The sequence below is a fragment of the Aquila chrysaetos genome, chromosome 2, assembly GCF_900496995.4.
Source record: "Aquila chrysaetos chrysaetos chromosome 2, bAquChr1.4, whole genome shotgun sequence".
NCBI classification, from domain to species: domain Eukaryota; kingdom Metazoa; phylum Chordata; class Aves; order Accipitriformes; family Accipitridae; genus Aquila; species Aquila chrysaetos.
Genome location: NC_044005.1, coordinates 33,830,574 through 34,118,931, shown reverse-complemented (window position 1 = coordinate 34,118,931; position 288,358 = coordinate 33,830,574). Strand labels below are relative to the sequence as shown.

The 288,358-nt window shown below is 37.9% G+C and overlaps 1 protein-coding gene and 1 long non-coding RNA gene across 7 annotated transcripts; one reads left to right on the top strand and one right to left on the bottom strand.

Annotated features, from left to right (window-relative positions):
* The first annotated feature begins 14,353 nt into the window (after positions 1 to 14,353).
* On the top strand, positions 14,354 to 29,115 carry LOC115337508. The gene is made up of 2 exons (XR_003922168.2): positions 14,354 to 14,491; positions 27,584 to 29,115. It is a non-coding gene; the product is annotated as an uncharacterized LOC115337508 (long non-coding RNA).
* A 79,248-nt stretch (positions 29,116 to 108,363) lies between these two features.
* Positions 108,364 to 225,623, bottom strand: STXBP6 (syntaxin binding protein 6). Of its 6 annotated transcripts, XM_041120701.1 has the most exons (7): positions 225,516 to 225,555; positions 210,725 to 210,856; positions 189,230 to 189,415; positions 140,381 to 140,511; positions 138,408 to 138,573; positions 114,042 to 114,199; positions 108,364 to 111,539 (listed from the first exon to the last, which is right to left on the bottom strand). In XM_041120701.1, the coding sequence occupies exons 3-7, from the start codon at positions 189,381 to 189,383 to the stop codon at positions 111,516 to 111,518; spliced, it is 633 nt and encodes a 210-aa protein (XP_040976635.1). In that variant the 5' UTR covers positions 189,384 to 189,415; positions 210,725 to 210,856; positions 225,516 to 225,555; the 3' UTR covers positions 108,364 to 111,515. The 6 variants fall into 6 exon arrangements, with proteins under 6 accessions (XP_040976635.1, XP_029858906.1, XP_029858915.1 ...); XM_030003046.1 differs by lacking the exon at positions 210,725 to 210,856 and having other exon boundaries at positions 225,516 to 225,613; XM_030003055.1 differs by lacking the exon at positions 210,725 to 210,856 and having other exon boundaries at positions 225,512 to 225,555.
* Between the last annotated feature and the right edge of the window lie 62,735 nt (positions 225,624 to 288,358).

Genomic DNA, 288,358 nt, shown 5'->3' with positions numbered 1-288,358 from the left:
CTCAAGACTGTGAATCATTCAGTGTTTTGTTGCCTGACCTTGCTTTTCTGCCTGTTTGCATGTCTGAAACTCTGCGTTGATCTTAGGGGGCTATTTCAGCTGAAGTGAGCTTGCTAGGCTCCCCGTTGAGCAAGGCTGTTAGGCAAGACAGCTGCATGACATTTGGTTTAATTTGTTGACACTAAAAATCCCTGAGTTCAGCTCTGACGGAAGACAGATCGTGTAATGCCCCAGTGAAGGACTTGGAGCATTCTTAGTGTAGAGGCTTCAGACCAGAGAACAGTGCACTAATACTAAATTGGCAAGAGGTCAGAGAGCTTTGGTAGTCCTTGTGTTAATGGAAATCTGAATTTTACCTGTGGCTTAACACTTTTTTACATGCCCTGTAAGCATCTGAATGCTTAAATGTTAAGGTTTTATTTCATTATTCAAAACCGAGATTTCAGTAAGTTGCACATCCAAAAAAAGTGTTTATCATGCCTGTCTGCCCAAAAGGGATTGAACAATCCTCGGATTTATTTTTGCATTGCTAGCAGTTATAGAAGCAATAAAGAAATTAGAGCAGTACTTACTAGACATGAATATAATATTTCTGTCAGCATTTTCTTATTTAGAAAAGAGTAAATAAAGCTTATGATTTCTGGAATTTTTTCATTATTAGGGATTCCTAACAATCACCCTCTTCTTTCAATTCAGGGATGAATTCTTCAGTCTCTGTTAAAAGAAATGTATAGTTTCCAACAAAAGTTTTCTGCTTTCTGAGTGTCCTGTAGCAGAATGGAATTTGAGGAGGAGCTAAGAGGAATTAAAAACCCCACACTTTTGCAGAGTGGATTAGAAACATGCATGCTAACCTGCAGACACTTGTGAAGAATGGGAACATCAGTGCATTATTTCATGACTTCTACTGTTAGAGTGTTATCTTAAATATACTGTTTCAAGGGTTTATTTATTTTTTTCAGTTGCATAATTTTTCATCAGCTTCTTGTTGGTCCATACTAAAAAAAATAATAAAAATATTGTGTGTCCCAGATTCACCAATCCTCAGGGTGACTGTGCTCTTGCAGCCATGTTTGTGTAGAGAAGAGATCCTTAAAAACCTCCCACCTTCTGTCTGTGCTCTGGCAGCTGCCCTAATGCAATCAGCCAAGAAAGAGCTCACATGCACAGGAGAGAGCTGCAGGCTCTGCCCCGGTGTGGTGTCAGCTGAGGCTGGCTGCTCAGACACCAACGTGGCCCCTCACCTCAGGTGGCCGAGTAAGGGTAAAAGAGACCAAATTGAAAATACAAAGAAATAGGGGTGAAAAAACTAAACAATCCTTCCTCTTACTCCCCCCAAAAAAGGAAAGCAATGATGAAAAGTAATTAAAATAATAAAGAAAAAGGAAAGACCTGAAGGGAGGAAACTGCCTGGGAAAAATAGGATTTAGTCTAGTTCTGAATGGCTTAGATGTCAAGAGCCTGGAGAAAACATGGCGCAGGAGCGGAAGCCCAATTCCACGGTCAGAATTCATGTCAAACTGCTAGTGTTCCTAAATGTTTTCCTGAGGAATCACGGGGTCTGAATTATATCTGCACTGGGCTTCTACGTGTGGAGTATTGGATGATTGCCCTCGAAAGCCCTGCCTGGCTTGTTAGCTGACTGGGAAATGCTCAGACATTATACATAGACCATCACTGCAACTTTCTAACATAGGATCTGAAGGTAATGAGAAGAATGACACAGTGTTCAATGTCCCATATTTCTTGTGTTAATTTGCCTGTGTGCCTTTTTAATCCAGGTAAATAAATCCAGGAGGCAACTAAGAGTTATTCATAGCTACTCATTTTATGAAGAAGTGCTGTCTGTCTTTGTTGTGAATCTGTCACCTGCTTGTTTCATTTACTTTTCCTTAATACTTTTAGGGTGATATGCTCATTAAAATGAAATCCACTGAACATATGGAAGTACTTAATGACAAGTTTAAATAATACAGATTTTGTGAACCTTAGCTGCCTTTGCAGTATACAAAGTATAGAGGAACAGAACATGCTTTGTCATAGGGCAGCAGTTGAAGGAGAAACAGAAATAGGATTGAATGATTTGAGTCACAACCAAAAGAGTTCCCACTAGCACCATTGTGTTGATTTGACAGCTATGGTCTGAAAACAAACAACAAATGATAACTTGGGTGATGCTCAAAATTGATAACCTTTTCCATAAAATGCTATTGTTGTCTTTGATCCTAAAAATCACATAGGCTAGATGATCTGCTAACACCCTCTGCAGAATATGTGATCTGTAGTAATTTCTCACACAGACACTTAAATTGTAAATATTTTAAGACTGAGAAATGTATTTTGTTAACGAGCAAAAACGAGCTTGCCTGTCACTGCACAGGTAGTTGTGTGACATGGTGCAATGGTGACAAAAAGTGGATTATATCTGTGATCCGAAAGGAGCACAGAGTTTTGGAGTTGTGCTTTTATTAGGTGTGTGGTAGGAAAGGTACGTTAGAAAATGTACTTTACCCGCTGCCTTGTCACAGCTTTCCCCTGATCTCCAGGTTTCAAATCACCTCCTGGAGTGAAGTTTGTAATTCACTGGGCTTAAGTCACACACTTTGACATGAATTACGCTGTTCACTGAACTGGAGTAACTTCATAAATAATCCTCATTCCCTAGGGAGTCCAGTCTATTCATGACTCCCGCCGATGTTCTCTCCCATGCAGATCAGCACACATGGAGTAAAAAAGGAGCTGCCACCCATAAACGATGCTAGCTCTTTGTAAAAGGCGATAACAGTGCCATTTCTTATAATATGGACTGGAGAAGTCAAGCTGAATTATACATTACAGACATCTTACCCATTCTGCAGTGTCTGTGTTGAAGGCCATTATCTTCAGTCCTTTGGGAACTGCAAGGAACTAGAGACATGGAAGCTCAGAAGAAAGAAGAAGAAAAAAGAATTAAAACTTTTTTTGGCTAGAAGCAAATTTTAGTTTATTATTCAGCTCAGCTCCACTGTGTTCCACTTTCAAAGTTTCACTAGCTGTTCCACTTAAAAAGCAAATGAGAGCATGAAAAAGAAAGATTCCTTTAAAGTAATATTTCTTAAGGGAGACAGGTAAGGTCTCTGGACTTTTGGCTAACATTAGAGAAGCAGAATTTGCCAAAATAGGTTAGACAACTTCCGCTTATCTTTTCTTCTGTTTTTATCTATGAAACAAACTTAGTTCACCAAAGCATATAGCCATTCATGTTGACAAACACTAGTTATGCCTAAACCAGGAGGCTACTTATTTTGTACTCATATTTCAACATGAACTAAGTCCAGAGCGCTCTCTGTAAGAGCCTACGTGTACTTTTTTTCCATAGAGAGAGAGTTTAGGGACATTAACTTCCTTCCCTAGACACTTAAGGCAGGTGTCTGAGCTTTTTTCCCTCTTTCCAAGGGGCATTTATGATGTGTCATCAACAAGCAGCACTAACTCCCCATAATGCAGGCTCTAATATGACTTGACCCAGACTTTTAGCAGTCTGCACCATCAGCTCATGTACAGTGAACATCTACTTGCTGAAATGCCATCTGTGTGCAGGACTCCACTGTGACTGTACACACTTAACAGGATAAGCGCTAGGAAAACACATAAGCTTTGTTGTGTTAGATACAAGTAATGTTTAAAGGCAAAATAACAGCTGAATATTAAACATGAGAATTCCAGACAGCTAAGAGAAGCAGAAATTATGTTTTTCCTTTTGTAATTAGGAATTTTTTAAAAAGTGTCATAGAGAATTTTTCTGTCCATTCATAACACCATTTTTTCAGTCTCAGAACAGGAAATTTCAGAAGACAGCTTTTTCAGATGAAAAACATGTATTTTTTTCTGTTGGTGAGTAAAGTCACATATTATTGTGTGTGTGAATATAATTGTGGCTGGCTTTTCTTGACTGCACTGTAATTGAAAAGGAAACATTTTGCAAGTAAACTAGAACACTGGGTTTTCTGGTATGGACTAGAAAAGGAGTTTGTGGTTTGTGTGGCTTGCTTCTGATCCTTTCACATCTCTATATTTCTTTACGTTCAAAGAGCAACATTTCAAATGAAGAAATTGCCTCCTGTTCAGAACTTCTTTTTGCCTAGTAAATAATAGAAACACTTCTGGTCTTCTTTAAAAAAAAAAAAAAAAATCTGTTTTGCACTAAACATCCAATAAATCAAATCTTTCCTGAAAATGCAGTCCCTTCTTTAGTAGGTAGTTTGCATGGAGGCACTTTTGGAAGAATATCTCAGAATTTCAAATCTGGATCATTCCATCAAGCCAAGCTTCTTCCATCAAGACAAGGTTTTTCATAACTTTGTAGGGAACAAATTGTAAAAATTCTGTCATGTAAATGTTAGATACTCTAACTTTTAATTATGCACAAAATAAAACAACAACAATAAAAGCCTTAGCATAACTAACATTTACAACTGAACAGCCTGTATGAAGATAACTTTTGCCACTTCACACTCCAGTGAAATAATACCTTGATAAAATGCTTCACTGGGAACAGATGCTAGCTGTTGGGATAAAATGCCTGTAGCAAGTTCAAGCAACTTCAAATCTATCTCATCTAAGCCTATGCCTGACAGCAAAAGTAGAAAGGCACTTATAGTCTTTCTGTTGCTTATGACAGCACAGGTAACATACGTTTTCTGATTAACTTTTGGTGTGGTAGAAGATGCTGCAAGCTGAGAACCTGCTACGTATTGCAGGCAAGGGAAGGGGCATTTGAGGAAAAAAATCTAGTGAAATATGGCAAATTTATTGTCTGTGACAGGACCTACTATAGGGTCTGTCTGAACAACGCATTGAAGAAAAACACATATTGGCATTTCCATTTCTTAAGACTTGTGTTCAGATCTTTTATTTCTGTCACAACTTAGAAGGATTAAGTAGCATCAGAAAAAAAGTGAACCTGGCAACAGCCAGTGCCTTACATAGGAACATACAAGATGTTACCTTGGGGAATATAAGAAAACTTCTGCTTGACTAAAAACTATCCCCTAGTTTCCCCCCTCTTCCTTTTTTATGGAAAATAAACATTTAAGAAAAACAATACTAACAAATGCATTCTAAAAGCAGAACAGAGAACCACCTCAGTATTGGAAATGAAAACCTGTCTTCCTCTCATCTGTACCCTAAAAGTTTATGAAAGTTAGCAGAAATTAATCAAAAACAATCAGGAACAAATCAGAAACAAGCTCAGTCTTGCATCAAGTAAAAATGTCATGTTTATTGTCAGTTATTCAGTTTCCTCAATTCACTTGGATTCACCTCCATTTCGCTGCAGCAGCTGTGAATAAAACGCGTCCAGCTCAATTGTAGGCTGACTCTTTGAATCTTAGTTTGAATCTTTGTTGGTGTCTTCAAAACACCAGCTGTTATATTTCTTTAAAGGATTAATACATTTTGAACATGCCAAGAAAGAGACTATATAACATCTTGCCAGAGACCGTGACCGTAACTCTAGTCAAGGCAGTCATCCCTAAGAGCAGCCCACTCCTCAGGAAGCCAAACCTTTCACTCACATACCTCTTACAGGAAACTCACTGAGAATCGTACCTCAATTCAATGTAAATGCGGAAAAAGGTTAAGGTATTTTGAACTGATCTAAACCACACCAAGAATTTGCCCTCTGTATGAGTCCAGCAAAACTACATCTAAAATTGTGTGTTCAGCCCTGGGCCTTATCAGGAGTATTCCACAATATCCTACAATACACAAGGGCAAGATTCCTTTGATGCAAACTTTGTCACCTATTAAATACACCCTCAGTGTACATATCTAGGCAAACTCCTGACCTCTTGAAATTAAATTATCCTCTTCCAGTGCATCAGATTTAAAATGATTTTACAAATTGGGATAAGCTCAATTTATCCTAGTTTTCCAGATTAAATATTATTAAAATCCTCCCTTTTTTGAGTCACCTTTCTGAAGCTTTCCTGTCTCGATGTCCTTGAGAGTATTATCAACATTTGTTTAGCTTTGGGACATTAGGAAGCATCGAAGAATCACTATTTAAAAAAAAAACCAAACAAAACCGAACCCTGTCATACTATGATATTTCCTGATTTATTTCTTTATTTTTTTAGTGTCATATATTGCATGGGTACATCTATGAATGGATTATTATGGAATAAAGTCCTCATCCAAAGATAATTTTTAACTGTATTCTGCTTTCAATGAAATCAATTGTTTTGGATTTTAATTCACAAATTTATGAAAATGATACTGTCTATTCTAACTCAAAATACCATTTCATTTTCAACTATTGTTTACTTTGTCATTGTTTTGACAACACTGAAATGAGTGCTATTTTTTCACTCACATAAAAAAAGAACGCTAGGATTGCTTTCCACACCCCTTTTGCAAACCATTTTTCAGTGCAAGTATCTTGTTTCAGGACTGGCAAAGAATACTTGAAGCAGTTTGTAAAATTTCTGGACAAAACTGAAACAACTAACCAGAAGACAGTTTAGGGAATGATATATTACATGCATGTGTAGATGCAGCCATCTTTTCTCACTACTCTCAAGTTCAGAATTTTATTATAAAATGTGAAATCCTAAGAGAGTTGCCTAAGAGAAATGAACATCACTTCAAAATGGTAATCTAAATCATCCAGACTATCTAAAAGCAAATAAAATGGTTCTTTACAGTGAGAGTTGATCTCCCTACCTAAGAGAGAATAGAAAAGTTTTGGGATAGAATACAGAAAAAGTACAGGTTTATTTTTTCATCTTTCTTTTGTTGTGTCTTAACCCGGCAGGCAGCAAAACACCGCACAGCCGTTCGCTCACTCCTCCCCCAGTGGGTTGGGGCAGAGAATCAGAAAAAAGGTAAAACTGATGGGTTGTGATAAAGGCAGTTTAATAGGACAGAAAAGGAAGGGAAAGTAATAATAATGATAAAAGAAGATACAAAACAAGTGATGTGCAATACAATTGCTCACCACCAGCTGACTGATGCCCAGCCAGTGCCCGAGCAGTGGGCCACCATTCCCTGTCCCTGCCCTCTGGAACTCCCCTCATTTTTTTTGTTCAGCATGACGTCACATGGCACGGAATACCCCGTTGGCCAGTTTGGGTCAGCTGCCCTGGCTGTGTCCCCTCCCAACTTCTTGTGCCCCTCCAGCCTGCTTGCTGGCTGGGCATGAGAAGCTGAAAAATCCTTGACTTAGTGTAAGCACTGCTCAGGAACAACTAAAACATCAGTGTTATCAATATTCTTCTCATGCTAAATCCAAAACACAACACTGTACTAGCTAGCTACTAGGAAGAAAACTAACTCCATCCCAGCCAAAACCAGGACATCTTTTTGCCTGGTTTTATCTGTTTATATAAAATGCCACACTGATCTTACTAAACCAACAGGAAACAATTTTTTTTTTTTAAAAAGGGTTTTGAACTGATATTTCTTAAAACTTGATGTACTTTTAATTACTCCAGAGATCAGAAGCTATTAAAGAAACCCTTCCGTTTGGATGATATTTTGTGAAAGAAGAGTTGAAATGAAGTAAGTAGCATGGAAGAACCCTTATCAGTTACAACTCATATACAGAAGTCTTCATTTCCTGCTGCTCTGAGATGTATTTTACCTCTGAGGTCAGGTGAAAGACACGTAACAAAGATGGTACATGTATCCTGTGTGGATTTATGGAAGGGCTCTTCTCCTCTCCCTGATATTTGGTTTCTGTTTTCTGTATTTGCTGATGATCGAGCATATTTTTTCTTGAATGTTCATCAATATACATTAGATAACCTCCTGAACCATAAAAGTATTTCACACCACATTCCAAAATTTTATATGATCCAAAAGCTTAAGTAATGACCCTAAAGTCAAGTCCTTGAAATTGATTTTTATTTGCTATTCTTTAAGATTTTATATGAAAATAATAATTCCTTAAGGTATGGGGTTTTTTAACAAAAGGCGTTTTATTATAAAGGTAAAATTCACTGTCAAATAATGTAATCAGATAATTTTTAATTTAAATTATAAACTATAAAAACTTTCAAATATGTTAGCAATCACATGTTAAATTCAAGCCCTATGAAAATCTAAATTGTTTTAATGTAACCACAGGCTAACCATTTCTTTCTGAAGTGATTATTCTTTCTTAGCTGTTTTTAAACTGTTTTTCAAGCCAGGGCCATCATAGCTACATTTAACTACACTGTATGATCTAGAAAAGCCTTTGGAAAGCCTTTGGGGTACAGCATAGATGACACACATCTGTACTCTTTCAGTAAACGTAAGGTTAAATATTTCTATAAATTAATTATTATATTCAAGCTAACAACAAGTAATTTGTCTTCAGTTTTTGCATAATTCAAAGCTTTTGCATGTTGGCGAACTCAGAGGGTCAAACAGAGAGACATGTTATTTAAAAAGCTTACTTCAACTGGAAAAAAATCTAGTAAATGTTAGAGAGGGACATGCAGGGACATGTTTAATCACTGCATGACTTCCTCTGTGTGTGTGTGTGTGTGTATGTATGTGCATATCCATATGCACAGGCACCCAGACACACACACCATGTTAACATGGACTTTAATAAGTCTTATTTGTCAGCTTCTTCAGTTAACTTCCCAAACACTTTGGCCACACAAATTTGTTTTTTTCTGCACCTCAGAAGATCCTCACTGTTTAGCTGAGATGATTGAAAGATTTTACATTTTTACAAAGTAATGTCAGAATAAGTAAGTGATAATTTCAGAAAGAATAATTCCAGAGAGATGACCAAATGAACATACCAACTCTCCTTTATGCTGGAGTCATTATGGGCTCACAGATATGTTCTGAATGACTCCTAGTAAAATCATCTTAGGATGCTGCATTGTACAATGGACACCTGAAACAAGTAAGTTCTTTTTAATAGACAGACCTATCTCCAGTTGGAAAGCAAATCCTTGCTGTTTAGAATATGTTTTCTAATCTTTTTTGGGAGAGTGTTTCAGGCTGATGTACTGAAAGATATCTTTGGATTTATTCAGAAATTCAATTTTCCTTATAGTTCTGGCTTAGGCTCTTTCCTATTGGACAGGTTGGGTTTGACTCCTTCTGTCAAAGGAGATTTGATCAAAATCTCCACCAGTTGGTAGGACCAGGGTTTCTTCCCCTTCCAACTCAAAATCAGTCAATTTTTGTCTCATTATACTGAAAAGCTAAACAAGTGAAAGAATGTATAGCTATTTTGTTTAGAAGTATGTTCTGCAAATTTGTGGGTTGGTCCCATTGTGTTAATGCAGACAGACGCTATACTTTAACAGAATGAAATGCAGAAAGATTACATTTGCTTAGTCTCACATTAAGCATTGCCTTTTAAAGGAGGACAAATATGTGTTCTTTGGTGAACAAATAGGGTAAAGAGAAATCAAGAGATGTGTAATTGATTTTGTCCATTTACTTACATAATTTTTTTTACCCTTTTCCCCCATATTTAGTTCTGATAATTTTTCAATTTAATCTAGTAAATGGTTTGTAATAGGATTGAAATCTTTGTACTAGAGCTTTCTGTTCTATCTTTGCTCAGAGGTGGGGTAGTATCTTCTGTGTCTAAAACTGATCAAATGTCCATAAGAATAATATTACCTACATAAATGGATGTCAGCGGAACATAGGTTGGAAGTTTCAGAAGCAAAATTATTTTTGTCTTCTCCTGCCACACCAATGAAAATGACATCACCAATGTTGTTAACTAGTTTTCTGCATAAAGATTAAGATGTCTCAAACATCTGTTTAGTCATTGACTTCAGCCAAGCCAATTGCTTATGCCTGTGAAGTCTTCACAGTTGGACTGCTGGGATTCTTCCTGTGCCTCATGCTTCCCTTGGCACAGTGTTTCACCATGTTATTTCTCCCTCTGTCCTTTTGTCCTGGTTTCAGCTGGGATAGAGCTATTTGTCTTCCTAGTAGCTGGTACAGTCCTATGTTTTGAGTTCAGTATGCGAAGAATGTTGATAACACACTGATGTTTTCAGTTGTTGCTAAGTAGTGTTTAGACTAAGTCAAGGATTTTTCAGCTTCTCATGCCCAGCCAGCAAGCAGGCTGGAGGGGCACAAGAAGTTGGGAGGGGACACAGCCGGGGCAGCTGACCCCAACTGGCGAAAGGGGTATTCCATACCATGTGATGTCATGCCCAGTATATAAACTGGGGGGAGTTGGCCTGCGGGGGGAGTGCTGCTTGGGAACTAACTGGGCATTGGTCAGCAAGTGGTGAGCAACTGCATTGTGCATCACTTGTTTTGTATATTCCAATCCTTTTATTATTATTGTCATTTTATTATTGTTAGTACCATCATTATTAGTTTCTTCCTTTCTGTTCTATTAAACTGTTCGTATCTCAACCCACGAGTTTTACCTTTTTCCTTCTGATTCTCTTCCCCATCCCACTAGGTGTGGGGGGGAAGTGAGTGAGCGGCTGCGTGGTGCTTAGTTGCTGGCTGGGGTTAAACCATGACACCTTTAGATTCCCATTCTTGACTCCTTTGATATCCCTTTCTGCTACATCTGAGCCCCGGTTTTCAAGTTTTCACTTTTAACCAAATCTATTTTCTTCATGTCAGTTTTTACCTTCTTATATAACCTTCCTTGCAGTGAAAAAATGATACAAGAATTGCCTTTTAAACATGAATGAAGCAGTATCAACCACTGTGCTGTCCAAAGCAGAGAAATGAATTGATTTGGTGAAATTAAATATTGATACTATGCTCTCAGGGCCAGCACAAAACTAGGCAATTTTGCAAATTTTGCAGGGCCCTCTGAGAACTGGTGTGAAAAGATATTAAAGTACAAGTAGGACAAGTGGCTAAAAGAGAGGAGTCTGTAGCTGCCACACCAGGATTGTAAGCTATGGGTTCTTGTGAACTTTCTTGCACAGCTACACAGAATGTAAAATGGTAAAGAGCAGAGGGTCTTTTGTACTATCTTTACTCAGCCAGAAATACAGACAACTTGATTCCATTTGAGTGTGTGTAACTGTACCTGCATGAAGCAAATGTGGAACTGCATGGGAATTTCATTTGAAGGTGGTCCTCAACTTGAGTCAAACCAAAGGAGGTTCCCTTCATAAGCTGCATAAATAGCTAAAGGATACAAAATTCTGGGTCAATCATCAGTCAGAGAAAGTACTTCTATAAACAGTTTTGTTTTCTATAAGGCTATAAGGCTGAATGTTAATTTTCATACTAGCAATATTTCTGTACTTTGAGTTCTGAAATAATAAAAAGCTAGAAAATACAAAAGGTTATTTTAAAGGTACTCTTCAATTTATTGGTTATGATTTAAGTTAGGCACTAGTTTTTATCTCAAAAAATGAAGAGCCTCTTACCTTAGTGACTATTTTTTTAGACGAAAGAAATGTGGCCACATTCCCTATTATACATTTGAAGAACACTTAGGTCAGTTAAACATACATCTCTACAGGACAGTAAAAATTCATCTACTCTGTGTGTGTGCGTGTGTGTGCACACACGCATGCACAGAAAAGGACAGGTCGTCAAGCTCTTACAGTCTAGACACTCTTATTTGTATTAGGAAGGGACACGTTGAAAAGTAGGCCATAAGCTGATCATTCAAGGTCATAGATTTGGAACAGCCTTGGCAGTGGTGCGTCATGCTCAGCAAGACTGCTTTTCCTAACCTTTATTTTGTGTCAAATTCAGAAGCATGCTTTCTACTCAAACCATTGAAAATACCTTGTATTTCCAAAACAGGACTGATATAAAAAACAGCATTGCAATTCAAATCTACCAAAGAAGGGTTCCTTTGCTTTCTTAAGAGAGTATACTGAACCCACTTAATCAGCTCACTAATATAACATCAATGTTCACTTAGCACAATTTGAGAACAGAAAAGTTCTCTCCTATTCTTCTTCTTCTGTATTCTTACTTCCTTATACTTCTCTCTGTGAGCAAAACTCATTTGCATACTGGTATGAAAGAGACAATAAGTTACAACAATAGAAGAGAATGTAAGTTCATGTAACTGTTAATTTGGTTCTGTAATCTTAAAGAAATGCACTCTGAAGCAAAAGCATCATCTTTTATAAATGTTTTTGATTTTGAATAAACTGTATTTTTCAGAAGCTTAAATTGCTGCATTAAAAATTGCCCCAAATCAAGATAATCCTAAAAAGAAAAAAACCCAAACAAACAAGAAGCTAAAGCTGTGAATATGTTTTAGATCTCATTTTCCTCCACTTAAATCTTCTGTGAATTATCACACTTCTGAACTTCACTTAAACCTCATTTAACTCTTCTTCAATAGTTTTTTTATATTATCAATTCTGTATTATCATTCTGTGTTAACTTTCTTCTCTTCAAGCTGATCTCTGGCTTTTTATTACTAGCTGTATTTATTCTTTTAAATATAAAACCGACTTCAACAAATGCATCATTTATGAAACTGGCTGTATGTATTGTTCATAATTCTAGTCAGCTACTACTTCTTGAGCCTTTTATTGTTATTTATTTTAAAATGGGTATTCTGATGACTTACGAGCATGTACTGAAGCATCATCTGTAGCTCAAATTGCAATACAGCTTTTTGTTCTCTGTACTTTATAGTTCTTAAATCTTTCTCCTTCCCAGACTCTCAATATTTTTTTCATTTTTAAAAGCCTTCTGTTTATTGCTTCCACTAATCTTTAGATCTCTGCTTAACCTCATTGCCCACTATTGCCCTTTTCTACATTTAGATTTAACCAGCATGTCAGTTGCAGTCTCTCCAGAAGGTTTCTTCTGAGAAAAAAAAAAAAAAAAAAAAAGAAAAAAAGAAAAAAATCCACATTTTTATGGTACTCGTGTTATCACAGCTTTCCTCAATTCTGTGTCCTGAAAAATCTATACTCGTCCTGGTTTTATAGGAAATGTCAATAGAAGTGGAGAAAAGATAGGAAATAAAGATTTTTTTGTTTTGAAAAAAGTCCCCCCCCTTTAAAATAAACTCATGAAAATCTTTGAGCATACCCCCTACATCCCTATCACTTCTGATACAGTCTGCAGAGAAAGGCAAGTCACAAATGGCAAATGGGTCTAAGCCTGACACACAAAGACTGAAGTTCCTGAAAGAAGTCTCAGAGGAGTTAATAATGGTGTCACAGATCCATCTGAGAGAATAGAAGAAAATATAAATGAATCTTCAAGTTTTAGACGAGGACTGATTATGCCCATCTTCTGAGTGTTGCTTATTGCTAGAGTTACATTTTTTGGTAGTTCTAAAGTGTCATACTCTATGCAGTCTTCAACGCTTTCAGTAAACTCATATTCTTTGCTTTTATTACCTACACTTAGGTACAGGTTTTCATTTTTGGCATTGACTGAAAGCAAGCAGAAAGCCATTGTGGGGGTTTTGTTGACTTTTGAAACTTGAGTCTACAGCAAATATTGAAATTAGCGTTCTAGAGCTTCTCTTTGAATATCGTCCATACTAACATTAACTTGTGTGGCACATTTTTCAGATATACCCAAGCCTTTTTGAATTTGTCTCGACATTTTTCTAAGATATTACTGCTCTATCACCTACTGGTGGCTCAAGCTTATCCACCTTCACTTCTGCAAAAGTGAACTTTATAGCCTTGAGTTGTAAACTCCTACTGCCCTGGTTTGATCATTTCTGTCAATTGGATCACAATGTATATTCTCAAAATTGTGACTTCCTTTCTTTAGCCATCTCCTTTACCTGACAAACCCACATCCTTAATTAACCATCAGTAATTTACTCACTTTTCATAGCCTGAATGTTTTCGAATTGCTACAAAGGAACAACATTTTGTATTAATGATGCTGGAAGAGGTGCTAGAATTTATTAGTCAAGATTCTCAGCTCTCTGGCTGTGGAAACTTCTCAAACAGCCAAATCAGTGTAGCTCAACTGAAGAAAAGAAGTGGAAATTTACATTTGGAACAGAGGACATGGGCCGGTTCGTTAGGAGCCAGAGCTAGTCCTCTTCCAAAATGCAGAAAGAGTATTACGAGCAGATGGTGCTATAGCTGCATTTGGGTAATAAAACATAGAGTTGCATAACCCATCTTTATTCTTACGCTTTTAACAACCATTTCCACTATGCTTGTGAACCATCCCACTTGAAAGTCTCCTGAGCCCCTGTATTTCATCAGTGATTTTCTGGCCTGCTTCCCTCAGCCTGCTTCATTTTTAAATTTGCTCAGTACACTTACTGGAGTTCTTTCGTTAGACAATCAAAGAAAAAATCCTTCAGAGGGATTAGTAATAAGTCTTAAGGTTGTGTCAAGCAAGCTTATGGTAAAAGGATTTCTTAAACATACGATGTATTAGTGAAAGTGATTGGCTAAAAAGGTGTGCACTTTCTACCTGTTGCCTGCTTCTCCACTTCCTGCAAGTCCTCAAGCTGGTAAGCAGAGTTGTTTATCTGGCATCTACAGAGCAGGCAGATGAAGTTTTCAGATGCACAAATTCTTAGTGATAGGTTCTAATGCATTGCAAGGTACAAGGATATTAGAAATAGGAGAAAGAATCCCCCCCCCCGTCATCCTTCCCTACCACAGTGTATACTGTTAAAAACGTGAGAGTTGCAGCTAAGGAAGACTAGTGCTATTTTGGTACACCTACTTTTGAGCGGCTTTATCTCACTGAAGTACTGTGGTCCTGCAGGTGCCATGGCAGTCTTTGTTCACATCGCCTGCACATTTCTGAAAGGGAAGAATATGTGTTTACAACTGCCAGTCTCTCTGACTCAAGGAAGGGACAGACTGAAAGCAGCAGGGTTGCGATTGCTAGCAGCTTGAATAAACAAACTGATGTTTCTCTCTCTTCTTCTCTCTCTTTTTACACTGCTGAGGAGAAACCATGAACATTTTCCAGCTGTGACAATTTGCTATTTTAAGACACAATGTCTGTTTTGCCTTCTTTATTCATCCAAGATGACTTTATGGACAATGGGGAGTTTAGAAGATTTAGAACACCTCACCTACTAAGTCAGATAAATACAAGCAACTAACAGGGGAGAAAAAACAAGTTTTATTTCTTATATAAAAATGTTATATTTTGCTTTATTTGAATAACTGCCATTCAATTATTCAGCAAGGATTTTACCATTAGAAAGAAATTATGCTTTTAAAATATAGGGTAATAATGAAACTAAAGGCACATCCCCAACACATCTATAGATGTTCCTTCCCAGTGCTGCCATATATGATGATCAGGTAAGACTGGGCCCCAATTCTGCTTATCCATGTGTAACCAGGACCTTGGGCTTCCGAGTCCCCCTTAAAACCTTTAAACTACTTAAAGCAGAACTTCGAAGGAGACACATAGCAACAGTCTGCAAAGAACTGTGTGAAACTTGTAAGAAACAAAAGTAATTTCTACACATACCTGAAAAATGATCAAGTTGTGAATAAAGCTGGCCACATAGATGGGAAGAGGATGGAAGAGGGAGAAGAACGAGGCTGAGACAACCTTTTTGTCATACAATTCATGACTTGGTGTAGATATAAATCTAGATGAAGAGGAGATGTGTAAGCAAAAACCACAGTCCTGGAAAGGGCCTTTACTCAGCTCTGTAAAAGGACCACAACAGTCCTTGTAGTATTATTTCTGCAGTTGCTAAAAGAATTACTCTGGGTGGCTGGAGATGAACTGTAGCAGCAACTGCAGCAGAAATTTCAGCAGCTTCCTGTGGTTATTCACAGGTCTGAACCGCATTTAACCAAAGTTTAATTTCATTGTCTGTGAAGGATTTCTTGCTTTCAGAAGAGGAGTTGTGTTGCAATGAGGCAGAATTCTGAAAAAGAGGATTGACATTAGTTACATTCACTGTCATGGTACTATGGTTGATTCTGGTAAGGATCCCAGTCCAAAGTAAATATGAGTTTGGATCTAGAGCCAGTTTAAAGTCACAGCCTCAGCTATGCCTGGTGATAACAGCTGAACAATAGGAGATACCGATTAGGGTAAACATTTTTCTCTCTTGTGAGACTATAAATAAAAATTTGAATGTGGCCTTATGGTCAAATGATTTATTCATCACTAATATATTATTTAGATCATTGAGAAATGTGTTACTTCAATTATTGAGAAATTGAAGGATTTTGTGAGGGGGTGGGGAGCATTTTTTAAAAGTCCTTAATGTACAGGCTGATGGGGATTGCTTCCTAGGTAGAAATAGTAGCTTTCATTCACAAAAGTAAATGCTGCCACTGCAGTATCTCAGGTGAAAATCTTTCTAGAATGTTTCACTTCTGGTGAAAAGCCAGGAGTTTCTTGGCTTTTTGCTTTGAGTGCGGAAATGCTTCCACAGTTCTGTTACCCTGCAAGAGGCTTCGCTCAGACAAAATAACAGAAAATGTTAACTTACAAAACAGACTGTCACAGCTGCAGTTGTTTTTTAAAAACACGTCAGTGATGAACAACTTGATCTAATTCAGAAAGAGTCAAAGACTGCAGAAACATTTGGCTGCTACTAGTTTAAAATAGCACCACCATAAAACACCATGTACATGTTAGTCTTCTAAGCGTATATTTCTTGTTGTTGACTTCATTGCACTGAAAATCAGCTTGAATTCTTTCTGTCGGTATCAAAATAGATGACACATCTCCCTATACTATGGGGGGTTTTTTTTGACTATACACTTGTAAATCTTAAATAGATATATTAGATCCAGGTAATGGCTATTTCAACTCATTTGCTATTTTTAGTATGCTTCATAGAGTATTCCTAACTATGCAGAAGCTAGCCGCATTGACTCTTGTGATACAGAACAGGCAAAAAGCAGCAGGCGGTACCTAAGGATCTATCCCTATAAATCTAATTGCTTACTTATCTGATTAGTTTTCCATGACTATCTCTCTTAAGCATAGTAAAATGTTGAAGACTGTTTATTTGCACCTATATGATACTAATTGCTACTCCTGCCTGAAAATTTCCATAATAAACTCATGGTCCCCACACTTAGTGCTGCTGTTCTGAGCCTCATGAAAGTAAGAACTGAGATTAGAAAGAAAGATGCAGCTGAAGGCAGAAATGCTCAGAAATATGGTGCTTTGCAAGTGATTTGATGGCAAACTGCACACAGCTTTGCTTTGAGAACTAGGTTATTCTGAACACCCCAAGAAAAAATAATAGAACCATGAAAAGCTGCAAAATGAGGTAAAGCAAAGTGTAAAAAATTTACACATATCCTACTTTACCTCCAACCCACCTGATAACCCCCATCATGCTGAGAAAAACAGGAACAAATACATCCATAACAAATAAACAATCCCAGGTGTCAGCACTGATGATCTTCTCTAGATACTTAAGGCATCCCAGTTATTCACAGTAACAGAGGCAATGGGAGAGGTCCAAAGCTTCTCTGAGTACTGCCATGTCACAACTCTCCCAAGAATTTCGATTCCTTCATTAAGGCAATGTCATTACCATGACCTGCTCACAAGCTTGACTGAAATTTCTCTAACAATGCACAGCACTGCAGACAGTATCATCTTATCCAGGCCCACCTCAGCTTTTTCCAGGGCATTAGCTGAGAAAGGTAGATTTGAGGGCAAACAGAAATCTAAGAGAATGCCCAAAGAAAATGAAAGCTTATGAACTCTACAGTAGTTATTGTTATACAACATTATGAGCTAATGAAAAAAAGAGCAGCAACGGAGGCTGCTAAAGGTGCAGCGCATCTCATCAGTCACTGCATTTGTACTTAAGGATCAGAACCAGCGCTGCAGTTTGTATGCTGGGCTTTCACATGCCCAGCATACAAATCTTACGTTCCAGATAGCCTCTGGAGCTAATATGAGGCCATCCGTGTTTTTTTACTGATTAGTAAAGGGCATGAATTCTTCTCTAGGGCAAAGCTAGTACGTTTACTCAGACTCCTACGTAAATTGTCCCAGGATCCTAATTTGATGTACTCCGGTGGAAAGTTATTAGGGTCAGAGGACTTAAGCTGTATTCTAACACATATTAGATTTAAATAATCCTGTCTCATCTCTTCTGGCTCATATCCAGTTTATTTTAACATGTTTTGCTGAGTGAGTTGGTTCGTAAGGTTTAACCAAGTTTTAACAGCATCTAGTGACATTTTACTAGCAAGTAGACAAACCTCACCAATCCAGGCTCCAAAGTGCATCAGTGTTCAATTTTTGTAAGATTTCACAGGAGACTGAATTTCCCAGAGGAAACTAAGGAAACATGATTTGCCAGACTAAGTATCTCAGGCTTTCAAACTACACATATGTCTGGGCTGTTATAGCTCCCTGTGGAAGCTAGAGATATATCTTGCATTTACTGTGCACCAGCTATCAATGGCAGCTAGTGCCAAGTAAGAAATTTGCAGAAAGCTTATTAAAAAAAACCCCACCATGAGTACTGCAGTCCATGTTTTTCTTTGCATTTTTAGCAGCAATCTGACAGGATGTGTCAGGGCTCCTTGCCTTGTCCTTGCAGCCTCCCCAGAAAATACGAGGGGAATGTTTTGTGTTTCTTTCTCTCCCCCTCCTTTCTCTGTCCATACACTGTCCAGCTATTTGAAAACACTGCATAAATCTAATGTGAGGGAAATGCCTCTATAAGTTAATTAGATTAGAAGAAAATAAACTAGAAGAATGTATGAACAGACAGACCACATGGACATAATCTGTTTGAAATTATCAGCTTAATGAAATAAACTTCAGCCAGGTGTGAAAATACTGTCACCATACATTTAAATTGGAACTCTGGAAACACTTGATTCTATTTTTTCCCTTTATTTTTCTCAACTCTTCATTCTTGTGACAGTAGTCAGTTATAAGGCAAATTTTTTTTTCCTTGAAACTCATCCTAGGCCATTTCACTCGAATGAGCCTGCAAACCACTGAAAACCCTTGCTCAGAACTTAAGACAATGAAACAGGAACCTGAGCAGTGTTTCATAGGATTAGTCCTTGACATAGAAGATGGCCTCTGGGTAGGACATTGTTTATTCTTATCACCTCCAGGCACTACAAATAGTCTTACTATTCCAGAGTCCATGGGGAACACCTGCACCCATTTGTTTCTTAATATGGTACTATATAGAAATAATAACCTTGGAAGAAGGTGAAATGTTTCTTTATTCCAATGGAAAATGGAATGCAAATGTACACAGTGCAACAGAATTTGTGTATCAGCAGAGAAGCTCCGGACCAAATAAGAGCTTGAAGAAATGACTGGGCACAGATTGGTGAAAGGCAAACCAGACTGGAGTAATGCATTTTCAAGGAGCTGAGCTGGCTGCTAGGTCTGTTGGCATAACTCAGTATCATAAAAACAGGCCAGAGGAAGGCATATTTTGTGTTGAATTAAATACTTAAATATCTCTTCTACTAGTTGTGGCATTAGGTGGGAAACTAGCAAAATGCAAGCTGTTATCGTAAGCATTGAAAACTTAAACAATGGAGTTCCAGACTCAGCCATTGTGAATAACTCTTTATTTGTTCCACATAGCATGCAGTAAATCAAGTTTAAAGATATTCAGATCCATGTACATGTTAACCCAAGTGACTAGAATTCAACACCCTTCTTAAACTAGTAATTTGTCAGAAATATCTAACTTTACCACTGTTTTCAGTACATAAGCTGTTATCTTGACAGATCAAGATAAGAAATGCAAGACTGTTTTCTTGTAATACTTACATGGTCATTTATGTACAGGAAAAAGGGAGATAAATTATATTACGAAGAGAAACCACAGAGCACAGACTTCTCAAGCAATGAGTCGATCCTTTAGACTGGGATATAATATCAAACTGCACTGGGACAACAGGGAATTCATGAGGTTATGCTTCGTTGCATCTGTAAATAAATAGATATTTAAAAAAATATGTTTAATGCTTTTAAAATACGATTCAGCAAAGAAAAAGAGCAGTGCGGTGAGATAAAAAGATGATTTATCCCATGGCCAGTGTGCTTCAAATTGACCAGAGAAAGTAATCTAATCAGACTTTATTAAACTGATTCTGCGGTACATCCTCGATGCCTGGAAGCATTGTCTGAGCTGGTCTGCAGTCTAATCCTACTTTAGGAGGCTTGCCAACTATTTAGCCTTTTCGAGGTAGAAATACAGACGCATACAATTTAGTTATTGCAAACTGTTTTAATAAGAAAAAATGTGAACTTTTGATGATGCCTGACTTCTGAGAAAGGCTCCGTTCGTGACAGCAGTATTTAAATAACTCTGAACAAGCGCATGCATTTTATTCAGAGCAAGCTATATCAGATACTGTAGGCTCACAAACCAGCCTAAAGAGCTGCTGCCAGGTTATATAATCTTTGAGCACTCATCCAAGGCAGCCCTGAAGGCAAGCACAGAGGGGAGAATAGCTAAGGGGTTGGTTTTGCTTCAGCCATTTCCCCTATTGCGTGACAATTGCTGCCCCGTAAGCTGGCAATATTGACAGTGGCAGTTTCAGACCCATATCAAAAAGGAAGCTCCATTTGTGTGACAGAGAGCTCCCCACAGATTGCCAAAAAAGCACACTCAAAAAATAAGGGCAGGCTGTTGTCAGTCCTTGCTTGCACATACAGATGTTTAAGTTTGCTCTCCTCATCCTTTGTTTGCCTGGTTAAAACTCAACAAGTTCCCATGTCATAGAATCGTGGAATCACAGAATGGTTTGGGTTGGAAGGGACCATAACCATTGTCTAGTTCCAACCCTCCCCTGCCATCGGCAGGAACACCTTCCACTTGACCAGGTTGCTCAAAGCGCCATCCAACCTGGCCTGGACCACTTCCAGGGATGGGGCATCCACAGCCTCTCTGGGCAACCGGTTCCAGTGCCTCACCACCCTCACAGTAAAGAACTACTTCCTTACATCTAATCTAAATCTACCCTCTTTCAGTTTAAAACCATTACCCCTCATCCTATCACTACATGCCCTTGTAAAAAGTCCTTCTCCAGCTTTCTTGTAGGTCCCTTTAGGTACTGGAAGGCTGCTATAAGGTCTCCCCGGAGCCTTCTCTTCTCCAGGCTGAACAACCCCAACTCTCTCAGCCTGTCCTCACAGGGGAGGTGCTTCAGCTCCTTGACTATTTTCATGGCCTCCTCTGGGCTTGCTCCAACAGATCCATGCCCTTCTTATACTGGGGGGCCACAGAGCTGAATGCAGTACTCCAAGTGGGGTCTCATGAGAGCAGAGTAGAGGGAGAGAATCACCTCCCTTGACCTCCTGGTCATGCTTCTTCTGATGCAGCCCAGGATACAGTTGGCCTTCTGGGCTGCAAGTGCACATTGCCAGGTCATGCTGAGTTTCTCATCAACCAACACTCCCAAGTCCTTCTTCTAAGGGCTGCTCTCTATCCATTCTCTGCCCAGCCTGTATTTGTGCTTGGGATTGCCCCAACCTATGTGCAGGACGTTGCACTTGGTCTTGTTGAACTTCAAGAGGTTTGCACAGGCCCACCTCTCAAGCCTGTCAAGGTCCCTCTGGATGGCATCCCTTCCCTCCAGCGTGTCGACTGCACCACACAGTTTGGTGTCATCGGCAAACTTTCTGAGGGTGCACTCAATGCCACTGTCCATGTTGCAGACAAAGATGTTAAACAGTGCTGGTCCCAATACTGACCCCTGAGGAACACCACTCATCACTGGTCTCCACTTGGACATCAAGCTGTTGACCCCAACTCTTTGACTGTGACCATCCAGCCAATTCCTTATCCACCGAGTGGTCCATCCATCAGATCCATATCTCTCCAATTTAGAGACAAGGATGTCATGCGGGACAGTGTCAAATACTTTGCACAAGTCCAGGTAGATGATGTCCATTGCTCTTCCCTTATCCACCCATGCTGTAATCCTGTCGTAGAAGGCCACCAAATTTGCCAGGCATGTTTTGCCCTTAGTGAAGCTATGTTGGCTGTCACCAGTCACCTGCTTATTTTTTATGTGCCTGGGCATAGTTTCCAGGAGGATCTGCTCCATGATCTTGCCGGGCACAGAGGTGAGACTGACTGGCAGTCTCTGGCAGACTGTCTTGTGGTAAAAAGATAACATGGAGAGACTCCTTTTTTTTCACAGACCTGAGGCAGTGCAAGGAAAAGAGCTTATTGTGTTCAACAAAGACATGAAGTCATTACATTTCATGCACATTAATTCATTCCAGGAAGTACTGAATTTTCTCTGTGTACTGATTTTGGCTGAGATAGAGTTAATTTTCTTTATAGACCCTGGTACGGTGCTAGGTTTTGGATTTGTGACCAAAACAGTGTTGAGAGCACAACAGTGGTTTAGCTATTGCTGAACAGTGCTTACACAGCTTCAAAGCTTTCTCTGTTTCTCATGCTCACCCTGCCAGCAATTAGGGTGGGGATGACAAGAAGTTGGAAAGGGACACAGCCAGGACAGCTGACCCCAACTGACCAAAGGAGTATCCGGTGCTGTATGACATTATGCTCAGTAATAAAAAGTTGGGGAAAGAAGGAGGAAGGGAGGCACATTCAGAGCTATGGCATTTGTCTTTCCAAGTGACTGTTATGCATGATGAAGTCCTGCTTTCTTGGAAATGGCTAAACACCTGACTGCTGGTGGGAAGTAGTGAAATAATTCCTTCCTTTGCTTTGCTTGTGTGCACAGCTTTTGCTTTCTCTATTAAACCGTCTTTATCTCAACGCACAAGTTTTCGCACTTTTACCCTTATGATTCTCCCCCCCATCCCACTGGGTTGAGTGAGTGAGCAGCTGTGTGGGGCTGAGCTGCCTACTGGGGTTAACCCATGACACTTGGGCACAGTATTTTTCACTATTTTACTGAGGATGGTGCAACTGTGCTGTGTGCTGTCTTCCCTGACAAAAGAATAATATAGCACTTTTTAAGTTAAAAATCTGAGGAAAAGCCAACTTGCTGATCACACCCTTCAAGAAATTGCTCTCTCCTTTGTATTTTGCCTGCAGTAATGCCAATGTGCAATATTACAAGACCTACTTAATTAGTCAGTTCCATACTCTTTAATCTACCAACACACATTATTCCTCCTATTGTCTCCCTCAGTTTTGCGTTCTCTCACCCGCACTCTGCAAGACCATCCGCACTTTTCTTTTGTGTTTCCAGCTTGATAAGTGCTTCTGGAGAAAGTCTTGAATCTATCTATGTTCTTTTCTCTCCTGGTGAAGCAATACTACTTGTGTAATTCCTCTGATGTGTGTCCATGTCTTAAATTGCTGACTCAGTCTTTAATCCTTCTTCTACATTCATCTTCTGTTTGTTCATGACCTTCTGCACTTCAAGAAACAAGTTGGTCATTCTCGTAGAACTGCCAAAGTCTATCAGGACTCAAATATTTCATTCTGATTGCCTTCCTTTCTTGCCTCAATCAGGCAGGCCCTGTTAGATATGTGTATGTGGAAACACACAAGTCTTGAGTTTTCAGGGTACACATGATGTAGAATTCTATGGAAGGAAGGAGAATAACAAGTCTCTTTCATCAGATGGGTAATACCTCACACAAGAGATGCTACCAGATCTTCTGCATGTTGTTTAAGAGTTTACCATGAGGTTTCTGGTAAGGCTGTACACCAGTGCACAAAGGCAGTGCATAAATAAAAAAATTGACAATATTCCCTATAACTGGAAGGATTAGGATCAGCAGCAAAATGCGTGTTCATTGTTTCCCAGTGCCAGATTGAAGTATTGAGTTACAGAAAGGTCCTACATGATGACAGATGAAAAGCAAAGTAAGATGCAAAGTAGGATTAACTCTATAGCATTAGCATCTGCAACTCAGGTACCTTGAATGGTAATAAAGGCTTTCTAGAAATATTTAGCTTTCCTGGCTTTTCTTCCCAATTACACTCTCATTCTTTCTCTGTGATTTCACTTCATACCTGTCAGAAAGAGTTTCCAGAATTTTCCCTTTCCTTTTGTGATGGTGTCTTAAATGCTGGCATTCCCCTTATTCTGGCCTTCCTAAGACACACATCATATTCTCTCCACTTCTTGTTATATATATCCAAATAATCCACTTTTCTAGTACTATTACCATTCCACTTCCCATTCTAGCTTACTCCACTAGCTTATTGTTGTCCACTGCTCACCTGTCTTTTCATGTTGGAGGTTCCTTCTACATTCCCATTAGCTTTACAAAGATTCTCTTTTATCTAACTGGTTCTTTCTATTGCTCCAGGACCATCCCCCACACCCCCATCTTAGTGTTGCCTTATATTAGTGAAATAAGTATAGCCTAGGGATAAATGGGGTTGGGATACCGTCCCTCACATGAACCATGTGAAAAGAGCATGTGCCTGTGTTCAGAGATGCGATGAGAATGGAAAGCCTACATTGAATCAGCTGGCCTTAATGATTCCCATCTATCCTAGTCCTAGTGCTGGCAATACCTGTGGTGTTCCCAGAACAGTGCAGCACTACGGTTCCTCTCAGTCCTCTTGCTTAGGCACAAAATGGGTTGGAAACATTTTTTGCTGGGGTTCCAGCAGTTGCAGTGCTCTAGAAGAAGAGTCATGGGCAGAAGTTAACAGAGGACAGGAGCACCAATGCATCCTTCCTAGTAAATCTGTGCGTGAAGAAATACCAGTTTTCACCTCTAAAATTCTTACTTGAATCTAATTCTGTTAAAAATAATCTGGCCAATGTCAATGGGCTTCCACCATGGTCAATGATGTCTATAATTTAATTTGTATTTATTTTGTTTTGGAGAACTTTGTGGAACTGTTTCACTCCATGTGCCTGCAAAATGTATGGATTAGAATAGCTTGATCCTGAATGAAGTGTAACTAGAGAAAAAAGGAAAATAAACAAAGAATTTCAAGTTCCCCAAATTTATAGTAATTATAAAGGCTATTTTATAAGCCTTTAAAAAGTAAAGCATTAAAAGATAGGTTTAGAACATTCTCAGTGATCGCTGGAGATTAGCTGTCAGGTTTTATTTGTTCTCTCACCTGTCAAACTGCAGGCCATGCAAGCCTCATATTTCTAACCTGTTCCTTTAAAATTCTTAGGTTTCGTATGCTCAATGCTAACCCGATTATTTTATTTATTTATTTTACTTGTATGATGGCCTTGCATTTGGAAGGCTGCCTGAGGAAAGATGCCTAAAGGAAAAGAGGGAACCCAGACAGCTATAAAAATATCTTGCATTCTTTTCACAGCATAATATTTATGGGCATGATGGCAACCCTCCTGCCTTTTAATGCTGGAGCTCTATATAGTAGAGGAGACCACATCACTATTGCCCTGGTGTGATCTTCGGTGAGATGCAGATAGTGCCATGCTGTGATATTTACAGCATTGTGTCCTGTGTTTAGTGGCAGATCTGCTAACAACGGCAAATCTATTCCTGGCCTTAGAAAGTGGAATTCTGCCTACTCACTCTTTCCTCTCTCTGCGTTGCCTTCCTCTTGTCATGCACGTTACATTTAGACCTTTGATGTTAAGTAGAGTCCAGCCAAAAAAGAACTTTGAGTGCTTTCAGATTTCTGAGTATGGGGTGGATTTGAATTCCCAGATTAGAAGTAACCCTTCTGATTTTAGTATTGGTTTGTGTCCAGAACCATATGGCACCTAATTTCTAGCTGTATTCACGTGCAGCCAAGAACTCACAGCCAATCTGAACAAACCTGGGACAAGCTGACAGAAATAGTATTACAGGCAGAATAATAACAAAAGATTTACACCAAAGAGGATAGAAACCTCACAAACTTTGATCACTTTGATCTTACAAGTTTTTATAAGATTGCAGGAAAAACTGAACATTAATTCTACTTTTATCTATAGTAACCAATTTCATCTGCTAAAAATTAAGTGTACTTTCTAAACTAGCCGTTCATAATCCCTCTGATGAAGAGAAACAGAAGGACAATTAAATCAGCATGTCTTAAACAACTAACTTTTTAAAGTGGAATGAATGGCTCACTGGGGGCTCCTTTCTCTCTCCATGAACTGCAGACAATTACTTTAGCCCAGACATATGATGTTTATATGTCTCAATGTTTTTATACAACCTAATGTTCTCAGCCTCTGTGTAACTTTTATATGCAAAAACCAGAGCAGGGTACAGTTATGAACCCCACTTTCTAACTATCCCAAGGGCCATGTTTTTTGCATGTTTTTTCTCTGTCTGGAGAGGTTAAGGCAAAGATCAAGTTTAGATTGTTTTTTCACTCTTCCCTTAAAAAGTAGAGCAAAAAAAAGGTTGCAAAATCTGTGAACAAACAGGGATTGGCTGAACAGTACTAATTCATAATGAAAATAACTTGTTAAACTATTTTCATAGCACTGTTTATACAAAGACCAAAATAACCTCTTTTAAAAAAATCAGTGCTTTAAGTCTTGGGATGTATGTAAACTAATTTACTGCTTTCTTTGTACAAATAGAAGAGAGAAATCTAAAGTAACATGAAGAGATAAAAATAGAACCCATTCTTCTCACTCCTATAGCTGGGCTTTTACCATATTATCATTCTTCTCCCTCTCCAAATCAATAAATTAACTGACACTAATCATCCTCAAAGCAGCAGTGCCTTTACTGCATGTGTAGCACTCACTAAAGGTGCATTTGGGCCTCCCCAGTCAAGAGGAAAGATTAATCCAACACAGTACTTCAAATGTTGGGAAGAGTTGGACACCTTCTTTCCCAGCAGCTTCCCCAAAACACCAGCACAAAAAGCATCTCTAAAATGCCTGTAGTAGCAATCAGTATCCCCAGTAGAACTTCAGCACGTCTGAAGAAACCAAAGTGCATAACCAGTAGTTTGCATGGCAGTCAGCTTTTAGCTGTGAGGAGCTTCAGTTACCACATTCCCACCTTCCACAAGGCATGAGGATACAATGCATTTGTGGCAGAGTAACGTGAGTGCTCTCTCCCTCTGCATTGCATGAATGGCTGAGCCCATCATCACTCACACAGGAGCACATGCAGCTGGGAAAGCTGAGCCTGGACATTTCAGTCCTTGGAGGCATCATGGAATGAGAAATTCTTAACGTATACAGTTCTTTTGAGGACTGGGAAACTTTTTTACTTGGGACATTTAAATCCTAGGATGTGCAGTCTATGATCTGTTGTCAGAAGGTTTGCTAGTCAGTGTTTGCGTCCAGTTTCTGATACAGAAATGGGAAAGCAAACATATGTATTTGTCAAAAATCCTAAAAATATCAATAGCATCCATGTAATATTAAACATCTGTATAGGTGTTTATGCAATAGGGTCCAGGGTAAGATGCAGTTTGTCTTTGAGTATCTATTGAATGCATCAAGACCCCAAATCCTCTGGACTAACATGACAGCTTAGAAATCATTGCTTCCTTCTTTGCTTTCACTGGCCACAGCCTGAACTTTAACGTTTTATAGTGTTGAACTTTACATTTTTATAGTGTTCTGCTTTGTGCTTCAGTTTATAGTGTCTTCATCTCCCTGTCACACTACTAGGCTTCATTGTCTAGCTATACTCAGCACAGTCAGCCTCACTATGCCAGCCTTCAGAGAGCTGTTATCCTTCATCTAACAAATGTGTCCCCAAAATTAGACATGTCTCCTCCTTGACACACCTTTCTTTCAGGATGACATGATTTTTGAATGGTTTGGTCTCCCAAATGTTCATACCATACATCTTTTTACAGCATCTAACCTTGAAGTTCAGCAGGCTTGGTATGATACCTTTCTAGAAACTACACAAGAACAGAGCATTTCATGAAACACTTTGACTAACCTGCAAGTGACATTATCCAGGAGCTAATAACTGCACCTACATGCAGTTCTGATGGTTTTGAAGATGCTGGATACAGAAGTCACGCTGTATGCTTTCAAATGAAGACTGAATCTTGGCTAATTGGAGAACCTTGACAAATCAGAGAAAGGACAGTGATAATTGTGTGTTATGTTTCAAGTGTCCGTCAGCTTTTATAATTATTAAGGAATGTTTGTCAGTCATGAACTTCAAACAGTGAAGTAGATTATACTCTACTTAGTGTGTTTACCACTTCATACTCGTGTTTCAAAACAGCTGAAATAGATTCCACCTAGACAGAACTTTCTGTCCTGCATATTTTGTATATGTGCATGTAGTTGATACTGTCCTGCTTCCTGGTATCTGCAGCTGCTATCATAATTTTTTAATGAGCTGTCAGAATAAATAATTTTTTAAAAGCACCAATAATTTAAATAGCAGTATCTGAAGGTGTTAATTCTTCTGTTCTCATGCCTGCTGCATATGTGAGTGTCAAATTAATTTCTATTCAGTTATTTCAAAATTTCTATTAAAAATAATGCTGGTATGCATCTAGCAAGCTGAAACAAGCAAGGCACAAAACTTAGGAGCCTAAGTAGTAGCCTTTTGACCTAAAAAGTGCTTATGATGGGTGTATGTATACAATCTGAGTACAGAATTGCCTATCTTGTCAACATCATGATATGCCAGAAGGTGTTTATAATTCAAATCAATAACATACCCTTTCCTTAGAAAAATCATGTCACATAAGATTACACACTATTATGTACAGAACAATTCAGTGCATTGAGATTCTCATGCATCTGTTTGGCTGCACTTACATGGCAGGGAGACTGGCTACTTCTGCAGCTCCGGTCCTTGGCCATCCAGACTGTGGAAAACATTGGCCTACACTGCTGCTCTTTCCCTCTCTGAACATTCAAATTTCATTTTAAAGGAAAGAAGGATGTGTGAAGGCATGGTGTGCATACAGGTACCATTCTGTTATGGAGTCGTTTGTCATATAGCTGAGATGCAGACAGTGATCTGGCGGCTGTGAACACACTGAAGAAGACTTAAAAATGAACTCAGACTTTTCTAAACACTTTTGAGCAACTATCAGGCATCTCAACAGTGTATGACGGCCTTGTCTTCCTGTGCAGACTTGACTGAGTAATGAACGACCCCTTAGTAATAAGAATTTACCTACAGGGTCCATAGGATTCCTATATTTAGCCATAAACAACAGCAGTAAAGGAACATACTGTATTTTCCTTCTGCTCCAGTTAGTGCTAAGTGTTGTAAAAATTAACAGATACAGACCGTTATATTCCTTGCACCAAAATCTTTGTGGAATGTGACATCACCATGTGCCTTGTAACTGGTGAGACATTTTTTTCCCTATGTACTTCGTTTCTAAATAAAGCAACAACAATTTTGCCCTCCTCCCTTTTGTCTCTGGTTTCTAATGCTGTGATATTAATAAGGAGTGACATGTTTAAAGCCTTTATTTATACCGGTGAAGAATATTTTTGCAAGATATATAGTGTAGTATATAAATGTAGGACATTTTATGGTAAGGCAAGAGATTTTCCTCACAAAAAATCATTAGTCAAACCAGTAGATCATTACAGTAAATTAAGAAAGAGAAATACTTTTTGTGGACATTCAAGCAATGTAATGCACACAACTGCCCTCTACGAAAAGTGCTGTGATAAAATCTGCCTGATCTATGCACTATTCACTCTGGCCAGCCCATGGGATTATGCTCAGCCTCAAAGTGGGAATAAGAGGAACGGAAATGGTTTCAGTCTGATAGCAACAGCTGTTATAGCGTAATAAAGAGTTGCAATGCTGCTGACTTCTTCATCTTGCCCTTCCTCAGGATTCTCTTCAATCTGAAGGTCACTAAATTCCTTAAGTATTCAGTAAAGATTTCTCAAGTCCTCCCACACACATTAGGGCCTGCTGCTTGTTACTCAGGGTGGCACAAGACCATCATGAGTTTTAGACTCTTCCTCCACAGTGCTGTGGCAGATTCCTCCCCTTTTCTTTTGTCTGGAAGACAGGTTACTTTTGAGCACCTTCCTCACTTGCTTTGACGCCAAGTGATTTCTAGCAGCAGTTTCCCAGTCTTTCTTTCCCCCGATCTCATCAAGTGAGAAGATGCACAACCAGTTTGGTGCAAGAAGAGGAACAGTCAAGTCAAGTTACTGCACAGCAAATCCAGTAACTATCCACACAGGTGATGAGTCTGGTTAGATTTGGGGTCCTCTATGCTGGAAGAAACAAAACAAATATCTTTTGGAGTGAACAGAGGAGGAGATAAAGCTATACGACTTTCTAAAACCTGCTTTAATCTAATCTAATCTGAAGACTTGGGCTATATATTTAGTAATAAACAAACGTTGTTGCCCATACAACGGTGAAAGAAAACCAGGCCCTGCACCTAAGGGATCTTCTACTTTGCACTTCCCAGAGTCATTCCTCAAGGACACAACTGCACCCTCAGTAACCACACTTTTGATTTAAAAATTAAGGCACACTAAAGGCCATAATCTCCATCTCATTAGTAATCATAAACTTTTAGATCATGTTGAAAAGAACATCATGATTCTCCACTGCAGAATGGAGACCAGTGTTACAAATACTGACATAAGTGGCTTTCTTTTCCATATTTAGTTTTCTTGTATTCTTTTCAGCTTTCCAAAATTGTTTTTGTAAAAGTGAATTTGTGCTCATTTTTCCAAATAAGATGGTTAAGGACATATGTCACTAATGGCACAATAGCTTCATGCATTTAGTCCTAGGATCTATGCTTATTAATAATCAGAAAGTTCTTTACTAGATCTGCTTAGGAAAATACCTCAGTGTCCTAGTATATTATGTCCTTCAGAGGTTTACGTACTTACTTGAAAGATTAGGCATATCTAAACATTACAAATGGCTTGTTGCTGACCAGAAACTCTTGTGAGTTGCTGACTTAATATGCTGGAGTGTTATTTTTCTTTAAAAAAACCTGACATTGTCAGCGCTGTTTAAAAACATATGGTCTTACAAAGAGGCTAAAGGCTGCGGAGCAATGGAGACTTTCCCCACAACTGCGGAACAACTGGGTGGGAAAGTACCTAATGTGCTATTCTGCTTTTCACCTAAGTGGTAGATGTTTCCTAGTCTAGTTCTGTAGGACAAGTGAGAGTGTCCTACTGCACGATCTCATTCCAGAATCCATTCCTAATTCTTTAATACCTCACATTTTCTTTTTTGAAATTAAATTTTCTTCTGTGAGTTGAAAGTGTAGCCTCTGTGTGAAATAGCCTGTGCCTTTCCTACAATTTTTTTCATCCCTAGCTGGCATATTGAATTTGCACAGAAAAATTTGATATCGGAGCACATGTAATTATTGAGGTTTTGTTGTTATTATTGTTTTTCTCCAAAAGCACTTTTCCTGCCTACTAAATATCTGAATTATAATGTTTAGGAGTACACAGAGCATTTTCTTTTCACATTTCACAGAAGGATCATTTGGCATGTGCTGCCTGTTAGATTGCCTTGGAAGAAGTGAGTGACAAGTGATTTCATGTTTGCTTGCACTGAAGTTGCCACATTTTCCAAAATACTCTGTGCAAATATTCTATGGAACGCATAGCACAATGCAATACGGTTCCTGAAACTATTGTTCAGATTTTCATAGAATCACAGAAAATTTGATTTTTCTTTTTTTTTAGAGTGGAAATCAGACATACAATTATGACAAAGCAGTCCTGAGCTGATTTTTCCATCCATTCACTTACTTCAGCTGTTCAGTATTTTCCTACGGTATCATATTGACACAGAAGGAAAGGAAACACATTTTCAAACCTCTTCGCTCAAAATAAGTGAAAGAATCATGCTTCTTTCCACAAGCTGAATTCATAAAGCTGGCTGTATGGAGTCTTTTCCAAGATATGAAACCCCTCAATGCATTTTCAAATAATTTTGTGGCACAAAAAGAGTAATATCTGATGAAGGAACTTGGCAAACATTCCTGACGGGATAAGTTCTGTAGGGCAAAGGCAATATAAACAGAAGACAGCACTCATCTGCTTTATCATTGCCTAACGGCTCACTCCTTGTATTAAATGATAAGCTAAGACTTCCCAAAGATGTTGAGTATGCTACTTCAGACAGATTTAGATATTGATTTTTAAGATATGCCTCTACCCACTGTCTGACACATGAAGAGGTTTCATTTGGGCAACTGAATCATCAGTCATTTCTGAAAAACCTGGCCCTCCCCATGGTTAGACAGCTGCACAAGATGCCAGGATGCCATTTCCAGCAAAGTTAGTTGGCCTCTTCTGATGCTGCAGTGAGATTTATCTGGGATTTTAAGGCATCAGGAATGAATCCAGATCTAGGTTTACCATCATGTAGGATAAAACAAGAAACAAAGGTGAAGAAAATAAACATAAATGTTTACTGTGTTTCCTGTTCATAAAAAAAAGTTTTCTGAAGACAAAAATCCAGGAGTGGTGGGAGGTTCTTTTTTGTGTATCATTAGGTTATACAAAGAAGCTTGAATATTTTCTTTTTCAAAGGATTTTGTCATTAGGAATTTTAGGAATGTGGAGTCTTTTACTCCCCCTTCTTATAGAGAGTTGAATGATACAACATTGTGTACAGGGAAAAATCTGAACATTAAGTGAAGTGGTCAGTTATTAACAAATATCTAACAGGCATTTTAGAATAGCTCTTAGCAACTACAAAACAACATTTGAAGCACCCTTAATAAACACAATTTTCTCAGCATTGTCTCTCTCTTACTGTTTTGTTACTGGCATTGGGAGGACCTGAATTTGTAACATATATTTCTGTAGCACCAAAAGCATGCATTATTTTAAAATTTGAAAATACAAGAGTGTAATGACAGTTTTCTCTCCTTACGGTAAGTAATATTAAAAGCCTTTTTAAGCCCATTATTCTTTATGGAAAAGTTTAAAGAATATTAGTGACAGGAAATAAAATGAAGCTTGAGTACAGCAAGAGGAACCCAAACATACTTTTGTTTTCTCAAAATAGCACTTAGCATCTTTGCAAATGTGGTCATCTAAAACTTAGGCAGATTAGTCTTTGCTAGGAAACAATTAGTTGGATGCATTTTCTGGTAGTTTGTATCTAATTCCTATTTTGTACTGCAAACCAACTCTTTAATCTATCTGATTAATTTTCTGCATCCATCAGTTTACATGACAAAAGAAAAACCACCCGTTACAGATCTTAGTGTTTAAATTAATTGATACCGTTAAATTGACAGCTAAAACTTTGACATAGGGTTTTAATGTGATTTTTACCTTAGCTAATCCTACATCCTCCTAAACAAGAGAGTCTGAAATTTTACCAAAGGAAAAGAAATCTGGAATCCTTTTCTTTTTACTGATTTCCCAGTTACTATCAAGCTTCTTTAAGCCCTTCTCTGGGTCTGTGCAGTTTTGAACTAGCTTGTGCAGTAATTGCTCTCCAGTCACTTAACTGCATCTGAACAGTGGCCACAGGAGGTGCTAAGGAGAGTCACCATCAGAGAGGCTGTCTCTTGCCATGTCCTTATGCAGTTTTCTAAACCATTGGAAAACTCTATTGTAATTTAGTGGTATCTTATACCCAGTTAATGTCACTGAAGGCTCAGGGCAATGGGGACTCTGGCTGATGGTGTTCTTTCATCCAAAGCACCAGGAGGAACTTGAATTACCAGAAATATTTCAGATACTTACAGAACACATTCCTGGTCTGTTTAGCAAACAAAATCTCAATACAAATGAGTTTTTTAATGAAAATCAGACAATCTACATGAATACCCCAAAATCTCAAGGCCTCTAAATAATTACCATACAATATCTACTCTGTAGCTTTTCATCTTCTGTGGTTGTTCATCAGAAAAGAATGAAAAGAAAATGAAGTGGTATTCTTCGGGTTATTTCCCAAAGTATCTGATAATACTTGGTGAACATCAACATTTTTTTCCAACTTTCCCTGTAAGGGGGAAGGTTATAGAACCACTTATCAATATTCTAGACAGAAGTCTATTTCTTGTAATGTTTTGTAAGCTCTGGTCTTTTAATTGAAGCTATGGTATTACAATTCTATTTTAGATACACCCTATAAAATGTAGAGACAGTTTAAAGACTGTTTCAGCTATATGTAGAAATAATTCGATGAATAACCATAACAAATACATTTGTTTTTATAAATAAAATTCCAGCTGTTTGAAAATATAATTCCTATAATATCTGCTCAAGCGGTCTACATGTTGTTTGCAATCAAATTTTTAATAAGTGCTTATGTAAGGAAATGTGATTTTTTCCAAAAATATTGCTCTTCTTTCCCCTTTCCTTTCCTTTCCTTTCCTTTCCTTTCCTTGACATAAATGAATCAGTGGTAAATATCAGACATATTTAGGTTAGAGGAACATGAACAGCAAGAAGTGACAGTGGAAGAAGACAGTATTTATGCTTTATGTGTAATGCTGCCAAATCATCTCCTAGTTGCCCTTTTAATAACCTCTTTTTATTTCACTTCTCCTAAAAATATCTCAAAAGCCCTTGGTGAAGCTATAATTTAACAAAATTCAATATCCTGTAAGAAACAACGGGTTTAGGAGTCCTCAACCATGCCCTAGAAAAACCAAAAGAACATGAACAATCTACAGTATTTCTGGGAAAAGACCGTGTCATAATCCTTTGCCGGTCAGAATCAGCAGAGATTTTAAATCTTCTGCAAATGTTAACCCCACAACTGACAAATCTCAGGGGACAATCTTTGATGCTTTTCACTGACTTTAAGAACAACTCAAATATTATTTTTCTTCGCAAGCAACTAGTACATCAAAAATAAAGAGGCACGTTGGAGATTAATTTTATTTTAACTTACACAGTTTTATGTGTAATGTTCAGATATCTGAAAGCTGATGCAAGATTTCTTTAACGGCAGATTGAAGCAGAATAATGAGTAGAATGTGGTAAGGCAGAGGGCAAAGGGTCAAGTCAGGACTCTATCTTCGTTCAAACCTCTTGACCTTACTGCAGAGCTGGAAAACAGTCCAGAATACAGACCTTGAATTTCAATTACTGGTGCTATGTCAGGGCAGCAAAAGAATGCAGTTATATTTGTTTGGGATTTAGATCAAAATGATACTATTCAGCCCTTATGCATTTGATAGCATTTCTGTATAATCAACTTCAGCATTTTCCCACAAGTACATATGGAGGGTTTTTCACAGCACAACGAGAAAGTAAAAACATTTAAAAAATTTGCTATGGACTCCAATAGATGATTTTTTTTGACCAATACTAACTCAAGATTATAGTGTTTCTATATACAATTATCCTTTCCCATAATTCAAAGACATCATTTATCACATGAGATGTAAAACTTACTATGACCTTGGGTTTTGACAGTAATGTCTAAGTGATCTTCAAGATAGCTTTGCCTGGGCAAATATTAAAAGAATAGAACTATCAGAAGTAGGATACTTCCTTCATTCATTTAATCTCTCAGAACAAATGCTCAAAACAAAAAAAAATTAATCTGTAACTTGATTTATGTATTGACATTTTAACAACACAGTCAACTCTTTGATATACACAGATATATGCATTACCTTAATCAACTAGACTGTTCAGTTAGCCCACAGTTCACATTGCAGGTTGACAGACTCCAACATAGATCAGCGCAGCCTGCTGTGATCTGGCAAGCTTGCTGACAAGAAACACAGTGCAAATGCAGTGATTTTGTTTCAATATCTGTAGAACTAGCCACCTTCTCACCATGCAGTTCTTGAGCTACTAGGTGTGACCAACACAAGCTGACTTTATGTAGAGGCAGCTGAGATGGATGTGCACTGTGGCACTTCAGGTTCCGGTGGAATATACTAGGTGAGATGCAGCACAGTAAGGAGATGGCCATATTGCTGCTAGACTCTTGCCTTCATGATCTCCTATCCTCCTGCCTCCAAGACAACAAACTGTCTTGGAACAGGGTATAACGCAGCGTTGAACATAGACACTGAGCTGACACTGTGTACACCAGGCCGCAGTAGCTGGGATCCTTCCTTTTAACCCATGTGTTTCATTTTCCTCTTGCTCTATTCCTGCCAAACAGGGAACTGACTGCAGGGCTGTCCTGTTGTGATGGGGATGCCGGAGACTTACTACATGAGTCTGGCTGGCAATACATGGAAGATCCATTCCTTTTCCTTCCCTTCTCCCCTGGTGCCACCAGCAAGCTGAGCACTCTGCACTTTCCTGGGGCACAGGCAAGCAGCACAGGGGCTGGTTCGTTAACTCCAAGGGAGACAAATCAGCATGGTGGAAACATGCAGTTGCCCTTCCAGAGCTGCTCCCACCTTCTACCACACTTGCTTTGACACTGGTCAACCATTTAGCAGCTTAGTCTGCTAAGCCCTACCCTTGCTAAACCCAGTTTCATCCCATTTTCCATGCCTGCAGTTTTTCCTTCAAAAATCTGCCTACAATAGAAGCCTTGCACATGATGGAGGCTGACCCTGTAGCTGCCTAAATTGCTTTATGCTTGGCAATATTTGTCAGTCATTCCCCTCATCTCCTCCCAACCTTTATATTTTATATTATTCTGTGGTAATAGTCAGAATGTCAGTACAGACACTTTGTATTTTCAAGCTTCCACATCATACCTGACCCTGTGGCTGGTATTCACTAATCTGCAAATGCTCTAGCTCCAAAACGCATGCCGGATCTTAGGCTCTGGGCTACTAAAGCCTAAACCTGTCATGAACATGACGTATATAGCTACCAGAGGCAGCAGGTTCTGAATATTCAGTAACGCTAGAGCAGTATGTTGCATGGGCTATGTGCTGCAAACATTATTTATAGTTCACTTGCGAGTCAATTGTTTGCAGCATTTGCTGGAGGTAGGTAGGGTTTTCAACCTTTAAAAATAGATGTTAACAATAGGCATGAATATTATCTTACATGCATATATGTGTGAGTGCCTACTACAGAGCTACAGCTAGCCATCTGAACAGAAGCAAACAGCTGCATCAGCATGGTACTGATGAGCTGATTAGGCTTGTTTCAAACATACAGTTGTACATGAAGTTGCACTGCTTTTCAAAGTTATGCCATTTCATCATGTAGCACTGAATGCAAATCTGTCAGGCTATGGGGGACTGGCTCGTGGTTACTTACCATTGTCCACCACTTTCCAGCCATCCAGCCGTATACTGACGACGGCACCGAAGTCAGGTATATCACAGTCGTTAAAATGTGGTGGGAGGGGAAAGCTCGTTTTGGTCTGCACAGCCTCCTGCACCCGCGTTTGAGAAGCCATGCCAGAGGGTGGGAGCAAGGAGATGTTTTGCCTCCTTGTCTCCTCTGGGCTTCTGAAATGTTTGCAGTAAGTACTCTTCTTCATTTAAAAAGTAACAATTTCTGTAAGCCACACAGGTGTTTTTTGCTGCAAAGATAAAAATGACAATCTGACAATTTTACCAAAGGTAGGAGAAAAAAACCAAAGTTGACAAAGTGACAGAGAAAGGGATTCATATTGGATTCATAAAGAATAATGCACATATATATATATGTATAAGTAATGCTTGAAAACAGAATTGTTTTTAATATTCTATTAAGTAGCTTAAAATGAATTTCTTGAAGTATTTCCATGCTTTGTAGAAATATGTAACTTCAAGGCCTCAGAGCGGTTACCAGGATTTTATTCACAGTAAGGCCTGCCAACCCTGAAACAAGTGGGGCATTTTGTCACTTTGTTCTTGTTTTTCAGCTCTGGCCAGGTAATGAACAAAAGTCCTTTCAGAGTCTGATTTAACATAAGGCTTAAAAAATATATTTTAATGATGTATGAGGCTTACATTACAAAAAGGAAACCTAAGGGGTTCTAAATTAGGCCTGACCTCTAGAAAGACTTGCTAGCCACCTAACTCATCCCAACATGCTTATCTGTTTCTGTGGCACATTTCACATTAGTAAGATATTTTTAAGCCTTATTTCTACATGAGGACACATTTTTGGATGAAGATAGAAGTTTCTAAACTGGTTCTTTTTGTCACACTAAGTTATCATCACAAAAGCACTTTAGGGAGAATAGATTCTAAATAACACAGTCTAGGTTTGGGCTAAAAGCAGCATGCTCCTAATCAAAATATCCAAATTGAGACTAATTAGACATGAATGGGATCATCCTTGGTTTTTGCAGAATGAAAATCTGACCCAGATTATGAAAAAAAAAAATACCAGTTGTAGTTTTACCCAACTGGACATTAGATGGTTTAAAGGACTGAAAATATTCTCAGATTTCTGGATGGGGGTGTCTGTGGGGCTGGGAGGTATCTTAATTTTTGCATTCTAATTGTTGCAACAGAAACTGAAATTATTTGTTTCAGCAACCATTCTCTCCCTAAATCCTCTTACTTCAGGAGAACACTGGAATGCTGTAAGTGTCAGTACGGATAACACCTTCACATGTATGCTGCTCGCTGACCTCAAACTACATGAATAAAAGGCCAAGAGAAACCATGGTGGAATAAGATGCAGTGTTTTAGTAAGGAATACATGTTTTATATTTTTTGGCATTGTGCCGCTCTGTTCAGAATTAAGGGATGGATTATTGTGGATTTGTTTTCTTTCAGGAATTAGGGCTGGCCCTGGCTTAGCTTCAGTACTGCAGAGGTATTAACTGCAATGCATTTCTGTCTTACAGCTTCATCCCATTTAGCCATTGTGACTTTGGAGTGACTTCCAAAGCAATCCAATCAGAATGAGTTGGCAGATTAATGTTAACTTTCATGTCAGGACTGAAGGCAATGCAAAATGAAAATGCTAAAAGAAGAGGCATTGCACCAGCCATACTGTAGCTAAAAATAAAACTGAACTGTCTCATGTGAGCTAATGAGCCTTTGTTTAATCTACAAATGGGTAAAGCATTAGTAAACTGCCTTTCTGTATATTAATCACTTTCAAAATTTAAATAAAAGTGATGCTATAGCCTCTGGCAAGTATACTAGTTCATATCCAAGGGCTGCCCTTCATTCATCTAAAATTTTGGATTGCCACAAAAGTTTCCATCTTCTTTAGCCTTGGCAGCAACGGAGTTTGTGATAAATTTTACACTGCAGTTCCTCAGGCACAGTACTGGCAAGTTTAGGAGATTCACTGTTTCACCTTTTGTTTGGGCAATGATTCAGATTGTGCTTTCTTCCTTGCAACAAATCAATATGGAGTGCACTGATACATTGTAGGGATCAGAGGCCAAGGGGGGAGTTTGGAACAGTATAAATTAACCCGCCCATACAATTTGAATGTTTAGTTGAATCCAGACATCAATGATCAGTGCAGCTCTTTGGCAGGACTGTATTACAACTAAGAAGAGCCTTTATAGTCACGTGTGACTCAAGCTTCTACTCTAACACATTCCCCTCAACCTGATGACTTGATTTCCATCTCAGTCTAAAAATACTTGTTTCTTCTCACCTGCATGGTACTAGTTAGGGAGATGGATACTTTTTGGTCTCACGACATTTGAATACTGTATGTGATTAAGCCTACTTCTGGATTTCCAGTTTAGTAATTTTTGTTCTCCAGGAATGCAAATAATGCAACAACATGTGGTACTCTTGGATTTCTGGTTGAACACCTTCTACTGACTGTCATTTATCACTGGCTTAAATGACATATGGCAAACAGCAAGCCTGAAACATGTGTTTTTCAGCCAGAGCCTGTGGCTTTGGAGAGCCATTTCTTCAGTAGAACTTGTAAATCTTAGACAAAACTAAATAGCTAAATCTCACTGATATAGTGGTACCCACAAAATACTTTCCACCTACATAGCTTAGCCAGGATGTTCTTAACATCAGCACGATTTACCAACTTTACAGTACTGATCAGCACTATCCCAATTTTTAGCTTCTCAGATCTGTAAGCAAAGCTGGAGAGTTCCTGGTCATAATCAAATAAAAGAAGTTTACTGTTCTTCTTTCAGCACTAAAGATCTTTTCTTTTCACCAGGACATTTTTTCTGTTTTATTGTTACCCATTTTCCTAAATGTTAGAACACAATTAAAAAAAGTCAGTCTTCCTGTCTTTCTCTGTGCAGTTTTAATAACCCCTTGCTTTAATATGTAAATACACTTCTCTCAGTACTGTATTTGTTCCAAGATTCAAATATCTTCTGTTATTCACAATAGAATGGAAGTCCTGATATGTAATTTTGTATGCCCACTCATTTTACTTCTTATAAGTTGGGAAGTGCATGACAGAAAAAAACCTAACAATAAAAATAGCAGGCAATGGGACTTTGGACAGATTATTGCTCTGATAATTTCTCATACTCACATAAGATGACACAGATGCTTTCTTAAAAGTATACTGGTACATTAAACAGTTAGCAAATAAATTATTATTAACATTTCTCTAGGATCTAACAGCTGACCTATAATAACAGCAACCCTATAATAGGGACATTAGAAAACAGAGAGAGAGACGTCCCCATACTTACCGTATGCAATTATTCCAATGAAAACATTCTAGGCTAATAACATTGTCAACAAAATGTCATCTGCAAAGTTACTGATATTTTCTAGAAGGTCAAAACCTGAGAAAAATTAAATATAGAAGTGATGGAACTAAGACCAGCTAAATTGTAAGGAAAAAAGTCACTACATGTAGTTTGTTAAATATAAACTATCAAATGCATTTGCCCCACTTCCACTCTTGGCTGCTTCGATTCTTTCTTTTTTGCAGAGTGGATGTGTTTACTGTGGAGGCGGTTGCTGTTAGCTGTGGATTCACATGGGATGTCAAGGTGGTGGATAGCTCCTCCTGCAGCATTTTGGCTGATGCCAGCAGAACTCGGACAGGCACAGTGATGCAGTTCTTATATAACATCCCAGGGTTAAAAGCTGGGTTCCCTCCCATTTTCGGCAGCATGCAGCTTGCATTTCTTGTTCTGCAGTGCCATAGAGTACTAGATATCAATCTTGACACTGCTGAAGGACTGAATAATAGTCACATATTGAGGAGCCTCAAGCCTACTTAATCTTTAGGTAATATAAAGTGGACAAAGCAATTCCATCTTTGGAACATTTCTCTGGCTTTTTTTTTAATTGCTTTTTCTTTTTCTCTAAATTTCACAAGCTATGTATGATGCTGGTATTATAGTGCAAAATTATTTTCTTCAAATGCCATGCTTCACAGTATGTATTCACAACTCAGAGATCGGAATTATTGCCATCACATGCCACTGAAGTTTTACTTGTATAATGGAAATCACTTATTGGAAGACTTTTCTTTCCTCAACATAAAATGCAGAATAATGTATAGGACATTCCCCACAAGCCTCATATAATTTTATAATGAGGAGTAGCAAATTCCCTGCAGAAATCATTTGCTTGCCTTCAAGGTTTTTAACAGAGCATCGCTGCTTATACTAGTCTCTTTTGCATCCTTTTGAATTTAATAGCATCTTGTTATTAAACTGAACTAGGACAGGAATAAACCCTGGATGAAATAGTAAACATATTAATAACTCACAGTATATTATTTCTGTGAACATTACGTTTTGTCCAGATCAAATAAAATCATGTTCTGCTAAAATGATCCTATTGTTTGGCAGATCAGTCTATGTTGTAAGCAAAGGACTCGTAGCATGTTGCTGAAATGATATAAGGAAAATACAGAAAATAAAAGCATCCATTTAGCTGGCAGTAATAATGTATGATACAGATTTTTTCTTATAGCTATAAGTTCTCCAGTAAAATTAAAGAGCGTGGCTAGATTAACTCCCACACGCTCACAAAACCTGTTGTGTTCTGACTAAGGCAAAACAGAGTAATGTGTGGTTTCATTCTGAAGACCTCTGAGATAGCTCCAGGCTTGCTGTTATGGTCCTTCAGAACAATGCACGGCTATAGCTACTACAGAACTATCAGCTAATATTTGAAAACAATACAGCTGTCGTACTATAGTTCTGCATTCAACCTAATAGGTTGGACCTGTAAACCAGCCTGATTATCTCAGTTACAGCATGGTACTAAAGTCAGCTACATTACTTGCCAATCTGGAGTTGAGTTGCAAATCTCTCCCATGACACAGTATGGAAATATTTAAGTCATTTTGTCTTCTTCAGGATGAAATCAACACGAAAATGATCTGTCAAATCGTAGATGAAAACAAAACTGCCAAAATCTGCAGCAAGAGCATTAAAACATTTCTCATAAAATCTTTCTATTCATTATTTCATCTCTAAATACGTTTTGTCTATTCTCACTGGGAACTGCAAAGCAATTTGATAGCACTAGTTCAGTTTATGTAAATCAAGAGGTTGGTAGACCTATTTAAAAAAAAATCAAAACCCAGTCTAATTTCTGGCCTGAAACTAAGTATATAAATTCCGAAAAATAATATATTTAACAAATTATAGATTGATTAAAACATTAAGGGTATAATGAAACAAGTTTACCTGTTCTCTTTATTATGAGAATGTGTTAGAGTTTAAATAAAGTAAGATTCCAGCATGCTTTAAATATTGCAAACTGCTAAATCCAAAAGTTATTCTAAAATAATGTTTTCCCCCAAAATATTGTTCAACCAAATTGGCTTGTAATAATTACACTTGAAAATACATTCATCATTTGCTGTTATGGACCAATGTTATGCAAAGACCTTATTTGGCTTTCAGTTGTTCATGATCCACTTCATGTTCACCCACTTTAAATGCACAACTTGAGAATCTGCAACAGGAATGATTATTTTTCTTAACTGTGGGTTTGCCCTTGCAGCTACAGAAATAAAACATGTACATTTTCCTGAAAGTCATTTTAAAACAGAAAATCTGCAGATTCCCATAACACCTCTAAGGTTAATGAATAGAGTTGTCTTAATTTCTTTCTCTTCTCTTTTCAGGTGCTATTGCATACAAAATTCTTCTGTGAAGTAACCTTTTTAGATCCCTAGGGAAATCTCAGATAAGGCTAATCCTTCATTTGATATTTTTACAGAGGTTGTATAGTGGACTCCACTTTAACTGGATGCCAATTGTCCAGACAATCCTGACAAAAGCTGATTTTCCAGGCTAAATCCATTTTCTGTATGGCATGTTAAGCCCAGTGGAATATTTTTTTAATTCACTGTTTATGGTCACTCCTAACAAACTCCTTTCATCCTCTAATAGATTTCTCCATCCTCTTATGACTATAATTTTTTAAGTGCTGCAGGTGTGCATGGGATGTTGAAAGCAAATGAAAGATAGTACTTGTCTGAAGGAGCTTACAGCTGAGGCTGTGAGGTTGCAAACAGTTCTGCACCTGCCCACTTTCTCTTCGTGACAAGTCCCAATGAACTGTGATCCTGAACCACATCTGATTCTGTATCATTTAAAGCAGGAAGAATTTGTTCTTGAATTCAAATTGGAATTCAAATTGGAGAGACACAAACCTTGTATCTGTTGAAGGGACTGGATTTATTGCAGTGAGACAGCAATATAAAACTGAGAGTGAGCAGTACTGAACTGAGTTCAGACACATGGGACATGAAGCAGCAAGAACTTAAATTTCCACATGGGATTAGCTTTAGTAATGCTGATTGGTAGGTACTTGTTCTCTAGTGAACGTGTCAGTCCAGATTTAGGAATTTCTTGCACATGGAAAGTATTGGGGTCCTAAGAATAGGACCCATAGCAGGCACTAGGAAAGTAAAAAGTCACCCAAGCCAGTCTGTAAGAAAGACCAATGAAGAAAAAGAAAAGGCTGCTGAACAGCATTGTTGCTAAGGTAGTCAGAAGGAAATTACTTTCTGCAGTATGGGGGAATTAGGATTTAGATTATTGATCTTAGCTTCTAATGGCCTTTCTCTGAGAAAACAGGAAGAAATGTTTCTCTTTTATACCACATACAGTGAAAAGATTCAGGTTCTTACCTACCTTGTGTGCCTGATTTGGAAAAGGAATTTGAAAGCAGATCTCCCACCTCCCCTAAAAATGAAGTAGAAGTGAATTATTCAGAGATAACCTACCATCCCTTCCTCTGGCAATAGGACATCTGAAATCTGATTTGATTGTTGGCATATAAGGATGTCAGCCAAGCCAAGCAGCAGAATGCCTAATTTGAGAATCTGCCATGCTCACATTCGCAGCTGCTCGGCATCTTCAGGATATGCACAGGATATCGTTATCCAGCATCAGAAATCTGGGCACCTAGAAGAATTCATTGGTGGAGTATTTCGGTGCCGAGATAATTTCAGTGCTTTTCAGGTTAAGTAGCAGCTAAGCAGGGCTTTCTGAGGGTCTCACAGCTGGATTTAGAGAACTGAAGTGGCCATCTAAATTTAGAGAGCTAAAGCGCTATCTAAATTCCTTTGCGAAGCTATGTGGGAGAGGTAGAGAGCTAATCTTCTATTGGGGGAGGATAGCTAATTCCAAAGGCTTGGACCTAAGGAAAGCATGTGCCAATGCAAGTACTGAGACACTGAGATTTCAGTTCTTGCTTATGTTCCTTGCTGGCTTGGGACTGTGCTGAGCTAACCATGTGACACAATTAAGTTTCTTACAGAAATACAGGGAATTTCTTGTGCAGAAATACAGGGAAGTATTCACCACCAGTCCAAGGTCTCTGCTTAACTGCTCTGAATCTCCTCCATTCTTAACGGGGTGCTCGGAACTAAGGTATTTGAACTTAGATACCTTAAGTAGGTGTTGTCTATGTAGCCTGAAATAGACCACAAATGGGAGATCTGGTTACAGTCAGTTTAGTTTCTGAGTTTCTATACACCAATTTCTGCTTCCCAATGTCTCCTTCCTGTGCTTTAAAGGCACGTAGTAAACTCATATGTAATCCGTTACCTATATAAAATAAAGTACTTTTCTTTTTGTGCCTTCTCTTACGTACTGCCTCCACACAAAACTTGACTTTAACTCCATACTTCTTTGCTAAATTCTGCTTCAGAATTATTCTGCAAAGAAAACAAGAATGACAATATTATCCAAAAGTATCCCATTTTTTTCTGTCACTAAAATGTTTTCCTTTTGAGAACTTGTGTATTAAATTTTAATCCTGAAGGAACATTCATCAATAAATTACAGTTAGATAGTAATTATACAAATTAATTCTAATGGAAATATTCCCAGAAGTTTAGCTACATTGTAATCTCTAAAAAAAGTCTAATATTACTAGATAGATAGTATTATATTACTAATAAATAGCAATGTATTTGTGATGAAGATATAAGACACAATAGCTACTATTTTTGGCAATATATACGGATTTGTAGAAACTCATACTATTTATATGGTTGCAGCTTGCTAGGAACTTCATAATTAATAGTACTATGTCGCTGAATTTTCTACTAGTCTTTCTTCTGATGTGGTGATGCAGGTTTTGTCAATTCTTTGAACACTTTGTTTTGGAAGAGGAGGGACTTTTCTTCTTGTAATAGGCAATTATAATCCTTTACACAGCAGACATGAATAGCTAGTAGATGACTCTGTTAGTATACGTATGGCATGTAAAACTCACCTCAAAGGCCTGTTCAGACAAGGAGAGACATCTGTGAATTGTTTGCATACAGACAGAATTGCTCAGAAGAGGTGGAGGCTGCCACACAGCTTGCTGGTTTCTATTTTTTGTTCCCAGATATTGTATAAATGTGATTGCCTTGTAACAACTTCTTATATGTGCACATGCTTATGATACATAACCTAAAAGCAGCCTTGCAGGAAAGGACCTGGGGGTCCTGGTGGACACCAAGTTGAACACGAGTCAGCAATGTGCCCTTGCAGCAAAGGTGGCAAATGGTATCCTGGGCTGCGTTAGGAAGAGTGTTGCCAGCGAGTCGAGGGAGGTGATCCTTCCCCTCTACTCAGCACTGGTGAGGCCACACCTGGAGTGCTGGGTCCAGTGCTGGGCTCCCCGGTACAAGAGCAAGATGGACACACTGGAGAGAGTCCAATGAATGCCCACTAAGATGACTAAGGGACTGGAGCACCTCTCCTATGAGGAGCAGCTGAGTGAGCTGGGACTGTTTGACTTGGAGAGGAGAAGGGGCAGGGGGATCTTATCAATGTATATATATACCTGAAAGGAGGGTGTAAAGAAGAGGGAGCCAGACTCTTTTCAGTGGTGCCCAGTGACAGGCCAAGAGGCAATGGGCACAAACTGAAACACAGGAGGGTCCATCTGAACATCAGGAAACACCAAGCACTGGCATGGGTTGCCCCGAGAAGTTGTTGAGTCTCCAACCTTGGAGACATTCAAAAGCTGTCTGGACATGGTCCTGGCCAACCAGCTCTAGGTGGCCCTGCTTGAGTCATTCTGTAATTTTGTAATTCTGTGATTCTGTGAACTCACAGTACACCTGGAAACTTAATTTTCATGAAGTATAATGTAAGTTGCGCTGGGCTTACTCTCCACAGGTAGTTCTTGTATGTACTAGGGTTTAATACAGTCGATTTCTTTAGCACAGGATTCTGTATGAACATCTGAAATACAGTACACAAGGACATTTTTATTCAGACTAAAAAGAAATAAGCTTTTAGTGCTTTATCATGAGTTAAAAAATTCTTGAAAAATTGACTGAATGTTTAGTTTCTATTTTTGTTGCAGTTACACTGTAATTTAGCCTTCTAAAGACTGTTTTGACCTTCATATACTTGATATAAACATAACCTAACTCTTTTTCTTTTGAGATACATACCAGGGGTATTGCTAAATCTGACAACAAAGAGTAGCCATCAGTGAGAAATGTGGTAATCTTTGTGCTGGGAACACCCATTCTTTAGGTCTGGTCCAAATCTATTTACAAAATCACAGGTAGATTAGAATGAGGTGGTTTTTTTTAAATTCTTCTGTATAAATGGCATACAAATACATTACACTGTACTTCATCATGTAAATACTAGCAAAGTATTGTTATTCTATATGATGCTGGATCAAATGATCGGTATCTTAAGATGAAAAGTTAAGAATGGATTTGGACCATTGTCTTCAAAATCCATGTCATGAAGAATAATTCTTAATGGTGGGATAACTTTTTTGCTCTAAACGGTAACTATTTTCTCCTTCTTTTTTTTTTTTTCTTTTTTTTTTTTTTTTTTTTTTTTTTTTTTTTTCTATTCTTCTCAGCAATATGTGTGCTACAACTCCCTTGGAGGAAAAAGTACAGACATATCAGAAACAGTACTTCTCCTCTTCATGCATGCTTGCGGTATCTAATGGTACTGTAGTAGTAATTTCCTCGATAGTGGTTCATTACCAGCAGTTAACAACCCCTTCTGGCAATTAACTAATTACCTTGCCTTTGACTATGGTGAAAGGAAATGGCTGTCAAGGGCATTGTTTGCTTAATTAACCAAAAGCAATAGACACATGCTTAGTAATAATTGTAGAAGGAAATCCCTCCAAAATGCACTCATCTTACTCAATTTTTCACTAAAGAAATTCAGAAGAATTAACATGCTTTTTTTTTTTTTTTTTTTTTTTTTCCCCAAAAAAAGTATCAGGACAAGAACACTCTTCTGTAAAACGCAAGTTCCTGGGCTCAGCCAAGGTTCATGGTATTCTCAGAGCTCAAGCTAATGCAGCCATGAGCAGCTCTGGCCAGGATGGTCTCTAGTATCCTGTGAGCTGGATGTAGCCCAGGGGATGATTCTGCTTGGCCAGCTGCCTTTTGCTCAGAAGAGCTGCCACGGCTTCCTCCACGTGGGTGGAGAGATGGATGGATGGGGATGTATGCCTCCTACGGGGAGCCCAGCAACACCTCCATATGGCCCATGCAGAAAAGACAAGACAAAGCTGGGATCTCTCCTCAGTAAAAAGAGTGGGCTGTCTCTCAGTCACAGTGCCTTTAGGCTTCAGCTACTCCAATCTGTGCAAGATTTGTAACAAAAAAACATCAACCCACAAATTTATGAGCCGTTGCTGGCTAAAAGTTCTTCAGTGAAAGATGGCATATTATGAAATAATTTGCGAAATAGAAGAGATGACTTTTATTCAAAAAACAGCTGACATCATTTATCATTCTTCATTTTCTTCAGAAGAAAAAATTGTACTTCTTACATCTTATAATGCTAAATCAGTTATCTAATAGGAACCATGAGTGATACAAACTTAATGGCAGTCCTTACCTTTTCCCCCATGTTCTCAATGCTTCTCTGTTCTTTCTGTTGTACCACTGAGACCCGAGCTGACTCCACATTTCGTCATGTGACTGAAATGCCACTGCAAGGTGGGGTGCTTTTTTTTCCCATTTAATTTCCCTACAGATAATAATAATTGATTCACTTGTACATGACTCATAACTCTCCAAAACCATCTGAACACTATCGCTGGCTTTTCTTTCCTCCCTGTTAGTGGGAATCGAAAAAAGCAGCAAACCCTCTTCCCTGACCCCTCCCACCCCCAACCATGAACTACTGCTATTTTCTGGCTAGGAAGAAAAGCAGATTTTAGAAACCTGGAGATATGATCACTGCCAATATTTCTTTTCACTTGAGAAATAATAAATACATAAATGTTAGAAATTCAGAATTCTGGGACCTTGTATTTTAATAACAATTACAAAGCACCTGAGGAAAAGAAGCCAGATTTATTTTCTTCCTCAGAAAGTAATATTTGTGGCTGTTCCAAGTAAAATGCTTTCTCCTCAGTGATCTCTCTCTAAACTCAGTTACACCACTTACCTTCCTTACCATTCATGTAAACACACTGACCCAACAGCCCCCTACGTGCAGTTTCTAAATTCTTCATATTTCCCATTGTTTTATCTCTCTTAGCCCTGCACAAACAGGATTTACTTTACCTTTTGCAGTGGGTAAGGCTCTTTGGAGATCTCCTTGTTGGAGGAAATACAAGGCATAAAATACATGAAGGTGGAGATATCTTATGTTGAATTCATTTTATTATAGCCTCTTAACTAAAGAGTAAGATCTTTGTCCATGTCTGATGATCCAATGTCACTTTGATTTCATAGAAAGCCTTCAGTTAATTTTAATGAGTGATCAAGTCTTAAAGGTTTGTAGAAAATTTATCTCCTACACAGAACTGCATATTCTAATGTGCTTAAACCTGTAGTCAATGCTTATGTTGTTGAGTGACTCAATTTTCTTAAATAAATATCATATTTATTAAGTATGTGCAGCTGAGATTAATTTATAAAAACATATTGTGTGAACCTGAATAACATGTCTACTACCTACGTAAGGACAGGCAAATACTGCACACTACTAAGATAACCATAAAGACTGTTCAAGATCCCTGTTCTCACATTCCTTTCTTTGGATGTTCTGATTTAACATGGCACTATAGGCAATACCCTTAATGTAGCAACTGATAACATTAGAGGCTATTTGTCTACTAGCAGCAAAACTATAAACCTGTCACTGTAATAATTAATATTATGTTGCTTCCAACCTAACAGGAATTTTAGCATTTTTTTGTAACCAATCTTCATGAATTGCCAACCCGTTAAACAGGTTAATGCTGACCCAAAGAGGAACTATAAATAACGCAGTAAAAAATCAACTGACAGTAAAAATTAATCTGTATGCTATTTCAGAACCAATAAATCCTGTGCCTGAAAGACCACTCCTGCTCTTTATTTTAACTCTAAATGATTAAAAGCAGATGGAAATGATTGCCCATTTGTCTTAACATCCTCTGGGCTCACCATCCTGTGGGGTTTTTTTTCTTTATTCTTTGACAACATCTATCACTTCTTGAAACCTTGGAGAACTAAAGCAAGTTTAAGTGACCAGAAAGTGTCTAGATTCCATGCTTTTGTCAGTCAGAAACCATGACTAATGAATGACAATTTGGAAAATATAGTCTTCTATCCTATTGCTAGAGTGCCCAACACTTCTGCAGGCAAAGTAAAATGTTAACGTGTTATCCCAAGGAGGGGACCATTGCCCAGATGATTAGCAATGACAATAATGAAAATCTGAAGAATTAGATTACATTTGTGGAAAAAACAGAAAACACTTTTTTGTAGTAGAATTTACCATCTAGATGCTGTCCCCTGTGGTTCTTAAAGCCCTTTTTAAAAATTCCTTTCAAAAGAATGGATGATGAAATCACGATAAAACAAAGAAGTGTACGGTGCTGTACAGTGTCTATGGTATAACATGAAGACTTCACAGGACAAATTCATACATACTCTTGCAAACTCTCAAACTACAGATACAGTTATTAAACTTAGAAATTTCTACTGCAAATTTGTATACATGCAAACACCAAAGTTCACAATAATGAAATAACTGTCACATGATAATGAAAACATTTTATAGTAAACTATTTAGCTAAATGAGTATAGTTATAGATTTAGCTGAGAGTAAAGATGTATACAATTTGCGTAAGTCCTACTCAGAGAATCCAAACAGCTGCTTATTGACTGACTTGAACTCTTGTATAATTGGCAACAACAACAAAAAAAATTCTCTGTCTATGCCCTTCTCTGTAATGCTGTGTTGTCAGGAAAGACATTTTATCTGTGCTTTCCCCATACTCTGAATGGAGGATCATGTTCCAACTTAGCGTAAAGACAGATGCAGTAACACATCATGCCTAAAGTAATATGCCACTTACACAGCAGATGGAGCCCAGCAACTCAGACTAGTTTGGGAAAATGACCACAAAAGTATTTTAGCATGAAAGGAGAACAACACAGCACAAAAGCAGGCATCTTTATTCTTCCCAGTATATTCTCAGCAAGCTTTACTCCTTATTGAAAAAAAAAAACCCATTGAGATAATTGTTTCTCTCTGGCCCGCTGCAGTAGAGCAGACACATGCCACTTACTTGAAGATGTTCAGTAATATCACTGCAACAACCCTTAGAAAGGGAACATTGGTTATTAAAGTTTTAGGAATAGCTTTTTCCATTCTAAGGGAAATAATTCATCTGTTCATTCATCTGCAGTGTGCTGTTCTTTTTACCTTCCTTGAAGGTTTCCCTGAAACATGTGATGGACATTTTCAAAAGCATTTTGTTGGTGGCCTACCTTCCTTTCTGCTGTAGTCAAGGGTAAAAGTCCCCTTGATTTTCAGTAGGAGCAAAGAACCGCAAATTCTAGTTATAGTTTCTTCCTACCACAGGCTTCTGTCTTTCTGGCATCATCATAAAATTTTTGTTTCTAAAGAACTACTTTTTTACCAGTCATTCAACACATACATCTGCATATCAGTTTCATTATTGCTATTTCCAAGTACAGAAGTTATAACCTCAAACATAACAGAACAAATTATTAATTATAATTAGTTTTAAAAAAAGTCAGCAGCCTGAACTAGCATAACCCCTTCTTTTTGAGTTTCTATGAAACGGCATTTGTAAGGCTGTTTGTTAGAATGAACAGAGAAAACGTCTATGCCATTTTGTAGGACACTTTGGAATGGTAACATCCAGGCTGCACAGAAAATGGCTGATTTCCACTATAAACAAAAAAGGCATTAGCATTGCATAATAGCTCCAGGGCTGGTTTCAGCTGCATTATGTCACATAGGGATGAATGTGAGAATTGCAAGGTGATCTGGGGTGAAAAGCACAGTATGTTTCCTAAACTAGAAACAGACAAAGCCTATCGATGCATCCTGATAACACCTACTTTCAAAAGCATTTGGAAAATCAACATATCTCCTTAAAAGCCTTCATAAATCTTTAACACCTTGGCACAAGAATACCTGTGTCCTTAGTACAGAAGATTTTGTCTGGATTACAAATTACTACTCAAGATACATATTTTTCAGTTTAATTCTGCAGCATCCTTGGTGCTCGCCTCTGTGCGTGGACGAAAGGCGTCCTTTGACACTCAGCGCTCGCAATGTTTGTCAGTTGGTGGCTCTGGCTTGAGGCTTTCAGATAGTCATGAGACAATCTGAGGGAGTAGCCAGAGGTTTGAAGTTAACAAAAAGTGACTGCGTTTATATCTAGGACTATGTTAAATAAGGTTAGGTCAGCTGGTTTAAGTAAGCACACTATTTATAGATTATGCTGGTTTTAAAGTAAGTATTTTTTCGTCTGAAAAACTTAGGTTAATGCCTCATTGTCTTGTGCAATTTGTCCCTTAACTCAAAGAGAAGTGTTTGTGAGAGGTCATTCAGAGTTACCATTTGACATCATTTTTTTACCTATTTATCTTGTCTTAGAAGAGTTATTTTGTAGATGGAGGAGGAAACTAAATGTGTACACTAACACTGAAAACTATACAATGTTATTTAACCACTGAGAGAAAAAATATAGAATGGCAAATTATTTGAACAATTACTTTTGAGAAACCATAGTCTGTGTACAGAGGCTTCCAGACAGGGAGCTAAAATTAGTTAAATAATTTTCTTAGCAAATTGTACTGGTGAACATTAGATTGGGAAAAAGGCAGGGCCTCCACTGCAGGAATATTATATTAGTTTTCAGTGGCCTAGCAATAGAATTTGCGAGAAAATGTCATATTCTTTTACTGTCAAGCTACTAGCAAGGATCTGTCTTCTTAGAGGCAGATATCAACTGTGTGACAGACTGGGAGATTATCTGTGAAAGAGAACTTTGAATGATAGCTGCTCGATACTGAATGGAAGGGTGGAAAAGAAAGAACAAGGGGTGTTGTCTCAAGATCAGTGTAGCTGGATTCCAGGTACAAGTACCAAAGTACCAATTCTGTGTGTTTTGTGCTTGGGCTTCTTTTGATGAATATCTAGAAAGTATTTAGTGTGAATGTTTTTCTATGCAGTATTGCAGTGTGAATGTTTTTCTATGCAGTATAGCATACCATGCTCCTCCTCAGTAACTATCAGCTGTAAGTAAACGTCTCTGGAGCAGCTAATTCTCACGAGAATCACCAAATCTTCAGCTCCTGCAACAAAGACAATCATACAGACAGGAAAAAACCTAGTGCAAGCTCTCAGACAAGTGTAATAGGCTGCTATACCATGTGGTCAGTCATGCACTGAATGGGAGACTCATAACAACCCTTTTCACTGTACCAGTTATTGTTTTATGAATGCACAGGATGGATGTTCATCTTGTGCTAGTTTATCAGTGGGACCTCTTAATTTTACAACACAGTTAACACAGCAAAGATGCCTACATAGGATCCTTTTGATATTTTTTTATTTCATCTTTTTTTTTTTTTTTTTTTCCTTTATGCTTGAAATCTTTTCTACCTTGGTCATTTGCACATTCATTACAGGAATAAATCAGTGTAGGAGGAGGAATTTTTCTACATTTTCTAAATTTTTCTTAAAATAATCTATTTTTAACATTTCTATACTGAAATATTTATGTATTTTTTCTGTACTGAAGTACATTCCAGCACCTAATGTTTCCTCTGCTTCATGTTCTTCTACTTCTTAGGTTTTTTTTTTCTCAAATGGTGCAGTGTAAATATATGCAGTTAATTTCTGACACAATCAGAACTCTAAATGAGCATCATCTACTTAAAATTTTGTTATGGCAAAATATAAGAATAAATGCGTTAGTGTCTGATACTAAAAAAACATGGCCTACATATAGCTGTAAATTAATGGGAAGAAAAAAATGAGGGGAGAAAAAAAAATTCAATCTTCCAGTTTGGTGCAAAAAGTATTTCTTGGTTCTTTAGGTAGACTGGTGTAAGAAAATTAATTCTTTATGAGACATTACTGAGCTAAAAGAATGCTTAATACTAAAGTATTAGAAAAATAAAACTGACGTTGGATGAAACTGTCCTTGAGATGCCTTCCCATGAACTTCCCATTAAAGTGCTAAACATCGTATGCTACAATTTATTCTCTTGTATATGATTGCAGTTGGTTAATTGACAATGTGTAGACTAATCAAAAAGCTAAGATCTTCTGGTCTCACCATTACATTCACCTTCTAGTTCCCTGTAACGGTACTGGGAACTCATTTTTTCCCAGCATGGCACCACTGCTTCATGCTGACTCCCTGACGTCCAACATGGGGGGCAGAGAACAAGATACACAGACCAAGAGAAGGTGAGTTTACACATATGGTCTAACTTGCCTCAGTGTTTTCTCTAACAAAAAGACTGCAGCTACCTGTGTTGAAATATGTGTAAAGGAGGGTAAAGTACTGAATTAGCTGTAAAATTTGCCATAGTTTAGACTAGAGATTAGGAATAAAAGTCTAATTCTACAACAGTGTCTAAGTGTATCTTAGATGAAGTATTTAGTGGGAAGTATGTATAACAAAGATTTTTTTGTTCCTGAATAAACTGAGTTTGTTCTTCATTTTCAATAATGTGATGAAGGCCATATGTGAATCCATTACTACTTACAGATTACTTGTAAACTACTGCTTTAAATGAGGGCTATTCATAACTTACTCTTTATGCCACCTACTTACTACCTGTCTTACCTCCAGATGGGTCCCCAAATTCATCAATGCTTCCCAGCATAGCTGTGTAAAGACTTACAGTGAAGATATTTTCAGGGAAGCATGTTTGTGTAAGCATATGCAACTCTCTCTAATTCTGCCAACACTCTTGTGACCAGGAATGCATTTTTGTATATTTGTCTGCTCAACACAGACATGACTGGTAAAAAATGCTTGCCAAGCCTTGAATGTGGTACGTACGATTCACTAACCTTATCTTTTATTTTTATGCATTAGTTATTCAACAATAGCAGCTGGTGGCACTAAAAAGAATTAACATTCCATAATACTAGGAATTGTGACTGTTACCAGCTGTCCAAATATCTTATCTTCAAAATAGGTGATGGATTAGTGCAACACATTTAACACAAGCTATATTCAGGACAATACTCTGAGGTTGTATGCACATGGACAATTTCTAGCACAAAATGAGAGAAGCTTGAATGAAAAGCCTTGTAGAAATCCTAAATGTTTCTGCTGAAAAAAAAATCATGCACTGACAAGTGAAACAGCACACAGGTCTTAGAGTAGATGTTACTTTACCTACCAATCTTCACCAATGAACTGTAAATGATTGTCAAATTTAATGACATAACTGCTAAAGTAAAAAGGGTGGGTAATGGTAAAAGACACAGCATCTCATTCATGAAGGAAAATCATGTACAAGGAGTAGTAGTCTAGTACGGAGACTAATTGCTTGTTTATTGCTTTTGAAATGTTACTTGTTCTACATACATTGATTAAACAGTATAAAGAGCAACCCCAACAAAATCCATCAACCCATTTATACTGAAGGTAAACTATTTTATGGTAATCGATTTTCAATTAAATATTCTGCATTGAGCCTGCAACAAGGGCTGTGTAATGAAGCTCTCATTTGTAATGAGAAATCAATATTTGATCAAGCGGTTCTAGAAAATGTTATGCAAAATGCTACTAAAAAATTTGTAATAGTGCAACCAGACTGTGGAGCATGTTACAGGGAATCCAATGCAATGATCAAACAGAACAACAAAACAAACTGACAGGGATTGTCAAAATTGGGGGAAAAAAAAAATCGAGGTTTTTTACTACTTTCCTAAACAAATAGATACAACAATGCCAACCTGACTTTAAAAATGCGTTTATGGTATTTAAGCCATACAGTTATGAGCAGTTAACCATCTGACGGTTTGAAGCCCTATTAAAAAATATATAGTATCTCAGAAATTGTACAGTACAGTTACCTAAGAGGAAGGGTTCAGAAGAAGTAAAAAATAACAGCTAGAACCATGGAATGGTGAAACATCACCCTTTTCAATGACACACTCTATTATCAGAAAACAAGACTAGAAGGAATATTTTTCAGAAGAGCTGATATCCAGATTAAACTGACAGGGTAGAGAAAGGAACGCATGCATGGGAAAGCCAGGGTTGAGATACTAAACAACAGGCAGAAGAGAAATGAAACAAAGCAGATACTAAGCAGCAACACTCCTTACCATGGAACTACTTCTGCATCATCTGTGAAATTGTTACCAGATGCCCTGTGGAAATAAGCACTTTTTCTTGGCCAAAGGATCATGGTGCCTGTGAGACTGTCAGGACACTGGGGCTTGCAACATCAAGTATGGAATACATTACTCCTAGCCATAGCTTTCTGAAAGTAGTTAGTTTAAACCAACCAGCAGGACACCCATTGTATCGTAAATATCTAAGGTAGGTAAAAGGTAGTGGCCACCTTCCACTGATGATAAAGCAAGCTAGACGATAGCCTACTGTATCCTGTGGAAGGTGGATGAAGTTAATTTCTCCCCAGACAACTTATCGTCCACATGGGAATGACAACATTTATGGGACTCAGTCATGAAAATTATTAAATCCTCATCCATGACTACCTCATGGCCAGTCTGAACATACTAGTGGCGCTGAGACAGCAACAAGAACACTCAATGGCAAATCAGAATTGGATGGAATTGCTCATCAGATGGATAAAAGTATCCCAGAAGAGAAACCAATACCAGCTGTGACTAGGTACAACAAATGAGGTCCATCAATACCTTCTGTGCACTTTTAGAGCTTATCCAGCCAGGACTCAATATGGAGAATCCTGCTAAAGTGTATGCTGTGCCTATGGCTGGGACAAAACAGTAAGCCAACCTTCATTAAAAAAAAAAATATCCAATTTGCCAATCTGAAGGGTGAATTACTTCTTTAATGAAATGATAGGAAGTAAAGCATGGAGAAATGTCCCAGATAATGGAAATGACCCAGCGAAGCAGAGCAGGTTTAAAATTTAAATCACATTCTTATAAGTATCCTTCCTTGGTGAGAAGAGAAGGCTTTGCTTTCTGTAACGATTTCCTACTGATGCATAACAAATGGCATAAAGTCAGAGTTCTGCATAGGGCGGGTTCCACCTAGAACCTGGTGAGTGTTCTCTGCAGGCTGAGGGATATGCTTAGGGGAGGATGCTGGGAAGCTAGAGATATGTTTTGAGCCCACATATGTTGTTAGTTTATCCAAATGCAGCAAAGGAATCAAACCTGTGTCCCTTAATTTCAAGAGTTAGATGATGTATTAACGCTTCATGGAAACATGGAAAAAAGTGCTGGGAAGAACCCAGATTGGCCAGTCTCTGTCTCTACCATGGGCCAAGTTAACCATGATTAATTTACCTTTCTGACTGCCAGACCCTTTTAAAAGGCAATCTTCTCAATATACCAAGAGAAAAAGCCATAAGTCTCCCAAGTCACCTGGAAATGCTAGTTTATATCTGCTGTAGTTGCCAGGCAACCATCACAATCTTCCAGTTACTAAAAATTGTCTGACTGGAGTTGACCTTACTTTTATGCTATGGTTACCCCTACAGCTTTCCCCAAAATAACAAAATTCTGTCAATCTGCCAGAAACAAAATTCTGTCATTACACTGAAATTTTGCAGCCCATTAGTCCATAATACGAACTACTGCCTTTAGGAGTCCCAAAGGGATGAGCTGCTAAAACAACTGATTTATTTCAGTTAGAAGCGAGTTTTTTGTTTTTCAGTGCATGTGTGTTTCTTTCTTTCATTTTTTTAAAACGAATATTCATATTGATTCTAAGCATGTAGACCTGAGGACCTATTCTGCACTGCAGTCTTAGCCAAAATCTCAATTAGACTGGATAGGAATGCAGCCTATTTTTAAGAATGCAGTATGTGGCCTTTGTGGCCTTATGGCCACAAAGCACTTGTCAGTAATTATTGTGTGTCAGTGTCAATATACAGATCAATATCAGTGCAGAATTGATAGTCAAGATATTCCATGTCAATTAAATCGCATTAGTTTTTAATTTATTTAGCATTTATTGCTTATATTGCAAAAGAGGCATGACAAAGAAACTGTTTTACAAAAGTAGGCAGATATCATTCCTACTCTGCAAGCAGGAGAGATAAAAAAGGGAGATGTTAAAGGTTCCTAAAGACAAAGTAATTTGCCTAAATTCCAGCACTACTTCATGTTCCTAATTCAATGACATCTGAATCTCTTAGAGGAACCATCCAGAAAGAAACTGAATATTAACCAGGGAGCTACTAGGGTAATCTTTAACTCACCTAACTTTACCTGGCTTAAATGGATGTGTCTGGTTCAAGCTACATTCTCTCTACTGACAATGGAGAGATTTCCCAAGGAAGGATCACCCCATTTGAATGGTGTCTTTACGTCTGTATTGACAAGAGTTAGATGCAATCCAGATAAGTAACTTAAAACAGATACCTAACTTTTAGACAGCTGAGGTTCAGTGAGATGAATTACTCAGTTATAGGTAATCAATGGAAAGCACTATGCAGATGGACTTTAATGTCACATTGCAATTCTATGCAACAAAGGTAGAACTACTCTGGTCTCAGATTACCTTGGTCTGTGATTTATCCACTGAACACTACCCTTTCTTTAGATACTTTTAATGTGTTGGAGATATTTTTTTCTAGCAGTTTAAAAAAGATATTTATTAGGTTAAGTGACTCACTGTTTCTTTCCAGCTAGATTTCCAGCTAGATAAGATGTTCTGCAAGCTCAACATCTTAGCCTGGAAAGCAATACAATTGTGTTATAACAATATGACTCATACTTAACCTACTTAAAAAAAAACCCCAAAACCCAGAAGGGTTGCCAGGTAAAATTGTAACATAACAGTGCTAAGTATAAGAAAGTTATAAGGACCTCCAACAAAGAACACAGTGATTCAGGATCCTTCTTGGCACAATACCGATTTACCTTCTATATCACCCCAAAAGAAACAAGCCTTAAAGGACATATAAGCATAATTTTCTTCTACATTACAGCCTATTTGGGTTTTATAAACGTAATATTTTATATTTAAAGTAATGTACCTTTGCATTTCTTTTTCCAAGATGTTGCTGTTCACACTGCTGCCAGTGAAGTCGATAACAAAATTAATTCAGTGATGTATAATCCTAACTTTATTTGCTCACCCAGTGTTAAAAAATTAATGTGAAATAGTATCTTGAAAGTGGTTTGTATATGCTTCATGAAAAATTCCTGCTGCATATGTCGTTTTTCTATGTCAAATGGAAGGACTTCCTGTTGAAGTTTTTAGGGAATTAAGATTATTATAATAGTCTTACAGCACATACAAAATACTGATTGATGTGGTACCTTGATAAGAAAATATCTAATAATTCAGCTGTATTATTCCTAAACCTTAAGCTGAGGCCACACTGACACTGGGCAATGATGTCTAAAGGTAGTGCAAAAGAAGGAGTTTCACAAATGCTTTGAGCCTGAGCAGTTGCCCAAAAGGGATGCTGACTGTTCTTCATACTTGTTTTCATCCCTGTGCTGTTTTATTCCTTAATACCAGAATAATTGTTTGTGGAGCTGCATAGTGAATGTATAGAGCAACTACAGACTGCAATATCCATCCAATTATCTATGCCTTGTGCTGAATTGGTTTTAACCCAGGTCAGTTCCCCCACCCCAATTTTAGAGTCATAGTCTTATAAATGTGGCATAGGGTGTAAGGGGTGGGGAAGGGAGATAAGATGGGATGGAGAGGCACAGAAACAGGAATGAACAGCTGGGTCCACTCCTCTATTTGACTATGCTGATTTATGCGGATTTAATATTTGTGAAAAGATCATCTCAGGTACCTGAACAGTAGAACTGTAAAATGGTTAATATGGGCATATTTAGTGCTGTTGGTTAATTTTCCTTTAAGCTAACTAATTTTTAAATAGTTTTACAATAATCTGGTAAAAGCAATATGAACAGTCAGTGAGTAAACAGTATTATGCATATGTTTAAGATCAGCAGGCTTAGAAGAGACCTGCACGATTTTAACATATCAAATCACAAGGATATTTTCTTTAAATGGCACCTGCTGTTTTTAATATCTGAGTGCTTTCAATGAAGATATCAGCAGAGCAACCAATGATGCATCTAGTGAGACTGTGCGCTGAAAGATGAATGGTATCTGGAAGTAGGACAACAGCAGAATGTAAGCAGATATGCTAGAGGATATAATGTCAGTGGCTGGAAGCTATTTGGATAGCAAATGCTGCAAGTTTTATGAATGGCTGTCAGGAGCCAATCGTATAAAATAAACCTTACATAAGCCACATAGAAGCTTGGGAATAGACTTGTAAAATATTTTGTGCTCGCTCCTTTAGGATCATATGGCAGATCTAGGTCTAGATCTGAATCTAGATGAGATAGATTGATCTTGGTAGAGCAGTACAGAATCTCCCTGAATTAATTTCTAACCTTAGAAGAGCATATCTTTCAGAGATAAAAATAAATACATTCATGAATATATTGATGGAGAAACCATCTTGACATGTCATTCCACTAGCTAGTTATTCACATTTCTAAAAATGCAAACAAACCTACTGTGAAATTACCTGTCTTCAACTTCCAGCCTCTGGATCCTTTCACACTTTTTTAGGCTAGTCTGAGAACTCATTCTGTACCATCTAGCTGTTTAGACACTATGACCAAATCATCCCCTAAATTTTTTGAAGCTAGTGTGAACAGATATTTCCCAGAACTTTTTCCTACTAGGAATGTTTTTCTACTCTTTTTATCATAGTTATGGTGAAGACCAGCTTTAGCCATGAGGAAAGTAGGTATGGCAGACATCTGATGTCAGCAAAATGCCTCCAGGAGGGACACTTGTGGCTATGGCTGCTTACTTTGTCTCTGCCGGAAGAAACAGGAGACAAATTATTTGAATAGCAAAACTTTCCAAAGACTCCAAATCTCCATTTTCCATCCAAAACCTCTCTCCTAAACACAACAGAAATCAGCCTAACAGCAAAAATTTCAATGACCGTAGATGCCAAAATATTTTCCTAAAAATATTAACACTAATAAAAGGCATTTAATCCAAGAATTATAAATCATTTTACTAGCAATTGCACCCAACTTACAGCCGTACAGGAACTAAGTAGTCACTTGCCTAAAGTCAAAGTACTACTCAGAAACGGATCTGGAAATAGAAACAAACCTTCTCTTTGAATATTCATCAGAGAATGTATCGAGTGTGTTCTATGGTTTAATATAGCTATTTAAAGCACAAGTGAAGTTTTTAAAAGTTGATCTGTCATTTAGATATTAAAATCATGGTTAGGTATGAGTTCACACAAAAGATGGCATCTAAAACCTAAGATGCCCCAGAGAAAAATGCACAAGAGTTTAAAACAAACAGTTTAACCATCATTTAAATGGCAAGGGCTTTTTCCCTCTGCCATGTTCTTTTTAATAAGTTTAAAACATACAACAACTTTGAACTACTTGATTACTTGAATCTTATTTTATTTCTATTTTCTTTATGGCTAAGGTTATTTGGTCAGGTGTGATTGCATCACCAGGACCTTAGCACCAATAGACCAAATAGGTCTGACACAAGTGAATGAATAAATACATACTTGCGGACATCCACTGTCCTAATATCATGCCGCTGAAATTGTGGGTTTGCTCAACAGCTGTTCATATGCACCATTAGTGCCCTCTGCAGTATTATGATGTAGTTGTGACATGCAGTATGATAATAGAAGCAGAGAAGAAAAGAGCAGCAGAGCTCTGAACGTTAAGGAGCCAAAGTGTGAGAAGAATATGCAATATAGCAATACAGTAACCAGAAGTGTTTGTTTGATTTCCATTAATTTAAAATCAATAGTGTGGGTGTAATATGATTGTAGTTTGATTTTGAATGAAGATCTTCACTCGTGCAAGCTGCTGCACTGACATCAGCTATCAAAATAACTGCAAATTAGAAGGTTGACACTGCATTATGATGGCTGTATGACATTGCTAGGAATGTGTGCACATGACTAAAATGATTCAGCACCCAGTAATGGCCTTCCAAGGTCCATTCAAACTATAAATGTGCTTGAGTTTGTGACAGTGGTACTCTTACTCTCTGTTTCGTGCAGTCTGTCATCATCTCAGCTATTGATTTAATTTACTCCACTGGCTTTATCCTGCTTAACCACAGTAATCCCAAACTTGCTTACTCCCACATACCTTTCTCCTATTCCTAATAGTTTTGCTGAATGCGTGTGCTGAATATTTGTGCCACTCTTGGTTTTTCATCAAAATCCTGAAACTCCTACTCACACCTTTATAATACCAGCAGTAGGGAAGCACTCAGTGAAGACCCCATAAATTCTAGACTTATTCTCAAGATACCAATGATAAAAGGCAGCATATCTGCTCTTGCACCAGGTCACACTGCTTGGCTGCTGAGCTACTCATTGCTAGTGTCAGATTTTGCTTCCTGGATCTTCCTGTGTCATCTCCTCTCCAGAAACTTGTCCCAGCCAAGGCTGGGAATGGGGGGATGCATGGAACTGTGATGTCTATCCCATGTAACTAGATTAGAGTTTGTAGGCTTTTATGTTTTAAAGTTTTCTTCAAGCATCTATGGCAAATGTTTTGCATATGCTTCTTATTGGTAATAACTGAACCAGAACTGACACAGAACTGTTTTGTTTGGGTAATAAAGTTACAAGAGAAATGAAATTTTCAGAGTAGAGAAGGCTATGTTGTATATAAGGGAACATACATAAGCGATGTTGGAAAGAAATGACTAGGAAGGTGTTCTGCATTGGAAAAATAAAGGGTGTTCAAAAGGAGGTAGCTTGCTTATTAAGACCATTTGCTTACTGTTACATAATTAGTGTTATCATGAGGTCTTGGACATCAAAACAATCTGTTTGCTATTATTGCAATTTTAGCTAAACCATAATATCAAAATGCAGAAATACTTTTGCACCATTCCATCTGTTTAAGTGCAGAGTTAACGGGTAGTAATCTCGGAAGTAATAATTTTAAAGTAGTTTCAATTCCTGAGATCATTTAGAGATGAACAGAGATGATTTTTGGTCTAGCTGATTGTGTGATAAAGATCAGGAATAAAATGCACATTCAGGCAGATATTTGACAAATTATCCAGAATAATCTAGGAGTTGAATAGCTTTATGTGATAGTAAAAAAATACATTTTTTTTGTTGTTGGCTGATGGAAAACACCTAAGACTGGATGTAGAACAGACAACTCAGAGAGAGGAGCTAACAAGTGTGAAGATGGCAGCCTGAGATGTACTTTCCTGACTCTTTAAGTTTTCTAATGAAGTTCAGTAAGATGCCATAAAGCAAGGGCTTTGAAGGAGCCAAAGGCTGCTCAGGTATTTTTAACACTTGAGAAAAACAAGACTACATTACGCCTCAGGAGAAAGCAGCATTTCTAGAATGATATCAGGTTAATCAAAATAACATATTTGTCCTAAAAAGAGCTGGCACATTATTGCCAGCAGGATGAAAAATTGTGAAACTTGCTTGGATTCTCTGAAAAAAAAAAGAGAAAAAAAATCACAGACATGAGTGGCAGTAAATGTAGAAGAGCGAGTTGGATGTTTTGTTTGGGTAAGAGGTTTTGTTTGTGCAGACCTTTTTCAGTATGTCACACATGGCTGAATCTTGATGGCCCTATCCAGGCTTAAAATTTTAACCCTCACTCAGAGGTCATCTCCCATGGGACAGTATCCTGCAGCTACCAGCCATTTAGTAATGAGAACAGCTTGTAGCAAATCCAAGTATTTGGAACATTTCAGTAGGCTGGAAGTTTAAAGTGGACCTTCACTTTCTGGATTCATAGCTTTTGAATTTAATAGCTATTGTTATCATCATCATAACCTCTGGTCAAGTGAAAATCTGGTCAGCTTAATTTTCTGTCTCTCTTTAGGGTTGACTTTCTAAAAAGGCAGTGATTTGAAAAAAAAACCCCACTTTGTGAGACCACAAATAGAAGGCCCTGAGAAAATGGGAAACTTTATGGTTTCTAGCCAAGAGAGCTGCCTCAGGCCTTGGCCATAGGATGCTCCTCTTGGACTTTGGCCTAATACGAACATACCAGTGTATATATTAAGGTACAGTATATTCTAAGGCTAGAGAGAAAATCAACTTTCTGTCCCTACATGCAAAAAACCCCAGGAAATCTCCAGACCACCCTAAAATCACTTTTAAAAAGTCTGACTCCTAAAAATATTTTTGGGTTGCCAAAATTAAAATATGCCTGCTCCAGGGGCTCTCTCCTGCACACTACTCATCAGTCTTGATTTACAGCTCCTGTTTTGTGCATGGAGTCTAAATAGTCACTGGCATGCAAACAGGTAGCCAACACCCGTTCTGAGGCACAGCTGCATCAGAAGCTGCAGCAAGGAAAGATCTGGCCAAAATACAAGCATTTCCCTGGAAACTTTTCTGCTTATCTGAAGTTATACGTCTGATCAAATGGAGGGGAACTCAGTGGATGCTTTTGCTGATTTTTGTGGAACGCGAGCCAGCAGTGCGCTCTTGTGGCGACGGGGCTGGCTGTGTACCACGGACAGAGATGGACCACAGCCAAGAGGCCCAGGGAAGTGGCTGCTCCCCACCGCTTGCTTGATACCTGGGGGGGCCACTTCTGGTGTACCCAGTCCAGGCTGAGACCTCAGAACAAAGAGATCCGGGCAAAGGGGAGAAAGACTTCTGGAGGGCCACTGAGATGATAGGAGAGGCTGCAACGCGTGCTTTTTGACAAGGAGCTGAAGGAACTGGAGTTCTTGAGCTTCAAGGAAAAGGTTGAGGGGAGCAGCTGCAGTCTTCCCAAGTCTGTCTAAAGAGGGACTGTAGACATTCCGCTACCGAAACCAAACGTGGTTTTGGGGTTGTTAGTAAAAGAACTGGTACTTCTGTGACGGCCTGACAAATTATAGTCAATGTCTCAAACATTCGTTAAAGAACTTTGGTGGAGAAAACGGCCTCTGTAAAAACGCTGGAGTTGTGTGAACAGGACAATTTGGCCGGAGGAGAGGGCCCCATGGAGGGTGGGATCGCACTTCTCCAAAGCTGCAATTCCTTATCTTAAGTGACCAGGAGAAGGAGCACAGCATATGTGCCTCGAGGAGGAGGGCCCATGGAGGATGGGACTGTGCTTCTATCTTAAGCGGTCATGCCAGCAGGAAAAAAGAGGCAGCTCTGCAATGAGCCCCCGCCAAAGCTCACAGACCGATTCCAGAGAACCCCGGGAATGGGACTGCACATGTTGAGACCATCGACTAACACACTATAAAAGAAGGGAGAACGAGTTCTCAGTGCGCGCCCTCTGGAACTGGATCTCTATGCTGGCTGCACCAACGCTGGGCCCAGGACTGGTGAAACCCTTTTCTTCTCTCTTTCTTTGTTTCTTTCTTTCTTTCTTTCTCTCTCTCTCTCCCTCTTTTCCTTCTCTCTTTTCCACAGTCCTTACACCTCATCCTTTTAAACATAAACCGTTGACCAAGTCTGAGACTAGGAGTGGATCTAGCCGCCCCTGGGCTCCTCTTTGAGAAGGAGTCCAGAAAGCAAGGGGGTCTGCTCTGAACCTCGTGACTCAATGGGAGGGCTCTCCTTCTGGTACATTTCATGTTCCTTTTTCCATTTCTTTTTATACACCTCCCTTCTCTTTTCAAACAGCGGCTTAATGACATGTTGCAAGGTTGATATTGATAAGTTCACATGTACTTGGGCAAGGTTAGCTAGGTTGAATAAATGTTGATTGTTGTTTGAACTCCCCTGGTGCCGTTTCACCTTAATTCTGACAAAGGAAATCCACGAACCTGAGTTGCTCCAAATTTGGGACATGACAACTTCCTTTCAGTGTTTCCCCAAATTTTGGAAGTATAAACAAATACAAACATTTTGTGTATATATAATAGAAGATTGCCTTCTTCGTACTCTTACGACTAAGCAACGCTGCTAATGAATGAACAGCTGTCAGGCACCACAGGGTGAAGTTTCTTTGTAATTGACTGACACTTGCCCATTTAGCTCACATTCCTGATCAGATATGATGTAATGGGACAGATGATTAAACTGAAAGACTGTTTTGGAAAGTAGAATTTTCAAAATGTTTGGACAAATGCATTTGCGCCAGTAGTATTTAGTAGTAGTATATTTGGGGAGTATATTTGGCGAATGTGACAAATGCTGCACGGCCATTAGTGATAGAAGAGGAGTTAAGGAAGAGGAATAACTCTGTCTGATGACTTACTTAAATATGTATAAATTAATGTATCTAACATGCGTAAAGGGAACCACATATAGAAATTTTATGTCTGCTCATATAGCTTTAATGCTCTGGTTCTCTAGTTTCTGTATGTAGGACCATTTCAGTTTTGCCTTCTGTTACTAACAGTTAGAGAAATGCAGAGCTACAGCTGGACAAAACTGGTTTCTGGTGTAACCAAGAGAATAGCATCTCTGTTTTCTGCATTTCAGATACAATTCTTCACAACTTTTAGCTGACAACTTTTTCTCTGCTTCAGCAAATACATCTTCTTTGTTTATACTTTTAAGCTCCACCTTATTGTCACCTATTTTTAATGAAAATGCCCAACCACATATTTATAAAGCAGAGAATGGAAACTCTGGGCTCCTGGTGTGACTTATCTGTCTACAGCACTATAATTCACTGGCAAAGGTGCAGCTTCCTTGTATTTCATCTAGATGAGGGCTATGAGTACATTTATCTCCTGCAAATATCTTCTCACTTAATTTTTTACTATCCTGTCTCATCCCTAAGGCACAATATCTAAATTTGCACCGAGCTATATCTGCTAGGAAAATATCATCTGATGGTGTGGCCCATTTTCCACAGTAAAACTCTACTGTTCCTGATGGAAGGAGAGTTGACTGTCTTATCTTAAATTAGGCAGTAAGGTCTTCCAACCAAGGACTGCCTTGTGCTATGTATTTGTACATCACTAAGTGAAATACAATTCTATTCCATGACTTAAATTTGCCTAACTGAATTCATATACCAATTATATGTAACTGCTTAAGCTGGGGATTGCTGAGATACTGGGAGCAAATGTATCTGGCTTTAATCCTCAGTCAAAATAATCCAACAAAAAGCACGTTTTACGGCAACATCATGTAAGCATGTGTTGGGATGTGGCTGGAAAGAATGGTAGTAGATGAATCACTTCCTTCATCACTTTCCTATAGCACAGAGAAGGTCTTCCATTAAATGTCAGCCTTGACTGAGTCTGATAGAGAGCAGCAAGTGAACAGCACGATTTCATGAAGTCTTTTAGAACACAGTAAATTTATACTACTTTATTATATTCTCTACCGTATTTGTCATGAAAAAATAATCAAGTTCTAGTTGATTTTTGTCTCCAATAAATCTTGATCAAAAGCTGAACCTGCACGACTTTTTAATGCCTCACATACTCTATGAATTATAGTGCTACACCTTATTACTTTGGCCTTTTCAATATTCAGCAGTTTACCTGACTGATCACTTTTGCTTTCCTCTGTTTATAGCTTCACTGACTTCCCTCATCATTATCCAAAGTAAGCATATAAAAATAGAATTTACATAGGAAAAAAGAAACAAAACTTTCAAAATTAAAAGTAGAAAAGAAAGCATACAACTTCTTCTGAAGTAGTCTCAAGGCAATGCTGGATGTCATGTGTCAGAAGGTCTCACAGACACTAGCATAAACAAGAAATGTCAACTTCAGAAGTGAACTAAACAACTAGAAATTTATCTTCACTGCAGAATTAACTCTAAATATACCTTGAGTATTGCCACCATTGCAAATCTCCATCTTAGATGGTGACAATGAGCTGTGGGATGTCTTAAGTGCCATGCACAAGTGTAACCCCTTTCTTTATATGTAATCATGATCTGAGTTCAAACTGATAGATCCAAAAGGAACATATATCACAGCTTAATACAACTCACTACCTTGTAGTATGGTAGCTGTATAATATGAGCGCATATTGTGTCATTCAAATGCCATAGCTCTTCTGTACCTTCCCACAATAGACTATGAGGCCAGGAAAACACCCACCAGGCTTATTTTCTTAAAAGCGCTGACTACACAACTCATAGAATAGTTCAGCTTACTTCGGTGCAAAACGCAAGAAGATATGACCCCCAGGAGACTTGCTGCCTTACACAGTTTAGTGCTGTGCGGGAGCGAATGCTGGCTGACTTGATCAGGAAAACTTGATTGTAGATAATCCATACTAACTATGCAGTAACAATATACATTAAGCAAATTTACAAATTTGTTCCTTTCTCAAAATATCTGAAGATATTAGACAAATTAGCTCTGAGAAATTTATAATGAGAAATAGAAGCCCATTGATCTCACACTAAACTGAATTGGTATTGTTGTGATGATCCCTTTGAAGCGTATAGACTTACCCAATGCACAGAAGAAAGAACAGTACAATCTGAGGTAGTAGACAGAAATGGAAGGATGGAGAAGATGGAAAATAATATCTAAAAACATCCTTGCTATTTCATAAAGCGGTGTTATATCTTGTTTGTTTTGTTTGTTTTTTTCCCCCCGAACTTTGTTTTCTGAGGCATGTGGCACCATCTAGTGGCCTCATAAAAATTTACTCAAATTTTGAGACCATCTTTAACTACATATAATCACATTGGGTTTAGGGATGTCTAATGGGTTACCTAGGTATAGAATTTCTGATTAGTGAAGCCTTGATTTTTTAGTTAAAACTGGCACGAAGGTATCATCACTGATGAAAAGTCAGAACAGTGTGTTAGAAGCTTCTAAATAAGACTATAATATAAAAACCTATCACAATTTCAAATTCTAATACTCTAATCTCAGATATCTGAATAAAACTGTATGCGACCAAGATGCAGCATTCTTCTTTGAAGTGAAATCCCAAGTCCAATTACATGGCAAAGCCAAAGGAGAAGTCTACTCCTCAGATTCTCATTTGATGCTGAATTTTTGATTTCTGCTGCAGTGTACGTTGACTGATTGTCTAACACAGTAGATTAGAGATGATGTCTTATGTGCTATTAGTTTCTTGGTCATAGCTCTTCCCTTACTTCTTCTCAGATCTCCCACCTTTGGAAACTAGAGTAATGATTTAAGGTGGGAAGGTACTGGCTTTCTTAAAAAAATGAAGTGGTCTTTTCAGATCTTTCCAAAACTGAGCTAATTTGCAGATCTGTAAATCTGTCCTCAGTCACTGAGGTGTTTGTGTACTTCTAAAAATCACTCAGTTATATTGCTGCATTTCCTATGTCAGCCTTTCCTCAGTCTCACCTCTTTTCTCAGGTAGGAAGTGCAGATCTATTTGATGATTCTGTGTTTTACCATCTTCATATATATATACATATAACACAAGTTAAATGATTACTGTTTTTCCTACAAAACACTGCCCTTGTTTAGGACTGATAGGATTACCTTTCTGTATTATGCAGAACAAGATGCACAAAAGCAAGAATGTATTTATACAGTAGGTGAGGTTACCAGAAAATCTTCAAGCTATACAATGAAGATCTGCAATAGATCATTGTCACTGCAAAATCCCCCCTTTTAACTGTCTTCATGAATGAAATTTGCTTTCTATTGTAGGTTGCATTAAGTCTATCAGCCTTTTCAAAATCTTTAGAAAGCAAAATGTTCTATTCCTCACTATTTTATCACTTTTCTGGTCCATTTGTGGGATTTAAGAGAAGGTGCTTAAAATAATGAGGTTATCTCTAATGCTAAACAATTAGCAAGTCCCCAAAAGCCTTCAGATGAATACAAAGTCTAAAAGCAGAATTTTTAAAAAACTGTAGAGTGATTATATAACTCCTAGAAACTCTACTAGAATGGTAAAAAGCAACCTGTATAAAAAGGAACTTTATAAATTCCTGTGCTGGGAAGGGCAGTTCATGCTGACTGACACAGTGATAGATTAAGATTAAAATTCCCTTCAGTAACAAAAAGATGGATTATTTATACCTGTGAGGAGTTAAGCAAAGTTGCCTCAATGTTTCTGCGGCATGTGTACATGGCCTTGTGCAGATGGTCCCAGTCTCATTCCGCCTGTACTTTGGAGGAAGTTACCATCAGGTTAGAAATGGTTAATCTCTCAGAAAAGCTGATCAGTTCAGGTGATGTGCCACATTCACACTGCTGTACTGCTTCTGTCTAGCTTGGAGGTTGCTAATTTGGAGATATCTTTACTTTGTCCCATGCTATGGAGCTGATACATCCCAAATCTCCTTATCTGAGTAAAGTACAGTTTGTGGTTTCAGCAGCCACACTTGAAACTGCAGGTTTCTACAATCTTTGTTTTTTGACAAAAAAAAGTAATTTCTCTCCGCCTTTTCTCAAGTTTACAGTCTGTCCTAATTTGCAATTGCCTCCAGATGTAATTACTGTACGATTATTTTTCTCTAGAATTCCTATGTTATGATGAGATTATGAAACAGCACTTTGGCCAGACAGATCCTTTCTTACTGATTTATAAATCTTTCTAAATTTGATCTCTTATTAAGATAATTTTCTCATCGCTAAATAGCAATACATTGTTTCCACAGCACAACAACCAATAGAAAGAAAAATAATCGTGTGCAAAATCTTTCTAAAAAAATTAGCCACCTAGTAGTGAGTCAATCCCAGATGTATATATCCTCCACTTATTTAAAGCATCTTGTACCTAAACCAGCTGCTGCTGCTTTTGTTGCTACATCAGATTCAACTTAGGAAAGGACATGGTAATAAGAGCTGACAAACGGCAATCCTCTGATTCAGAAACATCTAGAAATTCCCTGGATAGGAGAAGCTAAATTCCAGTGATCTGCGAACACCACAGATGGCCATGTAGCTGGGTTGGAAACTGAGACATCTTTCTGCCAGCAATAAATATTCAAAGAGCCAATTGCAAAGAAGCTTGAAACAAATCCAGAGGTGGCAAAATATATAAAGTACAGGTCTCAGAAGTTTTTATGGAAACTTAATTTTAGAAGGATATGAATATAGAATCTGCCCATGTGAAACAATGGAGGTGAAAATCAGACCACAGCATAGTGACAGTTAGGCATGTGAATTTTCCAAATGAAATACTACTATAATTCTTGCATATATCCAGACCTATTAAAATTCTCCTTACTCCTCTGGAGGAAATTTCAAGGAATCCACTACTAGAAATTGTTTGCTAAGCTACTTGAGAAGATACTTTCAAATCCTGATAACAATTCATGATGGTTCCATATATCACCTCTGCTCAAGCTTTTAGAAATCAGCTGTGATAGCCTCATGTAAAGTTGGTGGTCAATGAATTTACAGAAACACATAATTTTCTCAGTTGTTAGATTGTGAGTCTTGGGGGCTGGATGTACAAGGCTCATATGAGTATTGGGATGCTGACCACTGCAGTGCTTGGTGTCTTTTTGTCTGTCCTGCTGCCTAGTGCAATTCACAACGATCTTAGAATGATTGAGAGAAAGAGAGGCAGAGACACTAATAGGGACTAGCCAGTGTGAAATGCCAAAAAAGAGAAAAGTAGACCATGTTTTCCAAAGAGTTAATTATTTCTCCAATTCAACATTCACAACCATGAACCCCCTTTCTGGATGTCATTGCCAAAGCGACTTATCCTTTTATCCTCACCAAAAATGGATGAAAAGGAAATAAAAGAAAGAAATAATTCTTCTGCCTTTTTTCCTGAAGAGTCAGTAGTTAGAATAGTTAGAATATAGTTCATTAGCATGAAAGTATTGCTCAAAGCAGCCAGTGCAATCTGGGCATTCAGACCAGACAACTACTAGCAACTCCTTTCAACTACCAATTACGCTGACTCTACAGGCAGGGCAAGTAGGAGAGAGCCAACTTAGACAGCAGCTCAGTAGGTCCTTCGCGAATGCAAACTGCGGTTGAATATTGGACCTTGACAACTAAGGGGCATGCAGATGTCTAACGCCACCACTTCTTAATGCTAAACAGCAGAGACTTCTCCCACCAAGTAGAAACAGTGGAATTTACCAGCATAAGTTGGATCAAATCCAAGGAGAATGACTTTTTGAGCAAAAACTTCAGTAAGACTAGAAAAAGTTACTTTGTCACTGTAACTGTCATCCTGTAGTTGCTCTCCTTTACAAATGCAATATTCATTGAATTCTCTGTGATAGCAAGATTTTCTATGGCAGGTAGATTTTTGCTTTTCCTATCACTTTTCCTTTACAAAGCAACATCTTAGATTGTGCCCTCTGTGAAAAAAAGTATGCTGTCACCAATAAAAAATTTACATCTATTAACTCATAAAATATTACATTTTCCCATGTACTGAAAACAGGAAATAACTCTACTGTTAACAGAAGTGTTAGCTGTCTTTACACAGGTATAAACAAATGTACAAATGAAAGCTCCTACATTTACCGCGCTATCTTGCACGTGTGACTCTTCCTAGGCTAACACCGATATTCTAACTTCGGACATGTATCCTGGTGGGAGCATTGATTCCAGTCCTAGCTCATGTTCCAGTCATTCAGTTGGGGTCCTATAGTCAGATATTTCCCCCTACCTAGAATTTGGGTTGCTTCTGTTTATCCCTGGACTCAAAACAAAAGATGGCTACTCTATGGTAAGTAGGAGCTTGGGCATCTGGGGGGTGAGAACTTGTTCTAAGAGCCAGCATGCTCGTAGCTTCCCTATGCATGAGCAGTACCAGCTTTATGAACCATCAACAGATGCAGTAGTGAGCTCTAGAACACAGCAGCAGAAAGTTAGCCAGGTATAGGTTGCATACGGCTCATATAAACTGGGAAAGTGGAGAAACTGACTTCTCACAGCTGACACCATCTTCAGTGAGGAGGTAACACCAGACAGCTCAGCCTCCTTGGAGAAGCTGCACCCTGCTTATGTATGTATTTGTTCTTCACTCTGCTTTACCACGGGGTGGAAGCTTACTTTCTACAAGAGAAGCCAAACAGAGAAAAGGTGCCTGCAGAGGCAGATGCACATCCCCACGGAGAGAGAGCTCTTTTTCCTTTGTTCTCATGTATGCCAAGCAGATGGCTCAAGCTGACCTCCTTGACTTTGAAATGGAAGGGAACATGAGAATTTCATGCTTGTGTGGTTAGCATCAGTCTCACTCAGGAAGGTGTAATTATCTAATGAGACACAAGGCTTTCTCCTAGCTGTAAGTTGTGCTGCCTGTGCCCAGATGTGAGTTTTTCCAGGCCAGATTCTGAAAGGAAGACCCAAATAATGTACTGTAGACAGTGTAGTTTTTTAGCAAAGAAGAACAAGAAATGACGTTGATATTATGTTTATATGGTATGTCTAACAAAGCTTTGAGAATGCCCAAGGTATATGAATTATTCAGAGGCAGTTCTAACAGTTTCTAGATTAAAAAAAAGAGAGGAAAGAAAAAATTAAAAACAGTTAGTTCCTGTTTTTATCAGCAAGGGACAGTATTTATAACCTAGTTACATGAAACATGTTTTCAGAAATCATCTTCTGTTTAATAAATATTCAGAACTAGTTTCAATCATTTTAATTTTCATATGTAAGCTACATAGGCAGCTGGATTATGCTTACAAAAAGGTAACTTCCCTCCTGAAAACTTGGACATAAAGGTTTGAAATCATTCACCACAAAACTAGTACTTTGAAAGTCATACGTTCCTTTCATACAAATACCACTTTTATAGGTGGTATTATTATTATCATTATTATTATTATCATTATTATTATTATTACTACTACTTACCTTTAGGTACAACATACTTTTTTCTTTTGTGACGTGGTATACCAAACTCTTCATTACTTCAATACTTACCAGAAATACCAGGACAGCAGGTATAATGAAAATCCAACCAGTAAGAAGTAGCTAAACATGACTATCATAAAAAGAGGAGGAAACAGAAATTAGTTCTCAGCTCACATTAAATGTTTTAATTAACAAATGGCAAAATATAATATGAATAAGCTAACTGATGCCTTGAGATAATAATTCTGAGAAAGAATAGTCTTACAAAACATTTCTAATTTTCTCCAAATGTATTTTCATCTAAAGCAGAAATGTAAGAGCCTTTTACTAACTAATAAGGAAAAAAAAATAGTTTCTTTGCAGTAGACATATACTAATGTATCTTCACCTCCATTATCTCATAACTGGTCATTTAAATTGTAAGGGCTGTGGCAGAAGCTAAGATACAAATGGCACTACAAAAACTGTTGCAAAGCTGCAACAGAAAATCTTTCTAATTGCATTAATGGTGAGAAATAAACATTTTCTCACGACAAGGTTTTATTTCATTAGAGTTTTTCTTTTTCTTGCTGAAGTGAAGTATATAAGTCCCTACTTACATTTAAAAAAAATGTTATTTGTCATTAGCAAGTTCTCTCTGAGTCTACCATTCCCATACATGTTTATAGTGCAGGCTGAGTATTGACCTTTAAGTTTGCAACTGCCCTTTTGCCCATCCTGAAAAGGAAGTTGAAGTTGCTACCAGTAAGTGCCAGTTCAGTCCAGTTTTAACCAGTATGGACAATGTGGTCTTGCTTTCTCGGATTGTCCCTAAGTCAACAAAGTTTAGTTGTTGTTATTCTTATCCAAAATAGGTCTCACTTTCTTCTCGTCTCTCCATCTGCATTGTACAGGTCGCATTTGAGTCAACAAAAGGTTAACCAATTATTCTTTTACATTCCTGTCTATTCCAACACTCCATTTTCTCCTGTCTTAGCAATTAGATCTTAAATTCCTTCAAAGAGACTCAGTTTTAACCTAGCTTTCAAAAAACAGCCAGGTACTCTCTGTCATTTCCTTACAATTATAATGCCTTACCCAGTTTCAACTGAATTTGAAGTATCATAAATTGCAGAATGGTTTGGGTTGGAAGGGACCTTTAAGGATCATCTAGTCCAATCCCCCTGCCATGGGCAGGAACATCTTTCACTCGATTAGGTTCCTCAGAGCAACCACAAGTGGCACACAAGTGGTTTAAAATTCTAGTGATTGCTGGGTTTTTTAGTAAAGATTTTAATGGATTGAAAAGCTTTGCAATCTTCATATCATTTCAGGAAAGTCGTCTAAATTTTTTGAGAACATTAACAGTCCTATGAAAATAGACTATTTACTACCTTTCATCTCCTTCATGTGCATCCAGGTGAAAGTTCTCTTTCACCTTCTTCATCTCCTTCATGTACACTTTGCACCTTAAAAAGAGCTTTCACTTTCTCTGGGAAAAAAACCAAACCTCTTGCAGCAGAACATAATAGCACATCATCTACTATGTCCTGATAGAGTGTATCTACTATGTCCATTCAGCATTGAGAAGAAAGCATCAATCAGGTAGCTAGGTCTCATCAAACACTAATGAAATATAAACATTAAATAAACAGATTATTAATTGATGGATTGTATCAGGAAACCCTGTCGATGGTGTTGAGAACATCTATTAACAACTAGGAACTCGGTTCAATTTTTTTGGTGTAGCACATGTGCTGCAATTTAGGCACAATACTAGTTTCAGTGCTTAAGCAGTCAGCTGAACTTTCACACATATGTAATGCTATCTCTGGGTTTATCAACTTTACAATAAAACTGAAAAACAGCTATCTTAGAGGTGGAATTAGTGTGAGTGAAGATCTCTTTGCACATGCATGTAGAGCTGATACCTGAGACATGTTGGAATAAAGCCTGCCAGGCTGCTTTGAAGCCTTGTTTATATCAGTAAAAATGGGAAGCCACGAGGATCACTAACAATGACCAAATGAATGACCAGAATAACCGAACCCGCTGCTTTTTGGCAGTTATGGTCCTAAATGCTGCGTGTGTGTTTGTTGTGGGTTAATCCTAGTAGGCAGCTCAGACCCACACAGCCACTCACTCACTCTTTCCCAGCGGGATGGGGGAGAGAATCGGAAGGGTAGAAGTGAGAAAATTTGTGCATTGAGATAAAGACAGTTTAATGAGGAAAGCAAAAGCTGGGCGTACAAGCAAAGTAAAATAAGAATTCATTTACTACTTCCCATGGGCAGGCAGGTGTTCATCCATCTCCAGGAAAGCAGGGCTCCATCACGCGTAACGGTTACTTGGGAAGACAAACACCATCACTCTGAACATCCCCCCTTTCCTTCTTTCCCTCAGGTTTTATTGTTGAACATGGTGTTGTATAACATGGAATATCCCTTTGGTCAGTTGGGGTCAGCTGTCCCAAACTGGAACTTCAGGGGAACAAAACTATGGAAGAAACAGACCTATCTGAGCAGAGCCTACAGCATTTTTCATGTTTATAATCAGTCATAATGTCAGTATGCATAATACTGCACTTAAATTTTCTCATATTTGAAAGTACTTACAATTCTATTGCCAAAATATTCTTTTTTAAATCTGTCCAGAATCAACCAAATATATCCTTTGTCCAAGGACTGCTTCCCCTCAATCCACCACAGTTTTAAAACTATTTTGAGAATAAGCAGGACAATATAAACACAAATCAATGCCTAGACAGGAAGCACAAATGAAGTAAGGGGCAGTGGTGGCAGTTAGGTAATAATTCATGCTAGTATCATATGGGAAATTACAGGACCTTTGATTTTCTGCACCCCACAGCTAATGATAAGGAATGCAAGGATCAAAACTAACTTACTAAGTCATCTTTGTTTTAATCTAATACTTTTGGAGCATATCCATTTTGGTTAGAAAAGAGGCACCTTTTATACTACTCTAAACTGATATGATCCCTCAATTGCTACCAGATTTTGTTATAAGGCTGTGAATTTTGCTGAGTTTATTTCAAGGGAGAGACTGAGTGGTAAAGTGGCAATGAAAACCTATGCATTTTGTCTGTATTTGGTTACCAGAGCACCAAAGAAAGAAGGTTGAAGCTAACAATTATGATGGAGAGTCCAGAAATGCATAGGGAAACAAAAGTACTAAAAGTGACCAAAGGTCACCGATACCAGGTACTGAGTGGCATCAGAACTGACTTGCATTCTTGATTTTGATGGTGTGAAGACCAGAAAAGACAGTTTATTATTTTCTCTCTTTTTTTTTCTTCTTTTCTTCCCTTTTTTTTTTTTTTTTTTTTTTTGTTACTCTATATTATTACTACGGAATCTCCTGACTATGTGCTTTGATTTTCCTAGAAAAGATGTGCATTATTAACATGTGAATGTGTTCAAGTGATAAGATGTATATTATACTTCCATCTAGCAGACAATACCGTGAATCAGCTTATGTTTTCTTCAGCTCTAGAAGTGTGTTCACCCAGAAGTATTCTACCATACAAAAGCAATTGGGAATTATATGCCATTCCATATCAAAACAGGGGATGTAAACAGAATATGGACTCCTTGTAAGTCACTGAATAAACAGTAATTCAGATGGCCTTGCTGTCCAAATGAAAAAAAGATAAAGAAGCTTACTTTGTTAGTGCTTAGATGTTAAAAATCAGACAAATATAGTGTAATTTCCTGTTTTGAGCTTCCCTGATGAGTCAGTTTGCCTTCTTTCTTCATTCTATATTACTGATGGATTTAATTTGATTGCAATTGTAACTTTGATTTGATAAGGGCCTTGTTCAATTTTGTTCAGCATAATTTAAGTAACAGAGGCTAAATTAGGATATTCATAGGTTTTAAATCTGATTATTTATTAACTTGTAATCAAAGTCATAGAAGCATATAGGTCTGATTTTTCTATTAAACTTTTGGTGAGAGTATCCAACTTCACAAGGATAAAATGTTATCCCAGATGATAAATCTGTAAGCTAATAAACTGGCTTCTAAACCTTTGTGTATTTTCTTCAAAGAATATATTATCATCATCATTCTTTGTCATAAGAAGGTAAATTGCACTTAAAAACTTTGCAGGGGAGATTTAGGTTGTATTCACATTCGCAAAGTTCTCTCTGCTATACATCCCTTTATCTTACAAATAAGAAACACTCTGTTTAAACTGTGTTTGCATTACATTTGCTTATGCTGCTGCATGAAATTTAACACAAAGGTCTCTCTCATGTTTCACCAAGTTTCATGGTATAAGTTGAGATATTTTAATCCATAACACTAAATATAAATACTGTCATAGTGGGTTGTAGACCTCTTAATCCCCAGGAATTCTTCATGTATATTAGCTCTTCAAGCTTGACTGCCGCTTCTTTTTGTACCTCTGGACCAAGGCAACAGGTCATTAAGTTAGTTTCACGATCTGTAAATACCCACTGTAATTTGGCAGCTAGAGTAGGTTTTAATAAAAACTACTTTTTTGGAACGTAGCATAACTGAAATGTGCACCTACCACGAGATTATTAATAGTCAGAATAAGTAGCTTAGAAAGCAGGCAGTAAACAAGCTCTGTAATTGGAAACGCCATGTGTTCTTCGGGAAGAAAATGTGATTTTAACAATTACTTCAGTCTTATTGAATAGATTTCACTCCACAGGCTACATAATACCTTTGCAGGACAAGTGCTGTAGTAGATCAGTGACAGTAGAAGATGCTGCCAAATTGTACCTAGAAAAGTTTCAGGACAGAGCCAAATTCTGCTGTGTGCAATGGCTCTGATTCTCAAGAATAGTCAGTATGATTATACACCCAAGATAAGGTTAAACACTGACACAGTTTTTTGCAGAACTTGGCCAAATATGATGCATAAAATAAAGACAGTATTTGCATAATCACATAATTTACGAAAAATAGCTACAATAGAGCTTTGTTCTCACTATTTTATAGTAGTATAACTGAGCTGCTGTTTCATTCAAGCAAAAAGACAAGTTTTGAGGGTTTTTGGTGGGTTTTTTCGTTTGTTTTTTTGGGTTTTTTTAAATGAAGATACTAGAGCATCTTTTATTATTTGGTTTTGTTCAATATTTCATCCCCAGTGCTTTCCAGCCCTACTGGAGATATATCAACTTACATGTCAGAATTTGACACTAACTTCAGAGATTTATTTTATTACTCCTGGGCTTACAATCTTTATTTTGTTTCACATTGGCTCTCCCCCAAGCACAGCTTGAAATGGATTAAAATTGAATAGCATTACTTGTGACAAATCCCCTGCTAAACATGCAAAAGAGCAATACACTGGAGATGTCTGAGTTTATTTCTAATAATAAAATTATGGCTAAAGTGGCTTCTGAAAATAACATTCACTGATTTAAAACTTTTGGACAGAATTATATTAATGGGCTTAATTTACCACCAGTCCCTCTTGAAGAATGCTAATGATATTACATTGGAATAAACCAGGGGCTGGGGGATGTTGCATGAACTTTCAGAGTTCATTTTGCTAAGATACTGGTAAACTTCCACTTGTAATATTTTAGGCACCTAACAAAGATCTTTAAATTAGAAAGTTGTTGTCTCTACGATTCTTTTAAAGACAGTAGAAAGCAAGACTTCTACTCTGAATTCTCTTTCGGAGGACTCAGAGCCTTTGCTCCAGCTGCACTGTGGGACGGGCAAAGTCCGGTCCCTTTGCTATCAAAACCAGGGAGACGGCTGGAGTGCAAGATTTCCAGCTGTTATGTTCCCTCTCCACGGATTCCAGACATGGCCCAGTCACACACTTTAACCTGAGCTAGACAATCCTCACGCTGGTTTCACATAACCTCTGTTTCCTGTTCAGGATGGTAACCTCACAAACACCCTGACTTAACCACCACTTTTCCACCTTTTATTATACACTTTTTTTGCACTTGGCAAAAATGGATTCATGAAATGGATGCAGGCCTTTGCAGTCAAAAAGTTGAAACTGTTCTAGAGTGCGATGGCATTGGCTAGCAAAGACTGCGAGTGTTTGGAAGCCCACTGTTGTCAGTGGTTGTCCCATATCACCACAGTATGCACTGTTGCCTTAATGACCTTTTTTCCAAAAGATCCAAAGGAAGTAATGATTTGTATGTTAATTTTGCAGGACTTCTGCTGCTATAGATGTAAGTTATTAGATTAATAATGAATTCATCCAGAACTATTAAATCACTTATAAGTCTGTAAAAACAGAGTCCCTAGTAAATTGTCATTGCTAAGTTTCTGAAAGCCATTTATGATATATACTACATAGTATATAATGTGTAGGAGAAAGTTTTCTTCTATATATTTTGAACAATTATTGTTTACATAGAAAATCTTTCCTTTCCTCTCCAAATCACCATTTATTCTGTTGGTAAGGTATGTTTTCTTTAGACTAGAATTATAATTATATAAGAAATCAACAAATACTGTTGTGTTTCTGAAAACTCCAATAAATGACCTAGCACTTTCATAGAGATGTGGTACTTGACTGATGGTAGAATAGCTGTAGTATCATTTTTTCCTTTCTCATAAAGGTAAAAGGACTAAACATTGCCATAAGTAAGGGAAGTATGATTTATTTTTAAATTACCTCATAGTTTTCTAATTTAAATCCAAAGAAAGTGTAACATTTTTCAAAAGCACTAAAGCCCCAGTATCATTTCCAGAAGTTACTATTACAGTGGGGGCTGTATCAACAAAAAGAAGTAAGTATCTAATGTGGCTGCTTAAATGCTTGCTGCCAAACTTGACATACTAAATTGAGATGCAGAAATTTTCATGTTCTCTTATTTCTGCCACAGGGCTTGCCTCAGTTAAACTAATCCTTGCCAAACATAAGTAACTGCAGCTATAACTCTCATCTAACCTATTATGGCATTCACTGGTGAGATGTATAGTCCATTTCATCTGTGGAACTTGAAGTAGTCAGCATTCCTGAGAATCATCTGTCCAGTAAGTGTGAAAGAGAAGGACACCCTTTTACCCAGAGCTTAATGGTCAACAGATGTACTGGGATGTGGAAATTCCAGCTTCATATTTATTTTTCTCTTGCTTGAGGAGGGTTGCTTCCACATCAACCTACAAGCAGAATAGTGACTTTTCTGCCAGGCTAGAAAAATCTAAAAGAACACAATGTCTCTTGGTTAAAGACTTTCCATTTTGTACAAAACAAGTATCACCGACACAGGAACCGAAACCCAGGTATGAAAGTGCTACCAATCTACTGGAGCTCTAAGGTGACAAGAACCTCCTTGTAGTGCTTTCTCCACAGATAACCAAAAGGGATTTTAAATGTAAAATTTTCATGCTATCATAGAATATAAATTAGAGTTTTTAACATTTTAAACGGAGAAAAATGCAACATGACTAGGCCAAAAGGGAAAGCAATTGAAAGAAGATCTGGGCTTGATTCCAGAAAACTCACGGGCTTCCCAGGTTGCAGCAAACTCTGTACAGTCCTTGCTGGTCTCAGAGGGAGTTTCTCCTCCCTCAGCTCTGCCCAGTCTTCTCCCTGCTCCTCCCAGTAGCAGTAGGATCTCCTCTTGGCCTTCACTTCTCCAGGTTGGACAAGCCCAGTTCCCGTGACCTCTCCATGATGTGCTCCAGCCCCCACCACCTTGGTACCATCTGCTGCACTCGCTCCAGCATGTGAGTATCAGTACTTGTCCTGAGGAGCCCCGAACTGGACACGGCACTTCTGGTGCAATCTCCTAAGCGTGAAACAGAGGCGGAGGAACATTTCCCCAGACCTGCTGGCTATACTCATGCCTGATAGGCAGGGGTTTTTTGCTACATTAGTACATCATTGACTAGTGTTCATCTTTGTCATCCGTCAAGACCCCTAGGCTCTTTTCCGCAAAGCTGCGTACTAGCTGGTCTGGCTTCAGCCTACACTGTTGCATGGACTTATTCTCTCCCCCCAGGATTTTGCACTTGCCTCTGCTGAACTTCATGAGGTTTCTGCCGGCTCATTTCTCCATTCTCTTGACAGCCCTGTGAATGGCCCTACCCGTCAGTATATCACAGGTGTCCATTGGTTTGGTATGATCTGCAAAGAAGACAAGTTTTATTTATTTACTTGCCTAAGAAGTTGTATTCATTCTGGATAAAAACAGAAAATGTCAAAGGAGCTCAAGAGACAGTCCAAGAACTTCTCTTTATTACATATTCCTTCTGTCCCTCACACTCTGGGGAATGTTTTGCAACTTGTTATATTCATATCAATATCGGACCTGTATTTTGGGAGACTGTAAATGGGCTTCCGCTCTGAGAATATAACAAAGCTACTGATGCACAAGAGGGCAGTGTGTCACTGGAAAATCTCGCACTGGAGTTACAAACTACACTGCTGCTGTTTCTGGCATAAAAATGATTTGGGGCTGATATATCAGCTCAGTTATTTTAAATCCAGTCATTGAGCCAATTTAATGAGCCCAGGGAATGGAGAAAATTAAACATGTTTTCCTACATTTTTCCAGCCTTTACATCTTTATTGACTATACAGGCTTTGTATATACTATTTTATACTAATGCATGTAGGGAATTCTGCCAAGATTGACAATATTACAACATTGCTGCAAGCTGCAGCCAAAGCATGATAATGGCAACAGTTGACTCGGCAGTGAGTGCTGGCTGTGATACCTCAAGGTCACCTTTCAGTAGCAGCAGTCGAACTTCCAAAAGCTGGTGTTTTCGCCACCCTAAGGAACTTGGAATCGAGTTTTTCCTCCTGTGTAATTTCAGGAGACGTAAGAAAGATTTGTGATGAACATTCAGATAGAGTATTTTAACTTACCTGACCGTGAAATAAATTTGCATTGTGCCTGGGATTCAATATGACAAATTAATTTAGGCCTTACTGTGTTTTTAAGCCTCCTAAGATACCAAACCATGCAATTATCACCATGTAGTCTACGCAGTGTTCTGTTTTACATACTGTGAACATCTCTGTGGTATGGTAATGACATTCTTAATACGTCTACTTTTATGGTGTACAAGAGCTAGGACTTACATTGAATGCGTTTGTGCTGCAGGTCTGCAGAGCAGTATTTGAATGCTGTCACAGTTCATTATTTTAAAGCCCCTTGTAAACTCTTTTGCCACAGCATAAACCAGCAAAGTACACCAATGTTCCTCGTGACGTGTGGAAGTCTCTTCTGCTGAGGCCAGTGACTGCGATACTACAGGTCAATATACAGGTGCAACAAAACAGCAGTGAGAGAAAACCTATATAGTATCTTCCCAAAATGTCTGGCTCACACCAATATTGTTATTCAATGTACACTAAACTTATACCTGGCTTAAAAATAAAGGAATACATGTGCGAAGTGAACAAGCAGCCAGTGCTATGTATTAGAAAAACTTTAAAGGAACCGATATTACAGAAGTGTAGAGCATTGAGATGCTGGGGAAAAAAAGACAAAAAATATCCTATGAAATGTCATTAATTTACTTTTAAAGTACCTTCTTCCCCAGGCTTCTCCCTTCATTGCATTTGGAATCCTGAGAAAGATAATGCTCTTACGTGTTGTGCAAGCCATTCATTATTTTGTAATCTTCAGTTCAAATTTTCCCTTAGCAAGAGAATATTGTCCCCAGACTTCCAGCAGAGAAAAGCAAGGAGGAGGGGGAAGGAAAAGCAAAGTCCACATGCGTTCTGCTGTTCTATAATCCCTCTTTCAAAAACAGAATGGAGGCAGTACAGCCACATGACACCCTCAGCAACCTCGGCAAGGGTATCTTGTGGAACGCTAATTTGAAAATATGTTTGAAAACATATTGGTTCTTCAGCAACAACAATCATTGGCATTACAATCTTCCTTTCCACGCAATCTTTTCCAGAGGATAAATCCTCCACATTGGTAAAGTAATTTTGCCAGATGCAGTCACTCAAATGAATATTGTCCATTTCATATCATAGCATCTGCAAAACATAAAGAATAAACCATCCAGCAAATAGATATGCTTAAAATGAGAATTAGCTTGCATTCTTAGGTGCAATAAAGCTGAAAAGCTACTCTCTTAAATTTCCTACTTCAGTAGTGCCAGTGGAATCTTCTTCTTTTTGCATGTATACATTATAAAGCACCTATTGTTAGACAACTAAAACATCTCACTTTTAGTGAACTTTTAAAATCTTTTCAAAACCACTTTGAAACATCTATTATTTTAATTGGGTAAGTAATATTGGAAAGCACATTTTTTCAATGTCATTTTTTATTGCAGGACTGAAAAATCTTCTGACATTAAATATTTCAGAAACACTGACATACTCTTACTGCCCAGCTCCTAGGTTCCACTTACAGTCCTCCTCTTCACAATGATCTGTGTTGCTAGCCCCAAGGCATTAGGCCAACGGTGGTCTCAAAATCTTGAAAAGTGTGGGGGTGGTAGGATCTCTGAAGAGTCTCAGAGCCCAGGCATTTGCTAAGCTCATCCCAGCAGCACACCTGTGAGAAGTTTGAGTTGGTGTCAGATGAAGCCAACACAGCTCTGTAGACTGGTTCTGTTTTGTGGAGGTTCCTGATGGAGTGTTACCAAAACTTTCAGTTACCATTAGCTACCTGTGCCTTTTGGATAAGGAAACACTTTCCAGGCCAGCTGTAGCTCAGACAGTGCACTCATACCAGTTGTAACAGATTGTCTCCCTGGGTAGCCAAAGCAGCTCTTGAGTCTCGGATCTGATTTTAGTCATGATTCTCCATTGCCTGACCTGGTTCTTGGCAGAAAACTGTGAGATACTCAGACTCGGCCCTCATTTCTTTGGAGTTTGTCAGTCATGTCACTATGGCTGCTATGGTCTGAGTTGTCTGAATCATCCTTTGATTTTGTGTTGGGCTCAGTCCAAAGATTTGATTAAGCATCTTGAAAGTATTTTAATGCATATCCGTTGCATAGATGTACACACAAAAATCTTGTCATTTCCTTTTCCAGAATCTTATCTTTTTACATATAATGATCTTTTCCTGCTTAAGAGTACTACTTCGAGGCAATTTTCTTTAGTTTATGACTTTACTCAATTTATCCCATGTTCCCGACATTTTCAACTTAACCAATTCCCCCTCCCCCCACAAGTTTTTTTCAAAAGTAGTCAATATTCTATTCACTGCAAGAAGTTAACCAGGAAAACAGTAAAATGATTCCAAATTTGTATTTACAATTTGTGTTCTACAAAAGGCAGAATGGCACTGGTTAATACTGATGTGTCCAAAATTGGTATTTCAGTGCATCTGCACGGATTGCCTTGCCCTGTGAACAATGGAAAAAAAAAACCAGCTAAAGAGATGCAGAATATTCCCTGTTTCATTCTCCAAACTGAGTGGTTCCTGGTGAACTTCTCTAGAGTTAGGGCTGGGGCAGGACTAGTAGGAAAGCTTTGTAAAGTTCACTTACATTCAATCTTCGTCTGTTTGCAAAGCAATACAATGTTGTTGGCTGTTTGCATTACTTTGTTGCTGGTGTCTGTGTATTCAGAATTGACAAGCAGAAAACACCTCAATCACATGGCACAGGCAGTTCACTAATGTAGAGTTTAACAAAAAGCTTGCTTAGCTTGCACAACCACCTTGACAAGGGTTTCCTCGATCACCAGCAGGCCATGAAAACTGCGAGGTCCATGAATTTTTCAGTAAGGTTTCCACAGAGCAATGGAAGTCTCTCTGCTCTGGACATCATTCTTCAAAGCTGCTTGGATATGGGATACTGTAAGAGACTATTTTTTTTCTTTCTCAAAAAGAGGGGTTTAACATAGGCCAACACATAGTGAAGTGTGGAAGTCAACTGGGTGAAAGATTAACTTCTGCTACCCATACAAGTCAAGGCCATGGTCACTTCTGATTCTCCTTCTTATCTCCTTCTTATCTTAACATTGGAAGATTCTGGACTTTACTTTTTGATTCAGTCAGTACCTCATCTACAGGATTGGGCCTTGACTGTAGTACTACCATATACCTTGAAACAGAAAATAAAATATGTTAATGGAAGTGCTAGTAAAAAAAAAGAAAACCTCAATCACTTTTTTTCCGGTGGAAAAGACTGAAAAGCACAAAAAAAATTGTTTGAAAATAAATTTACACCAATTGTTTGGTTTTTATATCAATTTTTTATCCAACAGAAAAAAAAAAACCATGTATTTTTCAACCTTTTCCAGCCTTATTCTTTTAAATAGGATAGTTGTTATAAAATCAAAAAAATATCACTAAGATTTATAAAAAAAACCAATTCAGTTAATATTCAGATACCAGGTGTTTCAGATTTTGCAACTTCTGATACAGTATTGTCTCATTGGTGTAAAATTTGCACTTTTAGAAGAGCAACTCCCTCTTTGGAACTGGCAGAGTTGGTAGGGATATCTCTTTAGATGTTCTTTTTTTAGGGATTTCTATCTTTAAAGTGCTTCTGTAATTTTCTCATGTTTCCCTGTCAATGATATTTCAAACCCCTGCCCCATTGGTCATTTTCTTTTTCTTTGATGTTTTGTGGCTATGCTTATTTAATGCTGGGTTGCACAGAACTGGGCAATTCCTGTCTTTTCTCCCACAATTTTGACATCTCTGTATTTATTCAGTTCACATCTCATTTTAAGTGAAACTGAAAAATCTAGTGTGAGACTAAAGTCAGTCAACTGTGGCAATGAAAAAAGAAATCAGGACATGTTGTACTGAAGCTTATCATCTTACTTTTTATTCTAACAACTCTTTAAACCATTCTGGCTTTTGTTCTTTAGGTACCCTGCTACAGATGCCTTTTGTAGCCATTATATAAAAGATTAGTGCAGTTTATTAGCATTAGTACTAATTTCCACAAATATGCGTTATTGTCCTTTACAAAGATCATCAAGTTACCAAGAAGGATTTTGCAATGAGTCAAAAATGAAGAATTCGTATCTCAATATACAATGAATTCCATCCAATGCCTAGAGTATATTCTGTTATCTACATTGCCCTGCATAGGTGAAAGGAATAATTTATTTTCTGACTTTGACTCCTAACAATGTGAGTAACATAGGATATGCATAGGATAAAAAGCATTTTGGTAGTGTCCACAAAATGTTAATGTAAAACCCCTATAGTTAGAAGGGTCCAATAAATTATCTTGGAGATTATTGCTGTCCTTACATCCTTCTGCCGAGTCCAGGAAAACTCCCCAGTGTGAAAACCAGATGGGATTTATCAGAAGAGATGCTCAGACACTGGGATGGGACTGAACAAAAAGGCACATCTTTATTCATCATCATATATTCATAATCAGGTACAATTCCTGTGTCTAGTATATGAGCACAGACAAATACTTTGTCACTGGAACATATCATGGAGCAGGATAATTTGCTATAAGAAAAACCAACAAAAAATCAGCTAACTGAAAGCTGATGAAATGAATGGAATTTGCATATGCCCCATGATTTCAGCTGCAAATGCATTGAACAAAGAAAGAATTGTGGCTAAGGAAGAAGACCATAATTCACATGTGCTTGTTTTACCTTGTATTTATATAAATATTTTATTTTTATTGTTGGCTTTACATTTTAAAAGATGTGGTAATGTGCTTTCAGAAGAAGAAAAAGACAGTTAAATCTTCTGAATATTCTATTGTAGAAAACAAAATGAAAAACTGGGCAGAGGATGGCTCATGAATTTCAAAAAGAGCTCATGAATTTGCAAATGTGCCTGCTTAGTGCAGATAGTAGCAACACCTCCTCAGACATCATGCTCTATAATGCACTTCGACATGGTTACTTGAGAGGTAGTAAATGAACTGCAGTCCTTGTCCGGAATGTTTGATCAAAAGGGAACAGTCACAATTGTGCCAGGCTTAATTCACAAAAAAAGGCATGGAGGAAATTAATGCAAGCATATCCACTCTCTAAAAGGATTCCATGAACCCTTCTAAGACAGCAGCCTTTGCATAGCAAATAATCCAGAGGCTGGAAACCAATTTAAGAAAATAGGAAGCATCTATCTTTTGCACCAGCTGGGCTGTAGTGTGCTGGCACAAGAAAATTTTCAATTTGAACAGCTATTAGCAGGATGTCAAAGTAGACTTTATTTCAGAATCTTCAGGACTTATGACTGTATTTTATAATAAAAAGTACAGTTAGCAGTTGACTCTTTCTTCATACAGAAAAATATTAATAGCCCTATTCAGCTAGCCTTTTGCTTTACTCATTATATTGGGATTAAGTATTAAAATATAGAGCAGTATCTCAAGAGTTTCTGAACTATAGCTCCAAAGCACAACAGAAAAATCTCAGATGTGTCTCCCACCAGCTTCAGTGAGAGGCAAACTGCCTTTCCTATTATAATATTGGACTTTTAAGGTCACCACTTTTTCTTTTTTATTTCTGAGCTCTGATTTCTTTTAAAAAACACATTTCTTTCTTTTTAAAACAGGTTATCCAGACTGCAGACCAAACAATTCAATGTTTTCAGAATTTTGAGACCACAGCAATGTACTTGCATGTAAATGTAAATAAAAAAAATAAATTAGAATTATTCTGATTTTTTTTTTTTAACTTTGGCCACTGTGAGAACTTCTGGAATTACTTATAAAAGCAAAATGAACACAATACATAACATTTTTAATACTTACTGTCACAGAGCTATCTTAGTTGGTCTGCTAGCTAATAACACAATAAGGATACAGATGTTAGCCTGTATGCACGAATGCTCTGTAGGTCCCGCAAGCTGATCCACATGAAAGTCACAAGAGTTGCACATGTATACAGGTGTTTTTCAGAATCCAGCTGTGCTGTCCAGGTTTGACAACACCAGTTTCCCATAAAACATGTAATAGAAGTCTATTATTTTGGGGGGGAAAAAAAAGTGTCATTAATTCTTGTAATAATGTTACTGGTTTCACGATACTTGATGTATCTCTTAAAATCCCAATTGCTGGAGACCTGTGATTATGAAAGGCTTTCAGATTTCCTTGAGGAACATGCTTTTCTTAACAGCCATGGTTGAAGAAAAGCTTGTATATATGACCTGATTGTATGCTGACAGTTCAAAACCTGTCTGAAAAAAATAAGTCAAATATATCATTTTTAGCATCTTGACAATTTTAAGCTAAACTCTCAAACTATTTTCCTTAATTTAATTTCAAACACTTGGCATCATTAAGCAGTGTGACAACCAGAAAGCCCTAATCTTAACTTATTAATAGTGCAGTAAAAAAATAGAGAGAGTATTTAAACTCCTTTTTTCCACAATACTCTGTTACTCTGTTAAATGGAGTGGTAGTTAAGTTACCTGCTTTATGGACTGGTACTGGGTTCATACTACTGGTCTTCAGCAGCTCAGTCATCTATTCTGTCTGCAACATGGGATATTCAATATCTTCTGGAAACCTGGACAAGAAAATGAAAGAAAAAATAAGGCGGGGGGGGGAGAAGAAAAGGAGAATACATCTTCTGAGAAGAACTAACTTCTTATCACTCATTGGGATGAAGATTAAAAGGATTATAAATGAATAAAAAACAGATTGATTTAATTTCATCAATGGAAACTGAAAGAAAAAAAAATCAGCCAAGCTACTTTTTGCTATGAAACTTTGCCAGAAACCACATGTTACTGCAAGAAGCATTTCCTTGCAGCTCTTTGGTATTCTATACTTTTAATAATGCGCATTTACTATTTGGCATTTAGCTGCGTGTAAGGAAGCAATAAAGCAGCAATTTTACTTTTGTTTTCAACTCAGTGTTTAGGCTGTCAGTCCATACCTTGTATGTGATCCATCATCCAAACACTATTCTGAACAGTGAGTGATGAGTTTGGCTACAAGTTCTCTGTGGTGTTTATCCTGGTATAAAGTCCAAGTCCTTCACAAATAGTTAGTATTGATTTTCACAATACTTACTATGGTGTGAAACATTATTTCCCACTTTAAAGGTAGACTAAAAAACAATGTTATTAGTTTTATGTTCATGAATTGGAACATTTATTGGAGCTGAATTTCTGAGCAGCCAAACATTTTCTAACACCTACTGTTGATGAAGCACAGTTATATCTGTATATACTTGGAAAAGCGCAACTCGGGGCATCAGAAAGGAACATATCAGATGAAACAGGGACAGAATCCCACTCCCCAAGGAAACATTTACCTGCCTGAGCCCTACAGCCATCTTCTCTCATTCTCCAGCCACTATATCTAAAAGGACAATAAGATGAAAGCAAGTTCCACAGAGTTGTTACCTCTGCAATACTATCATGCCTGGAATTAAGCCAGAGATCTGTGGAAAAAAAAAAATGTTGGCAACATGACTGTAAAATACTGAATCATAAACCTAAGAGGCTCAGTTTCAAGTTGATAGTACATAAACAGACTGGCCCTTCCTAACTCTTAAATGCCTGACCTTGCAAATTTAGTGTATACCTGCGTATGTATGTAGATACAGACATGTACGCATTATCTACATATTTATATCAAACTTGCACAACCATAAAAGCATCTCAAACTTAAAAATACAGACCCAAAGGTTTTAACATAATTACAATTTTTTTACTGGTATAAGCATCTTTTATAGAATTTAAGATAGGTGATGAAGAATACCGCATCCAATTAAAATTGCAAAGATAATTTTATCAGAGAGAATATGACTGTGGATTATGATCCAGCCTGTTGAAGATGACAGTCTTGCTTTTACAAAATGCACACTGGGATCCCAAATAAAAAGTGGTCAGAATCTAGCTTGAACCTCCTGCCTAAGTGCTATATATCTCACCATTAATATCGAGGACTATAGTGAAGGTATTTAAGTAAATGAATGGGAAAATCCTAAAAGAGACCGAGAGAGCAAGCAAGATAAATTGTCATATTGTTTATGCTTAACATTTGAACTATGTCTTAAGGGGGTGTATTCTTTCATTTCTGTCAGAATTTACTTCTTGGTCTATAACATATAAATTGCAATTTTATATAGTATACAACTGCGGAGCTTTCTTCTGCTTCTGCACACTCAGAGAGCCAGGAGGATGAAGTTCAGTTAATCAAGACTTCTTAAGCCAAATTCTCCCCTCACGTACATTAGTGCAAACACAGTCACTCCATCACTGAAAATGATATGGAAGTGGTTTTAATGATGAACATAGTTAATTAAAAAGTGTGGGCTTAGTCCTATAAATACGGAGGTGATTTACACCTTCAGATTTGAATTACTACCTCCTCCTAAAAAGCAGGATCTGCTTTCTGAAAACAGCAGGTTATCACTGACAAGTGAAAATCCAGAATCCATGAACTCAATAAGCATTATTTGACAAAAATCACCCACCATCATCTACAGAGGTGTATCAGGTAGAAATGTAACCCCTTAAGCATATTTCCAAAAATAGCTTTAAAGTGTTATCCTGTTAAATTTGAACCCCATTGGTAGAAAGGCCTTTTTTTTTTACTCCTGTTTCTCTTTGATACATTCTAACAGAAAGAGGAAAAATAGATTTCAGCAAATGTACCCACTGTTCCAATCACTTGCAAAACAGTAGGAGTTATTTTAATGGACATGATTTAAAGCAGACCTTTACCAAAAGTGACCTTCTATTTAAAACTGCAAAATATAATGAAGTAATTCTTATGTTAAAATATAGCTAAGTAAAATGCAGGAAATAAAAGCACAGAGTTCAAATATTTAAACTTAAGAATAATTGTTTAATGCAATATTTTTTCAGGCAATTAACCATGTTGCACTTAGAAAGTGAAAAAAAAAATCACAATCACTAAATCAGTCATTTCTGAACACTTGTTTTTGTAAAATAAAGCTAACAGTAATTGGATAAATGTTTTGAATTTAATCTTTCGACGTTCACTAACAACTCCCCTTCCATTCATGGGAGTTAAAGATATGGTGTATTTGATCACTGTTTAGAACCACGTGTTTCATTGCAGGGTTAATCTGTTTTAAACAGAAATATAACTGGATCTAAATCTATAACTAGATCTAAAGTTTGATAGACAACACTGTAGGAAATAAACGTACAAGATGTAGATCGATGGCTTCAGGACTGAATTAAAATAATCAACAAATAATTACACAGTAAAAATTATATATGTGATTCAAGCAGTCTGAACCATAGTAAAAAAAAAGAAAGAAAGAATCCTAGTATTGATTAGAATGTAAACAAGTAATTTAAAATTACTATTTCACACACCTCACAGAAACTATGGTATAAAAGCCTCAAATGCCTGTAAAACTTGCAGTTTCTTTTGTAAATTTACTTTAAAAAGTGCCTAGGGCTGATCATAGGGTATCAGATGTTTAGAAGGAAGTTAGTTTCTTTGGCTAAGGAGCAGATACATGATAAGCAATAGCAAGGGAAGATTTTCTAATCTGTCCTGTACCTCAGCTTCCGATGGCCTGTCAGTATTAACAAGATCTTCACCTTACCCAAGTTAGTTGAGATAATGTGGTCTCATACTGACAGGACAAAATATGGCTGGGAGTGGGACAACCCCTGCATCAGGTGCCGAGACACTCCTTACCATTACAGGCTTCTGAAAAAATTGGCATCAGAAAAACTCGTGGACCAAAATGGCTCGTTCACTACTTTCAGCCCTCTAGGCAACGTCAGACACTGATCTGCACAAATTACATGTGAAACATCTAGTTCAAACCAGAGTCCTGGAGCCATGGAATGTATTCCACTGCACATAGTTAAAGGTATTTAATATAAATGTATAAACTTCACTCTTATCTCTGTCTTCTGCTCTAGATGTTTTGAGATATAACCCAAAATATTAATTTATCAAAACCTTCTACAGGTAGCGTAGAAAAAAGCAGTCTAACAATTCCTTTCTGGGAATTTTTACATTTGTTTTTACATTCATACTTACTATTAAGGGTGAACAAAATAAGAAAGGAAACCAGAGAAAAATAACATACTAACGCTGCTAGGCACGAAGTCATATCCGTGGAGTTTTTGGTTTCTGTGTAGATACACAATGCTATTGGTCTTGTACTTTTGCAACATAGCTGTTCAGTTACACTCACAAAGATCTTATCAAGTCAGTTTTTATTAAAGGCAACTGTGAACTTCGGACCCTACTTACAATGTTCATTGACATAGTCCAAGATTATTCAGAAGTGTGACAAGCCAGTCAATTTTACTTTTTTTTTTTCCCCTCGTCTTTGATCTTTATACTTTTCATTCCTCCTAATTTCCAAGGATCCTTAGAATTTCTCTGCAGAGGGATACATTTCAGAGTAACCTCAATAGATTTTTCTACTGTGCCATGTACTGAACTGACACTTTAAAGCAGTCCTCAAGGAAAGGTCACTTAGAATCTAATTTAATTCATGATGTAATGAGTACATTTGGGGAGCCGGTACAAGGATAATGATGATGTGAAATCCAGTTTGATTGAGTCTATTTAAGTGAACAGCTAATAGAAGAGAGATCAGAAGTCACAGAACCACTAATGATATGGATGAAAAGGATATTGAGGTTACCTGCCCCAAGAGAAGATAAATCATAGTCTTCTAGTCTTCAGAACTCTCAGTGATGCCCATTCAAGCATATTTACACCATTAAGAAACATTTTCTATTGTCTAGCTTATATCTGCTTTCCTGCAATTGTAATACCATTGCTTCTTAAGCTATCTATTATGAAACACTTTAATCCTCTTTAATCCTTTGTTTTTCATATTATCTTTTTATATATTTGAAAGTCATCATCATGTGTTCTCCGTTTTTCTTTGCTACGCTAAATGACTTGAACGTGTTCAGACTTTCCTCATGGCTTACACTTTGCAGATCATTCTTGTTGCCCTTCAGTTCCAGGCTACTCTCCACTCAAGTCAGGCCTCTCTCTGTGGAAGAGTCAACAAGAATGCAAGCAATATTGAAATGCATTACTTGTCCATAACAGAAGTAATAAAAAGGGTTTGGGACTTTGTGAACAATATTTTTTTGTCTGGAAAGGCAAAGAATAGGAAAAAAAATAATCATAGGAACTTTACAGTTTGTTTTGCAGTGCAAGAGAAATGAGGAAGAGGAGAGTGCTGGGGAAAGAAGGATGTCAAAACTGTATTGAGAAAAAGAAGGGAACAAGGATAGGGTAGCAACACACTCTGGCATTGATGGTTTGAATGTTGCGTACATCTGGGTGTGAGAATCTGTCCCAGAAAAACTGAATTATTGCCAGAGAGAGGAAGTTGATCAACTAAGATATCAGAAAAAGGAACAAGCAAAGCAGGTAAAAAATTAGCCATCAGAACTAATTTGAGAGAAAATGGTATTTATCTGAAGAAATTTGGTGCCTTGTGCAGAAAAAGTCTATTTTTGTTTGAATGTAAGAAATACCCCAAATGGTTCTTATTTCAGATTTGTTTTCATGCTGAGGCTTTAGCTACAGTGCTTCCTAGCCATGTTTTCTTCTGCTGGTCAAATACTTGAAGCAGTTTTTTAAAACACAAAGCTCAGTTTTGCTTCATTAAAAACAAACTTTTATGGCAAGCTCAAGAAAAAACATTTGACAAAGACAAGATGGCTGTTTGGATGAGTGTTAGAAAGGTGTTAGTTGAGGGGTTGACATGTTTCCAACATCTTGAGCTGCACTTTGTATTTGCTGACATAGGAGAATAACCTTTCCCAATGTACAACACCAGATGGTAATTGGCTTCTAATAATAGAACAAACCACAGAGGCTTCCTGCTGCTTAGCCTTGCTTTAATAGGCGACAGCAGAAAGTTAGCCACCTGATAGATGCTGTAAAAAGGGTAAGAGTTAAAAAAAATAACGCAGGCCATAAGGGTATGATTGTCTATACTCTAACATAGTGTTGGGGTTTCTTCAATGACAGTGATGATGATGATGCCAAGGCAAAACCATCCCTGCAACTAGCCCATGGAGCATTTTTCAGTTTGCACCTTGGTTACTTTAATCAGATGTATTTTCTGCAGCATACAAGAACTTAGATTCATTTCTAAAAAGCCAGTGAAACAACATCAAGATTTACATGTAAACAACTTCAGTTCCAGTACACACGTTTCTTGGAATCGGAGCCGAAATTCAAAGACCTCTAAACATCAGGCATGTATCAGCTAATGCAGCATATACTTCCAGACATCAAAGTAGTAAGGAAACATTTTTATTTTTTTTTTAATCAACAAGAAAGTGGTCACCACTCATAATTTCCCACATCATTGCTTGTACTTTTCCAGTTGTCTCTTCCCACCTGTAGCAGTATACTGAGCCTCACTTTTGAGCCTGTCTGATGTAGATACCCATTTGAGGATATCTACATCTCTCATGTAGATACCAATGCCAAAGCTATCCAGTATATACTAGTCACATGCAGTAAATATGGCCATGAGCGGTTCTTTCCTGGCATCACCAAGAATTCTCTAATGAATTCTTCCAGCTTTAAAATGATGCCAGGTGTCCTTGAAGAGGAGAAGAACCAGAATAGAGGAAAGGTAACTTCCTCATCTGCAGGAGATCTTCCTTTCTCTTGTGACTAGTGTAGTCATCTAGTGTAGAAAAATTTTCTTTTCTACAGAAAAATTTTCTGAATTTTCTTACAAATCTATATGGACAGCACAGGACAGGAAAAAAACAGACAACCTCTTTCTTCCCTTAAAGCAAGTTGGGGAGCTACAGCTGAGAATGACACCTGAGCTGGAGTCGGTTTCAGCCCAGAGGCACAATGTTCTGCTGAATGTTAGACACTGCTCCCTTGCAAAGGACAGGGGGAAAAATTACAGTAGGTGTTACTGTTCTCATCATAACACCATTTATTCTGTAGTCCACAACACCGAAAGCAACAATAGTCAGCACTGATGTAAAAACAACGGCATCTAATATTGCCACTTAAATAGATTCAAGTGATCAGCATGCTTAGGTTTATATATAACAAGAAGAGCCAGCATAACCTCAGGACACGGTAAGCCAATATCCAGGTCTTGCTTGCCAATATCCTGTCTCTTGCTCACAACTAGGTCTCAGCAATCACAGAAATGGTGTCTGAACCTTTTTTTTTCCTATTGTTTGCTATGCTAGCACTTGCTAGAAGTTAAATACTATTACCATGCTTCTCTCTTCACCAAAATGATAAAAAAAATCTCTGAACCTCTCTGAACTTCCAATGTCAAAATAGAAATTCTGAGCACACCAGCCCTAACATTTTGAAATCTTTAGAGGTCTAGGATACAAGCACATCATATTGTAAGCAGGAAAACAGCTCAAGGACTTATGGTTAAATTGTTTGTCCTTCTCTATCGATCTTGCATTATTTCAATAATAGCAAGTCTAGCAAAACATACAAGGGCAGAGCTTTTTATCTTTTCTTTTTCTTCTTCCTTTTTACTTTTCCTTTCTCATCTCTTTGTTACTGATTTGTCATTAATTTGTTATTAGTTAGAATTAATCATATTTAGTTTTAATATTTTAGCAAAATCATATGTATGTTGTATTTTATATATTTAACCACCAACCAGTGTCTGCTGTGAAATCCCCTGTATAGCCCTGTATCAAGGCCGGAGAAATTGGCTAAAATCATCTAGTAAGAACATTTAGAACTTAAATAACAAGATAAAGAAATACCTGACAACGGGGTGGTGTAAGAGTTGTCAGTACGTTACCCGACAACGGCCTGTTTGGAACGCAGTGGCTGATCCCCAAGGATAGAATGCACAGTACAAGGCTCCTGGAAGGTCCCTGGCTAGAGCCGTTAGAGATAACCGCATAGCTACTGTCAAAAAGGATGGATTGCACCTGTTGCCATAACATCGATGAAGAAATCATAAACTCTAGACGAACTTTGCTTCATTATAATACCAAAACACACCTCCTGGTCAAAAGCTACCCGCCTCCAAGACTTACCACGCCTCGGAGAGACCTTCACTACGCCTGCGTAAAAGATATTCACATATGCTAATGATTTCCCAAAAATCTAATGAATATGTATAACTTTTCTTGGAAATCTAATGAATATGTATCAATAAGTCTTAATATAAGGTGTATTGTTTTGGTGACAGGTGTGTGTGGTTCGTGAGAGGACTCGCCCGCGCACCCGGCCGTCAATAAAGAAGTGTCTGCTTATCTACACTAAATTGGTGTTGATAAGTTCTTCATTCCGAGCTTTTCGGTAACATCTTCACTCTTGGTGGGGTGCTGTAAGCACCCGTTATCCTCCAATTTACAGACCCAGATGAGAACATATCACCATATCCAAGAGGGTCCTCCTCTTTTTTTTCCATACAGGAGCCTCAGGTGTCCAACCATTATCACTCTCTGCTATTTCATGATGCATATAACACAACATTGATACCACGATGCTTTCTAAATGACAGTACAAACAACCTTCTTCAAGGTTTTCTTCCTCAGTCCGACATACAGATCAAAGACACTTCCAAGATATTTTCAGGACACACGTAACTAACCTACTTCCAATCACTTATTATTGTTCTTTCTCAATGACAGCATTTTCATGGCACATAAGGGTTGGCTGACAACTGTCAAGTTAAATATTTCTATCTACATTCTCTTTTTTTTTGGTGAGATATTCAGATATCATTGAGCTCAATAAATACTACACTTGTCTTGAGTGTTTTTTCTGCTAGATTATTCAAGTTCTGCCCTTTATTTATGTTACTTGGAATGTGTCATTAACGTCTTTTTTTTGGTTGAGATTTTTTAACCTGTTTCACTCCCAAATAAAATCTTAATATCTGTGGTTTTGAACCCAAGGTTATTCTGAGATTTGTTACACCGAACATTCTTCCAAGAGGTAATATCAACTGTATTCTCCTCTTTACTACTTTGTGTAAGTCAGGTGCCTTGTTTGCCAGAGGTACAATACTGTCAAATCAAGACCATTATAACCTTGCTGATCCTTTGCATTGTATTCCTATATTATTTCTAGCAACTGCATTTTTCAAAAGAAGTTAAAATTCAAAGTTTCAAAATTCAGGTTTGTGGTTTTGAGGGGTTTGTTTGTTTGGGGTTTTTTTGTTGTTGGGTTTTTTTGGTGTTTTTTTTTTTGTTGTTTTTTTTTTTTTTATGGCCAGGCATAATTAACACTCCTTTGTGTAACTTTGCTCAGCATATATCTATGGAAACTTACACAAATGCCTTATATATTTATTTCTAAAGCTAGAGAAAATATCAATGCAATGACTTGGGTAATTAAAGAACACACTTCACACAGAAGCTTGGATTGGCTTCTCAGTTGAAGGTCAGAGCTATCATCTCCTTAAACTGCATTCTGCATGTCCTGATCAATCTGTCAGAACTCCTGTATGCACCCATCAGTGCTGAACAGAAGCAGAATTTAACAGAAAGCAGGTAATCAATAGTAGTTATGTACTGCAGCAAGGTGAGAAGGCAAACTATTTGTGGAAGATGTTTAGGGAAAAATAGTTAATTATCTCCTATATAGCCTGACCAGCTACCTCAGTTTAAAGAACAATTAGTACAACATTGTAGTTCAGAAATATATCTGAAAGAGGAAATCAAATTCTGGTGGAGAAACTGTTCTATTTTTTCTACCTCTTTTTTTGTTATTAGTAATGCATTAACTGTATTTCAGTATTTCATATATTGTACTTAAAAAGTAAGACAATTTATTCAAAAGTATTTAAGGATTTTAGAGCTTTTTTTCAATTACACTTTATATCACTATAATAGGCAAACAAAGATTATTTAGTAGATGAGGACATGAATAGCACAGCCCACTGTTTGACAGTCCCAGAAAGTCCCAGATTCCTTATGTTTCTTGACAAAAGAGCACCTCTTCATGTTTTACAAGAAACCATTGTAACAGAGAAAAAATAAAAAAACAGTCCTAGTATAATTTGCAGAATGTTATCAGAAGAACTGCGGAAAACAAGCCCTGTTATATGAAGAAGATGGCAGAACATAAGCTAAAACAGAAATGATAATATAAAGAATTGTATCTGAAGCAGAACAACCATGAAATAAGAGGTGATAGCTACAACAGTAAAGTTAGCTGGTGGGATCATTAAAATTAGAACCTGTTTAAATTTTCCTTTTTTTGCTACTAGTGACTTTCCTAATAGTTTGCACATTAAATATGGGACTCAAGAGAGAAACTGCTTTTTCAGAAATGTATAATGGATAGTATAACAGTTTAACATAGTTTTGGTGATTTTTAAAAGGCCAAGATAATTATCACAGATAGCACAGTGTAGCTGTTTTTCAGTTTTAATTGCTTCAAGTGACAACTGTAATGCTCTAAGAACTATACATATAAATTCACATATACACTGATTTAGGAAAAATAAAAAAGGATGCTACAGCAATATTACTTTTGCTTTTTCACTTGGATGATTGATGAGGACACTTCTCTCCTTCAGAGCGAATAGTCATGCTTGAATTCATGACAGAAAAGCACTGTGAAGAAAAATGCCATGAATTGTTTTTTTCTTTTCTGTAAATTCAGTATAATTATGATATTACTGACAACATACTTCAAAGACTAGAGTATCATGATCACTCCTCTGCAGCTCCAGATATAATTGGTACTGTGCAGGAACAAGAATTAGTTGACACTCTTCTTCGAGTCACCATTTCTCAGACTAATTCTCAACTACTTAATTACTGATATTTACAACTAGAAGTGACTTCTAGAAATCTCTTTCCCCTGATGATTTAAAAAAAATAAAAAGGAAAAGCTAGACTGATATGGTTGGAAAACTATAGAAGGGAAAAAATGTACCCATTCAATCTGACCTCATCACTCAGTTCTAAGCAGGGGAAAAATACATTTTCTAACACCACTTGTGGTAGCACGTTCTTTACGTCTTGCTTCAGGAAATAGTGGAATCTGAACTAATGGTTCAGCTCATGATAGTTAAGGATATATTATCAAGTAGACAAATACCCTCTCGTTTCAGAAATAATTTTCTAAGAAAATCTTTTATTTTTTGACAGTTGTCTAGTTCAGGTGACCTCATCTTTCATCTTACTGAGATACAAATAAACTGGATATAGGATACAAAACTCCTCAGAAAATGGAGGATGTTTATGTGAAAAATGAGTCACATATATTACAAATTAGAAATATGATGCATTGGGGGTATGTTTTGAGTGTTGCATGTGTACATCTAATAGAATTTCTACATGTTCATTTTGTGCATCTGTGAATTGTTTTCCTTTCCATACAAAGCCATGAAGAAGTACAAGCTGGGTGTGAATGAGACTTGCACAAGTTCACAGTCAATTCCAAACCCCAGGGACAGTGCTTGAGAGAGAAATGTTTACATAAAAACCAGTTGTTATTTTCATAGAAAACTGTGAATACACAACCAGGGAGATGGGGATAAAAACCTGTTTAAAGCAAAACAAAGCAAAACAAAGCAAAACAAAACACAGGCTCCCCCATGCCAGTGTCATTGCAGCATTATTTTGTTTGCAAATCAATAAAGACGTAATTTATTGTAAATTGAAACTGACTCCAGTGACTGGAGGGATTAATGATCATGACAAATTGACCCAGTGCACGCATTGCCTTGTCTAACTCCATTGTGACCCAAAGTTATGTTGACCAACAAATTTGAATTTTTAATTCCCCAGATTTTAAGTTGACATTGGAATTCTGGCTTTAACAACCATTACAATTAAGAAATTACATTTCTTCATGTCTCTTCCTCAGATGTGCAAGAAAACCTGGGGAGTCCCTTTTTTCTCTTACAACAATTACACTGTGGGAAGCCCTCATCTTTCAAATCTTAATCCTAGACCAGAAAGACCTATTCTTTTATTCCTTCTTGCATCCCTTGCCTACAGTTGGTAAGCCATTCTATGGTGCTTACAGGAGTAATCTATTTTGCAGGTCCTACTTGCTGTAATTCACACTTTGAGACATAAAGAATATTAACTTTTCAACCTTTTCAAAGGAGCTCTAAATGACTCGATTTATCATGTTGGGCAGGGGAGTCTTAATCTCTTTGGTCTGTCAAGACTGAAGGAAAATGTGCTGTGCCACAAATCCCACCTTCTCTTTTCCCCAGTTATCTCAAAAGGGATTAAAAGTGTGTGGCTCACTTCCATCCTACATGGCCAGGTTTCATTCTTTCAGAGGGAAACAGAGGGAAAGCAAAAGAGGAGAAGGGAAGCTTGTTATCTAACACAAAGAATATATCAAAGCTAACGTTCCTCTACAGAAACTGAAATCTCAGATCCAGAAGTGGCCAAGGGCATCCATCTATAAGTCAATTCTAAGTATCAGGCTAAGAACACCTACAACAATAATAAATTTCACCAGGGAATCTGTACTGTAATTTACAACACTTAAGAGGCCAAATTAATAAATGGAAAGTTAAGTTTCTCCATCATTGAATGTAACTTGCAACATTACATAAAGGACCATCACAAAATTCCATGTGCTTTAGCAAAATAGTTCTTCAAGGCAGACCTAGTGTGAAATTCACCACTTATTTATGTCTTAATAATTAAGACATACACAGAAGATTGACAAAATATGCCTAATACACAGAGAACAGTAGCAGCAAAAATACAATTGACCACATACTGTAATAAATGAAAGCATTTCAGAGAATTTCTCTTAAAACAAGCATGACTGCTGAACACAAGTGCCCACAGCAGCAGCAGCAGCAATGAGATTAGGATACTCCTTTTCAAAGAGAGCTTGAAAATATTTGATAATGTGTGTTTGTTGAAGAGGAATACAACCTGTACTAATTCTGACACACGTATGCTTGATGGTATATATTGTTACATGACAAATATTGGGATGATAAATTAGTACCATGAAAAAGAGTGAGACTATTATCTCAATGCAAGTAAAAATGGTAGTAGGAATGTACACAATCTCTTAATACTGTGAAGTTCTTCCCTTTCCCTAATACTTCATAAAGGAAATAATCATTTCTTTAGCAATTCCTCTCACATGAAAGAATTGTATTCTAGCATGCAGCTGGCTCAAATAACTTTTAACCTCTGATAAATCATAAACTTCTAAAACATCCCTCCCGCATTCTCGGAAGTTATAGTTGCACATCCTTTCAATACCAGTACCTGAAGGATTACTTTTTTCTGTACACAACAGTTAATGTAGGACATTAAAAGTCACTGTGGCAGTATGCTCTACATTTTCAAGTCAAGAGATTTAAATTCTTTTCCGACTCTCCTCTAGGATCCCATTGCCTACACAATAGGCAAGAAACAAGGCACATAATCATTATTGCTCTTATTAATCAGCATGACAGAATTAATAAGAATTGTAAGAAATAGTATTTTCCTTTTAGCTTTTGTAAATAGCCTAATTAACTCAGTAAGTGCCTTTTGACAGTAGAAATGGTTTCTCCTCACATTATTCTTTTTTTTCCTCAGTTCAGCAAACTTCCTGTACAGAACGTTGTTCATGTCATTTTTCAAAACCTTTCTGAGAGTGTCCTGAAAAATCCACACAAATACCAGGCTTACATGGCCAAATACAGTTTACTGCAGCAAAACCAGCTAACTAAGTGTATATTTTGATTACATTTGTGGTACTAATGTCTAGAAAGAATATACATAACTCTAGAAATCTGTTATCTGCACATACAGAGAACAGAAACACTGTATTGAGGGGAAATTCAGAAAAGGGAGAAAAAGGATGATAACGCAAACTATAATTGCAGTAACTAAAATGACAAGCATTAAGTTATGGCTATCTGACTTCTGCCATACTGTGTCGAGCAAGCTTAACTCCCTAAGCTAAAAAAGCTAAAAAAATTGGCAATGTAGATTCTCTTAGACTTCCTATTTGCAAAACAAACCATGCTTGCTTAAAACACAAAGGTTGAGTATCCCAAAAAATTGGGTTGAAGCAAATTTGCTTTATTGGCTAAGTCTGAACCCAGTTAGTCGTCAGAACATAACTGGGGAACTCATTAAACCCTTGTATCTGAATTGCTTCTGATGATGCGCGTATAATATTTTTCTAGGGATCAGCTACAGCTGATAGGATGAAAGCTATTGGACTTGCATCTTCCTACGGGAAGATGTTCTTCTGTTTCATTTGAACATACGATTACATTTTTATGATGAGTAGTTATTCCCTGGGTATGTCTGGCAAATAAGTATTTTCATATACTAATGTGATTTTGCTAACTTGCTCCATTAAATACGCTTTTAATACTTGACTCTACATATGTTCTAGTAGTCATGAAAAGACATGGTGTACTTGCACGTTTTCTTTGTTTTAGAGGTATCATATGAAACCTTTGAAGGTTTTCCTGACAGTATGCTGGGTTTCTGTACCTCCCATTCAGAAGTACCTTAATGCACTGTGCTGAAACCCACAAAAATCTCAGAGCTGAAGCTGAGGCACAGAAGTTGTCTAGAGAGTCTATGATTATACAAACAAGCCTACATCTTGGCTTATACAAAACAACCCTTTACCATCATCACCTCCTAGAAAGCCTCTGCTCTGTGCTCTCTAGGGATTCCAGCCAGCCTCTCTCTTCATTCCCTTCAATTTTAAAAAAATCAAATACCTTATTATTACCATCCCCAAAGCCTTTCCATCATTGTTTTACATTGACTTTCTTAGCAAGAAAAATCCTGAAGCTATTTTATTTGGAGAGATTTCTAGATTCCCCTGACACCAGTAGCTGCACTTGCAGTCTGACTTGGGGAATCACTGCTTCTGTGGCAAAATGCTACTCTATTGCTTTACAATCCTTGCAGTGTCAAAAGTATGACAGATTTTAATACAATTTCTAGTAAGACAGGAATTAGTATTTACCAATATAAAGAATTTGATTGGAACTTTGTAACGCTACACTGGTTTGGCAAGTCATTGCAGCTCACAGCATGAGCTGTCAGCCACTAATCCCACTATGATGAGTTTCAGATAAAAACCATACTGTAAAATAACAAAATTGAGATAAAGGCTTTGTATCATTTTAGTAGTAACATTTTTACAAATCTGAGAACTGAAAAATTCCAGATTTGAAGACAGCAGATACTGGAAGTTTTCACTTAACCCCACTACAGGACAATAAATCTTAGCAGAGCTGGTGAAATATTAAACTACCAACACTGCAAAGATCTTTTTGTATGGAAGGGATGGCCAAAAAACCCATTTCTTGTATTTTCTGACCAGTTAGAATGAAAATTAAGACACCTGTTTACCTTTCATTTGGGTTAAACTAAGCCCTCTGATAATATATTAGCATTTGATTAGGAATGAGGAAGTTGCTTACAGCTTAGGGCATGAAACTTGAAAATGGTTGAATTAAAGTCATCACGAGCATACCTGAAAATGAAACCCTATGCTGTTCATTAGAGAGTGCTAAACTATTTGATGTTAAAAAACAAAGTCTGCCTAGTTTTGTATTTGTAAATTCTCTGCATGTTTTTATGAAATTTAACTCTATGTGACTGCCTTGCTTAGCTTATTTCTTGCATGACAACCACGATCACATCCTTTCCACAGACAATCACTTCTCCCCTGAAATGCCGAATTCTGTTGTCCTTTGAGGGTCACAGTGCCCCAATATCTCCTCATTTCTTTACTGAGACTTTCTGGTCTTTCTGTGCCTCCTGCGTTCACTGCATGACTCCCCTACTGGGTGTCATCCATGGGTAGTGGTAAGTCTTCTTTCTAAAAGTACTCATCTTATTCCACATTGTTCTTTTGTAACACAGTCTCTTTCACTTCAACTGACAATCCCAATTCTCAATTTCTAAATTCCAAAAGCAGGGACAGAAAAGACTTCGAAGAGCTTTTTTTAATTTCATTCAGCCAAGTTAAGAAAACAGCTCAAGTTAGGCTGCCTAAAAAACCGTTTCCAGTATGAATTCCTACAGCAAATACCATTGCAGAATACAAGTATTTCTGATGCTTTATTAGGATTTATCTTTTCTCCTTGAATTACTTCTTCCATGCTTTTAGAAGGGAGGGTTTGTGTGTTTCAAAAGGGCAGTTTAATGAAAGCCAACACTGACAAGGCGCTCTGTGTGGCTCTGACACAGAGATGCTTTTGTTCCTTACGCTAAACCAGAGAATGTCAGAAAACTGTTTGAGCACAAGGCAACAGACATTTTTTCCTCACAGTTGCTGAAGCCTGTGACAAAAGACATACATACACAGTATTCCCCCAAATACCTTGAACCGGGTTCTTTCATTGCATTTACACAAATGCATTCAGGCTGAAAGCTGACAGCTTCTTGCAGTGCTTGTAAAATCCAAGTAGAGAAGCAATGAGATTTTATTGCTGCCTTTGCCCAGCTTTCCTCTGGCGTGTCTTTCTCCAGAAACGTTTTGCAATGACAGATTGTGCTCTGCAGGCAGTGTATACTGCACACCATGAAAGATATTATATTGCTACAGCAGGAAGGGGATGGGGGGGGGAAGTATGTTAGAAGCCTACATTTGTTTCTGGTGCTTTTAACAAAACAAGAAATTAAAAATGTTTCCATTATACTCCTGACGTTTTCTACTAGGAATAAAGAGATCTGGGGTTTATATTCTCAGATCTCCGTTCTATTCCTGCCCATTCATTTTTTGTAAATTACTTCCATGCCTTAGTTTATACCTGTATAAAAGAAATGTGGTATTTTTCCTTGAATTCTTGTTACAGAAGGGTGACAAATACTACATTCAAGATAAGTACCTTGTATTGTTACAGCTTCAGCATGGACTTTGGAGAAAAACCTTTAGCAAGGTTAAGGAAGAAACACCTAGGTTGGTGATCTAGCACTATGAATTTCTGACGATTAAATCATATCCTAAATCCTTTCAGTCATGCTGAAACACCTTCACTGCAACTTTTCCGATGTGACTTATCCTCATTTTATGTGCAGTGCACGTCTACATCTTCATCTACAAACAGTAACAAACTGCAGCCAATAAATAATGCAACAGGAGCTGTTCAAACCCCAAAGGGCAAGGGCTAAAGATGTACTTCGTGTTGGCCTTAAAAATCCCGAGAGTTTAGCTGTGGAGCCACCTCTTAGGATGAGGGACTTGTGAGTATAAGAGAAAAAACATGATATTGAATATGGAAAGACTGTACAAAAGTGGGAACTAGGAAAGACAGTGAGGGTAGTAACAGAAGCCATAATTAACCTTGCTCGTTTACTGTGCCAGGCAGAGACAGAGGAACAGATTCTACGAAGCATACCCAGTCAATGAATGTGAACACATAACTTCTTCCTTCCTACCTACTTTTCCTCTTTCAGTGCCATTGCAGAGATTGCCATATAGAATAGAGACTTCAGAAAAAAAGGATTTTCATCTAACATCTACTATGTTGAGGCAATTAGCAATAGCTAACAGTTAATGATGCTCTCCTCGTGAATGGATGCTAAGAGTTATGAAACCTTGCCTGGCAGATAAATGGTACCTTTCTCAGCCATCTGTCTTACAGATGATCCTATATGTACAGCTATTATTTCAGTCAGACACTGGCAGCTCTGCAATTGTTCATGGCCTCAGTGAAGAATAGTACCTGTCATGCAGTTTGAGGGCTCTGACTTTTAACAGACCTGTTTTCAGCTTGTCTGAAATGCTGAACAACTGCACATGGGGAAGCAACAGAAAAGAACAGGCAAGATAAAACCCAAGGGTACTCACATTTCTCTATACGTAGGTTTAAAAGCCCTCAGGACCGTCCTGAAGAAATTTTGCTAGAACTTGCTGCTAGAATTGCAGACGGTTCTCTCCCCACTTGCGAGAAAACACTAACGGCAAGCCCTTCCACCACTGCTGTCCTCTTCCCTGGGAGCTGCATCCCCATAGGGCTCTCTTGGCAGTTACTTCATCACCTCTTCTGTCTTGCCCACATGGTGACCCAGAAGTCTCCGACCCTTCCCTCACCTTGCCCACCCTCACCTCCGAATTTAGCTGCTGTTGATTTGGAGCATGAACAGTGCTTACACTTCCTTATCCCTAAAGACCAATGTTGGGATGCTTCCAATTGAGCTAAGCTCTCACAAGCCTCAAATGAACGTAGCGATCTGTTATTAAAGCTAAATGCCTTTTATTAGAGTGCCAACCACACCTACAACGCTAGGGATCTCACAGCTGCCATCAAATGTTTCCAGATGCTGTATTTAATAAAACTGGTAAAGGTTTTGGAAAGAAGGATTCTCATTAAAATCTTACTACTTCCCACAAGTAAAAGCACTTTTTGTAGAAATCGTTATTTTCTGACCATGCTAATCCAAAGAAAGCTTCACTGTATCTCTTCTTTCTGAAATACGAAGAAAACCTGACTCACTGATTTGCCTGCAAACCAGCTTGTTGATTAATGTTAGTTGCATATGTTGAAGACTTCCTTTTTGATATAGTATGAAACACTATCAAATTTTTCTGGTTTATTTTTATCACATTTCCTTTCTGTTCTATCCAGAAGAGAACACTTAAGACATAAGAAAACTCTGTCCTCCCATCTTTAGCAGAAACAGAATTTCAACACCATACAGGCTCAAACTTTAGTTCCTCTGCAAAAGCTATCACCATTTTAGCTACCAGAGACCTGTGAAATTGTTTAAAATATCAATTAGAATTTTGGTAGATGCCTATTCTCTACACTTCTAAAGCCACCTGACTTCCCTAGCTAGCAAGCTTACTTTTATACCCTTTTATATCCTGAATACTTGGCCTTAACACTGAAGATCTGCCATACTACTATGCCTCCATGTAACAGTATGTTTACACTCAGTTTAGAGTTGCTCAGTCATCGTGAAAATATATAGTAAATTACCTTTTTTGCCTGTAATCGTAGTTAACCCTTGCCAAAGCTAGCCACCATCGCGTTAATTATCTATTAAAATGTTACCACAATTCGGATTGCATGAGGTGACAACAGACAAAAAGATAGTAACAACTCAAATAAAAAAAAGTATAATTGAAACATATATATAATACCATATATGCTTCCAGATGATGCACAAAACAAGCTGAAATGATGTGCTATGACGTGGATGCTGAGGTTTCAGAATCATTGGACAAATTAGTTTTTATATAAGTTCATGTCATTACCCCACTGGTAGCTGACCACCTCCATGAGAGACTAATTTTGAAAGAAATTAAAGCAATTTTTAATCTGAGACATTGCAATCCTTAGTGAGTACTGGATAGGTCTACTAGTCTGCTCACTACTTGAAGTAGTGCATATGTTCATTGCTATTGTGACTTGCAGCTGAAGGTGACAGGCATCTTAGTTTGATTTTCTGTCAAATATCGTGCCTTCAGCAGTATGGTAGCAACAATATTCTCCAACACACTAGCGTATCTTTTACTTGGAAATCCTAATATATTGAATCAGTAAACATTCATGTTTGAGTCTTTCATGACTCAAACAAAACAAACAAAACCCCATCATCTTTAGCATAAATTATATACAGCAGTAGATTAGGCTGATGATTTATGAAAATTGTAAGATCAAGAAAAACAATGCCAACATGGTGAAATTGATCTAAAAAATGCTCAGAAAATGAACCAAACGTTTTCTTTTTCTACTCTTACAGGATAAATGTACAATAACAATGGAAAAGAACTGCCATTGTTATGCGTAAGCCACAACAAAATGCTGTTCTGAGCAAGTTTGCTTCTGATGCACCAGAGATCTATTTCTTTTACTAAAAGTTTCATACAGTTTGGGCATTGGGCATGTATGGCATTCAACATCAGATGGATGACATTCATTCTAGCAAAATTTACCTAGTAACTAAAGTAATGTAATCAGTTGACAATATTTGCCAACAGGACGTTTCTGAGATTAGGATCTTAGGGACCACGTTTAAGCCTGAAAAAAGGAGATGGCAGCAAAGTCAGTTCATATTCCATACAAGTCTTCTGCGAGTTGCCCTCATTCAAATATATGGGATTGCTTCTGTGTAGAATTCTACCTTTATAGTTTTATTCCCATAGAACAATTAAAATTGCTTTTGTTTTGATAAAAATTTGTCAATAAAATCAGATGGCCAAAAGAAGACAGTAACAATTTGAGAATAAGCATTTTATAGCAAATTGAAAGCAAATTAACACAGAAGTTCTTTTTAACCTGTACAGCCTTTAGGTACGATGCTAATTTAAACCTGTGTTAACCACTGTTTGGAATCTGCTTGGTCATGAAATCCATTAACGTAGTTCCCATTACTTCTTTTTCAATGACAGTATTCTTTCTAGAGAAAGTTTTCATCATTACAGCAGAAACTGATTTTTATTCAGTTTTGCTAGAGTGAAATAAAATTCTCCTAGAGTGAAATATAAAAATGTCATTTACAAATCATATTTTGAATAGGTAACTCAAATAATCCAAGGACAATTTTCTTTTGATCACAGTTACAGTATTTAATGACAAAATCAGGGCTTCCAGTAATGACTCAAGAGAGCAGGTCCCACTTTTTTTCCCCCCAGAATGGCACAAAATAATTTCTACATCTTTGAGAACTTTCAAGGAATTGGTTACAATAGACACCAGCAAGTATTACAATTCTGGCATATCATAGCAAAACCTACCTACCTTTAAGATCACTTTTTAGAGAGCACGTTTTTGTTAATATTTCACATAATGCACAACTTTTGCTAGACACAAAAGTAGCCTTTTAAGACAGAGTTTGCAGTACAGTACTCGTCTAACAATACATTATTTTTATTCTTTGCAGAACTTTAAAAAGATAAAGAAACTATTGATATTGTTACAATTTACAAATACATTCTTTCATGTGAAACACTAACCTGCATTATAGTATATGTTATGTACATGACTATCTAATAATACTAGGTTGTATACACTACAAGCTAAGTTCCAGAAGGAAATTGCAATGCTGTAAGATTTACCTTTGGATAGACATTTATACACCTCTGATATTTTTTTCCCTAAAAACTACCAATCTTGTAGTTAATGAACAGGAAGAACAAAGTGAACACACAGACAAACCGCTTTTCCTTCATTCAATAACACTAGGTTACTCAGAATTCCCATAGTAAATGGCTTTTGATGGTTGGATAGAAGTCCTGAGTTATGATACATAACACAATACATTTAACTGGAGGATATTAAAAAAAAATATGCTGAAAAACTGTTAGTGGGACTAAAGTAATGTTTTAGAACAGTTCAACTCACAAAATGTCTGGAACTTAGCAGTGCAACTGTGACCTTGTCCTGTCCAGCCAATATTCATGTAAACACCTGAAAACCATGTCTCATGTGAATTTAAACAACTAATTCTTTTCAGGTTTATCTCATCTGGGGTTTAGACATTTCTTCTAAATTATTGACAAGCTTAGAAGCCCAGCTAGATGGCAGTAGTTCAAAACCTATTCCTTCTTTCTCTCAAGAGAAAGACTTGTGAGGTTAGCAGCAGAATATAGTTAAAAAAGTTAGAGTGGAAAAGATGACAACAGAAGATAGCTATGTGGTCAAAAATGTACTCCCTGACTAATTTCTAATGCAGCTATTTTTAAAAAACAGCCTAACATTTGGTCTCTAGCAGGAGTTTAATTTCTAATGAGAGACCGTTTTCCTGGTTAATTTGCAGAAAATACCCATAGTCATTACAGCAGTGCTCAGAAAGCTACTGGCATTTCCGGGGCAAGCATTAATTGTACGTAGCTCAATGGAGTGTTCAGAACTCATGTTGTTAATGAGCCTGTTCTGACTTACAACAGATGTGGCCAAATTCCTTTTCAGCTGATGGTGTTGGATGTAGTAACTGTTAGAGCTGACGCTAAATAGATCTAAATGATCGTATGGTACTACACAGATGACAAATTTACCCCTTCTCTCAATTCCCAGTGTGAAAATAAATAAAAAGCTTCATACAAACCAGTTTAAATTACAGTAAAAAAAAAAAAAAAAAACAGATGTAAAGTTTGAATGCAATCAGTTAACTAGACAGTGTCCTTAGTTCAAATGACCATGTTTTCCTGAAACCAAGCATCTTTTTACAAAATGGGTATTTCCAAGAGATTTTCAGTTACTTCAGCTTGCAGTAACTAAAATATTCTCAATTACTACAGAAGCTTTTATGTCTCTTACAAGCACTGCTCTGAGGATTTTAGACTGTTTAAAGTGTCATCAATAATGCAAAAATCTTATTCTACATTGAAAATGAAAACTACAGTACATTCATATAATGCCAGCTTTCTGGCTCTCCAGTAAGATGAGGACAGAAATGAAGAGCAGGCATCTTCAGAAGATGAAGGCTGAAACTTCTGCTAGGATTTCTGTTTCTAGTTTACCATTTGTTTGGTTTTTTTTTTTTTTAAAAAAAAAAGCAGCATCTTTTTTTTTCTTTTTTTTCTTCATTCTAGAAGCATATTAGAACATCTTAAAAATGTTAAGAAAACAGCTGTGAAGGAAAAGAGTAACCTACTTATTTTTGTAAGAGAATACAGTGCATATATTGCATATAGTGAATACAGAGTGAAGTAGGGAGTCACCCTTCCAGTGATAATATATATTGAAAACTGAGACCCAAACTAGGAGTTATGATTCTATGTACCAAGACATGCTTTTTGAAAGCCTCTATTTTAAAAATCAGACGACTAGCTAACACAGAAGTCATTCTAATCAGACAAATTTCTGAAGTGTTCCAAAAAATTCCTACTATAGAATTTATGAAAAAGAGGTGACTTGGAAAATGATGCATTCTCATTTTCCCAGGCCTTTGCACTGTCATTTACACAGACCTTTAGCCACAGAATCACAGGTAAAAAGAAAATGAAATGTTATTTTATATCAGATTGCTAAATTCTAGACTGTGTTTGAGGCACAGCTATGTGTGTATAGATGTAAAAATTACTTTTTTTCCTCTATTTTGAAACCTCAAGCATACATTCTGCAGGTTTCATTATACTATTCAAATAATCAATCCTGAAGGGAAAATAGAAATACTCAAAATGCAGCACTGGTAACAGATTCCCCTATGAAATTCAGATATGCACTTCTGAATGCTGGTGATGGCACATGCAAAACTTCCTACATTGGGTAGAAGAAACACGTTTTTCTGTTTCCCAGGACAAAGCAGCCTGTTCTCCACAATAATTACAACCCCAGGTGTTTAATTCCAACATTCACATCCTGCTGATGCTACATAAAATGAAGAAAAGTATACCCCTTCTTTGGATTTTACTTCCACACATACGTCCATAACCAGTTAAATAACTTTCTGTACAAATGGGAAAGAATATTACTATTTTAATCCCGATCAACTTGTCATTTGGTCCAGTTCCCCTGTTTGCTTTCACTCCTGTAACAACTGAAATACAGGTAGAAAGTACTGCAGGACTGTGTAGCAATATTACAAAAGAGGAACAAAAGTCAAAAAAGGTAGAAATGCAACACTTTTTCCTGCACAGAAACTGAAAGAATGCATCTCCACTGAACTGGAAGAAAAAAGCACACAGAAGTCTGGATCTCCTGTAAGAACTGCTGAACGTAGCCTTTCCAGTTTCTCAGGAAGGTTTCAACTTTGGGCAGTATCTCAGCATTTGTGCTTCATGGCAAGCTGAAAAATAAAGAAAAAATGAATTAAAGAGAGATCACATGTTACCATAGGTATATCAAGCTAATGTGGCTAGTCTGGATGAGAAAAGCTTGTAAATCAAATTCTCCAAAAGATGCCTGAAATCCATAACTTCTTTGCACACAGATATGCAGAGTTGTTCCCTTTGCTGTGACTATAAAGCAACCAAAATGGGAACTCTGCTTTGCTGCACAAAGTGTTCACAAACACTAGTAAGTTGAAATTGGTGCCTTTCTCTTCACTGTCACTGTTTTGCCAGAAAGTTAAAGTTTTGCCATTTGAGCAATACTCAGCTGGACCTTGCTTTTCTGGTTTCACTGGAGTAGTATGTTTTCTTTTCTGTACAAACAACATCTAAGGTCCAAGTAGCAGCTGCCCCTCAAAGACTTAACCAGAGGAATATTAACAATAAGCAACACTGTACTTATTCCTAAATGCTCCACCAAAACCCCAACAAAACTCTCTTGCAAACTAAAGCACACCACCATAAAAAAATGTGTCTCTAACCTAATACATTCTTGGGTGGCTGCCCTCTGCATTTCTGTGAGATAAGAGTAAAGGAATTGCAGGACTACAGCACCTCTAAGATACAATTCAAGACCTGGGGCACCAATACAGAAAAAATTGCAAGAAAAAGCGTTGTAAACCCCATTTTACTAAGTTATCCTTATGATCATTGAGATGATAAGCATTTATGGTCCTCTAAGAACTAAACTATATTTTGTTTTCTTCAAACACAAAGATGCTATTTTCTTGTTAGAAAGACAAAACCCAAGCATTTATTACAAATCCTTAAGTATCATCCACTGAAAGACTGTCACACTCCTGTTTCAGGCAGCTGGTAATTGAGATAGCTTCAACAGCACACAGCCCTTCACACTCACGTAAGGAAGACTGGTAATCTGTAGAACTGGACTGGCAGAAAGGTTTCATAAATCTCAGTCCAGCACACAGTCCGAATTAGAGATTACCCTTTTCTATTCTGCATCACTTAGGCATTTCCTGCAGAAACTGTTCTGGCTTTCTGTCACAGAGACATGTAAACTCAAATGACTATGTACAAAATCCTGATTGAGAATTTCCCTGTATTTTTTATTTGATTAAAAAAAAAAAAAAAAAAAGTATTGTGGATGTTTTTAGCTTCTCCACTGTTCCTGCTGCTTCCCCCCCCAATTTTTGTTTTGAATTATTATTTTGTAAACATTTCTAAATATGGTACAGCATAGGCTGTCAAGGATGGTATTTTTATTACACTACCGCATACTTTAATCTGGAGAGTTTCTTAAAATAAGATTTTCCTAACACAACCTGTTTGAAAAGATTTGTTTCTGTTCACAGCATGGCTTCATCTGTGGAACTGCTGTTCTGCACACGTGGAAGATGAAAGGGCAACACACACTAATGAAACCTATTCAAATCTTAATCAACATTCATAGCGGCCCAACTATCAGAGGCATTTTTCATTTTTGAACTCCCTACCAAGCAGCACTCTATGCTTTACTCTAAAGCGCCAAACCTGTTGCCCCCTACCCTAGAAGGGGTGGTAGCTGCTGTATAAGGTTGGTTTTCTGAGTTGGCGTAGTTATCATCACTGGGGGAGGGGGGAAGAAGATGGCCTTAGAGGAAGAGTCCAAGAGCAGACTCGTACCATACTCATGCCACTAAGCTGAACCATGCTAATCCAAATGGACCACAAAGTAGAGGATTATCCCGGTAAAAATGAAAATAAGTTGGTTTGTGAATTTTAAAGACTATATAAGACAGAGGCTTGTATAGAACTGCAAGATAACAACCCAGGATTTCTAGTGCTAATGCAGTAGCCAGGCACTGTTTGGCATAAGCGTGACAAAGCCTAATGCATGTCCTAAGCAGCAAATCTATCACACTTACATGCTAAAATGGTTGCTCATGTGCAGAAAACTTTCTACCACCAAACTGAATGCTGTGAATGCCTAGAATTTCTGTCACAGAGATGGAAGCTCAGCACCATTATGCACATGCAGAAGCAACAGGCATAGTACTATCAATACCTTCCACCAAGAATAGAGAATGTCCATACATTCCTGAGACTGAACAATTCCTCAAAATCCTCATAACTAACATTTCCAGACATAAAAAGATACCTCTTCAGAAACAGACAGTCACAGACCTATGACTGCTTATCAGAGGAAATTAACAGCAATTTCACTATACTGCTGCACAAAGTATGGGGAATAGTTCCAAGCAGTAGTGGGAAGACGGATTTGAAATATGCTTCAGGAAGGTGAAGATAGGTAGTTTCAATTCAAGTGGCAATGCAGAAAACCTCAGACCTACGGACTGAAGTTATAAACCAGAAAACTGCCAAGTGAGGAAGAGCATCAAGGAAAACAGCAAGCTGTTTGTAAACAGTGACTGACTGCAATTCTTTCTAGAGCTTCCTCCCCTCACAGTAAAGGAACATGTGACCGACCTACTCAGAGCCTCGTACCACCAAAATCTTACCTTGTGTGCAGTTTCTGCAAACTGCTGAGCACTGTTTTTCAGCTCCTCTGTCTTCTCTTCTGCTCGACCTAGCCTTTCACCACGCTCATTCAAAGCCTGACTTGCCTTCTGTACTGCACTTGTCACACTGTCTGCTGCTGAATGGAGTATACTGTTTCCTGCAATATCAAAAGAAACTATTAGAACACCCAAATATATATATGCTTTGTATTAAATACAATTATTTTAATTTATAATGTTCTAGAGCTGATGTGTTATCTGCTAGTTTATCATCTAGTTGCATTTTGGATAATGGGATAAGTTACTGTTTTCTCACACAAACCATATTATGAGCAAATTATAAACAAGTACCGTGTTGCAACATAATACTCGGGGAATATAAGGAAGCCGTGGACGTAACTTAGCTATGTAGTATTTTTTAAGCCTTATGCTCATACATCATTTCAGGAAGCTATTCTACTAAATCAATTAAACTGTTCACAAGTGCACACAGCTTCTTCACAACACTATCATGTTAATATAGATAAACCTTCTTTGGAAGTTACACTGTTTCCCTAGAGAATAAATAATTGACTCCGCAGGAGATGTCTGTATGAATTCACCATTTTTTTCTATATTATAATTATTATAATAATATTTCATTTACAAATGCACCCAAAACACTATTACTACAGTTATTTTATGCTGCTCTGATCTATCTAACTTTGACCCTTCTCCACATGGAGCACCAGCCATGTTTCATGCGACAACATACTTTATTTAAACCTTAGTATTTAAAGTCCCAGCAAGGCTCAGTATCTCCTAAAACTTGAGCTTTACCATCCAAATCAACTTAGCAGTTTCTCTGTTTCTTCTCTGGCACACAATGTAGTAGTTTCTTCAAGTTTTCAACAGAACTGCATCCCTTTCAAATGATCAATCTTTTCAGTACTCCTTTCTACACTGCTTCTCAACAGAAGGGATTATCTTCTTTCTGGAATATGCTGCTGATCAATGTTTATAATATGAACCACAGTACAAACTGAAAACTCTGAAGAGGAAGCTGCATGTTACCCGTATGAACTGGTACATATTAAAATACATGTAAGACAAAAAAAAAAAAAATTTGTCCTATCCCTTTAACCTTTTCAGCCAAAGGACTAGTAAAAATTCATCTTTTCACAATACAGTAGTCCCTTGGTGTTTTCCACAAGCTTTAAAAACTTAATCTACCTTACAGGGTTTTTGTTATCTAGCAGTTTGTTGTCTAGACATATACAAAGGCACTGTGAAAGCCAGAAAGCCAATACAGACAGAGTATTAACTACTAGGCTCACTGTTGCTGCCAGTTTTCTAAATTGCCCCAAATATTGTAATCAAACGGAGCCTTTTTTTCACAGCATTAAAACCAAATATGTAAGTAACACTTTTAAATGAATTATGCTGGTAAAGGTACGAAACCAGTTCAAGACACGAAGCTGAACTGAGCACTACAGCAAATTTGCTGTTACAACAAAGTCTGTTGTTCTTACGTACAAAGACAAGTGGAAATAAACACAAACCTACTGCCTTTATTGTTAGTCTGAAAAGTGTGTCTACTTAAAAGGTATTGTCAGGTTAAAAATAAAACCCTAACATTAATTTGAGGGTTATTTTGCTATTAGTTTCATAAGGAAAAAGAACAAAAGACCCATTCAGACTCATTTTTGAGATAACACTCCTTTCCTTAGAAACAGCAAACAAACAATGAAGAGCGAAACTGAAGGTTGCCCCACATAGCCTGTGAATCAACAGTACAAAGCTGCACATGCAGGAACTCTTCAGATAAAAAATTGCCTTAAAATTTTATTAAACTAAAACACAACTAGTATCAAACTGTGGAGGCAGGGGAAGGACCCAAGAACCTACATACAGTGACTCACACGTGATGAGAAATATCAAGCAAAGAGCACCCTGGCCTCCTGTATACCAATATTGTTACATTTTTCACATCAGTAATAAAAAAAATAACGGATGTATAGGATGTGGAACAGCTACAGGTTTGGTTTTGTCTATTGTTGCATGGAACAAAAAGGCTGCATTTACAGAAGGAAAAAAACGATTGGCATTAATGTTAAAGAGATGAATAACTGAGAATACCGTGAGTTGGAATTTGCAGAGACAGAAATGAAACTTTATCTTTTCAAGTGGTCTCTCTTCAGACACTGAGGAGTCTGATAATAAAACCGAACAACTTTAAATATTGTACACTTTCTCACTTCAAGATTTTTCAGTTAATTGTTATTTTGTTTATAATTTGCTAGTTTAAAGCCAGTTCTTAGGAGATTATTTTGGTGTCAGTTCAGGTAACTTTTCCAATGAACACATGTACTGGGCAACACCACACTGGAAATAAGTTTCCCTTTTTTGGTGGTGTGACCTACAGGATTTAACCTCTTGTATAAATCAGTGCTACTTTTCTAAGATAAGAGTTTTAAAAGCTCTCAACACTGGATTAACTCTGTTGTTGCTTTACAAGATCACAAACCTTCTGCCGAATTCAAGGGAAGCAGGGTACATGGAGAGGTTTATAAAACTAAGCATCTTCTGAAGTCTTAACGTGTTCAGGAGTAGAAGTTAACACAGATTGCTGACCTTCTGTCAATGTCAATAGGAAACTGCAGAATGAAAACATTCTGTATTTTCTATATTCCTGAAAATACCAGGATTTGTGGCCAAAGATTGGTATCTATTTCTCCACATTGTTTTCAGCAGAGAAGAACGAACTTGGAAGTTTGGCACAATAATAATAATTGTTTTTCTTTCTAGATAGTACAGTATCATGTTCTCTCCAGGTAAGATCTGTATTTTTCTATGGGCAGTGACTTGCAGAAGCTGCTATTCTGAGGTTTTGGATAATCTTTTCCAATGGAACATCAGTAAAATAATACAACCCACCCCAATCTATGAGCAACACAGAAACCCATATGTCAGTAGTCTATTCACTGGTGTATATCTAGAGCATGTGTAGGTGGTTTCTGGTATGACTGACTATGCCTTGTCCTTATATTAGTATGACTGCAAGAATAGCAACACTTGTACTGGATGTATTGGAGAATCATTCCTATGAACAAATCCCCTACAACCTGCAAACTTTTTAAGCTGTTCTTCAGGACATAACTACTACGATTCAAGATCTCCAGAGAAATTTGTTCCATGACTGAACAACAAAACTGCCTGAACTGTACCCACTTAGGTGTAAACATGCCAACCACCTGCACTGAGCCACTTAAGAAAAACTCAAAGAAATGTGACAGTTAACATCTCTTTCCTAGAGTCTGGAAATCTTGTTTTCCATCTTTGCTTAGTTTTTACCAAAGACGTGACAACTGCTCTTAACCACCTTGTTTCGGTGGTGGGTGGGTGGTTTTTTTGGTGTTTGTCCCCCCCCCCCCCCCCTTCTTTCTCTATATAAAGTTAGAGAAATTTCAGGACTTCTCATCTACTAGGTGAGAAACACAAGCTCCTCAATGGAAGACTTTCAACAGCTTTTCACATACTTCTTCTCAGGAAAGAGATTTTATAACACTTGCAAGATGAGATAAACACCACCAAAATATGGGTATGGGTCAGCTGATGTTCTGAATTGTTTTTAGGAGAAAAGCACTTGCATTATTCCCAAGATGTTGAACTCCAAGGGTCTGTGATCTCAAATTTTGCATGGCTACAGTCTTCACTGAACAGAAAGAGTCACATGCTTTTGTTGCTGCTTTTTCTAAGGTATACAGGGATCCGCCCATTTTTGGGGTGCCTATATCTTTCTATAGCTCTGTAGAACACATCCCAGCAGTTGAGACTACAGACTTTTCTCTTTCAAATACACATTAAAGGAAAATAGAAAAGTTTACATATTTTGTCATTTTACTAAACAGCTTTTTTTGAAGTCTCCATTAAGGGCAAGCACACAGCTTTTCACTATCTAACAGTACTTGCAGACTCACTAAGTGGAGCAAATACTGCCAGATCACATGGGGAAAATATGTATTTATACTGAGTTTAATATAAAGTATTAGGTTAATATTAATTTCTAGTATCAGCAGAACATGTATATTTAGGCCAACTTCAGTTTGAAACTAAACAAATCAATCTTAATTCAGTGAGTTTCTTCAGTTTAATTTTGCTATATATAAAAGCAAGAAACATACTGCTGATTTATTTTCAGTTACTCAAACAAGTGGCTTAATAAGGTTGCTTCTAATACAGCTTTTTCTAATATAATACTTTTTGTCATCTTATCTGAAGTTGTCTACCCAGAGGAAGGGAACATGCATTTCCAAATCAATCCATAGCTACACAGCTTGGTGATACAATTTGCTAAGCAAAATATACATCTGATTTTGAATTTGCTGTAGCAAAATATAAAACTATTGGAATTAAACTCCCCTCTCCCCTTAGAAAATTCAATTAGTGACTTGTATAATTATACATAACGTTACTGGGACCCAAAGGTGCAGAAATAGCAGAAGGGCAGCAGCCCTCGTGTGAGTGTTTTAGACCAGTGAACCTATAAGTATTACTTGCTTATGGACACAAACACTGAAGAAATAACACTTTGCAGGAAGCACCGCAGCTCCTCTCAGACCAATTTTAAAATTTTTGGTTCTAATGTTCACAGACCATATCAGAGGGTCTTGCAGCCCATGAAATCAGGTGACATTGCTTTAGGCCTTTTATCATGCAGAAGAGAAAAGTACATCCTTAACCCCAACAGTACATGAAAGATATGGAGATACTATCATCAATCAGCATGGAAACCGGTCTGTTTGTTGAAGAAACTAATTGGTCTATAGAGATACCATCATTTAGTCTTCACGTTTTGTTTTAACACACATTCATAAGGGGTTCATAGTATTCTCTATTAGCCATATCAAATGTATTTCAGTTCAGTGCAGGGATTTATCCGTATGTTAGTGATAAGACTTTACAGTGACTGATTTGTAAATGCAAGCATTTACTTTTTATTTGTATATGCATTAACACAGCATTTAGCAACTACCTCCTTCTGAGAAGGAAATAAATGCAATTAGCAACAATAATTAAGAAGTTCTATCACATGAACAACCTTTTTATTTAAAGAAAACAGGTATTAATGGTACCCATTCAACTGCATAAAACCAGACCTGTGTCACTGAATAAAGGTTAAAAGCATAATGACAATCAGTTCATCAACAAGACCACCTCTATCACAACATAATTATCCTATATGCCTACACATACTATTATGCCTACACATACTATTTACACTCAGATATGCTGGTGCAACTAGAATTTCAACAGAATTTTGGAAACACTGATTGTAAATACAAAGAACGGCTTTTTTCTCCTTCACTATTTTGTGTTTTGTTTAACTGCCTGTGCACTCATCACTTAAGAACTAAAAGCACTGAACAATTAAAATATCAAAAAAAAAAACCTAAAGGACTCTAAGGTGAAAAGAAAGGTGCTGAACAATTAAGAATGAACATATCCTTGTGAAAGAAGGGAGCATCACAGATGCTTTTTGTAAGTGGGAAAGTGATCTGAAGAAGGGAAGCGGCTATATAATAAGCATTATTTCTATTCCCAAGTTACTTCAAAAGTGCTACTGAAAAAACAGTTTAAACTGACCAAAGTCGAATATAAAAAACACTAAGAGGGGAAGGATTAATATAAATTCTGGGTTTTCTGAAAGAATAGTGAAAGAAGCCTTAAGACTGTATTTCTAATTATAGCTAGGAATTAAGATTACTTTCCAGTTTATCTCATCACTCCTTAATAATGGAGGTGACAAAGACAGACTGTAGCTTCAAAAGAGAATTTTGAAAATAGATCACCTTTTTAATGTCCATCTAAAATTAAAGATGATCCTTTTGACTTATATAACAGACCAGCTTTAAATTCTTTGCTTAGTTATACCAGTTTTCTAACCCTTCAAACCAATGATTAATATTAGACTCCATATACATACATAAAATTTGATTAAATTATAAAGAAGATTACAAAGAAAAAAACCCCCAATTTGCTAATATTTTGACCTTGTGATCGCATGTTCCAAATCTCTTACTGGCAAGTTACCTAAGCATGGGAAAAATGCTCAAGATAAACAGTACTTTCAGGTCAAGTATTTCTGTAATTTTTAAAGCTAATACATCTATTTCTAAATGAACTTCAGAAATATAATAAAGTTAAATTTTTCCCTTAAAGAACCACAATTAATTTCTTAGGTCTCTCTTAGCATGTCATCCAGGCTCTTAATGTTAAATAGCATGGGCCTTGGTGCTGACTTAAAAGGAATGCCAATAGTAACTGGCTCCCGTTTGGACTTTGAACTGCTGACCATTACCCTTGATATCCACCCACCTTGTTGCCCACCTATCCAGTCTGTATTTCCCCAGCTTTGCTATGACAATGCTAGAGGAGACAGTGTTGAATGCCTTGCTGAAGTAAAGGGAAAAAAAAAAAAAAAGACATCTGCTGCTCTCCCTTCATCCACTGAGCCAGTCACTTCATCACAGAAGACAAGCTGGTTGGGAACAATTTGCTTTTAACAAATCTCTGGTGCCAGCACTCCTTGCCCTCTGTATGTCTACAAAAGTCTTTCAGAAGGATTTGGTCAATAGCCTTACAAAGATAAAAAAATGTATTTCAAGTTAACTAGCAATTGAAGTTTTCAGCACAGAACTACAACCTGGTTCAAATAATTGTTAAATACCAAACCTTCTCTACGCATGCAAATAGAATTCAAACTCATGAAAACCTCATTTAATCTTCAATCCTACCCATAATATGGCTATTCATGTTGGATGTTGTCTTAGTTGTCAGTGTCAAGCACTAATTGTCAAATTCCAGGCTTGATAAAAATTACTAGTCATTTGCGTGTCTCAAAGTAGAAGTGGTTTGGGTTTGGGGGGTGGGGGGGATTTTTTTTTCTTTTTGAATTGTCAAATCTTTTTTATCCACCCCATCTTGGCTTTCATAAGAAGTTCTGAAAAACACCTACCCATAATTAATGCACAGCAAAGATACACAGTACTTCCTTGATACTAAACTCATTTGCTACTTCTTTAAAAAATTTTAATAGACTGGAGAAAACCTTATCAAATCTATCAGCATGACAGCTCATTCCAGTCACAAGGAGACTTTTTTGTTTTTTTTTACCTAATGTCCTTTTGTGTCTTTCTGTCAGTGAAAGGCTGCTATTTTAGCATTCTGTTTCTGGCAGGTTATCTCTCTGGCAGAGATAATGTTTGTTATGCTAAACCTGAAGGTAGTGTGGCTCAAGCAGCAGGAAACTGAGGGGGAAGAAATCCTCCAGCGTGGGCTGCTGTGTGGGAATTTGTACTTGTTCCAGCTAAATGTCTCCACTGGGAGTGCTGATCAACAGCTTACAAGTAACCACACTCTGCAGCCCATGAACACCCCCTGACACAGGCTTCCCTAAACCTCCCCTAAATCTACTAGGGTACAAGCAGCTTCACTGCAAAACTCCTCTCCATGTTCAAGGATGAGAGCTGGGATTTGCCCCACAGAAAAACTAACTGTTTCTGAATATAGCAGAAATTGGATGATTCCTATAACATTGCTCTGGACTCACAACAGCTAGAACAAGTCACAGAAAGTCTCAATCCTGAGTTACAGTTAGTAGTGTTTGTCAATAGTAGCACGTATTATGCTCGTATTATTATCTAATTTTACATTCATTTTAATCAATCTAGCTACAGGTAGGAACTGTACTAAAGCCAGCTGTTTGATCTCCTTCAGACAAACACGCTTTATCCTATTTAAATGCTTTAAACCTTCACTTTAGGATGTGTATTCTCCCATCTCCCCAAAAGCATTGCAAATTGGTAATTTTGTTTGGTAAATATCAAATTAAGGAGATCACTGCTATCAAAGACAAAATACTAGGCTAAACAGATTTTAGTCTGATCTGGTCTGAATGTTCATTATGTTCCAAGAAAACTCCTGAAGATGTTGTTTAACAAAAACTGATGGACATATAAGAAAATTACAAGAATCAGCAGATGCTTTCAAAAAAGTTTTAGAGCAAGGTAAACATACAGTGATACTTATCTAGTATATTTTCCAAGTCTCCAACTACGTGTTGCTTTGGGGATTTCATGAGACAAAGAGTATCTTTGCACACATCATCTTGATTGAATTCTTTTCACAAACTTCTCTAAGAAAAGAACCAATCCCACTTTTAGCTGGCCAAATAATATTATCTCCGAACATACCAAATAAGTGCATCTGGATGATCTCTGCTGTTTAACTCACCTATTTCAACATATTATAACCAGAACCACACAAATTAAAGAAAATCAGGTAGCATGAAACACAGCAGACCATTAGCTGACCAAAACCTGAAAGCAGCACGTGAACAGAATGACTTCTTCAGAGCACAAGGAATAAAATTTAAAGAAGTGGAAAAGATGAGGTCTTTAAAAAAAAAAAAAAAAAATCACCTTAAGGGTTCAACAGTTCAGTATTTTTACTTCTAACAAGCAAGGTGTATCCAAATTTCTCAATGTGGCTTGCAAAATCTTAGATTTAGAAAAGAGATGTATTGCAAAAAACCACCCCTTTTTATGATTCTGCAGGGGACTACAAAAATCCCTTGCACAGACAGTTGAGTAGGATAAGCTTTGTTACCACAGTCAGAAGAAAATGGAAAAATTCTCTGATGCTAGCACCCTTTTATTTTAAATAGTGACATTAAACAACATAGGGGCCATTAGAGTTAAAAAAAAAAAAAGCTTGCAAGCTTTGCTGCTTTTGAGCAGCTGAGTGGAAAAAACACTGGTTATGGGATAACTTCCATGTGGATTTTTTACTGACATTGATGTCATCCTGTAAAGAAAAAGTATGCGTTCTTTGGTTGAAACCTTTCAGCAGTTTCTATCAGTAGGTGAAATCCGGTATTTCCTGCATTTCTTCATGATCACAAGGTGAAATATCCAATCAAATTCCATTCAAAATCAGAATATTTTTCTGTAAGGAATACTCAGAAGGAGGAAACAGATTTCATATAGGATAAAAGATGGTAACTACTATAAAGACTTATATTTACTATGAAAAAAACCTATTTTGAATGAAAGCCTGTGATGGGTTGACTCTGGTTAGCAGGTAAGCTCCCACCCAGTTGCTTGCTTACTCCCACCCAGTGGGATGAGGGAAGAGAATCAGGAGGGCAAAAGTGAGAAGACTCAAAGATTGAGATAAAAACAGTTTAGTAAGTGAAGGGGAAAAAAAGAAAACACAACAAAAAACAAGCAATGCAAAAACAATTGCTCACCACCAGCAGCCCAATGCCCAGTCAGTCCCAGAGTAGTGGCTACCTTGGGAAAACAGCTTCCCCCCCCCCCCACAAGTTCTTATTGCTCAGCATGCTGTTACATGGCATGGAGTATCATCCTGGTCAATTTGGGTTAGCTTTCCTGGTTGTGCCCCCCTCCCAGCCTATTTGCTGGGGGCAGGCAGAATGAGAAACCAAGGTCGTGACACAGTGTAAGCACTGCTCACCTAAAACAGTGGTACGTTATCAACACAGTTTTGGTCACAAATCTAAAATACAGCACTATACTGGCTGCTGTGAAGAAAATGAGCTCCATCCCAGCCAAAACCAATACTAAGTCTAATTGACCTTTTCCCTGTCAAGGCAATCCAAAGGGTTTACACATCTCCAGATGCAATTTTTTTGTTTTGTTTTGTTTCAAATTCAGTTCACCAAAGTATTGACCTTTCTTTTAGGGTGTGTAGAAGAATCAGGTAGCAACATACCCTGAAGATGAAACACAGGATTCTTCTAAACAAAGGTACTGCTTATAGTCTCTGTGTCAGTATTACTGATTGATCTTCTGATTAAGTAATGTTAATTATTATTGAGAAACATAATGCACTAACGTGCTACAATGGAGGCATGGAACAACATATTTGTCAACAGATTCATACCACTAAATCAGGTAGGTGACTTTGAAAATTCCGTATCTGCTACAAACTCAATCTGTGTTTTTACAAAAAGACTATTTAAGTAGCATATTCAAAATCACCATCTCCTGTTACCACACAGGCTGAAATAAAGTTGTAGTTCATGAGTAAGAATGAAAAAGACTGAGTGAGAACTGGTCAAGGTCAGGATGGAGTCAGTCAAGAGCAATGGCCTGAACAAAGCAAACCAAAAAAATGCAGTGTCTGGTCTGAGACTGACTGGCTGTGCAAGAGCAGCTGCCCTCAGGGAGAACGTGGTCTGGTAACCTAGGAGCTATACGTTTAAGGGCAATCTTTTAGCAACATCCCAGTCACCCAGGACTGGTGTGACTACGTTTATGTCTGAATGTTTTCTCTCCTAATTGTGCACATTTCTCCTATCTGTTTTGACCAGCTACTGTCAGTAATAAAAATCAACTTGAGTGTAGCTTGTATCTGATTAGTCACTCCTTTTGGAGAGCACTTCACAAAAGCTGCCACCTCCTCCACCCTCCAAACTGTACTTAACCACTGAAAACAACACTTCAGAAAGAAGAAAATGACCACAGGAAGCTCAAGTTCTTTACCTGGCATTTATTCAGGCAGGAATTCAACTGCCTATAAAGATTTTTTTTTTCCCCCAAGGAAAAGGCAAGAGAGGAAGTTACAAATTTCTCTAGTCTGAAAGCTTCCCGTAGGCTGTCAGGGCTCAGGTGACTCCCACATATTAGCCAGATTCAGCAGTCAAAACAATAAATTTTGTTAGGAGAAAGAATTATGCCATTAAAAAAAAAATTAATTAATTAAAAAAAATTGTTCATTACTGCAACACAGCACTGAAGACATGAAGGCAAATCTCTTCCTCCACCAAAATTGTCACAGAAACTGTTCACAACAAGGAACAGATGTGTCTGGAATGACCCACCAGAAACACCACAATAGTAATGAAGGACTAAGTGAACTCTAGCCTTCTAACTCAGGAAGCTTAGGTATTTCAAAATCAAAATATTTAGACTGATAAAGTTCCAACTGATGGTGGCACTTCACACTTCCATATGCTGCCTCTCCTTACTGAGCATATTTGTTTTGTTAAAATCACCACTACCAGAGAGTTACAGTTCCTATACTACCATTAGCCCAAGGCTTTCCATCACTACTGTAACCTAACAGCTGATCATAAAGGTCGACAGGATGAATGCGTTCTTCCCCTCCTTTTTCATCCCTCTCACCTCCCTGCCAACTGACTGTTGCACATCCTTTCACATGTATTGGTGCTGTGCTGACAGCCTCGTTTAGGAGCTCTTTTGAATAAAAGAGGAAACTGCTGCTAAAAAGAACCAAACAGATAAAAGTTTTCTGACCTCTCAAATAGCCACACAAAAGCCTTATTAAACAGCTCAAGTTATTAAGTAGATTACAGAAACAGTATTTCTGTGATTGTAATCCTATAAGATAATTCCCTCTTACAACTTAATGAATGCCCATATCACATGAATGGAATGTTCTCTAGATAATTTCAATATTTAAATTATCAGCCAGAAAGGATGACTAAGTGATCTGAAAGACTGAACATTCATAGAAAGTATTATCTTTACCGGGTTTATTAATTTAATTGTACTTTGAACTTTGAAATACTTGAAACCTGAACTTAAATCTGAACATCAATTGCTCAATTTATCTTTCAAGGATAATGTGCTTCCCAACTTAAATTTGAGCCTTAAAAATCTAGAAGTCTCCTAGCTCAGTCTGGACAGGAGGATTTCCATGGACTTCACCTTCTCTGAAAGTAAATAAAACACTTCTGTAGGTCTTTGCACCTGAATCTGGAAAGTTTATGACCTTCAAAAGAAGCATGAGTTACCAAAGCCTGGTAACTGTTGTGATATAAGTGGTATATATTCTGCACTTAATTTAGCTTTTACCAATCACACAGCATTAAGAGTCACTCTACTCTCAAGTCATGGATCAATGTTCACCTTCGTAAAAATCTGATTCTGCCCAGGAAAGTAACACAGGTTTCAGAGTAAGAAGTGATCTCAAATTAAGACTAGTGATTACACTAGTTTCGCCTGTTTTGATGTGGGGTAGGCAATTTCTTCTGACACAAATGAATCTTTTAATAGCCATTAACACCAATAGTGGCCAAGAACAGCTGCTAATAGAAAAATTCAGGCAAATACTGCATATTACTTAGAAACAGAGAGACTTTTAGATTAAGAATACATCTAATTTTGAATTTTGTCCAAAGGACAAAACAGAAAGAAAAAAGAAAAAAAGAAACAGTGGATTATAAGCACTCTATAAACCTCTTAAAATATGACCCCATACTTTTGAGTCTTCCTGACTTGCAGTGAAGCCTATAATATTAATTCTAGTAATTTCAAATATTTTATACTATAACAACTTGTTCTAATTTAACACTAGTTTGTCACTTCATTGCTTTTGAATCTTATTTACATCTGCATACAATTTCTTTTTATGTATCTGTAATCTTGTACTTTTAAGGCCAAAAAAAGCCAAGTTTCATATATCTCAGTTCTCACATGAGGAAACAGCGTATTATATTCCTGCTGCTAGTTAAGTAATATCTATACCCTGGGAGTTAAACAGACACTTCCAAGTTATTTCTAACAATAACAAAAAATACCTTGTGAATCATAACATTATACTTTTAAAAAGGTCATACTGATTGTAAAGAATGTAGGAGGAAAAATGATAATCCTAACTGTTCAGCTGCAAAACCTTCATCAGCAAACAACAAAACAAGACAAGCTTTATTGACAATTGAGATCAGTTTCCTCCTCTGCTCTCATTAGCCATGTCAGCTCTTTATATTTGCTAGGAACATTTTAAGAAGAAAAAAAAAATAAATAAAAATCAGTCTAGTGGGTAACATCCCACTTATTTTAGCCTCGGGTTTAACCTATTTACTGGAAAGAAAACTAAAAAAGAAAGCTACGTGCTCTTTCTGGATTGACTGAATGAAGAACGTGTCTATATTTCAGATTCCTGCAATGACTGTAGCCTACACAGCCATTCCAGATCTGGACTGCTAGCGATCCAGGGTCTTGCAAGTAATATTGTCACAGCTGCAGAAAGCTCAGAAGAGACCGCAAGGTCCACCTGAGGACTTGAGTAAATGCTCTGATTTCAAGATTGCTATAACTAGACTACTGATAGTACCCTACTTAGTAGTAGAGTTATGCTCTAATCATCTGCATGAGCTTTTTTTATCATAGCTTTGTGGAAATGTTCTAAATGAGACACCGATGGAATAAAGTTTCTTCACTTTTGCACCACTATTAAGCATGAACCATGTAGAACAATCACAGTGTCCAGGTGCTCAACGGCTAAGTAACTTAGAGCTGAAGTTCACAGTGAATGAAGAGAAGCCTGCTACGGTTCCTAAAGAGGGTTAAGAGAAGCCTGAAAGATACTAACAACCTTAATTTGGCAGGAGTGGAAGGATATGCTACTAAAAACCTGTCCAGGTCAGAATAGCAATGACTTTACTAACTGCAAGCTTAAGTCAACACTTGAGAGAACTTTACCTTCCATACTTTCCTGTCCAAATCCATAACTGGCTTTAAAGCATCGTTTCAGCGCTAGCCCTTTAGAGATGGGAAGGAGGGGGAAAGGAAAGAGAAGAAAGAATATTGTTTATGTAAGTGTGCAAACTGAGGGTATGCACTGGCAAGCAGAAAGAGCAATCAACCAAGGTACTCATTTTATACTTTTGTCAAATGTAAATAAAAGCAAAGAGGGAAAGAAATCATTTGATGTTTTATCTTGTTAGTGATCTGGCAGTGGAGAGAGAACAGAAAATACTACATAGATCCATCAACTATATATTATTTTAATGAAGAAAAATTTCTAACAGAATGACGAGATGAGACAAATGTCTTTACAGAATTTGTTTGTAGCCTGATAGCAGCACAGGATCTATTATGGTCAACCAGTGTAACTGGTCTTTCACTAGCCTGGATCAGCTTCTAACCTTCAATAATGGGAAAGTTAAGTGACTTTAGGGATTGTCATTTCAGATTTGATTCCACCCCTGGGAATCAAAACAGTGGCGTCCATACCAAGCCTCTTGTCCTCTCAAGATGTTCTACAGCTGCACAGATGTAATGCAATGCTTTAATGTCTACAGTGAGTGAAGGTGATGTAGATCCAATCTGTTTTGCATTTTATGAGTGCATTTAATACTGTGAAGAGAAAGAAAGACAGAAAATCAATAAATTATATACTTAGAAAATTACTGTCATGCCATAGCAGGCATTCTGAAACAATCCTTTTTGTAAGTAATTCTGAACAGCAAAAACCCCAACACTTTGGTCTAAGACATCATCAAGACTATATACAGTGTTCTATTTCTTAATGTTTTATATTAAACAATAATGCTAATCCATGAAAAGGAATCATGAAAATATCAAGTCATTGCAACTAAATTTTATGGGTTATTTTTCAAATGACTTGAGTAGCCTGGAAGACATTTTCCTATTTATCTGCTACCTAGACTGATGGTCTAAAACTCTGTATTTTAAATTTACCTGTTCCAGGTTAGAAATCTAAACAGTTTAGAAACCTGGGTTAGGAGAAAGTTTTCGTATGTATGTTCATTTGGAGACCAGATGAAATATGCTATGACACCCAGAAACTAGCTTTTTCTTCTAAGCCAAAGAACAGGGACTGACATTCTATTCAAACGTGGACACTGGATATATATAATTAAGCTAGGATGGAATAGCTGTTAAAATCAGTGGGTGGATAACAGAATTACACAGAATCACAATAGGCTATTTTATCAAACAGCATTGCCAGCAGATATTTTTTTTTTTTTTTTTAAGTTATGTACACAGAATTGTAATAGAGGAGAGAGATGAAAACATGGAGGGAACATTGTTCAGCAATAAAATACCTAATAGTATTTCTTTGTTCTAGATTTAGTTTTGCTGAATACAAAATTAACTATGCATTAACACATACAGAAGCCATTTTAGTTGTTCTATTCCTTTATTCCTCTAACCTGCTTCCTGACTCTGGAAGTTCTACTCCAGGTGACCAGGAAAGGATTATGTTTTATTATCACGTAGAACAAAAGGGATCACCTCCCAACATCTCAGCTGCTGAATAACTCTCTTTATCCTCCTTCCCCTCAATTCCCAGAAAGTCTGGAGATAGAGAATGTAGTTTAACTGGTGTCATTTGCCTCATCTTCACATAGATTTAGCATGGACTTTTCCAACATTTAAATACTATATTTCAATTTGTTTTTTGGAAGCCCTGAACCTGGGAAGGTCAGCCATATTCAAAGGCAGTTTGAACTGCGAGAACATAAGTCAGAGGGAAAACAATTCTGATTTTTTTCTGCTGTAGTGGCATATTCTGAGTTCTGTGTTTTCAAATACCAGGTTTACAAGAAGGCAAAACCACAATCAAAACCACAATACAACCCCATCCCCCGAAAACACAAACAAATGAAAAACAACGAAAAAATGCATCCCATATACTATAGTTATTACGAATTAAAATGCAGCTATCAAATTAACATTGCATCTGAACAATGAGAAAGAAAAATGAAATGTTAGTAAATAAGACTATCCAAACAAGGTCTTCTACTAATTCTTATGTCAATATGGGAACTGTGAAAAGTTAAGGAGATGCTAAAATCCTTCAGAAGTGAAATGACCTATGCTATCAAAGTAGAAAGAGAGCTATTGCTGAGAAACCACACGGTGGGGATATGTATACTGAACTGTTCCTATCCGTGTTAACAGAAGAAGTATAGAAGACTGAAAATGTCAACACTAGTGAATTTCTGCTAGTTATGAAGGACTACACTGTCCTAAATTTAGAAAGATTTTTGGAATGGAAGCAATGCTGGACAATAAGTACAAGATGATTTACACTTCCTATTTACTTCTTTCAAATGCATAGTAATGTCATTGCCTCATGACTTTGAAAGGGACCGATTATGAAAAATATGGCATATAGGCTTTTTACCCAGAAGACCAAGAAGTGATTCTTGAGACAGATCAAGTCCTATCCTTTCCGACTTGAAACCGGAAAGAATCAAAATTTTGGAAAGAATCAAAATTTAAAAAGATAACAGAAACGTACTCTGAAAAAAATATGTATCAATTCTTTAAGCACCAGATGGTTCTAAGCAATGCATTCCAAATGAGGTAGTGGTTTACAAACAAGATGAGGTCAAATGGTTGGAGAACTGTCATCTTAAGAAAAACTGTTATTTAATGCTTCATTTGAGGTTTCTTGTCTCAAGCAACCTAAGAATTTATGCCAAATTCATTCTTAAGGACTTAAGAAACTCACAGATATTAAGAAATGGATTTGGATTCACACAAAAGTGTGTCCCATAGAGGTATTTTCAGTAGTTTACTTCCAGTTATTACTATCGATGCACCACTTACATTCACCTTCCTGACTGAGAAAAATGGCTGCATTAAATGAAGTAACAGTGGGTTAAAGAACAAACATAAATACTGGGTTGCAGGAACAGAAAAGGAGGAATTTAGTTTCTAAAACAGCTGGGCATTCAGGTGGTGCAGTTTTCCCTTTTAAAGATTTGATTTGGCCATCACCAAAGGCTGCTTTTTTTTCTTTTTTTTAAAAGAAGAGAAGCAATTCCATTTTCTATTTCTAATAGTTCTGAAGTCATTATGAACATGGACAACCACCTGTCCATGTCAGAGTATGGCTAGATCAAAAGAAGTTTCATTAAGGATGAAGAAACTCTGGCTGGTCTCACATCGCTACACACAAGGTGACCAGTATACAGCTTTCACTGATCAATTAATGCACAGCAGCATCAAAACAGAACTAGCATCCAGCTCATTTTAAGCAAGTACTGATGAATTCCAAAATACTATAAAAGACATATACGAAACCAAACATACGTTTTATCTATACACAACTACATCTATATACATATAAATATACCGTGTAAATCAGACTTGTACCTTCAAAATCTATTAAAAACACTAAACTACTGAAGCCATGTAAGGTGAAACAGTAAAAGACATCTCAGTAAAACAAATCAGGGTCAAACTGGCAGTGAATAGCTTTGCCACTATTATCATAAATTACATTCATGATAAATTCCACCTCTGGGGTAAGAAGCAGCTCAAGTAATCCTTGAGGTGGGTTTACAGGACTGACAAACTGAATATGTAATAACTCAGCTGTGCTAAGACCAATCAACCAGTAAAGAAAACCATTAACTTTTCTTCAGCTTACTTATCAGCAATTTTCTTTATGGAAGCACAGCAAATATCAGCTACCCGCAGCCAACATTTCAAAGATGTTGCAAACTTCTCAGCAATGCCATCATTAGTTTATGAGTCCATGCAGTTGCATTTCATCTGAAATACAGCAACTTTCTTTATAGCTGGAGGATGTGATCTCTAGTGTTCACTTTAATGCAACATGGGACCCACACAAGCTTTTTCTTGTCATAGGTAGCACTGTGACACTGTGCCTTCTCCTGGAATCAGATTCATGGCATGACTGAGGTGCAGAAACTTACTACTTTATCAAGTTTATTTTACAGGCTGTTCACTTTCTTCCACAAGAGCACTTTTTCAAGCAGAACTCTAATGCACCAAAACCAGCGGTGCAGTAACTTGCAAGCCACAATAAACAATACATGCAGTTTAAATGCAATCTCCTAGGAAAATATTTACCAAGGCGCAGACACACAGTGAAACTACACACAAACATATGGCTCAAAGGTGCTGGAATGCACTACAAATATGACAGCAGTTCAGTAGAACTGCATTATAAACAAATTGTATTTTATTTATAGAGGAGAGAAGTAAATAGGACTGCCACAGTGGATCAGACTAGTGGTCTGTCTAGCTGTCTGCATTACCACCTTCTCAAAGGGATGTTAACACTGCAGTAGGCAAACTGGAGTAACTACACAACAGTCATCTCCTAAGCCTCAATAATTACTAGTTTGCTTGGTGATCAGAAGAACATGAGAATAATAGTTTAATTCCAAATCTTTAGATAGCTAATCTTTTAAGTGTTTTTACATAGGCAGCACATTAAAGCAAGGATTTTCATAAGTGAAGTGTTTTTTTAATTTTCTTTCTACCTTTGATCTTTTTGTCTTGAACTGGTTTAGTGCTAATAAATGTTCCATTAAAAAAAGGGTAAGATATCTATAATTTTTCAAGTCAATTACATTCACACACTTTGGTTTCTTCTAGGGTTCAACATCACCATATAGTTTTGATGTCCCTGCTTTTCTGCCTCCAAAATACAGTACTGAAGTTTAAAGTTTAGTGAAAATTACAGAAATTAGAAATTAATAATTAAAGTCTAGAGAATATATAGCACAATGATTAAGAGCCAAATTGACAGGTCACAATTGTCCTGCAGAAAAACTTATCTTCTCTATTTCAAATGTACTTCTCCTATTGACGTTTTTAAATACTAGCATCGATGCCAGGACAGGACGTTATTGTATATTGCCGATTGGCTATAAATTAAGGAAATATCTAATTAGGATCAATTTTGTATTACCACAACCTTTACCCTCTTCCAAACTGAGAAATTTATTTAAACTTGAAAACTTTAACTTAATACATTTATAAAAATCAAAACTAACCTTAAGCTAGTTATATTTTCAATACTAACTAATATTTATACTTAATGACAGTCTAAACAACCAGGAACTCTGAGAATCAGTAATTAGTACCGAAGCACAGAACTCCATTCTGGCTGTGTAAACACCAAAATCTGATAATTTGACACAAAAAAATTTTCCCATTTCTATGAAAAACAGTAATATTCTGCATCTTGAAGATAACACCTCACTTAGACCTTCATTATTCAGAAAAGGGAAGAAAATATATTGCTTAATGGTTTCTTTATATCTCCTTTCAGATTGTACAGATCAAAAAGGAACCAACCTTTACACTGATAAATGTCCCTTCTCATTTTATGTACCCCTACAGATTTTACAGGAACGTAATGTACTTTTTTGCCCAAGATACCCGTTTTAGAAAGTTAATTTAGAGCTCTAATTATATGCAATATTTCTATGGAACAATCACTCAACTATTCTTATCCATTCTGATCTCAACACATGGCTTTTATGCTTAAGACAACTGAAATACATCCAGTTAAGTAAAAAAAATGGTAAAGCAGAATTAATCTGGACATGAACATGCAGGGCATAAAAGCAAGGACCTGAAACAGTGTTTGGTAGCAGAAAATTTATTTCTAATATTTCAATCTCTAGACTGACAGTGGCCTTTATTTTCCCCAAAGAAAGCACCTGAGTATTTGGTATACATTGGCAAGAAATATCTTAATCAAATGCAACAAATGTTGTTGTTTCTGTACAGAAACATTGCTAAGATTCATCCAATTGGTAATTTCAAAACTGCAAAACACAGCCAAAATCACATGATAGATACTTTGTCCTTTTTTTTTGTTTGTTCAAATTCATTTGCATCAGAATTAATGTACAAGTGAAAGTCTGTAAGAATAATATGTTCAATTACACACTTTCTTCAATGGCAAATCAGGTAAGAATTGAAACCAACATCTACCAGTTATCTGGCAGGAGGGAGGGCAACAATTGTCCTTCTTCCCATCCTAATCCCTAATAGCAAGTTTTCATTCCTCCCCTTTAGTCAGTCATTAATCTTGCACAGTATGGTAAACACCACTTTATGCTTCCCAGGGCTTAAATGTGGTAAACTAAGTCGAGTCAATAGCGTATGCAAAAAGAAGTACTCGTTACCATTCTCACACTGGCAATATATTCTTGGAGAAGGAAAAGAATGATCCATTAATAACTCCTGCCAGCTGTCCTAGAGAAAAGGTTACAGAGGCAAAGATGTCATTACTTTGGGCTTCTAAGAACATTTTAATTAATTCAGCAGAATGACTGTTAAAACCAAAGCTTATAGGTAGGACAAAGCTTGAAACAAAAAAAAAAAAACCAAAACAAAAACACAAGATCATCATCTTGCTTCAACCTGAGGTCTTGCTCCTTTCCAAGGATTATGCATTTCTAATACATATCTAAAGGTGGCAGCAACTGTTTACTCTTAGAGGCCCAGAAATCGTTTGAAGAGCATCAAATGCTGTATCACAGGGTTCTATCCAGAACTAAATCAAACTCATCCTCAGTGTCAGCCTAATGTTATGTCAAGAATTAAGCTGTTCTAACAAACACAACCTGTAGATGCCAAAATTTCTGCACACCACTCATCTCCAACTTTGTTTTTTACATTACTGAGATAAAAGCAATACAATCTGCTCAACTTGGCCACCGAATAACAATTAACAAAAAGATACTCCAAATTAGACGTATTCCAGTATCAGAACCTGTATGTTAGAAAGATACAAAAGTGGAAAATATTTCCTACCTCAATCAAAAAACCCTCTACCCAAAAATGCCTGCTTTTCCTTTCCTCTCCAAAATAACATCCAGAACACACGTAAGCTATGGAGAGGGCGCTTCTAAATTCTAAACAAAAGACAAACTTGAAATATTTAGTACAAGATACTAGTGGGAGGAATCTTGCTACAGTCTTCCTAAATTTGAATTTGTTCTTTGTTCTCAGAATTAGCACCCCCACTATTAATCAGTTCTCATTATATCTGTAATTACTAATGTCATTAGAAAACAGTCTAGCCTATTTAACTCTACAGACTATATCCTTACATGATACTCAAATGAAAATAAAGCAAAAAACAGTTCTGGAGAAGAAGAATCGGGGCCAGGACTCTGGTCCGTAGGAAGAAGTGTGTGTGTGTGGGAGGAGGTAGAAGGAGGAAGGCAATGAAGAGGGTCTGCAGTTCCACAGGGACACCCATATTTACTTACAGCTAAGCTCCTAAGCACTTCCTGCAGAAACAGGAGCAGCATGAATTTCACTTTCTTCACTCCTATCCTTTAGGAAGAAATAAGGCTCAATAAGATAAGTAAGCCTGTAAACAAGCCCTTCAAGTTCTTTCATCGTCGGTTCCACTTGGAAGGAAGTGTTCTTTGGTGGCAATTTTTTTGTTTTGTTTTCAAAATATGCATTAGCTACAAGATACACATTACATATATGATGTGCATATCTGTATCATGACACACATAAGCACGTGGGTGCATGCATATATATATTCTAATAATTTATTTAAAAAATACTTGTAGGGTATGAGAAGTTAAACTGACTAACCATCCAAAAAGAGTATTACTTTTCATAGCCCCCCGAAAGTTCAAAAGAATATCACTTAAAATATAAATGGTACCTTGGTAGAGGGGATGAAGTGACATGCTTTATCTGAAATCTGACTGAATGACTTGAGTATACTGCTTTGGCTAATTAGCAAAATACCCCAAGAAAACAATAACAACAAAACAACCAAGGTGCAAATTCTGAACTGAATTTAATTAATTTCAAGCTATATCCTCAAGTATATGTTCTTTGGTTTGCTTGCCTACAGTTGGACCTTACTTTTTCTAGTCAGGATGAATTTAAGATCGACAACACATTTCACTGCATCTTCCATAAAAAAACTCCGATACTGCAGGTTTCAGACTAAATGGGTTTTGATACACAGCTGGCCCATCCCTGGGCTTCAAACAAGGACTAGCAGAACTGCAGGTATCTCCCTAGTATCTGCAGCTGCCAACTACCAACTCGCTTCTGAAGTCAATGAATAGTGCTGCTTCCAGTCACTTAATTACTCCATTTGTCTCAAAGTAACAGACCAACTAACATAACCCAGTGACTGAACTAACTTCACAGTATTACATATTACCAAGGAGACCTGCCTTTAATTGGGAGATATTTCAAAGCTGCTATGACAGTTGTTTATTCTTAATCAGTGGAGGAAGCATGGCTCTACTAGATAAATACAATTAAATATAAAGTAACGCAATAGCTTTTGAAGATGATGGAAAGATTTGTGAAATATATTCCCATGTATACTAGAACATTAGGAAAAATGCTAAACATAGCAGAAAAAATAATTTTTCTACAACTGAAACAATTTAGTTTGAAAAGCTAATTTCATCTATTTTTTCATAATTAACTACCGATATTTTCAGGAAATACCAGCATGGGTGCTAGGACAATGCTTTGGAACTGAGTACGAATTTATCTGTATGCATGAACACACCAATAAAGCATGTAATTATAGTAAAGATACAGTATTTCTGTAGAAAACTTAGCATTGCATTAAGAATACCAAACTGAATATTGAAAGGAACAGCAGACGTTTAAACACACTATTGCACCTTACATATTACAACACAATTTCCAATATGATTGCACTGCCTTTTATAATTATTGATACCGGTTATTTGCTAATGAGGACTCTTTTTTTTTTTTTTTTTTTAAATTTTTTGCTCAGTGAGGCTGACACACAGAAAGTCACTGGAATTTAGGGTCAACTAGTACTTGGTTTACAGTTATTACAGTTTCTGTTGAATTATTCAAACTTATCCACAGGGAGTCTGTAACCCAGTGTGAGGAAAACGTTGACAGTGTGAAGAACAACAGAAGCACTGTATCCATAACGAGATTTATTACTCCCTGGCCCTCTACCACATCCATAGTCTGTACTCTGTACCATGTGTGTACACACACAGACTGCGTCTGTGCAGTCAGAGTGACAGGCAAGGAATATGGAAACAGTCACCATCTGGTATCGGAGGATGGGTGAATAAGCCCATTTTAGTTATGAAGTTGCAATAGAGAGAATGCGGGTGTGCTTCATGGGACATGGTAAGGTCTAATGTGTGTTAAAAAAAGTAGAAGTCGAGCAGAAGTTAATGAACCTCAGTGGCAATTTTTTTTTTTTCCCCACTGTGATGACACTTGATTAGGATAAAGATTAATATTTGGGTCAGTTGAATCAGGAACTCAATTTTGGACAGGTCAAGCTTATGAGAATAAAATAATTTCAAAGGCTGAAATATGTGGTGTAGTATTAATACTGACTTATTAGCAGGAAGGATGGATGTGAGCATCATTAGCAAACAGATGACAAACAAAGGCTTGATAGGAGATTTCTTCCATATGAAATGGAAAAATTGTAGAGGATATCTTCTCCCATCAGTGCAGAAACTGCTCCCCCCTTCCCCCCACCACACCAAAAAGAAAACAAAGGAAATCCTATTAATGTGGAAGCGGAAAAAATGAGAGAGGAAGTTTACAAGAAATTTTGTGCCTTTTTTCTTAGTTTGAGAAGACACTAAAAGTATGATTGACAGAACAGTTCTGACTTATGACCACAAAGTTAGGTGTACCCTCAGTGTCAGTAGCCAAAATGCAAGCACCAAACTGGAGATGATTTCCCCCTTCCTCAAGTTTACCTTTAGTGTTTTAGAGGAAAGGGACACAAGACAAAATAACAGCCAGAAAAAAGAACATATAAAGGTGGCTGCACAAAATATAGTTCTGATAATATTGTACAGGAACTTGTTGTAGATTTATGAGAGAGGAGAATTACCAGAAATAACCAAATAAGGCTCTCCATATTTATAACTGATGTCTACTGGTGGGAAGAAACAACAACTAAACAAAACCCCAAGTCAGCTTGCACTTCTCTTCTACAGTTTGGAGACTCACTGAGAAAAACAGGTTTTTTATTCCAGCTGTGAAGAACATGGAAAGTGTAAGAGTTTTTAAAAGTGTTCTGTTTTAGAGCAGACAAAAAGGCGACTATTTTCAGAAATTTCAGTCTAAGGGAACAACTAAAAGAGTTTATTTTCCTGAAGAATACTTTCTGAAATACATGAAAATCCTCCCCCGCCAAATAGTCTTTGTTGCTCGGGAAGTGCATGGAAAATACCAATTTCACATACTGACCAGACTTTTTCTACCTAACCAGACTTTTTTTAGTCTAATTCTGGAAATTCACCTTAAGATATGTGACTCATGAAACAACAAAACTCTAAACTAACCAAATTTTGTGAAGATAAAAGTAAATTCCAAAAAACCCATGGGAAGTTTAGTAATAACCACTTTTTCACAGACTTGTGAGGAAATGGCAATGCAGAACAGGCTTTTAGTATAAGTATTTCAGGCCACTCAGAAATGTTTCTGAATGAACAAAAGTAGAGAGACAAATTGAAATCAAGGTTGCTAAAAAGAGGGATGAGAATGACTGCTCAAAAGGTGGGTAGGGGATGTTGCCTCTAGAACTGAAGACTAGGGAAATAAAGATAGTGGAAGAGTGTGAAGTGGTGCTTGATGGAGAAATGCTGAAGCCTAGAAGTTTACTACTGTGAAGTTAACATATTCAGGCCCATGATTTCAAGATGTAATTAGGCTGCAAGCTCATTTGAACACAGAATAACTCATGTGCAAATCATTTCATGTCCAACTGCACAAAGTACTCCAGCTTCAATAAACTTACCTCCCATAATTTTAGACTGGCAGTTGATAAATTCTGGCTTCTTGTCTGTAAGGTATCGCTGACAAGTGTGATGTAGAACCTGAAAGAATGTGCATTTTTCTGAAGCTGTGCTTGCTACCCATTGGTCAAAAGCATTTTCAAATAGTAAATCAAATTCTGGGGAATCCTAGAAGAAACAAAAAAACACACTACTATTACTCCAGTTTTATAAATGATTTGGAGAAAGATATAGAGCTATTATTTTTGAAAAGGAATTATGTTGGAAAAAGCAGAATGGTCATGCAACTCAAGACTATCCTCGGATTATTTTTCCTTTGCATATTTTTGGATGCAAAAAACCAAAACAGGCAGGAAGTTTTTTTTTCTTGCAGGTATTTTTAATCCGGAATATTCAGCTATGACAAAAATACCTGAAAGCAAAAATACTTTAGACCAAAAAAATGAAAAGTTAGAACCTCATAAGAAACCCTTATTATCTACAGATATATAGTTAGATGTGTCTTCTATATTATGCAAGGATTTGTGCCTCTCAGCACAAAATCTACTTTTACACTATATTATGGAAGATGTGGTTCTGCTCTCAATGCTCAGCCAAAGAAGGAAAACAAACAGCAAGTCCTAGTTCTTGTATTATCATAAAGTGTTGCATAGGTCTCAGGATAACATGAACAAGAGTACTCCTAGAACAAAGGAAAGCCCAGCTCTATACCATGCATCAACTGCCAAAATAAATTGATTTTATGCAAGTAGTATTGCTATATATTTAGCAATTTTTGCTAAATATCGTTTTTTAGTCTAATCTAGTAAATGCTTTCTTTGAATCAATGACACTAGGAAGTCACAGGAAGACAAGTTTGAAAGGAACACGTCTAAGCTTAAGAATTTGATAGGACTTTCAGTCTAAGAGTATCCCAAGCATCTGTTGTTTACATAGCCGCATAGTAGATGCTGGAAAAGGGCCTAAAATTCCTATCCCTTACCTATTTGTCATTGCTCTCATTTTCATTGTCCGTTTACCCAGAGAAAATGTAATTCCACTCCCTGCATTCCATAGGGCAGGGGCCACAGGGCTTCTTTTTTGTACAAAAGACTGTACTGGGTAGTAACAGAATTTGGTGCACCATTGTTAAGATGCTTAGGTGCCTGATCAGAGCTCAGCTTTGAACAAACCAAGGGGGTCAGTCACAAACATATTTTCCTGTACAACAAACACAGTAAGTCACTTTGTGATCACATAGTATGAGCCACATTCCTAACTTCTAATTCTACTGTTTTACTGCTGAAGATTTGTATTCATAAGCTTATTACATATTAGTACGACTTTGTCTTGAGACAGCTCAAGGCAGGCTGTATATTCCACATTAAAGGAATAATTCCAAAACTATTTAGTGTGGGGGGGTGGTTTGTTTGTTTTATTTTTGTTGGCATTTTTTTTGTTTGTTTAAATCAACGTTCTTGTGCCATTGGCAACTAAACCACACCACCACACTTTGTAGAAAAAGATAAGAAATGCAGAAGGATCCGAGGAATGTCCTAGAAAAAAAACCCGCAAAGTTCACAATATTTCACAAACTTGAACCTCAGTAACCTCTCCTTGTCCTTGCTTCTACTTACTGCTCTATCTTACAACACAGCTGCATGCCAAAACGGACCCCAAGAGGCTTATAGCTGAAGACAAGGCAAACAAGGCTCTAATTTTTCTCTTTACAAAGAAGAGAGAGAGTAGGAAAAGTAGGGAAAGACAGTAAGAAAAAACCCCATATGAGCTGTGGCCTCCTCCCATCTTTCCCATTAAAATTTATTTCACATATTCCATTGAGTTATTTCTTTTGAAATTGAGAGCTTTTGAGAATTTGCACTTAAAACTTCTATCTTATCTTTCCAGATGCCTTTTGAATAGTGAAAGAATGTCTGATTCACAGATCAGTTATAAAAGAGCTCAATTTTAATTTTCTAGAACTGTTCAGACTCACCCGATTAGGGTCTATACCATTGACCTGGCGAAGCTGCTCGAGCATCCACTGCGTTCTCCTGACAAAAGATGTAGAGCCTTCAAATTGCTTCACCTTCGTAATAGAAGCTTGAGCTGGTTTCTTGTTCGTCACTGAACATATAAAATAAAAAAACATATAACTGAAATGGGCTTAATGTTTCAGGAATGTGCTGTTTAGTTCACTGTATCAGTGGCTGGTTTGCTGGTGTATTTTCTATAATGTCCCACAAAGTTAACACACGTCACTGATTCTGACAGTAGAACACACTCCCCTCCCTGGATATCATGCTGAAAAGCACATTTCTTATTGTCAGTATGATGGTGCGATGCCAAACAAGCATTATACTGCTCAAAATTGGATATATTTTAACCATTATCAGCTTAAAATGCCAACACCCTGTGAAAAACAGAACTAAAACGAAGGTCTTTCCATCTGCATTCTTACAATCACCTCAATGTTCTCTTTTCCCCCATGCTAATTAGCTGATGTTTCTCATACCCAACCTCTTATTCATTTCTTTCTCTTCTTGTCAGTTTAGATAAGAGAACACAAAGGGGGGGAGGTGGTGGTGGTGGTGTAGGGAGACATCTCCATATAAGTATAAGTCCATTTATGTACTTTTAAAAAAAATCCTATTACATTAGACTGACTTTCATGTTGGTGATTGATTGAAAAAAAAATAGGTTTCTCCAGTCTTTTCACAACATGTCACATGGTGGTGGTGTTATACAAGCATGACCTACATCTATGACATTTAATTCCCAATTTCCAGTTTCCAGTCAACAGTCGTAAGTATACGCAGTTACTGCATTGAGAAAGTAAACCCACCAAATGAGACAATAGTCTGTGAAAAATATAGTTATAAGAATTAAGGAACTTAAGATTGCTCAACTCCCCCAAAAACTATTAGGTACCACAAATAAAGACCATAAATAAGAATGATCTTACTTGTTATAAACAAAATATATGTTAAAAACCACAAAGTCAGTCATGCAAGACTGCCCTGCCTTTGAAAAAGAAAGCAATATAAACCACTCCAATTAGTGTATCCTTAACTCAGCATCAGGTTTTCAAACATTACTTAAACATTAAAGCTAACTTTTCAACAGCAGGAAAATTAGCTTCCTGTATTAGACTTCTTCTCTAAACAAACAAATCTTCTTTTCATCAGTGTATCTTGTAACCTCCTTGAAAGTTCTATAAGCAGTTTGAGGCACTTTCTATAATCATACTCTGTATTTTATTTACATGTTATTTATCTGTTCCTGTATGTTAAATCACTTCCAAACACGTTTCAACTTTCAGTGAAGAAATAATTATTGTACTGCACAAACTGCTAAAGCTGGTGTGTCATTTACCTTTGTCCTTAAACTCTTTATTTCCAAAAATCCTTTTATCCATATGGTCCTCCCAAAAGAGTATTATTGGAAAAGTCACTTTTCTCTGCTTTTAGATGCTGGCAGTTAAAGAACGCTTTTAAAATACTCAAGACTTGAACAGTAAGATTGCTTATTTTTGTGCACCCCCTTTACCCAAATAATCAGGAAAACTAACAGGCTTCCCACTTTGAAGATGCATGCTGCGTGCACTTCTGCACTCAGGGGCACAGTTTACAGTAAGTAAACATTGATGTAATACCTCATCATTCTGTAAAGCTAAAAAGTTAATACTGTTTCTTAGGATGAAAACTTACCAACGTACAGATCACTGTCTTGATGTTAAATGAAGTTTGGAATAGACTAGCAAATACAGATTAATATGAAAAATTCTTTTCAATACCTCAGATTTACACATTTTCAGTTCAGTGTATGTCTGTACATGTGAAAGTCCAAGCACCCTTATGAGAGCTTAATCTGATAAACAGAAAATTCATTTCCAAGGAAATTTTAGTAGGTAAAAAAAAAATAATATCAGATACTAACATTCCACATGGCAGACAATTGTTTTTAAGAAGTTACTTTGGAATAGAAAGCATAGTTGGACTTAATGTATTGACCAGACTATTGATAAGAATGTAAAAAACAGATTGCCAGGAGCCTCTTCATAGCAGTTGAAGCACTGAGAACCAAATTGGTGCAGTATGCAATTCAGAATTGCACATCAAATAGTACAGAACAGAGAAAACCAATGTAGTATCAGAAAGCTAGCAGCAAAATTAGATGAGAACAACTACTGAAATGCAAAGACTAGATACTACTGAGATTGGTATTAAAGATTCATTGATTGCTCACTGGCCTATGCACCCAAGCCCAATAATATTAATAAAGCAGAGGTGACAGGCATCCTATCTATACTTACATAGTATGTACAGGTTCTGTTTTTACTGCAAGTTCACACACTGAGTGGGAAAAATTCAAAAGTTATGGCAAACTCCATAGCATTCCACTATACCAAGTTTCACATATTTTCTACAAAGCAGTACTAATAGAAGGCTATCTAACAGTGGCTCAAGTTTTATGGTCTGTGGATTATTCCCTTTCCGTGCAAAACAGTCAATAATCTACTGCTGAATGAATATTAAAAAGAAAAAATTGTGCACGCTATACATAAGCCACATACAGAATTAACACTAGTAGCATTGCAAAACAAAGTGTTCAAAATTAGGAAGCACTAGACAAAACAATTATGTGACCAAATGCTATTTCTTCCCCCTCAGAATCTCATGAATGAATAGTCAACTACAAGATGTATTGCCCTAAACTTTAGCACAGGAGGCTTCTCACTGCTGTGAAGGCTTCTACATGTCATACATTCCAGTGCTCTTGAAAACAGGGGTCATTACATATTTCAAGATGAAAATACAAAATTTTACAGATACAATAGTTAAACACTAAATGTCTAACATCAACATCTCCATAAATTGCTTGGCTGATCTGTCATATCCAAAATCTAATTCTCCAAATTCTCTGTATAGCAGTTTTAATAATAAATGAGCAGCAGCTTTGTCTTCAGCTGGAGCTGTTAGTGCTCTGTACTTTGGCAAAAGAAGATTACATTAAGTGCCTATACTTCAGCAACTCTTAAAAATGCCTATTAGCGATCAACCATAAAAACACCTTGATTAGATGACTTTCTATATCATCCACCGCACAGTAACGCTGGGAGAGGCCAAGAGGGCTCTTCTACGGAAGAGCTTATAAGGGTCTTGGGTATCTCAGTCATCTTAGGTAGAAATTCAGTCTCACATTAGCTGATGTGATCTTCTTGGAAAAATGGCAGTTCTCCCGTTAGGTCTCACACTCGCGACTGTTGTGCAAAGCCAAACAGATCTACTTGCACTTCACCTTTTGTGTCTTGGTATTTTAGGAAAAAACTAGCATTTCTAGAACATTCAAAAAAACAGCTACCCATGAACCCACGAAACATGCTTTAAAACCTTCATTTAGTCCATGAGAGCTTGACAGTAGTATGGCAATCACTGCAACTCTGTGAAACCCTTTGGCAGCTGGGAAAACCATCCTCACTAGCTGCTCATTATGTTGCCTTGCAAACTAGAGCACTTCTACACAAGCCACTGAGTGGGTGGTACCTTGCAAACATGTAAAATTCTTTTCTTAAACCTGAAAAAATTTGAAAGCAATTACATGCTCCTAGCCACATTCCCTCTCTGACAAGTTATTCAGATGTGATCATTAACATCTTCCACAATCATTATCTACCTTAATAAAAGACAATATTTAAGTTATGATTCAATTTAGGTGGCGGTTTTTGTTTGCTTTGCTTTTTTCGGGGGGGGGGGGGGGGGGGGGGGGGGGGGAGCGGAACAGAGCTTAACATTATGCCTTCAAAATATGAAGCTGTACTAGTGTGGACAAAGTACATTTGTTTGGAACCCATCAATAGATGGTTGGTCCATACAGTATTTCTGTGTGTCATCAGATGCAAATAAATAAGCTTTTTAAATTTTTATTTATTTTTTAAAGAAACCTACAGTTATTCGTAAAGTAAGAAAGAACATGTGATAAGACAACTACAGCAATTTATGACGGAAGACATTGTGAGGTTTGGTTTTGGGGTTTTTTGTTGGTTTTTTTTAAACACTTGATTAACATACAACCAAAAGTCGCTGAGTCAGAAACAGCACTATTTCCTCTGGGATTGAAGACATTATTAACCATTTTGCATCGTAAATAAAAATAAGTTCGGTATTAAGTTTCAAAGAGGTTGTTAAAGCTTGAGAGGCACGCATTTAAGCAAAATAGTCTGTTTCAAAAGCAGATCAGAGAATATGAGGCAGAAATAGTCAGATCAGAATTCGCTTTAGAGAATGCTGTGACAGTCAGAAAAGTCACTGTTCTCATAATTTGGAACACATGGAAACAAATGCATTTGAATTCCAGATCTCAGCTAGAATCCAGGACCACATGCATGTCTAGCATCTTAAGCAGCAAATCAATACAGCTCTTCACACAGAAAGCTAAGGGAGACTAAAGTCACAGTCCAAATTAATCTCATCTGCAGTCCGGAATATATTTTCTTTATTTCTTGAGTCTTGAATGGAAAAGATAAAATAATGAAAAATGGTTAATTCCTTAAATACTCACCCCAAAATACCCGCCCTTGAGAAACAGCCTGAAAGCTCTAAACCACCGCACCATGAACTTTTATTTATTTTATCAGATTTGAAATACATATGTAAAAAGCAATGTCTGTCTTTGAAGTCTTGACTCTGAATATCTGTGTATGTTTTGGATGTTCTTTAAATTTGGATCTGTGTATTTAATACCTCAAACTCTAGGTAGTTAGTAATCTTATGACAAATGGCTTGATTGCCCCACAAAATTTCTAGTCATGTTGCAGTGTATTTCTAAAGTGCTGAATGACTGAAATAACTACTGAAGGGAGAAATTAAAAAGTGCAAAGTCCTGAAGCAGGCAGTGACTGGTGCAACTGTTCACATTATAATAAGAATTTTTTTTATCTGGGCACTGCACAGATTAATAAATTAAGCAGCCTTAACTTTTACTGCTGTTGTGTCACTAGCTCTTGAGGGAAAAAAAAAAAAGTAAAAAATGAAGTAAGATCACTCAAAAAATTACTTTCATCTATGAAATTATTTCATTTGTGCAAGTGACAGACTAAGACTCCCTCCTGAGTGGGCCTGCAGAAGTCTACTGAAGACATTGGCTGTGTAGTACAATCCAAAACTATTCATCAATTTAATGTCAGATCAGCATAATCAATCTGTCAAATCCTGTACAGCGGATACTCATCCTTCAACTCATAAATAACCAATGATGCAAAGTTTGTCAAATTGGCTACTATTAATTAATGATGGAAAAAATCTTTAGAATGCACTCCAGAAAGTCTAAAGCCTTTTAAAAAAAGATCTTTTTGAGATTAAGAGAAAGTTGAACTCAATACCATGACAGTTTGATGTGATTTCATGGTCACTGTATCTAGAATTTAATCATTCCTACCTTCTTGTAGAAATGTTGCCCTAAAGCAAACTCTTCTTTTCACAGTGAGACCAAGTCTAAAAACAGCCAGGAGTTTCCTAAACAGCTTTTGATTGTCAGAATAAAAAGAGCAAATTTAAAAGCAGCAGCACATTTTAATTAAAAATATATTTAATATCCCATACAGATTTTATTAGGAAATAGGTAAAATTATGTATTAGTATTTGTGGTAGAAACGCATTTTTTTTTCCACGACAGTTCTTAAGGAAAAATAAGTAGGTTATGAACAGACTGTGACAGAGATAATTACTGCTCTATACTTTCCAGTTCTCCAGATTTACATATTGAAAAGCTGTCTTCTCCCTCCAGACTTCTGTTTTTGCAATTACATCTAATTCTCATTCTGCAAGTCCCTTCACTCCCAGCCACCAAGGAAACAACTATTTCTTAAACTTGCAAAAAGCTTATTGACTAAAATTCTCACAGTCATGTACACAATTCTAGTAAGCTATGGCTACCAGTTAGGCTGATGATTGCAGTTTCTGACCATCAAAAAAAACAGTGACTTTTTTGTTTCTTTGTCCAATTACTACTCAATTCTGCAACATGTTTTGAGTTTTTGTATTGAGAGGACAAAGCACAAGTAACTTGTGGAAATGCCTCAGAAATTTGAGGAAACCCAAGACATTTCTTTCTTGCAAATGTCATAAAGTACAGAGGCTGAAAGAAAAGACAATACCAACAAGATATCTACAAGGTCTGACCCTCATTTTCTATTCTCACCTACGTAATTCCAAAGCAAAAGTCAAGAAAAAAGATGATTTACCTCTATTCCTCTAACATGAGAAGCTCTTCCTTCTGTCACAAGAACAACCTTACAATTGTTTTCCCCTACATTTCAAAATCTTACTTTCTCTGTTCTCTTTCCAGAGTGAGGAAATGGGGACTAGGCAGGGGAAAGGACACTAAATAACACATTCCTCAACCCTTTTGATAGTAGAAGCTTGTATTATTGCTGTTCTGCAATGCTCCAAGGTAGTTTGAGCTAATACTGTTCAGGCCACATGGTCCTATAAGCGAAGTATGGTCCTGGCAAGCAATTTCCAGAATTTCCCAAAGCAACTTTCCAAAAATCAGATAAATGAAGCTGAGGATTAAGAAAGGTGGAACAAATGGATACATTCTGACTTATTTAGGTATTAAAGAATATGGACCAGATACATGAAACTGTCTTAGTATACCGTGGGGATTTCAGGAAAACTGTTTCCAGTCAGCTTCACATGATGGCTATGAGCTTTGCTGTCTATCAACTCCAGCTTTGAGTTTGAACACCAGAACTTGCAGTATTTCATATTTTCTCAGAGCAGTTTCAACTAAATGCTGATTTAATGTGGCATCTAAATTAATTCTAGAACTTCAAGCCTTCCCACTATAGTTGCCCAATTGCTACCTCCTGCAACCTTCATATCTGCCATGGTTCTTAAACCTCAGCTAACCTCAGGGATGCTCTGAGAAGACAGTGCTAAGAAGAACCCAGACTCTGCCACCTCCAGGATTAATTTTAGGTACAGGAAAAAAAGGGTATCTTTGCAGTAGAAGACAGCTAGCTTCACTGAAAATAAACAAAAGCAGCTAAAACTGGGGCAAGTTTAAATTCCCACTTGCATGTCAAGGCTTGCCAGGTGTCAAAATGTCTGATAAATTGAGGCTTGGCTTCTCAGAATTGCATTTCCTACCTTTGCCCATATTTCCTCTGTCCTTCCTTTGACAATGCTGCCTTCTCACCATCTGGGATTTAAGGAGTAGAAAGCAGGGAGAAACTGCACAGTTTCTACCTTCTCTACTTACTAAATAGGACAAGGGGATGTCAGTGGCCCTAAAGGCACAGCAGTTTAACCAAAAATTAATTCCTTCTGTTTCTTTAGGCACAGCATGTTTTGACATCAAATTGGAAAACAGAAAGAAAAGAGAAGCTTTCAGATACAACAGAGGCAAACTATTCATAAGTCTAAACACACACTGTTTATCCCAGAACCCTTCCCAATAGTTCAAATAACAAACAATTTGCATCATCTATCTGCTTAAATCAGCATCTACTGCATCACTGTTCATAACAAGTTGTCAACCTCACTCTCATTGCTTTCAAGATGTATGAGATGTGTATCTCTTAATTAAGGTTTGTTCACACATTGTTCAAAATATAGTGTTAAGTAGTATTTGTTCTTTCTACATATAAGTTATTTTTATCTACTGAATAGTAAACCAAAACTCAAATAATAAAAAAATCAGTTACCCTGGAAATTCAGTTTAAGGTATGCGATATCTTCCCGAGATGAAAGACTAGACAAAACAGTTTTTTGGTGCCTTCAAATGAAAAAAAAAAAAAAAATTGCTTTGGCTTGCAATGAAAACTTTTTTTTTCCACATGTTAACACACCATAAAGTGCTATAAGCCTGAAGTGAGGGCCTGTATGTTTTCTAAACATACCGAGTGCATTAGTAACAAACTGCTGCTTATAGGCAGAATGCCTTGCCTTTCAGTTTTGCACCTAGTTTTCCATTATATTTACTTTTCACAGAACCATGTAAACACATGTCCTTAAAAATAGTTTTTATGCCTGTTTAAACACTTTAAGCCCCCATCATACCATATACATTACAGTCCTTACAGTTTCTTGACAGACTCTTTTTTCATTCCTAGCAAATTTTTAAAGCAAAGAAGATAGACGTATTGCAGTTATAAATTAATAGCTTGCTTAAATTATTCTATATTGCTGTAGTATATGAAGTTTAAGGTATTGATACCAAAGCAACTGCTTTTCATATTGGCACAGTTATACAGACAGATGCAGTTAACACTGGAAAGAATGGCAGACTTCATTTTATAGCCAGAGAAAAAGCTTCTGCTTAACTGCAAATATTTGGAAAGGAATCTTATTAAACACATATTCACTTCCAGAATGATGACTGAACTTCCAGGTTTTGTTGGAATTGCCTTTTACTATTCCATATTGCAAAGCAGCCAACTTTCAAACTTTTCCCACCTCCTTTTTCCTGCATACAGTCAGCTGCATTTGAAGACTCTTGAGATATTTCTAGTCAAATATACCAAATTTGATTTGCGTATACATTTTTAGTTAAAACCTAGTTGAGAGGACAGGATGGTGCTTCAACATATCTACCAAGGTGTCCTGGTTTCAGCTGGGATAGAGTTAATTTTCTTTCTAGTAGTTGGTATAGTGCTATGTTTTGAGTTCAGTATGAGAAGAATGTTGATAACACTGATGTTTTCAGTTGTTGCTAAGTAGTGTTTAGACTAAAAGTCAAGGATTTTTCAGCTTCTCATGCCCAGCCAGCAAGAAGGCTGGAGGGGCACAAGAAGTTGGGAGGGGACACAGCCAGGGCAGCTGACCCAAACTGGCCAACGGGGTATTCCGTACCATGTGACATCATGTCCAGTATATAAACTGGGGAGAGTTGGCCTGGGGGGCATCGCTGCTCGGGAACTAACTGGGCATCAGTCGGCGAGTGGTGAGCAATTGCATTGTGCATCACTCGTTTTGTATATTCCAATCCTTTTATTATTATTGTCATTTTATTATTGTTAGTACTATATCATTACTAGTTCTTCCTTTCTGTTCTGTTAAACTGTTCTTATCTCAACCCACGAGTTCTACCTTTTTGCTTCCGATTTTCTCCCCCATCCCACTGGGGGGCAGGGGGGGGGGGAGTGAGTGAGCGGCTGCGTGGTGCTTAGTTGCTGGCTGGGGTCAAACCACTACACAAGGCACTGTTACTGCAGAGGAAGATAATAGGTATTCCAGCCAGGTCCCAGGGAAGAGGGATGAATTCTTCACAACCCAGGAACCAAAGTCTTCATTGGGGACCTCTCAGCCAGTGTAGAGCTCCTGCTGATCCTGGCCTAGAGAATTTTGCATTAGTAGTTCACCTTGTCCTGGGACAGTAGGTATTTTGTGACTGAGAATTTGAGCCCACCATAGTTTGTGCCCTTCTGTATTAGTCTGGATCATCTACAGCTTCAATCTTCTTTTCTCCCTTTTCCTTAAGAGGAAGGCAGCATCCTACACAGACTTTGCTGAACAGGATACTTTAAATAGCCTTGTAAGCTTTTACGCACACTTCAGAAAACCCCACTTTAATCTAGTTTAGAAATCATGGCTTAAGATACAAACCACAGTGAATATCTGTGTGGGTGGCTTGAGATATTCCTTTTATCACATTCTGGTCACTTCAGCACCGGCAACTATGGAGAACCAGTTGAAGTCAATACCACAAAAGTACTTCTAAACTTAATAACTGGAATTTGGCATAATTCCAATACAAGTTAACAGATGTGCATCCGCATGCAGAGAGTACACTAGGAATTACCTCACCAGCCTGAAAACAATGTTTGAACTTCACAGCAAGTGTCCTGAGGGGCAGGAAAAGGCTCTGGAAAACTAAAGTTTGAATTCATTACTCACTAACTTACACAAAAAGTACAGTATCAAGAAATAGTTCTCCATTTCTAAGTTTGCTTAGGTAACTTGACAGGCTTCAGGTTCTGGAACAAATCAGCCAATGACTTTTAAGATCCTACAGTCTCAGAGGACCCTGTTGTAAAAGGGTAGAGTGTTTACTGGAGCTTTTAAAGTGACTTAGAAAACTGTGCTGTTTTCTTGATTTTGTACTGAATCAATGACCTAAAATATAGTAGATGAGACTACTACTAAAGTAAATACTTTGCACACAGCAGATGCAAGAAAGGACTCTATTACATCTGTTCAATACAAAATCCCTAGCTTTTGCTACACAACGGCCTAAGTCAGAACAGCAGTGGGCAAATTATTACATATTCTTATGACTCAAACTTTCAGATGGACAGAATTCTACAAAAACATTCACATTCACATGTGGCGTGATAACATCCAAGTCTCCACATAAGCAACTAAAAAAGGCTGGTAGACTTTGACCACTTCAGATTATGAAGAAATTAAAAACCAAACACACATGCAAACCAAACCAAAACAACAAAAAACCCAGAAACACATCTGTGGGGAAGTACAAGGGGTGATTAAAGGAAAGGCCAAGCAGGAAGAAAAACAAGTTAAGTGGGCCAATGGCTGCAATGCCAAGTTAACATCATACATTATTTTAACTGAAGCCCGTTATTTAAATCCTGTCCATTCAACAAGAAAACCCAGTATGTCAACCTATGAAGCACCCTACCTGTAGTAACCCACAACACATTTACTCAGCAGAAGCCACATATCCAGCTTTTCTTGCATCTTATCCCTGGAAGTGTAGTAATTACTATGAAGGGACATTTTTACATGCTGATGTTTTTTTGCTGAATTATTTTCTGCAGACAACTAAACTGACATACAGCAAGCAACACGTACATTTCAGGTAGCCTGAGATGTAAAAGTAGGGGAAAAAAAAAATCACCTCTAAAGTATGCACCTTCTGAATATTCTGAACTTGATTTAAGTTCATAAGAATAAGACTACCAGTACTACTATTATTAGATCTGGAAGAATGCTCATGTTGTGTGTGTCTTACACTAATACAAAGGATATTTTATATAGCAGCAGGTCCCATCTCTATCCTATGTATCCCCATAATAGTCCAGAAAGTAATTTTTTTTATTATTTCATATATATACATATATACACATATGAATGAACAGGCTTCTGAAATGCAGTCTTACCCCCCCAATTTTTTAGTTGCTCTAAAAAGTGAATGCAGCAAATTAACTTTAGACACCAATTTTCACAAATTTACATATTAAACACTATCAAGGGAGTTTAGAGGTAAGACCAAAAACCTCCGTGGGACAGAATCCTGTGCAGTATTTTATGGACAGTTCAGCAGACGGCATCCTCGTCACACTTCCAGCGCCCATCGTGCTTCTGGGGAATCAGTTCTCTGCCCATCTGCAACCAAGGGTTTTCAATGCCTGCTCTTGCACACTGAGTTCAGTGGTTGAGTTCTCTTTTTCAATGGCATCAACCAACAAGTATTCTTGACAGAACCCACAGAATAAACAGACTTTCTTAAACCTTCACAAATATTCCCTACAGCTTCAATTATCTGAAGAGAGACAGTATAGTCTCTTGCCAAGTTTTTCACTGTTTCCATGTGCTGTTCAACAACAGCATTTCAGGGTCGGAGGTCACCTCCACTTACTTGTATGCCAATTTGGTTTGCAAAGCACTTTGAGACCATGAGATGGAAGGTAATATGTGAGTAATATTTAAAATTTTGAAATCTTTAAGCATGTGAATAGTGATTTGAAAATCAAGTGAAATTGAGACCCTAACAAGGCCAACTTAAGAAGTGCTAAAAACATCCATTTTACAAAAATAAATGTCTTGCTGAAATGGAACCCAACACTTAGGTTGTGTATTTACCCTCCATTCTTTTCCACTATGCTTTATTTTAAATTTGTACAATGATGGCATTTCTCAAACTGGCTTTTTTTTCTTTCAACTATTGATTTATTGCAGCTACCCACTGAGCTTGTTTCACTTCGTGAACAAGATGCAAGTAATTAAAGTGTCTAGAAACTGAAGTATATGTGTACTTTGCTACTTTTACTATATCAACACTTACTTACAGACTGACACATCGAAAGGCCATACCACAATAAAGCTCCTTGTGTTACAGGATTAATTACTGCTATTTCATAGGCATAATTCTTACAGGAATATACTCCAGGTAGTCCTCAGAGGCCCCAAATTTTCTGCCCAGTAATGTGGAAGACTATGTTCTTCTCTTATGAATAACTCAATTAAATGAAATTTGGCTTCAGATTTAATCTCTCAGCTCTGAAGCTATGAAAACCTAACCTGAATGTGCCCCTGGCTATTACTTAACACATGAAATTTGGAAACAGGTTTAAGACAGTTGATGACTCATGCTTAATGAGAAAAATAGATACCCTACAGACAGAGAAATGTCTCAAAAAAAAAAAAATCTAGAAATAACTCTTAGAGTTACACTACAGAAAATAGTATCTTAAAAACCTTTTAATGATTTACTGTGCTAACGTAGCATTAATTTTTAATTTGTAGTAACATTTTACTGCTTATAGTAGCTTTTCCTTTGTAAAAAATTTTCCTGTGAAAATTACTCCAAAAAATAATCTATACTGCCACTGTTACAAAAGGAGTTTTCTTCATCAATTTATTTTAGAGCACAAAAAAATGAGCCCTTATTTCTTTGCACATTACAGATCCTGATAGCGAGAGGCCTTTGCAACTGACCTTATTTTTCGACTGTACTGTACACATTGTACTGCACTATTGAGGGACAACATCCTTTTCATTACATTTCATAAAACCAAACAAAACCAACTGTTAATATGCCACCCCCCCCAAAAGAAACTCATTACCACCTTAGATACATGTTGCTAGTTATAAATGAAAAAAACCTGTTTCCAGTAATTGCAATGATCACTAGCACTGTCTTTACTAAACATTAAGATCATAATTTCCTTTACATTTTTATCAAACAGGATTGTTAAAACCCACATAATGTGAATATGTTTCACTGTCATATTTTCACATTCTACATCTGACAGATTCACTGTTTGTTCCTCAGCAGATTAAGTTTGCCAGTAGTTCAGTTGGGATGTGTCTATGTTTGACCTGCCTGAGGAGACAACTGTTTCCAAAGGAAAACAGAACACAGGAAATAGCCCCCTGGCAAAAGTACTAAGACCATCTAAACAGATAAAAAAAGTCTCTTACAATTTTGTTATTTTACATACTATTGTCACTATGTTGCTTCCCTTTCTACTTTGTGCAAAAAAACCCCAACCAACCAACCAAAAAAAAAACCAAACCCCAAACCCCTAACCAAACAACAATCCATAATTATTTTGTTGTCTTTGGCTTGGCTTGCGATGAAAGTACTTTTCAGGTTAAGAGACACTCACTAAAGCCTTCTAAGCACTGCAGTCCTACCCAAATGGATACAGAAGAGAGAAGGAAAACTAACAGACCCAAAGGCCATGAAATATTTTTTGACACATTGAGTGATACATTAAGAGGCCAGACCTAAAGTCATAGCTGAAATGTTAAGTGAAGCCAAAAGAGAAAATATATTTCAGTTTGGAAATGTTTCAAAGTTTCATTTTGGGTCCCAGGTCAATACTGAAGTGTTACTTAACAAGTCTGTATAGATTGCACTAATTTTGTCCGTCATCTATAGATGCCAATAGAAGCTAGTACAGACATACATTCCAATTTTCCTCTACCAAGTACCGATTATCATCAAGTCACAAAGCCCCCAACAAACAAACAAAAAGACAGAAAAAAAAACCCAACATTAAAATATACTGACCCCCAAAAGCAAAAATCTCACTGATACTGTAAATCAGTTAAATAGAAAGCAAAACTGATTAAAAAATGAAGTCAGAACTTTCAAAAAGTTATTTTTATACTATACATTAGTGGTCACCATTCAATTTAAGATAAATAGGAGGCATTCAGTAGTATAGCACCCAAGTGCTATAGCATGCACTTACTTCAACTGCCAAAGACAATTCTGATACTGTCTAGCAGATTTTACTGATACGTCATTTTTTCTGAAAGACTAAAAACAGTGACTCTCTTCCTCCTCCAATAAGATGGAACCACAAAAGTCCTTCTCCTCCTTCACAGGGCAAGAAATTAGCCACTATTTTCAACACTTCCAATATATAGACTAAAATACAAGACCTTGGTTTTTTTTTAGAGGTTGAATGATGGAATCAGGAGATAATTAGTGAAGTGTACACCTCAGGAGCTGCAAAAGAATGCATCAACTTCCATGTTTTTTGAACTGAGTTGGCCTTTTGAAGGGTTATTAATCATCTCTACAGAGGGCCAACTGAGCTAATGACTCTGGTCCTCTCAGTTATGCTCTATGGACAGGGAATGCACACTAATGCCTGGTTTGAAACAGATCAGCAGATTAGCATTTGAATACCATCTCATCTAAGCTTGGTCTGCTGTGGCACACTTCATGGAAAAATAGAAAACACAAAATCTCTTCCTCAGAAAGTATAAAACGCACCAAAACTGTTACACATCTAGCCCATGCATCTGCTTTGCAAAACAAAACAACAGAAAACCCCAACCCAAACCAAAACACAAACCACCACCAAACCAGAAATAAAACCATGTCTGTTAAAAGCACTATTGCTTGTTTTGTGAGTTTGTTTTTTTTTTTTATACCATCTGAACAATAGGATTTTATCTGTCCAAGTAGATAACTATGAATTATTTGGCTTGAAGTGTGTGTTTTGCATGAGTGAATTGGATCAATTTCCTACCAGAAAACAGCCAGTGAAAGTATAAATGAATTGACAGTACACAAAGGATAAGGTAAAGGAAACTGACACACAGGGGAAAGAATACTTTCTTTAAAGCATTATCCATAGAGTTCCCGGACACAGTACTACTAATATCAGTCTTTGAGAGGGGAATACCAATTATTTTCTTTTGCTAATTGTGTATATGGAGTAATGCATTTGTATTTATAGTCAAATTAAAACTGGGTGAAAGGAAAAAAAAAAATTCAGATCCTGATTTCTTCTACCTTCAAAGGTTAAAACCAAAGATATTTTGAAGCAGATAAATGCAACAGTTTGAAAGACCTTGAAAGGATATTAAAAAAAAAACCAAACCCAACCAAAACCAAAGATAAAGAACAGGTGTGAAACATGAAGAAAGTATAGATCACAGAAATCAAGAATCTTAAATATTTTAAATAGTTTCACTATCTAGCAAAAGTTGTACAACTAGGACACTCAATGGTTCGAACTTGTGTCAGCAGGTGTGCCCCCTTAGCCTACAGTCATGCTGTGATTGCTGGTACAAGAGCTATAATGGAGTGGACTACCTGCTGTCTTGGTGGGCAGCTGTACAGAGGACATTAAGACTACTGCAATCAAATTAAAAAAGAGTTATTCCCACAAACAGTCACATATCAGGAGAGGAAAAATACAATGCTACAATAGTGCAAAAAAGCCCTAATCCACAGCAGTATCTGGAGGACAAATAATTCCCCAAACCAGGAGAAATACAGTAGGATCACTTTAAACTGGGGAGGGAGGGAAGCTAAGGAAAATCTCGGCATGAAGAAATGCTGCAAAAACCCCCCAACTCTCTGCATTTCACCAAATGTCTCCTTACACAAAAACAGTGTCTGAACATAAACAGAACTGATACTACAAGCACCACTGTAACACCTTGCAGATTTGTTCCTATTGTTGTCACTATGTATTCATTGTACAATGCAATGTGAGGGATTTATTTTAAAATGGATGAACTGCTCATTATGTCTCCCTGTACTTAATTCTTCTGACTGATTTTTAGCTTTTCCATGGGAAGAAATGAGGTGCAGACCAGCATACGATCAGGCAAATTTGGTACCTGGCAAGACCGTTAAGATGTGAAAAACCGCAACAAATTCTAGTGGGTTTTCTAAAAGCATATATTTGAAGTTATGATCTCTAAACACAACCACCTCTAAAGAGATGCACAGCCTGCAAACTGAAATCTGACAGTGCAGCTTTCTCATCTCATGATTTTTATTGTCTCATGACTGTTTTTTTCAGTCCTTTGCAGTGCATTGGAGGTAACAGTGTGGATAACATATACCACACCACATGTTTTAAAAGAAACTCTCTGGAAACATGCTTGATATGGAAAATGCATCTGGTTTCTTCCAGCCAGACACCACAAAAATCAAACAAGACCAGATGAAAATAATTATTCTGACTTCTTTAAAACTGGACTCGCTAAATTCCCTACTTCTTGTGTCTACAGTAATCTAACAAGAAGGCTCAGCACACTTGCTGCAGAAGTCGTGAGAAAATGGGTAATTTGTGTTCACTTTCATACATCTATTGCAACACAACCTAAAGCAAAAAAAAAAAAAAACATTAGGTCCACCCATTCTACACTAACATACAAAACACACCAAATAAAACCAAGTCCAACCAATAGTTACAGAACGAATACATAAAAGCCATCAAGGAGAAGTAAAGTAAGATTCAAATATCAACTTTAATAAATACTGTGGAATTTCCTTGTGAGGGAGATTAATCTGGGAAGTTAAAATCAAGTGCGATTTCCTTCACAGCATGATATTGTTACAATCTTGTCACACTTCTCTGCTAGATTTTGGAAAAGATAACCAACAAACTTAAGACCCAGCACAGGTACTTTGGCAATACTTACCAGGAACGAGGATAAAATCAGTTTAGTTTTATCTGGATAAAAGCTCCCGTCTCTCACTAAGTGTCTCGCATTTACCAGCATCCTATTTCTTATGTAATGTACTTGTAATTAAAAGCAAAGTTAATTCAGGACTAACAGACATCTCCAGACTCAATCTTCAGGGAAAAAAAAACGTCCACTGGTATCAGTGACAGCCTTAGGAAGCACCCAGCATGTTCATAAAGAGGTTTAACCTAAATTTGATACTTTCCTCTTCCTCCAGAAGAGTTTTTTGCTTTTTCCAATTCCTTTATGAGCTTTAAAGAAGCTCCTGTTGTACACAGCACTCAGATTCCCAAAACGTTTGTGATTTCATGACAGACAGGAATTACTTTGTCCAAACATGCTAGAGTTCCTCCACCACCTCCTGCTCATTTATACAATTCAGAACCACAGAATTGAAACTGACCTCTCAAGGTCATCTAGTCAAACCCCTGCTCAAAGCAGGGCAAACAGTAACATTCAGTGATAGTGCTTAATGGCAAAACATAGTAAAACTAAGTGCATAACACTTCACTTCCTCATAGTGATTTTATTTTTTTTTCTTTTCCCTTTTAACCAATTGGTATTTCCCCGATTTTAACTTGTCACCTTTGCCTCCTAGTTTTCTACTGTACACATCTAAGAATCTAGTTCTACCTTCTATGAAACATTTAGGGAGTGGAAGGCTGCAATTAGATCCCCCTTGGCCTTGTCTCCTCTTTTGATCTTTTCTAAACAAAACCAGTTTCTTCAGTCTCTTCTCCTGTCATACGCTACAGCTTCCTAAATACCTTAGTTGACTTGTGCTAGACTCTGAAGTTTAACAGTATGGTCCTTACACTAGGAGGCTGAAAACAGGTTTCCAGATGCAGTCCCATACACCCAGCAGAATAATCACTCCTGCTGATCTGCAGGTTACATTCCTGCTAACAGAGCTCAACATGCAGCTCATCTTCACTGCTGCAAGGGTGGTCCACGGACCCCTGTCCAGCCTGTCTTTCCCACAAGGCTGCTCCCGACTCAACCGGCCAGCCCCCAGACCAAGCAGAGGATTATTCCAGCCCAGGTGCATTTGTTTTGGTTGAACGTCATTAAGTTCCTGTCATCCCATTCCCCCATCTAGAGTCTGCTTATTAAAAGTCCTATCTCCCTCCCTGTGTATCGATTACTCCCCTCCAATTTGGTATCACTTGCAAACCTGAGGGAAGCACAGCACATCCCATTGTCCTGGTCATAGACACGGAGATGAACTAGGCTCGGCACCAGGATCAGCCCCTGCACCATGCCACCAGCAGTTGGCCAGTTAGAATCTGAACCACTGAGGAGACACAGAATCACACCTTTGAGCCCTGTGGTCCTCCCAGCTCTTTCCCTCACCTACCAGTCCACCTCTCCAATCCAAATTACCCTATCTGCCTGCAAGGATGGAAAGGGAGAGCACTGAAAGCTGTGCTACACTTCTACGTGACCATGTTCCCATATGATAACTGAGTGATATTAGATTTACTTGAGGATTTATAAATTCCATTACAAGCATCAATACATCGATTTACCACTGTAATGCAAAACAGTGAGCTATAGATCTTCCATCTTTTGATGTCAGTTTTATATAATACATAGTTTTTACCTTCACCGATACCCTACTTTAGCGTTACTTAATTATTGAAGGCTCAGGGCCTAACACTTAAAATCAGACCAATTATATAATGCCAAACATAGTGTCTAAGGGCCTAGCACTGAGCAGATTTGCAAATGAAAGTTGATTTGCAAATTTCAATTTAAGTAATGTTTACATAAGCTTATAGTGAAAGCGTGAATGGACTCTAAAAATACATAGAAATTACATACCTATTACTCAGAAATAATTCTCTTATTCAACTTAACTGCCCTCTTTCTTGGTGTCAGCATTTTCTTCTGATCAAATTCTATATCCTTAACATTTATGTCACAGTCATTTTTAGTGTGCTGACTACACTGTAAAAACCGCAAGCACTTTAAAATGAAGGGATTGAGTAAAAGAAAAAACCCACAATATTTCTACCAAATTACCCATTCCTCCACTTCTCCCTATTCAAATTTAAATTCCTATCAAGAAACAGAAGAATCTCCAAACTCCAGGACTAACAACTGGAATTTCAACATATAACTAACCAACTCCTATTTTTCTTGTATGAAATTTATTACTATGCAAGTTACATGCATTTTTGTATTTGTATTTGCCTTTTTAAACATTTTTCTGTCTTGGCTATGACTTTTTGGAGTTTCTTTCTTATTCTCAGCTTTACATACCCCTAAACCAGACAATTCCCACCCTGAAAGGAAAGCTCCTATGTCTAATCCGATACTGTATGTATAGTAGAGCATTTGTTTGATTTTCCTGTTCTCTAATACACAGTATTAATATATTCTATTACTCTAAGCCTCATTGCTTGTAAATTTGCTGCTAATAGCTTCTTCCCACTGCATAGTTTAGAACCAAAAATCACTATGAGTGTTGGCTTGTCTGCTGCCTAGTCTATGAAGGCTATCCTGTAATTACCCTGTTAGAGTCATCCGTAAATACTCATTGATAAAACCAGTTAAATGGTGCAGCAAAGAAGAAAATATATCTGCTGTCCTTACTATAAATTGCTTAGTTTAAATGTATCAATGCATTTCTCAAGGGCTTGAACCTACACTGGAATTTGTGATTTAAGATGTGAACAGAACGGCCTTGAACTTGAACTACAGAGTGGCAATAATAACTCCATAGCTTTTTCAGTTTCCTTAAGCCTCCACCCTATGTGAAATAGAATTCTTTCAAAGCTTGCTGCAAGTCTTAAGCATATTAAACTCTTATAGTAGTAGCTAGAGAGACCAACAATTAACCATGTTCTCCTCAAAAGACAATAGTTTGCCTTTGTAAAATAAAAAAGCACAATATAAAAATATTTTGTAAAAAATCAGAATAAAAATGCAGTTCCATTTGTTAAATTATTAATAGCTGTAGACAAACAAAAAAAGTGGAACTGTGTCCCAAGCGATGCATTCACAAAGCTCATCAGTATCACTGCAAAACATGCACTTGTATTCAGCTTCGGCAATTCAGAAAGTAAATTCTGAACATTGATCAAAAGTTACATCAAAGCACCTTGCTAAGATATTCCCTGAAGTATTTCTGCTTATGCTACATAAATTAAGAATATATTTTAGAAGATACTTACAGATTTTACCACATTCTATGCTGCTTTGTTGTGAATCTCTATACTTGAGACATAATTGCAAGTGTACAAATGTATAAAGTTAATTATTCTGCCAGTTTTTTTAGACTCTTCCAACAGTCTAAAAATAGCCTTTCCAACGACAGCATCATAAAGTAGATTGTCACTACTTCACCTCCTATCAGTAACACTACATATTTTCATTGCAGATTAGGAAAGATTTCCTGATAAATCAATTAATGACACATATCTTAAGTTTATGTAAGAAAAAAGTTATTGCACAACATCCTTTGAAATTACATTTGCCATGTGACATCAGGATGAACCAAGTACTTAAATCATAAAATTCAGAACATAATTTACAGGTACTGACTTATTAGTTTAAAGCATTAAGAAAGAAAATTGTATACTTATAGATCGCTGACAGGCATAGCTACATTTTTAATATAACATTCACAAATTGTATGATGAGAGCTAACCAAGAAAACGAGGGTAAAAACTTCCTAAAGAAAATAAGCCTTCTTAAAAGTAGCAAGTTTTGTCACTAAACTCAAGCTTCAACACCTTTTTCCAGTGATTTCGAGCGATTTACATTACCAAAATGACCCCTCAAAAGCATTCATTTTAGTGAATAAAGCTTTTATAATTCTGCAAACACAACATGGCAGTCTTAACTCAGATTTAATTAAAGAATTAAAAAACTATGAAATGATAAGCTTTTGGTATATCACTATCCAACTATTAAAGGCAAAAGTGCCTTACAAAAGATACCCTATTTTACTGAGAACTTTATAACTACTGAAGACAAAAGACATGAAGTCCCTCTCCACGGACTGCGGTATATTATGCAGTCTGTCCAGTTGGTCTATAGGCTGTCGGAAGGGAGTAAGCCCCAGTCCAACCTCAATTTAAACACATGGCCTTTACATCTACTCATCAGCTGATATAAATCAGTACAAATCCTTTGATGACTGTCTATACTGTGATCAGATGTTTTATAGATTTAATAAGCAAGAGGACAACAACAAAGTCCTGCCAAAGCAAGAAAAGAAGTTAAGTATCCCTAGCAGTTCCAGCTGATGGTTTCTTACATTTATTAAGAATCCTCACATTTAAAAAAAAAAAAAAAAAAAAAAAGTGCCCTGCAGAACACTGTAACAGGACAGTTAGTAAATAAACGTAAGCATTACAAGCAGAAAACATTTTCTGTAAGAATGTATTTCTAGAGTTTTTTAATGCCTAAATACTATTTAAAGAGTTGAACCAGGACTTATTTCAGAGAACAGCTACTTCATATGAAAGCCATAGAATGGCTATTTCTAATAAACAGATTTCAGAATGTTCTCCCCCTTACCCCAACCATCTATTTAGATCGGTTTTTTGTTTTTGTTTTTTATTTATTTTTAGCCAGGATACGTATTTTTGAAATTATGCCAAGAGTTAGGCAAAAATGCATGTTATATCTTCTTGAAACACATCATCTTCTATACTCTCAGTATAACATCCTTTTAAGTTCTTTCTGAATATAGGGAATTTAAAATTTATTTATTTGCACTTCTTCCCTGCCCCATGGTTAAAAAATTTATTAGGACTGCTTAACCTCAATCAGAGGCTTCTTTTCTGTGTGCAACTGTATTAAGACCACTATCATCTAGATAAAAACACACCTGTGTCTTAACTAATAGTCTTGTATAGTACCTTTTTCTCATTCAGAGGCAATCTTATAGACTTGGTAGTGATTTTTCTAGCTTGGAAGCTAGCTATACTGCTGAATCTTTTCCGGACAAGGCATTATTAGTACCGCAGCAATGAATCAATATAACTCCACTCAAAAAGTTGAAGTTTAGAAGCAAAACCAGAAATACTAAACCAAATAAATGAAACAAAAGGTTTGTAACGACTGTGCTATCATCAATTTTAAAAGGAATCACTGACCATTTCAACAAATTATAATATTATCTGATAGTAGAAAGGGAAGAGAAATACAAAATGGAGGAAAGATTAAATAACCATCATCTGATAAAGGCTTTATCTTAAATAGATCATTATTACAACAAGGTTAAGTTCCAGCTCACAAGAGTAATACTATTTTCCTAATTACACATCTTTTATTGTAACACAGTACATGTTTCTATATTCCATATTATATAATTGGATTTAAATATGTTACTTAATATTTTTGCAACATAATTAAGATACCCATGTATGCGTTCAGTAGTACTGTACTGTAGGTGTACCTCCATCTTGTACAAGAAAAAGTAAACCTAGAAGAAATGGAGTAACATAACAAGAATGATCAAAGATTGTGCAGGGAAATTTTTCAATGAGAAAATAAAAATATCATTTTCCCATCTAGAAAAAGAGCACTAAACGTTGGGAAGGGGGAAAGCAGGGGAGGAGTATATTATAAGTCCTAACTTCAAGAATGGCATGAAGATGATGAATAGGGAGTTACTATTCAGTTTTTCCTCACAATTTCTCACAGTAACTATGAGGCATCAAATTAAGTTAATCAAAAAAGGAAACACATGCCATTCAAAATTGAACCATGCAACTATTGTCACAGAACACTAGAAAACCTAGATGAGTTTAAAAATTGATTAGACAAGCTTGTAAAAAAGGATCGTCAAAAAATTAAGTATAAAGATCCAGTATCAAGTTCAGTAAGTCTAAGATTTAGAAAGAAGCTAGAAAATATATTAGTGAGTATATTGACATGTGTTTGCCCTTTCCTCACCTTCGCTCTCCGACTACTCATTATTAGGCAGTATCAAAGAAACTGCAGCTGGATGGATCCTTCTCAGTATCGTTGTTACAGACTAACCAGTCACAGCTATTCAATCAAAACCCACTATAGAATAAAATTCAAACCTAGATTTGAATCCTAGTTTCTTTGCAAGTTACCAAATGCTTAGTTGACTTTGAGGGAAAACAAACCAAACAAAAATACTGTAAGAATGATTTCTCAGCTGCCTTTTGTGAAGTCCTTAAAAGATTCAAAATGGCTAAAACAAGATGTTGAGCAGTGAAAAGAACACTGTAAAAGTCTAAAGCATACTGGTATAAGCAAGTGAAAGTCTCTTTCATTTCAAATCAAAAGTTATTTACTTTACTGGGCTCAGCTCTACGCAGTTTCAGGAAGTGAGGCCAGGAAATTCAGGATTGCAGCCCATGTATCAGTTTCTCAATGCTTAACTGAACCACACATTTGTATTACACGTCATGACTGTCTGCAGAGTTCAGACTTGTAACACTTCCCTTTCCTATCAGAGCCCTGCGACAGTGGCATGACAACCTTCTTAAGTCAAGATAAAAGGGGAACACGACAAGAAGCTTTGACACAGTCTATTTTCCCTTAACAGTTCTCTTCCGCGCCATTTCACAGCCAGCCATCCTCAGCCTTCAAGAGATAACTATACTGGAGCTCCACGTCTCTGGCTGATGTTTCAGGAGGAAAACAGTTCCAAGCCACTGTCTTACACACGTGGCCTAAGGCTGATATTTTTTCTTTGTTTGTATAAATTGAGGAAGATTTCAACCATGCAGTGTGAAACTGTGTCCTGCTTCACTGATAATTAACTGCTTTGATTTGTTCAGCCTGGAAGGACTCACTACGCTATATCAAGTCCTATTTTATTATTGTGTTTTACAATTTGCGGTTGGTTCTCTAATGCTAGGAATCAATTTTTGTACAAAGAATTGCTTCAATGTTTTGCTTTCTTCAGATAAGCACACATTTTGAGGAGACAGAGGTAATTCAAAGCAAGTCAAACATGCTACATCCATAGCTTGCTTCTATTTCTGTCCTCCTCTACCCACCAAGGAGGTACAGTGCGCTTCCATACCTTTCCCTTCTAGAAAAGTCAGGCACACTATTTATTACATTCCTTTGAAATGAAAAAAGTTAGACAGAATTGTTGCTAAAGAATTTCCATTACAGTGAAAAAATAATAATAATAAAAATTACTATTTTTCCACAGAAGCAGTAAAAAAAAAAAAAAAAAAAAAAATTTCACAGATCAGTCCCTGCAAACACAAACCCTATTCAACAAACCTTTATTTTACTTAACAGAACCTTGTTGAGTAAATAAATTTATATTTCAGAATAGTGTTATAAGGTAGAAACAGAACTGAAATGTTAAAAAGTGTTTGAAACAAAAATGCAAAAATCTGGGTACTAAATAAGTTCTCTGAGCATTTAAGTTGAGTTTTCAGTTTCATATATTCAAAAAAAAAAAAACAAACCACACAGGGTTTGCTTCACACCATAAAGATTCACTTCACAACTTCGAAGAATTTACAATAGCAGCATATTGTCAACAGCTACCATAATTCCTGCAGGCCTGACCCTGCCTCCCACTGAAATTAAGTTGGAAAATCAGTTGGAAATTTACAAGTCCCAAGCCTTTGTAAAAAATGAAAATGTAAAAGAAAAAAGTAGTAATAAAGCCATTACATTATTTAAGTTGCTTCAGAGTGAAATTTAAGAGAAAATAACACCACAGAAATCTCCTAGAAACACAAATTTTAAAAATTGACTGGTATTCAATAGCTTAATTACGTAAGTACACATCAATAGTAGCAGTTTGAGACAGCACCTTAAGGGGGGGGGGGGCGGGGAAACCCACCCCACCATCCAGGCTAATTCTCTTCATGAGAAACGTTTCATTGTTTCACAGATGTCCACTTCCATTACCTTTTCCATCTAGTAATTATTCCTAGTTAATGACCTGTTGCAAACACTACGGCTTCAGTTTCTGTTCACTCAGAACAGCATTCTGCTGCTAGGAAGATGCTTTACTAAAATCAAGTTATTTTGCTTCCCCCCTGAAATAAGTAAATAAATAAATAAATAAATAAATAAATAAGAAATATGACCCCTCGCTTTAAGGGTTTTAATCTGCCCTTCTATCTTCTCACATGCCATTTAAGAAATCAAAAGAGTTTATAATAACATTATGCACTAAAAACCATTGCAGCATTCCTGTTTGAGTTCTCCCCTGCCTGGCACTTTTTCCTGTCACCGGCTTTTCAAGAAGCAACAAATTTTCTTTCAAAACTCAGTCTCTGTTCATGAAACAATACATGGTGCATCAGAATATCTGGGAACCGCTGGGATACAGTAATTAGTACCTATCATCTGACCTGCCTAACTACTGCAACAGCTGTTCGTAACATTCGCTGGCAAAATCTCCCATAGCACTGGTGACAGACAATCACTGAACCTTTCCGTCCTTCTCCCAAGCCTGAGAATACTGAAATGGTTTGCTCTTACATGAACTAGAATCTTAAATCCACAAGATTACCTCTGAATCTAAAGAAGTTTTTGCCAGCTAGAGAGAGCTTTGTACAAGCAGTACGGTGCTGCATCAGCTGGTTTAACAATTCTTAAGCAGACACATCTGCATCCCAGTTCCAGGTTTCCAGGGACCTACTCTATCACAGCTGTAAAGAATATGCTATTTAAAACTAAAAGAAATGAGCACTATTCTAAAAAAATTTATACTGCATAAAGACAGGTATTCAAGTACTTAATTCTTTGGCACTGTTAGAAGTGCAGGGATGTGTCCCTATCAGCACGTCAGGACAGAAACTGATGGTAATGAGGCCTTCAAAAGGCTCTTCAGAAGTTGATTTAGCCTTGTCAGAGATTTACTGAATGAGGTATAATTGCAAAGACTGCCAACATAAGAAGTTGAATGTGATCCAGAATAGCTATAGAAACTACAACATCAGGGAAAGAAAGCAAAGCCATTTGAATTGAAAGGATGCAAGGACTAAAATTACAGGGGAAGGGAGCAGAGCAGCCCTATCCCATTAGAAGGGGTTTATCTTAATGTCTCTCTCCCCAGTCAAACTCAACAGCATGAAGCATAACAACAACTACAGTACTGATGAACAGACTGGTTAAAGAAGCATCCCAATAGTTTACAAATGCTCAAAGATTACTGGACAGTACCATGGGAATAGTAAGGCCTCTCAGTTTTAATTGTATTTTAAAGGGACATCTGATTCAGTTGTATTTTATGTGCTGAGTTAGGCCAGACCATTCCCAGACTAATAGGTATTGAATATGACCAGCAAGACTGTAAGGAAATAACTAGGATCAGATTACTTTAAAGCAAATAATTGAACCACATCAATTTCTCTTACGGAGAGCTGAAATGCATCATCAGCCAAGTGATGTTTCACTGCTACATCACCCACACATATTAGGCATTTAAACAGTGATCTAAAAAAGGAACAGAAACTTTTCCACCCTTCTGTGTTTGTCAAATTGTCCAGACATAAGAGCTATTAATTTCATTTTAAAGTGACCTTGCAGAAAGGTCATCTGTGCAGTAATAAAAGACCTTCAAGCTATATAGCTTGCTTTCCTACCCATGAAGCACACACAAATTAGTATCATACTTCCATAAAACCCCAGGAAAAGGTATGCTCTCTGGTGCAATACTTTTGCTTAAGAAGGAAGCTGTTCTTTACTTATATCCCACTATGAGATACTCACAAGGATTAGAATGTGACAGGAAAAACAATAATGCCATACATTTTCCCCAACTCACCTGATATTGCCAATCAGAAACAACATTTCTCCTGAGAAAGATAAGGATGGAGATATTATACAGCTACTCTTGCAATAAATATAATATTAAGTTAGTTAATTCATTGCAATAAATATAAAAATGAAGATTTGAGATCATCTACAATGTTGATAACTTACTATGTCTTCAATCAATGGCAAATAAAGAAAAATAGTCTGAGGAAATAAACCATACATTTCACATAAACCTGGTAGGGATAAATGCCTATAAGACAGACACCATCTTTTCAATAGGACATAGCCAGCCATCTTTGAGAGGCTTGGGTGACTAAGTTGGAACAATTACTTGGGTTGTGAGCTGCCATCCTGTGGCTGAGAACACTGAGCCAGCTTGCTAACATCTCCTTTATGTAATGGGCCACTGTGCCCCTTAGCTTCCTCTGAATACATATCCTGCTATATAAGACCAATTCATCAAGGGGCGTCTGTGCAAGCTACTGTTCTAGTCTTTGGGGAAAAAAAAAGCACATTTGAAGTAAGTATTAAGGTAACACTAATAGCTACGGCTTAGGAAAACCCTTGCATAATACCTCAACCTTGTGAATTTCACTTTGTTCCTGTTTTGATTATTTACACACAATATTTTTACTTTATTTCTAATAAATGCATAACTTGTTTATGAAGACCTCACTTGATCTCACTAAGCTCAACTACAGCTTTGCACAAATGCATGGAACCAGTTTGTTCAGGATTTGTACCAGCACCAAACAAGAGCTGCAGTGCAGAGACAGCACAGACTATGGTTAGAAGCTTGGTACCTGTACAGTTTAAATCAGGTACTGTTGCCAGCTTCCTCCTCTCATTGCCTTAGCTTTCACTATGTCCCATGCTGTGGCTTTCATAGTCACAGAAAGAACCAGACTGCAAAGTGAGCAGGCTGAAAAAGAACACAGGAAAAGAAGAATATTTTTCAGTTGAATCAGTTCCTGACATGGGTCAGTATACAATCGCACAAACTGCAGTGCCATCGGAGGGGAAGAGAATGGCAACTGCCTAAACAGCCACCAAAATGTTAAGAGACAAGACTTATGCTGAAGGACTTGCTTTGCAGACTCCTTCAGACCTGTGGTTTTTGGGGTTTTGTGAGTTATTTGCCCCCCCCCAATTCTGACACATCCCCCAGTACATTACTGATCTAATTCCTTGTCTTCCATGACCTGGACTGTATCAGTCCACCATTACACTGGATAAGAGCGGACTAAATACCAATTCAACCTCAATTTGCTGGGCAGTATTCTATGACCTATGCTACAGGAGAGGTGAGACTAGACAGATTGAAGATTGGACTTCTTCTAATCCTATGTTTTCCAAGTTCTGGTTCAAGCTATGGCCCTTCTGTTGATTTAATGTTTGGTTCAAACTATTTCAAGAAAAGAAAAAGTAGAAACACCCAAAACTGTGCAGCTTGAGAAAGAAGCCATGAAATTCTCAAAAATTAAACCACAGTAATTAACTTACATGAAGGAAACAGACCCTACTGACTAGTTTAAAATAGTTTCTTGACCTGTATTTCCTACTATACTTTTCAAGCTAGTATGTATGACTTGAACTATATCTTACAGCATTTAATTCATTTAAGTATTTCACCTAATGACTTCATCTGAAATTATGACAGCTTAATATATGAGACTAAAAAAGGGGACTATTTATTTCAGCAAATAGTCAAGTTTGGAGCTATCATGAAGTGCATGTCGTAAAAGAACTCAATTCCTCTATTTTTATAAATGCAATTGCTGAATAACCCTTACTGCCTTAGGACCCTATCTACTTTCCAATTCACCCACCAATATAACAACAATGTGCTGTCATTAAAATAAATAGTATGTCACTTTTGTTCAGGTGTAACATCTAATCTATCTTTTACTGCTAGATTACCTAGAAACTACTCTCCTTAACAAAAGCACTGACAATAGAGCATTGAAGTACACCTTCCCATCGCCAGCACTGCCAGTTAGGAGTTGGTCGCAACTGTTACAATGACAACATGAAATAGATTGGTAAAGCCTTACAACCATTAGAACAATAAGCACCACTGGATATATTACTAAACTCACCCAAATCATTACAGCTAAAAAAAAGTGTAAACAGTTCAGTATGTGCTATATCAATGCTGTGGCAAGTTCTCTGGGTCATTGCTAGGGATATTGCTGTTCAGATAGGAATGGGAAAACATGGCTTTAGGAAGCTGCTTAAGATCCTGTGTTTCACATATGCAGTGCGAGGATCCCCTAGACGCATTTGATTACAAATTGGGGTAAGAAGATAAAGCATTCTAACCTGGAAAATCAAATTAAAACACAATAATCCAGCCTGATTCGCACTTGGTCCCCAAATCCTAACACGTAATATGAGTACAATAAGCTTTTAAAAAATTCTAAGTATCTGTCATCTATTGCAGATCAATTGTTTTAACATTATCAAACAAGGCTATTATTTCCACATTTTGTTTATAAAGCAAGTCAATTTCCAGAAAGCTGAAAATAAAACAAACCTAAGAAACAGACTTGCCCTATGTTCAGGTTTCCTCAGATACACCCTGCTCTCTTTCCATCTGGAAGTCTTCCCTAAACATAAGCTGAAGACTTTGAATACTTGCATGACATTTCCCACACAATTTGTTGCTCAGGTGAGACTACGAGACTGAACAACGTACCAGGATCCTGAGAAACACCTGTACAGTGTGTGCACTGATTGTGCACTTGCAGTTCATCTAACACACTTCAGGACTTGCAATGCATGCACTTTCATACATACTTGCCTGGAAATCCCATGCAGAAACACAAGAATTCTGCTTAAGATTGCTTGGAGTCCTTCTCAATACCACAAAAATCTCACTCAAGTACTCCTTCACTGAGAAAGATAAAGGGCTCTCAGAGTTGCACATACTTGTCTCAATGGAGCAAATAAACATGGATTCAAAAGCCCATGGCCTGGAATGACATCAGCTTGTTCAAGTACCTGGAGAAGAAACAAACTAATACTTAGCTGAGTTACTTCCCCCCTGCTTGTAGCTGCTGGAAAAACCAACCATCTCAATAGCTACTTAAAGTTCCTGTAATTCCTTAGCCTTCCACGTATGCAGAGCAGACCAATTTTTGTGCTGAACAATTCTCAGAAAGGGTCATATCTCGAGAGATTAGAAAATGCATGGTAATATAGGTAGGGTTTTGCAGGGGAGTAACTCTTTTGTTTACAAGATTTTCCATGAACAAACAAGAAATCCTAATACCCAGTACTAAAGATACTTAGATTTTTTTAAAAGTTGATTTTTAAATTAGAATTTCATACTGTACCCATCACCATTGTCCTCAGATTAGTATCTAATATTAATCTAATCTAATATCTAATATTAGAAATTTTAGTATTTCTTTCGCCAATATAGTATACTAATCAGTTAGCATTAATAGCAATTCCAGCCTTTTACTAATTCATCCTACCATCCTATGAAGCTCAGCTTTAAGTCTAATTTTAGAAATTATACAGCAAATTCATAGTGGATTCTTTATATATTAATGATATTGAACTCTAAAATTGAACATAGCATGCTGCACAATACTACACAAATCGCAGTTGTATAGCCGCAGATTGCAGTAAGCTCTCTTGCCATTGTTATTTAACCTATTTGTATTTATCCTTCTATAAAGAATACATAATAAAAAGGATTTAATAACATAAGCAGCTGCATCTTGAAAGCTTACACAAACATTACCAGCAGAGATCCTGTGGAATACATAATACAGATGAGACACAGCCAAGAGTGATTATCATGTGGATGACCCTGTAGAGTTAAAAAATACAGCAATGCACGAGTAGGAAATTATTACATTTTATTACCACATTATGATAAACAATGCTAATCTGTAGACTGAGGTTACAGATTACATAAGAGATCTCGTTGATGAATGATGTAACATTATGGGACCACAGATAACAGTATTGTGATCACAGATGGAGGTTCTGGATAACAGTATTTAGGGGTTGGGGTTTGGTTTTTTAGTGTTTATATATAATCTATGACTAAAAGTAAACAGTTCTGAAATTATAGTCAAATCGGAATCAGAATAGCAGGACCTTACAGGATAACCACCTTTCAGTCTTCAAAGGAAGATTTTCCAGACAGTACGTCAAAGTACACTGAATAACCAAGTATTTCGGTGCAGTAGTGATCCAGAATTCTCAGGACTAGGAACTACTGCTGGGAAAATGTAAACTTCTGTTCTCCTGGAGTGCATCAAAACATTTATATGATTAAGAGGTCAAAGTTTCCTAAAACAAAAAATACAAATGTCTTCTCTGCAAAAAACCCACCTAGTAAGTGTGTGATTATCCCTGTCAGCACTCCTGTGGAACACTAATAACCAAGTTCAAACAGAATCCAGCAGATCAGGCACAACAGACACCTAACCAACTGTGTAATAACTTTGACGTTCTGAACAAATGCAGACACTGTATGTCAGATATAAAATAAAATAAGACTTGTTTGTACTGGATATGGTAGTATCCACCTAATTTTATAGATCAGCCGTACTGTCAGCAGGATACACTGGCTGCAGATGGAACTATAGTTCTTCTCTCTATCTCCAACCCCCCCTTGCCTGGCTTATGCTTCCTGACACCACACCAACTTCCTTGTACAGTGCATCTCAAACAACTAACACACTGAACCTGGAAGAAAACAACATTAAATTCTTTAGAAGTTATCAATACCGTTATCAACTGTACATCAAGCACTTACTGGTACAACAAAAAAAAGATGGGGGAAGATGACCAAGTCATTTTAGAACATTCTTTGCATTTCAAAGCAACAAAGCAATCCCAATGGTGCACAGGTGGAAAGGGATAACACACACTGTATCACTCACATTTGCTGTCAAAAGTACATCCGATTTTTTAGAGATGTCCATAAGGATCACCTTTTACTGCCCAAATATTACAATTCCTCCCAGATTCTAGACCCTAACAACACAAGGTTCGCATGTATTGATACACATCAGTTTAGTAAATCAGTCTCCTTTTACCTGCCTCAGTCTGCTTGTTCAATTCATTATGGTCAATACTGAAGGGAATGCAAGCTAATTCATTACTTCTATTGTTTGTTCTTTTCATACTGTGTTAGAGCGGTGAAGAAAATCCTGCAGACTCTCCCGTTATTTGAAGATCCAGAAATAGTATCTTGACGCCTTGCTTAATTGCATTTTGGACGTTCTGCAGCCACCATCGCTTCCAGTGACTTATTTTCTTTGTGGCGCATTTTAATTTACGCCAGCTACTCCCTTAATCCAGATTCAATTTCAATAAAATAACTACGAATACCATTAGCTAAAATACCAAATCTATGAAAATGTGCCCCAGAAGTTCTGAGCCTCACTCTCCTGTGGCTGATGATACTGCACTTAAAGATCTGGCCACACAATGGATGTGAGCAGTGCAGTTGCACGGCTGCACCCTTCTCATGATGGAGGCTGCGCGCTGTACTGCACACAGCTTGCACATTATGGCATCAGTTGTCCCTTGAGACTCCGTCATCTGTACCTCAAAGATCCTGCTTCCATTTGCTTTAAAAAAAAAAAAAAAAAATGAAACAAGCACTAGCCAACGTTTCAGGTAATAAGGAAATAGCATTTCTTGTGGAAAGGTAATCCTGCAATCAGCTACATTATGATTCAAGCATTCTTCTAATATATCTTTTGGTACTCACTATCCAGCAAGATAAAACTAATTTCTATGCAAGTTGCAGCCACATCAGTGTCAAAGACTGAACCTGAAAAGTTAGACAAGTCATCTTAATTTTATACCAGAAACATTAGAAGTGGGCAGTCTACCCCCTTTCTTTACAGTTCTAATCACCCCTTATGCAAGCTTATAGTCACTTAGCAACTTGGTGGTAACTGCCTTTGTTTCAAGAATATTGATAACTAGATTATGAAACTACTGGTTCAGTAAAAATAACATCTTAAAATAAAGGACATGTCAGTCAAGTTATTCCTATTCTAGGAAATTCTATGTGTACTCTGAGTCAGATTGCTTTGACAGATAAAGCACATAGTCAAGGCATCGCCTGACAAAGTTGCATGTGCATATATTACATTAAGTTTCCAGAATTTACTGAATATCAATTCCATCCAGTTCTTGAGATATTTGTATTATGCTCAAAATGAAACAAAATCCATCCTTTAAAAACCATTTCTATACTTAGGAAAAATAATTTTAAAATCAGCCCTCAAACTGAGGCATTCCTGTTTTGATTTAAGAGAAACTGTTTGCTTAGGCAGCACTTTAAGGCCCAAAGAATTTGCATTTCTTTTATTCTATTGTCTATATACATACAGATGTTTGACAAACTGTGTTATTAACATGTCACACTACCAGAGATAATTTTTTTCTTTTTCATAAAATGCTTTAAGTCACCATACTACTCAATTTTTAACTGCACTCTTCTGCAAGAAATGGTGTGAGACAACTTACAACAAATGTAGGAACTAGGTCTAAAGCTAATATTATAACATATGAGGATGGATGTGTTGAAAGAGAGATCAATTTGTACTCCTCTCTCGTGTTGGTCACTGAAGCCTCAACACATGGACAATGCAATATACTATTTTTTTATACGTATACATGATAGTATTTATGGAGAACACTGTGTAAAAAGAGGGGAAGAAGCTGTAAATTCTCTTTCTATTGAGATTGATATGCAAAAGAGAATGAAGCATGAACAACAGTAAAGGCAAAAGGTCTCCTAGAGGGAAGGAGTAGTATACTCTATCACATGGAAAGGAAGCCAGAGCACAACTAGCTATAGCAGAAGTTTACAGCTGAATCCCAAACACTTAAGAGAATGCAACACAGCTGCTCCCAATGATACATCCCCACAAACTTGTCCTAATGACTACTCATTCACAGCCAAAAATATGGATCTACAAGGCTGCTCTAATACTCATTGTTTCTTTGCTATTCTGTGCACTTCTTAATTTTCCAAATGGTTTTAAAACCAGGCTCTGCGGCCAAAAAAAATCCAAACCATTTTTCACCAACAATTTCTCTGCCCTTCTGCTATGTGACCCCCTGTACAGAGCTGACAAGCAAGTGCTAGGACTGCTTTAATCAAATACTACACAAATCAGCTGAACAATACCTTTTGACCTCCCAATAGACACTCACTAACAAAGCATGGAGTTCACAAAACCCAACATAAACAGCAAACATCCAATTGGGCTGGAGGCAGAGCATGCAAGGAGAATAAGAAATAGGAATTCTACATCCAAATGACTCCTCCTGAGCAAGGAATGAAGCCAAGTGATAGGATATCAAATTTTCACGGAAATGGCATAGCGGAAGCCTGGGTTTACAGCTGCAGCAGGATTCTAGAAACAAAGGGAAAGAGAAAAACAAAGCAAAGCAAAACAAAAATATGGTCCAACAGAGCAGATGAGGTATTGAGAATTAAAGAGTTTGACTGTAAGACGAAAAGTCAGAAAAGTGGACTGCTTAAAAAGAGCAAGAAAGTAAAAGGGGATGGGATAATCACACAAGGTTAACAGACAATCAGCAACATTACTAGTCTGCATTAGGAACGGAAGAAGTTGGCATCAGCAACGGTTGACAAAGGAAAAATAGTGTTATGTTTTACTTGTTTAAAAAAAGGGGTAGATTCTTGTGTAGAGCTGGACAGCTGGAAATTGAGTTAAGCAGAAATAGCGGCAAGTTGACAATGGCTTGTTACTAGTGAATATTCACACTCAGGAAGGAAGTGCGCAAAATTAAAACAAGAATTAACTTTAAGTGAAGGAACTACATTTAGTGACTGAAATTTCTCCAAGGTGGTGTAGCCCAAGAGAATCACAGAGACAACCAGTGGACAGAAAACTGTTGATATGGCAAGAAGCAATACCAACGGCTGCAGAAACAATCCAATTAATTAACCATAAAGGAATATTTCAAAAGTAGAAGTAATAAACAGAAACATTGCCAAAATAAAACTTCCACAAATAAGACGACTAAAAGAAGCTGTCCACAACAGGTTTGTTTTAAAATAGGAGCTACTGACAGAAAAAGGGCAATTCAAACATTTTTTTCCAGCCTTTAATAACATTTTAGATATGCAAAAAGGGGGAGGGCATCATGAAACCAAGTTGATTCCCCTAAATCATGTAGGCTTTTTTTTTAAAAAAAAAAGAGCAAAGAGCAAATGGGAAGAATGAATGTCTCAACAGGTATACACTAAGCAGAGATGTGAGAACAGTCTTTAGGAAATTCATTACGAAAGTGACCAAGACTGAGCTGAAACAGTCCAAAACCATAGGTTATGGGTAAATGCTTACAAGAGAGAAAGCAGAGCTGTAGAAAGTCACAACTACAAGTAATTCTTATGAGATTTTCTCCACTTCATTAAATTTTGAGTTCAAAGCAACAGTACACCTCTACTCAAGTTTTTGAGACTGTGCTACCTATCTAAATGAATGGTTAATACAATTCTTGACAATAATTCTACTGTTTAGACTGCTGCTCTGAATAATTCTAGCAGACTGCCTGACACCACTGTCTCACTACACACTAATTTTTTGGAAACGTTATTTAATGGGTAAAGTTTGGACCAGATGATCTTGCAAGGTCCCTTCCAAACTGGGCTGTTCTGCCATTCTACGATTAGTGTAACATAACTAAAATATGACTAAACAAACAAAAAGACATTTTTGTCATATTTAAAAACAATTAGAGCCTTTAATGAAGTCTATGTTATTTCTCATCACCCGGATCACAAAAACCCCACTACCACCGGAAGTTAAAGTGCTTTAGTCCTCACAGTACCTCAGTATGGACTGAAAGACCTATCTTGCAAAATGGCAACATCACGCTCCAACACATCATCAGAGTCAAGAGAAGTCTGTAGTTCTACCAGCTTGTGTATTTGCACACACTGATTCTTCCCATTCTGCTCTTCCCCTCCTGACCCTTCCCGCTGGCCAAGAAAAAAAAAAAAAAAAAAAACAAAACTATTTGACATTAGCACAAAAATATTTTATTAGGCTACTTCAGTTTCTAGCTAGAAAACAAACCTCACCTTTGGTTAAAACTGACGCATATTGCTTTATACAACCTGCTATGAACACAGATCAGTACTTCAACAAGTTGACACATTCAAAGGCAGGTTTGCTTACTTTTGGGTTTTTTTTGGGGGGGGGGGGGGCGGGGGGGGGGGGAGACACAACAGGACACAACAGGAAAACTGTTTTTAAAATTTAAATTTAAAAAAAATTAGAACTTACTTGGGAGTCCAACTGAATAAAACATGAATACTTCATGGCTTTATCAGTCAACACACACAGTGATCTAGAATCTTTCAAATATCATGGTACAAACCATTCCTTTTTCCAATTCCTGACAAATTTCAAAGCATCTCTCCAAGTCTTTTCCAATTTCATGTTCTCCATAGTTAAGGATGATTTTTGTTCTTTTGCTTCCCAACTACCTTCCACTACAGAATGAAAACTGGGTAAGCAACCAGCATTCCCTCAGATGGTACAGCTGAAGGATGGTTTCTGTGTATTTGTACACTAAATTTATGTGGGCTAAATTAAGAAAGCTATTCTTAAAAGAAACCGTGGTATCTGAATACAAAAATAAAACAGAACACAATTATTCCAGAACTTTAAAAAAAAATTCTCAACCTGGCTCTTGTCGTTTTCTTTTTAAATAAATTTAACAAATTTCAGCTGCCAAAAATCTTATCAGACAGTATTTTGGACAACTTCAGACATTCCCAGACACTTGAACAGTCAAGATTTTAGGAATCTGTCATTAATGCAGGTGAACAATGACTGGAGGTTGAAAGCTTTTGTTTATTTAAGCTTTCAATTTTCACCTCACTCAGAAAAAGCATGCTTTGTGTAAATGCTTTAAATGCTTTGTGTAAATGCTTTCTTTGCTAGAAGTAAAAGAATATTCTTTTAACTAACTGTTCTGTTCTCTTCCACATCATTGATCCAGTCACAGAAAACTGCTCTTGCCATTACTACTGTGTTCCACAAAGAGGGACAAGAGGCAGAGATTTAAGAAAACTAACACAGCAGGGGCTGATATCATATTATTCATGAAAAGCATTTACTAGTTATTTCATCCAGCAAGAAGTTTATGTTGCAGCTTCCCTTCCAGCTGAGCCCGTCCAGTGAAGACAAGTCTGAGGAGACAATACGGAAGGACAATTAGGTGCTTAAAGCAATGTTCCAACAGCCATCTAGATTTAGGGGATAAAATTGCCTAAGAAACTTCACTGCCTGATGCATATGTTCCACAATATTATAAAGCTATCTCAGACCCACCCACTAAAGATTCCACCTAAATGAAGTTTTCTTCAAAATACTAATGTTAGAGAATTTGAGCTGCAGTATGGTTTTAGGTCCATCACTCCCTGAGGCTACCGAAAGTTACTGTGTGCTGCTGAGCTCTAATGAACACAGCAAAAGAGCAGCTGGCAGGGTGTGCCAGACTTTCTCTATGAACTTGTTCCAGACAAGTTACTAGAGATTGTTTTAACTTGGACAAATGGGTAGGCTCCTCCCTGATACAAGGCCAACAAAACTTTGCATAGTTTATATTCTCTCAGCCTCCCCACCCTTCATATGTTGTTTTTTCCTTCTTGTTAGGATATGCATAATCAGACTATAAAAACTAAGTTACGTAAAAATCTCAATGTAAGTAGGCTGGAGGAAAAACACTGCCCGCTGTAAATACAGAACGACTGTTTGCGGTAACATATATACATGCATACACGAAACCATGAGCTTGTTTTTATTGCTACAGTCTGAAATGTTCAGATATTACACCAGTGAGGGAGAATTGGACAGGATTAGTTCAAAATTCCCTCCCTACTGTATTTTATAGGTGGCACGCTACTTGACTGGTATCTGAGCTCCTGTGGCAGCAGTTTGGATAAGCTGGGAGACACAGGCAAATCATAGCAGAAGATCAGGCATCAGTTCTGATCTGTTCTTTTTCTATTTAACTTGCTTTAAAAAGATTATTTGTAGATTAAAGTCACAAACAGAAAATATTTAGAGATCAGGACTGCATTATTCATCTTTCTCTTTGTCAAGGCAACAATAAAACCTACCTAATGATATAGAAGCTTGATGTAATATTCTAATCTCCTTAGCAATTCCTTTGTTAAGTACTTCTTACGTGCTGCTCTGCACTGAAAATTATTTGATAGTACAGTCTTTAAAGGTCAGAAGTATGATGAAAACTTTCAGGATTTGACTCCTACAGCTTGGAGTACTATAAAAGGCTAAGAATTTAATCTGATGTTTATCTACTAAAAGAGCCTGTAATACACCAACCACTAGTCAGGCAGAAATAGAACTTCTGGTTTTCTTCACAAGCTGATACAACTACTAAGAGCAGAGTTACACAGCAATTGACAGAAATGCTTTCTGAAGTGCAACAGCAAGGGAACAATCCAGATGTTTTCTGCCCAGTATGATTCAAGTTCAACAATCCATAACGCAGTGAGTCAGGGTATTGTAAATATCACTCTCCAGCACAATGAAAACTATGAAAACTGTTCAAAATGAATCCTACCTCAAAGCAAAACACACCAGGTTTAACTGTTATGGTATAACGAGAATGGTTTCTACCAAAGCTAGCAATTAGGGGATACTCATGCAGGTCTTGTGTGCATGGTTGCTGTACTTCAACTTGAAAACATAGTTACCATGCAATATTGTTTAGCATATCCTTACTTCTAAGTTCTGCATTTTTATCACATATGAGATAGCACCAAGCCCTGCCAAAAGCCTCACTTGGACAAAGAACGAACAAAATGCTTCCAAAGACAGGACGACATTCAAACATTTTAACCTGGCATTAAACTTGATGCAAGCATCTGCCACGTTCTGGGCAAATCACTGCAGTGAAATATGCTATACTCACTGAAGGAAGCTACTGCCAGCTCTTGAGGAATACAAACCTACCCAGCACAAGTAATTCCAACGAATGGATAAAGCACTGCAGAGCCACCATCCTCTTCTGAACATGGAGGCCGGAAAGGGAGTCTGCAACCTAACCACTTGGTGTAAGCCTTCACAGTAATTTTTGGATGCCTCCATGGAAAAGGCTACAAATTCCAACTAAGTACAACCTCATCAAGTTTAATTTATGATGAATGGGGCAACATACAGCTTCCTGTGTACAGCTTCCAACGTAAAGCTTTGCAACCAACTTATTTTATGCATAAAAACTTATTGCATCAATACAGGTTTGTATTTATGAATATTAAACCTATCCCTTTTAATTACTGCAAAATTACATCTGACTAAATAAACAGATCTGATACTTCACTTTCCCCATCAAGTTTTCTGTGGTTTTGTTTTGCTCATGTTTTTCCCTTTCTAATTTTTCCAAGATAATCTCATTTGGGATTTTGGCAATCTCTCCAAGGAGTCCATGTGTGCTTCAGGTGGAGCGAAAACCAATTCCAAAAGCTCAACTCTGAATAAAATTGAAGGCAACATCAGTAACACAAGTTCCCTGGATTGACACATCATTTTATAAAACTGAAAGTGATGCACAATAGTAAACTGTTAAGCTTTATCAATCTGCTACAATCCCATTCTGAAAAAAAAAAAAAAAGAAAAGAAAAAAAGAAAAAGAGCTTAACAGCAGACATATAGCTACACCCTTTCAGCTTGCAATTTAGAAAATATTTCCTGCATGCAAATTAGATCAAGTAGTGTGTTGGGAGGATGCACGGGCACACACATACCTTCTTTCCCCACTTCAAGAAAAGAAAAAAAAAACCCCAACCCCCCCCACTAATCTTAGTCTAGATGCTTTCAAATATGCAATTCTGTAGCTTTGCTATAGCAAGATTCCCTCCTACACAAAATTCTGGTGAAAAGGGACTGGTTACATTGAATTGAACAACTCAACAGTCAGGAGGGATCAGAGCATCAACATATATTAAAGGTATCATTCTGAATACGATCAATAATTGTAGCCTACCCATCAAAGTAGTTCATCATTTCCTCTCTTCTATTTCAATAAATACAAAAAGATCCATAATGAAGAACAGACGATTAAACTCTCTCCCACCCAAAAGCCACCAGTTTTTCACTTCTGTGATTTGATCACTGCTAAAGTTTTTCAGAGACCCTTAACATGACTTCAAATTTTTAAATTCATTTTATGAAATGGAATTTGGCATTTATTATCACTAAGAACAAGTGATATTTGGACTTCTAAAACTCCTTTTGGGAACCATAGAATTAAAATATCAGAAATACCTAACAAAGACAAAAACATTCTGATCAAGAAGGGAAAAGAGGCTTTGTTAAGAACTGTATTCAGTATCACAATCACTTATTATAAGTAGATGAAGGCAATTATATTTTGACAGTTTAATATGAGCACTTCACCCAAAACATCAACACCATGACAAATTCACTGAGCTGTGATGCAACAGGGAAGCTGGTTTTGAGACAAGCATTACCCTTGTCTGTGTTGCCAGTCTCCCAAGCCACAACACGAGCTAAGTCTGAGCACAGCCAGTTAAAATCAACCAGCATTACTGGAGACAACTGCTTCCATAGTTTCTACAAGCCCTGAGGCTAGCAGCTAAGAGTAGATGGAAACTTCATCCATATGTACACATTTAATATATGTTTATTTAGACACACACAGTACACTACGTGAATGTAACCATGTTAAGCAACAATTCAAAAAGTATCAGTGCCTTCCTTTACCCAGCTTAATGATCATTTCAGAGCAGTGAATATAGGTCGTAGAGCACACAGCAAGAGGAGCTAGGCATTCATTTGCCCTACAGGTACCTGAATAATTAAACCTTCACCTTAAAGAAGCCATTACCAGGATGTGACAGTAATGGTTACAAACTTTACCCTTGGAAGAAGTGGAAGGAAGAGAAGCTTGTTTGTTTTTTTTCCTGTTCGGGCTTATGAAAAAAAGGATTTGCATTTTCACCATGAATCACAGTACAAAAGTTATGTTGTTTTTGTTGTTAAAAACAAAACACAAAAAACCCAGCTAACACCTGGACCCAGAGCAATACACATGTATGGTTAGAGGCTCACGGTAGGGAAGACGAGGTCTGAAACACCTCTTGGACTTTGTTTATTTTTTATTTATCTTAGAATAGAAAACATCAAGGTTGTAATAAGCCTTAGTTCACTCCACAGAAAGGCTAATGATAACATTATGCCTCTACATACATAAACTTCTATTTCCTTATTTTTAAAATAATTTAATAAAATTTAAATAACTTTAAAAGTTTTAACCAAAAGCTTTTGATGATTTTTTAGGTACCTATTTCAAAAGGAGAAGTAAAGGCAGAGTAAATGTCAGAGAATTCCTCCAAACTCTTTTTAACTTGATGGTTAATCAAGGTTAAAAGAAACCCTAGTAAAGACAAGGTAAGGGTGCTGAAGAGACCTACTGGCTTCAAACCTATTGCTTTTAGAAAGGATTTCAACTCCACTAAGACTGACTTCTGAAGCAATGTTAATAAGGGGAAAAACGTATCCATCCACAAAAGGCCATAATCATTCTTCTGTATTTGATGATGTAAACATGTTTTCCAGTTGAGAATTTACATTATGCAGAAACTGCCTTTACAGTAATCCTTACAGTCAGTAAGCATGGAGGGTTTGTTGCATAGCATTTAATGAAATTTTTGAATTTGATATCATAACTGGAAATAACTTTGCTAAGCAACAAATATAAGCACCAGCCTATAACACACTCAGCGGTAAAGGAAATAGAATGATCTGCCATGTACACAATCCCAAGAAGGCATTATCTCATTAAGAAGTAGAACAGATAAGCATTGGAATGATCAAATAATTTTTTTCTAAATTAATGGAGCAAAGCAAAGAAGAAAGTGGAATGAGCCTATTCCACCCTCCAAACATCAAAAGTTTCAAGGTAAAAACATAGGTATTGAAAAGGACACAGTTCTTGACCCTTTTTAATGTTTGCCACAGCCTCCTGACTCACTTTAAGGAATCCTCACACACACCCTTAAACTCCACTGAAGAGCTTATGTGTTTCAGCAGGTTTCCTGGAAAGCTTCTTCAGGGAATGAAGTATTTCCCTAGATGAGGAAAGCTGATTTTTCAAGACTGAACCATGGCTAGAAGGACTAAAACTGAGTATTCAAATGTCTTCTACAAGCTCCAATTATCAACTAAGTATTATACAGATGGTGCGCTGCACACACCCAGAAAATTGTTTCCCAGATTTTCTAACCTGAAAACACAAACAAAAAAATGGAAATGCAGAAACAAGATATGGCATATTTGAAATAACATATAAAGGCTGACAACGTTTGTGTATTTACTTACTTTCTGGTGGTAAAACAACTACTGTATAAAGACTGAATAAAAGGATTTAGCATGATTATATTTTACACAGGTATATGCCAACACACTTACATCTAAGCACATCAAAAGGTAACCAGCAGTAGAACGGGGCAGGGAGGGGCAGGGGGGTAGGGCTGGAAATCAGTAGCTTATTCATTCAGAAAATAGCAATATCACTGATTTTTTTTTTCCTCTGTGCTGAAGTTACTCTGAAAAAATTAATCTATGTAATAATGTATTAAAAAAAAAAAAAATCTATCTAGAAGTAAACCCAAGTGATCTCTCAAAGCATCTTCTTATCCTAAAGGCAAAACCAGTCACCTTTAATGTCATTCCTGACACACTTCCACAGCTTCTTCCCAAAGGTCTCCAATGACATATTTTGTAACTTTTCATAGCTAGCTATACCAATGACTTGCTATTCTTACTGTTAAAAAAAAAAAAAGGTCAACTTCAGTTGTTCATGTTTCTTATGGCCAGAGATTCTTGCTCACACATTTGCACCAGCTCAGCTGCATAAGCAATGGTAAAAAGCTTCAGTGAGCTGCTATGGTCAGCTCACTATATAGAGACATGAACTTCAGTGTAGGCACTAGGAAGGCAGAGGCATCAGTCCATGGAAGTCCAGGAATAAACATGAAGAAGTTGCCATTAAACTGGAAACTAACTACATGTGTGTGGAAACTACAGAATGTTACATCAATTTAACTCCACCCACACTAGCAAACTGTATGACTTTGCCTTAGTCAACATGAATGCAAAATTTGCACAAAATCTGTGTAGGTTAGATCTCTGAGTAACTGAAGCAAAAGCAGCCACTGACTCTGCACATTGAGAAGGTTTTAGAGGAATCAGTAGCCAAAGAAAGCCTCCAATGTGTCTGTACTTTGACATTAAAAAGGCCAATAAAGAAGACATAGTATATTCATTTTCTACATTTTCTGCATTGCAGAGCCCTGTCCATTGAATCTGGAATAGTTTCTCCATTGGCCATCAGAAAGTTACCAGGTATTTTCAGATAAAATCCAAAAGTGTTAGGCAGCCAACTGGTGACAGCAGCCACACTCTTTATACTGATGGTTAGTATTCAAGGAACTCATCTGAGACATAGGAATACTTAACATCTGTCTTCTCTGAGGGACAGAATATGAGTCTTCACGTTAAAGCCACCATCTGCAACAGGCAGTCCTTGCATTAAGTACAGGTTCCAGAAATGTTTCCCCTGATCCCTGACTGAACATACCAATCTACGCCCAGATGTTCAGCCTGCTGTGCCAATCTAGGTCCATGGGGCTAGGGAAAGCACCACAACTGTCTTCAAACAGCTGTCCAGGTCGGAGCTGGCAGAAAACTGGACCACCATTTGGTATGCATGTTCTTCTGGGCTGACTGAATCTCTCATGTAAATCATATTCTATTTTGCATAAATAATTAAACATTCAATGGAGAGTGTGACATCTAAGTGGGTCAAGCTCTAAGTGAATGCCCTGTGTCTGACCATGAACACTGAAGTATCATTCTCACTCCTTAATACCACATTTAAACAGAGGGGAAATCCACCCCTGCCACCCCCTTCCCCACCACATACGCAGTAATACCTCAGTAATACCTATAGGGGAGGCGATTACAGCATTCTCCTGGAACATCAGTGAGAAAATGAAGTTTACTTTGGTTTCTCATGTCCTGAGAAGGAACCATGAGAATCCTCTGCACTATAAGCTCCTGAAAATGGGATGTTTTCTTCAACAAGAAAATATAGAAAATAAATTGGGAGATTGTCACTTCAGTACAGTAGCAAAACTCAAACGGAAAATGAGAACACATTAGGAGAAAACTGAATTCTCTTGATATGAAGTTCCTTCTCACTACTTTCCAATTTTCAGTTCAGCTACCATGCTGAAAACTCAATTGTACTTAACCTGCCCTTGAACTCCCATGAAACTATGGCCAATTTCTGGCAGCCATGTGAAGTAACCTGCAAAGGAGCAAGAGATATAGGTCATTCCTGAGTAATATTCTATTCCATGAGCAGCCAGTATGGGAGGAACAACAAATTCATATTTTGAAAAACAACTTTACGGCACCATTGGCTCTACAGGCAAAAAAGAGAATACAAAAGCTTATGTTGGAAGTGTAACCGAGTGGTGTGGCTAGGTATCTGCTGAAGTAAGTGTGCTGTAAGAGCATAGACGAGGATATTCACAGGATTATTTAAGCTAGTAAGTGGAGCCTCTGCCTCTCTGTACACTTAGAAACAGAAGTAAAACAACCTCCAAAAACCTACTGTGGTAACTGCAAATAGCTTTCGAAGCTATTTACTGCCTGTCTTTTGAAAAAGTCCGCAGCATGGTCAATAAGGTTAAATTTTAAAGAAGGAAGAAAAACCCAGCGCACTCTCCCCCTGCATGTACATCTTATTTTTGTATATTATTTCTTATGATTTCTTTGCATTTCCTTTTGGCTCTTCTAGCACCATTCTTGATAGATTGTACTTTTGCATAAAAGCCATCCAAAAAAACCTCTGAACTGGCAATATGTTAGTTTAATTTGGAGATGGCAAAGAAAGAACACTATTAAAGTCATAACCACAGTGGGAAAAAGTTCCACTCCAAGTTTAAGTAACTTCAGCTTTACAGTCAAATCCCAAGCTTTTCAGCAGAAGGACTAGAAAGAGTGGTGCAGCTAAGCTGAGAGTGTTATGACACACAGGAATTCAGGTTCAAAAGGAACCATCTGGTTCATTCAGTTCACTGCAACTGCGATAGATTTTTAGCCCTGAAAGGTCAACACCACATCCATATGTACAAACTGGAACACTTCCAATGCACTATATTAAAAACCTTTTTAAATATTAGAAGTTACTTAAAAAACGTAATGATAGGGTGTCAAAGGAAATAACACACACAGAACTGTATACAAGCAAGTAGGAGAGACTGCCAATGTCCTGTATTTCTGAAGTGACCTTTTAAATATTTTATACTTAATTCAGAATTCTAAATAAGGCTAAGAACTATTTTAAACAATCATGTTTCAATTATATAAGACAATGGTGACAAAATTAAAACTTAGATCTCATCCAATAACTGTCACTAGGTCTGCTAGTGTGGAGGAGGTGACAAATATCCACTTTCAGCTCAATTTCTTGTCTTTTCTCTGTGTTAAATCCTCTTCTACATTTAAAAAAAAAAAAAAAAAAAACCAACCAGTTTTCATCTTCTCTGTTCTGCCTACAGCCACCCCACCTCTGGGTTTCCCATCTGTCTACTCCCTTCTTGATGTTCTTCAGCTAAATAACTCTCAGAAGATCTCTCTTGGCTCTGCTTGCCAGTCTAACTTGGCCAGCCCCACCACTAGCACGGGCTAGAAGGTTGCAGGTAACCCAGCTGCTTGGTTTCCAGCAGTCTGCGAAGCAGTCTTGCTTCAGATTTCTTACCTTAACCTGTCTCCAGTTTCAGATGACAGACTTTAGGTACACCCTTTTGGAGCATTAATGAGTATTACCTTCTAACCAATTCAGTATTTAGTATTGTCAGATAAAAAAAATCCAGTACATACTTCAAATACAAATTTTAAGGAAGAATCTCTCTTACTCTCCCATCTTGCTCTCTTCAATGTTTGACTCTTTTAATGCTTCACTATCCCATCACTTTGAGGCCTGAGGGCATTGCATTCTCCCTGCTTAGCATCTCTATTCATGCTTACAAAAATGCAGATAGAAAACAATTATGATATAATGTATTTTCAATTCAACACAGAAAGGAAAACACTTAACTCTGATTATAACAATTCATACAATTTGTCAGTTACAAACTGAGCAGTAAACAAAAGCAGCTATCACAATGGCTAATGTTTCATTTTCTGTACCATATCTTGAATGAAACTACAACTAAGCAGGATATTTTATATTCCCAAATATTTATAAGTCCCTTAGCAAGTCAGTTTCTATGTGTCTTTTTTCAACTGACAGTTGAAATTCAGTTCTAAACAGTAAATGATCAAATTCTTTTAGTAAAGGCCAAACTGAGTTAGTCCAAGGAAACTAAGAACACATATTCCAGTCACTACATTTACCTAATACATCGCAAACCTGGGAAAAATGGGATAAGAGTCAAAGGCTGATAAAGGTGTTTCCGAGATAAATGTTGCACATTCAGCATTAAAGCATGGGTCACTTGAAATGGAAACTAAAATCCAGAGCTAGCCACCTTTGTGCCTCATTCATTGCATCACAGAAAAATGGAATGTCACTTTGTATATTCTGTTATCCCAAGATATAGTTCATCTTGGACCATTTGGGGACAAAGCTAAACTGCCATCCCCACATTAACTTACCCTTACTAAAGGAAAACTTTTTCTTAATTTGTAACACAACTTGTTGGCTGCAGGTAAAACCATTATTGCTTCACAGCCATCAGGATTAGCAAAAAACATAGTTTATCATTGTCACATTTCCTTTAACCACAGTGGTAGAAACAGTTGTTCCCTACCCCTTAGTTTTCTGCCATTGATTATTCCTGACTAAGTAACTAATTGCACTTGACCCTATTGAATTGCATCATCTTTCTGATCAGACTGTTTGGAACTCTAATATTGCCCTCAAACACAAACACAGCCAGGCAGTCCTCTCCCTAGTCGCTTCATTGTCTACTGAAATTACCAATCATACTGTACATTCCATAATATAAACTATAAATGTATATAAAACAACTGGTCTCAGATCCCTGCAAAACTCCATTAATAGTGAGCCACCCATGAGGGCTCTCCCGATGCAATTATGCAGCTTGTCGGTGCCCACCATACAATAATTTTATTTGGATCCTGAATGCTTCTCCTTGTCACTGAGAAACTCTGCTGAAGTCAGGACATCTGCTCTTTATTCCTTACTCATGGTATGTTATCCTGTTGCAGAAAGACATTAGATGCATCCAAGGTCATTCAATCTCTTAAAATCCGTGTTAGCTGCTACACATCAACAAGGGGGTGGGGGAGCTGGAAGAGGGCTAGGTTCCCCAGAAGAGCAATTAAAAAAAAAAAAAAAAAACCCACCTCACCTGCTGAATAGACTTAGCCTACAGAAAATTGTAAGCACAGATCACACCTCTAACCTTTCCTCATGAACATGGGTATCAAACACCCGGGTATTCCAAAACGGACTGCACGGCCCTAGAACAGGATTGTTCTTTAAAGTAAGAGAGTTAGAAAAAAATTGGACTAACACTTGAAAAATTTGACTGCCAAAGGAAGAAGAGTTGACCTTTACTTCAAAAAGTTAGTGATTTGAACATTTCTTTAAGAGATGGGAGACCTAGATTCAGTTTCCTCTGCAACCTGAGAGGACTGAAACCTGCAATCCTTACATCCAAAAAGAGTATCCCAACCACAAGTCTAGGGAAAAGCGTAGGTAAATCAATTTTTAAACCCTTCCTTGAAGCTTTGTATATGGGGAGAATGACAAGCAGAACACTGCTAGAAATGAGAAGTCTTCTGTTTTGTCTTGCTGTCCTCAGTACGTATATGCATATACTCTGCACCTTCTGTTTTAACATAAGCATTTGTACATATGCATATATATAAGACTTCATCCAATAGCATTCAATAAATGTATATTTTGTGTGCAGGTGTGTGATGTCTTATACCAGTAGTAGAGTCACTGGGGTTTACTTCCTATATTTTGAAAGTTTTAACATAGTTTTCGGGGGGGGGGGGGGGGGGGGGGGGTGGAATCAGAGTCCATGAAACACTATCTTCCATTCAGTCCAAATATAATTGCAGTCTTCTGAGATTCACAGACCACTTCTTCCTCTGACCACTAGTTGTACTTCCAGTAAGATGCATATGCTCAAAGGGAGCAACTGCTATGCCTAAAAACCTAAGTGACCAAATTACCCTAGGACACCAAAGATATTCACACACACTCAGTTGGCAGGCATAGAAACAGCAAAGGATTTCTGCCTTTCTAGAGAGCTACCTGAAGGATGGGCTGCAAACCTAAAACTGCACTGAATGCCTACCTCCAGGCAACTGAATTCCACTCTAAGTCTGAAAACAGGTATAAACCACAGGCAAATCAAGATCACAAACTGCTTTCCAACTGCCTTGAGACGTAATCTTAAATTAAGGTAAATTTCACTACAATAACAGAAAGTATTCAAAGCATAAAAAAGAAGCCAGCCAAACAACCTACGATACCATAGTTAACCACAAGTACCCAATCAATGGGTTTCATTTATATACTTAAAAATGTTAATTGGACTTTTACTTTTATTAGAAAGGGTAAAAAAAATAAAGCCAACTATCGTATACCTAGTACCTACTCTGTTCCTGAAATCTAGACTCTCAAGAGTGTTGGTTTAACCTTGGAGAAACTCAAATTAATTTCATCTGAACACATTAGCAACACATAGATAATTTCTCCCTGTTCCCCATGACCTCTCACAAAATGTGTCTTTATACATCCTTTTCTCCTTCAATCCAAGTATTTCCATCTTCATCCTTTTTAAAAGTCAGGTGATTGACACATAGCACCACTGTTCCATTCAATGAACTGAAAATATTCTGGCTGAAAGTTGCCTAAGTTCCCAACGAGCTGGTAACATACACAGGCAAATATGAAAAGAAGAGGCAAACATATTTGCTTCAAACAAAAAATTTCAGGGCATTAAAATGAAATACAATGTTAAGTTCATCCCTCCAAGAAAGATCTTAACCTCAATAAGCAAAGACTGTTATCAAATATTCTATTTGTTCATACTCTGCAGCTATACTGTGAGCGAACACATAATTTTTTTTTAAACAATGAAACCACCTGTTCCATTTATTATATGGTATAAATATTAATAGCCTTGAGCATGTGGTTTCTTAGATTAAAGATACAAGCGCCATAGTTCTCTGGTTACATTATTAACATTCGACTCACCCAGCTCCTTATGCGTATGGATAACATCTAATCAGTTAATCAAAGATAAAACTAAACAGGTAACTGGATGTCAAAATCAATCTTACCTGACAGGCAGATGTATGTTAAATATTCACCCTGACCCCCAGTAGCTAGGAAAGGAATCTTTTTTTTTGTTCTTCTTTTCACTTGGACAGCTCCCAGCATCCTTTCATCATGTGGGGCAAAAATTTCTTTGCTGATTGCAGATTTTGCATTCATTGTAGATCACAGATATAGCAGACTGCTGCTCTCTAAAAAATAAAATCATAAATGAAAACAAAAATTAGAAACCCCCAAGTTATGTGAAAGTCCAGTTAACTTACATGGGCATTACCAGCTCTGACCTTCAAATAAAGGTTTTAGTGATATAAAGAATTTAGAAGATAATTTCATGCACTTAGAGGCAGAATTTTCGAAGTCTCTAAGAGTCTTCACAGAAGTTGTTCTCCACACTTCTTCAATTCTCTTAAACTAGCTCAACTTATTTTGGGCAGAAGCTGTCCACACTAGCACTTCAGGATGATGCAAAATCTTCTCAGAGAGACACCTCGTAACTTCATGCTGCATAAAAACTTCATTAATTCCCTCTCTGGTAACTGGAGGGAAACTCATCTGTCCCACTGTCGTGGTTTAACCCCAGCCAGCAACTAAGCACCACGCAGCCGCTCACTCATTTCCCCCCCACCCAGTGGGATGGGGGAGAAAATCAGGGAAAAAAAGTAAAACTCGTGGGTTGAGATAAGAACAGTTTAACAGAACAGAAAGGAAGAAACTAATAATGATAATAACAACAATAATAAAATGACAATAATAATAATAATAAAAGAATTGGAATATACAAAACAAGTGACACACAATGCAATTGGCCACCGCCAACTGATGCCCAGTTAGTTCCCGAGCAGCCATCCCCCCAGGCCAACTCTCCCCAGTTTATATACTGGGCATGATGTCACATGGCACGGAATACCCCGTTGGCCAGTTTGGGTCAGCTGCCCTGGCTGTGTCCCCTCCCAACTTCTTGTGCCCCTCCAGCCTGCTTGCTGGCTGGGCATGAGAAGCTGAAAAGTCCTTGACTTTTAGTCTAAACACTACTTAGCAACAGCTGAAAATATCAGTGTGTTATCAACATTCTTCTCACACTGAACCCAAAACATAGCACTATACCAGCTACTAGAAAGAAAATTAACTCTATCCCAGCTGAAACCAGGACATCCACATAGAGAGGGAAAGCATTGCAAGGGCACAGGCAAGGAACACTGTGGTTGTGCTGGCAGACAACAAGTCGTGTTCACAGAAAATACAGAAAGCTTCAGACTTGGTAAGACTGCTCCTTCAGGAGCACTGCTCTTGGTGACAGTACTTGATTAAGCAGGTCCTGCACCTTTTGCAGCTTTAGCACCTCATCCCCTCAGTTCCTCTGTAATTACCAACTGGGCAACTGCACAGGAAACAGTGTCAGAGAAACCATTGGGGTTAACACAGACAAAGCCACACCTCCTCTTTTCTGCTAAATAATTTTGACCCGGGTCAGTTCCTCAATGCATGTCATAAGAAAACAGCACAGTCAACTTTAGGAGAGACATTTGGAGAGGGAAAAAAAAAATTGTAGAGAACAGGGAGGGAGATGCAGGGAAGGTGCTTATTCAGGCATGTCCTGCAAAAGAAAGGTCCGTCTGGCCACAGCTTATAGAGGAACCTAACTGAAGGAGGAACAACTCAGTTACAGAGGGGACATTAACAAGCTCTTTATGTAGACACCACCACAATTATAACTCCAATTAGTTCTGCACTGAAATCTGTACATAGGTCCCACTGATAGAGACTGCTGAATGACCCTTTTCATTGTTCAAATACAATGATGCTCCAATAGACACAGATTAAATTCCACATCTCTGTATTAAGACTTTCAAGCCCACAGATCTTTTTTGAACTCCTAGCTTTCTTAGTATAAGATCATCTTCAGGTCTCAGCTACTGAAGCCAGAAATTCTGTCTGTGGGATCACTTGATATCTGCCACAATTTAACTATTAGAAAACATAGATAAATTCCAGTCAAACTGGATTATGAAGCCAAAAGGGTCATGGATCCATTATTTAGTGTGCATACTATCAGCAAAGGAATTGTCTTAACACTTGCAGTTTCAACATTTTGTTGGCACTTATTTATGATATTTCCTTATCTTGGAGAGAGACACAGAGAGAGGAGAGGGAAAAGGGCAGGAAAACAGCAAAAAATAAAGAGCTACATACGTGGAGGCATGAGCAAGCACAACTTAGGCCAAATCAAATTCACCACCTACCTATTTTGAAATAAAAATAGAATCCTCTGCCAAAATAATCGGTAACAGTATACTTCAGTTAACCAATAAAGAGGTATGCAAGAGTTTTAGAATTAAGACATTTTACATGCACCTTTCAAAAAATCAATTGCATTTAAAAAAAAGGGCCCCATCAAAAGAAAAATCCAGTACAATTTCAAAGGAAGAAAGAACGCATAGCTCCTGAAAAGATATGATTACATAACTCCTACCATGTAAGTTACCTATCCTTTAACAACAAATATATCAACACAAAAACAGAATCAAAAGAATAAATTTACCTGCTAGTTACTTAGAAAAGGTTGTTTTCACATTCATTATACCACAATTTTCTCCTCTTCTATGTTATGAAAATATTTGCAGCATATCTTATACGAGCATGTAAGTTGTTGGCACATTATAACTAGTTTTTGGTTTGGTTTTTTTGGTTTGTTGTTTTTGTTTTTTTTTTTTTTTCCTTTTTCTCTTTTTTTTTTTTTAATTCAAGGCCATCGTCAATGACTATGGGTTTAATCACACAGATCTCCTCCTAACTGAGATAGAGACTGATAATCTTTGCAAAAACAACTTCAGTCTCAGACCTTTGCATGCTTAAAGAATTTCAATGAATAGCTTATTGGGAAAACACACACAAATGCTGTCATGTAAAAATATACTCAAGTTACATCCAACTGAAAAAGTGTTCTCCATCTGATGCTGTTAATTCTGCAACTGAGTTGTTGAATAGATGTTCTCAGATGTTTTCTCGAGGTTCACACATGGCAAAATAAAGTGTGATTTCTAAGACATACTCAGTGATGTAAAAGCTTCCTGGATTAAGAGAGGATGTAAGTTTTCCTTACCTACAGTTGATTGTAGCAGAAAATGTTACTGGTTTATAGCTTCAAAACTTTCATATAGTACTTCAAGATTTACTTTAAGGATATTACAAGCAATAGGTCTCACTGTATATAGCTGCATTTGATAAGACTGCTGAACAAGAGGGCAAGCCAAACAAACAAGAGATGCTATCCAAATCTTGTTTCGTAGATTTCCCAAATCTTTTTGCTTCATATGTGCACTGTAACTTACGGCATGAAACTAGAATGACTGCCACATACACAATAACCCAAAATAAATGCAAAACCTAGGAGATGTGATTAACATACCTCTCGATGTATACACACATCTCTATCTCTTAATGCAAGTGCTTTTATGCGCAATCAACATACAAATCCAACTTTATTTAAAGTCCAGCTCAAAACAGTATCCCAAGACGTATTAAATCTCCCGTTTCAGTAGAGACACAGAAGACGTGACACAGAACAATCAAATACTGCAGTTTATTGCTGCATGCTGTTACTTGCTTTATGATTAAGCTGGTTTTATATTCATCCACCAGAAGCTGTAGACAGACAGATGCAGTAGATACCAAATGTTGTAACTGGAACCTCCAACTAAAGCATGTTCTCACTGCCTAGGAAGCTGTGATCCTTCTATTCCCAATACTTGGGTTTACAACAGCCTCAGATGCCAGAATTAAGCAATTAATCTAATGCAGTATACTTGACATGCCTGCTGAATCTAATGTGGAAACTGACACTAGCACAAACCACAAAAGCCTACTTATTTAAAAAAGAAAAAAACTAACTATGCCTGTGTGCAAACAGGCTTTTGAGATTGAGCTGTCAGTATAGTTTGGATGAAGTTTTTTTTCATAGGTCAAAAAAATCACCAGCTGGATTTAAATAAGCAACCTTCTCCATATTTACTGGTGGATCTATGCAAAAGACCTGTGCTCAAGTAAAACATTCCAGTGTTGTTCTTTTTCAAAAGCAGACATAATGTAATCTTTTTGTTAGTTTTACTAAAAAAAAAATTTAAAATGGAAGACTTGCTCAAGGAACATGAATAAGTCCATTTTCCCATTCTCCAACAAAAACACCTCATAAAAAAAAAACCACCAAAAAAAAGATGCTGGCTGTACATGCACAACTTCATGTAGTACATGCAGATTTCTTCACACAGTAATGTTTGTTCTTGGCACACGTTCCCAGATGAATTCAAACCATCAGCAGTTTCCATTCATGGCCCATGTGGACTCACACACTGGAATGCAAACAGTTTCCCCCATGCTCAAATACAAAATGCCTTAAAGAAGAAACTTGTATTGGAGGAACTCTGAGGACTCTGGGACAGTGCATTACTGTTCACAACATTTACTCCTCTGAGGCAAGGGGGATTAAAACGTCTCAGTAAACCTAAGAGTCATTAAAGACAGCTTGCATTTCCTGCCTCACACACTTTCTTTGTTCCACATATTTAATTCTGCTCAAATTATTATAATGATGCTTTTGGCTGAACGAAGAAAACTCCATTTTCCTCCCGTGGTTTTTCACTCCAGTCATTACAGCATTATGGAAGAGGATGTCAGCATTTACACTGTGCCCCCAGCGCTCAACAGAAATGCCTGAGAGGGAAGATCCCCATGTGGATTTGATTTAGTGGCTGCAATACACTTCCCCATTTGCATCTCCTCAAATCTTTCTCTACTGCAATTCTTCTCCATGATATTTCCATCACTAAAAACTCCTCCTAGGGAACTGCTGACCATTCCTCTATAAGTGTGTGAGGTGACAGCAATTAAAGGTAATTTCTAAAAAAAATATTAAATAAAACCAAGATACTTAAGCCAATACCTTCACAGATCCCACACGTTCAGTAACAAAAAAATTTGGACCGTTTTCTGGTCAGCCAGAATCTCAGGCTGTTTTCAGGCAGACAGACAGCAAGCAAGCAGCTAACTTATTTTTACATCCAGATGTTTTATAGGACTATGCAAGTTAAGTGGGAAAAAGGAGATTTACAGTATCTTTGTTGAGGTATTGTTATACAGAAGGAACTGGAGAAACTAATCCTCAGCATGCAGAATTTAAATAGTAGTAAATTAGCCAGGAGAAATGAACTAAGATGCAAGAGAAGGAAGAGCAAGTGATGCTTCCCAAAAAAAGAAAAAATGTTCAGTATGTTAAGTCTTGCAGTTTTCAAGGATCTTTAGTTTAATCACAAACAGGGATGGGCTCACAGGACAGGCTAACCACTGAAATGCTGCCTGCAGCATGAAATCATCTGAGCAACCAACTATTGTTGAGCTGCACTGGTAGCTCTAGCAAGCACTCAAATCTGCTTTTAATAAAGCCACCATCCTGACAAAGGACATCTACTTTAGGAAATCATTGCAAGATACCATTATTAAAAGCCCAGCTTCTGCTATTGTGATAATTGTCTGGTATTTACTTGCTGGAAGCGTTAAGACTACATATTTGATCGTTACCGTTCATCAAAATTGTGTTGTCATCTCAAATAGCTAGCACGACTTTGGAGAAGCACAAAATCATTGCTAAACCAAGGCAAATATTTGTTTGGCTACAAGGATTTCATAGTGTTCACAATTGCTTACTGACCCCTTAAAGCAGTCTGGTTTGAATGATCTATGAATCTCAAAAACTCCTAGAATAAGCAAAAGGAATGGCAAAGAATATACTGGGTACCATACTTTGTGGCCTGAGAACATGTGATGTTTTTATTCAAAAGAAAAAAAATAAAGGAGAAAGGCAAAGTGCCCAGCAGTAATATGTTGAAGTCAGGCAGAAGCAGTAAGTCCCTGAATACTGATGTTTGACATGTTTCTTCACCTGAGGCAGGCAGCCTGAGGCCCTGAGCAATTCCTACAACCTTTCATCCCAAAGAAAGGTGATCTGAGTTCTGTGCAAGTTATATGGACCTATGGATCTAAACAGATCAAATGCATCAAGAGCTCTGAATGGAATATGTATTTATAAAGAAGCAATAAAAAAGGGATGCAGAACAGAATGAGTTTTTATCATCCAGTACCTCAATCTGGCAGACCATAACACAATCCTTTTAAAAAATGAACAAAGTTCACCTAGAAGTTTTGTTTATGTCCTCCACCACCCCAAAAAAACCCAAACATCTACTTACAATGACAGATTATCAGGGACATCACAGAAATCCCATAAGTGGGTAAATGAGAACCAGTCCCACTTTCATGTGGAAGACAGCAGCTGTTTTCATTCCTGCACTCTGCTCTAGTAAAGGCCTATACTACTGAGAGAGTGAGACACATACATACAGCATCATGGTAACCAATACCCTTACTTCCTCAAGCCAGCTGGTAGCAAAAGCAGAAGATGCAACATCACTTGGTTCTTTTGAGACTCCGTGTCCCCAAACTCTCCCCAAGAGGTACAGAAAATTAAGTAGGAGGTGGCAAAGAAGGCACATTGATAGATGGGTTACTGTATATTCTAGGTAAAACAATTTTTTCTTGTTCTGACAAGAAAACAGCAATTCCAGATCTAGCAGCTAATGTCCTAATAAACAAACAGTATAGTGGGTCCCAGCTAAACTTTGCTCACAAGAGGATGCTAATTCTGAAGTGAACCTACAGTACTGCAAGCTGGAAAAATCCAACTCAAACATAAGACATAAAACATTTCTGTACTGCAATTCTGTGTGTCAATGGCTGCAGACAGTTAACAAACTAAACAGGCATGCAACAATCACACATTCAAGAACTGCAGCAAATTAAAATGAATTGCTGCTTATGTTTTCTTAGCATTTTGGATCAAGACTATACTCCTAAGCAGTTAATAATGCAAGAATCAGTGGACGTTGTGAACATTCATTCTCTAAGCATTTTCTTAACAGCCAAGAGCAGCCGTGTTCCCTAAATATGCTTTCCCCTGCACCCAGTGTGCACAGCTGGGGGTGCTTCTGGGAGAGGCCTCAGGGAGGCAAAGGCATCTCAGTAGAAGGTGGTACAGCCTTGTCAGGGCCTCTCCGAGTGAAGAGCAACAGCTAGGGACCCACTCAGAGAGGTTCTCGTTAGAAGAGTCCCAAAATCTGAAAGTTGTTATTGTCTGAGAACATATGAATTTGAAAATAAGGACGGACAATGCCACATTAAGCAGCACCATCCAAACAATGAAACTGTTTACCAAAAGGCAACCGAGAAGTGCCTGGGCAGACTGCCGCTGGAGTAATCTTTCTGAGACAGGAACGTTTTGAATCTCACAAAGAGATTCACAAAGAAACTTAGGAACTGCCAGCTGTTATAACAAAGCCCCAGAGAGAACTCATTTGCATTTCTGGAAAGTTGTATTTATTACTTCAGGACACTGGGTCATTCATAGCAGTAAGAACTACTACACCCGCATAGCAACATTGAAAATCATAGTCTTAAGAGGTCAACTTAACTCTTATAACCTTTTAGATATGTTTAGATTATAAGACCAGTTATTACATCCACCCTTAGACTTTTATTTGCAGGTTGAACTATTATAGTTTCTTCTGTCATTCCTCACAGATTTCTTGTTGCAGACACCTCACCTCTCTAGACTGTTTCCATTGCACTACATCTTTTTTGAAATGCAATCCTCAAATCTGGACCCACAGCTTCATTTATGGCACCAGAGTCAACTGGAAGAACTACGTGGTCACTTACTGGAACAGACTCCCCAGGGAAGTGGTCATGGCACCAAGCCTGTCAGAGTTCAAGAAGCATCTGGACAACGCTCTTAGTCATATGGTTTAGTTTTAGGTAGTCCTGTGGGGAGCAGGGAGTTGGACTCAATGATCCTTATAGGTCCCTTCCAACTCAAGATATTCTATGATTCTCTGATACTTTATAAACCTTACAGTGAACACTCCTGCTTATACAGCTACTGCCATATGTGGATCTTTTCCAACTGGTCAGCAAAAGAGCTTCAGTTCAACATCTACCATGTTCTTCAATATTTTTCTGAAAAAAAGACATCTGACATCTGAGTAACTAATTATTCCCACTTAACAGGGGATTTTTGTACTTACTACTTTCAGGCTATTTCTCCAACACTGTAAGATCATTTTAAATTCTAATCCTGTCTCTCAACACTTGCAGGCCTCTAGATTGACACCCACCATAAGTCAGAATGTACATACTGTGTGCCATCACTTTAGCCAGTTAAAATTGTTTGAGACCTAACACAGCCTCCCTTCACTCCTCCAGTTAGAACTAGAAAGATGCCAAATCCTTTGAATACACTTCTACAATCATTTTTGTGTTCCTACATCTTATGCTACTTCCATGTAAACTTGATTTCCTTAGTTCACTCATGACTAATGTCACATGAGACTACAGTATCAAAAGCATCATTGACATACATCTGTCAGTTCCAACTTATTCATACGGCCTAATACTTTGTCACAGAAACAAATCAATTTAAGTTGGTGGTGTTTTGGGGTTTGAGTTCTCTCTCCATTTGTTCCATTGTTTGTCCAATATTTTAGCAAAGAAAAATCATTTCAAAAAAAGAAGTTAAAGAATCTTGGTGAGAAGGAGCAGCTGACATTCCCCAGGGAAAGGGAAACTGGTTTGAAGGACTGCAGTTTGGAGCATGGACAGTCTTTCAGCAGTTTGTGTTGTTGCACATTTAATTTATGTCTACCTCATGCATTGGTGTTGGCAGAAATGATTAATTTCCCTGTGCACTTTTCTTTATGGCAGCACAAGTGCTTATGTGGTAGCACACTGAACTAGACAGGAGAATTAATCCAGGTTTAATCCAGTTTAAAAGAAAAATAGTGATTAGTTTTGGTTTTACTCAGATCAACTCCCTGACTCTGTTCACTACACAGCTGTGTGTCAGCACATTGGAAGGAAGAGCAGGGTTAAGATTAGGGATGCCTTAGGCACCAGCAGTATTAGTTTACAAGGATGATGAAATTGCAGTTTAAAGACAGAACCTGAAATGTCAGGAGCTTCCACCAAATACTGAGTGAAATTGGCTGACTGAAGACATGGCATGGAGCCAATCTAGATAAAATTTTTCAAAATCAAAACTTGCAACAAAGAACCAAACTGGATAAAAACTGGTAAAACAGAGGAGTTCATATGGGCCTTCCCCTCGATAAGAACAAACGTGTCTCAGGATAGAAGCAAATTTCTTGGTACACTGACTCCATTATTTGTTCGTTTAAAACAGAGACATAGCAAAAAGGCAGGTTGGAAGTTAGGCTCTGTTAGATTGCAGTGCAACTTCTGCAATAAATCAGAACCTGCTGCATATAGGAATATACAAAAATATTATACAATGCTATTACTGCAGTATATCCTACGTAACTAGAATACACTAGTCACAGCAGCTACTCTGGCAAGACATCTCACAGGAACCTGATTTTGCCTTATTAGCATGAACCATCACAATTGCTTTCCATCCAAGTATAAGAATATAAAAGTCATTTTTTTTTCTTCTCCTTCTACCTGATCCCTAGGCTGAGACAATGCGAAGAGGTACAACTCTCCTATCTGAGTGCAATCAGGTACGCTCAGAGCCAGGAAAAGAAGGCTCCTCCTAAGGACTTGAGCAAAACACACAAGTTGCAAAAGATCCCAGCCCAGCCAGGAAGGACAGACACTTCATTCTTCTCTGGCAATGGATATGAAATGGGGTTGTGGAAGGTGGTGGCACCATCCCTGCCCAGATTTCTGATAACTCAGAGGATACCTGGAGAAAAGCTGTTCCTTCTCCAACACTGAACTGAAATTATAAAATGCCTTTCAAAGCCTAAGAATTATTTTATTTTTTAAACCTGCAGTGTCTAAATAAAACCAAGCTATTGCTTCAGGAGCTGAATGGCTTGTTTCTTTTACTGCAGAAACATGGGTGCTAGTGGAGGCCAAGCCTCCACTCAGAAGCACTGAAGGTGCTTCACAAGGTCATATTATGGTGTGTGGCTAGGGTGCGGTGAAATCCAGATTTGGGCTTTACCAACCTGGACTACAGCTATGCCAGGGGCTGGCCAGACAAGAGGTTGACTCAAAGACATGGGAAGCAGTTCAGTGATAGACTCTTGTGCCCTAATGGTCTTGCCAAGTACAAAAGTAATTTGTTCATGCTTTAAGAGTCGTAGGATAAGCCTCCTTCCTCAATTTATGTGCAGCTATCTCCAAGACATATTAATGTAAATAAAAGAAACTTTGAAAATTAAAACTGCCACAGAAAATCAGACCCTAAAGAGGAAGTAAGACCATGGGAGGGCCTATGACTAATAAATGGAGTACAGAATCCCACTGCTTAATGAGATTGCCAGATAGAGAATCTGACTGTGGGAATACACGCAAGAGACCCAGAGACAGGGCCACTGACCACCCTGGTAACAAAAGATCTCAGGAAGCACGTAGGATCCAGGAGCCGATGTATAAAACAAACTAGATTCTTTTAAGGCACTGAGATTGGATCAGTTCCCATATAAATCAAATCTAGAGATTTTAGAAAGTGTCAGAAAGGAAAGCTCAAGCACGAGGTGATTATGTTAACCCAACTGTGTACATTTCTGCCAACAAAATAGTTGCTGTTCTCACCTTATAAACTACAGCACCAAATCTGGATAATACACTTGTACAAGATCCTTGCTAGACAGTATTTCAAAACCCACTATATCTCCTACAAAAATTAGAAAGAATGGACTGATGTATTGAAAGAGTCAACTTGATTTCTTCTTGTAAAAAAACCCCATAACTCAACTAGATAAATAAACTAATATTTCACAAATAAAACCTCAGAAAAATCAAGTGCAGAAGAGAACAGCTTCATTTTTCAACAACCATTTTCCATCTACTAGTGCCAGAATACAGCTTTTCAAGTAGTTTGTGTTTAAAATCTGATTTTCTTTGAAACATGTCTGTACTACTTTTTGCCAGTCGCTCAAAGTTTTTCCCTCAATGACAGTATTCACCCATATACAAATTTAGGCCAAAACTGAACTGGCAACAGCATGCTGTTCGTCACCACTCTTGCCATACTCTTCATTCCCTCTCACTGCATTCAGATTCTTACTTTTACTAGTACAGAAATTTTTCAAGTCCCTTCAATCCATTTAACGGGGAAGAAAAGGAAACTGGTCTCCTGGAAGAGAGTTCTTAGTATAATAAAGGCTCAAAAGCAGATGGCCACGTGCAAGCGTAAAAAGAAGGTAAGTTTTACTGACTTCACAATATAGTTTTTCTTTTTGGAAAGCACAGTGAAAATCCTTAAGTCTTCTGGTGATCTCATTGCGCTGAGACCAGCACAGTTCCCAAACCCATGACTCATTCCGATCCCAGCAAAAAATTGCTGGGGAGACAGATGTTTTGTTTATGATGAATTAATTCCTTCAGCATGTCTCACTCATAAAAATATCAAGCTTCACTTTGTATGCAGAAGATAAAGCATGATAATCATGCTCCTGCCTTACTCTTTTGTAAATACTATTGTGTTAAAACTGAAATGGCAGTGGATGCTGCCAATGCTTGAACAGCTTATTTAGGAAAAAGAAAACACTGTCTTTCCAATAAAAAATTAATTTCCCAGTTATTATCTGTAAAAATGTGTAACTTAAATATTCAGGTTTCTGGCTTTAAAATTTAATTCCATACATCTTATGCAGCAAAAACTATTATTATTTGTTTCTTGTAACATAATATTAAACTAAGGCCAAAGTAGTTTATTAACAGATAATGAAATTGAAAGAAATAACTTTCAGCACTGTTCAGTTTGACATCAAAGGTTAAAACAGTAGAGTGATTTCATTCAGACAGCTTTGTTAACTAAGTTTTTAAAAGTCTTTCTCACTGCATACTTGAATAAAATTAGCGGAGTTACACTAACTTAAGAGAATTAACCATTACATGATGTTTGCAACTTCCCCCAGTAAATAAATTATTTATTTTCGTCTACCCCTAAAACACACAGAATCCCAGTATCAACCAGTTCAACAGAGATAAATTTACTTATGATGCACACTTGTGTTCTCCTCCCCCACCCTCTGTTATAACCATATCCTCCTTTGCACGTGGCTCATTGTTTTCTAAGACAGTACTTCCTCCCTCCTATCTGGTTTCTTCTGTAACACTACTCTAAGGTGTATCTAATTTGCATCCCAGTGATGAAAACCTGGTACTTCAAAGTATTAATGGAAGCTAAGTACCCATACCTTAGTGAAATCCATGGAACTGGAAACCAGCTCCAAATATACAGTCATAAACCCCTCACTTCGAATTATTTTATTTATGCTCAAATATATTACGTTTCACTTGCGTTTAAGGGGCTCTCTGGTCTTCATTCAATGCCCTAGATACTGTTCAATACTGCAGAAGAAAGATCTTTCTCACAGCTTTCAAACCAAATGCAAGAAGAGACATGCATCCACGCAGCTGAAATGTTAACAACCTGGAAAAACCCTATGGCAATTAACCAACAAATGTATGCCTTTACTCATCTGAGCTACAGAGGTAGCCCAAACTAAGAGTAATAACTCTGAGAAACAGATTACCTTGAGCTGGTGATGTAAGAGTTTAGTACCACTGTACGCTGCATGTAACTAGTTCCTTAGTAAAACTGTATGCTTATTTTGATATGAGAAATACAAACCCAAAAACCCACTATAATTACCACCTCCCTATCATCCTTGATTTTCTACTTTTGCAGCAAAGCAATCAACATGCAACTGTTAAATTCAGGTCTATTAAGGGCATTGTCAGCTATCTGACAAAGATACAAAAGTATAGAACATAACAGCTAGAGGTCAGTTATATCATACTAAGTTCAATACACAACACGTCCATCAGCTGGTCACTGCCTGATAGCCAGAAAACTGCTGGGTTTAAAGAAGTGATTTTGTCACATTCCCATTGCATTCTTCCCAATAAGTTTCAGATTAATCTAGTTTCAGAGCAATATTAGAACAGCAATATTAGACTTATCTCACTTTTTGTCTACCTTAAATAATGTAAATCAGCAAGCAAGTTTCTCCCAAATGGAACAGGTGGTTGTGGTATATCAGAGAAAATACTCTCACAAAACCCATTTGCTTTACATAGCACCCATAATAAGGTAAATATATAGCACTACTAACTTCATTTATTTATGTATGGCCAAGAGCAAAAACCAGGTTGTCTTATGCCACAAAATAGAAATAGTGTGAAAAAACTCTCAGACTTTTTGTTGCTGCTGCAAACCATACGATCTTTGGCACATCAATTACATGAACAAGTTCTTCACGTACTAATTCTTATTTAGCATAAAGGAGAAAGAAAAGACATAGATGGAGAAGGGAATAGTGGAAGTAATCCTCTTTTCTCAGCCAAGCTTTAAATGTAGACTACAATTCTCCGAGAAGATATCTGCAAACAAGTGATGACAAGCTGTTATCTCCATGACATTCAATCTGACCAAAAAAGAAAATAGTACATTGAAAGTATCAGCAGGGGTACATGAGTACAAATATTAAAATTGTACAGCACCTCTTACTGTTATAGAAAAGAAATTTACAAGCATGTCAAAAAAATAGCTAGTCAAATTTTTAAAAGTTATGTTTTACGATGTCAAAAATGATTGCCAGTATGTTCATGATCTTTCTGTGCTAGAAAATATCCTCAGTCCAGCCTTCTACTCATCTGACAACCACCAGTGCTTCCGCTATGTTTTTTCTTTAAAAAAACCCTTGTATTTAAATAGGCATTTTAAACTGTTCTATTAGGTATTTTAATTTTACAGCGAAGACCTTGTATAGGTTTTGTCAGGATCCTGACAGGCCTTAACAGCCCCCCCAGGGCTCCCCGCTCCCTGCCCACAGCCCAGGACGCCACGTCAGCCCCTGCCCCAGGGACACCGCAGCAGGGCCGCCCTCCGGCTCCCCGCCGCCCTGCCCTGCCCTGCCCAGCCACGGGCTTCACCAAGCCAGGCCCACCCATGGGCCCATACCCTAGCCTGGCCTCAGCCCGTCCCTACAGCCCTGTCTGACTACAGTTCCCCTCAACGGGCCTGATCCTGCTCCCTCACCCACCGGCAGGCTGACGTCCTGGCCCGGCCTCAGCTTGTCCTCATCCCCAGGGAGGTGCCCAATGCCCCAGGCTGGGGCTACCCCCCACCCCTGGCCGCAAGCCCCAGAGTGCCCCTGCCACTCCTGGTGCCCTGGCCACTGGGAGCCACCAACCCACAGGGTGCCTGGGCAGGTTTAACCAACGTGAGAAACAAAAGAGCGACTGAAAACCATCAGCAACTGTTTGCGCAAGGAACATCAACAAAGAGCTTGAGTGATGTGTTTAAGCAGCAAGCAGGATCCAAAGCCCGTATTGACGCAAGCTTTTGCTATCACACAGTTAGTCCAAATCTCATTGTGACAGCAAAAGGGAAAAACCAAAGGAATCGAGCAAACAAAATTGATTTTTACTTGCTTTCAGAAGGTTTTAAGTAACAGACTGCAGACCATGAGAGAGACTACCGTGGAAGCTACCAGTAAAGGACAGCAAACCTGTAAGAGCAAAGAAGCACAAGGAAGGAAACAGTTAGAAACACCTAACCACTGCTTGCACACAGCAGTTATCTCCAATTCAGCAGCAGTAGCCAGCCTGAACTGTTTTTCTTTTTCAAAGAAAAGGTAATCGTGCAAGAGACTGCCCAGCACAAGAGCTCAGCAGTGGGAAGGAAGACAGCACACATCTGAAAGCTATACCACTTAACCAAAAACTTTGTGCTTATTTGTGGTTAGCAAGGGCAGCGAGGACTTCAGAACTGCAGATGGAGATCTTCAGCGGGAGGGCTGCAAAACTTCTGCAGAATGACAGAAGCAGCCTGATTTGACTTTGACCTAGAAAGGCTACACCATCTCCCTTAGTCACCATGCCTCCTGTAGGCAAGCCTCAACACACAGAGCTGAAGTGACTAATGATGTTCTTCAAAACACTCACCAGCATTGCAAGAACATACTTAGTCCTTCTGACAAACTCTGAGCTGAGCTTTAGTGGGAAAGAAAAACAATACGAGCAATTCTAGTCTAATAAGCACACATTAAAAAATTGGTTCGGTGACACTGGCAAGAATCCAAATGAGACAGGAAGCAAAGGACCTGCCAAGCCTTGCCAGTTCTTCCACCCTAAGTCAAGACAAAGAGATAACCACTTTAACAACAGTACGATAATTAGAGAGCCCAACACATCATACCTGTGTCAATAAAAATTCCTTCTTATTCAAACACAATAGTTCATGCATAATAGAAGTAACTGCTCAGACTGCAACTAATCCTTATCAGTATTTATCAACATCCTGGGGGTATAATCCTGTTCTAGTGAGAAGACAAATGGAACAGGCCAGAAAGGAGAATTATGCACAAAATGGTCTTGCTCCACAGTTCAATATGGTCCCCTCTCCATACAGGTCAGCAACAGGCAGCCTTCTGAATGTCAGGGAGGCTCTAGTCTGTAAACTTGAAGAAATTAAAGAAGAAATAAATCTTTGAACCTATAAGCATGCCTGTACAGAAAGAAAAAAAAAGTTCAAAGAGCTAGCATTGTTATTGTATAAGCAAAACAGTGAAATCAACATTTTAAATCAGATTTTTGAGCAATTTGTGCAGTTGTTCAGAGAGTTAAAACTATTTCACAGATCACTAGTATGTGTAACTATCGATAAGACATTGGCCACAAACCTTAATAGTTTAATTAATTCTACCTCTTAAAATGCTGACCATATATTAAGTAAGAGACTGCAACTTCTCCCTGAATAATTACGAGAAATTTTGAGGTCATATTTCATAATAACCCTTGGTGAATTTCAAAGGTTTCATTATTTCCCACAGGTTTTCTCCACTTTTGTTCAGTGGATGTATGAAATGAGAATAACTGCCCATTGTAAACAAGCACTGCTATACTCACTTATTGATAAACTGATTCTTCTCAGCCTTCTCTGTTGTATAAGGAGGCAACATTTTGAGATACGAAATGGAAAATAGCAATAAAACATAAATAAACTACCACCACTGCCAGGCAAACTACCAGTTCAGAATTAACGATAGTAGAAGAACACCAGAAACAATGGATGAACATATTTCTGGGGACAGGACTAGATAGTGGGGAAGTTTTCGTTCTGAAAGAAGTACAATTCATATTGAAACTCGGAAAATAGATCTGGAAAGCATTTCAAAAGATCCAGTCCCTCAAAGGGACAGCTCCACCACACATTTACAACTGGTATTTCTCTAAGCAGTTTTTAATGCCACCCCAAGGTAACCTCCTTCTAGAGGTATTTTTCCCCCAGGAGATGAAACCAGGAAATGTCATTCCTGAATCTGTCTAAACAAAAGGAAACTCATCACTTCATGCATACGAGATATTAAAAATAATAAAAAAAAGAAAAAAAGGGAACAAGTCATTCCTTGGCTTGTTTTAATATCCTTTAATCCTACTTACTACTAATGTCATTTATACCACTCAAGCCTCAGCTGCTTCTGCATAATAGTTCAAACCCACAAACACTGCCAAAGTGCATAAGTATCTTTAAAAGTAGTAATACAACTAGTAATCTGACTTTTAAAACCAGACACTATTGTCCCTGTGTTGCTGTAAAAAATTAGTCTTAACAGCATTAGAATATACAGCTCAATCTTCTAAACCCAAATTTAAAAACAAAAAGATTTAAGAGCTTTCTGTTTAGTAATTGATAGTCTTGTCATCTAGCATTTGACAGATCAAAACGCTAGACATCTGTCCATCCAAAAGATGACCATTTATTTGTACTAGTTTCAGAACATACAGCTCATGCTTGACAAATACTCGTCCTGTTTGCACCACACTTAAATTACATCGCTCCATCAAGCACTCCTCCATTACATGAGCATTCTGTATGACACAGCAGGTTCATGCCCATGCTTGTGACACATAAGCATGAGGTAATTGCAGTGCTTATGCATAGGATAAATGTATGCAAGACTCATAAGTCACACGCATCCAAGCTAGAGTAGCTCAGCACTTCAGCAGCAAGCAGTAGATGATATGCTGTAGGAACTATAAAAGGTGATGCTGACAAGTGTTGTTAGACAGACTTCTTTCCAGCTGCTAAAGATATCCCACAAACCCATTACAAGCAGTGCAAGGGGATTAATGCAATCTACGAGCAGTTGGACAAAGTGGCTATTCATAAGTGTCTATTTAAAAGTGGATTTGAAAACTGTTATTTATACTGAAGTTGTTACTTTCACTTAACGAAAAAACTACAGTGACAGCCATCAAGCATCCAAAAGGAGAAGGAGACCAGAGACGTGGTGTGGTGGGTTGACCCTGGCTGGACGCCAGGTGCCCACCAAAGCTGTTCTATTACTCCCCCCTCCTCAGCTGGACAGGGGAGAGAAAATATAACAAAGGGCTCATTGGTTGAGATAAGGACAGGAGAGATCACTCACCAATTACTGTCACAGACAAAACAGACTCAACTTGGGGAAAATTAACTCAATTTACTACCAATCAACCAGAGTAGAGTAATGAGAAATAAAACCAAATCCCAGAATGCCTCCTGTCCACCCCTCCCTTCTTCCCAGGCACAACTTCACTCCCAGATTCTCTACCTACCCACCCAGCGGCGGAGGGGGACGGGGAATGGGGTTTACGGTCAGTTCATCACATGTTATTTCTGCCACTTCATCCTCCTCAGGGGCAGGACTCATCACACTCTTCCCCTGCTCCAGCATGGGGTCCCTCCCATGGAGACAGTCCTCCATGAACTTCTCCAACGTGAGTCCTTCCCACGGCCTGCAATTCTTCACGAACTGCTCCAGCATGGGTCCCTTCCACGGCGTGCAGTCCTTCAGGAGCACACCGCTCCAGCGTGGGTCCCCCACGGGGTCACAAGTCCTGCCAGAAAACCTGTTCCGTGGGCTCCTCTCTCCACAGATCCGCAGGTCCTGCCAGGAGCCTGATCCAGCATGGGCTTACCCATGGAGTCACTGCCATCTTCGGGGGCATCCACCTGCTCCAGTGTGGGGTCCTCCCCGGGCTGCAGGTGGCTATCTGCTCCACCGTGGACCTCCCTGGGCTGCAGGGGGACAGCCTGCCTCACCGTAGTCTTCCTCACAGGCTGCAGGGGAATCTCTGCTCCGGCGCCTGGAGCATCTCCTCCCCCCTCCTTCTTCACTGACCTGCGTGTCTGCAGGGCTGTTTCTCTTACATGTTCTCACTCCTCTCTCCGGCTGCTGTTTCTGTCTGTCCCAGCAACATTTTTTCCTTCTTAAATATGTTATCCCAGAGGCGCTACCACTATCACTGATGGGCTCGGCCTTGGCTGGCGGCAGGTCCGTCTTAGAGCTGGCTGGTATTGGTTCTGTCGGACATGGGGGAAGCTTCCAGCAGCTTCTCACAGAGGCCACCCCTGTAACCCCCCCCCCCCGCTACCAAAACCTTGCCACACAAACCCCATACATGTGGTTAGGGCATATTCATAAAGAGAGGTTAGGTGAAGCATTTAATGAATCTGGTCACTCTCTAGTAACAGTTGAAATCAAATAAAAAACCTAAGACTCCAACTAATTAAATTTTTCCTTATGGTTATTAATTTCTTGAAACACAAATTACATGCATTCCTTCAGTTACAAAGTTTCTGTCCTGTAGCAAGCAAGTTCCAGACAGAAACAGCCAGTCTTCCTTCCTTTCCAGAATTAGGCTTAGACTGAACAGAATTTCTGGAATGATGAAACATGCTTACTAAGCATTGCCAAATGAGAAACAGCCATGTAATAGTCCATGTAACTTCCTTTCAGTTTCTTATGAATTACTGAATATGTGAATTAGTTACCTTGAAAAAGAGCAAAGGAAATTCATTAAAAAGCATCCTTAAATTTTATGAAAAAGCAAGGTGCCAGTTACCACCTTCTAGCAGAACCACACAGGGCCATCTATGAGCAGAGAGCACATCTCTTCCTTTAAGCCAAAGAACAAAAAGGTGTTATGAACTTCACTGACAAACAGTAACATTTTAGATTAACAAGTGGTTTAATAATACAACCAAAGTGCTCAAAAAAAAAAAAAGAAAAATGGAAAGGTTAATCTGAAAGTAATTAGTGGTAATTCTGTTCCAAGCAAATAAACAGATGCAAACTGAAAACATACTGAAAGAAAACACTAGATTTGGAAGTTCATGTTCATAATTAATATCCTTCTGCTGTCCCACATCATATTCCCTCTTCCCATTTTTCTTCTGAGACAGCATTTCCACATATGATGACAGAGGGATTACATGGTTTGTCTCCGGTATACCCATGCTATTAAACGAAAAAAAAAAAAAAAAAAAAAAAGGAAAAAAAGAAAACCCATATGCAAAGGCCAGACTTCCAAGCTGTTCTCACTTTGGCATAGTGCCGGTATCCATAGAATAAGATTCCCTTTCTCCTCCTGCTCTATTTCAAAATGGCCTTTCTTTGATTACCTTCATAAACTTGTTTTGTCAAATTGGAAATATCTAGGAACATTGCTGTGGCCGGTGGTGGAAAACGGTAGGCAAATGGACCTTCTTCAGTTACTCTGAAACTAGGATATGGAAAATAATGCAGAAAAGAGGATCCTTTCTGTTTCCAGAAGACAATGTAAAGTATCTGCACTACCACTGAAGTCTAGAATTTAGAGTAGCTCATAGAAATAATCTGCATTAGGCAACCAGCACTGGCGTTACACAAGCTTCAGGATTATATGAATGTTCTTCTTTTAAAACTTAAACAATCAGGAGCTCAAATCACTGAACAGGATTGATGCCTACTGACTTGCAGATTAAAAAAACCTGCTTGCAATGAAGCATTCAGTTGCCTTAAGAGACTGCATTTTTAGAGAACCATTTCCTGGCAATCTCACTGTTGCACACATTAACAGAAGATCTCAGAAATCTTCTATGAGAGAAACCACCACCTCCAACTCGAAAGGAAAAAAAAAAAAAATCATGCAACTAACTTTATCAATATAGTCATAGTCCTAGTGCCTGCCAGGAACTGTCTCTTAGAAGTTACTGCAACTTTTTATTATGCAGTTTAAGAAAAAAGTTTGTCTCCATGCTAAATCAGCACGAACATCCTTTATCTTTGAACATTATGATGATAATCCAGACACAAAGGAAAATACTGCTTTTTTCACCACAGTACTGCATTCTATTCACCACCCCTACTCTAACTCAGTTAAGCGGTAACTCCTGCCCTGTGCTTACTGTTTTGATATACTTTTGAGGAATATCCTGAGCAATTCAAATCCCCAAATTTCATTCCACAACCTGAATACACAGAAGAGATAATGATCTTAGCTGATATAGGAAGTTAAATCATTTATCAAATTCCCCACTTTATGGATCTTCAGTATGTAACTTTAAGTGTGGGGGCAGCACTATGCAGGTGGTATAGAAGAAAAGGAATTAGGAGCGAAGCATATTGAATCTGAATGCCATAACCTTGGAACATTACTCACTCTGATCCATGCAAGTCTGCATTTATTGGTGTTTTGGGTGTGCTCCCTGAAGGAGAAGAGGTAACAGAGAAGTGACCAACTGCCACTTCTTACATAACTTCAGTTCCAAAAAAATGATTAAACTAACCATATCTTTGAGTCTATTTCTTCCAATTCAAATATATTAGTTGACTGCATTTTTGAATAATTCATAAAACAAGTCCATTTTGTTTGAAGAACAGTGTTTTGATGAGAGCGCAATCTAGGACAGTTTTACAGTTTTAATAAAATGCCGTCATTGCTATTACTCAACAATACACTTTCAAAGAGAACGCTAATTGCCTTATTTTCCTTACCTTTATTGAAGGAGAGGGGGCAGGGGGAAACCTACAACACTGCAATCACATAATTGACGTTGGTGGTACAATCCTGGTATAGCTTCAAAATATGAATAGAGGGGGGGTAGGTGAAAGGGAGAACAAAGGCCCCATGTGAAACAAACACCCACAATCTCTTCAAATTACCCGAGTTTCATAAACAAACTTACATGGTTCTACCTCTTTAGGGGCTTTTAAATCACTGCACAGTTTACTTGAAATCAACAGGCTGTTCGGGCTAGTACTGCTGCCCTCAGTGATGATGACATCAGATGAATTTCATCTTCTCTTCATGTCCACGTAATTTATTTTTTTTTTTTCATTCTCGTATTTGTTGACACCCCAAGCAGATTAAGAGTAGACTTCAGCCATACTTCCTGGCTATACCAGTACTCTGCCAGCAGATTACAGGATTTTTTCATACAATGCTCTAAAACCCAGTTAGCATGGACTCTGAAGCTCTCACAGGAAGGTTGCCCAATTCTCTCCTCTCTTGTACTGCAAAGACAATGCTAGCTATGTTTCACATGCAGAGAGAAAGGACTAGGTCCTTCAAACACCACCAGGTTTTCTCCACCTTCTGTTAGGAGGACTCACCCTTCTCAGGATCTTATTTCCCAGTAGTGAAGAAGCCAGCTCGTACAGCTGTGTTCACACTGAGCAGATGTGCTTTCAGCGTACCAGCACATTTGGTGCCTTATAAGTTTACTCTGATACCTGTGAGCTTGCCTATAAGAAAGGAAAAATGTTTGCTGAGCATTCAAACATATGCGGTATTCCTTCTAGCTTTTGCAAGCACGTTAACTGCTTCAAGGTACTTGACACCCAGTAAGCCCAAAGTACAAACACCTGAGGAAGGCATACATAGAACCTCAAATTGCTACTCACCTTATAACTGCCACAAGTTCCTGCTCTTCTACTCTAAAAGCAGGTAGCCTTGTTAAATAAACTATGTAAATCGGATTCAAGATCAAACCCAAATGTTTACCGTCCTTTAGTTGTCTTTGCTGCTACACAATAGAATTTTTTACTGCTCTGATGCCTTCTCACAACTGCAATAAGAACAATTCAGATCTAGTATTTCCTCATACACAGCTCTAGAGCTGTCTTCACCAGAAACACAATTCTCTCCTCTGTTCATTTCTGAAAGGAAAGAAAAATGGTTTAGCTCGGGGGTTTTCAGCCCTGTTACAATACAGTGGGAAGTGCAGAGAGCTGCGAGAATGTACGCTGAAGTCAAAATGAAAATATTTTTAAACAGTTTTTCATCAACTAGAATCTTGTCCTAGAATTGTTAAAATCTTATTCAGAGTACTGTTATTAATATTCTTTTGTGATCAGTACTCTTCACTGCAATGTGCATGCCATTCTACACCTTGTCAAACATCAAAGTTTTGTACATTTTTGCTGGTAGCTTAACACTTTTTTCTTTCTTTAAAGTCTTCTCCTTTTAATATTAAACTTTCACACTAATCATGCTGTAACCTGAGGGGGCATCCTGCTGCAACTACAGTCTTTTTAACCACTTGTACCCAAGGGAAATTTGGTGAAGGGAGGGAACAGGAGATAAAACAAAAGAAAGGCAATCCAAGTACATGATGCCAGGATAAGGAGAAGGAAAATTGAGGAGGAAAGAAGGAAAGGAAGGGAAGTCCTATTAATTTTCATATGAAGACAAGTGTGCAACACGGACAGGACAGACCACAAGAAAGGAGAAATTTCTTCCTACAAGAGGAAGAAAATCCCTAACTGTCATACATTCAATGGAGAGCCAGGATCCTGTTCTATACATAAGTATCTTTAAAGTTAATGATGTTCTGTGCTCATTATGTTCAATAACTGGAGAAATCCTTGAGAGAGATCTTCAGGACAGGTAGTTAAAGCCTTACAGATAATTATTCATATTTAACAGCTCTTCCAGTAGCTCTCCCATTATGCAAGGAGGATTTAGCCATGCATTTTATCATAGATGTTATCACTAACATAATATATTACACACAGTATAAAAAAAAGCGCAAAGAAATCCAACCAAACAAAAAATTATCCATACCCCACGAAGATAATAAGGTAGATCCATTTGATTTTGCACATATTTGCTTTGCAAATAACATTTTCATCCCTACTCTGCTAAGGAGCGGTCATTACATTCCACCACAGAACTAACTTTCTGTAATTTGAATATGGCAAGTTTTAGTCTTTAAAACAAACCACCTAGCTTACAGAATTCTTCCGTCTTCATCAACACCTCAGGTCAAGGCAGGACCCACATTCCTCACTGCAATTTCACAACTGATTCCCAAGCCACAGCAGAAAAATCCCATAAACTCAAAGGTTTGAATTCAAACCTTGGCAGATATGAGAGATATTTTTTTTTTTCTTTTAATAGGATGTTTATGTGCAATGCAGATGTACAGTATGTATTCACAGAGTGATGCTGAGCCAAAATATAAACAGACTATATCCAGCATAACAGGTAGAGTGAGGCCACCAATGAATCACAACACATACAGATAGGCAAAGAAGTTTCAAAAAAGAGAACCACTAAACGTCATCCTTAAAAGGGTCTGATGACAGTAGGTACATGCACATATCTACATATGCATTCTTCTGGTCATTCTTCACTACAGTAGCCAAACCTAGCTTTCCACAAGTTCAGATGTTTTCATCAAGAATCCAATAGCACTGAATGCTTTTTAAAAAGTGGGATTCTATCAGGATTGCAGTACTTAAAAATCTTTGTTATTCCTGTTTATATGTTAGAAAGGTTGCAAAGAAGAAAAAACAGGAGTCAACTAAATTTTCATAGTTAATTCTCCCCAGAGCATTTTGGGAGAAAAAAAAGCTTAGGATTTTTTTTTTTTTTCTTCAAAAAAATCCAGAAACCCCATGTTACTCCATTTGCCTGAAGAAAGAAACAAGTGTTTCATTTGCAAAGTATACATGTCTTAAGGGCTACAGGGTCTATTACTATTTGAGAACCTTCTGTCTCTCAAAGAAACTTTCATACAGGAAGCATTGCAAGAAGAGACAAGCAACCCTGGAAAAATCAGCATCTATAATGCAAGAGCCATGACTGTAGGCACACAGCATGCTACAAATACTGTTCTCATAACTTCTTAAAAGGCTTTCATTTCATTTTTTACAAGGATAACAATTTGTCAAAAGATACATCGCTATGAGAGCTGCTTCTAAATCCACATGAGAGAGATTTTGAGATTGAGAAGGACAGAGTTAAGTGCATTCTGTGCTTTTAGCTACTATGCCTAGTGACGTTTCATTCTTTCTTCAAAGAGCAATCTTTTGTATGGCCATCTGCACAGCAAGTGAAGAAAGCAAGAGAAGTTTTTCAAATAAGGATGATATCAGAAAAGTGTGGGTATAGCCCTAATAGCCAGATGCATACTTTGAATTCTTTGCAACTCATTATTTTTAGTTGCTCACTCAGCTTGACAATTCTAACATCATTTATATACTTGAGAGAGACTATTTGCTTACTGTAGGAAAGAACAATTTCCTAGGAACCCCAAAGAGAATTGAAACATTTCCATCTGGAATCAAGCAAGGATCTACTGCTAATAAACTTTCCAAAAGTCTTCCAAGAAATGCTTTTTTGCCTCAGCTGTCCATTCAGTCCAAAGACACACAAAAGTATGTATTCTATCAATACAGCAGACTAATCAATAAGTCATTTATCAGGATTCGTATTATCAATCCAAAACATAATACTGCTCAGATCGCCTCCATTCTAAGGTCTTCTGTATACTGGTAATAAAATGAAGCTCTGCAAACAGACCATTGGTTTTATTCATCTTCATATTCTATATAAGAGCAGATTTTTACAGATACCTGAAGTTAAAACAATTCATATTTAAGTCCCACTTTCCAAACTACTATCAAACAAAAAAATGCACATTATGGATATGCAAAGATACAAGTTCATCTCTTAAAAAGCAGAGGTCTCAGATATAGATAAATGTCTAATTAAGTTACAAATTATATATACTGAAGTTAACCCTTAAAAAATAATTTTAAAGCAGCTCAACAGAAAATTCAGAAGTATGATGGAGATATTACCAGTATTTGAAGTGCTCAGACTTTTTAGAACAAGGAAAAACGCCAACCAGAAGTAGCCCTTCAATGTCCTGTACCTTGTTATACAGATAAACCTACACTGAAATCAATTACTCATTTCAATGAAAGATTAAAAGATAACTAACAGATCTATTTCTGTTCCCTTTGAATGTACATTGCTCCAGTTTTAAGCTTTATTACATACAGAATACTCTGCCCAGTATTAAAATATATGTATTAGACTTGACAGCACCCTATTCTGAAGAAATCACCCACCCACCACCTCAAATTTGTCTTTTTCTTATTTTTAGTGACCATTCAGCACTGGTGTGGCATTGGCTTCTTTTGCTCCACTATACCATAAAGACCAAACATGTAGTTACCCATCTAATATAATTCCAGGGCCCTCCTCCCTCCATTCAACCCCTTATTCTATGCATAATTTTTCCAGCTTTTTGTTTTAGGATTTTCTGGAACAAGTTATCCAGCTCTGCTGATATTCTGCGTTTATTCCTAACAGCTATTATTTACTCAATGTGTGTGAAATATTTCACATCCTGTCAGAGTGTAATAACATCATCCGGAAAGACCCAGAACATACCACAGTGGCATTTACAGAACACTTACCTTTTATCCCTTATCATCAGTAACTTGATAATTGTTTCATTTAAAGTACGCAACTCTCACAAGAACGATAGAAGAAACTTTGTGAAAGGGAATAAAAATGGAAAGTAGAGAGAAATGGAAGCTAGAAAGGAATCGTCACATCTTACCCTCCCCAGAAGATACCTTGTTTTCAAATTAAGCTGGAAAATTCTGATTATTTAGATAAGGAAACAAGAAAATGAGGAAAGGGGAGAACTAACCTGACAATGGAGGAAATCAATCTCTAGTCAAAATTTTTTGTCCAAAGGTGCAGAAGTTAATGTTTAAGGTGAGGCATGACAGGAAATACACACCTATTAAGTCCCTTAAGAAATCCCAGGGGACTGCTAAATAAGGTTTGAAAGAGAGCAACCTGATTAAAGAACAGACAAAGGACAACAAGATGAGAAATTATGAGAAATGCTGAAAGAACAGACAAAATTACAAAGGCAGAAAATATACAGTGAGATTAGACAGAGTAACACAGCTGAGACCAGGTCTTGGGAATAATCCTTATCCAAGGAGGACAGCTGAACCAGTGCTACTGGTTCATTAATCAGATAAACAGCTCCAACAGCTTCCACACCTCAATGTTAAGGCGGCTACTCATTGTACCTCTGTTTCACTGGTACTGAAGTCTCACTTCCTCTTGTCTCAGACATGTTTATAGGGGGACTGTTGCACTTTCTGAAAGTCCTATAATATCTCTTTCCCATTTTCAGAAAAGTTTATTCGGAATAGCTTATTATAATACATTATGTCATAGTTTCGGTTCCACTTTTCTAATCCCTACTACCCCCATCCCCAGAGTAGCTCACTGAATGAAATATAAAGGATTTTTCTCCTACTGCCAGCAAAATTATGTATTAACCCCCCTTTCAGAAGAACAAGGTTCCCTTTCAAAGCCATAATAGACATAAAATGTCACCTCTCTCTCATACCACCCTTTTGGAAGGTAGGGGATGTTGAAACGATAAGGCAAAAATGAACACGGGCACTTATATCAAAGCTGGGCATGTCGTAAAGTTCAGACAAGCCTATGTTGTAAGAACATGAAATAAATCCACACAGTAGAGACAACATACAGAAAACTAACCCTGGATTTACTGCTTTGTCACCAGCAGGAAGTGAGCAAATGCACTCCTGTAACTCTGGCTACCAAACCGGGTCCCTACGAAACACCCAGACACTACACCTTCACATGGGTGGCTTTTATTGCTCCACCTGTGAAATTTCATTTCCTTCTGGTGCAGAGACAGGGTACATGCACAAACTATCTCAGACTACAGAGCAAGACACAACTGATGCACAAAGAAAGAGGCAGAAAATGTAATAGTTCATAGACATCATTGCCTATTTTACTCTAAAAACCTAAGTAACTGGTTTGTTATAAACTGGAAAGTAGAAGAAGTTTGTGTTACCTATTGGGCAAGATTATCCATGACATAAATCCACAAATTCAAATACCAAGGGACTTCAAATGCATACTGAGTTGATTTCAAGTCTTTTACGGAATTGCTTAAAAGATAAAAATAAAGTCTGACACACTGGCAATCTATAAAAATAGAAAGATGCATTATTATCACAGTTTTACCACTGAAGTATAACATGACCTTCAACAATTCACTTCAGGCCATTTACTTCAGCAGCAAGTGAGGGTTCACCACACACAGCTCACGGATGTACGGGAGAGCTCAGCATCTGATAAGCATTTGTGGGACCTCAGGTGCTAGGTGCTGCTGAACACCAGGTTGGTGCTTCAGGGTTGCACAGCTGCGGTCCTCAGCCTGATCACTTCTCTGAGAGGGGGCTGTAAGGAAGCTTCACTTAGCCATCAAAGCGGTACCTGGGTTACCAGCAAAGACAACTCATTCCTGCACTTTTCCCGGTAACTAAATGGAATATGAAGAACAAATACCAAACCATACACAGTTAGCTTTTGAATGAATAACAAGACTACTTTCACAAACAAAAATGAGCCAATATTTAAAGTAACTCCAAGGTTTCAGATAAGTAATTCGAAGACATCAGCTATTACTGTTTGAAACAAGCACCTAATCACAAGCTATTTCACCACGTTGACTATACACTGCTTCACAAGCTTCCATAGGGGACAAATATGAAATAAAGTGTCCGATACTACTGGAGAATTCCCAGTTTTATTTACCCAAATATCCAGAAAAACAATAAACTAGTGGCAGGGAAGAGGAAGCAGAGTTGCAAACATGTTCTTACCACCCCCCTAAGAGCAATGCAGAAGCACCGTTACTGCACTCTATAGACAACAGGATCAAGCCTTACCTCAGCCCAGACCTGCAAATTCTCATGCATAAGCAGTCATTTCTATAAGAAGAATGAATTAGAAGATTTATACACAAGGACCTAGAAGTAGGATTGGACCCGCAGGCATCTGGAACCATGAAAAAGGAGTTCACAAGGTCCATCATAGGCACTTATTCTCCCACACCAAAACATAGCACTGTCTCTTTCACAATAACCACAAAAAAAAAAAAGCAGTTTTATTTGACATGACATGACTAAGTCCAATATGTATGTGTGTGTATACATATTATGTATAAAATATATATACACATTTTTTCTTTTATGGAAAAAAGTAAACAGAATCAAGACACTTCTTAGCTGACAGACATTATCTTTGAAGTTTTCTTTTTAGGAGGTTAAGATGCATGATTTTTAAAGCAAAAAAAATTTCAAAGCTACCAGTCTAAAATATTTTAACTGCACACTTCTTGTCCCCTGAAATGAAACATTGTCTAGCAACTGACCAGAACCTGAAACTGGTCGTCTTTTATGTAATTCGTCTGAGGATCTGAAGGTGTCCTATACATAGCTCACATCTACTAGATTCCTTAATCAAGGTATAGGCATTTTGGATTCCTAACCCTTTAAGGGCTTGCATATTAATCTTCTGTTAAATAAGGGCTTTGAGTTAAAATATCATCTCAGACACCCAGGTTTTATTTTAAGATGTTAAATGTCATATTTGAGATCCCATTAAGGCATTAAAAGTAAGTTACAGGTCCCAACTTCGTCCTGAGAAATTTCACAGATCAATGAATTCTCTTACCTTCACAAAGCTTTCTCAAGAGCCACACCCATGCAACTGATCCCCTGGGCTGAGGACAAGAACCTTCCACAATTCAGTATTACCTTGGTAAGTTGGGTCATGCAGGGACGGTGGTATGCCAAGATGTGTAAATGGGACGTAACCCAACAGACATAGCTAGAATCACCTAACATGGTACAGTCACAAAATTGTATTGCCTTATTCCCAACTCACATAAAAGCTATTTCTGTTCATGCTTTTTAATAATGCTTACTGAAGTAATGCCATTACTATTTTGTGAAACACTACAATGCTCTGCTTCATGCCCTCAGGGCTTCAAACTCTTTCCACTGACTGACAGGAAATGTGGACACCGCAGGTCAGGGGACAATCAGGTGCCTGAAGTAGATAGCGTCAGCTCACAAGAGTCAAGGCAAGGCCTGACATAAAAGACTCTAGTTTTAAGACCAGACTGAACCACAAATGCAATTTGTGTCTAACTGCAGGTTAATTAACAGCTTTGTAAGATACAACCAATCACCATATGAAAAATCCTTAATCTTAGATTTGGGTATTTCAAGAATAGACTACATACTGTAACTATAGTCTTAGCATCTGAGAAACGTATGTCACCTACTCCCATAGTTACATAATAAAGGAATGTCTGAAACCTACCTAAATACATAGGGGATAGAAAAGTAAAGCAGCTCCGCAGGACAAAGCATGCCTAGCTGCTCTGTTCAAGTCCCAATGAAGTCAACTACAGACTTTTCTTTAACTTCCGTAGGAGTTAAATTAAGTCAGAATCTTCAAAAACCACACTTCAATCATGAATTTCTGTATGCGTGTTTCAGGCCCTGGTAAACTGAAAGTGATCCGAATACCCTACCTTAAAGCAACCTCAGTCTGCTACTGTAACACAGCCAAACTAGTTTGTCATCCAGAAAAATTATTAAAAACATGTAAATATTCAGTCTTGGTTACATTTTTCAAATACAGAACATACTACATTACCAGCGATGTGGGAAGTATCCAGCACTTCACATGCTGTTGAACCATTCTTTGCTCCTCTGACAGTCACTTCTGAACAGCTGCAAATGCATACAGGCTACAGTAAAACCGATGTTTTCAAAATTTAAATGAACAATTGTCACATGGTTTCAATTCTGTCAAGTTGGAGTTTTACTAAAACCAGCCAAGAATAATCCTTCCCCAAACAACATACTGAAAGTGTGTTTATACTGAAACTGAACTTCTGTACTGATCAAGACAAAAATAAATAGTTTGGGGACAATTTAAGATGGCTCAGAAAAACATCCGTTAGGAAAATTTCAGGTCTAGTAACCAAGAACTCCATTCCACCTGTGAATGCCTGACCTCACTCAGCTGTCTGCTTATAAAACAAAGGGCAAAGAACAAAACAAAGCCTGCTATGTTTGATACTCCCACTCAACTAGTGAACATCTACATTTACAAGCAGCAATTTCCTTTCTACATCTCCCAAAACAAACAAAAAAGCTAATCTTAACATAGCTTTTCTCCTAAAGAGAAGGTGTGATAGAACTGAAAAAAGGGACCTCCAGAGGTTCCATCTAAGCTCAGCTGTTCTGTGATTCTGTGATCTTCTCGGGTTTTGTATTTTCAAGTCAGATTGCTTTGTTCAGGCAATCACTTTGGTGTACATATAGATTTTAAAATGGCAAAACTAAGTTGTAAATTCTGAGTTTCAACACCTTCCTTTAAATCTGTCCTTAAGAGACTAAGGGCAGCTGAATACAAGTTATTCTGTTGGTCTTTCACAGTACAAAGACATCAGGCACTTTTTTTGTCTCTCAGTCTCGTAACATGCATTCAGTTAAGAAAAGTGGCAAAGGCCACAGGTGCAGAGCCCATCTGCAGTGGCTGCCTATCAGCAAGGAACTGATGGCCACCAGGAAGCCAGTAAGAAGTCCCTTCGCATTGCCAGGCACAAGTGGAGCACATCTCCTCTGAGCATCCATCCCTTTTCCAGTGCATACTGCCTGAAAGACTAAGGCCCCAATACGGAGTCCTACAGAATAACAAAGCATGTGCAGTTAGAGGGTAGAGTTGACTGTTAACCTACAGTGGACAAACTCCCACCCCACAAAACTAACTGGAATGTTTATATTATTGAAGTCACAAAGGTGCTAACAGACTTGTCACTAACCTCTGGGCACATCAGAACATGCGGACACTTTTTATTACAGTGTCAGGAACCTGCCATACAAGCTCAAGAAAATAAATGAACTAACAGGAACTCACTCTGAGTAATACTCATCTGTCAATAATTAATCATATATAGAAAGAAAGAATATGATCAAAGAGGATGACCTGAACATTGTGTCTCTTTCAATGAAGAGAGACAGTTGTTATGCTCCGATAATGGCCCACAAAGGCAAACAATTCAAGAGTAAGCTTATGAACATCCTAGAACTTCTATTAATTACCAAGAGGGAGTTTCCAAGTGTGGATTGCATATGGCCAAGTGTTTATTCTTCCCCTCCTCCAAAATACACTAGCAAGTGGAAAGGTAGAAATAGAATTTAAACACTTTCCAATTTTGCACTTCAACAATGCCGAAAAAAATTGTAGGCAAACTTTGGGAATTAATGGTTTGGTTCTGTGAACCAGTAATTGTAAGATACAAGAGTGTTTTCTAAAACAACCTGCATGCATAACACAGAATTGCCTATGAAAAGGAGACCCACACCCAAAAGGTATAAACAACAAATTTGTTGGCCAGCACAGCTACCAAGAAGAAATGTTAAGTATTTATAAGCTCTTTTTTGCAGATGAATTGTGGGCAAGCACAAATTTTATAGAAGTTACATTTTCAATTTTACCCTATGGAGATGCTTCAAGCAAAAGGAATTGCTTCCATAGCAGCACAACTTTATTCATGATTTAAACTGAACCAAAATAAACCTGGTTAACTGGAGTAGGTTAACTTCTTATACTGAAACCTAATTCAAAACAAGTTTATTATTTATTACTGATACAGGTTTAACTCAACTAGTTCATGCAGAGACAAGACAAACTGAACCTACCCAGAAAGCTGTTTTGCAAAGTCTCTTCATCTGAAGTGTTTCATACAGATACATATAATTTGGTGGTTTCCCCCATTATTAACACATCTGGCTGTAATTACACCACATGAGTTTTATGCTACTTGGAAACTTCACAGATAAAAATCACATGCAATCTCTAAGAAAAGATATGAAGGGAAAGCATCTGAAGTTTACCACACAAGACAGTCAAGGCAGGGAAGTAAAACAAAACAAAACAAAAAAAAACCCCACCACCCCAAAAAAAGGCCCTTAGAGCTGGCACTGCTCTCCTGTCTACAGCAAGACTAGAACAAAGTTTAAAGGGCAAGAAATAAAAAGTTTAGCTTTTAGCGCTGGACTTTAATCCTTATCAGCTCATGACAGTAAAAGTTTTAATAACTCATGTTCATAACCATTGGTAAGAATTCTGCACCACTGAGCAATCTTAAATGCTCATAAATGCTCCTGTTTTATTAAGGAAATCAAAATGTTACAGATCAGAAATGTCTAGATTTTTTTCCTTTGGGGCTACTGTCGTTGCACTAACTGTAATCTACACTAAAAGTCAGAAGCTCACAACATTAAACACACACATATATAAACCTAGGTCTTCCAAGCATCGGAAATCCAATATAAGTGCTATCTTGTAAAGCACAGAGCCCACCCTTCCAGGAACATTACAGTCCAAACTGCTCCCAGACCTGCAGCACTCCAGCACAGCCAGGAATCCTTTCTCAACGCTATCTACCAAAGAAAAATTACGAAAGGGAAAGAAGGAACACATGATATTATTGAGCTAACCTACAGTCATACAATCCCATTTGCAAAGGAATTAGTATCTTTTATATTTATGACAAAGAAGCCCCACAGCATTGTCTGTGTTGAAGACCTCAGGTGCAGAGGATGTCTGCCTAAGCTTAAGATGGAAAAAAACGCACCTTAATGTTCAACTATGAGCTCCAGAGTGTCACAACGAACAACACATGCCAAAAAGTCAGGTGGGCCTCCAGAAAATGCATACTGGAGAAAGAAAAGGGACTACCAGAAAAAAGATTTTTCGGGATGGAGGGAGGGTACTGGCAGTTTTGAAAGAGTTTGAATACAATGATTTTGTAAAATGGTCTGGTCTCTTTTGTCCCCTCAATTACCCAGTGAGTACATTTCACGACTTTATTTCTGCTATATATAGCCTCAGAAATGCATTTGCTTCCTGAGAAACCATCATTCATTTCTGTGATAGCAGCTTACTCAGAGGAGGGGAGGGAAAAAAAAAAAAAAAAAAAAAGGCAGTAAGAGGCAATGTCCTTCCCCCCACCCCCCTAAAACCAGAGTTCCCCCCCTTCACATCACAGTCTAAACGTTCAATCACATCATTTGGGCAGGAAAGCAACAGTCCCTTCTCTTGTTAACACATTTCTTGGTTTGAATTCTTGTTACTATTTTGCTCTCCTTTTCTCCAAGTTTGAGAAATTTCTCTGGGATACATAAAAAACAGGTTTAGCTGTTCCCTATTAAAGATTTGTATAACCAAGGAATGCTACACAAGAAGCTACAGGTGATGTTTATTAGCACTGATACTAGATTTACGCTAGCGTGTGTGTCCTGACTCTGAACAACAGTCAAACCAACAGCCTAAATTTAAACATGCTTCTATACAGTTAGCACTGCCTGCTGCAGTCATATGCAAAAGTGTATTAATGAATTCACTGGCATATCTGGCTACAATACAAATTAATGCCAAGGCTTTTTAGTTCATCCATTTTTCAAATCCCCAACATCACTAGAGACTGCCAATCAAGGACTAAGCAAATTGAGTGTTCTCGTGAAGGACTTGATTTGTCTCTGTACACAACTATAGCATTCCTGTTTGGTTAAAAACAGGAGGAAACAATTTGCCTTACCATCACATTATCCAAACACAGGCTTCCAAAACTGTGATTAAAACACTTTGTACAACCTTGGCAATGTTAACTTACCAGCTGTACACTGGAAAGGAACATTAAGTTACAAAGGAGGAAAAGAGAAAGAACAAATGCACTATCATTTAGACAGCATACCTCCCCCCAAAACAGACCAACAGCTACTATTTTTCCAGAGTCAGCATTTCACAGATTTTATTCATAATAAAACAGAAGTCATCTTATCCCATACCATTTTAAAAACTCCATTTTTTTTAAAAAGGTATTTTTAAGTTCTCCAAAATGTACACTTTAATCTACTAACAACAGTACAAACACAAGAAGTATCTATTGATTAATTCATCTTATTTAAGAAGTGAACTTCCAGTATAAGTAGCCTGGAATAGCATAATGAAAAAATATTCAACTAGGCGGGGAAAAAAAAAAAACCAAAACCCTTCATACTGAGGATTTTATAAATAGCTTATTTTTATATTATCCTCTCAATCTAAAAACCCCACATGCACACAAAAGTGAGGTGATCTGAATATAGACCTAGAAGAAAAAACACAGAATATTTCTCTTTGGGCCTTCTTTAGCACATGTCATTGTATCATCATCACACTTCCCTCACTTCAGATGTTCAGATCCAGACCATGTATAGAGGGACACTCAGAAACTTGAAGATAAATGAAATGGAAATGCGAAATCAACATATGCAAGTTAACAGCAGCTTCCATCACCACAGCAAACACTCTTACTCAGGAGTAAAACACCCCTTACTTTCCACTGCACAATTCTTCACAAACCTTTTTCCACCTGGAAATTCCTACACCTGGAGAAGCTATCACAAAATGGTGACTGGGCTAACTTCCAAAACAGTGCTTTCACTCCACTCTAGAAATGTCATGGTATTTTTTATTTTCATTGATTTATCTCAGTGCATCTTTAAAGGTACCATCCAACTTTCAAGGCATATTCTTAAAGAAAATCAAGAGTATGGACAAGGGAAATTAGTGTGGCACGACTACACCATAACTGTATTCCCCCAGGCAGAAAGGCCCTAAACCACTTCACTGAAAGAGACCTTTTTCAAGTAATTTATCAAGCAGACTACCATCAACCCCATGGGGGAACATTCTTCCTAGGGGCAAGAAACTGTAAAATTATATTTCACAGAGGGTGGGGAAAAAAATCCCAACTCACTGTTATGATTGTTCACACCCATAAACTACCACAAGTATTTCTTTTGTATTCATTACTTCAAAAAACACCATGTTTGGAGTTTTTAAAGCCCCGTCAAAATAGCTAACTACACTTACAGAAAAATTCAGGAGTTAAAGGGTGCTTGGAAACTACAGATGTGGAAGAGAAACCTGTGACTTGCTAACTCAATGCATCACCAGCAAGGTACAACTTCCCTGCCCTCTGCTTACTCCTCTCTTAAAAAAGAGACCGTGGGTCAGAGGCCTCCTCTACAGTTAGATGCCGCAGCTTTGATCGGATATCGTAATCAAAAGATAATCAAGTTACCACATGGCTATGTATTTCCATTTCAGGATGGAAAAGGATAAGGTCCTGTCTGCCTCAGCAACGTTAAGTACAGAGGGATGCCAGATGATCCCCATCACATGAGCAACAACTCTTAAAACTCTTAAGAGAGGCGTCATGGGTCTGTGGAGCCTGTTCAAGCAATGAAAAGCAGTAACACTAGTTCTGACTCACAAAAGGAAAACAGCCAAGCTGAACACATCCTAAAAGACTGCTTATATTTAGAGAAAGATAGAGGGATTTGCAAAGTGATGCAATTCCTAAAACGTAAACTCCTCGGTTTGAACTTCAGACTTCAGCAGCATCACTGCAACACGAGAGGATAAAGAAGACAGATGTTGTAAGTTTTACTTTTCCATTAGCAAACCTAGTTCAAACAGAAGGCAGCGGTGGCCGTTTCACCAGACCGTCAAGGTTACTCCTAAAACACTGTGTGGGAAGGAGACCACCAGATCTGCTTGACGTTTGCTGGCCCGTTTTCCGCTGCTCCTCACCACCCGGAGAAGCTCCCCAGGAGGAACGACGGGGCAACGACCACCGCCGGGCTGCACCAGCGGCTCCCGCCAGCGCGCAGGCTTTGGGGCCGGTGCCAGAGCAAAGCCTCCCGCTACGAGGGGGGGGGGGGCTGCAGGGCCGGGACCCACCCCGCCGCCCCGCTCCGACGGCGGGGGAAGGAGGGCTGCGCTGCCAGACGCACCGCTCGCCTCAGCCCAGCCCCCCGGCGGACGGCGCTCCGCGCCCGCGGAGCTCGGCGGGCTCCGGCAGCGGCCGCCCCCGCCCCGCCGCGCGGCCCGGGAACGGCCGCCTCCCCTCGAGGGCGCAGACCCGGCCGCCTCGGCCCGGCACCCCCGGGGCGGCCAGGGCGCTCCCGGCGCCGGGGTCGAGGCGGGGGACGCCACTGTGGAGTTAATCGTTAACTCGCTGCCCCGCTTACTCAGAGCGCTCCTCCCGCGGCCGCCGTGGCAGCCGGCAGCCCCAACGGGGCGGGCGCGGCTCCACCACGGAGGGAGCCGGTGGGCACAGCCCTCCCCGCCCGCCCCACGGCGACCGCGACCCGCAGCACGGGGGCCGCCGCCCACCACACCTACCTCCCCGCCGGCTCGCCTCGCCTCGGCTCCTCTCCTCACCGCAGCGGCGCGGGCGCTGGCGCGGGGACCCGCGCGGGGTGCCGTGCCGTTCTGTGCCGTGCCCCGCGGCGGCGGCCGCCGCGCTGCCAGCGCCGAGGCGTGAGGGCGGCCCCACGTGCGCCGGCTGCGCCAATCGGGGCCGCCCGCGGGCCGCCCCCCCGCCCCCGCCGCCGCCGCCGCCGTCCCGGGCCGCCCGCGAACCGCGGCGGGGCGAAGCGAAGCGGTGGCAGCAGGCAGGGCAGGAAGCTGGTTTGGGAGGCAGGAGGAAATCAGCGCGTTGGACGGCGGTTTGGGGTCGCTGGAGGGGAGGGAACAAAGAGACCCCAAACGCTGCTGATGGCGGGCCGGGCGCCGCTTCCGCGCCCGCGGGGCCGCCGCGCAGCCGGACCGGCGGCCCGCGCCGCACGGCGAGAGCGCACACCGCGGCGGGCGGCGGCGGCCGGGGCGAGGGGGCGCCGCGGGGGCCGGATTCCGCCGCGGCCGGAGCCCCGCGCCGCCGGGAGCGGGCGCTGGGCGGGCGGGGGCGCCTGGGTGGAAAGAGTTCAGGCGGGCAAACCTCCCGATTAATTGACGAAGCGTCCTTTGGGCTCTGGCGTGAGTTTTGCCGCGCTAAACGTGCTGAGGAAAGCAGAAACGCGTTCACGCCTTGTCACAGAAAGGCCGCCGTGTGGGAGCCGGGTCTGGCTGTTCTAAACGGCCCGAAGGTACCGCGGCGCGGAAGGACGGCTGGCTGGAGAGCCGGGGGCGGGCAGGTGTGGGGACGGGCGCTTAAGGCCGTCGTGAGCCTCCCGAAAGGCGTTACGTTCTGCTAAAGCGTCAGACTTCAAGTAAATAGTAACAGAGGGCTCTTAATCCGCACTCCGAGGGTGAGACCGGCAACAGATTCTGCTCGTGTGCTTTCTACTTCGGGTACTGGCGAGAAGTCCAGCTTCTGCGCCAGGTTGCTGGAATTGCTGTGGCTTCGCTAGGGCAATACCGGCAGTGTCATGCTTGAAAACAATAAGGTGGTTAGTAAGAAAATAAACATTCCTAACATAGCAAAATATTTTTGTACTTTCTTTTACAACGTTGGATTTGTAACGCTGCGTTTTTGTATGATTGTCAACATGAATCGTAGTTAGTACAATTTCCGTCAGTTAATGAAAATGTAAAAGTTGATTGTTTGCTCGGCGTGGGTGTGTTCTGATCCCTTCATTTAATCTAATGGTTGTTGATGTCGCACAGCGGCAGTTGTTCGCTACCGCCTCACTTTTTCAGTGCATTGCGCTCAGTTGTATTGCTGCGCCTTTAGATCTCTCTTAAAAATGCTCTGAAATCCATTCAGTGACTCATATTAGTTTCAATAAATTTTGCATGGGTGTCGTGGAAACAGGCCAATCCACTTCTGTTGTAGGCAACAGCCTCCCACAAATGCCTTGCTGCCTCCCCATCTCATATATATAGAAGTTCGGCCCCCAGTGGCCTTCAGTCTTCCCTGTATATTAAAATTAAATTTCCAACAGATAGATCCCTTTTTTGTGCGAGGCTGGTTGCCCATAGAGTTGAATGTCTCCAGCATCCATGGACTTCTGGCCAGATGCAGAGCCATGAAAAGAAAACAGGGAATAGAGGCCGCAGCTCTGAAAGGCAAAGCTGGAAACAAGGTTACTTTTTTCTGAGTAATCTGAGCCTTGAGACCTTCAAAAAGTTCATCACCACCTTTTTTAGAAAGATAAACTTGGGAACATCCAGATATGTGATCCATTTTTATCTACTATCTAAATACCAAGTCTTTTTAAATGTCATTTTCTAACTTCTCTGCAACCATACAGACTAGTAACACTGAAGCTGAGATGGTCATTTATCTGCCTGATTCCAGAAACCAAGAAGAAAAATGCATTCAGGAACAGTAATAATGACACTTTTAAGCCCTTCAACCCTTTATCCCGTATTTCTTCTTTTAGTTCTAGTGTATTTTGGTGGGGTTTCATTTTTTGTTTTTTTCAGGGTCTTTTTTTTCTCCTTTTTTCCCCCTGTAGGTTCTCTGAAGGCAATATATTTCAGATAAGTATAGAACTCAAAGTCCAGCTTTTATTTTTATAGCTACTCAAACCTTTCAAATGTGTCTCATTTTTGCTTCCATCATCTTTTGAAGTGATAGTATTTAATTTTGGTAAGTCGATTGTTGCTACTAGAAATGCTAAATTATACTGGTGGACTTCGGTTTATATTTAAGCATATAGCCTGTCATTTACAATGACTTGTACTGTTCTTGTAAAATGTCTTCTTCAGTGTCCTTGGGCTTGTCAGGCTGAGTGGCATGCTTGTGCTCAGCCATTGTTCTACGACTGGATAAATATATTATTTAGACAGCGCACCAAAACTGTCCGGCAGACTTCAGCCTTCATGCCAAATGGGTCTAGGCAAGCAAGTGGGTTTACACATGTAAGTAGCCGTAAACAACACAAAAAAGATGTGTCAGTCAACCATGATTTGAGTGCCTAAGGGTTCTGACAAGTAATATCTGCTGGATTTAAATGAATAAATTTGAGAGATTAATGCCCGCAGCAGTATGCCAGAGTCCTTCCCAGAGCTTACCGTCTTCACAGTAGAACAGGACGTGTCTGTGTCTCTCCTACCCCAATCCATAGTCTGTTATCTCAGTACAAATTAACCTCACCTCTAACCTAAACGTTCCTTGCAGCAATCTCTCTGGCCAGGAAGCAGAGCTGAAACCTGGGAAGTGATACTCTCTTAAGCCATTTTAACTAAATCTACCAAAGCACATCTCTGAGAGCCATAGTGTTTGCAGGCTTGAGATCTGAGAAACAAACTCTGAGCTTGCCTGTATGGTCTGTAATCCTGTGGGATCAGGAGGGAGATCCAGATTCTGAAACGATCACTTTCCATCAGTTCCACCACTGTAGAGGTGAAATAGAGATATTGGTGGTTTTCTGGACCTAAGACTCGTCTGAGTTTTCAAAAGCATAACTTAGCCTTTGCTCCAGGAGCACATGAGACTGTGGCAATGGCTTGTGTGCAAGATACTTAAAATTGTATTTCAGATAATAAACTGCTTCCAAGAAATATGACCTCAGAATTTAGGCTAAAGTAATGTCATGCAGGCCTGGAGAGCAGGAGATCTGTTATAGCGATGCAGTTGAACCACCGGAGCGCCTAGAAGTGTCACTGATAAACAGCTTGCTAAAGGACTGATGAGCAGGATGTCAGCCATCCATCACAGCACTAACTATGCAGGACACCCGGGAAATAACATTCAAATATAATATTTAAAGATAAGTAGCATAAACTGAATGCACCAGGCTGCTAATGACCAGTGCTGGCATTCATGCTTAGTGCATAGCTAAAATCATTAACCAATTTAAATGTATTACAGATGCAAGACAGAGATAATCACTCATGAGAAAGTGCATGATACAATGTACTGATGAACTATAGGGAGAGGGGAGCTGTATCCTGGACTTCTGGATTTCTCAGGCTGCAGTGCTATGGGAGCTGGAACTGTGTTCTGCTGTTACCGACATACGGTACTCCTCTTGCTAATTGTGCTAGCCCTCAGATCAGAAAACCCCACACGGCAAATCCAGGCCTGTGATTAAAAGTAATTGGGTGAGTCAGGGGACTCGGTGGATGGCAGGGGCAGGCTCTAGAGCAGCCGGTGTTCCCATTGCTAGCGGGAAGGCAGCCAGCCTCAAAGAGTCAAGAGGTGGGGTCTGTGGAGAGCTGACAGCAGAAGGGTTAGAACCTTGTGCAACGTAGGTAAGAGTAGAAACTAGTCCTCTCTGATGAGCAGCACGTATACTGCAAAACTACAGCATATCCCTGATGTGTCTTCTGAAGGACTATAACTCTGTTTTTCTTTTTGCTTCAGAATGAAATACGCAGTATTGCTTTTTCTAACAATGAAAGAATGCTTCCATATGTAAGAAAGCAAAGGGACAGAATTGCATCTGTATTTTTTAAAAAGGTACAAATAAGTGTTTAACATAAAAGTATACTTCCCATCACCCTTGCTGAGTCATATTTTCTTCCGGAAGTGCTCAGAGTTGGCAAGTGTTGCTTAACACAAAGAAATTTGGTACAGTCTGGTCCACAGAATTAATATGATTTACTAATGTTTGCAAGAAAAGCAGTATGCATCTACGCACTGCAAAATTGATAAGCCTATATTAATAGATACAGACTTCTTGGTGATAATAAGGTCATTTAACAATTGCTCCCACCCCTTTGTTACCCATGGAGGGAGCATTCGGGAATTCTGCACTTCTTCCAGCAGCAGAAAGTATTGGCAGGTAGCACAGGAAGCATTCCTTCTCTCTACTCTTTTGGAGTCTTCCTTTCCCACATAATAAAGAGCACCCGAAAGAATACCTTCTTGAAAGTATTCCTTCTATGAGGCTGAAAGAACAACCAAAAGGATTGAGGCTGGGAAGCAAGTCAGACTGAACAAACAACACTTTATAGGAAACAGCCTCTATACGGGATATTCCACAGCAGGATCTATAGGACATGTAAAGGAAAGCAAGCATTTCATTGAGGCACTCTCATCTGACAGAACCATAAAATAAGAGCAGGAAGTTTCAATACTTCAAAATTCCAATAAAAGTCCAGTATGTGGAGGATGCTGTTCCACAAGATTGTTTTAAGACAGACAAAATGAAGCACCACAAAAAAGTGAAATAATATTTCATCATCATTTTTCTGTTCCCTGTGTTTCTTCACTAATATCTTCTGGTGTTTATTCATTTCCTGTTTACATTAAAAGTCATATCCCTAACTGCAAACTCAGGTCTCCTCTAAGCCTCATCTCCAATTGAAAATTAAAATGTTTAATTCAGTATAAGCGCTGTCCAAAAGAAATAGCCCTTAATTCAAATTTAATTAAGATAACATCAAGAGATATATATATGTGTCTATGTGTGGAAAACCCAAATCCCAAATTACTGGCATACATTAGAACTGTCCAACTTCCTAAAATGAAGGTACTGGAGCTTGTTGTCACAGAATGTGCATGGACCAGGTTAAAAATAGCCATGTAAAAATGAGATGAAGAATTGTCTTCCATGACCTGTGATACCTCAGAAAGCTTTCAGGCACAAAGCAGACCAGTGGGGAGCACAAGCGAGCCTCAGAGGTCTTGGAAATGTTTGTGACATTTTTCTAAATTTTCTGAAAAGATGAACTTTTCTGAAAAGCCATACAGTGGGTGAGGCAGCAGTGGGAGCTTTAAAGGGATTTGATTAGTGCGTGCTTGTAGGACCTGGAAGACCGTAGCATTGTATTAGATCTGGTTGGCTTAGTCACTAATTACAGGTTTCTCTTGAACAGCAGATAAAAGCTATGCATAATGTTTATCATTACCAGGGGAGTGACATCACATGCTGCCTGACCTAACAAAGTAGATGACTTGACCACAGAAATTCTAGTGTGATTAGTAATTCGGTATGGGGAATGCAACATAAAATTATATATCATTTGCACAGCATGCCTTTCTGTTTATCACCACTAAATGGTTAGTATCATAGCCATGTGGAGACTAGTGTTAAAGATCATGGGGCTGACTATGAAATTCAAGGACTTTAGAAAGGTTAGAAACATGCTTTCATAACAGTTAAACATTTTTACAACTGAGGATTTTTTTTTGCTTTGGAGTCAAGAGTACTTAGAAAGTTTATAGCAATTATTTGAAAAACGCCCTTCATGGTAAAGTGGAGAAAAGCAGACAGCACTAGATAATTTACTGTGATGCCTCCAGAAAGCACTTGTGTAATGTTTTATCGGCTCTGTAGTATTCTTTCCTAAATCATGTCCCAGATTAGCTAATACAAATATGTTCCTTCCTTAGAAACAAGTTTCTTTTTCTATTCAACTTGCAGCTGTGAATGAAAAAAAAGAAAAATCTGATTGTTTTGGGAAAGTTTTGTTCTCCCAGAAAACCATTCAGTTTATTTTTTATTATTGCAGTGATTATGGACCCTAATTTTGTTTAAGGTGTAAGCCATTATGTGGTTATTTTTGAAGTATAAAATCTACATGAAATATATTTTCCACAAATTAAATACTATATTTGAAACAGCTCAATAATTATGAGGAGGAGTAGGTTTAAAGACCATATAGATTAGTAACTGAAGATAGACTGCGTGCTGGAGGAAGCATTGAAAATAGATTTTTGAAAACTGTAGTATTTTTATCAATATTGTGATGTTGGCTTGCAATTGTTTATGAAGATGCAAAGTTTTCAAAGGCTCCTCAGTCTGGCTTCTATTTTTGCACATGCAAATGACAAAATTAAGGTCAAACTACCTTGCTTTTCAGTTGGCTGTGAAAGACAGCTGAATGCTATCACTTGTGTGTGCAGTTGTCTGAATTCATAACTAATTAGAGGTGCACACATACATACATACACATACACTCTAAATTCCAATTTTCTGAAAAAAAAATTGTTAGCCAGAGTCTTAAATTCAATTTGAAGAAAAGTGTAATCCTATGAGAGAGTCAAGGCTGCGAACAGAAATCCTTACAGCAAATTGGCAATACAATGGAATCTATATTTTATAACCCATTGCAGCTGAAAAGGAAGCATCTCATACTTCATGTCTGATTACAACTCAGAAATAGGACAGTACCCTGTACTTCCTAAAGCTGCAAGAATAACAGTCTTGCTGATGTAAGTGGAGCTCTGGATGAGAGCTGTGGATAACATATGTTCCAGAGTAGTGATAGGCACTTTTGAAGATGAAAAGAGTGCTTTTAGTGGAAATCTATAGGTAATGATGGTTTAAAATCGACATTCTAAACCAATAAATAGAATTATTCCATTTTTTTACAATTAACATGCATAATACTCTATGAAGTACATTCTAACTTTTCAGGTAAAGAAGTGAAGCCGAGATACCAAAAGCTGCATCTTCAAAAGTGATCTCAAACTTCTTGGTGTCTCAGACTTGAGGAAACATTTTAAATGCCCAAAATAATATACATGAGAAAGAAATTTCCAGACATAACTGGAAAGAAATTCTTGTTGATGAGAGTGATAATACACAGGGAGAGGTTGCCCAGAGGGGCAGTGGAACAGCCATCGCTGAGAAGGCCAAATCTGCCTTTGAAGGTAGCCCTGCTTTGAGTTTGGACAACGTGACCTCTAAAGGTCCCAACCTAATTAAATTTTCCTGTGATTCCATGACTGAGTTAGATTCAAGTGTCATCCTGAAGAACTGGGAGGAAGCTCTGTCTGAGACCAGCACAGACATTCAAAGCCTGCCTGAGAAGGTTTTATCCTGACATGGCACTGGGGGGTACATGAGGACGTGGACCGGGACTGTGGCAAGCTCTGCAAAGCTCTCCTGTGTCCTCATGGAGGTCAGATGTCTGGTAAGACAGAGAATGTTTCTTGTGTTTCCTGTAACCTCCCATATAAAACTCTTCAAGGAACCACTATTGTACTGTCTTTTCTAATTTGTGTATTGCTGAATCTTCAAAGTGGGAATGAGGAGTAAGAAAAATTGCAAGGAGGCATTTTATTGTAAAAAAAAAAGTGAAACCTCTGCTTGTAAAATCTCATCATAGGCAGGACACAATAAGGCATGCTTTTGAAGTACACACTGAACTATAAAAATTTTTCACTCACCAACATTGCTGCTTATATCTTTTTTTTTTTTAATAAGAATCATCAAATAAAACTATAAAAATCAGAAAAACCATATCTGCAGAGCAGTTGATTCAGCATTGGTCAAAAATTGGAAGAACATAAATCTTAGAGAAGCTTCAAGATCTTGCCAAGCTTTATTCTCTGGAACTCAGATTTGTTGTTCTAATGATTGTGTTTACCTTTATTTCTGCAACCAGTCTTGACAAAGACACAGGAAGGCAGATACAAAAACCTGTCCCAGAAATAATTGTGCACCACTGCTCCTTGAATTGTTTTGATAATTATTTTTTCTAATATGAATTTATAATAACATTAAAATAGATTTCCTGTGGGTTTTTTTCTTTATTTTTCTACCATTGACCATCTGTCTGCCTTTTGTGAGGACACATCAAATTGAAAATAGTTTCAAAGTTCTCTGTATCATAGACTTAATATGTGAGATAGATAGTGTTAAATTCAGGGCTAGATTTGAGTCTGCTTCTGGTAAAATCAGCCACAGGCTCTGTTAAGGCATTAACACTGAAAGAGGTTCACTGGTTGCCAATGCTAGAGGTTGTACTGAAATTATATTAGACACAGTTTGTATGGACAGATGCCTGGATAGGAACGTATGCATGTGGGAGAATGTGCTTTTTTAGAGTAGTAAGGATTATGAGGTAGAAATCCAGTTACAACCTGAAAGCTCCAAGATACATTGCCCACATCAATGACGATTGTGATGGGTTGACCCTGGCTGGTTGCCAGGTGCCCACCAAAGCCGTTCTATCACTCCCCCTCCTCAGCTGGACAGGGGAGAGAAAATATAACAAAGAGCTTGTGGGTCGAGATAAGGACAGGAGAGAGATCACTCACCACTTACCGTCACGGGCAAAACAGACTCAACTTGGGGAAAATTAACTCACTTTATTACAAATCAACCAGAGTAGGGTAATGAGAAATAAAACCAAATCTCAGAACACCTTCCCTCCACCCCTCCCTTCTTCCCGGGCACAACTTTACTCCCGGCTTCTCTACCAACCCCCCCCAGCGGCACAGGGGGACGGGGAATGGGGTTTACGGTCAGTTCATCACACGTTGTTTTCTGCCGCTTCATCCTCCTCAGGGGGAGGACTCATCACACTCTTCCCTGCTCCAGCGTGGGGTCCCACCCACGGGAGACAGTCCTCCACGAACTTCTCCAACATGGGCCCTTCCCACGGGCTGCAGTTCTTCACGAACTGCTCCAGCATGGGTCCTTTCCACGGTGTGCAGCCCTTCAGGAGCACACTGCTCCAGTGTGGGTCCCCCACGGGGTCACAAGTCCTGCCAGAAAACCTGCTCCGTGGGCTCCTCTCTCCACAGATCCGCAGGTCCTGCCAGGAACCTGCTCCAGCGCAGGGTTCCCACGGGGTCACAGCCTCCTTCGGGAAACCCACCTGCTCCGGCGTGGGGTCCTCCACGGGCTACAGGTGGATATCTGCTCCACCGTGGACCTCCATGGGCTGCAGGGGGACAGCCTGCCTCACCATGGTCTTCACCACGGGCCGCAGGGGAATCTCTGCTCCGGCGCCTGGAGCATCTCCTCCCCCTCCTTCTTCACTGACCTTGGTGTCCGCAGGGTTGTTTCTCTTACATGTTCTCACTCCTCTCTCCGGCTGCCAAATCTGCCTATCCCAACTTTTTTCCTTCTTAAAAATGTTATCACAGAGGCGTTACCACTATCACTGATTGGCTCGGCCTTGGCCGGCGGCAGGTCCATCTTAGAGCCGGCTGGTATTGGCTCTCTCTCGAACACAGGGGAAACTTCCAGCAACTTCTTACAGAAGCCACCCCTGTAACCCCCCCCCGCTACCAAAACCTTGCCAGCAAAACCAATACAACGATAAATTAAATCTTGTCTTCAGAGGCAGAAAGAATCAAATCAGTGGTCTTAAGAAAAAAAATAATAGGTTATTTAATTAACATTTTTTTTTAATGTTTACATGTATAACTATATCCTAGATATCTGTATAGATGTGTGTGTTTCTGTGGCGATACCGTTTAACATTATCACCTTATTGAAATAATCACGATCCTCAAAGACTCAGTAAAAGTGCCCTGAGAATTTCTGCAATAGAGGTGAAACAGCCTTGTGCAGTGAGACCTAAAGAGTGCAAAGCTGTGTACTTACTCATGGCACGGGCTCTCTGTTGCCCACCAAGACTGTCAGGAGCAACAGGGCTCATAATCCTCACTTCAGAGAGAAAAGCCTTGGAGTTCAGTCAGCTCCAGCACTGGAAACATCTCAAACTTTAAAAAAGTTTCACTGCATACAGCAAAGGATAGTAGCAAGCATGCATACTTAATAACTTCTGAGTTTCATTTTGTGTTTAAGAAAATCAGTTTTCAACCCATACATAGCATAGTACCCAGCCTCTCCACGTGGCTTTGTGTATTCTGACAAGGAATTAAATGCCCAGTGGACAATTTTGCACTCATGATTAGCTGATTAATGGCACCATTCCCTGGGGGAGCTAGTCAAACTATATTTGTCAAAATAAGCAACTATGCACATATATATATATATATATATCTGTATGCAAACACACACACTTATATACATATATATATATGCACAGAAAGGTAAAGCAATAGATGTTCAGTTTGTTTATTTCTTTCAAAACTGGAGCCTAATCAATACTGTGTTTCTTGACCTGAAGTCACTTCCCAAATAACACAATTGATTGCACAAGAACCATCAGGTTTCTTGAAATACTAAAAATGCTGATTCAATAGCTGTAGTCAATATACAGAGACATAATAAATTGGGGGGGGGGGGGAGTTAATGTATTTACAATACAGCATTTGAAGGATTTGAGCATATGTAATGGAAAGGTGCTTTAAAAATCTATAGCCTTGAGGATTTAAAAAAGAATGAGTGACTTTTCCTTTATATTAGAAGATGAATTTCACTACACACCTGTATATGGGCAGTGACATTAACTTCCCAAGAGGGATTATAAACTTCCCAAGTACTTGGAAGTTTGCTCTTCTGAATACTCAGAGATTCATTTTAAAATGTGGTTCATTCTGCAAATCTTTCATTCTCTCTATAATACTAACAATAGTCAAACTAACTTCCTTTCATGTCATTATTAATGTTTCTTATAAGCATTTCTTAGGATAAATTAGGTACACCCGCTTTGCCACTTAAGCTTTGTCTTCATTAGGCTTTATTGCTAACACTTCTGATAGTGATCTAGAAATAAAAAAATTGATTCTGGATTGGTTTATCTTAGCTACATTTTACTTTCTGCAAACTAAGGGAAGAAAAAACATAGTAAAACATTCTCTGTCTATGAAAGAGAAGAGATAACTAAATATGAAAACCAACCAACCTCTTGAATAAATTCAGTTCTGAAAGTACTTTCTGTACTGTTAGTAGAAAAGTTTCCTGTGACATATTTGAACTAACAATACACAAAATATTAGAGTTGCCTTTTGTTGTTATTCTACTGAAGAGAAATAATGATGAATACAGTTAATGAGTAAAATCCAGAATTTGTTTCCAACAGAACAATCAATCCCACCTCCCCAAACACCAACCCCAGATCTAGTAGCATACGTCTAACTTGAAGTTAACACTGCGTTCTGTTAACTATTCTACTTTTGAGTCTTATGCTATAGTACAGGATAACTGAGAAAAGAAAATTTGTGTAGAAAATAAGAGCATATGAGAATAAGATATTGTACATAGAATTCATTTTTATTCCCTTTCTAGGCTATTTAGTTGTCATCTGGCACATTGTCATCATGTGTTTTGTTTCACTACCATGCTATTTTTAACCTGCATATCTGGCAAACAGGATAAATTCTCTCCTTTATAAGCACCTTAGTGCCTGGATAAGTGGTACTAAAATTGGCTTTCATTGACACCATCTTGTCTAAGTGAAAAAAGTTTTGGATATTTGTTGTATTTGCTCACTTTTGTGTCTAATGGTAAACTTTTTTTTTTTTTAAGTTAGGAAAAAAAGAAAGCAAATATCCATGTTATGCAGCTTATGTCTCTCAAGACTTGATTCCCTATAAGGGGAAGTAGAAGAAAGTAGTCAGGCCAAAAATTCCTAAAATAAAAAGGACAGTTGAGGAAGAGAAAATCATGAAATGATACGCTCTTGTTAATATCCAAATGCTAGTTTTAAAAGTTAGTGTTCCGTGAGTGAGAATATTACTACAGCTAACTTGTGTTTTTCCATTGCGTGATCAATGTCAATAATAAATATTCTTCAGGGTGTGCTGGCCCTGCTCTGAAATGTGCACTTTGACTTCGCTGTGTTCTTATAGCTGCCTAATTTCAATGAAGTTACTTCTCTTTTCATCTTGCAATCTTCCCAAAATTTTCTATTAATTTTCCTTTCAATAAAGTAAATGTTTTCCTTGTGCACCAGTGAAAAATATTTCTACAACTGGAAAAACGTGTTTTTGCTTAGCTGAACTTTTTCGTACATATACAGGATTTAAATAAAACCCCACTCCCCTACTGCTTGCAGCCTGTAGACCAAACTCCAAAGACATTTTTTTCTTTTCAACTGGCATCTTTTATCTGGATGTCTTTAATATTCATCTGTGCAACAGTGCAGATGCAAGTACTTATGACGGTAAAGCCTTCTCCCCAAGATAATGCAGAGTATGCTGCAACAATATAGAGATAACCACGCTAAGAGGTTAAGGCAGTTTAAATGAAGTAAATTGAAAACCTCATGGATTTCTGTATATTTTTCAAGGCACATTTGATTTCAAAATACTCAGTGACCTGTGATTTTGTTCTCAGGTGTTAATAATGAGAACTCTGAGTCAGGGAATTATAGGTGGAATGAGTGTTTAACATAACAAAAAGCTAAATTAAACTAGGGAAAAGCTTTTAGGAGAGAAAGGGTTCTGTTCTTACCTCAGGCCATGTTCATTTAAAGGGGATCCCTATGTTCTCAGATCACTAAGTAGTGCAGATTTGAATAGGACTAGGTATGAATACAGAGAGCGCATGCTATGGCGTTTACACCTGCAGGCTCTGTGGGCATGTGAGCTGCTGTTCCAGATTGCCTGGTGTTTTTCTTCTGCTTATCTGCGTGGCACGTTGAGGAGGCTTTTGGCAGCTGGTTCCTAGGCTCTCCTGTTGCTGAGCTCAGCCCTGCAAAAAAGCCCCCGGTAAAGAACCACATCACTATGAGGACCCCATCACCTTTCAGCCCAGTCACCTCCAGAGTGCCTTTTAGAAGCCTTTCTGGTCTGCAAGCTGACAGCAGCCGGACATTGGGAATGGAGCTGTGCAGCCACTGAACAGTGAGCACTCTTTCTTGCTCTCCAAAAACCGCGGTGTGCTAGTAGGCAGGGAGCAGAGCTGGCACTGCAGCCAGTGCATCTGACTGCCAGATCTCTGTCTTGTAAACATCCAGACACCTACACCAGATAGTGTCTGGGCCCTGAGGAAGATACTGACTGAGTGCTGTAGAGTGGCCATCAGTGAAGGGACAGCTTCCACAGGGAAGAATTGATGCCCATGCACGTAAATCTGTGCTGCGTTCACCCTTTAGCTGCTGAAGCAGACAACTGACATTTCTGGCAGCCAGTAAGCCTACAGGTGGCTATCATCTGACAAAATAACTCAGGTGGTGGCATTCACCAGTTCAAAAGCTCTTGCCCGTCATCTGTGTGAGTGGTGGATACAGAAGGGACCATCCCTTGTGTTTTCTCCCCCCAGTAGTATCTGGGTTATATAAATAATGCTGCCCATTTTATCTGTTCTTCTTATTTCTCAATTCTTCACCAAGCAGCACGCAGAAGAGGGGGAATCACTTACTCAAAAACTAACAACTTAGACAGTAACTGGCCTAAGCCAAATGTTCTGGTGTTTGTTATAGTTCTCCCAAGTCTCTTGAAGAGCTACTCATCCTGACAGCCCGAAGCAAAGCAACATTAAAATCACTCAATATTTATTGGGTTTTCTATGTTCAAGATGTTAGTTAGGAAAAGTCACTAAGTTTTCCTATGACCCTATAATCAGATGAAGTTTTTACTTAATGTTTATTCAGATTTCAATGATGAGTAAGGAGATTTTCAATACATAAGGATTGGTTAAAAAACCCCCAAGATGTCCCTACAGCTCTGGGACTATAATTAGATTTTGCAAAACCCACAACTGATCAATTAAGACAATTGTTGGAAACTGAAAGCAAGCTGAACAAAGAGTGTATATTGAATTGACGTATTAGCTGTTAAGTATTAGAACAGGTATGTTCTCTTAAGTTAAAATTATTGAAGTCCTTTACATAAATGATACTGATACTGATGCCAGTGCTTTTGGGTAATCACTAGAAGAAATAAGAAAAAAACCACCCTGTTGATTTTTATTTACAGGACTTTGCAGACAGGATATAGTGACAAAGGACAATAGGTATATTTCCTTAAAAATATACTGTCAGTTTGTAGTGTGCACAAAATATTTAAAAAATCATTAGAGTGAAGAGCTTGAAGATTTCAAGGTAGGTACTTAATTTTAGGTGAAAACTCCACACAAGAAACACATTACATTGAATAGCACTGAAAATTATCCCCAAATTATGTTTATAGTAATGTCATTGCAGGGAGAAAAACACTTAAAATACAATCAAAGCAGTTATGTTTTTAACAGTTGGGAATTGCCATTTTGTGTTATGACAAGTCAGATAGGAAGAAAAATTGTGTAGAGAGAATAATTATTATATAATGTGATTTTTATTTTAACAAGCATATCAAAATCATGTTTAAAATTATGCTTCTGCTTACTAAGATGCCACATTGCCAGCATTTGATTCTCATGTGAGAACATAAGAATTAATTCCATTAGAACCCAATTTTGCTGACTGGGCTGAGAAAATACTTGTTGACATTACATTGTGTATGAAAACCCCTTCTCAAATGTTAAAAATATGGTTTGGTTAATGTGCATACAAATGTACTAAAGCCTGTGTTTTCCTTTGCTACAGAAATGTAGAAACCTGCAAATAAAATGCAATTGCTTTAAAAACACAGTGTTTATAATAAAGAACATACACTTTCCTGAGTAAAGGAATGATGGGACAGGAACTCAGACTTTCGGTTTTCGGTGGTAGACAAATCTAACAATGGAATATTTTACATGATTTTAAAATCACAGAACAAAAAGCTAAAATTCCATACTCAGATAAATGAAGAGCATTTGAAATCAGAACTCTTTTTAAAAACCATCTTAATAGGCTATTGTGTCTGACACAAAAGTAATTTCAATACGTAGTCATACTTTGAAAACATTTCTTGCATTGCCTTAGATGATTGGGGAGGGACTACGGGGGTGTATTTTTATTTTCAGTGAGAAAGCTTAGATGCTGAACTCCACACTGCAGATTCAGGTTTCTGAAGGAGACAGCATGGTTGCGCCAGCTATTCCTCTAGAGAAAAAGGAAAGGCTAAGAAATGTGAGCAAAGGGAAGGAGGAAAGGAAAGGTCTGCTTTTTCTTTTCTTGGTCTAAGACAATCTGCTAATCTGTTGTGTCTGTCCTAGTGAGAGTGAACAGTGAGCTCCGCACAAGCTCCTTGCTGACTCTCTTGCCGTCTTGGAAACTACCATGGATGTCTGACATCGGTGTCTGTACCTGCAACAGAGGTGCTTTGTGTGCTTCTGTTCCTTAGGCAGACTGAGGCATCACACTTGGGAATTTTTCAATTGCTATACATTTTTCCAGACTTCCATGCTGCCCAGAGTTGCTTCTGCATGTTAAATCCCTCTCCATATGGCAGGAGTTCCACTGCAGGCCAACAGCATAGAGAAGCCATGAGAGAGATTGCTGAAGTAGTGCTCCCAACCTGTCCCTGGCACATGGTGCTACTTTTGGAGAAAAACATAGGTGAATTCTTCCTTGGGGAATTTGCTGCCAAATTTGGAGATGTGTCTTGGCCATTCTGGAAGTGGGAAAGAGAGAAGAGAGATTTGGAGAAAAATGTGAAAAGGCATGTGGGATTGACAAGGGGACAGAGAAACAAAATCATGTTCTCTAGAGCATGTTCTGGCACCAGCATATACAAGATCTTCATCAAACGTTAGAGTCCTTAGATTGCATTTTGCATCTGCAGTCTCTGCACAGAGCAGATTGCTACTGTGTACAGTCAGGTTTTGGTGAAAGCTGGAGACAAAGTATGGTGGTGATCAATCAAGGCATCTGTTGGGACTGCCTAAAGAAATTTTTATATGCCAAATATTTCCATATAGGCATATGACGCAGACATTCATATCCTGAGTAAAAAAGCCTGTGCATGCTTGTCAGTTGCTAGATGCCTGAAACATGGGTTTTGCCTCAGGAAGGAGAGGGTTGTGTTTCATGCTGCTCCTGTGTGGCTTTTTTGGGTAGCTGGGACTGAAATGGAAAGAGAGGGGAGGGTCACGAGGAGGTCATGACTCTTTGGGGGTACTTCTGCAGAAAGCAGGTATTGCCAGACTGATACTGCCAACACCGGGGAAACGAACTAATATGCACATTTGAGCCTCTAATAGTATAGTAGAGTAAGACATAGCTATTGAAGAAGACGGCAAAATTACCACCAATTTGACTAAAACCAATTTCTTCTTTATGCTCTAGACTAACAACTCACAGACATGTTTTTGCAGAAATAAGCTAAGCAGTCTCTTCACCACTTTCCCAAACCATGTTTATAGAATGGCAAGGGTGGAGAGCCTGTTCACAGCAATTGTCTCTACTTCAGCAACAAGAACCACAATTCTCACACTCACTCTGCTCCGGTGCTATAATTATCCCTCAGTACTTGACGGCTAATTTGAAGCCAAGCATTCTTAGAGGCTGCCCAAGTAATATTTTAAGTATATTTTTCGAATACATATTTTTTTTGGTTGGAAACAAAATTAATGAAACTCTGGTAGCTCTTACTACCTACCTCTAACACACACTTTGGATACAAATGCAGCAGCATTTGATTCCAGCTTAAGTTTATGAAAAATGCTTTATCCTGGCTATATAAGCTGCAATTTCTATAATCAGTAAGGGCATTTTGCATTTCAGCCATATATTAATCTGAAAAATTCAGAAGCATGCTGCTAATAAATCTCTGCCTAGAGCATCTGTGAGAATAAACAGTATGTCTCTTTCATAAAGAGCTTAGATTAATGCATAAAGATACAAAATGGAAAGAGAAATTAGAATTATTTGCATCAACCAGTAAACAATCCTTTTCCTCTCATGCACTTTGCAGACAGTGATGTGTGAAACACTAGCTTAAAAGGTATTTATTTCTAACTCCAACTGAAGTAAAAATAACATCTTGTAACAAAAACCTGAAGAATTTATGGTATACAACACAGCATAGCCAGTCACAAATATCCTACCACAGTTTCTAAAAGCATCAGTGTAATACTTTCTTGCGGCAGAGGCAGGACCTTTATTTTCCCAGCATATACGTTTTTCCCCAGAGGATATCTCGGAGTTTGATATTCCTCTGTGAATGCGAAGGAGCCAGAGTTCTTTCTGAATGCAGGCTGCAGGCATGCAGCCTTTAGCGGTTTACACTCCACTGAGAGCAAAATCGTGACTCTCGTATTCCTTGAAAGCACTTGCTCTTCTGTGACCCAGAAGCAGGCCTTCTGTGGTCAGAAGAAATTTTTATTCAGATGTTGAAGCCCTGCCAAGAGCCCTTTTTGGACTATAGGAATAGCCTTTTACGTATCCATTTTTCTAGGTGCTTTGACATCGTTTGATGGCTTCACAGCTTCTGGGGCCGTTCTTTTAGGGGAAAGTACAGTCATCTTGATTCAGTCTCTAGTATAAAGGCTTAAGGGTAAAGCACTACAAGTAAAAAATAAACACAAATCTTTTTCATATATTAAAAGACAGTAGGAGAAGATAATTTTTGGAAGATGGTTCCACCGGTAGCTGTTAAACATAAAATTTTGGTTTTAAACCTCCAGCTTAACTGATCTGCCAGATTCCAAAATGGGAAGGATCATGTAAATGCCCTGATTCTTGTACTCTTCCCTTATATGTGTGCTATTAGCCACTGCAAGGATTGGACAGACCTTTGCACTGACCCTATGTAACATTCCTTATATTTCATTTTTCAACTTCTGCATGAAAAGTCAAGTGAAACACACAATAAGAAAACTCACAATAGGAAAATGTAAAACTAATAAATTATCTCAAGACTAATGGTATACAAAACTGGAAAAAATATGAACAATTTGAAAAAGAAATTAGATTTTTTAAATTTTTTTGAATTCCATTTTAATGGTGTAATACAAAAGTGGCAGGCTAACAGAAAGTAAGTTTTCTTTCTTAATATCCTGAAATAATTCTGTAAAGGCATATATTATTGTGCAGGATTAACTTGCTTGGTTTCAAGATAAACATATTCCACTTCCTTTCAATCAAATTAAAATATTTTTTGTATGCCACTTCATAGGAAGGTCAGGGTCTGCATCATAAGTTATATGAAAGGATTTCTGTGAGTTAGTTACTTGTACTGTGAATCTTCAAATGCCATAAAGTACTGGAGAGCTCAACACAGTGACATACAGTTATTTATTTCACCTAGCATTTATTTTACCTACCTATGCTCTGGAGGAGCTTACAAGCTAGCTAAAGGCTGTATCATGACACACTATAATCTGGAAGTATATATATTTGTGCATATAGTATATATATCTATATATGCTATATATTATATTTTTATATGTAGTGTATATATATGTCTATATAAATATATATGCAATTTCAGAGATGGGAACAAAACAGACTGCCTAGAAAATTAAAGTAAATTAAAATTAAATCTGGGCATATTCAAATGAATGGAAATGCTTCAGCATGGTCAGGGATTTCACTTCAATTTTTCCCAAAGGAACCACATGTGTAATCTAGTTCATGTTCCTATAATGATAGCCAGCCAGGCAATAAAATTTTAGCTCAGAGCTCCACAACTGCTCCACAAACCTGCTCCACAAACCCCCATATGCTTCCATATACATCATCTGTACCTGGTGCTGCCAGTAGTGTTGCATAGCTACTTAGCCTGAATTTGCAGAGAGCAATCAGATATGTCTACATACTTATTCACAGACTATTAAAGGAAATTTGGGGTTTAGCCTCATATATTTCATTATCACACATTCGATTTTTTTTTTTTCCCATCCTCTTTCCTTATCTTTTGCTTTTCAAATACATTTGGGAAATATAGAAACCGAATGGCTTGTAGTACAAAGCTTAGCTTTTAAGCTTTCAACCCGGCTTCCTTTCCATTGCCTCCAATATCTGCAAATGTGCAAAATGGAAAGAATGATTTACATAAACTAACTGCTGTATTTATTTAAGTCCAGTTGATTTCAGATAAGCGGCGCAGTCAGATGGGAAGCAAGCAAGCAGATAAGCATTGACCTGAAGCTAGAAGGCTACCTAGTTAGACACCTGTGCAGTGTAGTCTAATACCCATATCTGGAAAATCACAGCCTCATGCTTGCAAGCTCAAAAAGGAGCCCAGCACACTAAAAGTTATGTGAAATCTTAAAAATTTATGTGAAGCAAAGGAAAACGTGTGTTCCATATGGCCCTTGTACAGATATTTGATGCCTGAAAACACATTAGATGATTGAATTTTAAAAGCAAACACGTAAGCTGTATCTGTAAGATTTGTATTTCTATAGCAGAGAAACATTTCATACATGGAGGATACAGAAGATGAGGTTCAAATGAAACACCTAATAGTGCAAGTCTTTATGCAAAGTAATCTATTCATGGACAAGGATCTCGGCTGGTATTCATCTGATATATTTCCAATTGCAGATTATCTGGTTGTGAGTTGCAAGTATTTTTGAATGATTAACCCCTCAAATGCTGTTATACTCAGGAAAGTTATAATATACAAGCCTGGTTTGTCCAATATTCATTTTCTCAAGACTTTCTAGACAGGTTTTTGTCATTTCACAAGCACGAAAATTTTTCTTTCCCACTCATTTCTCTTCCCCACCTGTCAGATTTACAAACTCCATCTGGAATCTGAAAAAAGCAAGCTGTTCATTCCCTCCTCTCCCGTTTCTAATGAGGACTCTGCAGGCAGAGCTAAGCTGACAATTTGGATGATGTAGAAGGAAAGCTGCAGTCCAGCTCATTCTTCCATAACTGTATTGATACTATAACACAGCAGTGAAAAAAAATGTCTTTGGCATTAAAGTAAGTATATGTGAGTCCACAGCATTCAAGGATGTAGATTCAGAGTAATAGGACGTCACTCTTTATAATGTTTGTTTTCCTGACCATAACCTCTGCAGGTTGGTTTGTTAGTGGATCTCATTTTATCACATTCTCAAGATACCTACAAGTAATGAACCAGCATGTATTTCTCTATCTGCACCAAGCAGAAAATGTCTCTGTACAGCTTCAACAGCAGTATAAGACTGCTTTAGGAGACTAGAATGTCTTTCTTCCAGGAAAAATATACCCTTCTTCATTTGTCCATATAGCACTGTTGGAACATTTATCTGACTATTGAGCTCTTCTGTGAGTAGAAATACTGCATTGAGTATTTAACTGTGAAAAAAAGATCTGATTTATGAAATCACAAAATAAATAGGAAAGAAAAGATGGCTGTCATTCTAAATAACAAGCTCATAGCAGCTAGGCTCTTTTGGGAAACTGCCAAACATCAGTTACCTCCCACATACGTGACTGCAGTTCTAACATTAAAAAACAGACATTAAAATCATGTAAATATAACCAACTTTCTGAGATACAACAAGTATTAACAGTTTCACATTCATTCATTTAAAAGCATATTGGAAAAATAAATCCAATCTGCACTGACATCTGTTATTCTACGGTTTTTCAGTTGATGCATTACAGCTAGGAAGTGGATTATTTTTCCTTTCTGAAAACTACTGAAAACTGTAAATATTCTTTTATTTATTAGAGAAAACAATAGCAAAATAGTTTACAGAGGTGAGATAAGAGGTAATTCGGAGACACTTTACTGTGTTCGGTGTATACTTATGGGCAGAATGAACGTAATGGACCACATCACAAATGTCTGACCATGACAAAAACAATAAAGAAAAAATATATTCATAATTATATTCTTTAATCTGTATTTCCGTAATGTGAACAGAGGTGATTTTAAATACTATAAGCACAGAGAGGCAGGTAAGAGACATAACTGGAATTGTAATAGGGTATTACTTGACTCATACCAGTAAGTGATAAGCAAAGCATTAAGATACATTGTATTTTTCCATTTCCTTTTCATATGCATTAATGGATGCGGAAGAAATTCATACGACTTCATTAAATGACAGCTGTGCCCTGTCCCTGTACACCACACTAGCATTTAAACTCAACAGGGGGAACAGTGCCACCTTCTGAACCACCATGTTCACTTTCAACGCCTGTCTCTCGTATTGGGTATTTTCTTTAAAAAAAAAGGGAATGTCATTCTTTTTCATGGTGTCCTGGTTTCGGCTGGGATAATTTTCTTTCTAGTAGCTGGTATAGTGCTATGTTTTGGGTTCAATATGAGAAGAATGTTGATAACACACTGATGTTTTCAGTTGTTGCTAAGTAGTGTTTAGTCTAAAGTCAAGGATTTTTCAGCTTCTCATGCCCAGCCAGCAAGCAGGCTGGAGGGGCACAAGAAGTTGGCACAGGACACAGCCAGGGCAGCTGACCCAAACTGGCCAACAGGGTATTCCATACCATGTGACGTCATGTCTAGTATATAAACTGGGGGGGGAGTTGGCCTGGGGGGGGGAATCGCTGCTCGGGAACTAACTGGGCATCAGTTGGCAAGTGGTGAGCAATTGCACTGTGCATCACTTGTTTTGTATATTCCAATTCTTTTATTATTATTATTATTGTCATTTTATTATTGTTATTACTATCATTATTAGTTTCTTTCTTTTCTGTCCTATTAAACTTTTCTTATCTCAACCCATGAGTTTTACCTTTTTTTTTCCCCGATTCTCTCCCCCATCCCACTGGGTGGGGGGGAGTGAGTGAGCGGCTGCGTGGTGCTTAGTTGCTGGCTGGGGTTAAACCATGACACATGGTCTGCCAAGATTCTTAGATTTGGCTGTAAAATGGAAGCTTTTTCCACTTCAAGTTGCTAAAGATAAAAATTCCTGTTAAAAATTATTCATATAGGAACCAAGCTTTTTCCACCTTAGGAAAATGGGAAAAAAACCCAAAGAAAAAAATCCAGGTAAATTAGAAAAAAAAAACTTCTCAACATATTTTTTTTCCAGCACTGAAAGATTTTTTCATTATCTATTTTTATTTATTTTTCTCTTTCTTCTGGGGAAAATGTGCATATAAGTATATGTAAACAAGCTTGTATGCTATTTGCTTCTTTTTTATTTAAAAAAACCCACAAAATATTGGCTGCAGAGTTTCATTTTTAAGACTATTTTCTCAGTCTATTTTGTATACAGAAGAGGAGGGGCCTGAAACAGAAATTTTGTAAGCTTTCGCTACTGTCTAAAACTGCTGCTTTGTATTTTTTGTCAATAATATATAATGTACGTATCTCAGGTATGTGAACTAGCAAGAATCCTAAACAAATTGCATTTTATCCTCTAAATTGTATCAGGTCCCTGTATCAGTGGATATAAACACCTTTCAGTTCAATATTATCTTCCATGAATAAGGATTAATATATTATTAGCTAACTTCTAATAATCATTAAGTAGTAATTTAGTAATTAATCAGTTGTAAATTGCTGATACTTGCTATTAGTTCTTTGCAGATTTCTTCTGTAGCATATAGCCTATTACACAGACCAAAATAATTCATAAAAAGGTCATTTTAAGAAATTATTTGCCATTAGTTTCAGTATAAGTGCCTTTGCCTTCTTAGGTCCCATGACAATTAACACTTGTGGAAGGCAACAATAGACTAATAGACTAAACCAGGTTCTAAAGATATTTCCTTTGGTTTTGCTGAATGTCTAAGAAGCCAGCCACCTTGGGGGATTAAACTTGATTTGTTCAGACAAAAAATTATTCTAATATTCCATATAACTTAAGGGCTTAGTTCATCAGCTGAACAGCTTTGTCATACTACAAACTACCTTTTTCAGCTGACATCTTATTAGGATAGTGATAGTAAAAGATAAAAAGCAGAAGAAACAACTATTTGCAAACTATTGAGTTAGATATTTGTTATAAATGAATATTATTTATTTAATAATTTGGATTCTATTATCTGAGGAAATAGTTTTACTTCAGAAATATTTAACTAAAAATCTGATTTGCTACAGAAATTAATAACATTAATTCATAAATATTTATACTTTCATTCCAAGAGACATTATAAATTTAAATGTAATCTGTCCAATTTTAAAAATAGTTTTATAACTAATCATCCTTCCTTGTATACACAGAAATGCCCTTCTTCAAGTGTAATATAAAGCTCATTAAAAATCTTTAAAATAGTTTTCCTATACACTCATATTTTTTCTGATTAAAAAAGTCAAGCCTTGTTTTCTCTAGTTGCAGCTCATCTATCACTGTAAAATCAATTCAAATTTGTCTGTGTTTAGCAAAATCCTTGGACAAATGTTTAGAATTCAGTGAAGCTCAAAAATTTGCACAATTTTTCCATTCTGGCCCCACCTTTCTTTTTCCACCAGAAAAATTTTAGTCAGTTCAGGGAATGCTGTAATTTCACTTACTTTTGCCTAACTGCCAGGGGGTAAGTTTTTATCACTCTTACCCCCAAATAAATGCCAGGTTTGATATAAAATTTCAAAGCCATTATTTTTTTTGTGAGAGCGGGATGAATTGGCAAAGGGCCATACACCCAGTTTACCCTGCTTCCTATGCATTCAACCACCTTTTCATCTGATCAAGCTATAGGCAGGACAGACACCACTGACAAGACGTGCCGTGAAGGCTGGCTCTCACAGGGCTGCCCTGGGCGGCTGGAGGACGGGATCTGCTAGGATGGATGGAAGGAACTGGGTTTGTTCAGCCTGGAGAAGAGAAAGCCTCCCGGGAGACCTTACTGCTGCCTAAAAATCCCTGATGGGAGGATGGAGAGAAGATGTAGTCAGGCTCTTCTTGGAGGTGCGCTGCAATGGAATGAGAGGCAACAGGCACAGAGTGGAATAGGGAAAACTCTGATTAGATATAAAGAAATGTTTTTGCCAAGAGGAAAAGGTTGCCCCCAGAGGCTATGGACTCCCTGGCCTTCAAGCTGTTCAGGACCTGACTGCACTTGACCGGGGGAAATCTGGTAAAATTAGATGTGCTCTGAGCAGGGGGTTGGGATAGACGCTAATGAAGGTGCCTTTCAACCTAAATTATTCTGCGATTTGATGTGAGAAATGGCCAAATGACAGCAGTCAGGAGAACGGGGTGGAGGGGGGCTTCCCTGGCTGGCAAGAAAACATCTGGATGAGCAGTTCAGTTGTTCTGGTATCAGAGTGCCAGTGCCCATTCCAGCTCATAACAAATACAAGCATTTGTAAGACCTTGAAGAACTAAAACATGCATGAATCAGACACAGTTTCATGAAGTTATCATTATTTCTTTCTATTAAAATGTGATTCATGAGAAATTGTCAGGGCTTTAATTTTCCAAAATATGAAAGACAATTCCTGTGATAGATTGGAACTTTTGTTTGAAAGCCCTAGATACTTGTTTCTGTTTTTTTTTAATTGCAAGCACCAAATTGTCTGTATCCTACCTTGAAAATTACTCCTGCTGTGCTTTAGCACATCTATGACCCAGCACTTTTATGCTCTACCTATTTAAGCTTCAAACCGGTAAAATCTATGTTGCAGCTGATATGACTGTCTCTAAGACCAGCAGATAGTTAACCTCCAGGACTCTTGGGGGGCCAAGCTGCAGCTGTCCTTGCATAGATGTTAATGGAGAACAGCAAAGGACACAAAAAACACTCCTTACTTGCAGACCTACATAGTATGCAGACTCAGTCTTAGGCATTATAGACTTGAAATATGAGAGTGTTAAAACATGGTGCTCTACTGACAGAAAGAGCAGATACTGTTCTCTTTCTCAGCTTCATATGTCATCAGAGAACAAGTTGTACAAGGAGAAGCACCCTGCTCTTAAAGGACTATGTTGCATCTTTGAACGTGTTTTCTATTGTTTTATATAGGGAGCCCTTGTGCTTAGTTCAGTTAGAAGATATTTTGATTTTTAGCCTAAGCCTGAAAGGTGTTGAAAGGAGGCTCGAACATTACAGAAGCACAGCTTTATATTTTGAAGTATTTTGAAAATAGTTTAATTTCTGTTAAAACACAGTCTTAAAACACAGCTTCTATAAAAAGTAGAATAGTATGTCCTGTGTGACTTCTTAAGAACAGGAAACTGAAACTAAGCTTTTATTTGAAATCCTCTTTTAAAATCTCCTAAACAGCCTCAGCCATTCCACCAGTAGTAAAACCAGACCTAAAGAAGCACTTGAGCTCCAGGAAGCCCCACACCAAATGGTAGTATTCTTCATATAACAGAATGAACTATAATGTGCTTAGTCTGAGCTGACCCACATCTCAGTATAGGAGGCCTAAGATAACACCTCACTTACTCCTTTTCTCTGTATGACCAGGTGTACATCCTAATGTGGGACCACAGAGGTCCCACAAAATCAAACTGTCCTATAATTATGTGTAGCAGAGGGCAGAAGACTGCAGAGGAGACCTGACACACTCCTTTGCATATTTTGCCCACTTTTCCAAAAATAAATGTGATGATATTTGGAGACCTCTGAAGTGTACCAATTGTTCATATGCCATTTTCTGGCCTGTGAAGTTCCACATTGTACCTTGTTTTCCAGCATACTCAGCAGCAAGGATCCCAAATCAGTTTTAGTGTGGAACTAGATAGCCAGTTACCAGTTCTGTTCTCATGTACAAAAGACAAGATCCAGCTATGGTGAAGTTCAACAATATCTTTCTGCCTTTTCAATGCTGCATAAAATCTGAGCAGATATCTGTAATAGGTTATATTTTGTTGTGATCGGTTACTGGCACATAAGAATTAAAATATACTTGGTTTCATTTCTTCATATAAGGTTTTAGTCAACAAAGGAGATGATCAACAGCATGAAACTGCTGTCTGAAGAGAAAATAATTCCCTTCCTAAAGGAAGCTTTATGCCAGACTAAAGTAGCAGAAGAAAAAAATGAAGGGTTCAGTTAAATAATTTTATAGATTGTGCATTGGGCTATAGGAATTGTATTTTGCTGTTGGAGCTGGCACTGCTAGAAGAAGGATCTCCTACAGAAAATCTTATCATGAAAGCAGAGAGGAAAAGGAAAAGACGAGCTATTTCTCCCTAGATAGAAACAGCAACCTGTATTTGGCAGCTACACATGGAGTGCAAATTGGCCTCATGATACAACCTTCTAGCTTCTGCAACTGCTAGATATAAGTCAAGTCAAAAAATTAACATAAGATTGTTGCCTGCTCAACAATCCAGTAGGAGCTACTAGAAAGCAAACATTAGTTTTCATTTGATACATACATGTTGAAGAAGTTTCACTATAGCTTATTACTCACAACATTGGATTCTGAACTGATGTGTGAGAGGTAAATAAATGTCATGACCAACAGCCTGGCTTCATTAGGTGACTAGGCTGGGGAACCTGTGTGTAGCTGAGAAGGTTAAAAGAAGTTCTTAAATCCTAAAGTATCATTGAATAGATGAAAATGGTCCAATTCAGGCTAAAGTGGAAGAGAGAAACATATAACATAGCAGAAAAAAAAAAATCTAACAGTAAGACAGAAATAAGTTTATTGTAGCTTATCCTTTCTGATCCTTACTGGATGTTTGTCTGTTTTATTTCCTTAGATAATCCTGCTACAAATAAATACTGCTAATAAAATGTCAACCTGTCAATTATTTTAGAAAATATTTGAACCAGCAGAGTAAGCTCACACCACAATCTGAATCTAGCACTTCTCAGATGGGAATTTCTCAGCAGCCTTTTCGGCAGTTACGGGTCACCACTTCCACCTAAAGAAGTCCTGCTCACTCCTCACCTGTGTGCTCCCTGCTCTCAGGACTCAGTTGTGTCAGAAAAATTGTTCAAGTATCAAAGTAATGAATCAGATGCAGGATCTGATCTGACAGAATATGACTCCTCCCTCTCTCTTCCTCCCTTCCATTTTTATCTGCTCAGCTCTCTGACCCAGTTTGCTGTATAAGCACACACAATCATTTGTGCTGGTATAAGGGATGGGAGGAATGAGGATAGGAGCACGTTTTTAGTGGTGACCAGGAGTGTTTTTTCCAATATCTGTGCCAGTTTATGCTTACTGAAAGTGCTTGTTGAACAACCTAGCAGACTCTTTAATAAATTTGATCTAAAATTTAGTTAGTGCTTTAGCTTTGTGCTTATATATACATTTTCAGGGACATTCTGGTCAAAAGACTTACAAATTATAAAAGTCACCAAATTGATTAAACGTTATTGATACATTGTAACTAAAGATATAGCATACGTTTTAATATACAATTGACTTGAGAGAAAAGATATGACCCATAATTTGCCCTATTTTGCAATAGCAACCAGTTTTTCCCTACTTCTAAGGCTTTTATTCTCTTATTTGAAAAAATCTTTCTTTTCTGTCTGACATTACCTGCTGAACCTCCTCAGAGAATAACTGTTCCAGAGATACATCTCTTACTCATCTTTTCAAGCATTCACCCTTCTCAATTTCTGCTCTGTCAGCACCATTATTTCACTTAAACTCTTGAATGGCTATTCAAGTTTCAGTAGTGCTCTTTTCTATGTAACACATCTTAATTCAGGCAAAGTCATAACTCCTCTGCCAAACAAACAAGCGGGAAAAAAAAGCGCAAAACAACAGCTGTACTGTGGAAGTTTGAAGCCAGCATTGCCAATCCCAAAGCTTTCTAAAGCTACTAAATTGGCTTACAAATCAGTTTGGGTTCCAGATGGGGTTCTGTCTTTGTTCCTTTTTTTATTTTGCTTTTATGGGGTCACACTCTGAAGTTTTTCACTGAAGTAATGAGAACAAGAAACCTACTTTTTATGCCATAAAACGTGAGGTTCCAAGTTAACATAGATGCTAAGTGCTAGAGAGCTAAAAAAACCCGAAAGCCTGCTAGTGAATGTAGATGTCAAGGTAAATCACAAAACTGTAATTTTACTAACATATTGCTATTATTATATCTAGGAAAACACTATAAAATTTCTGGTAACCAGCACAATGAATACGGAATTTCAGGTACAGTCTGGTCTGTAGCTTAATAATTCTGCTTTCTCAGTAACTCTTATTTACAGTGCTGCAAACAGCCAGCTTACTGCAGTTACAGTTATGCACTTGAATGTCAAAGTTCAGTTTAATTTATGAAACTTCTTATAGTTTGATCAAGTCTGGAAAAATACCATCCTGGAATGGGGGAAAAATAAAAGTATTCCTAAGGTGAAGGTCATGTGGTAGAGAGCAAATTACCGGAAGATATGTAATAAACACAAGATGAGATATTAGCATTACAGAAGAAGGATTCTTTCTTTGAACTGAGTTGCTTTAAATTTTCCACAGCTCATACTCAGCATGAAGAAGTAAAATTGAGCACGGGAAAGCGGGGAGGAAGGTGGTGTTTTAATATTTGTCTTTGTTTCTTACTACCTGAATCTATTTTAATGGGCAATAAATTAAATTAGTTTTCCCCAAGTCAGTCATTGGTAAGTGATGTCCCTGTCTTAATCTCGAATCACAATCTTTCCTATACTATTTTCTCCCCTGTCCCGCTGAGTAGGGGGAGTGAATGAACAGCTAAGTGGGAGTTTGGCCCTTAGCCAAGGTTAACCCATCACAGTAAAACCAATTAAACATACAGTTTTCAACTTTTCTAACAGTTCTGCTTGTGGAGACCATCTGAATCATCACAGTTCCTTATAAAACTTTTGAACAAATGTATCAGAGCATTAGAAATAAAACCCCAGGTTGTTGCACAGCTTCATTACAAATTTCCCTAAAGTATTTATTGGCATACTAAACATGTTGATTAATAAACTGCAGTTAGAGCTAGAAATAAAGATTCAAAAATTGATATCCCCAATTTTTCATCATTGTACCCTTCCCTAGAGAATTTATTTTGTAGAGACAATGGAAAGCTAGTTTTATGTATTGAGCTAATGCTGATTGTATGTCATGGTGAGAATTCACATGTGGTATTATTGCACATTCTTCTAATGCATTTCTCCTGCATGCACAAATAAATGTTTTATTTTAGAGAAGTATGTTCACTTCTGTGCAGAAACTGCTTGAAGAGGAAGCTGAATGAAAGAAGGCTTGTATTCTGCCTTGGTTTCTGAGCATAGACAGTTATTGAGAAAGAAATTTTCTGTAGGGATTGAATATTGAAGCTGATTTGAGATATCAGAGCAAAATGATTGTTTATTTGCTGCTTGATCACATAGATTGGAAGTGTGGTTTGTACATGTAAACAAAGTAAGATTATACTTGGAGTCAATTATTGAAATCTGGGTACTGCATTTTTAAAAAGTAATTTGTTATATGCAGATATCTGTGACCAGTAAGGGAAGAACTGACTTTCATTTCAGAATGAGATGTGAAGAAGAGAAATGTTATTTACATTTCTAGAGAAAATTCATTTATCTAGAAATAAAACTAGTTGGATTTCTCATTCTTTTGTACTTGGCATAGGCAAAACATGTTGCATGAGGTGGGACTGGGCATATCTTTTCTATGACACTGACCAATTCACCTTGCCTCTCTGTGCTCCACTACATAGTGGGATAACAAGTGTTTTGACATTTATTTCTAAAAAGACCTATGTGGATTATTTGCTATTATTAAAAAATTACTTTTACCTTTTATGTGAAAATTGAACTGTGTATTAATGACAGACTACAGATATGCAAGCAGGTGATAATGAAATTAAAGATCTGTCTTGTTCTTGAACAGAATTTCTGTTTATTTGCATTATTTAGACAAAGCAAGGGACATACCTACAAAAAGACCTTATGAAAATGAGAGACTGAATTCAGAATTCTGTATGAACTATGTAAATATATAAGCAACCTTCTCTGTGGCCCAGCTGCAGCACTTTAATTTTAATTTCTAAAATATTGCTCCATTCTTGTCTGTTAAAAGTAGATGTAGAGGCTAATGCCAAATTGGGTGGTTCCCTGATGTGAGTTGTAACTGTAGTTTCGGTAACTCATTAGGAAACAGCTCAAGGAAGTTAGAGTAATTTAAAATGTAATTTAAATTATTTTTTTCCACAGGGTAGGTCTCTAAAAGAAACAATTTAATCTGTACCAGTTAGTCCTGCTTATTTACTTAGAACAGACTTATGGTTTATTTCCTGCAGGTTTGGTTCAGTAATGCACTGAAAATACTCTAGTATGAGAAACACCACTCCTTTAGTGATGACTTTTGAAGAAAATCTTATTGTGGAAAATCTATTCTGTCAAATAAAAACATTTCCGCTCTGGGTCACTTTTCTTGGTAGCAGAGACATGTTATTATCCAATAAAAATATTTTTAATATTTAGCAATATACTGAAAGCAATGCACAGAAAACTCATTACATTCCACACTTTTAATTGCTTATTGAAGTAAGAGATTCTTGTTCTCAACCTCTAATATTAACAGCTTTTACAATCAAGTCAAGCAAATCCATTTGTGGTCATTAGTTTCACTAATCACCACTAAAATTTGTGGAATGCTGAATGTGTTTAAAATATGAGATGCATATTGAATTTATTGACACTATTTTTCAGGTGGAAATTAGGAAGCCTGTATAATTGTGCTCTTGTGCAATGTCCAAAAATGGCTCTTAGACAAATCTCTACTTAAAGAAATGTCCAAGGAATGGAAAGAAAATCTATTGTCCAAATTGCTACTTCCATTTACTGTTGCTGAGCATGGGACTTTTGCTAATGCTGCAGCTTCTCAATGCAAGATCCCCAGAAAGACATCAAGTCTATATTTTTCTGACAAAGAATAGCATAAAGTTACGTCCTGTGTCTCCAAATGATTGCCTCTCTCCTTTTTCCAAAATGTACTCTTCAAAGATGCCTTTCAAATACCTGAGAAACTCCGTTGCAAGGAAATCTGCAACTGTAACCACATTTGCAATTCCTTAAATTAGACTAGTTTCTCACGTCCTTCTCTAGTTCCCTTTACCCACAGAAGTCCTTTCTTCCATTATAAATGAAAATAACATACTTATTTCCCAAGCATTAAGTTGATTTGGTCAGCTAAGGATCTAGTCCTTAAACGTGTATGACTGAAGACTTGTCAAGCACAGGTCATGTTGAGGACAGTAGATTTCTGAGGTGGGGACTGTCATTGTGGCAGGTTTACATACATTGCCAGCAAAACAGGATTGTGACTTCTCTCTGGGGTTTCTAAGGAGTAACAATAAAAAGCCAGTGCTCAGAAGGTATCTTAAGTGACATTTAAAGGTTTAACTGTTTAAACACCCAGGCTCCCATCATGCTTGTGATTGTCCAGAGATGCTAAGTTTTTCAGTTTTTTAGTTTTTCACTACAAAACACTTCAGAGTGAAAGAGGAAATTGCCTCTACTTACCTCAGAGCTGAGAAAGACTCACAGCAGAGTAAAAAACTTATGGCTATTATATCCAGCTGTCCCCCAGAACATTTTCTCCACTTACACCAAAACAGAACCCCAGACACCTGCAAAATCACCAGTTCCTCACATTTTCCTCACTGTCCTTCCCACCCCCTAGGTTTACTTGTCCTTACTTTTTACTTAACAGAATGTTTGGGTTTTTTCAGCTATTGTGTAAAACTTAAACTAACAAAGTGACTCTGTTAATTATCAATAAGTCTAAGGAGGTCTAAGCTTTTACTACTGGATTTTACTGAGGAATAATGGTACATCTAGGAAGCTTAATTGGCTATTTAAGTACTTGCAGTATGCAAGGTTGAGAGATGCAAGGAGAAGTGTTTCACAGAACTTTTAAAAAACAAAAATTTATGATGCTACAAATCTTTCTACTGCAAATTTATTTGAAACAGGCACAAATGATTCTCTTAGCCTTAGAACTGAAAATAATTTGCAGAATATACTTTCCAGAGTATAGAAATACAGAATACAGACTTTGCAGGATATGGACAAATCGTGTTTGAAGTGAAGATTCACCAAATTTTGTGTCAACCTTGGCTTATATTTCAGTGAGTGAGACTTCTGAAAATGGAAAAGAGGCAAGTTTTCTCTTGAAGCGTGTTCAAGTTAAGATAGTACAAATATTGCATAAGTGTTTGAAAAAACAAGATATGCCTACTAGCTTGAAAAAAACATTCAGACAGCTGATAAATATTACCCACTTCTGTTCTTTTTATCTTCCCTTAGTGTTTTACGCATGTGAATACAAAGTGCCTTCTCAGAAACTGTAAGATTCCTGTCTGGTACAAACATGAACTGTGGAGAAGAAACAGGCAGTGAGTCCACATGTGTGAAGGTTTAAATTGAAACAGATGTTTAACAATATTTGCAGCATTAGTGCTTTCATAACGGCTGATTCTCTGCATGTTCCCATTATGCTTGACAATGTGCTGCCATTTTACCAAAAAAAAAACCCCAGAAACAAAAACCCTGACGGTTATTAATACCAGATGTAGTAAGTTTGCAGCTTACAGCCACACTGCAGTTCCTGCCCAAGGCCTGCTCAGGTTCAGTGGGATTTGTTTCTGAATTATTTAAGGACATGTATTCTCTTAGTCACATTTAAATATAGTAATGACATTGAATTAATGATCTACAGAACCATGAATTTATACCTCAGATCTTAAAAGCATTTTCACATACTTTTATATTTAGGAGGAAGGAGTCATATTTTACCCTATAATGCTTGTGCAAGAATATTTAAGTGGAATGGAGGATCATGTGTGACTTTGAATTGTAATAAATTTCACTTTAGCGATTGCAGGATTGTAAGGTATTTTCTGTTAATTGGAACAGAAAAAAATAGGACATGTTGCTGACATTTTCTGAGACACTCCTTTGCATGGAATGTGACATAGTGGAATGGAATGTGATATTCTGGATTATTATCTGGGATTCTGAGAAGTTTTCACATTGCTTTATTTCAGTCCCTTTTATTGCAAAATAATTCAAACTCCTATTGTACAAGTTCAAAACCAAGAACGTTTTGTCAAAACCCAAAAGTTTACCAAAACGGACTCCTGTGTTGTCTTAAAAAATCCTAGGAATGCAAGGATTAAAATCCCCACTAACCTGCTGAGATATTCTTTCATGCTTAATGGGAATAGATGATCCTTTGACTAAAGGAATATAGGTGAGAACTTTGACTGTGGGCAAGTCTTTTGGGTGAGATTTAGATGTGTAAACTAAAGAGCTGCTGGGTTGCTGGTAAAATCACCTGCAGCCAAGGCTGCAGGACACAAATCTGACTTTCCAGATAGCTCTTTTATCCAATAAGCAAGCACATAAAAGGAAATTGATGCCCCCTCTTCCCCTTTTCTGGAAATTGTTTTACAGGGAAAAAGCCAGATACCCCTATGCAAAAGACAGCCCATGTCAAAAAGGCAGTTTCATGATGCAGACTGCAATCTCACACATATACTGAACTCAGAGCTCCAGGTGTCTAAGACATCCAAAACATTTCAGAGAAGCCCTTCTCTTAAACTGTTCTTGTGAAGACTATACATCTGCTCCAAAGCATGTGTTTCCTGGGAATTCCAAACCTAGTCATTTAATTATCCCTGTCCACTCTGTGGCAAATGCAGATTCTTACCTTAAGCATTGCTGAAACCAGGTTCTGAAAGTAGGCAGGCATTTGTGGAATTTGACTGCAAGATTTAGCTGTAGAAAGTTAAGGATAATTTTAATCCTATCCAGCTACAGAAGTTTACAGTATAAGTATGTACATCTCAACTACTCACGCTATCTCATTGCTCATGTCAGGTTCTTCAACAGAGGATGTCTAATACTCACTTGCTTGGTTAACATGGAAGACTGTTTGCCCCAAACTACATGAAATCAGTCCTTCAGGTTATGATTTCTGTTACCTAACTTTAGCCATCTAGAAAATACCTTCTAGGCTAAGCTAGCTGTCAAAACTATAATCAATGAGGACAGTCAGGTAACTCCAAATAATTGTTTATTTCACCTGTCCTAGTAACTCTTTCAGTCTGAGATAACCAACTGTTAGAAATGCTCTCCCTCCACTGATACAGATGAACCATATAAAATAAAACCTTCTACAGAAAATGAACGATATTATTGACTTCTGATACTAGGTGAGATATTGAGTAAACAAGTAAATGGGTTTGAGCCTGATTTCACAAAATCACAGAATGATTGAGATTGGAAGGGACCTCTGGAGGTCATCTGGTCCAACCCGCCCTGCTCAAGCAGGATCATATATAGCAGGTTGCCCCGGACTATGTCCAAACAGCTTTTGAATATTTCCAAGGATGGAAAGGATGGATCCATCCAAGGATGGATTTCAAGAAGTATATTACATGTACTAGTTTCATTTTAAAATGGTAGTTGTAAAAGATACTAGATTTATTTGCTCTTTGGAGAAGTAACTTTGACATCATTCTGTATTTCTATCAACAATATTAACACATATTTCTTCTAAGATGGACACATATAATTTGAATTGCTCTTACGAGCAAACACATTGCCCTTGCTAGAAAAAAACTGTCAAATAATGATGGTGACTTGTTGCATTGATTGTACTCAATAAAAAAAAAAAAAAAAAAAAAAAAAAGAAAGAAAAGGAGATAAAGGAGTTCATTACCTTGAATATTTTTCTTGCTTTTCTTGTCTGAGGAAATCACTATGGAATCTTCTTTTATACTTCCTTCTTCCTATATACTTCTTGTAAATTTTTAACTCAAAATTATGTGACTTATACCATTGGGACTATTTGTCAAGAAAAGAATGTTCTTTAAAAAGCCCAGTGGTTTAGTCTAATAGAAACAAAACATAAGAAGTAATTATGCTGAAAGAATGTTAATGCTGTGATGGTGAGAAAGCTATCTAACAGGTTCTTTACGCAGATGCTCTGTCAGAGATTAAACTTATTAACTAGTTAGGATTGAAGATCTCTGTGAATATCATAGGTTGTTTAGATTTCTGCGCTACTTCCTCCCATGTGAATTCACTCAAAATTTTGATATAATCAAATAAATGAATATAATTTACATAACACAATACAATATTATGATAATGTTTAAGATTAAATTTTTGACAAATTCATCTTTTCTTGAGCCTGAACTTTCCCACTTTTAAGTAGGTTGCAAGACATATTTTTTGACTTCAGTGAAAATAAATAATTGTAATTACTATTTAATATTTAGGTAGCAGTTTGAATCCATTAGGCCTTAATAGCTGGGCAATCACTTTCCTGATTCAAATTCTTCCTGATAAACAGAGGATTTGGCAAGCAAATTACCTACCATTCTGAAGTGGAAAAGTCTTATTCATGTTTCAGAACAGTAGCTTGAACACTGGTCTATATTTTGCATGTGAAAAGATATACATTAGATGTGGGTAGAGAGCTTGTCCAAGACTGCTGCTCCTTCATTATTAGAATGGAAGTTGAGAAACTACTTCATCATGTATTATTTTGTTGATCAGTTAGTTAGAGGAATTAATTCTTTCAGAAGCAATTAAATACTTGCAAATGTAGGGAGACAGTGTCAGTTCAGAGTTAACACATGATTAAGTCTCATCATTACATGAAAGCCCAGCATTACTTTCCCAGCAAGTACCTAGTTAAGATACAGCTTGATGTTGTTTGAAGTGTCCCAAAGCATAAGGAAACAAAGTAGTAGAAAATCATAAAATAGCATTAGAAGTACATACTCTTGCAGTAGCCCACAGCACAGATTACAGTTTTCACTGACCTGCTTCACAGAATTTATTATTAGCACATCAGCAGCAAAACTATTACTCAGCCTGAGAATAGTTTCTTAATGCCAATGGCTATTTTGTGTTGCTGGAAAAAATAGACAGTGTAAGAGGAAAATGTGCAGATGTAGAATAATACAAGTATATGTAAAAAAAGCTTTCTCAAATGTTCTGCTCTTGATCTTGGCTTTTTCATGACCCACCCTTCCATCAGCACATCAATTTTCAGTCCCATCACTGTCACCTATTTCAAGTGAAGTTTCCTACAGAGTTGAGCAAACAGAGTAATTTCAAACTCATTGATTCAATACCATTTTACCTAGGAGAAGGATTAGTCTGCTATGGGATTCTGATTTTTGTTCAGTCTGTTTCTGCTGCTGTTAGTTCAAGTGTTGCTTCAGTCCTCACTTAGGTTCACACAGAAGGGCTCTCTGTTTGGCTGAGCATTCAGCCCAGATTAGCTGTCAAGCCTGGAAGTGTTTGACCTCAGTGTTCGCCTTGGCTCACATTAACAGATCATCCTCTTTACAGTGAAGACACAGGCTTTGTCACTTAATTGTTGATAATCATCCAGTGTCCTCCCACAGTTTCCTCCCACCCTCTGACTAGGACAGGAGACCTCTCTTACCCATCTTACCTTAATGCATTGGGAATCCACAACAAAGTTTCCACTAGACAGCTTTCTGATCACATTTACAGAAAGGCACGTAAGGTACTCGAGCAAATTAACAGCTGGTATGAATAGGTAGATTCCAGCATCTTCATACCAGTTTGAAGGGATTGTTTTAATCAGAATGGCTGAATTCTGAACAGTACAGCAGTCTTCTTACTTCAAAGTCCTTACAGTGGGGCAAACTTGAGCAGCTTGCTATTACTTGAGCTTCAGTCAAGCCTAAGGCTGAGAGGGAAAGATTATAGCCATCCGCAGCAGTTCTCCTTGCTCTCTTATATAATTGTAATGTTGTTGTGTATTTTGTTTTGTTTTAGCAACAGCATCTGATATGAAGCTATGAGAATTTAAAGATGGATGGGTGTGGTTGTGAACTCTTTTTCCCATTTCGATCTTACAAACCAATGACATCCTTACTATAGAAGTTCTACAAGCCCCACGTAGGTCAATATCACATCTCACATGCAGACAAATGTATGAAAAGCTAAATGTTAAAAGGATTTAAAAAAAGAAGTATATTCAATACTTTGTGGATAGCACATAGCGTTACATTTTTTTTCCTCCATAAAATTCAGCTAAAACAGGAAATTAAAGTCAGTGTGTCCCATTAGTTATGGGTTTGTGAAGAATTAGTTATGTAGTTGAGATGAACTGTTATTTTGAATTCATTCTTCTCTCTTGTTGGACCCTAAAAAATAAATTATAGGGATCTTTGCATGCTTAATACTACACAAGAAGCTTACAACCTTACAGTCGGTTCTACACAATTTTAGAAGCCTACTCTTTCAAAGCTAGGACCAATGCTTGGGGTGTTGATTACAGAGAACACATGCTTTAAATGCATGATCTTTGATTTCTTCCTATCTGACAGGAATAGTTACTGAAAATACAATGGCCAAGAATGTATTTTTCATAGATACTCCGTTCCAGCTGTCAGAATAATTGACGTATGTTTATGAAAGAAAGTACTTGGCTACATTTGCATTTTTTTTTCCCCTCAGATATCTGCAAATCAGTTTAAAAGCATCTGTAAGCTTTTGCTTTGATCAATTATCTTTACTCCAAGGTTCAGAAGATTAAAATGTGGAGTATCATTCAGAAAAGATATCAGTATTATCAGCTGGAAAAAGAACAGAGCATGAAACTGGTTAATAGAAGACAGCTAAGTTAATGAAAACGGAATTGTTGTCAATACTTTTTCTCCTGAGAAACTAACAGCACAGGCTGCTAAAACAGAATATAGCCTGACATTCCAGAGTTTAATCATGTGGACTGTAACTCTGCTGAGATATTATATAGGACACAGAGGCATATGGAAAACTGACGTTTTTTGCCCTTAAAAGAAAAGACCCCAGCTGCTTAGCATCAGAGAGGTCAAGCTGGCTACAGAACAGGAGATTGAAGCATGTGGGACCAAGACTTGCTCAGGGGCTCAACAAAAATCCCCAACTTTGGTGACAGAACACCCTCTTCTAGAAAATGCATCAAAATTCTCCAAAGGAGAGAAGAGACAATATGACAAATATTAATTAAATTCTGCTCTAAAGACCAGAATATTATTTCTAGTAGTTTTGGAGTGGGAATCAAGACTGGAATGTCAATAATTCATGTAAGATATCCTATCATATTGATGAAATTGCCAGCCCTGCATAAATACTTTGCACACTTTTGTTGACTAGGAAAATGCATTTTGGCTCTTTACAATCAATATGAACTATTTATTTTAGATTCATAAAGGAAGAGACATGATATGTTTCGATTAAAAAAAATAAATAAAAACAAACCTGATTTTCAAATATAGGTTTGCAAGTTCCAGAGGATAAGTGACCAAACTAAAAGTTAGAAACCTCCTTTGTAGTCGTTCCTGTTGCTGTGGGGTTAGGTTGAGCTCATGCCTCCCTGTAGCCAGGGCGCAGGTCTGTCAGGCTTTCTGGCCAGCTGGCAGCTTGTTTGGTGTGATTCCAATGTATACGGGGCTGGAGGTGCCACCTTTGTGCTTTGGGACCAGGGCTGCCCTGTAACTCAGAGCCTGGCTGGTATGTCAGGGACAAAACCCCTTTGTTCATGGCTTTCCATGCCCAGCCAAATGTGCCCAGAGTACCAGCACCGATGCCACCCGTCCTGCTCCCTCCCCAGCTTCAGTCAAGCGTCCTGGCCCCATTGCACCCTGGAGGCAGGCAAAGCAGCAGTGGTTTCTGGTGTGTTTAGCAAGGGCGTTCCCTGGGCTGGGATGTTATTTTCATGTGTATTCATAAGGAGTTGTTTTTTACGTAGTGTCTGGATTTGGGGATAATGTGCTATCTAGCCTGTGTCTCCTTTCTCAGCAGGCTGCTCTTCCTTCCTTGGGTTATTCTCCCAGTAGGTATCCCTTGTATGCCAGACTGAGGTCTGTGGTAGCCTTTCATGTCCAGCTTCCAGAGTCTGGAAATCTGCAGGGGCAATTGGAGGTTCCTTCTCCACTTGCAGAAGGGGGCAAGAAATGCTGTGGTGATGGAAAAGAATGGACAAATGAGGGGAAACATCTGTGGCCACCGCTTTTGCACCGTGTTAAGTTTTTCCTGTTTTGTGTCACAATAGCCCATGCCATTCTCTTTCCAGAGAGGAATTAGTTCTATCTATTTGATTTTAAGATCAAGGAGAAAGAAATTTTAGTAAATTACATCCATTTCTAAAGTGGGAAGAAGGTACTTAAATAGCGGAAGAAAATCCTTGCCGCATAAGAGGTGTGTGCTAACATGTAGACTTAATCATGCATTTAATTCAGAAAAAGAGCTCAAATAGATGAAAACAATGAAATAAAAGAAACATAAACATTTCATTAGAGACTCAACTCTTTTCTCTGTCGTGTACTGTTTCACCTTCTTTCATTTGGAGTGTTTTGAAACAGGAGCCTGTGAGAGACTGAAAGAGTTAACGTCTCAAACGTTGTGGCAGGGCAAGTTCTGCACAACGACGAACGGCAGGTTTGGGGGCCGGTCAGCACAGATCGTGCAGGACATCAGCAACGGGGCGCGGAGGAGGCCGTGCTGTGCGGAGTGCGGAGGAGGCCACGCTGTGCCGGAGGATGCGCCATTCCCTGTTCTGATACGCTGCGCTGGGCAGCTCACCGTGTATGGCCAAAGATCGAACAAAGTTTATGTGAGGAAGGGGCTCACGGCCGCCCGACAGACCTTTGGCGACCCCCCCCACCCCGCCATGGCGCTTGCGCACAAGGCCGAGAGTTACATAAGTCCTTAGGGGCGGTGTGCAGAAGACCAAGAGGGGCGTGACTGATGTGAGAAAAGGCGGGAACCGGGCTGTAAAAGACACAGACGCGAGGAGCCCCGTGTGTCCCCTCTGGAACTGGATGTCTAGACTGGTTGGAGCAACACTGGACCCAGGACCGGTGAAATCTTTCTCTTTTCCTCTTTTTTCTCTCTGTCTCTCTTTCTTTCTCTCTCTCTTTTCTCTCCTGTTTGATAATCCTCACGCCTCATCCTTTTAGACACAAAAGGGTTGACCAAGTGTCCTGGTTTCAGCTGGGATAGAGTTAATTGTCTCCCTAGTAGCTGTTATGGTGCTATGTTTTGAGTTCAGTATGCGAAGGATGGTGATAACGCTGATGTTTTCAGTTGTTGCTAAGTAGTGTTTAGTCTAAAGTCAAGGATTTTTCACCTTCTCAAGCCCAGCCAGCGAGAAAGCTGGAGGGGCACAAGAAGCTGGCACAGGACACAGCCAGGGCAGCTGACCCAAACTGGCCAACAGGGTATTCCATACCATGTGACGTCACATCTCGTATAGGAACTGGGAAGTGGGGGTGGAAAATCGCCGCTCAGGGACTAGCTGGGTGCCGGTCGGTGGGTGGTGAGCAGTTGCACTGTGCATCATTTGTACATTCCAATCCTTTTATTATTGCTGTTGTCATTTTATTAGTGTTATCATTATCATTATTAGTTTCTTCTTTTCTGTTCTATTAAACCGTTCTTATCTCAACCCACGAGTATTACTTCATTTCCCGATTTTCTCCCCCATCCCACTGGGTGGGGGGGAGTGAGTGAGTGGCTGCGTGGTGCTTAGTTGCTGGCTGGGGTTAAACCGTGACACCAAGTCTGGGACCAGGAGTGGATCCAGCTGCCCCTGGGCTCGTCTCTGAGAAGCAGTCTGGAAAGCAAGGGGGTCCGCTCTGAACCTCGTGACTCAACCGGAGGGCTCTCCTTACTGTCTTCCCTGAATTGATAGATATGGTTAGCACGTGTTATACAGCTTACTGGTGTAGTTTTATGCCAGTTCCTGTTGTGAGAAGCCACACCACCTACTGTTATGCCTTCCAAGTTCAGGTTGCTTCTGCCATAAATAAAACGTTCAACTGATCGTCTGGTGTCACTTCACCTTAATTTAGCCCAAGGGAATTCCAAGCTCACCACGATTCCTCCCTGGTCTGTCCAGCACAGGTTGTGACAGGGCCTGATCTGCTTTTGTATCTTTAGAAGTAATTCAGTGTCAATGCACTCAGCCCTTCAATGTGAAACCATCCTGGCATATCTGCTGTAGAATCAGGTTTTAATGTTAGAAATTGCCAGTGGGAAAACCTGTTGAGTGTTTTACTTAACCTGTAAAATGGCTAACATCATACAAACAGCAAGTAATGACCAGGAGAGGAAGTAATTTAACAGTGAAAACTGGGAGGAAACTATTCCTGGTAGAATAATTAAAGGAAAAAGTTGGTTTTGATTGCTTGGATTTTTTTTGTCTACACTATGTAGACAAGTTTGAATTTTTTGCTGCAGTATTTCTGATAAGCAAAGATAGCATCTCCTGTAGAGAAAGTGGGTAGACCCATCTGTATTTTATAAGTAGTATATATTAGTTATGGAGGAGGTTAACTAAAAAACCCAAAGGCTTTTGTGTGTCCGCTCAGTGCGTACTGTAGGCCTAACTTTCACAGCAGCGTGTGAAGAGGTAACCCTTTATGTAAAAAAAGTAAGTGAAGCAAGCTGTTCGATGCCAACAGGAGATAAATTATGTATTACTTAAATCAGGTAAAGTAAACAATTATACCATAAATCCATCAAAGTCCAATGGAAAAAGGTTAGTTTGGGATCAGGCCAAGGATAGGGTTACAGGGTCAGCTATAATGAAAAACTTCGAGGCATAGTAGCTACAAATTAATATAGCTGACTACAGTTCCTCAACTATGAGCTTAGGCCTGGAAGATATGTTTCTTCTCTTACTATCACAACATTCATCTTTGTGTTTGGAATTTTTTGCAGATTACTGTTTGAGAACAATTTCTGAATGAGGTAAAGCTGCCAATTTCAATACATGACAACCCATTAAAGTGACGGTGAATGTTCTATAATTTAACCTTGTCATAAGGGTGGCAATGTTGTTGTAGCTGTGATCATCCAAGCTAACACTGTAAGTCAGACAAGGGATGTGGAAAAGGTAATCCATTTTATTAGGCTGGAGGATATAATTTTGGAAGACAGACATACTTTGGGGAAGAAAAGCCCTCTCTAGGAGGAAGTTTTGCAGGCACCTGTAGGAGGTTTATACATCCAGAAGTGTCTGTTGTTTCCCATTTTTGTTAGTTGCTTTAATAAAATATATTCTTCTTTACAGATTAAGACTCTTTAAAGGGTACAGACTGCTGTACTCCTTGTGACAGCAGTATTATTACCACAGCTCATCACTGATTGCTCTAGGGGTTTTTTTCCTGGTGGGGAGCTCAACAGAAAAATTTTGTAGCAGATGCATGTATCCATATTTGTGTGTATTATGCAACAGAGGTTTAAGGGAAGAATATACAAAACAAGAATAGTATGGGTTATTCATCATCAAGGCAACAGTAACAAGATAAAAATATTTAGCTGCTATCAATTAGAAAACAAAACAAAACAAAACAAAACAAACCACCAACCATTATTTTGTAAAGGACTTTGTAACAGTCTCCTGTAGACCTTGTTTCATGCTCAGACTGAGCATGAAAACACCACATGTCCTTTTCCACAAGTTTAGCATGCTGCAGCAAAATTCCCACTGAGGGCTACTGCACAGGTTGCATGGATGCACAACCACCCTATAAGGAATTTAAGAGTTGGTTTAAAGAAAGGAATCATGCTTGTTACATAATACTTTATTACCCACTGCTTTCATTGCGTTATATCCACTGCAGGTCACTGAACTCGGAATTGCAAAGAAAGATTAAGGGACTTCCAGTGTAGATGGACTCCACTCTCCAGAGCAGGAGTCGCCCCTGCCATGATGACAGGTGCCTGTGTTCACATACTAAACCAAAACAAATGCTGGAGCGGGCCATTCTTTACTATGAGGGTGGTGAGACACTGGAACAGGTTGCCCAGAGAAGTTGTGGATGTCCATCCCTGGAAGTGTTCAAGGCCAGGTTGGATGGGTCTTTGAGCAACCTGGTCTAGTGGGAGGTGTCCCTGCCCATGGCAGGGGGTAGGAACTAGGTGATTTTTAAATATCCCTTCCAACCCAAACCACAATATGATTCTATGCTATGATATTGTGACTGAAAGGAGTTTATGCTAGTGATAAGCTTATATTTTCATTTCATAAGCTGCTGTATGTAGTTGGTATCTGATCATTTGAGCCTACCCATTTTCTAATTTAATATCAGGTTTGCCCAGGATATGACTGTTGCTATGTTTTGTTTTAAGTTACAATAATATATCTTTCTCAATATCTGCTAAAAAAAAGACTACCCAGGGCTGTTTCATCAGATCGTAACATAGCTCACAAGCTACTAGACAACAGTAAGTTCAAAGCCATTTATCTCCACTTAGGTATATTAATACAAATATGCCTGACAGGTTTTTAGAGGAGTTTAAAGACTTAACAAATATTAACAGAGACAAAAAATGTTGCAAAGTCAGACTTGCAGCCTTCCTGCATGTCTTCAAATTAGCAGAGAAGAAATTAGTGAACAACTTCCCTCATGTATATCTACGCAGGATCCTTTCAGGGGAAATACCTACAAACTTGACATCATGCCTTCTTCCTGAAGATGTAACAGATCTAAGAATTGGTCAGTGTAGAGGAGGGCCACAAAAATGATCAGAGGGTTGGAACACCTCTCCTATGAGAGAGTTGGGGTTGTTCAGCCTGGAGAAGCTCTCTGGAGAGACCTTATTGTGGCTTTCAGTACTTAAAGGGGGCTTATAAGAAGGATGGGGACAGACTTTTTAATAGGGCCTGTTGTGATAGGACAAGGGGTGATGGCTTTAAACTGAAAGAGAGTAGAGTCAGACTAGATAGAAGGAAGAAATTTTTTATGATGAGTGTTGAAACACTGGAACAGGTTGCCTGGAGAGGTGGTAGATACCATGTCCCTGGAAACATTCAAGGTCAGGCTGGATGGGGCTCTGAGCAACCTGATCTAGTTGAAGATGTCCCCGCTCATTGCAGGGGGTTGGACTAGATGGCCTTTAAAAGTGCCTTCCAACCCAAAATATTCTATGGTTTTATGATTCTATATAAGCAATGAAGACAATGTCAGAATAATTCACTTAATCAGACATTTACTCCACTAAACAAAATTTGTGTGAGGATTCTGCTCTTAATTTTTCATACAGTTTTGAATGTGGGTTTTGAAACATCATGTAAACAGCAATGACTGATTCCTTGTTCAAAAAATTTCTGAAAGCAAGACACTTGTAAGCAGGCCGGACGGTGTAGACAGGAAAACAAGATGAATGTTGACATATTTTCAAGTGTTCAGTGCTACACAAAATCTTTTAATTGATCAAGGGGAAGAACACAAAACAAGTATGACCAATGGAATTCACTGCTGCTTGTAACAGAGCTAGTAAACATACCACTGAAAACTAAAAAACTAAAAGGTGATTATTTTTTTTTTTCTTTTCTTTTGTGGTAATGCTCCAAAAGATGTAACCTCAACAAACTCCAGTTTTTTTGGCCTGTCTATCATAGAGATATAACTAGCATAGAGATATAATAGCTGTTGTGGTGTGGGCCTGGCATGCTTTCTGTCACAGCATTTCTTATCTCCCTTCCTGCATACCCAGAATTATATGCCAGATCATGCTTCAGTATAAAAGAAAATAAAATATTAATGAACTGTATAACTTATATAATTATAAAGTTTAGATGAATTAAATTAAAACAGTCAGAAAGTTTTACTACCTAAAAGAAATACCTGAAATACCGGGAAGTCCTCTAGAAGTTTTGATTGGGCATTGAATGTATGTAGAAGTTACAACAGCTATTTGTAGTTATCACTTCTTTTTAAAGAAAAAGTTCAAGTGATCAAGTGACCAATCTCATTCAGCTCTTGATTAAAATCACAGCGAATTAACAGATCAAGGACCATGAAATGGAGCCAGTTTAACAATTTCAGCAGTACCTGTTTTTATATCACTTTTGTTCACAATTGATAGGACATTTTCTTGTGTTGCTTTAAACCTTGTTGTTCTTTCTGCTCCTCCTAGAGATGTACCAAAACTTGGAAAAATTGAAGGGCTTTATCAAAACTTTCCATTATTCCACCCTGTAGAGACATTTTTAATAAGACTATATGATTTTTGTGGTGTCCCAACCAATGGTGAAACAGTTCAATCATTAAGGAGTTCACAGCAGAACTTAGCATGAACATCCACAGCCTGGAAGGTGTATTCCGGTTCATATTTCTGCAATTCAGTGTAAATATGGTGAAGGCTTTTATATTTACAAATACCCTTGTCTCACCTCACTTCCATACATTTTCCCCTTTTTGTCCCAATATTCTCCTAGCATCTTTTCCCACACTTCAGATTCTTTTCCAGGGAATTAGAGTGATGGGGAATGATTCCTCTCCAAGAAGCTCACTACTCTTATGTGGATTCTATTAAAAAAGTCCATTACAGAAGTAAAAGAGAAACTGGAGGGGCAATAACATTCCTCTCTTCTAACATGCTCGGTTGAGTAGTGTATGAACTTGCATGATGAATGGAGCTACACTGCATTAGGAGATTCCATGTGCTGTGGCAGAAGAACTGGGGCACTCCTGGACTCCTGTGTACCTGGTTCCCTTGAGATAAGATTGGTTGGAATCACTCATACCCCTTGTCCAAAAGATTTAAGAATATTAAGATATCATGATGCTTTTATGGTACTTCCTGGAAAAAGAATTCTGTGGTGCTGTAGAAAGTTTAAACAGAGGTATGGGAAAGAAAAGCAGATTCATTTTCACGGGTAATAGCAAGAGCTGTTAGATTGAGAAGATCCAGTTGTTCCCACATGAAATGTTACTTCTAGTGACTACTGTCCCTTTAAAAAAATTAAAATGAAGACCCGATAAAGGACATCAGAGGAATCTCTGGAAACAACAGATATGACCCAATCAACCTTTATTTCAGCTCAAATGTTTTCTGTTTCAAAGGCTTATGGATAGATGTGTATAGAAGTATTGGAGATGTTAGAAGTATGCAAGGAACAATAGGCAAGATATTTATTCGATTCAGTATTACATAAATAGCCTGTGAATGAGAAAGAAAGGGCAGTCTTTTGCGCTTCCATATTCAGAAATGGGAGGTTGATTGGTCTTTGCAATCTCAGGATAGTGAAATTTAATATTCCCTCCCTCACTTTTGTACTGGCAGTGGCACTTCATTAGGAGTGATTGTAGTCTACAAATCAGAAGGATAATTTCAAGAGAAGCAGGAAGAAACTCAGGGCTTAAATTCCCAAACCTGCATGTTAAATTACAAAGTAAGTGTGGGTATGGAGAAGTGATTAAATAAGATTTTTTTAAAAAGGAAACCTAGAGGTATATTTTCAGACTGCTCGTTCAGTTCTATTGACTTTATTTTCTATGTAAATCAAATAGGGAATAACACCACTGTATAACACATCAGTTCCAGAAAAGAGAGTCAAGAAAACAATACATAAGAAAGCTGCCCTCACAGCAGGGACTGCGTTTGCTGCTGCTGTAGTTTAGCTCCTTTGACTAAAGGGTTAGCTGGCTCTTGTTATTTTTCTGCTGCTGTTGCTGTTTCTCAAATTAGGCTGACAGCTCAGTTTCCACAGTCTACATCTTTTCATGCTGAGAAACTCAGCAAAATGGTCCGAAAATTGTACTGCCTATGCAACGGGTCAAAACTTATCTGTAAGTATTTGCTCTTAAAACCATGAACAAAATGGAATGTCAACTGTATTTCCACACCCCAGAAAAGTCACTGAAGACAAGTAAACAGAAAGACAATGACAGAAGAGTCTAAAAAGATCTCTGAAAAATAATTTTTGCAATTTAATGGGCTTTAAAAACAAAGCAAGATTTCTGGCAGGAACCAAAAAAATGACCTTAAAACACTTTAGCAAACTGTTCTCTGCTTTCCCCTTGGAAACCCTGCTCTGTGGCTTGGAGATCGCTAACAGAAGGGGAAGGTACATTATTCTGTGCAATTTCTACTATCCAGTGTCTGAAAGAATCAACCTAAGAACTGTGTTACCATCAGCCTTGATCTACCATTCTCATTTTCAAAGAGGTACTCTCTTTCATTGATATTTCCATAGTAGGTGTACAGTACTCAGAGTACCACATAAATTGGTAGTCTGTAAATAGCTCATAGATGCTTTTCAAAACTTGACAACTGTTAGGCGGCTTAATGTAATGCCCATCATGCTGACATGGTGATTGTCACTCTCATCCTTGCTGTTGCCGTTTGCCTTGTATCTTATACCCAAGATTGAAAACATGATCAGGGAGGAACCAGCATTGATTATGTAATTATGCAGTGTCTGGCACACTCTGTATCGTGCAATTGTGACAGATGATAACACCAAGTGATTTGTCATCCACATTGATTATGAGGTGATGAATTCTCAATGTTGGTCTTTCATAAAACCCCTAGAGGTGCTGTCTTAAGACCTCCATCATATTCTAGATAGTACATATCCTAGATGCTATATTAATGCTGCTTGATGGCAACCACAATGTTGCTTTAAACAAACAATCATTCTTACTTGACTGTTCTCTCAGATACCTAATGGACAAACAGGGGATTCCACTACAGTCTTTTAAAGCATTTGTTCTATTCTCTCCTGTCACCTAGCTAACTGAAATTCACTTCAGTCTTGCTTGGGCAACCTTTGCTGCACAGAAATCAACATTAATTTCTGGATATTTTGAATCATTAGTGTAATCTGAAAATAACCCTGATGAAGACCAATGGTTGAAGCTGTGCTGACATTGGCACTCTACTTCCCTCTTCTGTTTAAATATGGAAATCTCAGTTTGTTGAGTATCATGTGGATTTGTTTTTCCATTTTTCCAATGAGTTTAGTCTTTCAATGAACATGTCGTTTGCAGAATGCTATGTAAAGGTCTTATTTGCTCTCAGAGGTGACATTAAATAAAACATCGTCTGTAACATATTTCAGGCAGAGATGTTGTATTAGTGTTACATTTCAGTGGGACAAGAATTTCAAGATGAGACAATTAAATATGAGCTAAAAGGAAGTATTCCTCTTAGCAGATAACTTATGAAGCTGTGATTTTGTTCTGCTCTGCACTGCTGAAAAGTAAGCATTAAAAAAAATGTGCTCAAATTTCTGTCTTGGATATTCAAATACTGCATAAGATTCTTCTTAGTTCTATGCTATATTAATTTAGGCTTGCATTTGAACTGAAGCTTCTATCTCCTTATGTCCATGGTAATTATGGAAGGATAGGCACTTGGGCTTGACTGAGGAATAAGGCAGCTGGCTCCTGGGGTTTTCAGAGCTGCAGCTGATTCCCTGATTTAGGGAATCAATGCAATCTCTGAGCTCTCTTGTCTTTTTCTGCTTTTTTTCTCCCAGAATTGTTCCTCTCCACATAGCCACACTGTAGAGTAAACAGGTGTGCAGATCAGCATTCTCCCCTGCCTCACCCAAAAAAAGCAGCAGAAGCCTCCTGTGGAAAACAATAAATCCACATATTTAGTTACAGTAAAATAGAATCCAAAGATGTGACCAAAATGAGTTTATAACTTGATACTGCGCAACAACTGATAGTTTCATATATGGGTTGACTGCTAGTGAATATGTCAGGTCAGATGATGATATAGTGCCACAGAGTGAAGGTGATGAGGTACTAATATTCTTAATATTGTAGCTTCTTTGCTTCACGTGAATTCTACTTCTTAAGATGAAGTCCAAGTATTTTTATTTACTGCAGTAAAAATTACATAATAAAGGTCAAACAGTATAGTTGAAATAGGTTTCAAACTTGCTAAACTGAATAATTTTGATAAATGTACTAGAAATGTTCACAAAATCAGTTATTTCCAGTTGAAAGACTTAGATATTGTTAAATCAACAGCTTACAGTGGAAAAATTGAAAAATCTTTATATGAAGTATTTTAGTCAGCTGCATTACAGAACTTGTGCCAAAACTTATAAACTGATTACCTGTAAAATTTGGTGCATCTTCTTAGTTATTAAAACATGTTATAATTGTCTTCCAGTTTTGCCGTTGATTACCAGCTGAATTCCAATACTATTAAGAATGTTTGGCTATTTCTGTCATCTTTAGGATTAATTAGTTGTCAGGAATGATGACAGTGGTTTCACTGCATACTTGCTTAGTGCATAGCCTGGAGAGCATGGAGAAAGGGTAAGAATATAGCAATTGCAAGTAACAACTCCCCAGAAAATTCTCTTGCATTTCTCCAGCATTTTACAGCTCAAGACACTCCAAAGTCAGAAGTGGATCCTTTATATTTAGTAGTCCTTAAACTTATTTTTTCTTCCATGGATGCAACCTTTGGCTTTTTTGACTCTTGTAAACTTTTAGCATCTACAGTTGCTTGTGACAACTTAATAACATATTGTGTGCAGAACCACTTCCTTTCATTTGTTTGGGGTGTCCCCATAGTTCCTCTCAAAGCCCTCTAGTGCACCCTTTTTGTAAATGTCATATACCTTATTAAGTCGGCAGTGAGCAATACACTGATAAAGTAAGGGGAATTAGGAATTTTCCCTGGTTACGTATGAAATCAAAACTAACTGAGGTTGTCAGAGTAAGTGACTCCCAGGCTATTGGTTGGGATCTGTAAAAACGAATAGTCCTTATGTCTCTCAAACAAAAAGTTCTGCTTCAGACCTACTTAAATGGACTTGAAATTCACTTTGATAATCAATGAAGTGATACCTCTGAAAAATCTTATCAGTGAAGACAGAGGCTCAATAGGCAGAGACACTAACAAGAAGGGTCCAGACAAGACCACGGTGTCAACATCTTTTGATGTCGCAGACCAGCACTAGCAGAATGTGCTAGACCCTGCTCAACAAGTGTGAAAACCTCTTCCTGCTTCAGAAAACTTAATGGAAATGAAAAATTCATATGGAGCACCAGGAATTTATGGAGCAGGGAAAAGATCAAGGAACCTATTTCTTTAGAGGAACAAAGAGTGAACTGTGAGAAAACAACATAAGACAAAGTCCTCACAAACCATTTTGGCCATTTTTGTCTACAATATATAGATAGCCTAGAAACTAGCAGCAGTATTAGCTTTAAGGGGCTGAGACAATATCTTTCCTAGACTTCTTATAACAGTCATGCCTGATAAGTAAATGCAATAAGTAAATGCAATAATAATTTAGAAATTCCATCTTTTTAATCTCTTACCTTGTTTTACAGTCTTGTGCATTTCTTTCCTCTCCCATTGTTTCTGTGCTATTAATGGTCCATTACAATTTTTTTCATTCTTTCCTTTTCATTTTCCCTTCTTCACACTTAGAAAGACTTTTTTTTTCCCTTGTCCTTTTCGTACTTAAATTTCTTCAGTACCTTTTGTTCTCTTTACCTCCTTTTTTCCCTCAGCTAGTTGCTATTATCAGTTTCATCTCTCTCTAATAATTAACATATGTATAGTGTTTTATAACAGTGAAAATATCCATCTTCTTGCCTGGAAGAGTGGAAAAATTCAATCAACAGGGGTCAGAACTGCAGGCACTGGAGATTTGTGCTGCCAATCCAGTCATTACTGATTTTTTTCCCATGTCTGCAGAGATGTCTCTCTTTGTAGCCACAGATATGACCAGTTTTTGAGAACGGGAGTTGGCTGATACGCAGACAGGTGTCTTAGAGCTGAGAGGAGGCTTGTCCTGAGTCCTGTTAATGGCAATTGAGTCACCTAGTACAATTCCTTGTCCTGGATTTTCCTCATATTTTGAAGAAACCAGCCACACAACAACCTAATATGGGTGACTACAGAAATTCAAGACCTATAAAAAGTCTCTGAATTTGGGAGAAATTTCATTATAATCAGTCTGTTAGTCCTACAGACAGTTTTCATTAACAAGGGCACTGCACAGGTAAAGAACACTCACTGGGCACTTAAAAAAAGAAAAGAAAATGATGTTGAGAATCTACGGTCCTCTGTTTCCCAAGGAAACGCTTTACTGATCTATAGCAATTCCTGATTCAAAGTAAACTTCTTTAATGCTGTAATAGGTGGTGAAATGTGTTTGGCACTTTCCCTAACAATACTTAGTACTGCAGTGGGGAAACTATGCAGGCAAATACAATCCATTTTATTAAAATTAAAGATCAAAACATTCAGTGAAAGGCATGTTTTAGGCAGTATGAGTTTCAAATGTTTATAGTGTAATGTGTTTGTATTGCAGTGTAGTTATATATACCAATAACCCTCAGTATCTCTGTCTAGGGGGATGCTAGAAAATTTTGTTAATGTAGTTCAGTGTTTTATGAAGAAGTTTTGGGGTTCAGACTTTTATCCTAATCTCTTTTTGTATACAACAGAGAAAAATGTGAGTTTTCAGGAGCTGCTTTAGGGTAACATGGGTAACACCTTTGATGGGGAATAGGAAACTAAATTAGAGGTGGAAGTTTACACTGTAAGTACCTACATTTGATCAAATGAGTCTCACACAAAACGTCTGCACCACTGGGAAGCAGTGGTCCTTTCTTTGTATTTGTCATCATACCATCTTGTCTGTCATTTTATTGTCAGTCATTAAGTGTTACCAGTGGAACACTTCACTGTCAACTTAAAATTGATTAGCCTGAATAATTTCATATCAGCAGCAAAAATTGTCACTTTGCTATTCCCAGATATTTTGTGAATATATTGAACTATGCAGAAGACCTTGTTCCTTTGAACTCCCAAGGCAATTCCTCAGAGTACAAGAACTTAAACATAACTTCCACCACTGACATAACTGAAATTGTTAGGGCAGCTTTCTGTCTGAGGGCTTTGGTCACAAGGACAGTCTTTCAGATTTTGAAGGATCTATAATACCCATTACACAAGGGTAATTATATTTAAAAAGAGTAAGTCTTTCCCTACAGTCAATGCTTAAATGAATAATAAATGTCACGTTCATCTTCACAAACTAGTTTCTCAGATGTAACATTAAGAAACAGTCCTTGAAATATACCTTTGGGGAGGTCTAGCTGAGTTTCTATTCATACATAGGTAGCTATTAATAATGCATATGCTGCTGTGTATTATTCAACACTTCATAAATGGCATTACAGCTTTTAGACTATTTTGCAATTGTAAAGGATAGTAATAAACCATAGGCTTTCACTCGGGAAATTCTCTCATAAAATGTTTCCTTTTTACTTTAGGTCAGATCGACTAACTTTTAGATTTCAACAAGAATGGCTATAGTTGGCAGTTGTGATTAAAGTATTATTGAACAGAATACCGGACAATTCATCATCTCCTATCAGTTCTGATTCAACCAAGCATGTAAGCGTGAAGATAGCTTATCTGCATTTGAACTAGTGTCTGAATTTGGTGGTGAAACAGCAAAACTGTCTTTATGTGCTTCACAACACACAAGACCCAAACCCCAAACATGTAGGAATTCTGTAACACCTTTACGAACTGTGTGTGGCCTCAACATAAGCATATGCTGACTGGTCTGCAGAATTACAGTGGGATAAGCTGGCGCTGAATGTGCATTTCAGTGGTTTGAGTGCTAATAAGATGACTTAAAGGTGAAAGAACTGCAGCAGTGGCTTCAAGGAAAATGCTGCCTACACTGCAACACATCATCTCATTCTACATTGCTGTATAACTCCAAGACTTTCATTTACCCCTTCATGGTTCCACATGAAGACTACGTACTTGGGCCCTATGTGGTTGAAGTGGAGTTCCCATCTCAGGAAGATGTTAGAAAACAGACAAAAAGTGAAAATCAGCTTTTGCTTGATACAGTAGCTAAACATTTAGGACTATATCACAAATGAGTGCCACAAACCACTCTGTCCCAGCCTTACTCTATATAACCTAGTTTCTGCCAATTCTATCCAAATACATACAGGTTCCTGGTACATAACAGTTCAAGCACAGATCAGACACTTAAATAACAGTGATCAAATGAAGAAACACCTTGGTGTGCTATGCCACAATGTTACAATCTTTAAAGGAAAAATCTCTGAGAATACTGTGTTCTCCAAAATTCTTCTGCAGCCAGCCCACATAGCCTAAGCAAAGTTCTGGTTTTCCCTTCTGGTTCATAGAGCAGATCCCTTCAATACCATCACTGGGCTAAGGCAAATATGTCCCTTTCATATTTCTGCTGTATGACTCTATGTTATCACAGTGTATTCTGCCTAAATCTTAGCTGCAAATAAGAGTTTACGTGAGAGTTAGTTAAGCACAATAATGTTTGTGTTCCCTACTACAGTGAATTTCACTGTTGTGAGCAAGAAAAGCTACATGCATTATCACTGGAAGTCTTTAAAGACTGGTTTTAAAATCTAAATTGCATATTTTTGTAGCTCAAGTTGAATATTCCTAACTTGTAAATGTGTGCAGAACTGTAAACCTTTGTTTACATTTTTACACCTACATATTCCACATTTTCCAGAATTTCATGTCAGCATCTTCAGGATTCTCAGTGCTATTCAAGTTTGCATTCAAGGTATACGAACCAGTGTAATTAATTATTGCTCCTTTATACCTACTTCAAGAGGCTGCAGAAATGACAGGAAGTCTTGGACTCTGTTGTAGATTTAGAAATGAGCTTGCTATTCCATTCCTGCCTACACAGATCCTGGGTTTAATTCATACAAGAACCCATCAAGTGTAAGGTCTCAGTGAATGAATAGGCTAACATCATCATGTGGTTAAAACAAGGGTCGTAATATACTATGGAGTCTGTCAAATTAGTGTCATGAAAAGCTACTTGTAAGTGTATGATCTATCACACATCAAGTCCTTTTTTCATCATCATTGTAGGCACAATACAGAAACTAGACTAGCTGAATTGTAAAAACCTTTGATGACTTCATATATATTTAACTCTTACACAGACATATAACAGTGTAGCTATCATTCCCCATAGTACTGCTAGTGATCTCCAAATAATCATTATGTAAGATACTTCCACCTTTTCTATATTGATGGCCAGCTATCAAGAAGCTGAGTTATTGGAAAGCTATTAAAATCTTCAAAAGCTCTTCTTGGTTTCAAATGCAGCAAAGCATTCAAGCATACACTAAATTTTAAGAGGTTGCTACATGCTCATGTGCTTTGGCAGTTAGTGTTGGAATTACCCATACGGTTAAAAATCCTGTGTATTCTAAGTGCCTTACTGAATTAGAGGTTTTATTTCAAATAGCCTTTATAAATTTTCTTTTTTTTTAAATTAAATTACTTCTAAAACTGCAGTCCTTTCATTTACTTTCTGGAATTTATCACCATTACCAGAGCAAGCAGATTAGAAATAAGTTCTTAAAGGTGACATGTTAATATCAGCCCTAGTTAAAAGGAATCCAGTGATAACTGGTCAACCTATGCAGGGGTCTACTTTGTAGCCTAATACTAGGAAGATTGCTGATTGTCCTGTTATTAAAATTTTAAATAATAAATTAAGTATATGCTCATGTAATGAAAGGAAATATGAGTTTTTATCAGGTTTTTTGCAGAAGATGACTATTCTTTTGCAATTTCTGGAGTAAATGTTATTTTACAGTCTTGCATTCCAAATTGCCTACTATCATCAGTGCTATCACAAAATTGCATGGTTTGAGTTTGCTCAAAAGGTCATTTCTTACTTTGAATGAATTTCTCTACCATGGTGTGCAAAAAACCCTATAATAATTGCTATACCCATTTAATTTCAAATAAACATGTTTATTAGGTGATAAGCATATGATTTATTAGGTGAACAGGACTTCTATTTTTCGAAGCAAACTTTTTAGCTTTCTTTAGCTCTTTTTGTCTTTTTTGCTTTGGAAATTAGGGTTAGCCTGTCATCTTGTTCTTGCATTTCTTGTAAAAAATTCAGTTTAGGTAAGTGGAAGAAAAAAAATTAAGCATCAGTGATTAAGCATCACTTAAAAGGGTGTGGAGTGCAGGCTGTGGAGGCAGATGGGGGAGTGAGGAGTGCTAGTAGAAGGAAGTGGCTGGGGAGGAAGAAAATTAGGTGAGGTCATAGAATACAGCCAGGAAACGTAATGTAGAAGTAGCATGCTGTAATCACTTCCACCCAGTGGCTTCATGACTATTTTCTGCCTCAAGATAAATGCCGTGAGGGGATATACTTTCCAATTTGTAAAGCAGTGGCTAAGAGATACTGTTTTTCTACAGTACTTAAAAGCTGATGAGAACACTTTGGCTTTGATAGTGGTGTTGGTAAGAAAATTAAACCAGAATGGAATAACCCAAAATCCCAACACTGATATAAAAAAAATGAGATGTCTTACACTTCCCAGCAAGTCTGAGAACAATCTCTTCTTTGGTAATACAGCTTAGATATTGAAACAATAAATTACTGGTGGGTATTTTCATGAGCACCAAACAATTTGTTTCACTTGATTTTCAATGTCTACTATTATTGCAGTAAAGGTACCCCAGCAATGTGGGATATTTGAGCAGGAGATTACTTCAGGCAGATTATCTCAGATATAATATCTCAAGGCTGACATGTGGAATCTAAAGAAAGTGATACGTGCAAAATTACATACAGCGTAGAAAGGCGTTTTAAACACAGTTTTGTTCTGTTGGTCTGTTATTCTCCCAGCAATTCTCTGCTTAGTTTTACATGCTCCATTACACTCAAATAATGTCTCTACCACATCTACCAATGAAGTCTATGCTTTTCATCTCTCCTTGTAGTGTATATATTAACCATAAACCTCCTGCCTAAATGTCAGCACCCCTTGGATTGAAAAAGACAATTGCATTGAATGCATACAGAAGACCAAAAGCTATGGAAAAAAGGTACTTTGACTCACAGTTTGATCAGCACCCTGAGGGTTTTGCCACCTTTACATGTTAGAAAGTAAGGTGCTCAAATTAGGTTAAAGATGCCTTTCAAAATTAATAGAACTCATAGGTGTCAGCAGCTGTTTTTAATGATTCCCTCATCATTATTAATCTCTGTAATTTAAGATAACATCCTTAGAAGTCTGTTTGCTTTGCAGTACACTGTGTAGTGCACTTTCTAGTACACTTTGTACTGGGACACAAGTAAGCTAAAGCAAAGATAATATTCAATTTTTGCACGTGCGTTGCAAGCTACTGATGCGTTCTCGGGGCCAGCTTTGCTCTACGTCAGATATGGTTGTATTACCCTGACAAGGAAGTACTGCTTATTGTTCTGCTTTGTCCACCTACCTTTCTAAGCTATTTGCAATATGCTTGTCACAGAAAGGCATCCTGCAGTGGGCCTGGTTCAGAGATCATTGGAATTTGATTATTTTGATCTCCACTATGCCAGTATTTATAATTGATTCTATAGTGAGAAAAATCTGACAAACCATACAAGGAAATATTGTTACTAAGAATACCTCCCTGGAACATGGTTATCTTAAATGCCACAGGCAAAAAACGTAACCATACAAATATTTGGTTGCTTGCAATTGCTTGGAATGAAGTCCTATTTCTAAGTGAAAATCTATGCCATAACACTATGATCTCACTGGCACTTGGATTTAATCTTTAAAGTCTTAAGTACTTAAGTTATATTTGAAACTGGAGCTTGGACATCAAAGTGATGCAGGTGCTGTTAAAATGGTCAGCCTTCAGGGAACAGAAAAAATACAGTTTAAAGCATTCCATAAATGAAATTCTTCCTTCAAAAATAATACTTAAAAAATAAATCAAAGACTAAAAGCTATGGGTGAAAATGGACAGTTGCCTGCTGCTAGCAAAGAATAGCAAATGACTTTTTTTTTTTGTGTCACCCATTACTTAAAACACTGAACATCCCTTTGAGAAAATATTAACATCAAATTCTAACTGGCATTTGTTTCTAAGGGGATTGTTGGAATCATAGAATCATAGAATCATTTAGGTTGGAAAAGACCCTTAAGATCATTGATTCCAATGCTCAATAGTAAACCTAGCACTGCCAAGTCTGCCACTAAACCATGTCCCTAAGCAGCACATCTACGAGATGCAGTCATAGACATTGCTTGTTAATATTGAGCATTTTTCCTTTCATTTGTGTCTATCAGTGTCACTAAACAATCATTACACTTTAGAAAGCTATGGGTTTTTTCTCATTTTAAAACACTGAATTGTATTTTCCAACAGCTATACTCTGTAGCTGCCAAATGTGGAATACCTCCACTGCTAATGGAGCACATAAAAAAAAAAATAATTTCAATGTAAAAAGTATGTGATTGGAAAAAAAATATATTTTGGGAAAGTTATGGTTTCAGCACTCCAAAGGAACCACCTGTATTTTGAATATAATCACTGCTATCCACTATGCTGCCGAGCACTGCTCATGTGATCAGACAGTGACAACAATGGAAACCTATTGTCTTTATCATCATGGTTTCTTTGCTTGTAGATCAGGAAGGCCGTCACTACAAGATCATGGTATAAAAAATTAAGAAAAACTTATTTAATAAACAATTTACCACATGAACTCATGTATCGTCTTGTTTTTATACTGCACTGATGACAATAAAGTATCAATAAATTTTCTAAAAATGTTTCTTAAATGAAACACATTATGTACAAACACTCCATGTTTTCTATATTAAATGGCTTTCAGAGGTAAGTAGTTTTTTATAAATGTTTTTCTATGATGTTCTGTGCTGCTTGAAGCATAAAATCCTTTAGTACATCTTTCTTAGCAACTGAAAGGCTCAAAGCACTGTTTAAGTCATAAAAAAGTTATTGTATGCTAATAGTAATACTATGAACAAAAGTAAATTCCAGACTATATATCTACAAGGCAAATAGTTATTTTAAAATACAGGGATAAGTGGCATAAAAGTGCTGAGCCGTCACATAAGAGTAATCTTTATTTACTGGGACCCTGCAGTAGGCAAATCTCCCCCACAGGGTTTCCTCAGGGCAAAATTTTACCTCTTTTGTTCATGTTGAGAATAGTCTATATGGGAAGGATGACTTTGTAATTTTAATGGGACTTTTTACCATGTACGAAAGTGGAGGCAGTGGATTATGAAGATAGATGCATTATACAGCTTTGGTGGAAAGCTGAGGCAATGTTGTCTGTTTCTTGAGCTATGAGCTACAAGGGGTTGTAATGTAGCAGGGAATGCCTAATACATTTGCCCCTGACTTTACACTCCAATGGCTGTACAAGGCATAAAATACATTCTTTACTGAAACTGCAAATATATTTACAAAATTTTCTTCAGGGTTATGACTTCACAGGCAAAAAAAGATGGTTTTGTAACACAGTGAAATTGCATTAGAAATCCAATATAGAGATTTTTCTTTATGATGAAGGCAGATAACTCAGAACAGATTATGTTTTTAACTATTTACATGGAGGAAAATTGTCTTTAGGCTTTTTTTCCACTAAGATTTTACATGGAAAGAAGCTAGTTGGATATAAAAATCTATTGTGACTGGCAGAAAGAACACACTACTAGACAGCCACTACAAAGAAAACAGTGTTGGTCACTGAATGGGAAACAAGGTGTGAAAACTGGCTTCCCAAGATTTTTTTCCTTCAGTGAAGAAGGGAAGAATTTGTCAAGAAAAGAACACTTAAAAAATCTGCAAATATTTTGGATTTCAACAGCCTTCTAATACAAGCTGCCTTCTTTCCCCAGCCAGTGTCAATGTTAGGAGTGCTTTTGCATTTGTGTACCTGTGAGTTGGTATGGCTAGCAGGGGTGCCAGATTTTATTCATTTTTTCAGAGAATTACTTGCCTATAAGCTCTCATCTAAATATTCTTGTTAGATTCTGTTATCTAAGCACCTAGGAGAAGTCTTCAGTTTTGTCTTGGAGAATTGACAAAGGTTCATGACTGACAGCCAGGGTCTAGAAGGGCACGCTTCTCTCTCCTCTACTGATTCCTACATTAAAAGAATAGTTGCCACTCTCTGTTGGCTCCTTGTTCTCACGTTGCTGAAAGCAGGAGGCAGTGCAAACTGCAGGAGACTGTCTTGGAGTTTACACTGCATCATCTGAGAGTTGAAGTAGTCCTGAAGGGGAAGGAGAGAAGGGAAGACCTTGAAGGATCAATCAGGATGCTTGGCAGGGCCAGTGGCAATTTTTAGCCCACGTGGACTGCAGACTGACAGAGGCTTGGGAGTGTGAGGCTCTGGAGAGGTGGCTGGAAGCTTTCTGTCTCCATCCAGAGTTATCACTGTTCTGATGGGTTAGCTGCAGATCAGCTGGAGGAGAAGAGAAAAAGACGGTTGGATCCAACCACTACACAGTTGGTGCTAACTGAAAGTATTACAACTTTAGCTGTTTGTATAGGTTAGCACTTCTGAAATCTTAACAACTCAAAAAAAAGAAAAAAAAAAAAAGCACTTAGTTGCAATTGTTAAATCACTTAAAAAGAGATTCCAAAGATTAAAAAGGCACTTTCATAGTGCCAGCTACCCTCTTATGCCTCAGAAACTGTTTTTCAGGCTACATGGACAGACTTATTCTGAATACTCTCTGTTTCTAAATGGAGAGTTTTAGACTCTGCAAATTCCAGATAAGCCATAAAAAATGAGAATGTCTGTGAAGAGCAAAGTAGCAGTCATAGTAGAGGTAGTTGCAGCTAGGATTCAGGGACCATGCACCATAACATATAAATATTGACAGTGTATGAATGGAAAGAGGATGTCTTAAAAATAAATATGGACAATTGCATTAGGATGACTGCAAACTTCACCCCAGACACCGCAAGGCTCCCTGTCTGAGAGTGCCCCGTGGAGTGAGCACTGTCAAGAAATGCAAGTGATGCACATCTCCAGTTACATGTGTTATGCAGGGGGCTTCCCCAGCTATTCTTCCGCTGTACAAGGTTTCCAATCCATGCACAGGTAGGAGACTGATGCAAGCTCTCTCATACAACTGAGCCAAGCAGCTGGGGTCGAGTGCAGAAGGCAGATCAGGGTTCAGCTCCATGGCAGCCTGCTGGGAAACATGTTCGTTCTAGGACATGGCACCTCTAAAATCAGGTGACTGGAAGCATTTATTGCATGACCCATTGTGTGTATATCTCTCATGCATCTAGCTTCATATACAGGGTCCAGTCATTCCCCTCCTGAGAGGTGTGCCTTATCTTCTTCTGTTATGCTTTACTTGTCTTTGATTTCTCTTACTTTTTCTGCTGTTTTAAACTTTCAAAGGTTGTCGTGGTCTAACCCCAGCCAGCAATAAAACACCACACAGCCACTCACTCACTTCCCCCCAGTGGGATGGGAAAGAGAATTGGAAGACTAAAAATGAGAAAACTCATGGGCTGAGATAAAGGCAGTTTAATAGGTAAAGCAAAAGCCACGCACACAAGCAAAGCAAAACAAGGAATTCATTCACCACTTCCCATCAGTAGGCAGGTGTTCAGCCATCTCCAGGAAAGCAGGGCTCCATCATGAGTAATGGTCACTTGGGAAGACAAATGCCATCACTCCAAATGTCCCCCCCTTCCTTCTTCTTCCCCCAGCTTTATATGCTGAGCATGTCGTCACATGGTCTGGCATACCCCTTTGGTCAGCTGGGGTCAGCTGTCCCGGCTGTGTCCCCTCCCAACTCCTTGTGCACCCCCAGCCTGCTCGCTGGTGGGGTGGGGTGAGGAGCAGAAAAGGCCTTGGCGCTGGGTAAGCACTGCTCAGCAGTAACGAAAACACCCCTGTGTTATCAGCACTGTTTTCCGCACAAATGCAAAATGTAGCCCCGTACTAGCTACTATGAAGAAAATTAACTCTATCGCAGCCAAAACCAGCACAATGCATTAAGTAATAATGCCTTTTAGACTGTTGTCTTACTTTATAGAAACATATAGAGCAATTTCAAGGGAATATCCATAGCTCCCAGAGAATCATTAGCAATTAATAAGCCTTTTCACAGGGAGCAGTAAGGTCAGAGCAGATGAGTTAGTGATCCTATATGTGACTTGGGCTGAGCAAACTAAATATTTTTCCTAATATTATTCCAGCATTTGAAGTCTACCTTGAAGTCCAGCTTTGTGAAAAATTATACTGCCTCTCGTAACTGCAACAGCCCTGAAAACTCTATATTGCTTAAATCCTTTTCTAACCATTCAAGGAACAATAATATAGACAAATGAAATGTTGACATAGAAAACTTTGTCAGAGCAATATTGTTTTGCTAGTAGCTTGACTTTTCATAAGCAAATAAGAAGTAAGGCAACTAATTTATTAACTACCATTTGACTTGCTGATCAGATTTAAGATGTATATACACACAAAAACCCCATTTATGTTCACACATACACAAGTCACTGTTTACATTTTTAGCTAGTAGAAGTTTCTTTCTCAAGCAGATGTTTTCCATTTTCAAATAGTCATCAAAAAAAAGAATCACATTTGAGTTCTGTGTAACATCTTAGAAGAGCAATACTGATACAAAAAGCTGAAGCTTAACTTTTATGCAGTGTCTCATCTCACTATTGGTTCCTGCCCTTGGGATACTTAATGCTTAGGTTGAAAACATTGCAGAGCAATAAATTTTGCTTCGCAATATAATCAACATTATGTTTGCATTTACTGTACTGTTGGAGGGAAGAAAAGAAAATTAAGATCTTGGAGAAAACAAACACATCCTGCCCTTACCCTTGACTTCCAACATGTTTAAAATGTTCCAATGCAATTCTGAGATTGTCTACAGAGACCCCAGGCCAGGTGCTAAGGAAGTGGATCAAACAGATTTTCCCCAAATTGCATCTACAGAGATGACTCAAAGCATCTTGGTTCCAAGGAAGCAAGCCATGGTCCTGGATATTGGGTTTCTGCAGAAAATATCTACTTAACTCATTGAAAGTTCATTGCCTGGGAAAAAAATGATTCCTATAGTTACTTTTATAAATATAGGTTTTGTAAAATGGGTTGTAGTTAGCATGCTTGAAATGAACATTGAGATAGGCTCAGCACTCAATTCCTGCTTTTTAAATTTACACTTCTTAAATTAAGAATGTGAGAGTAAAAAGCACACAGATCTTTTAAGAACCTAATAGCAGTGCTAGTGATTGGCAGAAAGATCAGATGTTAACCGTACAAAGGTAATGATTTCACTTGTTTATCAAGCCCATATGCATGGATTGTATGTCTGAGAAATGAGAAGAATGAAAAGACATTTAACATTAATAGATGATATTGGCATTTTTTCCAGTCTCATTAGTGTGCCTCATAGAACTGTTTCTTAAGGATCAGTGATTTAAGGATCAGTTTGATTTTTTGGCTTGCTGTCAGGATTCAGTTCCAGTTCTCTGATGCGCAGTCTTGAGCGACACAAAGGACTGTGTATTCAATAACTGCTATGTTAGAAAAAATATAGTTTTATATTATTTATATACAGTAAGAAACTTTTCTCTTTACATTGCAGAACCAGGGTTTGATCTGTGGTCTAGCTCTCAATTTTTAATTACACAGTAAAGAAAATCAGTTTATTTAGCTCAAAGGCAAGAAGGTTAAGGTGACTTAAGTAGTTTATAATTACTTTGAGAGTAGAAAGCATCTAGTACTATAAAGCTTTTTTGTAGTAGTCAAAAGCATTTACAGATTTAATGGCTGAAAGTTAAATTCCTTAAAGTTGAACTAGAAAGAAAATTAAAATTATTAACAGAACACAATTGACAAGGGTGCTTTAAAAGGTGTATCATTTGAACTCAATTAGCAGTCTATCTCTTCCTAAAATAGAAGCTTCAACTTAAAAAGAACTGTTGAGCAAGCTGGGGAAATCATTGGGTCAAATTTGTTGGTCTATATTTTTCAGATTAGATTAAGTAATTAAAAATATCCTTTATGTCTTTAAAGTTATTGAATACTCAAATCTTTCAATTTAAGCAAAGACAAAAATCATAAGAGATAACAATAAGACAAAGTTATGAGAAGAAAGCCAAAATAATACACTATGAATAGGCAGAAAATTTATATCTTGATAGTTATGATTTTTAAGATAAAGCGGACGTGTAAATATGAAAATAATAATGAAAAATGCATTCAAATTATTTAGAAGAAAGAAGACTATACTAAAGAAAGTAGAAGGAAACATAGCACCCTAGGTAGGAAGATACTTGATTGTGTCTGGCAGAAACGAGCTGCTTAGGTTTGGAATGAACTAGTAGGGCAGTAACAGGATGATCTGTAGAAAGCCACATGTTACAAAGGGTGGTACAGTCAGGGCTTGTCTTAACTGACAAGTCAATGGCTATATAATGTAAGAAAGACATAT

What these genes read in the sequence shown, in the direction of transcription:
- STXBP6 (XM_030003046.1), bottom strand. Translation starts at nt 189,383, where the DNA reads ATGAATGCAAAATCTGCAATCAGCAAAGAAATTTTTGCCCCACATGAT. An exon ending in AACATACATCTGCCTGTCAG is followed by an intron (nt 140,512 to 189,229) that starts GTAAGATTGATT and finishes TTATATGTTCAG; the next exon opens with TGACGAACAAGAAACCAGCT. An exon ending in CCAGTCTAAAATTATGGGAG is followed by an intron (nt 114,200 to 138,407) that starts GTAAGTTTATTG and finishes TTGATATTGCAG; the next exon opens with GAAACAGTATACTCCATTCA.